Consider the following 288,358-nt stretch of genomic DNA (forward strand, 5'->3'; position numbering starts at 1 on the left):
GTGGACCTGGCCCAGCTTCCGTCCTGGCGACTGCAGCTGTGCCTCACAGGGAGCCCGAGAGCCGGTGCTGATGGGACCATGTGGTTCACTTCTCTGCAACCTGTGTGCTCTAACCCTCCATCCATCTCATGCTGCATCCTCTCTACCACTCACACCCCACCAGCTTGCTAATTAAAGAGTAGAAAAAGCAGCAAGTCAGAAGTCCCTGCGTCTGTCTCCCGAGCCCACAGCTGGGTCTGTGGCCTGGGGTCTTCTGGCCGAGCTCCCCGGGGGCTCTGTGGGAGTGGGTGCCCTGCTCGGCTGCAGTGAGTGCCTGGCCTTGGAGGAGGAGCCCATGGGCCAGGGTCCCCGGTGCCCGCCCGAGGCTGTCCAGGTTCCGACTTCACGGCTCAGCCTCTGCCAGGCCTGACAGCCCCACACTGAGCACACGCGTGTGACACAGCCGCACAGAGCTCTGACCAGGCAGGAGTCCCTCTCCCAGCCGGAATCCAGTGGCCATGATGGGGCAGGAAGGGGACCTGAGAGGCTCGGAGGTCACACACGCAACGGAGGGTCACTGATGGAAACACACACACACCCACTGACTCGGCTTTGAATGGGGTTAGGCTCTGTGCACTGACCTTGGGCTGGGGCCTGATTCACGGCTCCGCCTTTACCCCCGAAGGCCGGGCTGGGCAGGCACCCGGGATGGGACAGGATAGGATCAGGTGGGTACAACCAGTTTAACATTAAACTTCTCATATATTTTAGGATATAAGATTAAGTGATGTTAATTATTCTCATCAGCCCCATTAATCTCTAAAAAGATTCATTACCCTTAAAGAAACTCTGCACACATTGCACAATAATCCCCCCAGCCTCCTTCCCAGATGTTAATCTGCTTTCCATCAGCCTCAGCTGGCGTCGTCAGAAAGGATTGCGTTTGTCCTTCTTTACCTGGCCCCTGTCACCCAGCATAATGTTTTCAAGCATGTACCAGAACCTTATTCCTTATCATTGCTGAGTACTATTCCATCGTACATACAATTGTTTATCCACTCATCTGTTCAGACAATGGGACTGTTTCCACCTTTTGGACATTGTGAATGCAACTGCAGTGGGCAACAGTGTACTTGTTTCTGTTTGAGTCCTTTTTCTTATTTTTTCTGGCATTTCTGAGGCACACAGCAATTCTGTGTTGAAGGCTTTGAGGAACTACCAGGTTGTTTTGCACAGCCGCGGCTCATCCTGTCTCCAGCACAGTGTGTGGCAGTTCTAACTTCTGCACGTCTTCACGAGCATGTGCCATCCTTGGCTTTGTTCTGTTTCACCGTCTCTGTCTCAGTAAGCATGAAGTGCTGTGCCTTTGTGGCTGGGCCTTCATTTCCCTATGGACTGATGATGTTGAGGTAGAAATATCTATTGAAAGCCACTGCCTACTTTTTATTGAGGTTTTTTTGTTTTTCTGTTGTTGAGTCATAGGAGTTCTTTATATATTCTGGATACGTTTGTCAGGTATTTGACTTGTAAATATTTTCTCCCATTCTGGAGGTTGTCTTTTCATATTCTTGATAGTGTCCTATGAAGCATAAAAGTACCTAATTTTAATGAATCCCAATATATCTTTTTCTTTCTTTTGTTGATGCTTTCAAGGTCATGTACAAGAACCATTGTCAAATCAAAGATCATGACATTTTCTTCCTATATTTTCTTCTAAGAGTTCTATAGTTTTAACTCTTCAGCTTATATTTTGACCCATTTAAAGTTAATTTTGTATATACTCTAGAACAACTGTAGCATCTGATAGGTGGTCTTTGCGGGGCCGGGATCCTCAGCGGCCTCCTGTCTCCCCCAGGCATCTCCAGGTTGCTCACCTCCACTCTGGTGAAGAACGGGGAAGTCAGGCAAGTCTGGCTCAGAGCTGAAGGCCCCAGCAGAGAGTGAAGAACTCAGGTTCCCTGCAGAAAGAAGTCAGAAGTCAAAGTGACACAAGGCAGGATAAGGTCTTGAGTAAAGGAACAGCTGCCAAGCAAGGGGACACGCTGCAAGGCAGGGGGAATTCCATGGAATTTCCCGAGGGCTAGGGGACCTGAACTCATGCTTACAGGGGACAGCTGGTTTCTAAAAATAACTATTCCATTGATTGGTGTGCTCTAAGCCAATCAGGGTCTTAGCCTTTGTTTCTGGATTGAGGGAAGTTTGGGACTAAGGGGCACACAGTGAGTATTGTAATGATTTCTGAGCAACAGCTTCCTCAAGTACACAGTGTACAATAAGCTGGTGGTAAACACACAACCATCAGCCACCCGGGTCACATCCTGCATCGCCTGTGCCCACAGCTTCCTGTAACCATCCCTGCATACAGGTCCAACTTTGTTCCTTTGCATATGAATACTAAGTTTCCCGGGCCCTGTCTGAAAGGTGTGGGCCTCTGTGTGACAATGCATGGCGTGTTTCTAAGCAGCCTGTTGTGTTTCATTGAGCTCCATGTCTACCAGTATGCTGGTGCTGTGCTCTTTAGGTTATAGTAGAAGTCAGTATTGATACATTTTAATCAGCTGCCAGAGACGAGCTTGAAACCACACTGAACAGGCTATAAAATATTCTAGAATTGGCTTATGAATTGGCTACTGATTAAACTGTGAGTCTGTCCCAGGCCTATGTGACTTGCTAGATGAGCCTTCGGCTGGTGTGCAGAAGCAGGGCTCCCTATGCCGTCAGCCATAGCTGAGGCCTCAATGGTCAGTGACACTGTGATGCCCCTGATAGCAAGAAAACACGGCCGCTGAGGACTTATGATTCTTCTGCAGCTCTTCTCCCAGAGCAAATGTTGGCTAAGGAGAGCAAACGGGTGCCTTGTTAATCCGGACCATCTTTCACAGGAATGCAGGATTCCTCCTTACAAGCTTAGCTCACATCAGCGCCTCCGCCCTGCAGTTCCCTTCATTTGCCTCTGCCCCTGTGATGCTGTGTGATCAGTAAATAGTTGCAAGTCTGGAGCACTGCGGTCTCAGCCTTGCAAGAGCTCTGGTGGCCCCACCCCTGTCATGCAGTCAGACCTTGGACTTGTCTTATTCTTATGCTGGCTGTTCCCTCAGTCAGCTGGCCGGGGACCACACAGCCCCTGGTAAGGTTTGACAATTGTCAGTCAGGGGTTGCAAAGGGACAGATTTAATATAGGACACAAAATTTATAGGATTATTTTATAATACTCACCCAAAAAGTCAAATGCAGAGGAGCACAGAGATGTCTGCAGATCCAAAGAGTCCAGCAGGGCAGTGCCCGTGAGTCCCATTGTAAGGTGGGGCATCCGCAGTGGAAGACTGAGGGTTTGCACCTCTGCACCTCGAGCCCAGGGCTGGGCTGAAGGCCAGGGAGTGTGAGAGCCAGGAGGTGACACCCGGGGAAGGGGCAGCCTGGAGCTCCTCCAGAGAGAGCAGCCGAAGCCCAGCATTCTCTGGCCCTCGAGGCGGGAGGTGGCCGAGGGGAGATGCTGGCAGCCCCTTAGTGAACCGGGGTGAGGCTGGGACTCTGGAGCAGGCCCTTCCCAGGGAAGTCAGCTGGGATCCTCTTCTTCCTGCTCTGACCGCAGGCCTGGGGAGGACCTTTGGCTTCTCTGTGCTGACTCCATTGGGCTGGCCGTCCTGCTCGGCTGACCAGTAGTTGATCCACTTCGAGGGTCGTTAACTACACAGCACCAGATGGGTCAGGAGGAGTAGCGTAATCTAAGTTCAGATCTTTAAATAAAGCCGGACGACTTTCAAATAACAGGCAACGTGGCTATTCACCAGGACTACGATGAGTCTGTAGATCAGTTTAGGAATTATTATGATTGTGCTAACAATATTCAGTCCATGAAGCACAGCTCTCTTCCCATTTATTTATGTCTCCTTTAACTTCTTTAAACAATGCTTTATAGTTTTTGGTATGTAAGTCTTCTATTCATTAGTTAAATTTATTTGTAGGTGGTTTGTGCTATTATAAATGTGTGCTCTTTAATTTCATTTTAAATACACTATTTCAGAGTACAGAAATAAAATTGATTTTCACATACTGATCCTGTACCTTAATCCTGCTGTTCTCATGTATTAGATCTAATGTGTGTGTGTGTGTGTGTGTGTGTGCGTGTGTGTGTGTTCTCTAGGGTTTTCTATTTACAAGACTATGTCATTTGCTAATAAAGACACAGTAGTTTTTCTTCCTTTCCAGCCCGGATGACTTTTAGATCTCTTTCTTGCCTAACTGCCTGGACTGCTACCTCCAGAAACATGTGGAGTAGGTGTGGCCAGCAGGGCCCTCCTCCCTGCTCTTCTGGACACCGAATGGGGCCTCCCTTGAGAGTTTTCGCGGTGTCTCGCCTGGCCCAGGGAGCCCCCTTCATTCTTTGGGCGACTCCACGGGCCGAGGCTCCTGGAAGCATAGGCCTGGCTCCCTCTGGCCCGCGCTCCACCTGCCTTTTCCTTCAGTGGATTCGCCCGGAGCCTTTGTCATGGTGACCCACATGGCCAAGCTCGCCTGCAGGCCGGGCCCTGGGGGTCACCCTGTGCGCTGTGGCCTGGGGTCTGCAGAACTCCCTTGGGTCTGGGGACCCTGCCGGTGCCGGCCGACACCCCCGGGAGTAGCAGGCAAGGTGCAGGTGGAGTTGCTTGCGATGAGTGCCAGGCGCGCAGCATATCACTGAGATTCAGCTGAGCTCCGCGAGCTCCTGCAACATTCCCGGCCGGGCAGCGGCCGTGCGCCTGTGCAGGAGCGGGTCTCGAGAGCGCCTCACCCCTGCTCTCTGAAGTCCTGCCTCCCGTCACGTCATCGCCAACTGGAATGCCACAGACCATCTACTTCCGAGTAAGGTAAACCCTGCGTTTCTCAGCATGACCCCCGCAGCCTCTGCACTCGGCCCCCCCGCAGAGCCTGTCCGAGACCTCACAGGGTCCCTGTGGCTCCTGGAGGGGACTCGGCGCTGCTCCCTCGCAAACCTGCTCCTCCTGGTTTGCAGAGCCACACACTCGTGGGCCTTCGCACGTCAGCAGGGAAAGAAGGCCCCACGGTCTCCTCTGCTGACCTCGGCTTTACCACCCTTTCTCACCTATGAAATGGGCTACAGTGTGAAGAAACGAATCACATTCTCTTATTCTAATTTCATGCAGATATTCACAGGCGCCGTCCTCGGCTGCAGTTGGCACAAGGCCCGACGGAGCGAGGGACGCTTCTCATTCCCCAAGCAGTGGCGGGGTGTGACTCGGTCGGGGGGGGCACCGGGAGGAAGAGCTGCGCCCTCTGGGGAGCCCCCTCTTCCCGGGAGCCGCGTGCTGGTCCGGCAACACGGCCAGGCGAGGCTGCCGTCACGCGGGGCCAGGAGCGTGAAATCCTAGCGCAGGTCACGCAGACAGAGCTGCTGCAGCGTCCTTCCGGCTCAGAGCCCGCGCTTGCTTGGGGACAAACTTCTCACAGTGAAGGGCGGAGGGTCAGCGAAGCGCCTGCTACCACCACAGGACTGTTCACTTTCCAGCTAAAAACCCATAAAGGCAGCTCGAAAGGGAGGACAGAGGAGATAAAGGAAACCCTTCCTGAAATTTCTGCTTAGCCGTCTAAAACTCGCCCTGCAGGCTCTGGTCACGAATGTTGGTGGGACAATAGGTGGGAACAAAGCTGGTCCATTCCCCACAAGTGCACTCCACGCCAACCTAAGCCCTCCGCCACCCTGCGACAGCGGCTGCCTTGTCTGGGAGAACAGCTCGTCCTGCTGAGGTGAAAGACAAGGATCTGCCAAGTGCGCAGAGAGGGACTCGCGCTGCGGCGGGAGCCAGGCGAGCCGGGGAAAGGGTCTGCAGCGGCCGGCCCGGTGGGCGTGAGGCCGGCAGCTCTGGAAGGCTCGTGGCTCCTTGTTAGTCAGCCAGCCCCATGCCCATCACCCACTGAGCCTGTGCACCCCAAAGCCCTGCTGCTCGCTGCAGACTGTGTCCACACCCTCCCTCCGCGCTGCGGCCAGTTCGATTCCTCCATGTTGGCAGAGAATGCTTTTCCGCAGGTGTTGGTGGATTGGTGGATTCGTGGGAGGAGGCCTCTCTCCTGGAGATGCTGCAAGGTGGTGCACACATCTCGGTGCTGCCCCTCCCCAAAGCCTGGGACTTGGCCGCTCTTTTCCCATCTATAAAATGGGCGAATTCGCTATTGCCCTGAAGATTTTAAACAGAGTCCAAATTTCTACCCAGATGCCTCACGTGTGCCATGTGCTCCGGCTGCTCCGTCCATGCCTTTGTTCCCATCACAGCTGCATGCCACACGAGATCCGAGGTCCCAGGGGTACCGAGTTGTGCAAAAGACTTGCAGGAGACCACTGGCAGCCTAAGGCGATGAAATCCATCAGGCAGCTGGGACCCCATCCTTCATTGGCTTTAGTCACGACCCTTCACCTCCAGGGGGTGGTGGTGCTGAAGGAAGCTGGGAAAATTGTGTATTTCCAGGAGGACATGAAATAATAGATGATTCACCCCACGCACTTTTCAGCTTGCGAAGAATTTCTGGGTGTATGGTTTCACTGGCTTCTCCCCAAGGTATCAGGAGTCAGATGTTCTTATCACCATTTTACAAATGAGTTGATTGGCATTGAGGTAAAGGTGGTAAGACACAACATTTTTAGAACAAAACACTTGGGTGGGTGACCAAGTTTTCTATGAATGGAAAGAGGCAGTCGCTTTCCAGCAGTTAGCAGGAGGAAGGCTTGGACTCGGGTGGCTACTCTGGGGACAGGTGCTCCAGACACGTCTGTTCTTGACGGCGAAGGACAGACTTGGTGACTTGCTACCCTGAACATCAAGTGTGGTTTCAGGAGAACTTGCACTCCCGTTCCTATTGCTCTGGAGATTTCTAATGAACACACGTCACATTTGATGGTGAGTTTGTACATATTATCATAGCTGGCATACAAAAAAGACTTCTGGAATAATAAGGAATTTGGAATGGCATAAAGGTCTGTATTTTATTGACAATTTCACTTTAGTTCATTTTTAATGATTCCAATCCATGAATTGAAGAGCTATGTTTTTTCAGCACATCATCAGTCATTTTCTTTCAACTCTAAAACATTTTGAGCCTCTGGTGTATTATTTTTAAATCTAGGTTTTACAGTACTGGAAGGCCTTTTATTCTTTTGTCTATGCATTGTTTGGTTATGACTGATATTTATGTGGTTTGTTTCCAATGAAAACAAGAGGTGAATGATAATAATACTTATTCATCACAACCACTTTCATAGGTGTGGAACACCTTCAAAAAGAAAATACTGAAGAATCAAGACACACGAGTTCAAGACAAAAACTTAAAAGTAATTTATGAAAGCCTGAATATGGGGAAATAATACAAATTAATATGAATATTTCAGTTATAGTTTTTATACTAGTAATTGAGTTATTTGGAAAATTATTCATGATATATTCTTTAATGTGAAAATGATACATACAGAATGCAGAGGGCTATACACAAAGAAAAGTTTAAAATGAACTTAAAAGAGCGCTTTCTTCTTCCCTAGGAATAAAGATGAAATTGTCCTCTAGTTCACCTTGGAGAAAATGCATCTTGATTTTTCAGTCTGGCTTTTGCTAAACGATGGGAACGCCCACTTGCTACACTGTTGTCTCTGGTAACCAGTAACCCTGCCCAGAACACTGGCTGAAGATAAACATAATGGAGGCGGCACGGAGACAGGATATTTCCTGGTGGAATTCCAGGCTTGCCCTGTGTGCAACGCAAATCCTGTGCTCAGCTGGCAAGGTTGCGAAGGTCTTTCTTCCATGCCAGGTTGGTCTGATAATCCATGCCATGTTTTGACATACTTTGTGTATTACAACTCATACACTTTTGCTTCTATGGCAACTGATAGCTTTGTAAACTGGCTTTTGAGGCCCTAGGGAAAGAAATACATTGGCAGAGTGCTTAGGGTTTCATTTTTCTGTAAAACAGAAAAAGCAAGATACTCTGGGGCTGGCTCTGATGATCGGACAAGAGATTATGTAATTACCCTCGACGTGCAGCTTCTACGGAGCCAAGAAATGGCTTTAACTCTTCAGAAGGCCCATGTTGACTTCAAACAACTTCAAATGTAAAAATTTATCTTCTTCTTTTAATAGAACAAGGGTATTTTTAGTATAACACATCCATGTGCAGCATATATGTTGTCTCAGCCCCAGTGTGAAAAGGAAGAATTGCGATTTTGAGTACCCCAAGGATTTTAGTTTGCAGCCTTCTGATTTAGTGATACAAAAATAATTAGATTGTTTTAAAAAATCTTGACTTTCCTAAATCTATCTCTCCAAGAGAAAATTAAATTAAATATCTGGATGTTTTGGTTAAAGCTTTCAGTTTTCTTAACTGGTTAAGGATTTCCATTAAAATAGGTCAAAGGTTGCTGATCTGTGATCTGCGATCCCACTTTAGCCACTGATATTTTCTAAGTATTTTGAGGTAGGAGTGACATTTATTTTTAAATGATTGGAAAAGAGTTAAATATTAATATTTCCTAACACATTAAAAACTACCTGATCTCAAGTGTTAATGGCCACAGGCAAAGTTGGATGAGAGGATGGCCAGCTCCATTCACTGCCCACGGTGAATGACCCAGGGGCGGCTGCTTCACAGCTGCAGACCGGAGCATCTGGACAGATGGCAGATAGCTCAGAGTGGACACATCCGGCCCGTCCACCACAGAGAATCTGTGACCTTTGAGATGGAGTTCGTGTTCGGATCAGAGTTGGGCTTTTGGAAGGTGAGTGGAGCTGAGGGAACAAACAGTGGACGAGGAGGTGAGGCCTCGCTGAGGACGTGGGTCAGGGAAGGGTCTCCCTCTCTGTCTCTGTCTCTGGAAGGTCGTGCCTCTCTCTGGAAGGGTGAAGGGTGTCCCTGAACGCCGTCTTTTTCGTTCTCTGCTTTCTGGCTGCCATGAGGTGAGCAGCTGTGGTCTACACACCCTTTCACCATGACGTTCCTCCCCACCTCAGCCCCGAAGCCGTGGAGCCAGCTGACAATGGACTGAACCCTCCCCAGCAGTGAACCAAAACTCTTCTTTCTTCCTTATGGTGTTTTCTGAGGTGTTTGGTCACAGCCCTAAAAAGTTAACACAAGAAGATGGTTACCTCTGTAAATCTCAGATGACTGTTAAGATGCACACACTCATACTCATTCACAATGCATTCTGGGTGTACACCCTGCTAAAAGATGTTCATTCCAAATACTGTGATTTTTGAGAACTATCATTTTGTATTTTGAATAGTCTTTACCTTTACAAGTTTTTAAATTATTAGGAAAACGGCGCTGGGGATTTAGCTCAGTGGTTCTGCCTCCTGCACCAAAAGTGCAAGGTCCTGAGTTCGATCCCCAGTACCAAAAACAAAACAAAACAAAACAAAAAACCCCCAAATTATTAGGAAAACCATTTCCTATCTTTGCCATTAATTTCAAGGCAGTTTTTTTAGAAATGGAGAGCAGCAGACTGTACATATAAACCTACGATGGGTGGGGTGTAGACCTGGTTCTCACCTGGCGGACGGACGAACGGAGACAGCACTGTGCCCTTTGGCCGGCAGTGGGCTGGGACGCAGATGTAGCCACCACTGTGGTTGGGACTATTATGTAGAGTGGTTTGCTGGATCATTTTTGAAAAATGATGGAATCCACCATTAATTTAATTCTAATGATGCATATATCTTGCTTGGAAATCTATTTACCTGTTGTTTGACAGTCTAGGGCCTCATTGGCCTATCTCGGTGGGATGGAGGTGTGTCTGGCACTTCACACTCCACCCGCTGTGCCAGAGAGTGCTCAGCGGGGAGCACCGGGAGCCAGCAGAGCTCTGGGCGGATGAGGAGGAAGAGGCCTGGATGTGGCCAGCTCATTCTCGGCCTCTCCAGCTCCAGCCTCCTTGTGCTGCTGTTGCCAACTCCATGCCTTTGAACTCTGCCAGATTCACCTGCCACAGCTCCCTCCTGACTGCTGCAGACTGGCCTGGCATGGGCAGGGGTCCGCCCTGGGCTGGGAAGCCAACGGAGGGTGTCCTGGCAGCTGCTGCACCCAGGGCAGAGGCCGTGCCCACTGAGCCCTGGCAGCAGAGATGGGCAAGCTCCAGCAGGGCCTTGCGGGTCTTCGTGGTCCTTGGCAGTTCCCACTGTACGTGGGTGTCTCTGTGGCGTCCCCTTTGTTCACAGTGGGAATCCCACAGTGTGCAGCGAGGCCCAGTTCCCCGAAGGAGCACAGGGATGCGTGAAGGTCCTGAGGACCCACTCCCATGCAGTGTCCACCCCAGGGAGCATGTGTCAGTGCCGTGGACCTTCACCGCTGCTCGCTCTGCTAATGCTTTCCCTGCCTCATCCCAACCCGTGGATGAGTCTTCCTGCTTTTCCCATTCCAGAGGAAAGGAAAACTGAAGCGGAAGGAATGGAGCTTGCAGTCCTACGGCCTCGTTCTGAGGGAGGAGGCCGGAAGTCAGTAGCAGCAACTGGACTCCACGCCCAGCTGTCAGTCACTGCTGATCTTTGCTGACAGGCTTTGCAGAGCTCCAATGAAAAGCTCCATCTTCAGATCTCAGTTTTGCCGAAACTCACAACCCCACAGAGAATTCAGGAGCACTTATGGAGCACCTGGCACACAGTGTGTCCTAGATGAGCGTGACATCAGTGCTCTCCGCCTAAATGATGCAAGCATGTACTTTGCTACTCTGTGTTTGTGAGAGAGAACTGTGCTCCTATTTGAGGCTGCGAGTTCCTTTCTCTCTCTCTCGCTCTCCGTCTTTCTGCAGCTCTGTTTCATTGTATTTAAAACATAGTTTAGAGAAGATTTGAAGAAACACATAGGCACTTAGAACAAAGGTATGAAATGACAAGGAATAATTGTGTAGTTTCCGAAATATTTAAAATAGAACTTGTGTTTTTAAAGTATAATCCCACAGCATGAGAATCATGACACCTGAAATTCAGAAGGAACCCTTTCTAGTTCACAGAGGAGCAGAGAGGGCCGTTGTGTGCTGCAGGGAGGGCACAGGTGAGCCGCAGGGACCCCTAGACCCAGCCATGCTGGGGCGGGCTGGCAGGAGGACCCTGAGGCCTCTGGCATGGGTGGCCTCGGCTTCAGCGTGGGGAGGAGCTGCCCCATGGGGCCTCTGTGGTGCAGGAACTCAGCAGAAGCCTCCAGGTTCTGAAGTAAGTCCCCGCTGGAGCAGTCTCTGCTTTAAAGTTCTCACTTTTGTCAGTCCACGTCTGCAGTACACAGGATCACATTCCTTGTGGGAAGTGGCTCGTGCACGTAATACTCATCGTTCTTTCTAGTCCCCTCTGCCTCCCTCTGCTCTCCTCCACCTCTGGTCTCCTTCCCATGACACCCCAGAAATAAGCAGTGGGGACTCAGGGCACCCGCCTGGAGGGAAGGCTTGGTGAGCCCTGGGCACCGTTCTCCCCGACTCTGGACAGCAGGGCTGGCCTCGGCTGACCTGTGTGCTCCTGTTTCTCCCTGGGACGTCCTGGCCATGGAGGCCACTGCCCGGGGGACAGGCCTGAGAGGGTGAGCCCTGCTGTGGGCCGTCCTGGGGCTCCCAGTGGCTCCTGGGCCTCAGGGTCCACCCCACCAGAGATCCGACGGCCAGGCTGCCCCACATTGGGGTGCCAGTGTCCTGCTTTCTCATTGGCAGGTGCAGGATCTGGGGTACTGAGGAGGCCGGGTGGGGTGTGGCTGTCAGGGTACTTCACCCGTCCCAGGAAACAGAGGCCTCTGTCACCGTGTCCCTGGGTGGCGCCAGGTGGGCAGTACCCCGTGAGGAGCAGAGTGCCCACTCCCACTGCTGCCTGAGCACCTAGGCAGGAAGAACGCACCAGGGTGAATTCGAGGAGATGCCCGTCCAGGGGAGCTGCTTAGGAGCCGGGGAGGGCGGGTAAGAAATGGTGGCTCTCGAGGGCAGCCAGTCTGGGCACGCGGAGGGCCAGGGACGCCCAGTGCTGATGGCTGGCACCGCCTGTGCTCTCTCCTCTGCCGCCCGCGTCCTGGAGCCCTGCAGCTGGCCTCGCCCGCACACGTGGAAGGAGGCCCCGTGCCTCACTCTGCTCAGGCTTCCGGACGGAGGCCCTGGTTCTGCGGGCTGTGACTCGGCTCTGTCCACTGGGCCCTCACTCGGCCGACGCTCTGGTGGCTCCTGGGTCCCCTGGGTGGGGGTGTGCTGTCTGTCCTCCTCCCGGGGAAGGCTTCCCCTCCCCTCCCAGAACTGCTCCTGGGGACCAGGCCCTCAGTGCATGGCGCTGGCTCGGCCATCCTAACGCGGCAGCCGAGAGACCCTGCCCCACCACTCGAGCCCTGAGCCTGGGCCTCCCCCCGCTGTCTGCTCTCTGGGCCTGCAGCTGTTGAAGGCTTTGGCACAGTGGGCCAGGCCTGGAAGGCCCTCAGAACACCAGGCCTCAGCACTGGTGCAGTACATGCCCTACTCCTCGGCACATAGCACTGCATGGTCTTGCTGAGCCCTGAGCATTTGGGGTAAGGATGAGATCGTATTCAAAGCAAGTAATTTGCTAGTAAGTGTAACTATGGACTTTGTTTTATTTAGTGTTTCTAGAACTTATTTGAATGTAGATGATTTTTCTTCTCACAAAATCCCTGTGTAATTTGGAAGATGATGCAAAATAAAAAGGGAAGTACACAACACCTTATCACCTGTGCGTGTACAAGGAAAGAAACTGTACATCTGTCTGCACCCAGGAGTGAGCCCGGGAGTGCACGAGACATGTGCCAAGACTCGTGCACCCGCTAGGTGGGCAGAGAGTCAGCAGTGCTCTGACGCGTGCCCAGGAAGGGTGGGTGGACAGTGCCCTGACCAGCGGGCAACACATCCCAGCCCTCGGGAGGCCGAGCCCACAGCCAGCCGTCCTGGTGAGGGTGCAGCAGGACCGCAGCTCCAGTCTGTGTTCCCGCCCTGGCCAGCCAGGAAACCCAGGGCTTCTGTTTTGGTTTTGGCTTTCATGTCAGTGCGTGTTCGTGTGCACAGCAACTGTGTTCCACAGAAGCTGGCACCTGGACGTCCACATCTTAATCCTCCTCGAATCCCTTGGTCTTCTTCCCTCCTGCAAAAGACTGATCTCCCTGTTCTGTGCTATCCACCCCTCACTTTGCTTTGTAATTTCTTCCTACTTCGGGGTTCTCATGCTTTTGTCTGATGTGTTTCACTTAGCATTATGGCCTTGGCTGGGGATGTAGCTCAGTGGTTTCACCACCTGCTTCGCAAGTGCAAGGACCCAAGTTTGATCTCCAGTACCAAAAAAAAAAAGCATTATGGCCTCAAGGTGTGTCCGTTTTCCCAAGGAGTCAAGTTTATGGCCAAGTAGTACTCCACTGTGTGTAAATACATTTTCTCTATCCGTCTATCTGTTGGTGGACAGATAGGCTGCTTCCAAGATTTAGCTACTATGAACTGTGCTGTAAACATGGATGTGTGTGTGTCACTGTAATATGATGAGTAGCTCCTTGGGGAAGACACTTAGAAGGGAAATAGCTGGGTTGAATGGAATTTCCACGTTTAGTTTTTTGAGGAATCTCCCTACTGATTTCCACAGGGAAACACAGGAGCCTCTGAACGCAAAGGCCTGGGCTTCCTCTCACCTGAGCCTGGAGTGGCAGTGCGCAGTGACCCGTGCGCTCCACTTTCTCCACACTTTTCTTGGCGGGCTGCAGGGACACCAAGCTGGAGGCTGTGGATGTGGCCAGGCCCTGCTTGGGGTGTGCGATGGGGACCGGCAGCCAGGCCCTCCTCCCTCCGCCTCGCGCGGTGGGCCAGAGCTGCTACTCTCCAGAATGACCTCTTAAGCAGAGTCTCTCAGAACAAACCATCCCATTGGTGGACACATGGAGAGATGCCGAGGGATCTCGTTCCCATTTTATATTGGAGATTTTGAAAAATCAGTCAAGTAAAAAACTCAGGAAAGTTACTTCTGACCACAGTGGAAGAAAAATAGAACTCATATTTATCTTAATTTTGTTTTATGGCACTACAAATTTTAAAGTGAATAATCAAATAATTTAAAAATAACACAGCAAAATAGAAGAGTATTTTTCAGTGGTATCCAGTGGCCTGGCACCCAAAGACAGGCACCCCTCCCTGTCCTGCATGTGTGTGTGTGTGTGTGTGTGTGTGTGTGTGTGTGTGAATGTCTAAACGTGTGTGTCTAATGTGTCTAAACATGTACATGTGTGTCTAGATGCGCGTGTGTGTGCGTGTGTGTCTAACATGTGTCTAAATGCGTGGTCACTGTGAAACCTCCTTGCACCCACACTCCCACTCCGCAGTTAAAGATCTCTGCTGGGAGCAGCATCTTCAGGTCCCGTCCTCATGTGTAAAATAAGGTTATAGAAATATAAAAAAATGCAAACCCCCACAAACACATGGAAACTGAGTAACACCCTCCTGAACAACCAATGGGTCACAGAGGAAATTAAAGAAGAAATTAGGCAATTTCTACAAGTAAATGATAATGTCAGTACAACATACAGGAATCTGTGGGACACAACAAAAGCAGTTCTATGAGGAAAATTCATAGCAGTGAATGCCGACATTAGGACAACAGAGAGAACTCAGTGAAATAACCTAATTCAGAACCTCAAGCTCCTAGAAAAAGAAGAGCATAACAAACACAAAGCTTGTACAAGAGAGGAAATTATAAAGATCAGAGCAGAAATCAATGCTATGGAGACTAAGAGAATGATACAAAAATTAATGAATCAAAGAGCTGGTTTTTTGAAAGAATAAATAAAATCAATAAACCTTTAGCCAACCTTATCAAAAAAAGGAAAGGCTCAAATCCATGCAAATAAGAACGAAAAAGGTGAAGTCACAACAGATCCAGCAGAAATCCAGAGGATCATCAATACCTACTTTGAGAACTGGTATGCTAATAAAATGGAAAACACAGAAGAAATGGACAGATTCCTAGATATATATAATTGCCAAAGTTAAATGAAGAAGATACAGAAATTCTAAACACCCCAATTACAATGAGTGAAATTGAAAATGTAATAAAAAATTTACCAACTAAGAAAAGCCCAGGTCCTGATGGCTTCAATGCTGAATTCTGCAAGACATTTAAAGAAGAACTAATGCCATTACTCTTTAAACTCATCAAGGAAATTGAAAGGAAAGCAAGGCTTCCAAATTCATTCCTGGAAGCAAGTGTTACTTTGATTCCAAAACCAGGGAAAGACTCAACCCAAAAAGAGAACTACAGACCAATCTCCCTAATGAACATAGATGCAAAAATCCTAAACAAGATACTGGCAAACAGAATACAGAGGGTCATCACGAAGATCATACACCCTGACCAAGTTGGATTTATCCCAGGGATGCAAGGATGGCTCAACATTCATAAATCAATAAATGTAATACACTATATTAACAGAGTCAAGGACAAAAACCACATGATCATCTCAATAGACGCAGAAAAGGCATTTGACGAAATCCAACACCCATTCACAATAAAAACCCTACAGAAAATTGGAATAGAAGGTCTTTATCTCAACCTGATTAAGGCTGTCTATGAAAAACCAACAGCCAACATCATACTAAATGGTCAAAAACTGAAAATTTTCACTCTAAAATCAGAAACAAGATAAGGATGCCTACTATCACCACTCCTGTTCAATATAATTCTGGAAACATTAGCCACAGCAATTAGAAAAGAGAAAGACATAAAAGGAATAAAGATAGGAGAGGAAGAAGTTAAACTGTCATTATTTGCCGATGATATGATACTTTACATAGAAGACCCAAGAAACTCTGCCAGAAGACTTCTAGACTTAATTGACAGATTCAGTAGAGCAGCTGGGTACAAGGTCAACACTTAAAAAACAATAGCCTTCTTATACACAAATAACAGACTCACTGAGAGAGAAATTAGGGAAACAATTCCTTTCACAATAGCATCCAAAAAAAGAAAAAAAAAAAAAGGAAATATCTAGGAATCAATCTAACAAAGGAAGCAAAGGACCTCTACACTGAAAACTACAGCACTCTGAAAAAAGAGATCGAGGAGGATATAAGAAAATTGAAAGACATCCCTTGTTCCTGGGTAGGAAGAACCAATATAAGGAAAATGGCCACACTTCCAAAACTACTATATAGATTTAATGCAATGCCAATTGAAATTCCAACAATATACTTCACAGAACTAGAGAAAACAATCCAAAAATTCTTTTGGAACCAGAAGAGACCTAGAATAGCAAAAGCAATACTAGGCAACAGAGACGTGACTGGGGTATCACAATCCCCTACTTGAAACTATACTACAAAGCTACTGTGATAAAAACAGCATGGCACTGGCAAAGAAACAGACCTGAGGACCAGTGGAACAGATTAGAAGATTCAGAAACAACTTCAGACATACGCAGCCACCTCATCTTTGACAAAGGAGCCAACCACACTCATTGGAGGAAAGGTAGCCTATTTAATAAATGGTGTTGGAAAAACTGGATTTCAACCTGCCTAAGATTAAAACTAGACACATACCTATCACCGTGCACTAAACTAAGATTGAAGTGGATTAAAGATCTAAATATTAAGGCAGAAACACTAAGCTTGCTGGAAGATAGGTAGAACTCTTGATGACATTGGCATAGGAAAAGACTTTATGAACAAATCTTCAGTAGCATGGGAGCTAGCACAAAGAATCAACAACTGGGATATCATCATATTAAAAAGCTTCTGCACTGCAAGAGAAACCACCAACAGAGCTAAGAGACAACCTACAATGTGGGAAAAAAATTTTAGCAGCTGTAACTCAGACAAGGGGCTTCTATCTAGAGTATATAAAGAACTGAAAAAAATCAGATCCCCCCAAATATAAAGACCCAATTCAAAAATAAGCATCTGAAATGGACAGACATTTCTCAGAAAAAGAAGTAAAAGCAGCAAATAAATATATGAAAAAATGTTGAAAATCTCTGGTCATTTGAGAGATGCAGATGAAAACAACACTGAGATTCCACCTCACACCACAAAGAATGGCTGCTATCAAGAAATCATCCAATCACAAACGCTGGCAGGGTTGTGGGGAGAAAGGAACCCTTCTCCACTGCGGGTGGGAGTGTAGACTGGTGCAGCCACTGTGGAAATCAGCATGGAGATACCTCAAAGAACTAGGGCTGGAAGTCCCATTTGACCCAGCTATCCCTCTGCTGGGGATCTTCCCCAAAGAATTAAAAGAATCATACCACAGTGATGTATGCTCACCCATGTTTATAGCGCCACAGTTTGTAATAGCTAAAGCTTGGAAACAGCCCAAGTGCCCATCAACTGGAAACTGGATAAAGAAGATGTGGTTTTTTAATAAAATGGAGTACTACTCAGCCATAAAGAAGGAAAAACTAGAGACATTTATAGCTAAATGGATGCATATTGAGGTGGTACTCTTAAGTGAAATAAATAGGACACATGTAAATACTGATAGTTTCTCTAGTGTAAGAAACTGAGAGTGTAAATAAGGATTAAAATGATTAAAATGAATAACTGGTAATTTGAAATAGGAAAAGGTCCAAATGTGGAGGTGTGGCGGGAGGGGAAGGGGAAAGGAAAGAAGAGAAAGGAAAAATTATGAGAAAAAAAAAAAAAGGAAACAAAATCTATGTAAATAGGGAAGGGTGGAAGGGGTGAAGGCCGCACAGGGAATGGGGAAAAAATAAGAACCAAGATCCATCATGTACAGGTACAAGCACCCAATGATAAACGTAAATGAATTGCATATCTAAAATGTACCAATGAAAGAATTTAAGGAAAAAAATAAGGTTATGGAGATAAAATAAATGTAGAGTAGGTGTGAGGTACACGGAAGAGCGCCAGCTTCCCGTAGCACAGGATGAGACGCTGTTTCATTTCCCCAGACGGCGCTCATGGCGAGCCTGTGCCTGCCCACGATGGCCTGTTTTAGGTGGCGTAAGGACACCAGAGTGGCCGGTGTTTCCCAACTGTCACACAGCCAAAGACTGCCGAGGTTTATTCCAGGACCTATTTCCTTAACTACCGTAATGTAAAAGTGTGCCATTTTGTGCATTACTAGTTCACTAATAAAGGTACTTAGGCAGTTTCTGAGTCTTCACTGTTGTAAATAATACCTTGAGTACAATGTGAATTAAATATCTTCTTATTAGAGAGCCTTGTGTGTTTCTATCATTGTTTCTTAGCATACGTTACCAGACGTGGTCTTAATTAGAAACGATTTTTAAGTGGTTGGCATGCTCCTGAGCTGCTGTCTACAGTTGCTTCAGGAAGACACCCAGGAGAGAGGCTGTGCTCAGCAAAAGCACCTGGGTGCTCAGCTTTAGAAGCGAGCGGTGCCGGTTGGTCTCAGTCTGACAGGGCCCTTGCTTCCCTGCAGCGTGGCCCTGAGCGTCTGGCGCTGGGCGCCTCCCTCTGCCGCAGCCTCCGCCCCTCGGCCTCCCTGGGGAAGTCGGTGCCCAGCTGCCGCCCCTTTCCCAAGCTCCCCTCGGTCCTCTCCTCGGTGCCGTCCTCCCGGGCTCCGCACCCCCCGCGGTGCCTTCGGAGGCCTAGCTCACCCTCCGTCGGTCTCCGGACAGCTCCTCCTGGTTTTCCTCGGGACGTGGCCGCGCAGGGCCTGGCACAGTGCCTGCCGAGATCCCTAGGTCTGACACGAGGCTTCTGCTTTCTCCGTTGGCCTGGGCCCCGCTCTTCAAGGCCGCAGCCCACAGTCCATCCTCCTGTGCGCCCCCGTGGGGCCCCGACCCAGCTCCTCACCTGGTCTCCCTCGCTCTGAGCGCGTTCTCGGGGAATTCACGGCGGGCGGACACCGCTTCCGAGAGGCAGGACGCGCCCTCCTCCCCATGGTCGTCCTCCAAGAGCTCACGCAGGCTCCTCGGCCGCGCCCCCGCCAGGAGGCCTCCTCCGGGCTCTGCGCCTGACCCGACCCGCGCCTCTCAGCCCCAGTGCCCTGGGAGCCACCTGGGAGGTCCCCGGTCGCTTGGCTGGGGTCAGCCCGGGCTTCGGTGCTCTCCCTCCCCGGAGAAGGGATTCCAGGGCGCGGCCGAGGACTGAGACCTTCGGATTCTGTCTTTCCGCCCTCCACAGATGCCCTGGCTGAGTCCTGCTCTTCAGATCCTCACTTCATCACGAAACCCTCGGCTGGAATTCGCGGTGGCCTTGGGAGCAGAGGGGCTTGGAACGACCTCGGCCCCCTCGGGGTGCAGGTCCGCCGGCACCCTCGCCTGCCGCCACGTGGACACCGCCCCTCGTGAACCCGCGGGAGCCGCTGTGCCCCAAACGTCCAGCCCGGCGCCTGTTCCCAGGCTGCTGCCCCCAACCGCACGGCCCTCGGGCCCAGCGCGGGGCTCTCTCCCTGCCGGGCCGGCCGGAGGGCCCTCCTCGCACCCCGCTTTGGAGCAGACCCTCGGTCGGGCCGGCGGTCACCTCAGAGCGGCCGATGTCGGCTCCCGCTCTGCGGGTGCGGAGGGCCCTGAAGTGGGGGAGCAGTCATCGGGAGATAACTGACCTCTTCCAGGTTCACCGTGGGGTCGCGCTGCATTGCTATGATCCATCTTTACAGGCTATGTGGGAAACATCCCTTCCTTGGGCTGGAGTTTAAGGGAGACGGCCTCACCCTCTGAGAGCCGAGTGTGCCCTGGGCTGTGGAACACATATGCTCCTTCCCCCTTTCTGCAGGTTGGGAGTTTGGGGTGTGTAATAAGTTCAGGATGTTGGTCTCTCTGGCTTCTTTACAGCTAAATAAATCAAATTAATGAAAAACCATTATTTGCTGTGCTTCTAATAAGGCTTACAGCCTTTAAACTGGGATAGGAAGAAAAGCCCAATTTATTTCTGCTTTTCTTAGGGCAAAATGTGATCCTTAATCTTAATTAGCGTGTGGGAGTGTGTTTCTTTATTCTACAGTTTCAGCACCACCCCAAATGCCTGACTCGGTTGGTGGTGGCCCTTGTCCCTGACCTGCCTGATAAGCCTCGGTGAGCTGCTGTCCTGCCAGGGCCCAAGTTCATGAAAATAATTGTAAGGACAACAACCACGGCCATCGTAACGGACACGCGAGCGCCCCCCGGACCAGGCAGTGGGCTGGGCGCCCGGGACGTGGCCCACTCAGAGTCGCCACTGGGGCTCAGAGGCACAAGGCTGCTGCTCAGGGCTCGGGTGGTCTGGAAGCCATGCCTGGCCCTGGGGCCTCACACGTGAGACTGACACGCAGACAAGCACGCAGCACCCCTCACCTGTGGGTGTGCACGGCTGCGCACCAGGAGTGGCTCGGGAAGGGTCCCTGTCCCACACACCACAACTAGAGTCCCCGGCAGGAAGGGCCTGTGCGTGTCGCAAGCAGGCCCCTGGCCAAACACATTGCTTACAGGACTCGTCACGGAAGGGGAAGCCATGTCAGGAGGTGACAGTACCCGCTGCAGTCGCAAACTCCACCTCCATCTCCAATTCTGAGAACGCGTCCATCCTGCTCCTAAGGAACACAGAGGAAGGCCGCGATTCGCGCCCAAGGGCTGCTTCCTGGAAATTCACCTGAAAGCAGGATGTGCAGGTTCAAGCAAATCTGCAGGGATGGTTTAGGTTCAGAGCTTGTGACCTAATAACGAGCTGTCTTTCAGACTTTCCAGCGGGCACTTTTACATTCACTAGCCAAGCAGTTCATACGGCCTTAACATTTAGTATTTTGATGCCACACATACAATTGTCTTCTAAGTCCATGTCAACTTCTGTTTTAGGGTGTTCAAGAAAAATCATTACTGACCAACTTTGTTAAGAAAAATCAAGTTTCTTGGTATCGGTGATTCTACAAACTCAGCTCTCTCTCTTCAGCATCGGTGTTTCCTTGCTTCGGCATAGCCATCTCCTCCCTCTGTGAACACCAGGAGAGCCAGACATGCTTGGGATTCTCTGTGACTGGGGATTCTTAGCATGGCTCTATTTAAATTAAAAGTAGACTCATTCTCTCCAAGGAAATCGTTTTCTAGCACTCCATATGCAAGGAGATGAAACTGCCTTTCATTTATCAAAAAATGTTCCCCAAAGACAGCTTGGTTTCCATAACTTGTGCAATAATTATTCTGCCGTTTAACTTTCACACTATCACAGAAACTGAGCCACGTTTTGCAGTGATTGCTAATTATTTGATAAAGATGTTAGTGAGGGGTCACTTTGTCTGGCTTCCCTGCTCGCTCCCCGCTTCCTCTCTGTCTTCTGTTTTGTCTGGTTTCTAAATTCGGATTGAGTGTGCACAGCATTTATTTATGAACATCTGTGAGCTCCGTGTGTTCCTGAAATCACTGCCTCCCACCCTAAGGTTGCCACTGGAAAGGCGATGTTAACTCAGTCCATACCACAACGACGAGAGCCACACGAGGCCGGCGTGTCCTTCACCGGCTTTACTGAGCCGCTCCACATCGCGGTTCCTCTGAACTGCTCATCTCTCGGGGTTACAGACGTGGGAGGGCACCAGCCTCCCACTCCGAAATGAGACACACACCAGGTGGGCCCTGCCCACCCAGAGGCTCCGGACTCTTCTGCTGATGTGGGAGTTGGTCTTTTCAAATGGCACCGGCAAACACAGGCTTACAGGCAGCTTGCGCTGGGCACACAGTCAGATGCTGGGCTCTCAGGCCTGCTGTCCTGCAGAGCACGGCCCTTGTATTTGAAGACTAGGAGATCCAGCTTCTGCTGAGACATGGTGTCTCTAGAGCAAGATGAAGTCACCTTCTTCCAAACGTGAAGGCATCATCATTGCTCTAGGACAGTGATTCACAGCATAAAGTAATGCAAATAAAGGGGAAATTTTAATCTTAGCTCTTTTAAATTACTTCTCTGATCAGATGTTATAAACTCTAACATCAACAGTTCATTTCTGAGGGGTTATTTTGTGCCAAGTTCTGGAATTATAATGACAAACACCCATCTTTGCTCCTTGAATTCTGTCTATACATTCAGCTTAGTCTTGGGAAAATATTTTGTTTATTGGTTAAAAACAAATGAACAAAAAACCCAGAATCAATTTGCTGAAGAGAAGCAAATTAACACATCCCAAGCAGAAACAAGCCTGGGCTGATTTTCCTCTCCTACTTAAACTCCCTAGCAAGTCTGCAAGGTACGTAGCACTGTCTCCTGTCACAGATGGCAGAGCCGGGGCTCAGAGCAGTGGAGACCCCACTTGAGGTCCACAGTCAGTGAGTAGTAACTGCAGAGCAATGCCTTGGACCCAAGTCTGGCAGTTCTCCAGTTCAGAGCATCTCCAGTGCACAGCGCATTTGTTCGTGGCATCCATTCACCCTTTCCCACCTCACTCCATTATCGTGTGGAACACGAACCTGAGACTGCCAGGATAGAATCCTTGCCCGCATGGTTTTCATTGGTCATGAAAAGTTTGTCAGTTTTTCTATTTGGCTCTGCTCGCAGGGTTAAAGGCTTTAAGTGAATAAACTTAACAAAAAATTTTAAAGCTAAAAATACTCACCAATAGGAATTTTTAAAATTTAAGTTTAAAAAGGAGGCCAATGTTTGACTGTCACATATTTATTATTTTGGTCATTCGCTATTGAAGGCAGAATGAGATCTCTGCTTAAAGGGGTCCTGGCCAGAGTGATGTCCACTCATTGCTACCGTTTCCCCCGGGAGTCCCAGAGAGGCTCTGCCCTTCTAGGCCAACTAATGTGAAACTTAAAGCTTTCTGTTTTCCATATCCTTCCTGAATTCTCTCTCTACTTGCCAAGTATCCTCTGGCTTTCTTTTGAATGTTCCCCCAACAACAAAACTCTCTCTACTTTTTCTGAAAGAGCTTCTCCCTTCCCTCCTCGCCCCTCTGTTTCTGCAGTGCTCGGGATGCAACCCAGGGCCGCGTGTATGCCAGGCGAGTGCTTTACTGCTGAGCCCTGTCCCCAGCCTGTATCCCATTTTTGAATATTTCTACTAATCAAGTAATTTTTCTATAAAATTCAATAATGGAAATGCAGTTTCTAGGTATAGAACATATTTACTTTCCATTCCATATGACGGCCACTCAAATGAAACCATGCAAAACATCCTTATGTTCTATATATCAGCCTTCCAAATTTGATAACTATTTTAAAATAGTTATCTTGATCTCAATTACTTCGTGTGAATATCTCCAATTTCTTCACCTGCTACTGAGACAACAGACCTTTGAGTTTCTTACCTGAAACAAAGATGGTATCTAGAACTTAGCCCCTAATCTTAATATAACTTAAAATTTTAATTGGATGAGTAACTAATAAACCAATTCTAAGCATCCCTCCTCTTATTCTAATGTAGTTAGTATGTTTCTCTATATAAACTGTAAGTTCATGTAAGTTTACTTTGGAAGTCACTTTCTCGGGGTACTGGGGTTTCACACTGAGCTACATCCCCCTTGAAACAGGATCTCCTGTCACTAAACTGCCCCGATTGAGCTAGAAATTGTGACCCTCCTGTCTCAGCCTCCCAGAGTGCTGATATTTCAGGCGGGCAACACTATGCCGTCTATAGAAGCCAACTCTTCATTTTTGTTGAAACTGAGTTTATTCCCAGTTCAAACCCATGATTTTTTACCTATGTTGTGTTTCTGTTCATATGCTACTTTCAGTGTTGTTCTTTGGATGTTCTGCCTGCTTAATTTTCCTTCCTTTTTATATTCTGTGTTTTCTTTCCACTTGCTTTTAAATGGTAGTTATTTTTAGTGTTCTGAGTTTTGTTGTTATAGGGTTAGTTGTAATTATGAAATTATTTTCTTCTTGTTTTGGGACCTCTATATTTGTGTTGTGTTATATTCTGAGTATTTTTTTCAAATCTATATACAGTGCTTCTTTCATTCAGATTTACTTTTGAGCTGAGTTTCAATTTGTCATTTCTAGGGATTTGTTACAGTTAACAAAAGTTTACATGTATTTTTACAATTAACTCCAATAATTTCATTCCTGAGAATGCATGTAAGAGCATAAAGAATTGTACATCAATTATATATTAATATTTATTTCAGAATTATATGTAAACTTGAATTTCAATTTTCACATGGAGAAAGAGAAAAACATATTCAAGGGGTGTTAAGTGAAGACAAATTGCTAAACCATACCTAAAGCTTGGTCTATTTACATAGCCTTTAGGGAACATATATGAAAGATATGTATGTATACAAACATATATGTGTGCATTCTATTACTAACAAAAGTGTCTAAAAGGTAGGCAAGAAACACTGCAAAGTGATCATATTTGAGGAGTGTGTAGGAGTCTAGGAAGGGCCAAAAGAAGAAAGCCTCACAATTTTTGCCTTATGGGCTTCTTTTCTGTGGATTTTTTCTGCAATCATTTTACAAGTGTGTGTCTATCCTTAAGGCACAGTTTAAGGCCCCTTCTGAGACTCACTCCCCACTTCCTGTGCTGAGTGTGCATAGAGCTGGGGGACTGACCAGCGGTTTCGTTCCGGTTCTGGGAGACGGTCCTCAGGCCAGAGCCTGCTCTGCTTCTGCCTTGGGAAACTGGCTGGACAGGGCTTCCGCAACGTGGGCAGTCCCTGGCTGGCGGGAGAACACATTCCACTCAGAAGCCTCCTTCTGGAAGCTCTGATCAGAAGAAAACGGCCTAGCCCTACGAGTCGGCCCTCTCACTCCCTCCCTTCATGCAAACAAACCTCAGTTGCTGCACTTTTGCGGCTGTGGCTTCTTTTCCAAAGCTGGGCTCTGCCGCAGGCCCAGAAAAACCAGCCAGAAGCGCTGGGCCTCCCAAGTCTTTCTAGTCCACTCCTGGAGCAAAGTGGGGTTGCCGCTGCAGCTTAGTATATTGTTTTTCTCTCGCTCCCTAGGCACTGCTCAAGATGTCATGGGGAACTGCACGCCCTATGTTCTCGTAGCTCCTCACTGTGAGGACAGTGTCTGCTCCTCCTCCGCGTCCCCTGCAATGGATCTCGGCTACCTTGGCTACCACTCCTGAGGCCTGGCTACCTTGGAAAGGCTGGGGTGAGAGCATCACACCTCAGAGCCCCTGGGTGACGGTCACAGGAGCGACTCAGGCCACCTGTCCCACTCTTTAGAAGTGTGGCTGTGTTTGCTTTGTTAGTGCACGTGTGTGTGTGTGTGTGTGTGGTGTATGGATAAATACACAGTCTGCCAAAAAATGTACAAGTCAGGAAAAGAAAAACTTGTATAAATATTCTAATACCACATTTGTTGAGGTATCACGAGATCAATACAAGTTGCCTTTGGACCCACAACTGCACAAGGTGCTCAGGGAGGTGGCCATGAGCTGCAGACACTAGCAGCACGGGGGATGGCTGAAGTGCGGATGCATCTGCTCGGTGGAGTCTGCATTCAGTGATACCTCAGAGCACGACCTCAGTCCTCGTCACGACTCTGGTCAAACAGTGAACTGGACAAGAACTGAATCAAAGTCTCCCACAAGGTCCACAGTGAGCCTAACCAAGGGATTTGATTGGGCTCTCACCTAACTCGGTCTGTGACCAGAGCCGTGGAAAGAATTGAGTTCCTGAAAAGAGGATGATGACTCTTTAGTATCACTTCATAACTGCGAGGGAGGCACAAATTGGTCAGAAAACATAGAAATATAAGCTAAAGGGGCCTAAACAAAATGAAACCGGCACACTTAGGCACTACTTTTCTCTAGTTTGAGGTCCTGGTAAGAATGAATTAGGCTTCAGAAGCAAAAAGGAAATCCCATGACTTGAGAAGTAAATCTGAGACAATGTTTAAAGACAAAATTGGGCCCCATTGTGACTGAACCAAACCACTTATATTTTACACATTAAAATTAACCAATGTTTGCTACAAGAGGTTAATTATTTTCAGTTAAACTAAATTATAAAGTAATTAAAATTGTTAATCTGGCTGCCTATCAGGTTCAATGTATATAAATAATACCAGCATTTCTTGCTTGTAAATTTATAAGTCTATAAAATAATACAATTATGTCCAGAATTTGTGAAATACTGCTTAGGTACTTTATATGAATCCAAGTCCCCCCAGCCATCAAGTAAAGAATGAGCCCCTGAAATGGGGTCGCAGCTTCCACTGTGGCAGGGACGGCGTCTCGGGCGGAGTATGGCATTCAGTCCTGGTCAGCCCATGCCAGGAAAGCAGTCATTTTCAATTCCAACCTCTGGTGTCCTATGTGGATTCTCCCCAAAGCAACTCCGTGCATAACAGCCATGCAGGAGGAATCCTGAGGGTCACAGGTCAACAGTTAACTGTGGAAGTCTGGTTCTAATTAGTAGCTCATTGTGAAGAGTACTAAACACGAACAGGCACTGGAGATTAAATGAGACAAGAAAAGGCCATTTTATCCAATAGAAACCCTTTAAATATTGTCCCAATAATTGCTGCATACCTAGCAATTTTCTCCTGGTGTTTATTACAGGATATTGCCAAAGTTTGCCTATCTGGTGCAGGGCCAGGGGTTTGCAATTTCCCTCGGATCTGCCAGCATTCTTGTCAGATTTTCCTGTGAGTCACCAGTTTCTCCAGACATCACACAGTAGAGTCCATTACAGGGGGGTTAATTGATATTTTTCCCCTTTGCTGAAGTGTCATTCCATTGGAGGAGCTGGCGGTTGTGGGGGGGATGTCCTTCGGAAAGGCGAGGGTTCAGAGGGCAAGGCCAACAAACTGCCATCCTCTTTTGGACGAAAAAGCGATTCTCTTTCTAAAATAAGAAATGTCAGTTTTAAATGCTGAGGATGTCAGCCCATGGAAAAATAACCCCTTGTGTTTCCTAGGGCTCTGCGGAGGAGTGCCCAGTGGGGCCAATCTGAGAGTTGGTCTCCTTCCTAGATGTTTAATCACATTATTCTTTCGTTAGTTAACGTTTTTAGCTCTATGGCTTGCGTCTGAAAGTCAAGCTCTTCTGTGGTGAATTTATGAAAGCTTAGTGTTCATCGTCCTCGTGTTAAACAGCTTCCGCATCCTCCCTCAGAGCCCCTCCCAGTGCCCCCTGCTTCTGCTGAGGCGGCTTGGGACCAGAAGCTGGTCCTGGGAGGGTCCTGATCGGAGCCCTGCGGTCCCTGGTGGGCCATCTCAGGAGCTTCCACCACGAAGCCGCCGAGCCCAGTATGCACCGTGCACAGGGAGCCGGACTGTAAAATAAAGCTACACACATTTTTTTTCTTTTGCTCCCCCTAAAAGTAGCCTTAAGAGGTAGAAATCTTTCTCATGAGGAGCCCAAGAAGACGGGCGCGACAGCTCTCACAGGATGACACCGCTGCACGAGGGAGAAGCCATCGTAGGTCCAGCTATGCCCTCCTGGCACTCAGATGGGGTCCTTTCAAGAGACCCCATGTCTCTGTGCTCCGGAGCACCCAAAGCCCAGGACTGGAGCCTGACCCTTACGCCCCCCAGACCCGCCAGATGCGGCCGCTGCCCACCCAGCCAGCCACCTCCCTCCCAGCTGCCCCAGTGCTCCGTGAGGCCTGGACCTTCCTGGCACACTCGCAGCCCCCTCAGCTAGGGTCTTCCCTCCACCTCTTTCCCGCTTTGCTCTTCACAAAGTCCCAGCACCACGACAGTCCTCTTTTCAGGGTCACGTGACCACTCTGTTCCCAAGAGCCTCTTTGTCCCTGCTTCTTTGTTTCCAAGGCCCCTGTGCTGTTTTATTGGTAGCATCTTCAGTTTGGGGAAGCTATGTAACCAACCTCTTCATGAACTAAGTCTCTGGCCCAAAACTGTAGACTCACTGGTGTAGAAACTAGGTCAGTCTCGTTCCCAGCTTAGGCCAGCCTGTTTGGCCCAGCATTTTCGCCTTTTATCCTTTAGTGCGGAAACAAATAAGCAGATGAGTCAATGTTGCTGGGTGCCTTCCAGCTCCAGCCCTCCCACTGCAGCCCGGAGCCTCCGGTGCCCCCAGGCTTCACTGTCCAGGCCTCAGCAAGAAAGAGCAGCTCAGGCTCGTGCCTTCCTCCCCAGGTCTAGGACTGTGCCTGTCCCTGGCCTAGAGGCCACAGTGCCTTGGGCCACACAGGGTAAATGCCCGCCACATGTCCCAGACCGTTTTCCGTCTTCCATTTTCCCTCCATCCTCAGGGTCTCTGATGCCCACTCTACACTGGACTTCCCTGTTCTGCTTTGTGGATGACGCACACATTTCCTAAGGACTCCAGCACAAGGCGGCTGATTGCTCCTCCCTCAGGACACAGCCCCGAGGTCCCCAGGAGGCTGCCACACAGAGGCAGGGCTCCCAGGCCGCTGCTGTGCTCTGCACTCAGCCCATGCTGTCCTCTGCTGACTCAGTTTCTGGCCCGAGCTTGTGTGTGCAGTCCTATCTGCTGTTCAGAGACACCTATGACTTTGGAATGTGTCATCAAGTGTGCCTTTTATGTCGGAGGTGCTCTCCCTAAAATGTTAGAATAGCTTTTCTTTACCCGTCTTTGTTTGAGGTTTCTGTCTTCTCCTTGAGAATCAGGGTCTAATTCCTATTCCCTGTTTTATGGGAGACTGCAAAGACCCTTGAAGCAAATAAGAACTTGGAAAATTGCCCAGCATCCTGCCGGTGGGTGAGGTGGAAACGAGAAACAAGCCTGACTTGTAAATCCAGCACAAGGCCATCCGCTTTCCTCAGCATCCACCGTGTGCGCCTGTCATGGACAAGACACTAGGAGTGCTCATGAGTCCTCTAGTGACACGTCACTCACTGCTGTTCCCAAGGGACCGGCGCAACACTGAGCAGCGGACACAGCAGCGGCCCGGCGGATTGCTCATGTGTTGTATAAAAGGCTCTCTTGTTTTCCTGTGTGGAGCCACGACGTCATCTTCCACTCGGTGCGTGCTCTGTAAATATGGACAGGTTGAAATTTGGAGTTTTGCGGATTGTAACTTAGGGTTATTGGTTTCTTGCAATTGCCTCTGAACTACTGATGTAGCTAAAATGGAGCTCTACCCATATATATTGCCTCTAGTCTAAGTCGCAAGCAAACCCTTAAAGCAGAAATTATCCTTTTTTTATGGCTCCAAGTCCATTATTTAAGGCCAATAAATAGTGGTTAATAATGGAGTGGTCTTAAATTACAGGCATGTTTTCAGATACTAACCTCATAATATAATTAAGTGGAGGTCAAGCGATATCATTTATTTTGGTGGTAGGCATTAAATATCCAAGAGAAGCTCATGCCATGGCCCACTTATGGTTTGAGGCGGGACTCCTGCTTCCTTAGGGTAGGAAATGGCTCTGAGAACAGTGCAGCAACCTCGTTAGGTCCAGAGCCACCTTCTGAGCAGAAGGGTGCATGCAACGTTCTACACAAGACTGCAGGCTCTTGGGAGAGATTTGTTAGGAAACACAGTGAAGTCTAGCTCCCCTGAAGGAAACTGATGTCCCTGTGAACTCTCATGGGTGGAGGGAACAATTCCATTTCATGTCATGAGAACATTAAATCCAGGCAGAGGAATTAGAGGATGGGTTGGTGTCAAGTTGGGGCTGGCCTTGTGCAGCATGCTGAGGTAGTGGACCCACTGGAGCCGACAGGAGGCACTGGGAGGTTTGAAGAAGAGGAGGGAGGGAGGGGAGAGGAGTCTCACAAGTCCTTCCTTTCAAAGCAGTGGAGGACCAAGCTGAGGAGGGCAAGGCTGGAGCTCTGAGAACAGAGAGGGGGACGCTGCAGGTGTGGAGGGTGGGTGATGAAGGCTGATGGGCGAGGGAGGGTTGTGCCTCACAGAACAATTCCAAGGGCAAAGCCAGGAGGACGTGGTGATCTGCAGGGAAGACAGGGAAGATGGCTCAGGGTGGAGTGAGGGGAGAGGGGCCGCCCTCAGGTCCTGCTCGGGGAGCTGAGGCACCAAGAGGGGCTGCAGCAGGAGGGTGTGCTTCCCTCTGCTGGGCCCCGTAGGTTCACTCACGTTGATGGCTTCTCGTGCTCCCCAGGAAAGCACTTCTGACTGTGCTGTGTTTGGAGCCGAGCGCTCCCGGATGCTATGCAATCTTTCCAAGTACATCTAAGTGATCCTGGAGACTTACTGAGGTGCCAGGTGGGGTATAAACACGACCGGCCTGGGTCTGAATGAAATCCATTCATTCGTTTATTCTAGCACTGTTTACTCACTGAACATCTCCTTCCTTCGGTCAGGAAGTGCCCTGGGCCCCAGAGTGCCATGGGGGCAGCACGGTCCTGGCCTCTGTCCCAGGTGGCTTGTGCCCAGAAAGGTTCCCTGAACTGATGCTGAGGACCGGAAGAGGAGCCTCGGACAGCTAAAGGGAGATCTATTTTGGTCAGAGATCAAGCACAAGTCCTGCCCCAGGGCCGCATTGTGCACCGACACTAGGGAAGGTGGTGCACATAGGCACGACAGATGGAGGCACGGCGACAGCATGGGACTGAGCAAAGGCACAGACTGGATGTCCACTGGGGTGGGAGTGGTGAGAGTTTTTTCAACAATGACTGTGTTGTGCCATATCCAACAAGGCTGACTTTTGCCGTAAATCAACAAACGAAGATTAGTGAACTGCGTCCCTCTCTCCGGGAGCCTGTGTTCTATTGAGAAAAAAATGCAGACACAAACCATGACTGCTATACCTGTGCATGGTGCACCTAGAAGTGTGAGCTCCATGGACTCGGGCCTGAGGATGAGGCTGGGTGGTTTCGGGAAAAGAGCAAAGGAAGAAACATTGCAGCAAACTCTTAAAGGATTCCATGGAGACCCCTAACAGCCCTCAATGTAGATGGAGAAGGAAGCCACCCAGACGGTGGACCCCCAGTGCACGGAGTGAGATGCCGAGCATGGGCTAGCCTGGCAGGGTGCATCTCCGCCCCAGCACTGAGCCTCTAGTGTCTCAGCACTTGGATCGGCAGATCCTGTGGGCAGGGAATACGGCAGGAAGAGAGCCTCACTGTGTCGATTCAAGTGGTGCAGATGCAACGTGAAATTGCAGCTCTGCAGAGCAGCAGAGCAGACCAATATCACAAAATGCCATCATTCTCTGTTAATATGACAAAGGCTTTTGTTACTGAAGTGTTCATTCTTTTCCCTAGTTTCTGGGTATATAAGGTTCTGTGGAACTTCTTCTAGATTTCAGTGAATGTTCAGTACAGTACAACTACAGGCTGATGTTCATACTTCATGACCTTTACAGGCAACATCAGCATAAGAATGGCATTTCCATTAGTTTTTCAGGAGTTTGCATAAAGCAAGTACATGTCCTAGGAAATGAACCAGGAAGTTTCTGCTCAGAAAGAAGAATGAACTTGTGCTCCGGTTGTGAATTCACATGACTGTGAAGCTGAGATTTTACCACTGATCTGGAATGCTGTTTCTTTGGACGGCTGAACTGATTTATCAACCCTCACTTGGAAAGTTAGGAAGCATCACATAAAGCATCAGAGAGTTCCTGCAGCAGCACGGTTGTAGATCCCAGGAATTCTGCACGAGTGCAGAGTAAGGACCCCTGGCCCAGGGATCAAAAGGCCAGTGTGCTTACTGTACAGCCAGGGTGACAGCCTTAGTGGGTCACATTTCCATTGCTTTTGCTAATATGAACATGCTGTATCTGGGCACTGGGAAGCTAAAGAAGCCAGTATACACCACTGTGGAGTGTTTAATAACAAACTCTCTAGACAATGATTTCTGTCCAGTAGATATATATCATATGCTATATGTGGAATTGAAAATGTTTAGTCTCTACACTGAAAGAAATTTAAGACACAGATAAAATGGCTTTCAGTAAGGAAACCAACATTTTGATATATAATCAATACAAACTTACTGAGGCAGTATCCTTCCTTCTTACAAACACTGAGTTTTCTGAGTCTGGAGTACATGTCACCTTACAGTGCCTTCAGGTTGGATGTGCCGTCTTTCCAGGGTACAGCAGCTAAGAAGCACAGCATAACTTGCTCTAGGTCAGCTCCCAGCACCACCGCTTAGTGTTGCACTGCAGAGTCAGTCCTCAGCCCTGTCTGTCCTCATTTTCCACATGTAGGTATATGTCCCAAGGTACCACGATGGTAGGGATAGTGACATACCTACCATGGTGTCTAAGAATGAAATGGCATCTAGTAAGAAGTGAATCAGTGTGAACTCCTGCTGGCACCACTACTAATAGCATCAGGCTTCCACCAGGGCTGCTATGGTTCTGGGGTCCCTGTCGCTGCTCCTCACTGCTGCCACCCCTCCCCTGGCCAAGCTCTGTGACTCACTGCCAGGGCCGAGGGTCATGGGATTTGCAGGAGATGTGTGGGGCCATCCCATGAGGGGCCTATGTGTGCAGCCAGCACTACTCAAGCTGCAGGAAGAGGCGGCTGGCAGGGTGTCTTGTGCACTTCCTTCTCGCAGGGACATGAGACTCCATGCCAGGACTAAAGGAGAGGCTCACTTCGGTCCATGATTTCGGTGCCAGGTCCGAGGCAGGACAGCTGGCAGAGGGGCCTGGCTGTGGGAAAGGTGCTCACTTCCTGGTGGCCTAGAGGCAGCGAGAGGGAGGAGCCTCTCCCGGCCACGCCCCAGGGACGCCTCTCTTCGACCAGACCCCAGCACCACTTCCAGCTGTGCATTCATCAGTGGACTTAGCCCGTGGTTAGGATGGCAGCGCCAGGGTCTCCTCCACTCCCCAGAGGCCTCGGTGCGAGAACCCAGGTGTGGCCCAAACGCAGGGCTTGTGCAACGTCCAGGCCAGGCCTCAGTGCCCAGAGCAGAGCACTGGCAGAAACCAGACCATCCCATCTGAATCCCAGGGCGGAGGCCCTTGGGGCCGCTGGACACTCGAGTGTCACCGGCCTCAGCCCAGACTGACAGCCGGTGGACGGAGGGCGGGGAGTCAGCTTCAGGTTTCCTGGCCCCAAGCCTAGGCCTGGCTTGTCTAGAGCTGGCTCAGAAACCGCGTGAAGCCCGTCCTCCCATCCATATGGAACGGGAACCAATGGAGCCAGGGAGGGGCTAACAATGCAGAAAACTGTATATGGCAAAATGATTTTTGAGATATTAATGAATAATTTTTCTCCTTGCATTTTCTTCCTTCAAGAGGTAGCTAAAGATTTTGCTCTTCTACCTTGAGGGATGTTTTCTGAAAAAGAGAAATTAATTTCAATTTCTTTGCTAGATCTTATGTCCAAAAACCTAGGGCATCTGAGAGTCTGCTAGTCCCCTGGGGGGAGGGCCTGGGCTCTGCCCCGAGACAGAGCTGCATCTTGGGGCCCCGCAGGAGCTGCTGCGGACCCTGGGCGGGGCCCCACGTGCTGCCCGGTGCTCCTTTCGAAGTGGGAGTTGATTCTGCAGTCTCGGTTCCGTGTGGGGCCCGGGAGGAGGCCTCCCTCCCAGACTGGTGGCTATGCGGCCCTGCCCTAGAGCTGCCCTGGGACTTGTACCCTTCTAGGGATCAGCCAGAGCCGGAGGGAAGTGCTGTGGGGAGGGGCTTCTGCAGACTGAGAAGGAGGAGGAGGAATTCCTGGAGATGGAGAGGGGCAGGGTCCCGAGTGCTCCACATGCCAAAGGCACCTCCAGCCGCAGGTCACCTCCCGGAGACGGAGACGGAGACAGGTGAGATGGCTCACAGGGCCGGGTTCTGCACGTGCGGGCAGGACACGGTGCAGCTAGAGGCTGAGGTGAACTGAGCTTCGCCTGGGGGGACAGTGGGGTCTCCGGGTCACGGTGCGCAAGGTGACCACGACTTCGTTCTCCACGTGACCCCCATGCTGTGTGGGGCGGGGTCCCTGGAGCGAAGATGAATTCCCTGTTGGTTTGATCGGTGTGTTGGAAAAGTTAGGCTGATTTACACCACAAACTGTGACATTGCTTCTAGGAACTTGTAAGATGATATTGATGCCCATGATAGATGTTTATATGACCTCATTTTTGTGCTGACGATGGCACAGGAAAGTGGGGTGGGGGACAGGAACAGCATACAAGTGTTTAATAAGGGAGGACGCAGTTCCAGAGAAGTTAACAAGCTGCAGGACGGAGACCAGTGCAGAGGGGCTGAGGGGAGAACGCGCGACTGCTCGTGCGCCGTTTGCGAGCATTGGTCCTTTGCCTGGTGAGCACAGCGTTACTGTGCTTTGGTTTGCATTCAGGGCAGGCAGAATTCCACGGTGGCCCCAGGACTCTGCCCCACCCCATCTGCCCCGTGCTTGCCCCGGGTCAGCCTCCAGAGGGAAGTGGGGGCTTTCCCTTGTCTTAGAGCTACAGACGCGGGCACAGACACGTGTGATAGGCCGCGTCCGTCCAGGCACAGTCCCCTGGCTAAGCCAGGCCCTCACCGACCCCAGCAGGAAGCCGGACTGCAGTGCTACAGCCCAGTAGCTTCAGCCCGCCAACAGTGGGCTCGCAAGAGGACCCTGGCCTCCAGGTGTGAACGCTACCCGGCGACCCGTGCTTCCCCCACGAAAGGCGCGGAGCAGGGAGCTCAGCACGTTTGTAGAAAATTATATGATGGTTTCAAATAAATATTTTGATGCAAATACAGCTTTTATGTTGGAAAACAACAAAACATCCTGAAATATTTTAAGCGAAACAGACGTTTACTGTATGAGCGGTAACGTTGAAACCAGGGCTGTGTGGGTCTGCAGAGTCGGAGAACAAGGCTGGACCGGTGACGGCGAAGGGGCGACGGGCCTGGGAGGCTCTCTGGGAGGGGCCCGCATCCGCCACTCGGGGTGTTGGGGTGGGGCACCCCACAAGCACCAGTGCTCTGAATCTCCAAACAGAGAGGCTGCAGTGGGCAGGCGCTGACTCGCCGGCAACTCCAGACTCCCTCGAGGAGGATCGTTTTTCTCTTTTCCTCTAGCGCAGGGCAGGGCGGCACAGACGCTGTTCTCTCAGCTTTAACGTTTTTGAGGCCAGCCTGGTTCGCGCAACAAAACTTCACACCGGGAGGCATCGCGGGGCTGGGGTGAAACTCGGATTGCACCGGGATCGGACCGGAGCGGGCGTTGGGAGGCCCCTCCCTCGGAGGGGCCGCTGTGCGGTGGTGCTCATCGCCCGCCCACCAGGCCCACCGCGCGTGGGACGCACGGCCCGGACTCTTCCCCACGGCCTTTTCCAGAGCGGAGCCTGCCAGGGAGATTCAAGGCAGGTGGACGCAGGGCACGTGCCATGTGACACTGGGCCGTGGCCAGTGGGAGTGGGGACTCGTCCTGCTGGGGTCTGGAAGTCACCTCTTCGCAGGGAAGGAGGCCTGAGGAGGCAGTTCCCTGAGACAGTAACTCATTCAGCACTTCCAGCTTGCTGTGTTAGGAACTGAGTGTGCTCTCCTGGCAGAGAGGAGCAGAGGAAGAGGAAGAGGAAGAGGAGGGCCAGGTCGGAGCAGGCGCTCTCCCCGCTAGGCAGCCGCTCCAGTGCAGAAATAAACGCCAATGCCCAGGGCGCTGGGGCGTCTGCTCCTCGACTCCTCCGAACCTTGACGAATTGCCCCAGATCAGCCAGCACAACGTCGGGATTGCCTTCTCCATGCCAGCCCCGCCAAGTGGCTCATTCCTACCCTTACCACAGCCCCCCAAAGCAGTAGTAGTCCAAGAAAGACTACCGTAGAAACTGCTTTTTCTAACAATGGACATTCCTGGGTTTTCCCTTCCCACTCCACTGCCCCCAAAATGTTGCTGTTTTCCTGGCCTGGCGCATCCCCTCCCGGGGTGCGGGGAGGGCCAGCTCACAGTGTCTCTGCCCTGTGAATATCGGACTCCTTGCATTGATCGCTTACTCACTGGTTTAGATAGAGGTATCTCAAACATCAAATGGTTTTGTTTTGCTGCAATTCAGCACTTGTTTATGGTTGTTTTTCTGCATATTAAAAAAAATCTTTAATTTTGAGGAAATGTAATCCACATGATTCTCATTAGCACAGAAATGGTCTGATGTTCTCTTTACATGAGCTCTTTGATGTTTGGGGGAAATCTGTCTTCATAATCTTTCTTTTTAAAAGCAGGAAGGCATTGTTCTTGAAATACAAACTCTCAGAAAAAAATGACTTGGTGGACCATTTTGAGTTCCTGCTGGTTTTAATTCATGTGTTGTGTCTATCCATCCTGCCAACCAACCAACCAACCAACTAACCAAGCAGACAACAAACATTTGTCACCTCAATATTGTGCCAGAACCTGAAAACGCAGAGAAAGAATACACACAGAACATGAACGACAAGTTTACAGTCTGAAGCAGAAAGGGACAACACAAACCACTTGACACAGAAAGTCCCAGGTACAACAGTAGTCCCAGGGACACAAAGCCCAGTTAAACGTCATCCCTGTCACCAAGGGCTCATCTTCAGGGAGAGAGCGAGGGTACCAAGCACTGACTAGGACCCAAGTCACACAGAGCAGCTTCTGTGCTGTCAGTGCAGCAGAGTCCGTGCGGGAGCAGGTTGAGCCTGGGCAGAGCCTCTCCACTGCACGTCAGTGGGCTTTGCAGCCAGGGCCCTGCGACCCTGTCCCGAGTGGGTCGGGCACCAGCTGTCTAGCAGCAGTGCTCACTGCCCCTGGCTGTGCCTCTGGTAGCTGTCACACTGTCTCACATGTGCTTACCGTGAGGATGTCAGGGAGGGTGGTGACCCGTGACCCGCGGCCTCTGACGGTTGTCTGTAACTGCGGGGTGCCCGGAACCCGTGCAGACAACACTGAAGTCGGGGAATGGTGGGGACTCTGACCGCACCATTGACAGGCTGCTCCCCGCCGCTCAACTCCCCTCGGATCTCTGCCCCCCAGACAGAACGGCACTGAAATTAGGCCACTGGCAACCCCTGACCGGCCTCTGCCTGGAGCGGGGGGTCACTCACCTCTCACTTACAGTCAAGAGCCAGAAAGGAGTGCGCTTAGTGTGGAAGGCATGCAGGGAGCAGGGACGGGCCCGGGCTGGGCCTCTCGGCCAGGGAGAGCCACTGTGAATGCCGGGCCTGGAGCACTGCTGAGGCCCCGGGCTGACGCGGGGCAGGAAGAAAGCGGCTCCTGGCTCCCGAGAAGGCGCCGGCTCCCAGCGAAGATGCCCCGAGTGCTGCTGAAAGCGCAGGGGGTTCACAAGAGGACATGGGGTTCACCTGGAAGCCGGCACCGGCTGGAGAGGGTCGAGTTGGGTCCGATGAAGTTCTGTGTGTAAAATGCTACCCAAGAACACTGCACGACACAGAGACACCTCTCGCGGGGAAGTCAGCGGGTCGCGCAGCTCAGCAAACCTTATTGCTGTTTTATTTTACGAGAATGCCGAAGCTTCCTGATCCTCTAGCAAACACCGCCCCATCAGTCCTGGGTCACAAAGGCTGAGGCGAGATTCTCCACCCACACCAGGGCGAGAACTCCATGCAGGCTCCGATAGTGGCCAGCACTTGTTAGCAACACAATGTCTGCAATGCAAGCGTGTAGGCTGCTGCTTGGCCATGTGATTCCCCACTTCATGAAGCACATACAGTGTCTTATGTGCGCTCAGAAACCAAAATAATCGCTGAGGCTCATTTTACTGCACTGTTCCCTTTATTGAGGCCGCCTGGAGCCAAGGCTACCATGTCTCCAGGGTCCACCTGGAGCTGAGAGTAGAGGAGTTAAGGTGGTCCCCAGGGGAGGCAGCCGTCTGGGGTGTTCGAGCACACAGACCCAGGTGTGCGCTGAGCCACACAGCAGATGCTGGACGCCACCTACGCGTGGCAGAGTGAAGCTTTTGCGGTTGAGGGTGCTACTTACTTCCTGATTTCCACACACACGAACTCACTATGGAAGAAAGCAGATGAGTGTGCTCACAGTTATGATTTCCAACTTCAGGACAGCAGCTCAGCACAGGGACAGCTCTGGGTGCTTGGTTCCCGCATGAGCTTACCTGGCTGCTCCAAACTCCCTTTGAACACTGTGATGCGAACTGCCCGTGTGCTCATGCAGCCCCTGCCTTTCCACTTCATTCCACCGGGTTCCTCTTCCTAGTCAGAGCAGCCTCCTTGTGCTCTCTGCTCCTGGTCTCATTTCCCAGGGACTGTGCCTCCAAGGGTCTGCTTCTCCTCTCGGCCTCGTCTGTTCCAGGGCTCCTTTTCCTCAGCCTGAAGACACATTCAAACGCCTCTCACTCTCAGAGCCATCAGGACCCTTGGTCTCCATTCCTTCCCTCGCTCCCTCCGGCCTCCCTCCTGTCTCCTCCGTCCTCTCGAAAGTATAGCTTTAACCAAAGCTTCTCAAACTTCAGAGCTTGCAGGCCACTCGAGGAACCTGTCAAAACCACCTCAGCGATCCAGGGAGGGGCCCAAGGTCTGCTGTCTTGGAGATCACTCTAAGAACCCAAGTGCTGAGCTGCTTTTGCCCCCTCTCCTTTATTCCTGACTCTGTCTTCTGGATTCTCAGCCTCAAGCCCTCAGAACCTTCCATGGCTCCCGAATGACAGCTCCAAGGGACGCTGGCAGCCACATGGGCCCCAGCCAGGGTGGAGTTAGAGGCCCCCGGTTCTTGATGCAACGGACTCAGCCCTCCTGGGCCCATTGGTTTGCACTCTTCTCCCAGCCGTTTTCAGTCTCCTTTCCAATCCTCTTTGCTTGCTTGTTCCCTAGAACTCTCGCGCTCCATCGTTTTCACTACGGCCTGTTTCCTTGCCTTCGCTTCCGAGCAATCACAGATGTAACGATTTGTCCCAGCTGGACGGCGGCCCGGGCCAGGTCCAGGTCCAGGTCCAGGTCCCGGTGGCCTCCGGGGCCCTCGAGCCCCGGGCTCCCACTCCGGCACAGGCCAGCTGTCCGCCGTCCGAGGCGGGTGCAGACTGGCGCCGTCGCCTCAGCTGAGTCCTCCCCCAGCTCCCAGCCCCGCCAGCGTCCGCCAGCGCCCGCCTGGGGCCGCCTGCCTCGCCACAGCTCGCGCGGAGCCCACGCGGACCGGGGACCGGGGGCCGAGGGCCGGAGCACACGGACCCCGTGGGGCTCCAGTTCCGGTCACCTTCTTCTCACGCCAGACGGGAGGTTTTCCTTTGATTGAGGGCCTAGTTTACCCGGTCTTTTTTCCAGTGATTCCATATTTTCATAGATCTCAAATTTAAATTTTGTGAAATACATATTTTAAATGAGGTGAAATTGCACAAATGTTATTTTGAATTTTATTTAAATCAAATAATATTGTGATATGAAAAAATCCGCATAGAATCACATTAATTTTATTGAAATAAAAATGTAAAGACAATATTCTAATACCTAATTATTTTATCCTGAAATAATTAAATGCAAAGGATATACATGTTAAATTGCTACACACATGTAGATACTATACAACACATGTAATGAAGTCATCACACATTTCATACTGCTTTATTATAAATAATTGGAAACTAGTTCATTTTTCAAACCCAGATAACAATGCTGAAAATGCAATGTTTTCTTTTTTTTTTTTTTTTCTATTATCTCATTTATACTTTTGTACTATGGGTTGGGAAGTAGTATTCCTTATCCAAAGACTGATAAGAAAAAGAAAGAAAGAATGAAAGAAGAAAACAAAGAAAGAGATTTTATTGTTTGTGTTTAAAATTGTTATTGCACAATATAAAAATGAACTGTAGTACTCATGCTAACAATTTAAATTTTTCTTTTCTTTGTATAATTTAAATAGCAAAATAGGAAACTTAAAAATGAAAAGTTAAAAGAAAAGGGCTTTATATTTTAGTATCTTTAATGAGATATTTTTTCTGCTTTTTGAATAAAAGATTCTGTACTTTCATTTAAATGAAAGAAAGTTTAAGATAGTGAAAGAAAAAAATGAAGGAAGAAAGGAAGGAAAGAAGGAGAAAGGAAGAAACAAGGAAAGAAAATCGGTGACACAAAAGAACAGAATACTCATTTTCTTTCACTTAAATGAAAGCAAAGAAGGGTTAAAAATCTTTGGGAGACTTTTGATGGTGCCATCAAGAAGCCACTAGAAACAGAGAACTGTAACACTGGAAATATCGCATCTAAGGCAAAAGAGATTGTGGACACATACAAACATAGAAAGACTTGACAGTAAACTATAGAACTTTTTTTCTTAAAAATGCAAAGAGCTTGATTCTCCCAAATGGGGGGAGCCACTGAAGAATAATGGATGAAGTTATGAAGCCTCAAGTTTGGGTGTTATTACCTTGAAGAAACGTTTTCCTTTTCTAAGGAAGGAGACCTGACATATGCCTCTACTTTCTCATTGTATAATGACTCATGCTCTGATTTTTAAAACGTTCACTACTGTAACCTTGAACACTTACATGCAGAGAGCCCTTCTTCATAAAATGCCATAGAAACTTAGAATTGCCGCAGAAAGCTGGTGCCCTAATTCACTTACAGTAGATTGTCCCATGGGATACTCCCTTAGGAGAGTTACAGCAGCTGGCAGTCAGAATTTTATTAGGCAACTGATCATGATTTTTGTGATTAACTTTTACATATAATGTTGAGAGTTGTACCAATTTTCCCCATTGATATTAATGTAAAAAATAGAATCTAAAGAAACAGGAGAGGAACATGAAGAGTAATGTATTTAACCAAGCAATACAGGAAACTTCTTGGAACACTTGTGTGTGTGCCTCCATCAAGGACTACAGACTGAGCGGGGGTACCAACATACTATGTGCAGTGGTATTCTATTTGTGCAAGCTCCAGGATGTAGCTTTTGTAGGAACCGGAACAGAGTGAAGCTGATAAGCGTGTTTTATGCAGTTAACTGCAAAAAATAAATTCACACAGACTAACAGGGTGAAGAACTGATGATGTAAGAACACATTTAAGGTAGTGAAGCCACACATCTGAATCCACATGCAAGAGATACTGTGAAATCATCCGCTCAGTTCACTTGGTTTTGCTTCAACTTAAAATACTCCAAATACTGCTTGCCTGTATAATAGCAAAGGAAATACTAAATGTATGTATACTACTTTAAGAGCTTGACGGTATATTTCACATTCTTTAAACTTTATTCAGGCTATAAATATATCTGCATATCAGTAAGTTTTTAAAGTAAATGGAAATTGTAGCGCAGGAGAGTAATTTTAATTTTCCACATGTGCTGTCCGTACACAATCCTGCCCATCTCCTCCTGAAAACTGCTTTTTGAGAAGGTCGCAGAGCAATGGCGCGTGCTCTGCGCCCACCACTGCTCTCCACACTGCAGTTTATTGTGGCTCACAGTGGAATTTACATTTGAAGATGGGTTAACTGAAATCAACTCAGCAGAACGACACTGAGACTTGGCTTCTGAAATCCACCAACATTTAACAATGCAGAAGACGATGGTACTCTTTTTGAACCTTTTTTATCAAAAGTGTACAATAGTAGAAACTTATCTGTTAGTAGGTTTGCACAGCGATAACACTGTTTCGCTGATGCAGTACATCCTGTTTCCAGTCTTCGCGTCTACCCTTTCTTTCTCTGATTTTCCATGAAATAAGCCGCGCTCCTCACCTGCGCTTGCAGTTCTGCGGTACAATCCAGGAGGAGTGTGAGCACAGCCCGCAGTCCCTCCCCTTCTTAAGCTGTGACAGGGAGTGGCACAGAGTGGCCAGAAGAGCCATCTGAGCTCAGGGGCCCCAAGGCACAGCCAAGGACCTTCGGGACGTCCACTTGTGACCGGCAGGAGTCAGTGTTGCTGGTGTGACGCTTTCATCCCTCTAGCACCCGGCGGCTCCCCAGGCTCTGCTGCTTTGATTCCTGCACACTATGCCTTCAGAAGTCCAGAGGCCGAATCATCATGGTGGTGGAGCGTAGGGAGTAGCTAGGCCCCTTGAAGTAGTGCCACTTGATTCCGTTCAGCTTCCCGTGGTTCTGCCCTGCAGCGTAGAACATCCCATTCAGATTGGAGGGGCCGCAGGCGTCAAACCACCAGCCTGAAAAATAGTCAGAAGTGAGAGAGAAACGTTTACAAGTGCACTGCACATCCGGGAACACTGGCATGAGCTTCAAGGAACCTGTGCACCCTTCCTGTGATTACTGCAAAAAGGAGACATCCAGTGACATTTTCCCACTAGCCAGAGTGTTCCAAGGGACACTGGTGTGGCGTGAATAGAGCCAGGAAAGAGAGACGAGCTCATGAAAACCAGCTCTCAGTGTGGCTCTCCTGGGACCTGCTTCCCACGGCGACGGTGGGAAGCCTCTGGCTTAAGATACAATCCAGGTAGGGCTGGGTTAAATGCAGGAGAAGGAAACTGCGGATTCCCATGAGCGCCCTTCCACCCCCCTCCCGCCACGGAGCGCAGAACAACTGTCAGCGAAGAGGTTCAGAGGCGCAGACAGCTGACGTCTAAGGAGAAGACAGTCTCCATTTACTCTGTGAATTTTTCAAGAACTGGCCCCACACTGCTTCTAAAATTAATTAGAGAACGTGTAATGACTGTGACACTTAAGTTGAATCTTAATTAATCTGCCTGTCTACAGCTTACGGCAACATTGGAAGCGCCTGCCGTGTCAGCCATAGAGCACACAGACAGCAATATTTTGTCTTTGAGCTTTCAGGCTCCTTCTAAACTTAGTGGGAAAAAAAGCTGAAAAGGAGCATGGAAATCCTGTGCTTGCATAACTCCATAAGGATAACTGGATTACTCAGTTTTCTTTTTTTAACAAATTAAGGTTTTAGATTTTTAGATAAAGCACAGTACTTTTCTCCCTCTCCTGAAGTAACACCACTGAAATCTTTAGGGAGAGGTTTATGCCAGAGACATTCTGGAATATTTGTATTTGGATACAGTTGACCTCTCTTTGATTACAGAGCTGTACCGTGGGGACTAATAGTTAAAGAGAGAGCTGCGTGGCTGATGTTGGACTGTAACATGAGCATAATCTTGCAGACTTGAGAAAGGGTGAAATGAAGAAACGCGAATGTTCCTTTTTCAACCTTGGAGGAGGAATGCAGCTGTGTTGTGTTTACAGTCACTCTAGGGGCACAACAAGCAGCATTCGCCCCAGTTCACATTTACATGGGGCAGCAGGAGGGTACTCACCGTACTGAACACTACAGGAAACATGAATGCTAATGCAGCCCAAACAGGAGGGACAAGGGGTCTCGCTAGGCAAGGAAGGAGAAACTGTAAAATTCTGTCTTTCCTTTCTTGAGAGTAATTCCTTGAGTTTCAGTCAGTACTCCAAGCAAAAATGTGCTATTTATGTTATAAAAGGCACTGACATTAGGGAACTCACTTTCCCAGAAGACTCCCGGAGGGCCTAGCACGAAACTCTACAGCGAAATTGAACACAACTGATTCTGGGTCTATCTTCTCTGTCCTCAGGGCACTGCCTGGGCACACAGAGGCATCTGTCACAGTCATGCGGCTCCGACTCTGTCCACCAGACTCACAAAGAGGCCGGCCTGAGCCTGAGTCTTGGAGCTGCACAAGGGTGCTCAGGGTGAAAATGAAAAAGCAGAAACAGTCCTGCAAGGAAGGGAGCAGGTGCAGGACACGCACAGTGAGGTAGGGATGGCTTGGGAGGGCAGAGGGGAAGAGCGGAGCCAGCGGGCAGACCAGGAGCACCGACCTGGGAAGGAACGGGGGAGATGGCTGTGGTGAGGATGGCCTTTTAGAGCCCCGAAAGAAGGCCAGAGGCTGGGTCTCTGTCAGCAAGACAGACAGTTGCTGGGGGCTGAGCGTGTGCGAACACTGCACGGCCCACGCTTTCGCTTGCTGCCCCACATTCACTGGAAAGACACGGAGCTGTAGGAGCCCGTCTTGCAGACTGAGTTCTGACCTAGCTGAGTTTGCTTGGCAGAGCGCTGGCTCATGGATGGGGTCTCTGAGTAGACTGTTCTCGCGAAGTTGTTCAGCTTATTAAAAGCTACATTGACAGAGACCCAACTTACAGCATTTGCACCTATTCTGCTTATGTACTCATCCAGAGGTTGCTACCCAGTGCTCAGGGTGGTGGATGTGGTCCCTGCCCTCACAGAAATGACTTCTGATGTGAGAAGAGATGAGAAATGTGTGCAAGTAAACAAAATAACTACAAACCATGACCAAAGAATGCTAGGAAGAAGATATGGAGCCCTGAAGGAGAATAATGTAAGTTTTTGCATTCATAGGAGAGGTCGATGTTCAAGGTGACCTGAAGGAGACAGGGAGGCAGCCAGGGGAGGTGGCAGCAGGAGCTCTGCTGAGCAGGGAGGGAGGAAGATGGCTGCACAGGTGGAGGCGGGAGGATCTCACTGATGTTGGTGAGTGTGGACAGGGCAACTTCACAGGAAGGCCAAGAAATAGTCTGCATGGGAAGTTGCACAAGGTTTGTGGGAAAATGCATGGCCTAGCTATCTCATGGGTCTATCATCAGCTGCACAAGGATAACATTCTCCAGTAATGGGAGCCAATATCTAACCAGGGAAACCAGGTCTGCTGGGCCAAATGTTGAATCAGTCATCACTGGAGCCCTCATTCTATATGGCTTGCCAAAGCCAGCCTGAGCACATGGGCCTGCAACAAAGGGGCGAAAACCAAGCTTGAAATCACTGCAGCACCCATTACTCAATGGACAGACTTGGGGACAGAGTTGAGTAAGACAAAATTGCTAATGTCAAGTCACACACACTTTTGTATAGGAGACAAATTATTAAAAAGCACATGATAAACATTAAACAAAGAGCTAAAGAAAAGAAGATGGCAATAAACAGCAGAAGCCCCCAACTTCCTGAGAGCTGTAGGATTCTTTGTCACCTAAGTGGGGTCCTGAGGATGGGTACAAGTCCAAACAAGAAGTTTCTAACTCAGTACAGTCCCTCAAAGGGCAGGAGAGAGGGTCTGCCGACAGCCTCGCTTCGCTGAGGTACCATGGGGAAAGGTACAGAAGAATAAGCAGGAGGGAGAACACAGAAGTTTTCGTGATACTTGTAGAAATGTTCTTGTGAGAGATGAGGGTCCTGGAGAGAATTGGGCTAGAGGTTAAAAGACCTCATCTGTGACACTGACTTCATTGACCAGGGGATCCTAGACAATAATACCAGGTGTATTTGATAGTCAGCATGTACCCAAGACTGTGTGAAACTATCTATATTCATCCATCCATCCACCCACACGTCTGTACACCCACCAATCCTCCCATCCATCCATCCATCCATCCGTCTATCATCCATCCGTCCATATACCCACTGATCCACCCATCTATTCATCCATCCATCCACCCATCTATTAGCCATCCATCCATCCATCCATCCACCTATCCACCCATTCATCCATCCACTCACTGACCCACTCACCCACCCATCCATCCACCTACGTATCTCTCTTTCATTTTAGCCCCCAAATGGCCACATATAATATGGTACCATAATAAGGACACCACTGCTCAGAGTTGAAGGCACTTTCCCAAGGTTACATTCACCACACGCGGGTTATAGGGTTTGACCATCCATTTCCAGACTTTAAAACAGCAGTTTTAAGGATAAAATAAGATATACACTGAGTTCTTTCACCTGTAAAATTGTATCTACATTCTTGGTGTAATTTAGGACATGGGGTCAAGAATTTTAGGGCAGAAAGAAAGAGGACTAGCTCTTTTGTCCCACTGTAATGATTTAATAATGAAGACAAGTACACAGGGCTACCGTAGTTTCTTAATTGCTCAGTCAGGTCTATCGGAGAAATATGAAAGTAATTGTAATGCAAATGAGATTAGCTTATAAAGATTACATTGTAAAAACACTGTATTTAAGAACCTAATATGATTTTTTTAGCGTACTATTTTGATGATATGAGGAATCAAAATGTTCAGTTATTTCTTTAAGACCAGGGGGCTATGCACACTGTGATCAGAGAGGAATTGATGCTGATAAAAAGGAATTAAGATGCTGGACAATGAAATAAAAGGGTAATATTTCTCACACCAGTCTCAGTTCCATTATATCATATTCTAAACTTCAGGGTAGCCCAGGCAGTGATTTCTGTGCAGGTGAGTATTCTGTTTTTACCAAGATTTGCATGAAAACAAACTAAACAAAGGAATTTCTTTGCATCAAGTATTTCAAGTAGTTTTTCTCCTTTCTGTGAAAACAATGAGGCATCAACTGGGCTTTTCAGCCTGAGTTCTGGGGCGGTGTGCTGCGGCCTCTTCCTGCAGGCAGGCATGGTTGGGTGGACCCGGCTGCTGTGCCCCAGGGCCTCGGTGGGCCTGGCGTGGAGCGCTTGTCCTGGTGTGGCTGAATCACACACACTCGGTTCCGGGACACCTGCTTGGGCCCCTCTGTGTGCCCAGGAACAGTGAGGATGGGCCCGGCCCCTGAACTGGGGAACACTCACTGGCGGCACAGGGCAGGCGGCTGAGAAGCATCTGCCTGCGCTTTGGCGAGCGCTGAGCTGGACTTCACCAGGCATTTTTCCTTATAACCTACAACCTCGGGGATGTTTGAATAAGAAATCCGAGATGTGTGTTTCTAATTCATTTATACTCTACTCATTAAAATTTACTTTTGTCATAACTATCCCAGGCTTCCCAGGCCTTTAAATTATTTGAGTCTTTTATCTCTGAAGCAGAAAATTCACATTTTATCACTAATAAGTTAAACTCTGCCCAGAAAATAGGAATCTGATTCTGAAGCCTGTGCTCAGGAAGTTCAAATTTATTTGAGTCAGGAAACCCAACTCTCATGAAGTCCTCTGATCCTAAACAAAATATCTCTCCACACTTCTTTTCTAAGATAGAAAGCACAGCAAAAGGAAAAGAAATGTCTTTTGGTGGATTTCTTCTATGCATTTTCAGTGACGCACTCAAAGCAGAAATACGCAATGGCGTGCATGGAAACTGACTTCACCCTTTTATGTCTGCCGAGGGGCTGGGCTGTGTGGGTCAGCGGCATCGACGGCTGAGACCATGATGCCAGTCACTCAGCGGGCTCACGTGTACAGAGGGGCCTGGGGGCAGCTTTGGGGTCTTTTGAAATTTTGTTTTCATTAGTTCTGCTTGCAGTGCACAACGGGCAGTTGGTGCAAGGGCATCACACAGCTTCACTCTTGTTATGTCTCATTCCCCTCTCTGTCTCCCTCACACCATTTCTGGGTCCCCTTCCCATGTGGAAAACTCATAAATCTTGAAAGTGGCCTAGGTGTTGACGAATGGATAAGGAAAATGTAACTGTACACAGTGGAACACTATTTTCCCATAAAGAAGGATAAACTTGAGGCATTTGTAGGAAAACTGATGCACCTTGAGACCATGATGTTAAGTGAAAAAAGTCAGACATACGAGCTTAAATATATTTGCATGGTTTCTCTTCTATGAGAAGCCTAAAGTATAAGTAAATTTCAGAGCAGCTGCAGACACAGGGCCAGATTCGCCGTCTAGAGTTCCGCATTCCTCCTGCCATCTGGAGCTACACACATTTCACGCTGAGTCTCGGGACTTCTCTCCCTTTTCTTTCTTCTATTCCAAAGATGAACAGTTGTTTTTCCTGGCCAGTGATGCTGAATCCATCTAAAACGCCTGGATTTCTCTTACTGTCTCTCCTCTGCCTTGGACTTTGGGTCCCTTCTAACTGCATCTGAGGAGGGAGATGCCAGGGAAGGGGCTTCAGGCAGTGAGCGGGCAGGGTCTCCAGGATGCCCCATCATGGGGGCCACAAGCCATGCCCAGGCCACGTACCTGAGTACAAATCCTTCTTCTGACATAAAGTCTGTGCACAAACTGCTCTGGGTTTCAGTTCATGAAAAAGAAATTTCTGCGTTCCTCTTTGCCCCAGTTAAAAACTTTCAGAAACTTCATGTAAGTTATGAAGGCACAATAATGCCGAAGTGTCTGTTAGACTAAAATGTTCAATAAATATTTGCTATATTGCTATTAGAGAGCAAAACCGAATGAACGGTTTGGTAGTCTCTCACTCACTGCCAGTTATGACCCTCGGGTGTGGCTCCTGCTGTGAGCATATCACTTCAGCTCCTTCCAAATGTATGGAAAACATTCTCAGATATTCTCTGCTATTCTTCCAATAAATGAATTGTGCTTTCAGAAAATAATATAATCCTAAGCTTTGTACTTATAAACTCGAATTTATTTGAAATTCAGGAGCCTAACATTCAAATTTTTACCAGTCAGCAACTGCATCTTGTGAGCTTAGACGAGCTTGCTATTCACCCTTTAACTCCAAGTTTGTCGTGCAGTACAAGTCTGTGCTTCCGTGTTCTAAACCGAGTTCCGGCACGACAGCACTTGGCACGAATTTACTTCTGCTTCCCATCTGTGACTATGTGTCCTCGCAGAGTCTCTGATCCGATGTTCACATCACCGACCAGCGTTTACTGAGCACATACTGCAGGCCACACCTCTGCCTGCAGTGACTCCTGGTCAGGGTTAGCCAAAGACTGCAGGGCAAGGAGCCACGTCTCCATGGAACATGCGTGCCTGTTAGGGGCTATGTGCAGAAGCTGAGATGAAATGCCAGCAATGCAATTTAGGTTTTCTACAATCAACTTCAAGAATCCACATGGACCTTCGCTCTTCACGCTTTTACTTAAAGCCCCAGGCATGCCAGTTATCCGGTGCTTTATGTGTCCGTCCTGAGTTATGAAAAATGCCGAGCTGGCTGAGTTTTCCCAAAGACCGCCTCACTTCACATGGTCACCAGTGAAGAAGCAGCCGGTGGCTTTCCTCTCCTGTCCTTGCCGGATCACAGAGTAGGCGGAGCCAGCAGCCTCAGCTCTGCACCAGCCTGGAACCCCAGGAGGGAGGCTCACTGCGTGCTGGGCCGTCCCCTGGCTGGGCTGCCCTGAGGGACGTCCCCAGTTGGCTCCCAAGCCCCATCAGCCGGCAGGGCTCATGTGCGGGGAACAGACGAGTTTCTACGGAGATGCGTTCTTTCTACGGAAGGCTGGATCACACTTTCCATCATTTTTATATTTTATTCTAAACATGGAAATGGCATTGAAAAGAACTAAAGAAGGAGAGGGTTGTGGAACAATGCTGTGATTGTTGCTGTTAGCGACCTCTTATACTGTATAACAAATTTTCAGACAATTATTTCTGTAACTACTTAATAAACGGATAATATAACTGTAACCATTGTAGCTTCAAAATGTAGCTTAAACATAATTTTTCTTTTTTTTTGTTTTGTTACCGGAGATCAAACTCGGGATCTTGCGCTTGCGAGGCAGGCGGGAACCACTGAGCCAAATCCCTGGCCCTTAAATAGACTTTTAAAATACTTATTTTCCAGAATCTTAATGTACTGCCAAAGACCATGTTTTAGTAGGACATAAGTTCATTTTGAATGAAACAATGCAATGGTGTTTTAATTTTCCTAATTTTTCATACCCATTTTATGTACAGTAAATTTATGTAAACAGAAGCAGAGCGGACACTGGGTGAATCACATTTTCACTTCCCTACTGTCAACCCGCAGGCCAGGCTGTGGGCTTTCCCCAAGCTGGGTGTCCTCTGGAGGGGATGGATACGCTCCCCCTCACCTCCTCCCCCCTCACCTCCTCCCCGCTCCTCCAGCGCACCCCGCAGCCCGCAGCCCGCATTGACCGCTTCAGGCAGGGAAACCGAAGGGAAGACTGAGGACTTCCCGAACCCACGGCCGCTCACGGAGAGCAGGGCTGCTAGTCACACCTCCCTGCGGCGGCCCAGTGAGGGGCACTTGGACCTGCCGAGCTGCGCGCATGCTCGCCTCAGGCACAGGAGCACTGCGAAGGGCCGCAGAGGTGGGCTGGAGCACTTCCACGCCCTGGAGCGGGAAACCAACCGGAGCGTGTGCTTCCGTTGAGGCGGACACGAGGCTGTCCTCACCCGCAGAGCCTCCCTTCGGAGCCAGCACTTCGCCATAGAACTGTCCCCTGAGCGCCGCACAGTGACTCCGCTTGTTTCCTACTGCAGCCTCCAGGAGCGGCGAAATGTTAGACCCACAGAACCGGAAAACAACCCGGGAAACTGGACTAACTGGGCCCAGGAGCACAGAGTGTGCGAGGAAGCTCTGCGTGGGCAGCCGTCTTCCCTCCTGCAGGGTCTCGCCTGGGAAGGGAGGGTCCCCTCGGCCTGCACCCACTGAGGACCCCTCAGGCAGTGTCTTCCCCAGCAGCAGCAGGCGAGGACCCGCTCCGGATCAGAGTCCTGTCACTTGCGCCCTTCTTTCTGAGCACCATCTCTCAGGGTCAGAAGCGCTGCTCTGTCCCTCCGTTTCTCCGTGGAGGAGACCTCCTTTGCAGGCTCTCATGAAAATGCTTCACTGGGGAAAGAAGGAGCTGAGGGCCAAATGCTCCACCTTGGGACTGCTTGAAACACCTTCTGCTTTCCGTTAAGCCTGTCTGTCTCCTGCTTCTCAGTCTTCAACAGATAAGGGTAACAACGCCGCATCGACCAACCAAATCCCTCCGCGCATTGGAAGAAAAACTATCCAGGACGGGGAGTGCCCGATAAATCTAACTTTACCCTCCATTCTGTTTATAAGAAAGAAAGCAGTAGAAGTAAATGAGATAAAATGAAACTAATTGATGATGACAAACACTATTAAAGTCTCCCTGCTTCAAAGAGACCACGCTGATAAGCTAGAATTGGTGTTTGAAGAAGGGGGACCGCTGTCAGACAGTGAGAGACCGGGGAAAACACGGGGCTCATGGCAGTGGTGTGGGTGCTGAGCAGGACATGAGCCCAGCCCAGCCCCAGGCCTGGACGGCACCAACCACCACCCTGGGCTGCCAGTCCGCAGCTATGGAGTTCCACACTGCAGCCTTCACAGTGAGTGAATGGCTTCGAAAGGCCTGGATTCTTTCAAAGTGACATCTGATAGGGTAATGGCGTTTATTACAAAAACACATTTACTTTAGACTACTCCAGCCCAAGCAGGAGTGGAAATTTTCTCTCTCCAACAAATGTGTTTATCAGGGACTAAGGAATGTGTCCAGGAACGACCATGGACGAGAGAGCAGGACAGAGTTCAACCACATGAGGCAGAAATAAAGTCCTAAACCTTAGCCGCGAAGTCTGCTCCTAACGGAGTGGTGCCGCCTCTGCCTGGGTCCACATTTCCATTCTTCAGACAGGAATGGGGACCCCGGGGGGCCCTGCTAAGCACACACCCAGAGATGCACTGGGGTCTCTCAATTGCCGCATCTGTACAGTAAGAACTAGCTCCAAAGTAGAATGGATAGGGTGAAACGCATTTCAGTATCAAAATCGGCAGGAAACTGGAATATTTAAGTCTTTTTCTCTTCATATAAAGCTACTGACAGTTTCATTTATGGGGTCACGGAGGTAATGAAAAGAAATACGTTTCTCAAGAACCTGTGGGGCCGTACTTTTAAGGAGTCCTGGATTGGCAATAACTGTTTCTTTCCTTCAGGGGAGGCGAGATTACAAGATTACGTGTCGAGGAGGATCTTAAACACTCGCCGAGGCCGAGTCAGCAGAAGCGGGTGACAGAGGCAGGCCACCCGCACGCAGTCCTTCACGGGGCTGGGCTCACGTGGGACACACAGGCAGTGGGCAGCCAGAGGAGGTCAGGGCGGGGAGCAGGGGCGGGAAGGGACTCCAAGCCCAGGGCTTATGGAGGCTGAAGCAGGATGATTGCAACTTCGAGTCCTGCTTTGGCAACTTACAGAGAATTTTGCCCCACATAAAAAATTAAAATTAAATAAAAGGGCTGAGGATGTAGCTCAGCGGTAGAGCACTCTTGGTTTTGATCCCTAGTAATGCAAAAAATAAAGGAGGGAGGAAGTGAGGGGTGCAGGAGGGAGGGAGGAGCTTCCTTTGGCCTGAACTGGGGGGCTGAGGCCGAGCCACGCCCCCCATCGGTCCTCCTCCCCCGTCGCAAGCGCACCCACCGCCCGCTCCTGCGGAGGAGCGCGCTGCCGGAGGGCGGGAGGAGTGGAGCGCAGGGCCCCACACTGACCTCGCCCGCGGGGACCGAGGGCGGACTCCGGGCTCCCGCCTGGCCTGGCCCCTCCCAGGGAGCTCGGATCCCGCAAGCCAGGCCAAAGCCGGACTCACCTCCAGTCAGCATAAGCGCACACTTGCACATGCAGTTGTCGTTGTCCGCGTCCTTTGTGCTGAAGTCGGCGCCATGCAGGATCAGGCTGCTCTGCTTCCCCGCGGTCCCCGAGTGGCCCTTCAAATACAGCCTGCAGGGGACACGAGAGAGAGGAGGGGTCCGGATCAGCCACGCACGGGGGCAGTCAGGAGGCCCTCCTGCCAGAGGGCCTGCTTTTGCATCATTTTCTCTGCGTTTTGAACTTGTCCTTTTACCAAATTCCTCTCTCAACCGAAAGTCAAAAGAAAAGATAAAAGAAAGAAGAAAGAAGGAAATAGAGACAAAGAAGGGAGGGAGGGAGAGGAAGAGATGGAGAGGGACTACAGGTCACAGTCACGTATCAGTAAGACTCGCTACGCGTGTCTTTCACCGTGCACATAGGACTCACACAGATCTCTGATAACGCAGCAGCCTCAAAAGGCACGTGGGTTCGTGGGATCCCACAGGCCCTGGTTTCCAGAGGAAAGCGCCTTGCATGGTGTCTGTGCAGTCCGCTGCTGCACCATGACGCCTGCAGAGCAGTTGGGCTGCAAGGACCCCACCTGAGAAGCGGCCACAGCGCTCGGCCACCAGCTCCCAGAGGCTCGCTTCATCCCTGGGTTCTGGGGTGGAGATCCCGCCTCTCTGTATGTATAGGGCTGGTCTGCAGTGCATGAGCAGGCACGGTGCACCCCTTGTAGGCCCTGCCTAGGTGGGCGGGTCACTCTGGGACCAAATATTCTGCAGAAAATTTGGGGCCTGGGGAAATTATACAATTAAGTTCCAGACAGGTTTAGTTGGTTTCGATGACTGAGAGAACTTCAGCTAGTGGCAGTACAAATGGCTTTGAACTCTGACCTTCTACTGCTGGACTATCCTTCATGAGCTCTATTTTAAACTCTGAGAAGTGGGGAGGGACAAGAGCAGGGCTTGCTTGCTTTGTTTTTGCTGAAAGCCGGTTCACACTGAGGCTGGGACTGGCCTCATGGGATGGGGCTTCCCTGGGGGGAATGTTAGGGACCAGGTCACAACCGGAGTCCTGGGAAAGGTCCCCGTGTGGAGTCCTGCCACCCAGAGCAGCCCGAGGTTTTAACTTGACCCCTTCCACCGAGGCTTCAGACCCGCAGCTGAGGCCTTAGAGACATGGCGAGACCCCATGGGCTCCACTTCCAGCCAAGCAGGGTCATCGAGGGGCTGGCCTCGGTCTCCTTGGAGAAATTCACACACAGAGCCGGGCAGGCGAGAAGAGAGTCTGCTGCTGAGACCACTGGGGAAACCTCTGCCAGCCCAGTGCACTGAGCTCGCAGCAGCTCTGGGCGAGGTGCAGATTTCAAGTCTGACTCGGTTTCCTATGCTCACTCCTTCTCCTCCACCGTGGGGAAGGCAGCACGGTCCCCTGCAGAGGCTCTGGGCTCTTGGTGGACTCAGTGGATACCGAACGGTCGCTGCAGGGTGCTGGATGCAGTTCAGATTCTTAAAGATGGGCTTGGAAGCTACAGCCTCAGCCTTGTAACACGGAGTTGTTTCTTTGCATAACCAAGGCAAAAAGAATGCATGACATTTGAAAAATGAGGAAAAGCAAAACCCACAGAATTGAGATGCTGGATCATGTGGTGACTCTGTTTTCAGTTTTTTGAGGATTCCCCATACTATTTCCAAAATGGCTGCGCTGATTTACTGCCCCACCAGCAGTGTTCAAGGTTTTCCTGGAAATGGTTTGGCGAAAAGGTACCTGTACTCTCATGCTCACTTCAGCATCATTCACAACAACCAAGATATGCAGGGAGCCTGAGCATCCACGAGTTTCAATCGGACGGAGAGAATGTGGTGCACATTCATAGTGGAATCTATGAAGCCTTTAAAAAGAAGACATGCTGTCATCTGTTACAGCATGGATAGAACTGGAAGACAGGCTTAGAGAAAGAAGTCAGGCATAAGACTGCATAATCTCACTCACGAGCAGACTCTAAGGAAATTACTCTCAGAAATGGGGTAAAGGGACGGCTACAAGGGGCTGTAGAAAGGAGAGAGATGCAGAAGAAAGATGCTCCTCGAAGAACACGTTGGAGGAACAAGTTTTCATGATTTGCACACTAAGGGTCACCAGCATCTTAGTGATCTCCCACTTCACAGTGACCACAGCTAGTCATTCTGAGTTGCATATTTCAAAATAGCTGAAAGAACAGATTTCTTACACCCGAACCACAAGACACTTGGTGAGTAATGGATGGAGTGATTACCCTGAGTCCTTCTGTGATGTACACAGAGATCACAATATCACTTTGTACCCGAAATACACACAATTATTTACTGATTCAATGAAGAAATCAGGAAGCAATGAAGAAGCATCAAATGGGAAAAGAATTCAAGCCCAAATCTCATCACTGAATATCTCCATGCTCAACATTGTGTATATTGTAGTTTTTTCCTTGTTCTCCCCCAAACATAAACGCTACTGATTTTCCAGTGCACATGCAGTGAAAAGCAGACAATGCACTCGGAGACACCCGCAATCTGAGATGACAGCTATTCACTTGTTCTTATTAGTGCTGGAAGATGAAATTCCTCCTTCTTTGGAAAATACTCCTGTTAAGTATGTAGAGGCCAAATAATGAGATTTGCTACCCTGAAGATTACTGGGACGGCAGGCGGCGCAGTAAGGGAAGAGGGCAGGCACATTTAGGGCCTGCGAGACTCAGGGTCCTGTTACTCGTTACTAACACAGCAGAAGCACCCAGCTAGGCAGCAGTCCCTGTGTGCTCACATCTGCAAGGTCCATTTAGCCCTCCCTCCCGGACAGTCTAGGAAGCCCTGTGCCCAGAGATAACCAGGGATTTGGGGAGCCGGCCCCTTCCCAGCTTCAGGAACCAAAGCCGACCACCCTGAGACCGCCGAGCATTACTCAGGAAGACCCTGCATTGTCTCTATGCTACACTGCAGTGGGAAGCAAGTTTTCTTGGTGGCACGGCCATTTCTCCTGTGACAGCACTGCCATTTACACACAGCTGTATTGTCCCCACAGATTGTAAACTCCTAACAAGAATTATTCATGCCTTAACCATCTTTGTAAACTCCACATACTGTATACATAGCAAGCATTCAATAAACATTTATTGAGTCAATTATGAACTAAGAGTTGAAATTGTTTAGAGTTAAAGTTTTACTCATCTCTGGAGACGGCGCGTATGCGGCAACATTTTAACTCTAGCCAGGCAGTTATCTTTTAGAATTCCAGTTCCCTGGGTGTTATTTTCTCCTGATTTGAAATTTGTCCAATGTTAATGACTAAGGGTCTGTTCAGATCACACTGGGTCACTGCTCTGATGGGTGTGGAATTAACTTGTGGCTGTCTACAGACGAAGGCTTCAGAAATAACTCACGAAATGCCCACTAAAGTAGTACCGGAGCCCATGTGAGAAAGGAAACCATCTCGTCTGGCAAAGCTACACAGGTGCCTTTCTACTAGATAACTTTCTCTGGAACCCAGGCATTTATTTTTCAAATCTGCTTCAACAGCTTTAGGCTTTTTTTAGAGTAGAAACAGACAAGAGCACACAACCTTCTTTCCGATGCGCGTGAGAAGCCCCAGGACTGTCCTCCCTGTGAAGGGCTCTGCTAGCTCTGGGCCATAACCTATGATGCTTTCTCACAGGCAGAGATGTGTCCTCTTGCTGGCTGGCCCCCAAGTAAGGAAAAGCATCGAGTCATTTGCAAGAGCCTACGAATTGTGTGAGAAATGACCAGAAAACCCACAAATGGGATGTGGTATACTCAGGAGAAGGGAGCCAGGCAGATGGCTGTGTGACAGCGATCCACATCCACAAACAGGAGCATGAGAGCAGATGCAGAGGTTCTGAGGACATTTCAGAGGAGGAGAGGCTGTGAGCAAGAAGGCGGACTGTGGGTCCCGCGTGGTTTGATGGACTTAGAACTGAGGGTACAAACAGGGCGTCCAGACCCCTTAACACATGAACCGTGGGCAGGGGCAGGTGGCTCAGTGTGAAACAAGTATGCGTAGAAAAGCAACCGATGAGAAAGCCATTAACCAAAATTTTTGCTTCTTTCCTTCCTCACCCTACACCCACAAAGTAAACCGACCTTTAGTGTCTGAAGTAAGGCTGTGTCACGCACAACCGTGCCTTGAAAGCCCGCAGCGGACAGCAGAGTGTGCAGCTCTGGTCCTTCCCATCTATACACAGCCTCCAGGAGGAGTCAGGCCCTAAGATTATTGTGGAGACTAAATACGGAAATACAGTCAAAGCCCTTAGAAGGATCGCTGCATGGAGAGCAAGTACTTAAATGTTAACATAAAGGAAATCAAAGAACTCAACCTTCCCGAACCAATAATCATAATACATGAGGGAGCTCAGTAGACAAAGCCGTGAGGGCTGATCCCAGGTAAACAAGTGTAAACACACACGACCTCATGGGACACAGATGTGTGCGGGATGGGGAAGACCTGAGCAGACACCGCTAAGGAAGACGTCATTTGGGCCCAGGCCCCGGGCCGAGAATCCAGCAAGGGAGGGAGCAGTTTGCTCTGAACCACAAGGCCTCGAATCGCTTGAATCTTCTTACTTTGGACAGAGCAAGCAGAATTTTGAAGAAGAAGGAGCCAAACAGTTGCTTTGCTGACTGCTGGGGTCACTGCCAGCGTCACCTGGGCCCCAGATGGCCTGGGTAGCAATCCTCTAATGCAGACGTTTACCTGAGCACCTCAAAACTCCAATCTTTCAGAACACAGGCTTTTCCTGGTGCATAGCCAGGTGCTGTATGGGCTGAATCCAGCCACGTTTAGTGCATTTGTTTGTTCCCCTTCTTTATTCAAATTAGGGCAACAGGTCACCCCACCGACCTGTCTGATTCTCATGTTTACTGACAACTTTGTCACTCCAAGCTTCCTTACTTGGTGGCATTTCTCAGGCAGAATGGGGTCGCGGAAGAACCACCAGGGTTTGTGTATGTCATCTGACCACTGTGTTAAGAAAAGGGTATTGTGCTATTATTATTTCGCTCTCTTTCCAGGCCTCCGCTGCCCTGAACTAGGCACACTGTTTACCTGTGAGTGTGCAGCAGACAGCACGTGAGAGTGACCACAGTGCTCAGGCCAGTCACAGTGCGGGAGTCTGCGCTATGTTTAAGAAGGCATCACTGCCAGAATTATGGGCAGGATCAGCTTCAGAGAATCCAGCTTCTTTTGTTTCCTGATACTGATACCACTGCTTTATATATTAATTTCATTGCATGTGTACCAATTGTACGCTCAGTTTTCACTGCGTTTTGGGGACACACATTCTCACTGCCTCTCCCTCCACTCACAGATTCTGGCCAAGGAGTTCACCATACATTCAGGTGTCGAGCTCTTCACACTAGGAGCACTGTTACAAGTGACTTCTGTTTCCAAACTCCAGCAGAATATGGTTCTTAGTGTTTCTCAGTGGCAGACAAGAAGCTCGTAAGAGTTCAAAACGCAGGTGAATTTGGCCAGGCATGGTGGCACATGTCCAGCTACTAGGGAGGCTGAGGCAGGAAGACTGCAAATTCAGGGCCAGTCTGGATGATTTAGTGAAACCCTGTCTCAAAATTTAAAAAGGGCTGGGGACATAGTTCAGTGGTAGAGCACTTGCCTAACACATGTGAAGCTGTGGGTTCAGCTTCCAGTACTAGGAAAACATCTCATAGAAATTCTTCCTCCAAAGAAAACAGCAGCCCCAAATACCATTACCTCCAGCTGCATCTGTGTCCTGTGACAGACAGCTGTCTATTTTGGACATTTAGATATATATTTTGCTCATGAGATCTGCACTAAGGAAACTGTATTTCCCAAAGTTCAGAGATACACATTGTGGAAATTACCTGTTTTTAGTTAACAGAAACGAAAAGTTCTTCCCGTATCCTCCCCTTTTCTAAGACTGCATCAAAGAACGGAGTGCTAAAGTGAAATGTGCAGCAACGAGACCCCTGGAGTCACAAGCTTCGGTTCCCCCCGGTGGGCCAGCCGACGGCGTCTCGGGATCCTCGGGTTGTCTCTTCCACCAAAAATTCAGTCTGGTTGTACAGTTTGTGATAGCAACTGTGTTTTTAGGGTGAACAAGTTCCAGGGAGGCAGGCTCGTTCTCATTTTTATTCTGTTTAAGAGCACGAGTCCCAGGGAGGACAGAGACAGGCCTGAGGCCTGGAGGCCGGGTGTGGCTCCCGAGGGCTCTGCAGAGATAGCTGCCCCTGCTGCTGTGGTGGGCACCAGGGCATCTGGGCTGGGCCTCTGTGACCGCAGCTTGGCGTGCCTGTCACTGGTGCACTCTCAAGACGCTTGCTGTCCTCCCAGGCTTCTGCTGCCCCTGGCTGGCGTCTGAAGCGCCTGCTCCTCAGCCTCTCCCTGTGCCCTCTCCTGTGCCCAGGAGCCCACACATGTCCCTTGGGCACTCAGCCATGGTGCACTCCCTGCATCCGTCACCCTCCACCCTGCAGAGCTGCCCATCTACACCCCAGACCAAGGGCTTCACAGCGGGCGGGAGAGATGACTGGGTGCAGGCTCCGCTTTCCAAAGAACAAGAACATCTTTCAAGAGAGCAACATTAGAAAAGTCATGTAGAGAAAAGCCTAACTGCATCAGTTAAAAGGGAATTGAGCAAGATACTTTGTGTTTATTTTATTAGTATCAGCATCATGCAGTGGATAAAGTCTCGCATCTCCCTCGCAAGGCAAGATGGAAGAAGCAGAAAAGCCTGGAGTTGAATAGACAGGAGAAGGATGCAAGCTATGATCTGGGAAAGGAAAGGACATGGTACTTAGGAGTTACACGGACACTGTCCAGTGCCCTGTCCTGAGCCAGTCTCTGAGCACAGAAGTGCGACCTGCTGACCTCTGCCTTGCTGGCGTCTCGATCACCCTGCGACACCGGCCGTGGGTCTGCAGGATGCATATGAATCTCCGCGGCGTCTTCCACCAGAGGAGGAAGGAGCACTTCCTCTCCAGAGCAGCCAGCATGCGGTCCCTGCCTTCCCACCAGTCACAGCACCCACGGGAGCTGAGGAGGACACGCACGGAACACAGCTGTGGCCCCAGACATGCTCCTGCCATCTGAAAAGAGGACTGCAGCCGAGCAGGTCTGGCGCAGAGCGGGCTGTGCTGTGTGCTGTTCTCACTACACTTTGCGATCACAGTCACCGGAACACAAGGAACGATCAAGGGAAGGAAGCTGCCCTGGCCATCCCTGGTCGCCGGTCCTGGTCACCTCCTGACTCTGGCCGTCAGCCTCCTTTGCTCTTAGCATCCATGTTGGTCCCTGCTCTCACCATGGGTGTGGAAGCAGTGCCAGCCACTTGCGCCTGAGAGGTGAGTCCCCTCCCGAGCACTCAGCACTCTGCCCCTTCCTCCCAACTCTGGCCTTCTCCCTGCGCATGCCAGCCTGCCCCCAGCCCAGTCAGCCCAGGCTGCTCCCTTGTGGACCCAGCTCCTATCTGTGCCACCTGGGCCTCCAGGACTGACCACGGTCTTCGTGGGGCTGCGGTTGCTGGCCAGGCGTCCACTGCCCACCCCTGCCAGGTCCTATCAGATGGGGGTGCACCCACGTGGGTCCTGGGACAGTGGACCGTGGTGGGGACAGCCCTCGGAGGACCGGGGCAGCCATCACAGGATAGCTCAGGGCTCTTTCCTGAGGTGGAGCTGGCTGGTGCTAGCGCTTCCCCTACCTGTGAGTTCACAGAATGCAGTTTTCTGAGCCTTGAATTACTCCTTCTAAGCGGGAATCCTCAGGGATCCTGAGGCCTGATAGCCCTGGGACCTTTATTGTTGTTGGCTTGGAAAAGTTCAAGACTCTAGGGCGAGACACTAATGTGCACTAAAATCAAGGGCTTTTCCTGACACTGAGACGCTCTGGAGAACGCACACAGCAACTCTGAAGCCCCAGGGAGCATTTCTCCTCATCAATATTCATCTCGGCCAAGAAGTATAAAATAGTTTGTTCATTAACATGTTCATCACTGGGCCACAACTCATGTGCCTCCCTGCCAGGTGGCTTGAACCACCGGTGATACAAAAAGATCTAGTCACTTTTATCAATCTGTTTAGTAATAAAATTAATGTTTTAAAAACAGCAGGAATATGTTAAAACAATCCCTTCCAGATTTTAGGAAATAAACACAAACATGCTCACACAGAGTAAAAATAATACACCTACTAAATTGGACAATTGTATTACAAATTTATTTGTAAATTCAAATAAAACTACTGAATACTTTGAGTTTGAAAACCTGTGCTAAAAATTTAAGAGCCTAGAAACTGCCAGAAGACTCCCCATATACGTTTTTCTACCATTTTCATCCCAGAACTGCGACAAAAATAACTTTCCTCTTAGTATTGCAACATAATCTGCTACTGGTTCCAGCCAGGGCCACGGAGCCCAGAGGGTCAGAGAAATGAGAAAGATTTCACTAAGAAAAGTGAGACAAATTTTCCAAACCTACAAAACTGCAGAGCTGAAATTTACATGGGATGCTCGAGAGAATTCTTTTCAATCCACATGATTTCGTTTTGTCCTTGAAATAAATTTAGGGCATGAGAGCACTTTAATGATTAAAGAAAAAAAAATGCGTTGTGGAGTTGGAAAGAACTTCAGATTTACCTCCTTATTTTACTCCTGAGGATCTGAGAGCTGGGAGAGAAGCAGCTTGTCCAAGGTCATTCAGGAAAGTGACTGCAGACCCAAGTCCAGAGTTCATGTCTCCGGATTCCTAACACGGGGTTTACACATTCCATCAAACTACTTCCCAGCAGGGATCTTGGGCCAAAACAATCTAGTGCAAAAACATTATTTAATGGCCAAGTTATTTTCAAGACTTTTTTTTTTTTTTTAGTTTTTGCCCAAATATTCCATTTACCTTCTCCTGTGGAATCTTTTCCTCAAAAAAGCTTTTGACAGCTATCAGCCACTCAGCTTTTCATTTTCTTGAGACAGGGTCTCGTTATGTAGCCCAGGCTGACCTTAAACTCACTATGTAGCCCAGGCTGGCCTCGAACTCACAGCAGTCCTCCTGAGTGCTGGGATGACAGGCATGTGGCACCAGGACCAGTTTCAACTAGTCAGTTTCAACCTTTCAAATTCACCTCTACCCAAGAAATTATAGGAAAACATAAAATATGAATATTTACAAATTTGTATTATAAATACTATAGCCAGAATATAATTATGATAGGCATCATAAATTGTTACATGTTTTTACTCAAACTAATTCAAATTTTCTATAGGTTAAAAAAGTGACTCATTCTCTTGTCTGTGATACAGGATTTACCAATAAAACTAACCTTAATTAACTTTAGGGAAAAACTGACCCCAAGATCTCAGAAAAACAACATTTAGACAAGCTCTTAGTGAAATATGCTCATCAAAACTCTACCTTTCGTACATTAAAACTGGAATTTTTGTGTAATTTTCTTTTTTTCTTCTTGAAAATAGCACAACTAAATTTATTTCCAGTTGACATATCCTACTTTTTAATATACAATAATGTAATGCAACAGTTGTAAACTATGCTTTACCAGTGTTTGAGACATTAGCAAGAGGAAGATCAAAAAAAGACACATTCCCACAACCTCTTCAGAATTGATCAGCTTTATGTGTCTTTATACATTACAATCATTTTAAGAGTTTTCTTTGAGAGAGTACCTATCCATTGGAAAAACAAAACTGATACAGTGTCTTCAAAACCATCAATTTTATTAATATTAATGATTAAGTAGTCATTTGATTAATATTGACTAATATTAGTTATTGATTGATTAGGGGTCCACAGCAATCTTTCCTAAGTAGAAGGTGACTAAGAAGTTATGATCACAAGTACAATGAGTGGACTTGGTTTCCATACTGAATCCAAGTGAATAAGTGAACAGCAATCAGGCAGCCAAGGAGATTTTTTGAAGATAATGAAAGAGAGATAACAATGCAGAGCATAGCATTAGAATTTTAACAGGTTAATAATAAATGTGTTGGTGTAATAAACATTGAATTTAAAAAATCTAAATATCTTTCACATTTGTGTGGCATTTAAGCTTAGTGAATACAGGTATGCTTCTATATCTTTCTGGTGCAAGGACAATGTTTCTGTTTAGACAAGAAAGCTGGGTATAAAAGTCCTTTGTGATTTACTGTAGGCACAGCTGCATTGTGCTGCTACCCACCTGGTTAACCTGGGAACTTTCCTCAGAGTTCCCTTCCTGGCACAGCTCTGAGTTACAGGCGGCCCAGAGAGGACTCCGGCTGAGACACAGGTGGCTCAGGCCTGGGGACGTCATCCTCAGGGTGATATTCAGGGGCAAAGACACGTCACATCCAGCTGGGTTCCTGACATGGGCCACCGCCCAGCATAGCCATAGGTAACAGCCACACCCAGGTGACGAGTTCTGTGGAGCTCCCCTCTGTGGTCCTGCTCCTTCGACTGGATGTGTTTGTTTCTCAGGCTTCTCTGTGAGCCCTGGCCTCTCCACCAAGCTAGGTTTTATGCGTTCGCTTCAGCCTCATGTCCACAATAACTCATGATGGCTGCTTTCCTGAATGAACATGACTGGTAGAACCATTTTTGTTTACAGATGATAAAGCCAGATTTCTTCACAGATCTGCAACTCTGATTCTTATTCCAGGGCTTTTTCCAATTGATCATAGCATCTCTGCAAACCCACAATTAACCTGTTATTTTTCAGTACCGCTTATGGTGATGACTATTGTTTATCAACTCTGTTTTAGGACCAAAAAGCTTTCATGAGAAATAAAATGCCACTATGCTTCTTAAATTGATAGAAACTCTCAAGAATTTATTGGAGACATACAAATTTGTTTATCAAAGAATTCAAAGACTATGAAAATAGAAAAGAAATACATATATAAAAGTAATTCAACTTTAGAAAATAATTTTGAGGTGCAAGGAACTTTATAAATACTTTAATTCATCAAGACAGAAAATTGAGAACTGGAGAGTGAGATAGTGTTTCCACAGACATGCAAAGTCCTAAAGAGAAAAGTGGGGTGAGAAGAACCAGATGCTATATATTGGAATAAGCTCACTAATTTCCAAAGTTAACTGTTGGGTTTCCCTTTACCGACGAATGGCCATATGTGTGGTAGACAGTGATGAGACCAAAGTTCAAATGCTAACACCTACTCACGCTAGTGCCTCTGCCCCTGACCAAAGTATTCATTATACCTGCTTTCTGTTGGGAAAATAAGATATCTGGTACACAGTGTGTATTCCCCCAATATTAGCTATCAATTCTCACTTAATAATTTGCCTGACAAGCGTGTCTCTTGAGTTTTGATGAAAATTATCCCCATACCTTAGAAATCTGCTCAGGCATGTGTGTGGGCTTCCACGAACAGTTACTTAATACACGCTTGTCAGTGACACAGTGGAATGTGGACACTGGATCACTGTTCGTGGCATTATGGATCGGTGGGAGCACAGAATCCACCCTCGCCTAGAATGAAGGTGACATGTTTCTCTGGGAAATCAGAGTTGGGGACTTTGGGTGGCTCAGGGGGAACAGGAGGGAACAGGACCGAGCAGAGGGAAATGCAGAGCTCACACCCAGCCTCGGTGGGGCGGAACTCAGCTCATCCCAAGTGCACATCCAGACCTCACGGCTTCTCACCACTGCTTTGACTGGGGCAGGGGATGTCACAGTGCTGTGCTGACCAGTGCCTGCAGAGGGGTGCACCCTTGGGAGGCCTAACTCACCTCGGCCACAAAGCAGCACCCAGGGGGGCCAGTTGGGGAGAGCTCAGTCCTGAGGGGCCCTGGGGTGGCTCATCACACTCCCTAGCATTCCTGGGATGAGGGAGAAGCTTCGAGATGTAGAACACAGCCGTGTGCAGGGTAGGGATACGGCACAAGGGAAGGCCTGAGGGTTTGGAAGACTTCAGGAGGTTGCTGGGATGGAGCCATAAAGAGCAGGGTAGGCGGGGAGTGGGGCACAGGCAGCAGTGTTAGGAAGAGGGACAGGCCCGGCCCTGGAGAGTCGGCGGGCAGGTGCTGACTCGCAGTCTCTGAACCGTGTCCATGGGTCTTAAGGAGGGGAGAGGCCAGGCGGGACTGTGGAAAAGCCATCCTGGTAGCGGAGTAGAAGCAGCGTCTGAGACTGACCAGGCGAGAGGCGGGAAGGCCACAGCCTTCAGGGCAATCGAGGACAAGGACCTGGACAGCAGTGCCTCCCCGGGGAGGTGTTTAAGAGGTCGACACTGACCGTGTGCTGTGTCACATGACCGTCTATTGCGACACCCTTACATTATTATTTTCCCTCATTCGTACCCCTTGGATTCTGTAGATTTTTTTTCCTATCTGAGAAAACCATGTGAAGTCTCCTTAGCAGATAGAAGTTAAATGTGTGTATTACACACACACACACACACACACATTTTTAAGCTCATCTGTTAACTCACAACACCTACTTTTAACCAGTGTTTTAGGGCATAAGAATGGTTATCTTCTCTTGTCTTTAAAATTAATTCTGTATATTATGACTACAGCTAAAAGGATTTTCAAAACATAATTTCTAAGACTGAATTTTTTAAACAATAAAACCCTTTAAAAAAACCCTCTGAATTTAATTCAAAAGAGGAAATATATGAAAAATGTAAAACACTGAAACAAAAAACCCAGTACAAACTCCTTGGTATTGAATTTAAGTTAGAATTTAGTTGAATTGAGGAAATAAATGGATCAGAATCATTTTAAAATATGTGTGATAATAATTACCACAAAGACAATAGGAGTATTAATTGATTGACGTGTAAAAATAATTTCCTTACACACAGACTTTACGAGGCCGGAAGACTTACTTTCTGACCATCGACCAGATCCTGACTGTAGATCTTAGAGCATGGGTGAGCACCGGAATCGCAGGCCTGGTCGAAGGAGAGGTGTTCCTCGGCCCCGAGGCCTTCGGCAGGGCCAGCTGTCTTCCCAACCTGCCGGATTCGGTCCCCCAGCACTACCTGGACATCGCTCAAATGCGTGCACAACACCCGAAACAGCCCACGCGGCTACTCACAAGGAACTGAGAGACATTTTGGAAAGGGGCCAAAGCAAATCCGTCAGGAGCCTAGAGGAAGACGAAGCCAGTTACTTGCGGGTCCTATTGTCAAGCCGTCTGACAAGGGCCAAGTTTCCTCTTGTCTCAGGTTTCAGGTCAAAACATTTACATAAGGGCACCCTGATGTTCGACGGTGGCTTTTCTTGTTATAAAACCCTCAAAATATTGACCTCCTTGGAAACACATCTTCATACACTTCATTGCTTTTCATGAATGTCTCTTCTTTGGTTTCTTCAGTTGCCACTAAGTCCACCCTCGCTGCCCCTCCAGAGACTATCAGGTCTTTAGATCTATTTCACATCTTCTGTTGTGGTGACATCATCATTATTTGTTGAGAAAATGATTATGTCTCCAAGGATCCAATCCCACACATAATCTATTAAAACAAAATGAGCTGTCCCATGAAAAAGATGCAGATTTAAAATAATAAAGGATGCTATATCTCGAAAAGACAAGAAATAGACGCAGTTGAAGTATGAGGAAATAGCCACACAGGCTGTCCAAGAGCACGAGGCTTTGGTTTTTATCACTGCAATCTGTGGAGGCTGTGTCACCCACAGAATCACGTTTCTATGAGAGACACAGTCACAGTTTTGAGAGCTAATCAAGGACTTGCTAAGTGCCAAGTACTGCATGAAGGGTTAGTGCTGTAAGAACAACTACAATACCCCATTCTCCAAAATGCCAAGCAGGTTTGCATGAACCCCACAGCAGCAAAGCTGGACCTCAGGTCCAGAGCACTGGGGACCTCGCCCCTGAGTCAGTTCCAGGTACACAGGAGTGACACACTAAGCGTTCATGGAATCGAATATCACATCACAGTTTTCCTGAGTCATTTAAATCTTTTTTCTAATGTACAAGTCACTCATCTAGAAAAATAATCAGAAACATTTAAAATTAAGTGTTAGTTTATTTTTATATTTCAGTGATATGTTGTGTATACTGATACTGTTATTTGGATTTATTTTTGCTCTTTATTTAAAGAAGAAACCCACTTAATTATGTCTCTTTCCCCTTTTATGCCAATCATTCAAACATTTCATGACACTCAGTTTTGCTCTTGACATCTTCAAGGTAATGTGAGCAAACAGTAAAGGAGACAGAACTGGGACACCTCTTGGTAGATCGCTGGTCCCGAGCCGGAGCCTGCTGGCTTCTGCTCTGTGGGACCCAGCGCCCGCCCAGCAGCGCCACACTTCCTCTAGGAGTTGGACCCGCTTCAGAGGTCACAGGGTACAGAGATGGAATGAACGCCTTGCAGATGCCTTCCCAGGCCTTCTGCCTGCCTCTGCCCCCGGCCAGACACCCTGACCTTCATCTCAAAGGATGACTGCCACCCTTCTTTGTCCCATCGCCCCAGCACCCCTAGGTGCTGCTTCAAGGGAGCTGGCACCGCCCTGAAGCAGAGCTCTGAAGCTGCGTTTGCTTTCTCTCGCCTGCTGGGTGCCAGGCAAGGTCCCGCCCCAGCGCCTACCTGTAGTTCTGCTTCTCGTTCCCTATGTGGAATCTGTCATACTGCGAGTAGGCGCGGTTGCCTTCCCAGTCCAGCAGCTCGATGCGCAGCGTGCACTGCCTCTGGCTGGTGATGGCGAAGATGAACTCGTTCCCCAGCCAGTGCTCACCGGATGGGTTCCCGAAGCCCTGGGGGAGGAGGAGAGGTTACTGGGCAAGGCCTGCAGTGCAGCCTGGAACAGGTTCTGAATAGTAACATCAATGCCTCTCAGCGTACGGACGAGTCTTCCAGAGTTTGCAACCTTTTTGCAATGACTGACTTATTCCATGCTCTCCTGCTGTATTTCTCTCCATTGAGGCAATGTCTGAATGTGATCATAGTAGACTTCTGTTAGTCAGATTCACATGGATGAGATGTTTTTCAATTAAATCAAACTGGTTGATAGGTTCAAAAAGAAAACACTCTTCAAATCAAAGATTGTTTTGGAAAAAATTTCTAAAATATTAATTAATATCTTTAACTTAAAACTTTCCCAATGAATAGTATCAAGGTGGTATCAGACAAACTATGGAATAATTTTTGTTGTTATTACTTCTCAGGAATCCAGTTGATATCCTGTAACTTTATAGATCAGCAGACTTGACTTTCGTTGCCTTAGCATCTTCAATGTTTTTCTGGTTAATAAGCCCAGGCCCTTGAACCCATGATTACTATAATCCCCTGCACAGCTTCGGGGCATGGGCTCGACTTTAAGCAGGGGTGAATCCTAAGAGCTGCCAGTGAAGTGAGCTGACTGTCTCGGCCTCAGGGCTCCACTGTTCACTTTGGAGAAATCCTGGACATGGTTGCTAAGTATCCAAGGTCATTTCTCTGATAGAAGGAAAAATGTGGTCCCCAAACATGGGCCAGCTCTTAATGTTGGAAATAATAGCGATAGGGAAATAAAGAACCCTAAACATTCTACATTTTGGATATTCACAATTGCTTCAGAAAGAACTCCTTGGTTGTATTCAAGGGTCAGTTTAACTGTTGTCTACGTGTTTCCCTTCTTGACCCAGAAGTCAGGCTGTGCTGTGTTTGTGGAACTTCACACACTGAGGAGGAGCTGGCATACACCTGGCACTCAAAGCAAAGAGGAGAGAGAAGGAAGGGAGGAGGGGGGGGAAGAGGAAGGAGAGAAGGAAGAAAGGAAAGAAGGAGACAAAATATTACAGCACTTTGCACCAACATTTGAGAAGTGACCTCAAAGCACACTTCTGTGCAGACAAAGAGGTGGAGTCTGGTTGCCCAACTGAATCATAATCCCTGGGGTTCTGGTTAAAACAGCCCTGGGCTCTGTGCTGAATCGAGTGTCTACGGAAGAGCCACATGGTCTGCATCTGGGCTCATCCACAATCCGCCTCCTGCACAGGAGACGCGCACTGATGTTCACAAAGAAACAAAGCCTGGCTAACTGGCCTGTTTGTCATGGAGGCTTAATCTATATTGGGAAGAGTAGGGAGCCACTAAGAGCCACAGCAGTCCTTACTGTCTCAAAACAGATGACAGAATTCGGAAAACCTTGCTTCCTTTCAAACTACATGTATATCAATTGTATGGAATTTCAGTGGCAGTAGAAGTTTTCTTAAGCACTTTCTCCTTTAACTGACCTGAGACATGGATCCTTTCCCGTGCCCCTTCATATAATCCATGGGCACAGTGTGCACTGAGCCTGCACCACATTCACTGTGCCCTTGGCTCTGCCAGTGGAGCTGCTCACAGGAGGCCAGTGGCATCTGTCACCAAGCCTGCTCCCTCACCTGCCCTTCTAGCGACAGCACCGATGACATGCTGGGCAAGTAAGTTTAACATTCCTGGGGGAGGGGTGCTCGTTTTGCTTTCTACTAAGCCTAACTTAAATATCTAGGTTTGCTCAGTAAAAGCAAATCAATAAAATAGAGTTGCAGTCACTCTAAAAGAGTGGGGAAAACAGTAGAATTTCAGAGGGCTTTTAACTCATGCATTGTCCAGCACCGTGAGCACTGTTCTCTCTTCAGTGTGAAGGTAGAGGTTGGGTCCACTGGCAAAGTGTTACTGAAGGACCGTTGACCCAGAATCGCAGGCTACGGCTGTACATGAAAAATGGGTAAATGAATATGCAATTTTATACTTAAGGTCAAACGCAATGCATTAACAAATGAGTGTACACTTCTACAGTCACACCCCTCCCCCCTTTTATTAGGCTACCAGTACTGGAGACTGAACCCAGAGCCACACATGTATATCAGAATTCTCAGGAATTCTGTTAGCTGCCTCTTCTTCCATGAGACTGGGCTACATAGCATGAGCTGGGTCCTTCCCATTCTGTAGGAGAAAGGGACAAACTATTCCAGGCTCTTCTCTTTACTGAAAATTAATAAAGACTAATTGAAATAATTATTCAAAAGGCTTCTAGACATTAGAGACCAATGTATTGTTATGGCAAGTTTAATTCATGCAAAACATGTTGATTGTAATCTAAAAAGTTCATTATTAAGGAAAAAATTAGACCAAGCTGATTGCAAAGGGAGCTAAACAACAGTAAAATGAAAGCAGAGAGTATCTTCTTTTTATTTTTTCATAGCTGCAGATCAAATTGAGAGTCTGGTGCATGCTAGGCAAAACTCTATCGCTGGATACACCCCAGCCCTTAGCTCTGCTTCTTAATGCGGCAATACCTGTCTCTTCAACTCCCTTTGGCCCAGTTTCTTTTATTCCCCTTCTCTCCACATCTCACAAGTTTTAGGATCTACAAAAGAGGAAATTTCAAGGTCTCACACTTCACAGTTCTCAACAAGAAGCATGTATCAGAAATAGCTGCAGAGCCTTTTAAAGAGGAGAACACTTAGTTTTCCCTTGGAGATGTGGATTGAGTACTGGTGTGGCTGAAGTGGACTTAGAGATCCATGCACTTAGGTGTGCAAGGTGGCGAGCCGTATAAACATGGTGTGGGCTGGATAACTGTCCCCAGTGCAAGCTAGAAGAACATGCCGATCACATAAAATGACCCAAGCAAGGCAGCCACAGGACCCTGGCTTCATGCGGGGCCACACATCAGGCATGAAGATGGTCAACACTCATCTCAGAACACTGCTCATGCAGCACAGCACACACAGCTACCTCGGGGCTCTATTCCACCCTAAATGTCCTGTAACACCCATAAAACAAAGAGAAAATCGGTTACAAAACTCTGCACTGGTGATTTAAAAAGCAGAAATGAATGAGCAACAGGAATAACAAAATTTCTTCCTTTTCATGAATGACACTGTGCTGCCATATACTTTCCTGAAAACTGCTGTTTATTTATGGCAATCAAATCACATGAAAGACTCCATCTTTCAGATGCATTGCTCATCAATTTTGCTTCTCTTGTCATAGTTTAGTAAAAGTGAAAAAAAAACCAACCAAAACAACCCCACTGAAACTTAACTGAGAAAAATGGTGACTTAAAATTGGCCTTTAAAAGCACATTGTATTTAAAAAAACGCATTCAAGATAAAGACTGAAATTTATTCAGTTTTGCCAAAACCGGCAGAAATGTTCAATTTTGGGTTGTGGTTTTTCCAAAGTTAATAAAATAATTGTCTCTAGTACTTTATTTGTTTTGTCTGATAATGTTCACAGGAAGTGTTGACTTTTTATAGCAGAAACAAAATTGAAACCAGACACAGTCTCTGGCTTCTACAAGTATCATCTTTTTTCACAGAAATTATTAAAGAAAACGGATGATACTGAGCTATGACTTTTCAAGGGTGCTTTAATATACAATTAGAGCCAGAATCAGAAGGGTCTCCTCTAATTGCACATGAGAGCCTGGAAGAAATATTTCATTCCAAGTTTTTAATTTCTTATATATTTTTCTCCTTTTAATGTTAAAATGCAGTTTAAAATTGAGCTCTTGACTTCTTTGCACAAACCAAGAGCTCCCAGAAGACATGGTGCTTCAGCTGAAATGTCCGTATTAATAGCAAGCTGTTTGGGGGGGATGACTGTTTCCAAAACAAAGCAAGTGTGTCTCGGGCATTAACCATGGCCTGTTACAGAGTGAGGGTGAGGTCACTTAGGGTACTACTGAGAACTGCCGGCTTCCTCGGGCTTCATATGTAAAAGCTCTGCTGAGAGCATTATTGCTGCAGGTATCTTACGACTGGAAGGAGTTAATACAGGGGTAAGTGCCCCATGCAGAAGCCCCCTCCAGAGTTCCCTCCAGGCAGACATCTTTACAAACTAGATTTTGCTGGATCTTCTGGTAAGGAAGGGTAAGAGAAAATAAAACACAGGGAGGAGACTTGTACAGGCTTAAAGTTGACATTGAGAACCACGAAAATCGAAAGGCTTCGGTGGTGCAAGAGGTTCAAAAGTAATACTGATGATCTGTAACACATATTTGTAATTCATGTGTTAATAACTCAAACAGAGTTCTGGAAACAGGAGGCGAGAGGCAGCCCACAGATACCAACCAGCATGCAGGACAGTGGGAGGAAAGGGAACAAAGGAGGGGTGAAACACGTTGCTACCCTCAGAACCCGGAAGGGTGCAGCCTGCTGGTCCACCCAGAAGCAGACTAGTGGGGACTGAGAAGGAAGAGGCGTGTGGTGGTAAGTAAGGTCTGTTCTTCCCAGAGGACGGCACTGTAAGATGCAGTGAACAGCCCGAAAACGGAAGTGGGAGGCACTGAGGAGAATTGGTATCAGCAGTCTATATCCCTTCTTGATGGAATCATTTCTGTCTTTAAGGAAAAGAAGAGCTATGGAGGAAACAGCTCAATTTTTACCATGTGTTTCGGTGAAAGCTAACCAAGTTGTAGCAGATGATGAACCTTTTTTAATTTAAAAAAACATTGTCATCATTTTTCACCAGACTGCTTCAGAAACTTGGAGCTAATCTCATTTTCTGATCCTGAAGAACTGACTCTGGGGGGGATAAGCTTTTCAAGTCCGAATAAAGTGTGATAGTCTTTCTTTTGTAAAACAAAAGAGAGGGTAATGCCATAAACACTATGATTAAAGAATACCAATCTTGTTCCAATAATGAAAAAAGAATTTCTTATAAGTGGATACACTTGGTAAAGACTTAAAAAGACACAAATCAATTCTACACTTAGCAAGTCAGTATCTCTTACTTAACCTGCCTGGCCTTCCAGGGCAGCAGATGTTTATAGCTAGTAACTTACCATTCAGCAAAATCACAGTGATGATAAGTTCATATGCACTTTTCTGTTACCCTTAATGTTAATAATCATGCATTTCAGAATTGTCTGAATCTATATCTATGGTCTGATTATCAGATGACTTCTCTACATCCCATTTTCATGGTGAAAATAATAATGAATTAAAGTGTTTTGAAAAATAACACTTTTGGCAGAATTAAGTAAAAATTTTACACTGTGATGTTTTAATCCAGGATAATATTAATAACTACTGTTTTTTGAAAAAATCCAGTGTGCCAACGTGCTTTCCTTGTATTACTTCTAATCCCTACAATATCCCTGAACGTAGGTGGGTATTACTATTGTCCTTGTTTGATGAATGAAAGAAAGCCCATGTGTAGGTTAAGTGATTTACTAAAAGTCAATCCACTTGAAAATGGCAGAGGAAAGACTCAACCTATTAATAAAGGTGTAATTCAAGGTCCTCTTCTAAAACGTAGGCAATTTCCTCCCATGTGTTTACAGGATCACACAGGCAGAAGGGGGGTCTTAGAATCCGACCTAATATTCCAATTTTCCATAACCACCCTGAAAGACAAGACCACATTATGCTGGGTTCTTTGCATTGCAGAGGGAGAGGGCTTGCCACTTAACAGGAAGTTCATTTCTTATTAGAAAGAATTAAACATCAGTGGGCCGGGATTTAGCTCAGTGGCACCGTGCCTGCCTTGTAAGAGCAAGGTCCTGAGTTTGATCCCCAGTACCAAAAAAAAAAAAAAAAGAATTAAACATCAGAGAGTTTTGCTCCTGCCTAGCCAAGCTGTACCTCTTGGCGACGTCCCTGTGCCATCACGGAGCTTCTCCTAAAGCAGGGTTACGATGCAGATGGTCTTCAGTGGGACCGGCTGTCTCTGTGAGGTGCCAGGGCCACAGATGGTGCCAGTACCTGGCCCACATTGTGAGCTGCAGACTCTGGGCTGAGTTCTTCTGCACAGTTCATTAAAATAGCTCTCAGACAGGTGTATACTCACACCTTTTTTCTCCATGTTAAACAGCCCCAACTGTTCACAGTCTCCAGAGTTCTACACTCTACTGTAACCTCTAGAATAGTTCACTTTTTGAAACCTCCAAAATGGAAAGCATAATTTTAATGTTATCAGATCGTGGCAGATACCGAAGAGTTTGCATTATTATGACCTAAAAACCATGGTGAATGTAGACTAAGTACATCAGTCTTTGATTTTTCCTGGCCAATGACACAAAATGAGTTTATAGCCACATAAATCTCCCCATTTTTCAAAATACTGAGTTCTTCAGACCCTTTGTCACCTTTACCCTGTATTCTTATATAGTTAATTTTTTATATATTTGAGCTAAGATTTTACAATTTTCTCTGTGTAATTAATTACATCTTGTTGGCTTCAGCCTACTCTTCTGTCTTGAGTAACATTAAGACTCCAAGACTCCAACTTTGCATAACTCCAAACTATTAACCTGCATTCAAAGTGCTCGATCTAGTACCTCACAAACATGTTGCAGACAGAGCGACACTGGAGACCTCCCTGGATTTATTAAAACTCTTTGTTGGCTCTGTGTGAACTGCGATGTCACCAGCCGCTGTATATACCTGTCTACAAGGAGATCAAGGAAGAACTTGGGCTTGCACTTCTTCACCATTTATTCTCTTTCTACTGTCAGAGAGAGGGATTTGTCAAAAAATCATGATAGGAATTATCCAGTAGTGCTGGATGTAAAGTAATAATAATCAGTCCATCTGATATTATTAGTCTGCCCATCGCTGCACCTGGACACCCCACCAGCAAGTCCAGTGGGTAATAATATTATAGGCACTGATGTGGGATTCTGACTGGATTACAGATGAATTCAATCATGCGCTATTTCATTTTGATACTACATCTGATCTTAGCCAAAAGGCGGAGAAGCGAGGGTGCTATTTCATTTTGGAAAAGCTGATCTCCCTAACTTCTTTTCCTCCTGAAGTAGGGCTAGTTTTAGTCAACAAGTTCAGTGTGAAAACTAGGTAAGAACTCCAGTGCAGGAGCAACACACGGCGAATGCTGGAAGACAGCCATGAGGTGTCTGTGTCACTCCAGAGACCTCGGGGACCCTGTCTTGCCATGGTCACCCTTGAGCAGTCCTTCCTCCCTGACCTACATTGGACTCTGACCAACTTTGACCAGCAGCAGAAGCATCATGGTGCCTTTCTGCATCTAGTAGGACTGGGAGCTTCTCCCCTATGCTTGGGGATGCCAACCACAGCCAGAGCAGGCTGATAATGGAGCCACCCACCTGGAGAAGCCTACCCAGCATGTGAGAAGGTCCTGTGGTGGGATCTGCTTTCGACTTGCCCCCATGTGAGAGAGGCCACAGTTCCTGCCCATCCTGTGGGTGACCTGCAGACCGCACAGCTCCCTGCTTGCTCATGAGGCCTGTCAGGGGCTGTGTCCCACTCCCCGCTCCCTCCCTCCACCAGGGCACAAATCCAGACAACACACAATGGTTCATCAAATACTCAGTGATACGTTTTTCTTCCTGATGCACACATGGAAATCATTTACCGAAAATGATTTATGAGTGTTTTATGTCTAATGAAAATAATGTCCTTAATGTAAGCACCATTTTATTCTTCAAATAACTCAAATGCATCTAAAAATGCAAAACTTATCATCCAAAGTGAAGATAGCCTTGAGATAAAACATGAAAAACCACTGTAAATTCTTCCATCTTACCATTTTATATTCCTTCCAGCCTCTTTGGAAATCTAGACTCCCATCTTCCCGATGTTGAATTACAGTCCAGCCTCCCCCATTCACATCCATATTGCAAAATACCTGACAAAAGGAAAATAGAGGCAAGTGAAAACTACACTTATTTTAAAGAAACACGTGCCTGATACGTTTCCAAACAGAAATAGTATGGGTAGGCCCATGAGAAGAAAAAAAAATGTAAGCACACTGGAAAATATTAGCAGATTGTTATTGGTTTTTCTTCCCATAATTCATATCTGAGTTGCCTCTGAATAAAGTCCATCAATAATGCATTAATTACTTTTAAAATTTTAGATCAGTCAAGTGAAAATTAATAGTCTCAATCTCAAACTACAAAGCAATGAAAAAGTACCGTCATCTGAAATGGAAACAGTTTAAATTTTAAAATAACTACTACAGTTTCCAAAATTACACAGCATTTTATGACCAAAACATAAGAGTCAACATTTATAAATCTTCTATTAAAATGGTAATACCATAAGAATAATGGTTTGGGAAAAACAATTTTAAAAATTACACAGATTTTACTATTTCTTATTTTATTGCATAACTCCTATATACTTACATGGTATGATATTTATTCTTGATTGCTCAGTGTTACATCAGAGGGAAAATTTGGTCTTTCGCACATGAAGAGCACATTGTTTGTTTAGCTTTTAGTCATCAACGATAAGAGGCAAACATGATGCACTGTATTCCTTCTGATTGTGACAAGCATTTCTTTCCCACGTGGAAAAGCTATAGATATCTTTCGAAGACTTAACACTTGTTTCAATTATTCTAGATACAATGGTATTTATCTAAAACTTGGCGCATTCCCCGCAGGGTCTGCCCGACAAGGCACGGGCCACTCCAGGGCCGGGGTGGGGGCCCCACTCCCAGCTGAAGAAGGAAGCGTGCTGAAGGGGGCCGAGGGTGTGGCGAGGGCGCAGCGCAGTCAGCAGGCAGGGACAGTGCAGCTCTCGGCTCTGACCGAAGGGGACCTCAGCATCCCCTGAGGCCTTGCACAGGAAGCACAATGGCCACGGCGGAGAGCCACGGTGACAGCCATTCGGAGCAGAAGTCCCTAAGCCAGAGGAGCTGAGACCCAGTGCCTGTGGCACGGGGACAGGATTCCTGCTCTCCGAGGCTTTCCCTCCTCTCCAACAGCAGCCACCCACCCTCCAGACTCAGAAACTGACTCAGCTCCAAGACTATAATGCTAAGTTCTCCCTTTCCCATTCCTCCTTCTATAATCCTTTCATAATCTCATCTGCTCTTTGTCCTCAACATGACCCCGAGCAAGGCTTTCATCCTACTTAATTCTAATTTATTCCCTCAGTTATTCTTTTCATCAACAAGCATTCTTGGGCATTGCGTCTGTTTCACAACGGAGGACATTATGATGAATGAAATATGGATCATGTCCTCAAAGCACCTCAAGATTTCAATAATAACTGTTTCATAGGGTGAAGGAGACACTGGAGTTCATCCTTTTCAACTCTAGTGGCCTGAAGGACAACAAAGACCAAGATTTAAGTGGAAGGTTTAAGAAAGAGAGCTCATTGAGCTTACTGAGTGATCAGAGCTGACCTACTGGAGGTAGGCAGATCAACGTGGGTAAGAGAGTAAGGGATAAGAAAAGAACCCTCGGTGTCCATGGAATGCATATCCATTCCCTAACTGCATCTCACAGCTTTTTAAAGATGTGGGTATTCTTTCCATTTTAAAGATGAAAAAACTGAGGTTTAGAGTGTTTGGGTAATTTGCAGATGGTTATACTTAATGATTCACACTGGATCCAGGATTTAGACTGGGTTTAAGATTTGAAAGCTATGTTTACGTAACTCAGGATTTGGGGGAGAAATCTGCTTGGAAGATGCAGCTGGCCATAGTGCAGATGGTGCCTTAGCTGAAGAGTAAAGGAAGAGGTGTCTGGAGCTATGTGAGAAGGTTGGGGAGCAGAGCCCGCACGGACTCCGTGACAACTGAAGGAAATCAGACAGGGCGGTTCCGGGGTCACAGCTGCTCTCCCCAGTGCCTGGGACAATGCTTAGCTTCTCGTGGGCCCTAAATTAACTGGCTTAATAAATACAGATGCAATATGATAAAATAAGAAAATGTGACAGTATACTGCAGTGCAAAAAAGCTGGGGGTGAGTGCTGAGCTGAGGCAGTGATGAAGTGGATCAAGGGCTCGAGAGAAGCTGAGGAAAATGAAGATGATGAAAATCTGCATGTACATCTGAAATGAAGGGGCACTGGGACCTGGCCAGAGAGAGAGTGCAGGACTCCTGTGGGAGTCAAATCACAGGGTGGTGCAGATAGGCACGGCGGGCGGGCCGTGACTCCAGAGAAGAGGCCAGGTCGAATTTCCCAGAGAAATTCAAATCAAGTAAAGGGAAGTGAGATGTCAAGGAAGCACCTTCCTAGGGGACACTGGCACCACTAATCCCTCAGTTCAGTTTTACCTTGCCTTAACTGGTTAATCTAAAGCCCCTTCTCTCCCTTCCTTCCTGTCTTCCTTCTTAGAGATTTTTATTTCCTAATGGAAAGTTTGCCAAACTGTTTGCAAATTATGAAGTCCACTTATATATTCAGCATAAGAATCACTACATTTATAAATATAGACCGTGTGGAGCAAACTATGCTGTATGGCTATTAATGACTGTTCCTCGCTATTGAAATTCTGTGCACTTTGTTTGAAAATCAAAAATTTTCAAGAAAGACAGCTTGCCGTCTACCAGGCACTGAGTGACTCACAAAAGTGAAGAAGTCTGGGCTTGCACTCAGATGAAGACCAGAGAAAGCAGAGCTCCATGGAGGCAGCAATTGCCAGGCAGAGACGGGTGCAGGGCTTTGAACTCCACAAAGACTCGGCAGCAGGGAGGTGACGGCTGCCATCTGTGGACAGCGGCACAAGAGAACTGGAGGACTCAGTGAGGGGTGGGGCTTGGAGACTGCCTTGTTCTGATCCAAGTCCTACCTCGCTCGCTCCCTAGCTCGCTCCGCCTGGCCAGTCTTAGGTGGGGATCAGAGGAGTCGCTGCACATAGAGGTTTGAGCACAGTGCTGGGCTTGCAGTGGGCTTTGTCAATGCCTATCTCTTAGATACGTCTCCCAGAGAAGAAGATACATACTTATATTATGCATTATCTACTGTGTGTATACGACAGTGTATTGTACTAATTTAATATTATTTAATATGAACCAATATTTAATGCATTGTACTTAATATCTTATATTTTGATTATTGTCTATAAATTGCAATGGTGTACGTTATTTATAATTTATTACAATAATATGCAATATACAAAATCAAAACAGCCAGGAATTCAATGGACTTTCCTTATGATTATGATGAGAATTCTTGTTAATAACATTGGCATCCCTCATCTTTGATCACTCTACCTTTTACTAGGTATCTATTTAAGAAGTTAGATTCTCTTCTGCAAAAGCAACTGCTATTTAACAGACAGGCCAAAAGACATCTCTCTGTGAAGGAAGCTCCTGGACCTAGAAGTCTGGCTTAGCAGGGTCTGCAGCTCTGCTGTCCCCTGAGGACGAGGGGACCTGGTGCTTGTGTCCTTCATGTGACTTGGGCTAAGTCCCTCCAAGAAAGGACAGGATTGGCTCTGGACCCAGGTGAGGTCAAAGCTCTCAAGCACTGACCACCTTTTAACATAATACAGAGGTTTAAACACAAACAAAAGGGGAAATTTGATTCACATAGTTTTTATGCTTCTATGCTCCATACAAGTTGGAATGACTAGCCTTGTGGATGTTAATTATTTTTCCATAACCTCAAAGGAAAAAGGCTCAACACATTTGCTAAAGCCCTTTTCCAAGAATGAGGGGAATTATGAGTTTAGAAACAAATTTTTAATATTTTACAGTAAGAGTTAGGATTTAATGGTCTGTTTTCTTGGATGAAAGTGAACTAGCTATAGGGGCATTTGGTTTTAGAAACTTAAGAAATAAGAGGGAAAAAATCCTGTTTCCTACTACAACCCATCCACGGGAATTCAGAAAGAAAATAACCACAAGCCACGAATACTATGAAAGCAAAAGGGAAGATGTAAAAGGTCGAATTCTCATTTTCTATCTGCTTGAAAAATTAAGTCATCCTAGAAAATCACTGCTGGCCTCCACATAACAGTCAAAGACTACACTTTTCAACCTTTCACAACCACTTCCTTTTGGGGCATGGAACAATGTCCGCTGAGAACTGTAACTGAGCAACAATCCAGTCGCACGTGTGGTTCTTACACAGCCCAGAAGGGGACTCATTCCCGCTGACAGCATTTGTGCATTGCCCCACACAGCCCGCGTGCACTGAGCTGTCCATGTCGCGTGTCACACACACTCGTGTTTTGAAGGGTTTGTGCTCAGCCTCTCCCCTCGGGAACTTCTGAGAGGGTTACGATGGACAAGGCTTTGCTTGGCTTTCCTAAGGGTACTATGGGTCCTTTTTAAAATCTAGGATGCCTGGTCTACTTGGAAGGGTCAAGGCCTTAAAAATGTCTGTTCTTAGTACTTTTTATGTAAGTTTGAGAGAATGTCCAGGACTCATGTCCGGGTGGGAGCAGAAAGTGGAATTGCGGGCTGGTGACTGGGATGGAGGGGGCTACCCTAAGCACACAAGTCTACTTTTCTCATTAGAGGGTCTTGTGGTGTCATCATGTGTCCACTGATCCCCGGGCACTAACGAACGCATGGCACAACTTTCCTCACCAGAAGTGGAAATCAAGACCATGCCAGGCCCCTGCTGAGCGGACCCAGACCTTCACTTCCTGACCAATATGCAGTGTCTGGACCAGTGCTTATGGGCATGGGACTTCTGTCCAGTGGGGACAAGGGGGACACCGTTCTCCAGGCTGTCCAGAGCCACGAGGGGGACACACAGGCGCTGCACGCAGAAGAGCGTCTAATCACAATGAGCGCTACAGAACAAACATCTCATCTGAAACATGCACAGTGCCTCAGTTTGGATAATAAAGCAGTTACTCCTTATGAGAGTCTCTGTGACACAAGGGGGCAGAAGAAAGCAGAAGGGACCCCAAGCCCGGAGGGGACCCTGCATCTCTCCCCTCAGCTCGGCACCTCTCACCCCACATTCTGCTACAGTTTGGTTTTTCCCAATAAAACTCAGCCTAAGGATCACCTGGACCAGGCCCTGTGGACTTCTTTCCTCCCCAGGAGACTGTCAGTACTGTGGATTTCATGTTTAGATTTTATTTATTCAAGAACAACTCTGAAGCTCCATTTTACACAAGATCCACCATCATGTAGAAGCATGATTTACATCCTTCTCTCTTGATGGAAATAACCCAGTGCCAGCCATGAACTTACGAATTAGGTGAGCCCTGCAGACCTAATTTCTAGGTAAATACGGAAAGGGCTCCTGAGAAGCGGGGACGAGAACACTTCTGCCACCTCGACAGGAATAGGGTCTCTGCACACAGGCTGCGCTGGCTTGGCACCCACGGTGTTTTCTGTGGCGTTGAGCAGCACCTCTCTCCGAGTTTACACCTGTGCCTCCGAGTGCATACAATGAGCAGCACTTCACGTATGTTGACCTCTGTCCCCAAGGGCCACCTGGTGATGGAGTAAAAACTTCTAAAATTTGAAGATTCTCAGCCTGAAAGCCTTTTACGTGACTGTGTTTTTACATTCGTGTATCAGTAGGAGCGACTTCATTTCTGCCGCTGAGTTATAAGCTACGGGACAGCCGACACCGAACAAGGGCTCTTTTGGGTCCTGGACAGCAGCACTGTGAAGCTGGGGGGTGATTTATTTCTGCTCCTTTCCCTCTCGGGAAGGTTGTTCACACATTTATGTGGTGTGGTATAGTGTGTGTGTGTGCACATGTTGTGAATTTAAGTGTAAGTGTGCTTATGATTTCAGGACATTCGAAAGTCTCCTCACCATGCGTTCTCCTTTCCTTCCTCGCTCCAGACCCCCACTGCATCTCTGCAGTGTCTGTGGGGTCTTGTGTTTAGTTTTAAGTCGTGGAGCCCATGAGAAAGGAAATCCTGCTCGGAATCCCAAATGAAAATTTGCCCAAGCCAAACTTCCCTCCTGGGGGCTCAGGTGGCAAAGCACAGAGTTCTGCTTCCCTCCCGTCATGCCCACCCTGTCCCTTGCCCGGCTGCAGGACAACACTGAAGGCCTCTTAAGAAGAACATTTTGTCCTAGGAAAGAGGGAAGATAAGGCGCTGCCTGTGATCACTAGTCCAGTGATCCTGAAATCAGGAGAGGATGACGGCAGAAAGAGATCGGCATTTGAGAGCCTGGACTGGCATCCAGGATCCCCGTCAGGGCAGTTTCGTGATGCCTGGAAAACCAGCTGGCCTAAGAAAGGTGTCAGGCTGACTCACCTACTGTGGGCCACACAGGAGAATGGAGGACACCAGTAGGCCATGCACTGTGCAGCAACCACTCGAGCTCAGTCCCTGCCACCTCTGCTCTGGCTTAGAGAAAGTCACGCAGCACTGTGTGCAGGGCTCAGGGGACATCAGCAGGGACAGGGGATTCAGGGAGGCCCTCGGGGTGAAAGCCATGCTGCCCTGTGAGGGCAGGGTGCCTCGGGCTGGCATCTATTCAACTGTCCGTCTTGGTCTTGAAGAGCAGGGCACTTGCCTCGGGTCCCAGCCCCTCCACGGACTCACCTCACAGCATTCCCATCCCAGCTCGAGTATGTGCACCTCTGGAGCAATCGGGGTTTTATGGGTATGGGGTGTGAGGGCCAGTGTGCACACTGGCCGGGGAGCTGCTGGCTTCATACCCAAGGCCCTGGACAGTGAACCCCAGGTGAGCCACCCACTGATCAGGCAGAGTGGACTGCAGGGAGGGAGCCTGGGGTGGGACAGTGGGAAGCCAACTCCGGCCTGTGCGACTCATGGAGGAGGCATCCCCTCCAACCCACTCTTCCATGTAAAAGGGACACACAAGCCTTCAAGATGGTGAACTGAGAGAGGGTGTGCTCTGCCCACTTTGGGAGGGGCTGCTCACCCTGCCCCCTCGGTACTCAGAGGGTCAGTGCTGTGCCCGGGTCCTCAGACCAGCAGTTGGCACCGAGCTCCCCTACACACTCGGGGGATGTGGCCCCCATGTGCAGTCTGGCAGGACACACACCCAGAGCAATAGGGCACCCAGAGTAGCAGAGAAAGAAAGGCAAGTTGACAGGAATACAGGAGGGAGGTGCAGGGGCCGGAGGAGGCCTGCCAACAGGGGCTTCACCCCAGACTCAGGAGTTGGCATCATCGTGGGGAAAGGACTCAGGAGTAGACACACATACATGTGCTTTAACAAGCTCACAAATCAATCTGACCATCCAGCAATCCAACTAGCATCTGCTTTACATCTCATAAACAAACACTTCTGGTTTTACCTTTTTGGGTTCTGGCATATTATTAATATAAATAGTGTAGATTCCACTTTTATTAAAACCAGCTTGATATACATCTGCACAGTCTCTAAATGGTTTCTCTTCCTCTTTTTTTCCTCCCTTTAGCAAAACTGCAAAAAAAAAAAAAAAAGATTGCAAGATATAAATGAGAATATCAATACCGTTAGCACCTAATGGACTCCCAGCACAGCTAAGCATGTATTTATCAGCTCCACACAAATGTCAACCACACATTTACTGAAGAGTCAAATATACAGGCAAAACTACATTCTAAGGTGACTTATACAATTTAAAAACTGAAGGAAAAACTATAAAGCAGTGTCTAAGTGAATACTTACATTTTACTGAATTTCTTATTTTTTTGTTTTTCTATACATCTTTGGCAATACATCAATCCAAGGAACACATAATCTGGTCATATAATACCTCAAATTTATGTCAGTGTTTTCTGCACATTTCTTTTTTTTTTTTGGTACTGGGGATTGAACTCGGGTCCTTGTGCTTGTGCAGCAGGCGGCAAAAACCACTGAGCTAAATCCCCGGCCTCTGCAAATTTCTAAAACTGTCTTATCTACATTTCATAGGAAAGCTTTACTTATTTATTCATCTTTTGCAGCACTTTGGCTTGAACCCAGGGCCTCGAGCAAATTGTGATGTCCTACCACTGAGCTACATCCCAGCCTTGGCAGTTTTAAAAAATGTCAAAACACTTTTTTGGAGAAGAAAAATTCAAACAGAAATGCGGTATAGCATTTAAACACTGAAAGTAGGTACTACTGTTCTCCGTTGCTTTTAGATTCAAGTGCTCCTTAAATTTTTCCTAAAACAACATCTCTCAATTAATTAGACTTGGAAAGTAGAAGAGTTTATGACCCATTTTAACTACCTAGAAAGGAAATGTACTGCACTATGTTCAGTGCCTTGAAGTTAAATCATCGCAGATGATACACAAATAAAAGCACAAACAGATGAGTAGACTTTGAAATTAAATTATAAAGGGGGAAGAGTCACCTTAAAGCTGGAAGCAAAATGAGGGCAGAAAATTTCATTAGAGATTATCTTTATTTAGAGTCTTATTTCTTCTTGAGTTTTATCCATTATTAAATTCTTATTAATGAAATAAAATATAAAATAACTCATTTAATAGTTCTGAGCTTGAGATATATGTGACATATTTATAAAACATTTGTGATTTAGCATTTTCTTATAAATGTATATATCTTATTTTAGTAATAAGTTCCATTTAACTTTTTTCTAGAAATTAAGATTGAGAATATTTTATAATCTCACATTTGAAATTTCCTGCTACTTAATGAATACCTGCTTTCAATCACTTTGATTCATAATTGCATCTCAAAATATGAAAGGTAAAATAAGATTCAATGCTTTTTAACTGACCCTAGATGCTTGAAGCATCTAAACTACTAGCCTGATAAACTTTAGTTTCATAATATTTCTTAATTTGTAGGCAATAAGCAGTCAAATCTTTGTGGAATTAATATCTTAATGTAAATAATGCAAATTTTAAAAATACTAAATTATGTTTCAAAAAATGAAATATTTACATCAGATATGCTGGCATAAAAACCATAAGGCATTTAGAAAGAAACATCATAGTTTTCTATGTAGCTCATCTGTACACTAATGGCTACATTAATAGTAACATTAATAATTACCTCTAAACACCAACATCACAATGGGACCGACAACCCTGAATAAATAAGCTGGTGACAGGGCTGCAAGTCCGTGCACTAGTGAGGAAGTGGTGTGTAGCAGAACGTGCACTCCCAGGCCTGCTGGAAAGCCATTTGCACTGCTTTGGGTCTATCAGTGGTTTTGGAAATGTATCCTTTTCAAAACCATCAATGCAATTCACTGGTGTTTGCTTATTTTAACTTTGCAGACAATGATTTTCAAAAACAAAACCTTCCTAAACGCTAAATACTTGATCTTTTCTTGTGTTGAAGAGTAACGCATAACCTAACTAGATCACCAAAACAGGGAGGGGAAGAAATAGCAGCCGACATTCATGAGCCCCGAGGATGCAAAGCACAGGGGCATGTGGTCCATAGGAACCTGTGGCTAAACCCTTTTTCTTTTCTGGAAAACGGTCGCTTATCTCCGGAGACTGGTTTCCTTTGCTGAACATGCCACTTCCTGCGCTCTGGATGTGGTTACACAAGGAGAGAGAGCCCTTCTGCCCGAACCCTTTTTCCCCTAGCCCACTTCCGGAAGACCTGGGCCAAGGGGCTGCTGTGTGGGAGGAGGCTGTTCATGCTTTCCCTCAGTGACAGGAGAAAGGGGAGTGTTGGCTCCTATCTTACTCTTGGGAAAACTAATGACCAAATCATGAGCATAGTTCTGCACCTGGGACAGGGACTGAGGCTTCTGCCACCAAAGGGTACCACTAGTGCTATGGTTACATAGGAAACTGCACTGTTGCTATGGTATCATAGGGGACAGAAAACTTTTATTTTATCAAAATTCAAGTTGGTATTTCTGAAAAATTGACATTCTTTCCCAAAGATAGAATCATTCTTTCCAGAAAGATCAGGCTATTTTTAATTACTTGTTAATTAGCAAAGATGGTGAAAATGTAAATATGAGATAGACTAAGGCCTGCAAGTTGAATTCAGGCTACATTTTAGACCATCAAGGCCTTTAAAAACAAATTTACAAGCTCCACCAAGCCCACCTTTGATACTTTTATTATGCACTGTGTCTTAGAGAAGGCTCCCTGTGTAAGGCCCAGAGCCTTTGTTCTGTGTTTCAGCCTGTGGAGAGGGGTAGCTGTAATTATTTCTGAAGTGGGTAGGTAGGTGAAATGCACAGGAAGGAGAGGGAACCACAGGATGAACTCAGGAAAGGATGCCTGTTACTGACACCGTAGAGTTGGTAGCACCACTAATGGCAGCACTAAATTCTTATCCATTCTCAGGAAGAGACTTCAGCAGCATGTGGGAAACACTGGAGGCTGCTGCTTCCACCCTCGAGTTCAGCAAGGGAGCTGACCGGAGCCAGGGAAGCCACCATGGGCTCTTTACACTGACCCTCCCTCTCGGGCTGAGCTTGGGTAACTGGCTAGTTTCATCCATTGGCTAAATGAGATTGTTTAAGTCTGAAAGAAACAAGTGATCCAGCCTCACTGTATATTATAAGCTTTACCTCAAAAGTTCAAACTTAGAGATTATTTAAGATGGAACGACACACGATGCACATGCCAACATGTCGGTGGTGCTTTCTGCATGGCAATTTCCATTGTTATACACTGGAGAGTTCTGAAGTTCAGTGTCATGCTTGGGCATCGTGAAACTATACACAGTCAACAGTTTAAAACACAGAAACACAATAACAAAAATAGATTTCCTGAGCGTTTTAGGAGCTCTTGCGGCTCACTGAGATGGAAAATAGAGCCTGGAGGATGTGTGGTAAAGGGCAGTGGACAGAGGAGGCACTGGACAGAGACCCGGAGGGCAAACCTCCATCTCTCGGAGTGGGGACATTTTGCAGAGCTGGGCTGACTGAAAGCATGACTGAAGCACAGACCTTCACACCCGACGCTTTCTCTTGGCCACAGACATCCTCGCCTTTCCTGGACTGTGCTTAATCCGCATGAGTATGGCTGCCCCTCATTGAGGCTCCCTTCCAGCCCATCCATTCTCTTCTTTCCTGACCTCGATCTCTGGGCCCATAGCCCACAGTGACCCCTCACCTGGGCAGGGGAATCTGCCTGCAGGGAGGCTTCCTCTCACCCCTCCTCTTGCTGCAAACCCTGAGTCGCTTGCACCCCACCTCCCGGAGCGGAGCTCGGCTCATACCCTCCACTCCTGTCACGATCAGCCCCTCAGGGCCTGCAGAGCGCGGAGCCACTGGGCCCTTGCCTGCTCCTTTCCTCAGCAGTTCAGAGCTGTCTCGGCCTCTCTTTCCCTCGCCTGTCACGGGAGCCTCTCTTGGGCCCTTTCTCCTCCTCCATCCTCCCTGGCTTCTCTCTCCTCCTCCTCCCTCGCCCCCCGTGCACGTGCTCACACTCTGGTTTCCTATCACAGGGTTTTGAGGACCTCAGCGGCCACAAGGCTGGGCCCGAAACCCTGCCTGTGGGCCTCCCAGTCCGCGCTCCCCTCGTGAGGCAGGTCCTATTGCATCCCCGCCTCTGTTCATCACATGCTATCGAGTCTTCCTTCCAAGCTGATCCCACTTCCTCTCCTGGTCATCATCAGCTAAGGATGATGAAAGTGTAAATATGAGGCAGGCTAAGGCTTTTTCACTGTTCTCTCTGCTTCCTGTCCCTAACTACTTAATTAATTAGACAAATGCTGATGGTACAACTGTTATTGGTAAGAATGGAGAAGCAGGCTTAAGGAAACCAAACCTACTCCTAAAATATGGTCACAGAGTAATCAGAGAAAGATGTGCAGAACTGATCAGGATACAAAATGAATGTTGAAATTTAAGAAATGCTTAGAGTTAAGGACACATTGCCATGAATCCCCCTCAAAATTCTCCTCCTTGCTTCAGACATGAGCATCCCACTGTCCTTCTACTTTCTGACAGTTTTGATTTAAGCAGAAAGACAATTTATTGGGTTACACCATGGAGCAACATGGGTAGAACGCTGCGTCAAGGGTGGTCGGGTTTCTCACAGTGTGAGCTGGAATCTGCTCCATCCTGCCCTGAACCACTCTCCTCAGCTCTCCTCTGGGTGCAGGACCAGGGACAGCATGAGGCCCGCTGGGTTTAGTGTCCGTGCTAGCAGGGAGTCTGGGAGGTGTGCACCGGGGCACTGGAACTGCGTGTCAGAGGATGCCTCCAGCTGCCCAGGGATGCAGCGGGTGGTGTGGGGAGCCCAGGCGAGAGATACTCAGGAAGCGCATCGGAGCCCACCCCAAGGACCTAGGGTGTTATGCAAATGCACCTGCAAAGTCCTGGGCAGCTATCACTAGGCATGATTCTCCAGCAGCCCTAACTGTACAGCCAGATCTTTGGCACTTAAGGGAAAGAACAGGTGGAGGCGGGTGCTTGTCTATCTCTTGGCAGCTGAGTCGGTGGGCAAGCAACCTGAGAGGAAGCCTGCAGCTGCTGGGTGTGTCCTGCTCTTCCCTTCGTCTCCCAACTGCTTCCACACAGATGGTGGACCCAGCACCACCGACTCCAGGGCAGGCCTGGAGGCTGAGGCCAAGGGTCACTTCAATTTACGTGAACCCTCACGCAAAAGCTTCCTGGAATGTGAAGCTGGCCACACCGAGTCACCACCGCCTGGAGAGCGGACAACAGTCAGCCTGCACCAGAGCCACGCGGGTCCCCACTGTCATTCCTGTGCTCTGCCCAGGAAGTCTCTGGGAGAAATCAGCTATGCAAACATTTGGAAACCTTGCATGTGGCTCACGATTTGTATCCTTCCAGTGTTTCACAGACATCAGCGTGCATGTGGGTCAGTTATTGGCTCAGGGGTAGTCCTTTCGGAATTCCGGAGCCATCGTCATTAGGGAGAACACAGCACGTCTGATGAGGTCCAACTGGACTAGAGTCATTACGCAGGTATCCTTCAGTTGAAAACAATTGCGAGTTAGCACAGGAAGCTGGAAATATTTTGTATCATTGACTTTAACTCACTTGTACAAATATGCTTAGAAAAACACTTATTTGTATACACTTAGAGCTAAATGTACAGTTGTAACATTTCATAGGTTTTACAGACTTTTTCTTCCTAAAATATAAGAGATTCTAGAAAGGCTTCACTGTAGGAAGTGACATGCAGGTGTTGAACAATGTGAGTTGGACTAGTTTTCCATTTTCTCTCCGAGTAAGCGGGGCATTACTACACCTTCTCCCACTTCGTCCCTGGACTAGGGAATGTCTATTGAATCCGACCTGAGTGCTGATGAGGTCAGGAACGATCCAGCGGGAACTCGCATCAAACTATCTGTGCTTCTGCACTTCAGCTAGGAAACCATACAGGGTCTACTCAAGGCAGTGCTGGACATGCGGGGAGCAGCCTCTTGTGTGGCCTTGCACCCCAGAAATGTCCAGGCCCCTGGGACCAAGGCCAGAGAGCTCATCTTGTTTCTGAAGTCAAGACCCTAATTCCAAGTGAGAATTAACCACTGAATTTCAAATCGTCCCGAAAAGATGTGGTCTAGAAATAGTTCGTGGGAGAGGTCAAGGACTGTATTATTTTTCACTTTGTTATCATTAGTTCAGCTCTCCACTATTCGCCCAAGTTTTGTACAGAAATTATGACTTTGCGAAAGGCAGATAGCATGCTCCAAGGAAAAGGAGAAATATACCATTTCCAAAAATAAACAGCCACTTTCCCCTAAGCCACGAGGTTTTATGAACGGAAGTGCTAGATAGTGTGGCTCATTTTAAGGAAATTGTAAATGTCTGACATGGAATTTTCTGTCAAGATAAAGCATTTCCCTCATTAAACGGGAACAAGTACTCACTGCAGTGTTCAGTGGATGACTTCCTGTGTTTCTCTTTCTTTCTACCTAATGTTAAATTGTCCATTACAAGTAGTTAACGAAAAGTCAAGTATTTTACTCAGTCAATGAAAATGACATTTCCCATTTTTTATCAGTGTTTATCTGAGTGACCCTTGAAAGTTTTGATTTCTTCCCCTTGCTTGGTATGTTTTTAGAGTCATTCTTAGCTCAGGAACTTGCAGGTCAAACTATCTCATCTGTCCTTGACGGGGTGGTTTACTGCGAGGACTCAGTGGACACCCCGGGGAAGTGAATTCCTCTCAGATTCAGGACAGCTCCAGGACAGCTGAGAGCGAACCTTCATTTGCCTTTCCAGGGGCTGGAAGAGGGAAGAATGATCCTGGGCCGCCTCTGAGACAGACCTTGAAATGGAACTCATCAGCCTCCTGCCTCTCCGATGACGATGACGTGCAGGGAAAGCTCTCGAGGGCCCCTGCCCCTGCAGTCGGGCTCGAACCCCTGGGTGTTTGCTTTACTCCGATCACCTGCCTCCCCACCCAAGACCCTGTCTCCTGAGGCCAAGCTTCCTGACGCGGACACACCGTGGTTTCCGTTTCCGTCCACTCACTCACTCTGGCCTTCACCCTGTGCAGCCGAGCCGCGCAGTTTACCACAACTGTGTCCCAGGAGGCCACAGCTCACCCCAAACTTCACTTTTCACTCTTTTTAAAAAAATGTGGCCTCATTCTTACTCGCCACTGAAAACACCACCTTTCCCAGGGGATGCGAGTCCTGCTCACTGCTCTTCCCCCTTGAGCTGTTTTCCTCTCTGTCCTCCTTTTATCTGCCTCGTCAGGAACTCCAAATGTCCCACCTGGATCTGAGCTGGCTTTCTATCCTTTTCTGGGCGGGGTCGTAGTCTTGGTCAGGAGTCCCCTGAACTGAACCCCAACTCCTGCCACGAGCCTGCACTGTGGGGAGGCAGAGGGAGGACAGCAGCCTTTGCGCCGTCTTCAGATGCTAAGGCCGCTGAGTTCTGTGAAAACACTGGCACCAGACGGGGCTGGGATCTCAGCCTGAGCCCTTCCGAACAGGGTGTGTGGCGGAAACTGCTTGCCTCCCAGACTGTCTGGTCTTCCGCACGAAGGCAGGAACAGCATTGTGGGTGGGGATGTGGTCAGGTTAAGTGGCTCAGGGCAGGTGCTGGCCCTGAAGACTGCTTGTGCTGAAACCTTGCATCCATGCACTCCTCCTACACTGACCAGAGTGGCTTTTCTAAAATGCAGATGCTGCCACTGCCTCTGTGTGCCGACAGTGACTCCCTCTTGCTTTACGAAAAAACCCACCACCTCCTTGATTGCATCAGTTTCCTTTTCCAGTCCCACCTTCCCGGGCAGCCTTGACTCTGAGATCTAGGTGTGGACACATGTGGACCGCCCCCCACCATCTTGGGACTCCTGGGAAATGCACGTTACTTCGCCCTCACAGAGTCCTCCACTTTGTTTCTTTCGAAGCCTTAGCCGTCACGTCCCCACTGCAGCCAGCCTGCATACATTTCAGTTCCAGATTCACTTTTCCCAGCTGTGTAACCATGAGCAAACTCTCAGGCTCTCCAGGCAGTTATGAAACGGTGCTGGACTTCAGTGCTCTGTCCACCTGCTGTTCTGGACTGAGTGAACGCAGGAAAAGTTTAGCAGTGCTGGGGTCATGACAGCACGCCCTCAAGTGCCCAGGAGGGCTGCAGATGCTCCGTCTTGCCCTCTTCCTCTCTTTGCCATAACGTTCAGATACCCCGTATGCTTCATGGGCGCCGATTCCCTGCCTCACGGCAACAGTGAGTTCTGGAACCGAACCGAATTGGTCACTGAGCGGTTTCTCTTCTTGTCAAACTCTAGATGCCTTGAAGCCAAATACACCTGGTTATTACGTTTTCTTTTTCTTTCCAGTGATCTATAAGATCTATAGGATCCCAGTGAATGTATGTTTAATAAAAACAGATACACATCCGTATCCCTTAGAAGGGAAGCTGAAACAGAACGGTTTTGGCGGAACTCGTCGTGAATGAACGGGTGAGTTTGTGAATCACATTCCAGTGCAGCAGGAGTACGCACCCAGCCGACCTCGACAGTGAGAGAATCAGTCTGGGTCATTTCATGACTGAGCCTAAATACTGTTCTCTTTTTCATTTTTCCCTTCCTTCCTCTCTCTCTCTCTCTCTCTCTCTCTCTCCCTCCCACTTACTATGGTGCCTGTGTGTGCTCAGCGGGTGCAGTGGCGTCCCCCCCACCCCAGTGTACACAGCTGGCCGGGGATGCACAGCGCAGCCCTCACCTGTCATCCCTCACACCACCCCACAGCTTCCTCCCACCGCCAGTGTACAGTGCACAGTTCCAGCGTACCTGAACTGCCAAAATCACGAGGAAACTGCCTGAGCTTAGCCACAGTGCTAACACTGAGGACACAGCCTTTAGTGAGCAACATTTCTAAGAATCAAGGCGACCAAGTGTTTGCAGCCAAAGTGAGATGAAAATGAACGTGTTACCCAGAAGTCATACAAAGTGAGTGACAGTCACAGTAACATAACCAGTTGCCTGGGACGCCACTGCCGCCTAAATGGAACTAGCAGAGGAGAGTTTGGTGACTCATCTCAGCAAATCGTTTCTTAGCTGCACTTGGCTTAGCCCTGCCGCATTTCAGCTGGCTTAGAAAGAGTGCTGTGAGCTCCACTGAAGCACTTCCTGTTTGAAAAAAGAGAGGAACAGTTCTGGACTAAAGGAAGGTCTGCGGAAAGGTGCATTCCCAGCATTTCCCAGAGAAACCTTTCCTCGCAGAGCTGTAACGTGTTCTGAGCTCTTTGGAGGCATAAAAAAGACAGGAGCACTGTGCTTTGAGCATTTCCTAGACTTAAGCACAGATGCCCTGTGTTTTACACGCATCACTTAACTTTCATAAGATTTGTTCTTACTGAGCAAGTTATTTATCTATTCCAGGTCCCTTACTTTTTCTTGTGTTTTTACTGACAAATATCAAAAGCACATATTTACCGGAAAAAGTGCCATTGGGATACCCATGTCCATCGGGCAGTGCTGACTTCCTTGTTTCCTGGTGGTGAGCGCTCTTCAAATTCACTCTTTTACAATGCAGAACCACAAGGAAGTCGTGCACATTTACGGTGCGTCGCCACAAGTGTGTCAGGTAAATATTACGACCCTGTTTTAGAGGCTAGAAGATGAGGCTAAAAGGAGCTGCCTGGATGACTGTGGACAGCCAGGCATCTCCGGTGCTATACTCATTTCTGGAAGGGCAGTGTGGGTCCTACGGAGCCCCTGAGGAGTGGGTGTCTCACTGGCTTCTCCCCCAGGGAGAGGACAGCTGAAGTTGGGGCCAGTGTCCCCTGTACTGTGCCCTGTGCCTTTACACCAAGCACCTGGCTTCTGCCTTCACCCTGGGGCCGTGGACAGCGTCATCCTGACTTCAGAAGCTATGCAGCCATTCATGAAGTTAAATTTGCTGCCAATGACAGAGGACTGGCCAGGGACCGTCCGTGTGGTGCAGAGTTCTATTCCGGCTCCCTCCACAGTGCCCGGGGCGACTGAAACAGAAAGCCTCTGGGGTCAGGTAGCAATGGGGGGCAGGGAATGATGCAGCTTGGGGTGTTTGTGGAAGCTCTTTCAGATGACCACTGTTTGAATTTTTAAAGTACATTTTTAGACAATTTGATGCATTTATTACGGTGTGTTGATTTTGGAATATTTCCATACAAATGAATTTAAAAGTAAGCATTTACATACAATCCTTTGATAAAAAATAAATGTATATGCTAAAGTTTTGGTTATAAAGAAAGGTTTTATCTGTTTTAGAATGAAATAAAAGTTCACTTTAGTAACTGACATTTAATCCAGTATTTTGAGATTAGCCATTTTTAATTTTAAACTCACAATAACTGAAGATGATGGCTCTAGTGAAAGTAAAGGTATGCAGAGAATTAATCTCTTGATAGAAATCTTACTGAGAACCACTTTCCAGTTTTGTGTCTGAGGCCTAAGATAGCTAAATATTTAGTTTGAGCACTTAACAGAAATTAAAGAAAAAAAAAGATGAACAAGAAGCGAAAAAAATCTCTGTCTATGAGTGCCCAGAAGCTACTGGAAAATCAGGCAAAACCCTTACATTCAGGCCACAGATCTTGTAGTTAGTACAGAATTTATCTCAGCATTGAATCATTAAAAGGAAAACAGATATCTATATGGCTGGAGTATCAGACAACTTGAGTCTGTGTTATTAATTGCTGTTACTATTTCAGGGTACGCCAGTCACAGAATAAGCACAGTTACTTTTCTCACACCCCCTGGGTGAGAGGGTAACATCTATAGGTCGCCCTGGTGACCATTCAGCCTCTGAAGAGGCACTGGCTCTGTCCCTGGCACGCACGCTGCAAACCTAGGCAGGAATTTTAAAGTCACACCCCCTGTGCTAACAGCGTGTGGACACGTTTACTGGACAAACGGTCCGAGAAGATGAATTACAGTAAGCAGGCAGACACAGGAGCTCTGTGCGACTCACCACCCCATGAGCCGTGAGTCTTAGGGTGATGAGAAAATGTGTTTCCAATCTTGCCCCAAATGGATTCGTCTCAATAGGAGGACAGACATGTCTCATACTCATACTTAATTTCCAAATCCTCATGAGCTCCATTAAAATTCTCTGGCAAAGCCCTGCTGAGCTTTCCTTCCAGTGGACTCTGGTGGGCCCTTGGCAGCCTCCGCCGATGAGCAGGATTTTCCCTTCCCAGTCACATGGCTGAGAACACCCAAATGGAGCCTGGGACTCACTGTTTAGAATGTCCCTCTGCAGGGCGTGCATAAATAAGCCTGTTTACTGTTGAACGGAGACATGACCCAAGGTAATGGGCTACAGCAGAGAAAAGTGAAATGTCTTCAAAGCAAGACCCTCAGTGCGGAGTGAGTCTCACACTCCTATCTACACAGGAAAGCCAGGCCGTGTGCATCCCCATGCAGCTCCAGTGCAGGCTAAACCCAAGGGGGCTCCACAGGTGTGCAGCTCGGGGACAGTGAGGTTCAGGGGGGAGGGTGAGCAGCTCTGTCGCCCTCAGCCCTTTGCAGCTCTGTCTTCACCCAGAGAGAGGCTGGACTGAAGAGCGCCCAGGCTGAGGCCGTGCTACAAACAGGTGGTGCATGAGGTACCCCCTTCATGCTCCTGGGGTGGTGGGTCGGTAGGCAGAGGGGTGTCCTCTGGGGAGATGGAACTGGTAGATAGGTCCAACACCCACAAGGCTCCACGCTCCAGTGATAGCAAAAATTTGCAATTTCCACCATCATCAAAACATCGCCAAATAAATATGCCCGATACCTTGGGCAGGACTTCTCTGGACAGGACTTCTCTGGACAGGACTAAGGACAAGGGATCATAGTAAATATTTCTAGATCATCTATAATCATTGGAGTCTGTCATCTTTTCTTTGCAAGTAACACTGAACCAATTAACATTAGCTGCAAAATGAGAAATTGTCCCTATTCCTCTGAACTAGTCTTCAGCACTGGCTAATTTCTGTCTTATAGTTAAGTGTCTAACACTGTAATATCAAATATTTATTCAAGACCGTGAAATAGATTTTATCTAAGATTATAAAGACCAAGAATAAAAAAAATAGGAATCTCAGAAAGATATTGTGGATTCACAAATTCACGAATACACTGTCTGAAAAGTTAGAAGCATACATTTGTCACCAAACCTCATGAGTGCGTCTAAGAATAAAATTCATCTGCTGCTTTTACACAGCAATCAGTGCAAGGAAGAAGGCTGTAGCACTTTAACCCCAACACGTCAGCTTCCTCTGGTTTCAAAACACCTGGAGATCAGCAGTGTGCTCCTGGGTGTGTCTGGGTGTATGGTGGAGACGTGGCCTAGGGAGTTATGTGTGGCCCCTGGCCGGTCCCTCTCTGGCACTGTTCCCCTGCTCAGCTTTCCTGTCCCTGAGACACAACAGCAGACACCCATAACGTAAAGAGGACAGGTTTACTTTGGCTCAGTTACCAGGGATTCCGTCCATGGTCATCAGCTCCAAGGCAGAAACGTCATGGCGGAAGGGCCTGGCAGAGCGAAGCTGCTTAGTTCATGGTGGCCAGGAAGCAGAGCGGGTACCAGTGCCAGGGAGGAAATGACCAGGCAAGGGACAGATGTAGAACCCAAGGCCACAGCTCCCTGACCCTGCAGACACACCCGGGAGTGTGCTTCACTCATCTATGAGGTGTTCCTTAATCCAGTGAAGCTGACATAGCAGGAGTGACGGTCACATCTCCTCTGCCAACTTCACACCCAAACACATCCCCTTAAACATACTTAATCTCTAAATAAGACGGCAGCACGTTCATGACTGTGCCTAAAACAGCACCCTTGTATTAAATAGAACATTTACACAATCAAAATGAGGAAGAGTTCTTACCACCGTCTTTAGTGCACAGGTCGACAAGGTTGTGCACCGTGTCCATGAGCTCCAGCTGCTGTTTCTGGAGCATGCTGTTGTTGCTGGTTGCTCTGATCAGCTGCTTCTCCAGCTCCTGGATTATGTGTGACTGGCGGGTAACCAAGCTTTGCAGGTTCTCTCTCTCCTCCTTTAAAGTATCCAACTCTTCCTTGTGCTTTCCCTCCATTTCTAAGATTTTATGCTCTAACAAACTACAAGGAAGTGAAAAGGAGACTTAATTTTTAAAATGCTATAGAAAATAAATGGTAATTCAACTAGTTTCTGAATTTTGGATTAGAAATGTAAATCAGGCATTTCACCATGAATGTATTTATTTGAGAGAGTCAAGAATTGTATAGTTTTAAAGTAGGAGTTACCTATGCATACGTAACATGTCAGATGAAGAATTATTAAGCCAAATGTCAGAATAATGTTTGCTTCCTAAATATAATTTATTTCTGGGGTGTATCTTACATCCAGTGTAGCTCATTTAGACCCAGAAAATTGCATTCTGAAAAAGTGGTAGTATAACTTTTACTAAGGAAATGGGTCCAACAAGAAACAGAACGAGTGATAAAAATATGAAAAAAACATAGAACCCAGTTTTAATTTTACTTCGCTTCATTCATTTGGGATTCTCCAAACAGTCACATTGATTAAACTCCCAAGAATTCTGTAGGCTCAGGGAAGAACACAGGGTGAGCAACTGCAGAACCACAGAGTAACCTGTCAGAAGTCACAAGCTCCCAGTGCTGCTGAGGCATGGCTGGCCCTGCTCACTGCTCAGCCTGAATTTCTGGGTGAGGCTTAGTGCACCCCAATTCCCAGATCACGGTGCCAATGGCTCAGGAAACAGACGACCTTTTTGGCTGAGGTCGTGGTCTCACAAAGCATGGGGTGCTGGGCCTCACTGAGTGATGAGGTCGACTGGACCCCCCCAGAGCGCTTTAGACCTCTCTCCCCGGCGCCGGCCCGTGACAGCGCTGCAGGAGCTTTTTATTCTGGAAATAAAAAGCACTTGCGTTTATAGAGAGTCTAGTATATGAGTATTCCTCTGGGAAAGGCTTACTCATTCTACTCAGTTCTGTTTCCAGGAGGTTCATCCAGCCCTTCGTTTACAAGGTGTTATTCCAATGAAATTAGAAGAATGAGCACTTAATTTACCTTGGAGAAAAACAGCGCAGAATCATTCCTGCACGTCTGCAAAACAAAACACTAGGGAGTGCTTTAAGTGTGATGCCTAAGTTACACAGTGGTGTGCGTTGGAACAGGCACGCTTCCCGGCTCCACGCGAGCTGTCCCGCAGAGCACCCGGCCTGGAACCAGCCTGTCCTCGAGAGGGAAGGAGAGCTGCCTGCGAGGGCGCGGCTGGGCTGCCACAGGGCCCTGCACATCGACCCCCTGGGCAGCGAGTGTCACGGGGGGGGGGGGGCGTTCACACCTCACGGCTGGGCGGAGGCTCCACCCTTCGGCAGGGAGAAGGGCCAGGGCTCTCCTGGACAGCAGTGGGGGCGCCCGGCCGGCTCAGGGGGGCGCACACCAGCCTGGTGGACCTTTCGAACATGTGATGGTACTTAGGCCTCTCACACCTTATTTGGAAATGGAAGACTAGCGAGGAAAGCAGAATGAGGTGAAAGAAGACATCACAAAGGGCTTCTTATGATTCACTCTCTTTTGGTATTTTAGAGGAGGGGCAGGGAGGAACCAGAAGCACAAACAACATCTCTGTCGTCTCCGGTCTAAAGCTGCCCTCTCGGGCCTGGTAGAATGATTAGTGTGATTGCTGTGAAGGAAACGGGAGGTTTTCTCTTTTCCAGTGGATTTCTGGTGTTCCATTCTGAGAACCACAACCGATGTCTCAGCTCATTCTCAGTTTACGTTTTAATCACTTTTGTTCCTATTCCTGGAACAATGATCAGAGGCGACCTTGCCATTATTTAGCCAGTGATTTTAAGAAATTTCTTTTCAAATTTGAGGACTTAAGCTTCACTCCCAGCTAACCTTGCATAGGCTGCTAAAACGATCGCCACATACAGGCCACAATCTGCAGCTCTGCTCATATAATACTGTATAAATACTCCAAATTACGTTTTCTGTCCCTAAAGGAGACAAGACTGGGCTTTCAATTTTCCCAATCAGTAAGTAACATTCAAATTTGGAAAATTCATGTTTTAGTTGTAACCTGCTTTTGTTAGTTACTAAGTGCCAATAATTATGTAAAATATTAAATGACATTATTCCTAGTCCAAGAAATTTTCAAGAGAAAAATCTCAGTTTTAAAAAATGAACTCCAAAAACATCACTTTTGGACAAAATATATCTTCCATATTTTTGTAATGATTTTTCCACTTTCTACTTTTGATGCACATGCTTCATAGGGGGCTGTAGATTGAGAGGCAGCTCTGGTGTGTCAGAAAAAGAGGAGGGTTGCTTATTTGGTTTTGTTTGGTTTTGTTTGGTTTTGTTCTTCAGTATATTTGGAAAGAAGCAAGAATGGGAAGTATCCCAGTTACTTCTTCATCAGCAAAACACAATGCCCAACAACCACAATTTAAAGGAAGAGAGGCTTATTTTGGCTCATGGTTTCAGAAGTCTCAGTCCATGGCTGGCAGGTCCAATGCAGACACAGCATGGTGGAAGGGCCTGGGGGAGGAGCACTACTCGAATCACGGTGGCCAGGAAGCAGGGGAGAAGGGAGGAGCCAGGGAGGGGGATGACCCTTTCAGATGAGATTGGGCGCATTCAGGGTGGTATGGCCGCAGGAGATGACCTTTTCAGATCACACCCCAGTGACCTCCTCTTTCTGCCAGGCCTCAGCTAACAGCACAGTTAGCTGTACTGATCCATAGGAGCATTAACCCATGATGAGAGCACTGTCCCCATGATCCAGTCACGTTCCAAAAGCCCCAGCTGCTAATACACGGGGCCCTGGGGACATTCGAGGTCTAAACTAAAACAGAAAGTTAATCACACACATCCTGGTGCCTATATAGTATTCTGTGGAAGAAAGCACTGTGTTTCCTGAGTAAAAGGAATATATATTTGTATGTCAGAAACAACATTAATTTTCACAATTTACTAAGCAGCCTTTAATGTGTCATGACTATAGATGTCAGAAGACATCAGTGCAGCCTGTAACCTTAGGAGAGATGTTCATGTACGGTGAAGAAGGGCTGTCAGAGAAGAAGGAAGCACTCTGAGACACAGTCCATGAGAAACTGGAAACTGTCATGGGGGTTTGCACAGATGATGGCTAACCACGCTCTGTCAAACGACTGGAGTAAGAAGCTCCTAGCAGACCAGTGGGGCACGGTTCTGGGCATGTCTGTGGATGACTGACATGGCAGCAAACCGAGAGGGGAAGACTTGACCCGGATGTGGGTGGCACCAACCAATAAACATGTAGCTTGCTTGGGTGGAATACGAAAGGGAGATAGGAGGGAGGTGTGCCATTGTGAAGAGCCCCAGTCTTCCTGAGTGGGTGTATCCTCTGCTGCTGTAACCCTTGGACCTGGTCTCTAGGTCTCCACCCCAGTTTCTTCCACCCCAGACTCCCACCATTGACTCTCCGGGGAGGTTCCAGGCTCTGATCTTGGACTGATGCTGCATCCTTGGTCCCTCTACTTCCAGGGCTTCTGGCTTCTGTAGGAGCTGCTGGGCTCTCCTGCCTGTAATCCCACAGACACGCACTGTGGGCTCTCCTCCCTCTGGTCCTGAGTCTGACTAATATGTCTCTGCCTCAGTCACATACATATTTTCCATCGATTCTACTCCTCTGGAGAACGTCAGCTAAGGCACACGGTTTCGCAGACGGCAGGCCTCGCCAGGCCACCATGCCCCGTGTCATTTCTTCTCTCGGTTCTCCTGCACAGCCCTCCACTGCAGCCCTCCTCTACTAACTCCACAAGTCTTTTATATTACTGATCATTCCCGAGACTCCTCTGGGAAGGGCCATCCTTCTGGACTCTCTGCTTCCTCTCTCAGCGCCCGACCCTCAGATTTATCTTCCCTTCATCCTTGGCTTCCAAGGCCTCTCTTTGATCTTCCTACCCCTTGGCTATGATCCTCACTGGAAGTCAGCCCTCCTTCCTCGTTTCTTCCAAAATGGTTGGAGTCCAAAGCCCACTTGCCAAAAACATCCACAGACTGTGGCAAGTCATTATCACATCCTTTTATAGTTCAGCAGCACGTCAAAAATCTTCATCTCCATTGATGCATGAAGCAATATAGACTGAGTATAAAGCCCCCATGTGTAGGTAAAAATCTAAACATCATATTCAAAACCATGCAGATATTAAGTGTCAGTACCAGAGTTAAATAAAACTCCAGTACACCACAGCTGAGAGTGGATTTGATATATTTTTATTAGGCTAAATCAGAATTCCAATATCAATTTTGGGGAAAGTTGAGATTAAATAAACAGTTCTTAATGAAAATCCATCCTTTGAAGTAGTGTTCCATGGAACATTTATGAATCTGTGCACTAAATCTATACAGATTGAGCTAGAAATCCAAAAACAGAGTTTCTCACAGGATTTTCAGTACTTCCTGTTTCCCATCTTTCTGGAATCTCTTTGAGAAGAGACATGCATAGAAATTTGGCACTTAACTTCCGCTTTGAGGCAGAGGTGCACTTTAATGAAAAATAAAGTAAACAAAATAATCTAGGGCTTGAACTTCAGTGTGAGGTTCTGAATGAGTGTACACACATTCTATCTAGTTCCAGGTTGATTTGCCCCTCATTTTACACTGTCTGCTTCCACAACATATCTTATTGGAAGTATTTCAAATCATGAATACATCCTGAAACTTTCACAGAGAAATCCATCCTTTCAAGTTATTTCCCACAATAAGTCTTAATATAGCAGCCAATAAATTCATAGTGGGGGCACGCCTGATTCTATGGGTGTAAATACAGCTTCTCAGAAAAGGAGGGAGACATTGAGCATATAAAGCCCTCATTTTTATCTGTCTGGACTTATTTAAAGGCAATTTGAGTTTTTTTGTTATTTTTAATATGCAGAGTGTCAACATGTGTGGCAAATATGGGTTAGGAAGACTGGCTTCTTTCTCTCTATTTAAACAGAAGTATATTTAGTCCTGGGTTAAATTTATACATCATGTTTCTAATTTGAATACTAAATTTTCTTCCCCAATAGGAAGTCACATTTTGTTTGGTAATTCAAATTTGAAGTTGAAGAATAGTTGCTGTAAGTAAACATTAGCAAGTAAATGTTTAAAAGACTGAGGTAAATAAGAATAAAGTAAATATGCCAAGGAAGCCAGAAATCAAGAGGAAAAGGACTGATTAGTTTCATGACATCAAAAGTAATAGAAACATGAGACACACACGCGCCACCGAAGCTGGAAGTGGAATAAGTGGAATAATGGAGAGAGCAGGTTTAGGGTTTCTGGTAAGGAGCAAATTCATCTGGCGGACTCTGAGAAGAGGTCTTGGAAGGAGTAAAGCGAACACAGAATTTTCAAGAGTCAACAGGAACTTGGCAAGGCGAGCGTCAGACATGTCATTTGCTTCACGTGGCACCAACCACGGCCAAGACCAACCACGCCCCCTGCCTCGTGGCTCCGAGTCCTGCAACCGCCAGCCTTGTGTTTGGGTCAGGAATCCACGCGGCGAGAGCAGAGTCACACGTAACGTGTGGTCGAGGGACGGGCGCCGGCCGCGGCTGGGGCAGAGGCCACGCCTTCCACAGAGCAGTCGGGATGCGGTCACAGAGGTCACGGAGGACCCATAGGCCTGTCCTGCTGGACAGCAGTGCTTGCCTCGGCCAGAGACAGAGTCCTGCAGGCTGGGGCCTCGAGCACAGTAGTGGCCTGACATTTCAGGAAGACGACGCTGGCAGAGTCTGAGCCATTTGCTGCTGGCCCAGGGCTCCCAGTCAGTCTGTTACTGTTCTGGACGCGGCTCTGACTCATGCAGAGCAAAGCTCCTGGAAGACACCTTCGGGTGTTGTGTCACTGCTAGCTGGAGTGCAGGCCAGAGGCTCTGCTCACATTCCTATCTACAAGGTGAAGCAATTCCTGCCCACCTGTCTTACACAGATGCGAGGACTGATAAAATTAGGGTTGAGGAATCTAATACACACATGTATTATCTAAACTCTAATTTTCTACACCAGTAAAAGGGTAATATGGTTATTTTGTTATTATTTTAATGGAAGGCATTTTGACAGATACCTTTCCTGAGACACAGCTAATATAACTTAACCCAGCCAAAGGCTAGAAATTAAAAAGGTTTAACTTAGTATCTTGTAAGGAACTTAAGTGGAGGAAAGCTTTAATTAAAATGGCTATGATCTAACTTTTCATTTCTTTAGGCATGTTAATTATTAAAACATTAATGCTTGATTAGGCCAGGGTGGCCATTTGTGAGTAAGACATTATTCGGCATCTTGAATTGCACTCAAGATTAATTAACTTAGAAACTTTCCGTAACTCCGACTGGAAGACGCGTAAGGCTTGGCGATAGTTTCCTGAATGCCCAGTGCAGCAGCAGGAGTTTCCGTGTCCTCTCTGCCATTGGAAGGACAGTCAGGCCCTGTACAGTGGGGACAGAGACAACCAGCGCCCCCTTCATCGAGTTTGTGTCCATTTGTGTTGAGAGAATAACTTGGCAGGCACATCAGTTAGAGTGCAAGCTGCATCACGTTGGAAAAGATTTTTATAATAATTAACACAGCAAATCGCCCTGGAGTTGAACTCTGATTTGGCTCTGGTCTCGCTTTTCATCGAGGGCAGGTTGCTGGGCACCGAGAGCTTCGGCTCTTTGACCCCCCCGTAAGGTGGGCAGGATGGTGCCCACGGGCCAGCAGAGGGCGCGCAGCGGGGGGGGGGGGGCAGCTCCTCCCACTGCGCTCGGGAGGGCGGGGGAGGGTCTCCACTCGGCGTGGTCAGCCCGATACTCTGAGGCGCACTCCGAGGTGTGGTTTACCTGTGGCTTCCTTCTGACCCATGCACCTGGGGGACAGAGCCGGCAGGTGACCTGTCCTCACACTCGGGCCCAGGCTCACGCAGGGTCCTGTGGAGGAGCCTCATGCTGAGCTCTGGCCAGCCTCTCCTCCACTGTCTTTGAGAAGCACCGGGACCCATGTGCTGGGAAGTCAGAATAGAGCAAGGTAAATGCTGACTTCACTGGCACTCTGGCTCCTGGTCATCATCTCAGTTACGCAGGTTGAGGTAAGATCTCTTACTTCTACGTGCTTTTCCCTTGAGGTAAGAACCAAAGCCGTATTCTAGGATTAGAGTAGCATCCAACAACAACAACAAAATCCCTAAAGACAGCAAACTGGAAGGTTCCTAGAGTCACATCCACTGGATTACTGAGAAAACAGTCGAACAAATGTTGCTGATTCTATTCCTGCTTTGTGCTTTTAGCTGTTTGGGGATAAAGAAGTGAATCTTATGAGGCCAAAACCTGTTTTCATTTGTCAGGATGTGCATCAGCAGGGCCTCTCCGTGCTGTGTAGCAGAATCCTATCCATCAAATATTCCTCTTCCACTGGAGGGGCGGACAGTCCTGAGGCCCCATCCTGCTCAAGCTGGGTAGTGACCCTCCCGGACACTGCCCTGATCCCCCAGGCAGGGAGCAGAGCTGGTCTAGGTAATCCACTCCTCAAAGTGCAGGAGCTGATCCAACCAGACCGGTGGAGGAAAGGAGAGAGCCCTCTGTGTAGAAGCAGCTGTGAGTTACAGCCAGAGGCCCGAGGTGCATAGGGAGAATAGCTAGGGACATCAACAAACTCTCTCCGCCACTAAAACAGCTTCCGGTGTGATCTGGACCCTCTCCCCTCACATGGAAGGAACACTTTCTTTGCTGCTCAGGAAAATTCTTGGCAGACCCTTTCACCGCAGGTGGGAAAACAGTAACAATAAACAGAGGAGGGAAAATATGCTGGGTCGCATTGGGTATTTCGGGTTTGTGCAAAGGAAAACACTTCTCCAAAAGGTTCAGAACGTGGCTGGCTAAAGGAAGGGGTTCCCCAGCCCTCGCCGGACCCTTTGGTGGATGGACCTGCAATCTGGGAGCCACCACTGTCCCTGGGAGGGACTGGGCTGGAAGAGCCAGGCTGGGGCAGGAAGAGAGGGCACCGTGTGTTCTTGTCAGCAGGAGCACAGGCGTCAATTTCAAATCACAACCTAAATCCCAGACTTCTTTTGGAGTACCCTTGTTATTAGAAAGGGGAGTTGTTATAGTCCTGGAAAATTATCCTCAGTAATAAATGATATGGTCTGTGTATGCAAGAAACACTGTTTTCTCTAGAAACTGATTTAACCAGGGAGTTTCTTCAGTGGGGGAGGGGGTATGTGGGGTACTGGGCAAGGAAAACCCCTGAACCTTGGCCAGTGGGCAGGGACAGCTGGCCCGGACTCAATTTTGTTCATGGAACAGAGAAAACAACTTTTAATCAGTTTCCCTTAAAAATACAACATTTTCAAGTGATAATCCCATTACAGAAATGGATACCAGGTTCTGTTGGTAAGACTAAAAAGTCATCATGTTGGAAAGACAAAAAAATCCAGAAATTAAATTGGAAGGGATATATTTTAAAGGAAGAAAAAAATGAACATGAAACTAGCAAAGGGGACAGAGAGAACCTGAGGAGTTGACACTTAGGGAGAGGTGGGTCCAGGCTTCCTGCCTGGGTCTCCAGTCCTGACCTCAGGGGAGCACGCAGCAGCTGTGGACGCAGGCCAGGGACTGCAGCTCCCGCTGGCTCCCATTTAAGCTCCTGCGTGGTCACAGGCTCGGCAAGAGAGGGACAGAGGCCACCCCGGGTGCGGTCTCAGAAGGAAATGCTTCGAACACACCGGGTCCGCTGTCACGGGTATTTAGAAGTCTAAAGAAAGAAGGCTGCAGAAAGTGTGGAGCTCAACATTCCTTTGGAAAACATATTTATATTTTAATATTTGGCAAAATAGTCAACATTCTGTGGTGAGACCTTCCTTTGTTTATTTTCTTCTCTTTCTATAAAAATGTGTATTATTTCTATAATCCTAAAAACAAATAATGACTCAAAAAAACAAGATACAATTTTCCTGTTGTATTCATTCAAAATTTCTGGAAAGTTTCTGCAATAGAGGTTGAAATGTACCACTGCACATGGGGTTCCCTTTGGGGACCCCAGTCAAGGATGACTGAAGTGAGCTGCACACGCACACGCCCGGGGCCACGAAGCCAGGGAGGAGTGAGTGGGCTCCTCCACAGGATTTCCAACAACAGAATTCCAGCATGCTCCCGGTCAGGTCTCATAGTGTATAAACTGAATCTGTTTATAGTCTCACATTGTACCCCATGACACTTTGCGGCTAAATAAATGGAAAACTGAGAAATACAAATCAGGGCACATGAGGGACCTTCTCATATTCTAAACCAACAGCCAGGTTTATTTTCCTCCTACAGAAGTTTAATTACAATGGCTGCCACTGAGGTTCACTGTCAGCGTGAAGCTGGGAGCCAGTTCGGGGGTACACAGAGGAGAGGCCATGTGGCTGCGGGGAAGGGGAAGGCCTAACAGGGAAGGGACCCAGGGTTCACGCCCCAGTGTGACACCATCAGGCTGCATGACAGGGGCAGGGCCCAGGCTTTGTGGCCCGAGTCCCTTTTGCTTCTCTGGACAGGAGGTGAGAACCATCAGTTCCTCCAGTGCCGCCCCAGTTTGGCGCAGGGCAGAAACCGTCCCAGCCTACACTGTGGGACTTCACTAATGTCAGCCAACAGGGTCTTCAACACTGCAAAATACGCAGAAGCTGAACTGGACTCAAACCATGCAAATACTCGGAAGAAAGAAACAAAAATGTTAAATCCCATTAAATGCAAGAATCTGGTACGTAAACGTCAGTGCTCCGACTGAGTTTTCTGACTTCGAATACGAGGCTCTGGTGCCCACAGGACTTCTGATGCCCACTTCACTGCCTGAGATGACACAGGGTTCGTAACACAGGTGTGGTGATGTCTACAGAGCTAACTGAACAGTGTATTATGGCAGAGTCAATGGCTTGAAGTGAAAAACAAAACAGAGCCTCTTGATTAGACTTCAAGGCAAACAACTTTCTGGAAAAAATATAAATTTGTGATCTCTTTAGTGCAAGATCTCTCTCTGAATTCAGCCACTTTCTTATTTTGTAAAAGCTTAAGAAGAGTAAGCTGAGGAATAATTCAGAGGCTCTATTTGCTCTGATTATAAATTTTGATTCTGCTAAATATGTCAACATTTTGTGTCACCAAATTTAGCCAAAGAATCCTATGGGACTTCACCGGATATGTTAGGATTCAAACAACTGATCATTAGAAAAATTAATGCTTTAATGCAAGCAAATATCTCAAGAATGTAAGCAACAGTATTTATTGATTGTTGATGTACTTACTCTATTTGCCTCAAGACTTCCTTTCTGTTCATTTAAAAAATTAATTTGCCTCCACATTTCTTTTTTTCCCCAGGTACTGGGAATTAAACCCTGAGCTTCCACACTGAGCCGCCTCCCCACATCTTTCCGTACTGTATTTTCAGACGGGATCTCACTAGTCACTGCAGTGCCCAGTCTGGGCTCTGACTCGTGACTCTCCTGCCCCAGCCACCCAGAGTGCTGGAATTACAGGTGTGTGCCACTGTGCCCAGCCATGCTCCTCATCTGTAAACTACCTCAACCCTAATTTCCTAAAGAGTCGGCGGAGATGTAAATAAATATGCACATGAAAGGTATTGAATAGAAAAGTCCTCACCTGTTTTTTTCGTGAATTTTTAGAATTTCATTTGTCTGTTGAAGAAGTTGCTTCTCTAGTTTATATGTTGACAATGAATTCTCCAGCAGTTGTATTTCAAGTCGAGAAGTCTGATTCAGTACCTTAACAGAAAAGAGAAAACATGTCCAACTTCAGTCGCAAATCAAAAAGCAGAAAACAACTGATTTTTATTTAGCTTTTGTTCTTAAATAATATTTTTTCAAGAGTAATTAGTTATATTGTGTATTTTCTGCCAGCCATGGCGTCGTCTGTTCCTTGAACACGCTATTGGTTTGACATGGAAGTTGCGGTTGGGAACCCTGGATTGCTGAATCTATTTTCAGGCTCTAAGCTTCGTGTCCTGAAACCTGAGGTGGTTTGCTATGCCAGCTGCTTCCTGTATTTTTGTTTCCAATGTTTCCAAGCATTGAGAGGGTTTTCCTTCAAGGTCTGAGACGCTATGGGCAGTTAGAGCAGCGGCAGGCATATGAGACGCGCCCCGACTAGACCGGTCACCTTGGAAACACCAATCAGAAATGCAGAGATGGCTCCTGACACAGTTCAGGCTGATTCCCGACCGCACATTCACTGATCGTCCATCATGTGGACCGTGGCACCCTTTCTGGATGTCCTGGCACTCTCTAGGCACGCTACCTATGAGGGGGAATCGTCACCCTCACTGTGGAAATGAGGAAACTGAGGCTCAGAGAGAGGTCCGCACTCACAGAAGAAGCGGGGAGACAGCTCAGGTTGCCCCTGCAGTGCCACACGGGGCCGGGGAAGGGCGAGGCCGAACAGCGGGACTTCACCTTAGGAGATGAAGCTTGCAGGAGCTGAGGTCACAGCGAGGACGGCGGTCTTCTTCCTTCCCACGCTGCAACCCTGAACGCTCTGAAGCCCTCACAGCCCCCTCGCTGGCCAGCCTCAGTAGCACAGGAGCCTGCGCCCCAGCGGGGCCCCGGCACCTCCTCTGGGCTCACCCTGCGCCCCAGAGAGGGCTTCACAAGGTTCGCTGGCCTGTTCCTGTCTGGGTCCTCGCCTTCTCACAGGAGGCGCCCAGGGCCAGGAAGAGGGAGGAGTTCTAAAGCTCCCCACGGGCTGGAGACTTTAACCGCCCGCCTCTCTCTGGTCTGGGAGGCACCTGGGAGCCTTTGTGACCCGTGTCCCTAACTGCTCCTCTGGCGCTTCCCCTCCCGGGGCAGCTCCAGAGCCGGGGAGGCTGGAGGCGCACAGCAGGCCCCTCTAGCCCACGTCCAGGCACTGGAGGCGTGGCTGGGGACAGCAGGGGATGCTCGGGCGGCAGGGTTAAAGGACAGGATAAATCCTTGCACAAATGCACAATGTGACACAAATTACCAGGTGATCGTCTGAGTTTCTTAAAAATGTCAGTCTCCAAGGAGAACCACGAAAGTTTACAAATTAAAAGAAACTATTAAAAATTGAAGGACAAAACACCTGTAAAATTTCTGGTGGAACCATAAAGAAAATATGACTGTAAGTCAGACAGTCCTTGAAATTTACTGTTAACTCTGTCATGATGTAAAAATACATAATTAATACCAGACACTTACTATGTCTGGCACTTTACACCTATGTATAAGGTAGGTGGTGTTTATAATATAACCTCATCAGATGTGAATAAATGCTAACAGAACAACACAACTGCTTGACCCAGCAGCTCTGGTCGTGGCGTTTGGAGGAGATGGCGCCCGTCTTACAGACAGACACTGGGTGCAGTGACCCGTTCAACACCACTCATGCAGAGGAGGAGACAGGCAGCCATGGCCAGAGGACAAGGTCTCTCTCTCTCTCCAAGCCAGCAGCGTCCTCCCTTGCTCAGCCGCAATCCCACCAACACGGGCACGTCCTCTTGGTGCAGCTGCTGGCGTCTGGGGTCTCCTCCCAAGTGCTCCCTGATGAGCCTGAGTCAGGAGGGGGCCCACTCTGCTCATTTTGGAGGACAGAGGGAACATACCGCGTGGTGTCTGTCAGTCAAAATGAGAACGGCTTCTCCTCGAAGATCCATTCTGACCCATCAGCTCTGTCAGTTCCTCTTCACTATCAATTTGGCTGGATTAGGAGGCTCCAGGCAGATGACTGGGTCATGGCAGAGAAGCTATGCTTCTCAGTGAATTCTGGCACTGATGTTTCCAGCTAGTTGTGCTGCCCAGAGGCAGGGCTGTTGGCAGAGCTGGGTTGCAGGAGTGCCATGTCTGTGGAGGTACATCTCTCGCTGGCAACATTCTCCTGGGCTCTGCTTCCTGGGCACCATGAAGTGAGCAGCTTTGCTCCTCTGTGCCCATCCTCCATGATGATTCTACCTTGCAACCAGCTGACCATTGACTGAAATCTCTGAAACTGTGAGCCAAGTAAACCTCTCCTTCTTAAGCTGTGAATGACAGGTGTTTTGTACCAGCAATGGGAAAGCTGAACAGTACAAGCTCTTTGTGCCTATATATTATCATCGACACACAATCCTTGGCATATTTGCACTTAGGATCATTTCATTAAAATCTACAGATTTTAAGGTTTATGATTAATTACTTAATAAGAACTTACGTAGCCTACTACATATCAGGTCCTGTTCTAAATCTTAATGATAGAACAGTGGACCAGAACAAGACAACACAAATCCTTACTCACTAGGAGGATATAACCATGTGCAAGGTTGCTCAGATTTTCCTGTAAAGACAGTAAATATCTCAGGCTGGCTGGGCCATCTGGTCTCTGGTATAACCACTGTGTTCTGTTGTTTGACTAAGAAAGCAGAGACAACATATCCATCAATGAATGAGTGTGACACTGTTCAATAAAACTTTATTTACAAAAAGAAATGGCCAGTCAAATTGGACCTACAGTTTGCTGAGCCTTCTTTTGTGGCTTGTCGAGCCCTTTTCCTAGACTTTCTGGGAACACGACTGCCGTGATATTTTCCTTGGATGACCCTCTCACTAGTTTATTTCCCCACTACATCAGTTGCACTAAGGTGAAGTGTTTACTCAACTCCTCCCTGCTCGAGTTAGAGCAGCAGTGGCTGGACTTTGAGAGCTGCTCGGTGCCAGCAGATGTGGGGAGAAACATGCTGCTCCTCATTGGAAAAGCTGCTTACATTTCTAATCATGCTATGGTGGTCCAAACAACAGGGCTGGTGGTTTGTGACTTCTGAGAAGCGGATGATAAACGGGCCAGGCACACGAGGCATTTGTCAGGGGAGATGTGTGTGAGGGGTCAGTGGAAGAAGCTCAAGGAGGAAAGGAAGGGAGTTCGGTGGACTGCAGCCCAGGCCTCGGGCGGCCCTGAAGACCTGCAGCACGGTCGGCGGGGAGCCAGCCCTAGCCCAGGTCGCATCAGCAGAGCCCGGGAGCCCTGGAAGCTGAAACCGAGTAGCCTTGCAGGTGGCTCACTGCCTGGAGCGCCTCGGGGACCGTGGCCTCTGCTCCAGCATTGTGATGGATTTCCGAGCCCAGTTTGGCCACCGGTCAGTTACAGCGCACCACAGGGGGCTGGAGAGGTGATGTTCGTGGCTGTGAGGGACGCTCCAGAGGTGATTAGGCTCCTAGACAGGAAGGGGGGAGGTAGAGACACATGGCCCGACTCAAACTCAGGGGATCAAGGGCTGTTGCGGCATCTGTTACTGCAAACACGTTACATGAAGGAAGGACTCAGAGTAGCGGTTAGGCTTGGGCTAAATCCCACACTGAACCCTTGGTCACTGCAGAAGTTTTTGGAGGCTGGAGGGCACTTCCTGCAGTTAGTGCACCTGGCAGTGTGAGGGTCTTGGGCAGCGCTGCCCCGGGCACCCGGGCACCCGGGCTGGGTGGCGCTGCAGGCAGGGTCCCTGCCATCCTGGACTTCCTAGTATTATGCAGCTGGTATCTGTGAACTTGCTTAGAAGAGAGCTGGGCGCCGAGTCTCGAAGTGGATTTTAGTGCGGTCTGTCTGAGTGATAGTCACTCCCCAACTGAGTTCACCCGGGAAAGGGGAGGAACAGAATCCCCCAGGAGGGACACGCCTGACCCCTGATACTAATCTCTTCACGGTGCAGCTTGGAAAGGGGACGCTGAGGAGCAGAGACTCAAGCCCAAGCCACAGCAGAGAGGAGGGTGCGCATCTCCTGGCCAGGTGCGTATTCAGCGGGGCCTCAGACACAGTATCGCAGCAAACCTGCCTCTGCCTGCTTTGGTTAGGCTGCATGTGTAGAAGGGCAGAAGAGAACTAGAGAGAGGAGGTTCTGACCTTTGAGACATCGTCCTTTGAAAGCCAGGCTCTGAAAAGCCCTGCAAAGCTACCACCAAGAGTTCTCGAAATAACCGAGGTCCCAGAGTCAGTTTCAGGCACTGTGCTCACCAAGGAACCATGAACGAAACAGCAAAGTCACTCAGACTCTAACCCTTACCCCGACAGCTCGGAGGAGCGTGGACCTGCAAGCTCACTGTCCAGGAGCAGAGTGCACGGGCGGTGAGGAACGGCTCGGATCTGTGAGTGTGGCCCTGCCCGGGACAGGAGTGTCTTCGTGGTTGGGCCACACAGAATGTGTCATGCATGTGCCAGGCAGGTGGACGTAACATGACAGAGTTTGAAGCAGCACAGCTACAAATGGCACAGACAACTGCAGACATGACAAAGACAGAAAGGACACTCAACTTGAACTTCTTTGTTTTGTTTTGTGTGTGTGTGTGTGTGGTACCAGGGATGGAACTCCGGTCCTTGCGCTTGCGAGGCAGGCAGTGGAACCACTGAGCTAGGTCCCCGGCCCTAACTTGCACTTCTTAAGTGGGACATAGTTTGAACCACTGGCTTTCTTCTCCGTTTGCCTCTTGTGCTGGTTCTGATGGGTTCATGACTTTATTTCCCAGGTTTGGGTTATTTTTAAATTGTCCTTGCAGTACCCAACAGATTTTCACTGGCCTTCAATAATGCAATGTAGCTATTCTACATAGGGAGGGTAATTTGCTTTCTTTTATTTTCTGTACTGTTTTCCATAAGTTACATACCTCCTGGCTACAGTGATGCTGAATGAGCTGTTGTTGTTTAAAACCTCGGGTTGCATGCACCTTTAGGGTTTGGAAGATAAAATGCTACCACTGGGAACACTTCCTCACAATTCTAATTCCTAGGTGGGAAGATGATAAAAACAACCCAAGGTAATGGTGTTGGGAATGGAAGAAGTAAACAAAACTCTGTCATGTATGTCACTAAAGTTATAAGGCACATTTACAGAAGTTCAAACCCTAGTGTAGTGTAGTATAGGCCAGCACACTATTTCGTTTTCTGAACATATGAGAATGTTTTGTAGCAGATGGTAAGCATTCTGCTCCAACACAAATAAGAGCAAAATACAGTCACATTCCTTATTCCACAAGAAACCACCACACTTGCTCAGTGTGATGAGACATGATTAAACAAGTCTCATAATTTCGGTTACAATATGTAGTCTCTCCCTTCTCAGCCTTCCTACATTTGTCTGATGATAATGTGCACCGGAAATATTTTCTGAAGCCTATGTGATTTATTTCTCAAATGCAATCAACAATCAAGTTCGTTTTCAACTCTGTAATGATTGGTCTTTCTTTCTTCTTCTTTTTTTTGTTTGGTACCAGGGATCGAACTCAGGACCTTGCGCTTTCAAGTCAGGTGTGGTGCCACTGAGTTAAATCCCCAGCCCGTGATTGGTATTTCTAATCAAAGCGGATAGGAAAAAAAGAAATGAACAGTGTAGTTTTGAGTCTTTAATTCTATTTATTACTTGTAACAGTGTAGAAATCATTCAAACTTCCTGACCTACCTACTCTAAGTGAGTTTTATGCATATCCTTTGTACGTGGGAAAGTGTAAGTTTCTATCAGATGCCCCAGCTATAAATGTTACCATTGTTATTTCTCTATATATACTGATGTGTGATCTGTGATGCCACTAATACAAATGAAATGAAATAAAATAGATATAAATTGCACCTTGCTTCTGCATTTAAGTATTTTAGCTTGTCGCAGAAGTTAACCACATTGACACAACATCAGCCCAAGTTGCAGAGCATTAGCTGGAATAATCATTTCTGTGGCCAAAGGGCATGAAGAGGCCACCTTCCAGGCATCAAAAGTGCTGTCAACTGAAGGGTGGGTTTGTACACTGACAGTTAAAGGGAATCCTGAGTGTTCACTGACATGAATCCAAGAAGTATCTCGCTGTGCCTGGAAAGGGGTAGGCAAGCTAACACACATTTCCCATCAGTCCATGGGGGCGGCTCTTAGCTCACAGCCTCTGCAGGGGCAGAAGCTAGAGCAGTGCAGAGACACGGGAACACAGCTCCGAAAGGCGTATCCGGGCACGGATGCGGCCCTGAGGGCTATTTTATTTGACACAAGGCCACATCACAGGTGGTAGCTGTGTTTGTTTGAATTTAGACGCAGATCAGGTCCTTGAGCAGGCCTGTTTGTGCCAAGTGCACCAACCCTCACTAAGCCCAAAGCAGCAAGCGGGGCATGTCGGGAGCTCCACAGAAATTCCTGTGCTTCCCATTCTCCACACTGACCCGTACTCTGTGCCTACGAAGGAGGCTACAGGAGGAAACAGAAAGCCAGCTCAGGGTGCAGGCTGGCCCGGCCCTACCTGAGTCTCCACATCTGTCAGCTTCCGGGTCTGCTCTGCGGTCTGCGTCAGGAGGCTGGTCCCGATCTCCAGCATGGTGGCTGTGTGGTTCTGAACTGCATTCTGTTGTATCTGGGCCATCTCCGACTTCATATTTTCCACAATGTAATTCTCAAGCTGCAAGAGATAAAGCACAAGCCCGCTAAGTTATAAGCAAAGCCTCGGGTCGGGTCATGTAATATTTACAATGACAAAACTACACAGGCACAAGCCAGCCATCTGGTGGGGGCCCCTGTGTCTCAGGGAGATTCGGAGCTGGGAGCAGAGCACACAGCAATCTGGCTGCTAGAAAGCCGCTCTACTGACACATGCAGACAGCAATCCTAGCCAGCGTGGACATGCACTGGATGGCCCATTCTGACACTGACATCAGCTCTCTAACCTGCGATTCCCTGGGTCAGACTCATTGCTCCTTTAATTCTACAGCTGAGGAAGGAGAATGGGAAAGGGTCAGTGATGAACTCAGGGTCACCGTTAGAATGCAGCCATTAGCAAAGAAGCCTGGTCTAAGTCTTAGTTCTCTGGTCTTTTCATGATGCCGTGCTGACCACCAATCTCAGCAAAGTCTCGCCTCCTGCTTGCATTTCCATCACGATCAACCAAAGACCAGGCTGCACGAGAGATGCATGTGACAGGAACGAGGGTAGGTGCCAGAGGAAGCCTTCAGCAAATTTAGGGCAAATTAAAATGCAGGCAGCGATGACACGTGTTGTGGAGCCCGAGTACCAGCTGCACCTGATCCCTGAGCTCCTTTGCAAGTTCAGAACAGGTCCTGAGAGTTCAGCCTACAAGCAGCATTTGCACTTCCTGCCTTGGGTGCAATTTGTTCCTTTGTGGTGCACTGTAGTGAACACCACGGTTGCAAAGCAAATGGTAACTGAGGGCCAGCAGGATGCACTGGGCCTGGAGGGGCCGCTGGGCACGGGGCAGAGGGGCAGGGCCTGAGCACTGCTTGGAGCAGAAGCAGCCTGAGCCCTGCTCACACCCTCAATTCCCTGCCCCTTGCAGCGACTGCGTTTTGTTGCCAATGACACACACAGGAATGGCGTCCCAGAGAAGCCAGGTCCAGGCCACACACCGCAGGCACAGCCAGCCTCAGACCCGTGAGTCTGCACCTCTCACACAGCACTTTCACCACTCAACGGTGCTGCCAAGTGGAGCTCAGCAAGCCCGTTCCAAATCATTAACAGCTCCGTGAGTCTCGCAGACGTGGTGAGCCCTAAGGCACCACCATGTCATCACCCACAGCAACATTATCATCATGCAGTAAATACCGTCTCGATGTCAATTCCCCTCCGTGAGACTCTGGCAGCTCACTTTCTAACATCATCCCTTGCTTATTTCTAGTAATCATACAAGAGTCTGACCCAAACTAATAAAAAGGAAAGCTTAAAATAAAACTCCTGTTATGAATAAATTCTGAACTCATTCTCGGTCATCCTCTATTCTCAAATCAGAAGTGCACAGGAAGGGAGAGAAATTCAACCTGTTAAAGTTTATCAGAGAAATGCAAAATGGATCGGCATAAATGTCTGAGAATTACTGCAATAAAATAAAAGGTCACTGGCCCAAGGTCTGGCTGTATTCCAATCGCACCAACAATTGAACAACAAGGGAAGAGCAGAGGGTAAGAGAGTGGTCTGAGCAGTAATCATCTGGCATTTTGGACTCCACATCACATGTTTTCCTTTCCCTAGTCACTTCCCCAGCTCCCTTCGGGAAGCTGTCTTCCCTCCTTTCAGAATAAATGCTTTGGTAGTGTGGACCCTCCCAGATTCAAGAGGGGGTTCATGTGTGAGCCTGGAAAACCAGAAGGATTTGCTTGTGCTTAGCAGCATGAGTTGGTCATGAGGGTACACACATTGGCAGCAAGGCCATTAAAACTCAGTTCCAGAATTGTGGCAAATGCGAACAACTTCTTCCTCTGTGCTTAATAAACTGGTAACATAGTTGGCTGATGCCACTGGTTCCCAATTTTGCCAACCAAAAACCAGAGCCAGCCTAAGAATGAAGTCGGTTCAGAGGAAATGAGAGACAGCAAGATGAATAGGTGGATTGAGTGAGCAGAAGGCTGTGTGCTCAGCACCTGGCTCCAGCCATGCATTCAGTCGGATCCACCTTGGGCAGCTGCAAGTTGCATGATCTAATAATCTCCCCCAACAGCTAGGGCATTTCTTTTACTTTCAGTCACACTGATGCATGTTTTTAACAAAACGCCAAGAATTCTGACTGCTACATTTGATAAATGTTGAACTAAGGAAGCCCGAGTCAGCCAAACACCAGCCGACATTCCTTGCTCGTCCTGGGAATTCGAGCTCCTTGTGAGAGTGTGTGTTTCCCCTGTGAAGATGTCTCCTGCCATGCACAGCTGGCACTGTCCACTGCCTGGTACCCAGCAGTCACTGAGTCAAGTGTTTCCCCTTCATAAAGGAAAAACCTAGACACCAGCACAAGTCACCGCAGCTTTATAGATGAGACACATGAGGCTTTGGAACTGCCAAACAAGCTGCCGGAGAGCTCCACCCCGACTTCAGCAGGCACCTTCTCAACCACCCACCCTTTCAGGCTTGCTCCTCCCAGTTCCTCTACCTTTCATCCTGTGGCTCCCAAGCTTTCACTGTTCCTCAGAACTACAAGGAAGAGCCTGGAAATGAGAGGAAGGACAGCATACAGAGGTTTTCCAGGTGAATACTGGACACTGTGTACTTTTCAAAGCTTCCAATGGGATCCAAGCAAGGACCCGGAGCTTCCCGAAGTGTGGTCCAGGGCACACCACCACATGTGAGCTGGGAACAGTCATGGGCAGGGTGACGTGTGTCACTCGGAGCAGGCTTAGCTCACCTGCCGGCGGTACAAGAACAAGATCCCAAGGCACAGTGATGCTCCGATTTACAATCCGGCACAACTTTATTGCCCTGTTCACACATTAAAAATTTCCTTGAGTGACAGTGACTTGGGCTTGACTCAGAACTGTCGATTTCCTTGTTGATCAAGATATTTCAAAAAATGGAACCAAATCTTTGTAAATATGGAGGGATGGAGGGGTTGAAAAGAGGGCAGGGGAATGAGGAAAAATAAGAACCAAGAGAGACGATGTCAAGGTGCAAATTTCCAATGATGAATGTCATTATATTGTACACCTAAAACGTACCAATGATTAGAATGAATAATCGATAATGTGAAATAGGAAGAAAAGGTCCAAAGGGGTAGGGGAAAGGAAAGAAGGGAAAGAAAAAAAAAAAGAAATTTCAAAGAATGATTTGATTTCGGGCCGGGGATTTAGCTCAGTGGTTTTGCAGCCTGCTGCACAAGTGCAAGGACCCAAGTTTGATCCCCAGTACCATAAAAACAAAAAAATAAAAACAAAAACAAAAAGAATGATTTGATTTCCTGTGCAGATGCACCACCCAGGACCAGGACAGGGTCTGCTTGATAATCACACATAGACCTCTTCTGTGGAGTCAGTTCCCAGCGCCTGAGCCACTCTGGGTATAGGAAGGACACAGGCCCCCGGCTGCATGGACGCACAACTGACTTCATGGGAGCCAGCTCTGGAGTATGCTCTGCTTACTCCTCTGAGAACAGCAGCGCTGTCCGAGTGCTCTGCTCCTCCACAGCTGCCCAGTTAACCAGGGGGAGATGGGAGCCTGTGGCCAGCGGGTGGGGAGCAGGAGATCACTGAAAACACGAGGGATCTTTCCTACTGGTACAAATTAGCTTTGTTCTACTCATTCTTTTTTCTTACAAGCCATTGTAAAATACAACAAAGCAGAGGACAGGAATGCACTAATCCTCTCCTGAGGCTAGGTGTGTATGAAGTTTGTTGAATCTTATTATTTTCCTCATTTTACTAAAAGGAAAACAGAGGCTCAGGGAAATTAGGCAAGTTGTCTAAGATCATTCAAGAGTTGGTGGCCAAGCTGGTTCATTGCTTCTTCATGTTGGCCCCGAGATCACAGACAAATTCTGAGAGCATACAACACTCACATGGGGAATATGTAAATCAAACACTATGGAAACAGTGCGTGAAAAGTGTTCAAAAATGGATAGGTTTTCAAATCTGTAATTTAAAACTTTGAATCCTGATTCATGGCTGTGATGTCCTGGCCAATGTTGTAGGCGGCTGGAAAGCAAAGTCCAGTCCACCCCATGGCACATGGTATTACCAAATAGACAAAGAGAACCTGTCCTTAAGGAGCAAGCGATCACTGTCCAGCATTCACTGCCATCCCTCATAGTCTCTGCCTCTGTCTTCCCTGTGATTCGGGAGCATGAGCCCTGCCCCTCCCCATCAGGACAGAGCACGGGGACCCTGACTGCACCCTGTGCCCATGGCCTGGGCCCGAGCAGCCCTGGGTGAGCTCCAACATCCCTCGTGCTTTTGTTTTCCTGCAAGACAGCACTCCAACAGCTCTCTTACAGCAGAGCAAATCTTAAAGCACAAAGAATATAATTTCTCCATGTAATTCTTAAGAAAATAGCATTTTAAACCCTATAAAAATTGACAAAGGCATCCTTGGCTTTAAATATGTTGTAGATTAAGGGGACCCTCGCTGGATATTGATGCATATGGTATTACTCAGTTATGGCAGAATAACCATGAAGTAAAATAAAATGTTAAATATGGGAAAGCAATAAAAAGGTAAAATAATGCAAAAAATGCCTTCAACATTGATGGTTTTATCTAATATCGTTTCATAAATCAGTGGCAATACTGAAAATGCAACTATATCCAGGTTTATGACCTTATAAACAGAGCCGGCTGAGGCCAAGCACGCTCTCTGCAGGCATTTCTATTATTAGAGCTCTTTTATCAAAGTGGAAAGTTTAATTGTCCTCACAGATGATGGATCTAGGTAGTTAATATCTGCAGCAGTTTCTGTGCTGACCTCCAGGACAGGGACCTATTTTTCATTTTGGTATCTGAAGCAGTGGTGCAGGAAAGCTGAGAGAGACAGTAAATATTAGAGCTCCAGGACTCCCATTTTATGGCCACAACCTCTTCGGCTCAGAGCAGTTGTAGGATGCAAGGTGAGGCCACTAACCGATGTCAGCTGCCAGGACGTGGCCAGTTGTGTGGGAAACAGACGGCATCAGCCCTTCCCACCCGGCTCTCCAGTCCTACTACTTGCTGTACCTGCCTGTGGGCTCCTGATTTGGGGCCTTTCACAGCGGCAGCTCACCTGCCATCACCAGCAGTCTGCATGGTCCCTTTTCCTCTCTAGCTGTGCTCTCCAGCATCCATGCCCACCAGCTGCCCCTCTATCAAAGGGCCTCACAAACCCATGGATTTTATTCTTCAGCGCATTACCTCACAAGTGACAAAAAACAGAACTAAATCCGCGATTACCCAAGTAACTGCAGGCTGGTCTGAGTGTGTATGTGACAGAGGTGCAAGGTGGCCCCGGCCTGGTGTCAGAAACTCGGAATGTAGAGCTGACACAGACGCGTGGACGTCACTTTCGCAGGGCAGTGGCTCTGTGTAGTCCTCATCTCTGCTTGGCAGGGAGACACGCCCGGCTACTGATGCCACATAGGTCAGCTGACATCGTTTATCACCCCCAAAGGAGCAGCAGCAGCCCACTGAAGCAGAGGAAGAAGCCACCACGGGCACCCCAGAGAGCGCCAGCGAGCAATTCTCCTGCAGTCCTCCTCCTCCATCCTGACTCTGTGGGACCACGCTGGGGTGAGGTCTGCTGACAGTGGACGCCCCAGGCCCGGGCCAGGACCAGAGAGCCATTCTGCCTTTGTACAAACCAACGGGAGCCCTCCGGGCCGGACGGCTTTCACTGGTCTGCACCTCTCCCACACCCACCTTCTCACACCGGGAGTAGGGCACACTCACAAAACCATAGAACGTTTGTGTCTGCTTAAGGCAGCTGCCTCCTGCCCGGAGCCAGGCCATCTGGACTCTCAGACACGTGTGATCACTGACTTACTTCAAGTCACCTGAGTGGGTGGCTCTGAGACTGTGATTCTTGGAAAAGACTAGACCAGGAGTTCCTGGTCCCTACTGACTCTACTGTCTCCAGGAGTCCAGCACGCCTGGCTCAAAACTTCCTCTGTGCAGTGAGTCTGCAAGGTTTTAATGTAAAAGTGGAATACGAAATGCGTGTGTCTGCCTATAAAACATGTTGCACCTATGGTTCCTAGTGGTAGCAAGGGCTCAGTGACATCCCGAGACACCAGAGAAGCCGGGATTGAGTCTCGAGAGCAGGCACGCCTGCTTCAAGATGAAGAGCGAGAATCTCAGCGTCACTGAGTCCCCAGCACCGTCCCGGACAAAACAGACTCCACATCTCTCCTCAGCACACCCAGCCCTCTTCCTGTGTGTTTCTCTCTTCCTCCTGCCGTCCACCCCAGCCCGGGCTGGCCTGCTGAGGGCTCTTCGTCTTCTGCATGTTTCCAGAACTGGGCTGCAACGCTTCTGTCTCCAGACGGCGGCCCCGCGGCCCCGCCCCTCGCTCCCAGCCCTCTGCTCCCAGCCCCTGCTGAGGTCAGATTGGCCATTTCTCTTCTGGATCTGCCATGGCCCCGCGGCCGCTCTCCCGACTCCAGGCCCGCTCCGCTCCCTCCCATCCATCACCCTTGGCGCCCCCCAGAAGGCCCATCCCAGGCAGGAGCTCGCTCTGCCACCCCGCCTCGCCCGTGCCTCGCTGGGTCCTTCCTCCCCACCCCCACCATGGGTAATCGCCGCAACTGAGCGAAGTTCAGGAAACACATGCAAAATGAATGCGGTTAACCACGTTAAAGCAGAAGGCTGAGTAAAAGCGCCCTGCTCACAAGCCAGAGCGCGGGAACGGGTGGGGGAAGGCCCGGCGGTCCTGCCTGCTGCCGGAGCAGAGGGCTTAGGGAAGGGAGGTCTTTCGGTGGAGGACCAGGGCCTCCTTCCCGAGGCACAGGAGAGAAGGCACTTATGCCTCCCGCCTTCAACGCGGGTCGGGAAGCCTGGCTGAGGGCACGGGGGAGGAAGCCTGAAGCCTGTGGCTGCACAGGAGGGGCCAGCGAGTGGGCCACAGTGTCTGTCCTGCCCGCTTCCCAGAGACCACGGACGGACCAGGCAGCAGCAGGGACAAGGGCGGCACAGATTTGAACACGAGACGCAGGCAGAAGGTGCAGGAGGGGACGTCTGTGAACTTTACTGTGCCCCTAAGGCCCACCCACTTACGTACGCGCTGCTAGGCACACACACACACACACACACACACACACTGCACAATCATGCACACATGCTCCATGCTCCCGAGCTATGTGCACCCGACTCCACATTCATGTTCTGTGGCTCTGTTCACCTCACCTCTGTTGATTGTGCTAAACATCCACTTAAAATAACCAACGTGCCCCCTTTTTGGAAGGGGCTGAATTTGATGTGAAATTTAATTACTACAGATAACGCCTGTTAAACTATTATAAGCAGCTCCGGTATTCTGCCTAACAACCTAGACATCTTACTTTATAATCAGAATTTACATTTATATGACAGAAAAATGAAAGAACTACAAAGCAACTTGATACACATTCTTTTACTGAACATTTCTTAAACTGAACAAGATATTGTTTCAAACAGAGAATTGCAAACAAGTTTCGTTTAATGCTCTCTAGTCTCACTTACCTTGGTGGTGCAACTTAACCCCCTGCATGTTACACAAAGCACACTGGGGCTCACTCAGAGGCAGCAGAGCTCTGACATCTGAGCTGCAGACCACCCAGACAGGAGGCTGTGGGCGATGGGGCAACAGAGTCCCAGGGAGGCCCCCTCTAAAAAAGATCTCTGCTCACGACTTTGTTTTCCCGTGACAGAGGACAGCGATACAAATGAACCCTAAAGGAAACCTGTGCTGGGCACGGCAGGGCATGCCAGAACACTCAGGACACACAGACATGCGGGCTGGACGCTCCAGAGGGTGCTATGTTGGGGTTTATGCAAGTATCCGCAGTAGGAGAAAGCTGTCGCATTTCCTAGAAATTGTAAGGTATCAGCACTGCAAACCAAACGTTGCTCAACATGCTGACTTTCAGACTTGTTTTCTCAAATTACTTCTCTCCTTGGAAGGAAACTGTGCCATCATTCTATTTCAGAATAGCTCTTAAGTTTAAAGGTTCGCAAGTGCGCGTGTGTGCACGTGTATATACCTGTGTGTGCATGTGTGTGCCTGTGCTGTCCTACGGTGGGGAATCCACGGTACAGTCAGTACAGGCAGAAGCTACGGATGTCGCCCTGAGATAAACGTCCCGATGCAGGTATGCGGTCCAACCAATCTTCCCTGAATAACATTTTAGAAATTTTTCATTGACTTTACTGTGGAAGAATTACTAGGATGGACAGAAATAGTCATTCAAAGGACAGGAAAGGGATAAAGATTGCTGACACCTTATACATAAATGAAATAAAATCCTTACTCTCCCTCGGTTTCCCCAAAACAGCAGAAGCGGACATCGTCTCTCCCAAGGTGGCCTGGCTCCCTGGAGATGCTTCTTGTGGCTCGGACTGCTGGGCAGAGCTCGGGATACACCCTGAGGAACTGTTCCCTCCAGGAAGCAGCTGCACACTGCAGGCTGAGGCCGAGCACCACAGCTGCAAACGCCAGCTCCACGTGGCTCCCTTCATTCTCTTTGCAAGAGTCAGTCCTGGACCCCTCACCTATCTTGGGAGCCCTAGAGCACCTCACAGAGCCCCTCCTGCCTTCTTCCCAGCCCTCTCCAAGCTGTGTGTGGTTGGACCTCAGTTTTCACTAACTGGAAGATGATTGTTTTGATCCACTGACAAGTGTGGGCTTTCAGCGGTGTTTTTAAAATCATGTGATGTTGCTACACACATTTAACAGAGGTCACACTTTGACAGATTTGCTCTTCTACTAAGAAACAGTACACTGGAAAGACAATGAGAGTGCGCCCCTACACACTGTGTTGTGGTGTGATGAGGTGTTCCCCAAAGCCTCCTGCAGCTGTAGATGGGGCTTTGCAGAGCTGGCTGAATTTGGACAATGTGATTGATTCTCAGCTCATTGCCAGGCTCAAGGGCACTAGGATTAAGAGTGTGAGTGCTGCCTGCCCTAAGCAGCCTGGATAAAATTAAAAAGGCAGAAAGACACTGTTAATTTCCCTTGCTTGCTTCTTTTCGCTATCTTCTGCCGCCACAAACTGTTGCCCCTCTGCCACGTGCTACTCTGCCTTGCAGTCAGCCGATTATGGACTGAAACCTCTACAGACTGTGAGCTAAACCCTTTACCCTTTAACTTGGATGTCAGGTATTTTGTCTCAGCAACAAGAGAAAAGTAACCAAGACACAGTGGAACTGAGCTTTAATCAGAAGTTGATGTGTGCTTTTACTACATAGGCATGTGCCCTAAATAATACACCAGACCAATATATTCTAAAGAGTTACTAAAAAACTACCTAATTTCATGGCCTCTTCAACTCTGCTACTTTCTAATAATATTATGTTTTGAGCCCTAAAAGTATTTGCAGTGTTGCTTTAGTATGAAGTACAGACTGAGTTAGGTTTAGCAACCCTAACTGCTGATTCTATACCTTCCTGTACCGTCTGCTGGACTCCTGTGTCCCCGTTCTAGTGCAGATGCACAAGGAGCAAATTATTTCTCAGTCTCACACAAAGCCCTGGGGTTTCTTCTCTAGGAGTGGAAGGAAAACCATGATGAATCTTCCCCCACTTAAAGACTGCATCTCAAGAATTGGAAAGAGTAATTTTTATTTTTGGCAAATAGCTCTTTCCCAGAGAGAGCAATTAGGGGTTGAGAAAGGAAGGAAAATAAGTTACCAGAACTAAAAATTGATTCTATAGTTCTTCTCCAACATAAATGACTACATTAAAGGTTTAAAATAGCCACGACCGCAATCATAAGACAGCCCTCCCAATTCCTTAGCCTTCCATTGAGACAGCTTCGTAGTCCGATTTTAAGGTACAAAGTATGGCTTTTGTGGCTTCAAGGAAAAAGACCCTTCTGCTCAACATAATAAGCACATACATTATGCTATATTTAGAATGTTTTCCATGGTGGCATGGATTCAGACACGCGTGTGTGCATCAGGAAGACAAGAGAGGCTGAGGTGCTAGCAGTGTCATCTCAGGGGCAGATGTGCACATGAATTTTATTTTCTTCTCGAAATGCTTTGATATTTCCCATGATCTTTAAGAAAACAAGAATTTGATCTTATAGTCAGAAAAAAAAGGAATAAGAGAAAGCAAGAAACCTGCTAGAAAGCAGCCATTCTTCAGAGCCATCCCAGGAAAACCGCCTCCTGCTGGGACTCCCCACTGGTCGGGGGGCTTTCCTGGCCTCTGCTAGGTGCCCCAGCCTCCACCACCCCATCCCACCAGTGCACCAGGAGAGAAGGGAACCTGCAAATGAAAGAGCAGTGACAGCCCCAAGTCTCTGCAGGGAGGACGGTGTGGAAGGCGGTGACCGGGAGCCCGCCTGGCGCTTCCTGTGCCCCCTTGGCCCTGGGGGCTCCTGGGAGCCCTGGCCCAGGCAAGTGTCCCACCGCAGACACACAAGACAAGACGCAGAAGCCCTGAGGCGGCGGGCGCTGTGGGGAGGGACAAGGGCCCAGTGCGGGGTCAACATTCAAGGGTCCCTTTCCATCTGGAGGCCCAGCGCCCTGGTTAGAGCAGCGATGGCTAGCAGGCCCTGTCCCACCCCAAGCTGCCCCTGAAGAGTCCCTTCGGCCTGCACCTTGTTAGTGAGATTACTTTGAGACAGGCCCTTGCTGCATTGCCAGGATCCTAAAGGCATTTGAGTTGTCATCAATTCTTGGCCAGAAATAAAGACATCTAGTAGTTGATTATCAGCTTCCAGCAGTAAAAAAAGCTTCATGATACTTGTTCTCCCTTTGAAAATACAGTGACAAATGAAAAATCCCCTTCACGACTGGCTATCAGGGAAAGCTGAAGGAATGACTGGTTCAGCACACAGAGGGGCCCGTGGGGCCGCCGAAGTCCAGCCTAAATACGCAGCAATCCTCATTTCAAGTGACAGGCTGACTTCTTCTTTCCTCACCACGGTGGTGAGGTGCTATTTATAGCCACATTAATTATCCTTGCTGAAAAGTGCGAGTGTTTTCTTTCATTTATTCACCAGAGCAGAGGCAGTGAGTTTGTCTGTCGTGTGGGTGAACATGGTGCTTCCCTGTCTGTTAAAACACCACCTTCCCAGGGCCAGGGATTTAGCTCAGCGGTTCCAGTGCCTGCCTTGCAAGCACGAGGTCCTGAGTTCAATCCCTGGTACAAAAACAAACAAACAAACAAACAAACAAACACACAAACCACCACCCTCCCTTCGCGTCACACACATGGCAAATAAATACTTATTCTAACGCCCATGTGTGCACACACTGGAAATGAGGCCTGCTCTTAAAGAACAGACACCGATGGTGTGCATTTAGAAAGTCTGCCAACAAGATTCAATCAATCAGGGCCGGGGACTTAGCTCGGTGGTTCCACCGCCCGCCCCGCAAGCACAAAGACCAGAGTTCGATCCCTGGTAAGAAAGAAAAAAAAAAAAAAGATTCAATCAATCATCTTCCACCAATCCTTTATTCCTTAGGAAATAACATTTTCTAATTCACTACATTAAAACTTATGGAATCATATCCACATTGAAGTTGCTGAACTGAAAGAAATTTTATTGAAAAATCTTGATCATTATTAAAAGCAAAATTAGGTTTAAAGCTAAATATATTTACACAAATTTTGCAGTTCACAAATGCAATTCTCTTCACAATTCTGGTCACAAACTGAAGTGGAAAAGAATGGAGTCAAATTTCCCCATAAGACTAACAATGAACCTGACCGCTGAATCTGATTCGGTTCTCATCCAACTCGGTTTGCGGCCAGAACTGTGGAAAGAATCAAATTTGTGAACCAAGGCAACACTTATGTATTTATAGAGTCTTGAACTAGGACATATGTGTATGGGTCTATATAGACCTACATAGATCATATGCATGTATTCTACATAGGTATATACTCCATATGTGCCTCCATACATATATATTTATGTGGGTATACATTTGTATATGTGCATATAATATATTCTATATATTGTAGTTTTATGAGATGAAGCAATAGATTATAATTATTTGCCCTAAAGATGCTAATATGGGAATGTGGAAGGTAGATTAGACATCAGCAGACACACAGGTGCAGGTTTGTGTACCTGTGGGTGTATGCACTACACATGCACATATTTTCCTGCAGGAGGTAAATGCAGCTTATGAACTACTGAGTGACTTTCACACATTGCCCATGTCAGCCTCACGCCAGGGGACACCGTGTGAAGATGCCAGAGATGCAGTTCCCACCTTGCCCCTGATGGGGGAGGAAGAAGAGGTGGTCACAGACTGATGGAATGGGGTATTTAGAGGAGAAATCTCCTGTACAGAACCTTGGAACATGTACCCAAATGGAGGAAGCCCGTGACACCCTTCTTCCATAGGCCAGAGGAGGGTTGGTGGTTCTTGGTGAGCACATCCCATCCAGGGCTTCTGCCTTCACCACCACTGCCTAAATTCCTGAGATTACATCATTATAGCTGTTTAGGAACCCAAGATCCCAAACATGCTGGGTCCCTAGTCTTCTGCTGAGCTCTTCTATACCCTGACTTCTCCATGCCAGGGTTCGAGGCCCAGTCCAAATGAGCTGTGCTCTATAAACAGTCTGAGAGGTTTTTCACATGTTCCCAACCCTCTCATGTGTCAGGAGAGCCAAGGGAGACAGGGGACTTCCCCAAGGACACCACAGGTGAGTGTGGCCCAGGAGACCCAGCTTGCCAGTGAGAGGCCTGATAGCCAGTGCCAGTAGCAGCCAGTGAAACTGAAGATGTGACTTAGAACCTACCTATCAAGACAGGCCAGGCCCTGATGGACTCACTGCTGAATTCTACAAGAAACCTAGAGAAAATTTAATGCCACCTCTCCTCAAACTCTTCAATGAAATTGAAAAGGAACCAATACTCCTAAACTCATTCCTGGAAGCAAGCATCACCAAAACCAAAGAAGGACCCAACCAAAAAGATCAATAGGCCAATCTCCCTACTGAACATAGACACAAAGATCTTCAATCAGATACTGGCAAACAGAATGCAGCAAATCATCAAGAAGGTTATACACCATGACCAAGTGGGATCCATCCCAGGGATGCAGGGATAGCTCAACATACACAAATAAATAAATGTGATGCCTTACATCAACAGAGCCAAGGACAAAATCCACATGATCATCTCAATAGATGCAGAAAAGGCATTTGACAAACTTCGAAACCCATTCGTGATAAAAGGTCTACCAAAAATGGGAATAGATGGTCTCTATCTCAATTTGTCCTTGGGATTTTGATAGTGAGTAGATAGATGCTTGGATTGCTGGTCCTGCAGTGAATGAGCTGGGAGCCTGCAGTAGCGACATTCCCAGACATCTTCCATATAAACTCTGTGAGCACGGATTCTGGGGACAGGGGTGGGAGGGAGATACCGGAAGAAAAGAGCCTTCGCTTTAACATTTTAACATCGCACTTAACACGGCATCCAGTTTCAAAGTAGACAAATTGAAGTGTAAAATGATCCGTGGTATAAAAGTACTCATCGCTTCTCAGGATCCCAGGGACCCAGGGAGTGGCAACATTGCAAGTGTTCAAGGTTTTATTTTTTTCCCTAATAACTGGTTAAATAGACTGGTAATCAATGCTGAAGTACTTCAAAACACTGATGATAATTACCAACACAGAGTTAGGAATGTAAATGTGATGCTGAGACAATAAGAAGATGGCTTATTTGTGTGGTTCACTGCAGAAGTGCGGGAGACTTCAGCTGCTCGCTCCAGATGCGATGCCTCTCAGCACAGAAGGGCGCTGAGAAACTCTTAGACCACAAGCCTTAGCATCCCTGTATTTAATCAGACAACTAAGAAAGCTCGCGTGCTTGGCTGTCACACACACCCTCCGAATGTGGAGTCCGCTGAGACTTCCGACTTCCTGCAAAGGAGCACATTTGCACCAGCAGGCCTGGGCACACTGCAGTGCGACACATGGAGGTGTAGCTGTGAGCTGAGGGATTTCTGAACAGGAAGGCAGGCTCCAACAAGGGGCATCAAGAGGCTGCCGTTTCCAGAGCTCAGAGCACAGGGGCAGTCGGCTCTCTCCGGAGAGCTCCGTGTGGCCGACCACTCCCAGCCCTGCCCGCAGCAGCGCCAGGGTCCCCCACACCCGTCCACCACGGCATCCCCTCTCCCCAGGGCAAAGCCAAGGGCTCCCACTTCCTGCTCTCGGCTGTTTTCGTTCTCTCGAAGAATGCTATTTATTCAATAAATTCTGACCTTTTGGATCTTGAGGAGTAGTATAAGCAGAAGTAAATATTTCATAATTGAAAATATATGTATATTTTATCTGTGTGATATGGACCCAAACTGAAATTACTAGGAAAAAAGAATCTAGTGAGTTGTGATATGGTGTTTGGACCGCATTTGCGTGTTTATACACTGAAACAGCGTTCTGGGCTTTAGAATCAGGGACTCCGGGGCATGTGCGGCTGGACATCTGAGTGCTTTGAGATGTTTGGCAGAGCCTCCACCAGCCCAGGGACACCTTCCGGTGGCCACAACCAAACTGTGTCCAGAGACTGCACTGGGACAAAACCCTGCACACCTGAAAACCACCAACATAAATCAATGCTGCAATTTTTAGTTTATAAAAGATATAAGAAAATAAGGAAATGTGAGATCATTAGGAGCAACCGCGCTCCTGTGTCCCCCCAGATTACATCATATCATAAAACCAAATGTGTCTAATTCTTATCCTGCATTCTAACAGAAGGCACAGATGAAAACTGCTAATTTTAATTTTAACTGTTACTTAACTTACCAGACCGCTGAAATGTGGCCATATTTACAAGACGGAATAAGCATGCCACACAGTGCTAGGTCTAGGCTGTGGTGGCTGCTATTTCTCCAAAGGTTTTCTCCTCAAAGGCCCAGGCAGACAGCCCAGTGGAAACTCCGAGACACAGCAAGCTTGAGGTCCAGCTGGATCTCACGGGAGGAGGTGCCTGGTGGTTGGCAGCTCACCAACAGCCCTGGGATGCACTGTCCTCTGGGTTTGTGTACTATGAGTGCCACGGGCACCAAGCCGAAGACAAACTCTGTTAGGTATCTGCACGACCCCTGGGGAAGGCTCAGTTTCCCTACCTCTGTTTCCTCATCTTTATCATGGAGACAACACCAAGTTATTATGAAGTGCTTTGCAAACTCTCAGGTACAATTAAAATACAATTTACCTTACTGTTGTGCTAAAACATCCAAGCCATTTATATAAATGGGAAATACATGCTGTTGTTTATCTCAGATAGAAAAAGTGATAATCCCAACGCTGTCAAAACTAAATTTACAAGAAGTTTATGTTGTTGCTTTGATAAGGTGCTAACAATGGCCTCCTTGACAACGTGTAAGTCTCTTCCCTTCCTAACTTTCTTTTCGGTATCTCAATTCCCTACTCTCCTAAGTGGGAATTAACTTCAGCACCATTTTTAGTTAAGTTCCAGATAGATTTATCTTCATGAATTGAAGAATGTATTTGGAGATAACTGAAGAAAATGGATGATTTCTGAAGAAACAACTGTCATTTTGCCATTGAATTTGTCAGTTGCAACATACAGTTAAGACACAGAAAGTGTATTTTACAACATGCTGGAACAAAAGTCTCTAAACCAACCACTCTGGGAAGTGGATGTTGTACGCAGTCCTGGTGTCTGAGAATGGTCTTATCTGCCTGGCTGGAAGATGAAATGCAAGATGGAAGGAGCAAACTGATGTGGTCCACGGGAGCTCATTCCTAGAAACATTTCCTCTCCAAAAGATTGCAGTTTACCACTGGAGCCTGGAAACAGCAAGTGTGGTAGTTCTGCCTGATGGCAGCTTGGGTTTTACGAGACCCTTGAACATATGCTTTTGTGCCTCAGTGACTAATGATGAACCGGAAGGCTTCCATATGTTTCCAGATGCCTGACTTTCCCCTTGGGAACAACACAGGCTTTCAGGAAAAGTCTGACTTTTTGTGCCTTATAATGAAGTAGAAGAACTCAATCAGGGGTAAAGAATGAAATAGATGAAGGTGATGGCTTTTTTAATGGCCTCTCATTATTCTCAGATGGAATTGCCAAGTTAAAGAGAAATGATGGGGAGACATGGCCAGCACTAGCACCCAACTCTGGAAATGCTTTTGCCCCAGGGTTCCCCTACCAATGAGTTTCTGAACTTAGCACCACTTCAGCTGGCTGAGCTAGTGCTGGCCTTGATTCCCATTGGAGAGAACGGAGGGTTAGGATGAATGCTTCCTCTTTATACACACTGCCGTGCAGAACTCTTTCCATCTGCTCATAAAAGAAGCTTCGCAACCTTTTTGTGAATGGACTTAGACCAGGTTACTTCCATCCTAAAATCATGATGAAATAGAGCCTTGGTAAGAAACCAGGAGAGCAGGGGAGCAGACTGCAGTATGACGCTGAGACCAGGTTATCAGGCGTATTTATCAGGAAATTATTACAACAGTGGAAAGCATCGTATCAACATTGAACTGTGCTTTCCACAGTGGTGCTCTCATGAGGAAATACACCCTTAAGAAGGACAAAGAATGCAAGCCAGCAAGTGCATTGCACTGCGTGTTCTGGCCGGAGATCAGCTCCACATGCGGTAGATCTGCACAGCTCCAAGTGGCCACGAACCCCAAAACTGATGTTGGGTGCAGGACTGGTGGGGAAGCAATGTCTCTCTTCTAAGAACACTGTCAGACAAAGAGACTGCAGTGCTACCGACCAAAGAACTGACACAAATTTCCCAGCCAGATCCTAAAAGGGGCCAAAGAAACTGTTCTTCACTGTTGGAAATTCTGCTGGAAGTCTAGGGTATCAGGTGGTATTTAGCCAAAGGAAAAAGAAGAGCTTAAAGGTTGGACATGGTGGTGCATGCCTGTGATCCCAACAATTGGGAGGCTAAGGCAGGAGGATTGCCATGGGTTTGAGGTCACCTTGGGCTACATGGTGAGTTGAAGGCCAGTCTGAACTACATAGCAAGACCCTGTCCAAGAAGATGAAGAAGAAAAAGGAGAAAGAGAAGAAGAAGGAAAAAGGAGAAGGAGAAAGAGGAGGAGGGAAAAGCAGAGGAGGAGGACGAGGAGGAAGAGCAGCAGTGGAGGAGGGAAAGGGCTTGAATCCTTCCTTGTCCAGCCATAACTGTCCCGAGGAGACAGCCAAGGGACACATCCCATCAAAGGACAATGACAAAAACAAAGCTACATTCTACATTAGTATCACTTGCATTTTTGTGCCAAATTTCAATACAGAGCTCACAAATGAGGTGGCTCTGAAGGGCAGCCACCCTCCATTAAGCTCCAACACAAACGTCCATATTCTGCACCCCATCAGGCACGGGGGCAGATGTGATGCCCTCCCAGAGCCCACAGCCAGGGCCCTGGCCAGGGTCCACCCTGGTGCATGCTCGGTGGGGAGGGGCCTGGTTCTCGGGGAATCTGAGTCTGATCCTATGAATAGGAAGAAACCCAAGGATAAAGGCTTTCAAGTCTGACTTTGGGGTCTACTAAATACCAAAATACAAAATATGTGATTTCCGGGCTATCAGCATGTGATCTGTGATTCCGTGTATCTGTGAAATGGAGTATTTCTAAGGCCTTTGCACTTGACAACACTTCTAATTTTGAAGCAAATATTCTCTAAAATTCCACAGTAGCCACTACAATTTCCTTTCCTTTCCTTTCCTTTCCTTTCCTTTCCTTTCCTTTCGTTTGTTCCCTCCTCTAGCTCTTTCCCTCCTCCTTACTCGACCTGCAGCACTGTGTCTCAAGCACAGCCCATCGCTGATTGCCCAAATGTTTTTAGAAGGTAATGAAGTGTAAGAATGAGGCTTCAGTGATACAACATACCCAGTGTCCGGCTTGACATAAATAAAGAGCATTTGTTTCACTTCACTTCAATGCATACTTTCACAGGGAATGTTCTATTTCTTCTGGCACATGCAAAAAATTCTAAGTGTACATCAAAATCCTTTCAATGTTGAAATATAGCTTTTCTTTGTTCTTCATTCTAAAATAACTACATAATAAACATGCTGGAAATCTTCTGGTGCCTAGGTCAGAGCTGAGTGGGCTGATGCTCCTCCGAGTGCCTGTGGCCCTGGCAGAAGCGCAGCTGGAACCTCGGGCTCCGGGTCCCCGGCCAGGCTGGGTGAGCCCCTGCATTCCTGGCCAGCCTGGGCCCGGCCATCTCCAAGCTCGGCCCTGGACGGCCGCGCCACCACTGCAGGATAAACTTGCAAGGGGCAACACAGGGAAGCACTCTGGTCTCCGGAGAAGCAGAAGGGAGGTGGCACTGAGAGAGCAAATGGAGGCACGGAGCTGGGCTTTCCGTGTACCGCGCTGCATCTCCGAGCACAGTCAGAGCAGCAGCCGAAGCTTACAGGCCGGGAGGCAGGGGTGTGGGGAACCTTGGGCTCAGGACCTGCTCGGTCTGGCTCCCCACACGCACCGCGCTCGGACGTCCTCACAGTCAAACAAGAGGGTAAGGCAGAGCAGGCCCTCGCCGGCATTCTGGCTAGGACACTGCATCGTTCGGAGTGGATGCGCCAAAGCAGCCCGATGCTGTGTTTCCGGAAGTCACGTACGTTGGCATCACTGACCCCTGACACTGCTGCTGAGTCCGGAGCGCCACCTCGCAGGGCCAGAGAGAGGCCGAGTTACGCTCTGTCCTCTCCCGGCCAGGCCATCTGGAGGCTGTGGTGGGAAACGGGGCTCTTCCAGAGGTGGACCTGAGGCGCACTGCAGAACCAGAGCTGAACCCTTTTACTTTTGAGTTTAAAAATGGTAGAAGAAGCACTCTTTGATGCTGCTTCTGCTTTCAGTTGCTGTTGTTATTTGGGGACCACAGGATTTAACCAGCGACTTATCAGAAAGTGTGGAAGGGAGGCACGGTGAGGGAAACCCGCTATAGACTTGACCGAGCTCCAGAGAGCGGCTCTGCATAGCACAAAGGCAAAATGCTGGTGCAGAAAGAGGTGTATATGTGTATGTGTGGAGACATATGCATGTGTAGAGCTATTATTACTGTACATACTATAGATCTGCTCTCTGCATACACACATACACTATATTATATATGCACATACCAAGTCATGCAAGATTCCCTGCAGGCCTTCAATCTACTCATATTGTACTACATTTTCAAAACTTTTACAGGTCCTTTCATTTTTTGTATTTTATTATAAAGACAGCATTAAAAGGCTGAGGGCACAGGATGCTTATGGATGAGTGTGGGGAGACCCGCCACTAACCCAGTTTGGAAGGGCCTGTGCCTGTCAGTGGCACAGTGCAGACTGGTGCCTACTCGGTTTCCTCCTCTCAGGGGGCAGACCTCTGTCACCTGACCCAGGACGGGCCCCTCTCACCCCTCTGCTGGGTGCCACGGACTGAGGACTGTCCAGGGCACCAGGTGTAAGCATCTTGTTCTCTATCTGTGAGGTGGAGAAGGCCTCCTCCACACAGCTGCCCGGTAAACACATAAATGACAGTTTTCAAAGTGCTGGAGACCCGCGGCATGCCATGCAGTGAGCATAGCAGCTCTCTTGTCAGTCAGTAAATGATATTTGTACAAAGCCTGAGGTGGGAGGCTGTGGCTTTAGTATATGAGAGGACTGAACCACAGGGATACAAACAGCTCCTGCAAGGTCAGAGCAATGCCACCGGGCACCTTGGTGCCTCTGGACCTCACCCGCCCGGCTGCACCTCGCCACACACGGGAGTTCAGGCTGTCCGCCTCCTTCAGCATCTACTGCATAACCAGTATCCACAGTTGCATGTCCTCCCCCTAATTTACTTATTTGCAAACATATTTTCAACCTAAAACTATTTTTTACTTCAGAGCAGGTGCACTGAGATACGACAAGGTAGAAGCTGACACTTATTAAGGAAAAGTGAGTTTTACTCAACTGTTCAAGCTACTAAAACATGCAAATTAAGATGTTATTTTAAGAAAAGGAACATTTTGTATTGAAAAATGTGCCTTTCTAAGAAACCACTAACCAGATGTTGGGGTCTTGAGATATCCCAAAGGGATACTGGTAAAAATGATGGAAGAAATTACACACAAAAATCTAGGGCACTGGGTACATGTGTTGTAACTATGAATACTGTCAGCAAAACATGTGCAAATGTGCTTTATCATCAGATACCAGAGCCCTGGGATACCTTGGTTTCAAAAATGTGGTTTAAGAGAGAAGGAAAATATAAAAAGATTTTTAAAAATTACTAGGAAAATGCTATTGCAATACTTAAGTAGAACAGAGAAGAGAGGCCAGTACTTAAAGTTTATTATATACATGTGCCAGGGACTTAAAAATCTGCAGGTGATAATGAGTTGTTGGGTTTCTTAATTCCACATACAAAGGCAACACTTGAAGACTACACAATACGTACATCAGCCAGCAATTTGTCATCTGATGCTTACCAGGTGTTAATTAAGTGCACAATACGTGAGTCTGTATGTATGTATACGCATGTGTGTGTATCTAGGGGGAAAGATACACACGTACACATTTACACACACATTAGAAGCTAGAAGTCATTTTAACTGCTTCGATTGTTTTTTCAATGTGATGTCTGCCCTTTTATTTTATTTCTTATGGCAGCAGATTGGTTTGTATGGGTGACACAGACAGAGCTAGTGAGTTTACCCTGTGTGATCTGCGACTCCCTTTATTAAGTAGATCATTTTTTCACCAACTTGTTGGGCTGCAGGCCCATCCTTTCCCATTTTATCAAGAAGAAAGCCTCTTCTAAGCCGCATCCCACTCGGCCTGGCTGCACGCCTCTCCTGGAGGGCCACAGGGTACCGAGGCTGCTCCGTGCCGGGCAGTGACAGCTCTGGGCTGAGACCCAGGTGTGCACACTCATGCGTGGGTGTGACTGCACACTCACGCTGCACGTGTGTCTGGGAACTCTGCATGTGTGGGTGTTTGATGCTTTGCACTAGGGAAGGAAAGCCAGGTCCCCTCTGCTGGGCCGCATGCTGGCCACTTCCACATGGGCTCTGCTGACCGCTGGCAGGCCTGGACTTTCTGTGAGTGGAGCCTGGAGGGAAGTGGCTCTGCCCTGCTCCTGGGCTCCTGTGCTTCAGCACCGTCCCTGGCAGGTGGCTCTTTGGTCCGTGTCAGCAGGCAGATGGCCACTGGCTCCCCTTGGCTGTACTGGAAGCTTTGTCACGTGGAAGTGGTAAATTTCAATGAACTCTCCCATCATGCCCCTTCACTCAATCTGGGGGTTGAAGAGTTCCAAGTCAAACAGAACTTTCAGGCAAAATGCCAGAAGGGGAAAACGGTTGGATTCAGATCAGCAGGGCCTAAAGCAGCAGCGTGTGGCCAGGAACTTGCCAGAGACTCCCTGCTGGACCTGGCAGGCCGCTGGCTGCCTCCTCACCTGTCACCGCCGGTTTCTCGGGAGCTCCCCAAGACTGAGCTGTGCTTCCTGGCGCCTGCCCTGGACCTTGAACACCTTGGAGAGTGAGGATGGGGCCCACCCCAGGATGCCTGCATCTCCCGAGCAGCTCCTGACGCCCTTGCGGTGCTACTTGCCTCTGGGATTCAGATGTCTTGAGAGCGCATCAAGGCTCTTTCAGCGGACCGGCCAGCGAGCTGAGTCACAGTTCCCAAGGCCAAAAGCAACAGGGACATTTTCCCAGGACAGACTGGGATGTTCTGGCAACTGGGTACTGAGCCAGGGCATGAAGGAAAGGGAGAGGGAAACAAAGCTTTCCAAAACGCAAATCAGGGCCTGTGCCTTCGAGGTGTGACTTTCTAGTTAGCTAAAGTTGAGTCTAGCATCTACCTCTCTATCATCTATCCATATAGCTATTATCTATCGATTGATCGACAAATCTATCACTTATCCGTCATCCACTATCTACCTACCATCTGTGTATCTGTCACCTAGCACTCTATTATCTATCAGCTCTCTGCCGTCTCTCATCTCCATGTATCAAACGTCATATATCCATGTACATATGCTAACATGGGGAAGGTGGAGCTTTAGGAATCTTGATGAGACTTGTAGGCTTTATGTCAGAAATTTTTACTATGAATTATTGACTCCATTATTTATTTATCTTCTGAATTGGCCCAAACAGCTGGTCACTTATTTCAAACAGAACAAGGAACTTGATTTTTAAATGATACGAAACAGAAAAATATATCAGTAGGTCAAAATCTAAAGAAATAGAGAAAGGAACTTTGACATGGAATTTATAAAATATTCACTTCTCTGTTATGTTTTCATTTCTTTCTTTCAACAAAATAGATAAGAACCTGGACAGTGCAGATGAGCCACACGATGTAGGATGCACCGAAGTGCGCGTGAAGTCCGCGTGTCCACGTGGCCTGCTGCGCTGTCCTCCCTGCCGTGTGTGTGCGCTGGCCTCGGGGTCACCACAGGCCTGTGCATGCTGTGCTGCCATGTCGGCTCTCTGGAAACTCTGTGCCCTACCTCCCGCATCTGCTGATTTCTGTGGTGAGAACCCTCCCGCCGTGACGAATCTGAGACCACCCACCGGTGTCCCTAACTCGGAGCCGGGCAGAGATAGGCACCGTGGCTTCCTGGGGCCTGTCCCCACAGCCGGCGGTGGGAGGCTTCGGGCGCCTCCATCCCAAGCCCTTGGTCCTTGGAGCGGGGTGTGGCTCAGACTGGGTGGTCAGTGTAAGCCAGTCAAGAACAGCCACGCTCGGAAAGGGTCTTTACACCATCCCTACTGCAGCTTCTTGTGCTAAGCATCACTGGGCTCTGCTGGGGCAGGTTCTGGTCACACGGATAGGACACCTACCATGGACAAGACAGGGTGATGCATTTTAAGAAGACATGGTTGATTCCAGCCTGAACAGTAACAAAAGAAAAACAGGGTTATTTCCTCAAAACAGAGACAATTACAGAGACTAGGACAGTGCGGCAGATGCCGGGACCCACAGGGAGCTGTCACTACCCTCAGAGCCACCTGCCTGGGTCTTCTGCCTATGTCACCCGTAAGCTTCAGGTCCAGGTAGACAACACACCAGAGCCAAGGCTCCGGAGAATGTCTGCAGCCACTCTGCACAGCACCATCTTGGGATGTCACTCTCAGATCAGCATGGGCAGCTCAGGGCCGAGACCCGGGAGGTGGCCTGTGCAGCCTCGCCTGGGTCAGCCGTCCTCACGACATGCTCTGCTCCTCGGGACAGGGTGATTTTGGTATGAGACTGAGAAGCTATTTGCCTTCTCCATTGTATTAAGATTTGCTTTGCTGGTACAGAACAAGGAAGGGTGACACTGCCGGGCCTTAGAGGATGCCAGGGCGGGGCCGCCACATGCTTAGACACCACGGCATCTCCACAGAAGACTCGCACAGTGGTGACTTTTGCATACGTGTTGTCATTCTGTGTGTGAAGAAATGGAAATGTGTGCAGAGTGCTTGCTCAGTGTACACACGCTTGTCCCGGGCAGCAGTCCTGAAGCCGAGGACCTCTCCGTAGAACGCCAACTATATATGAATGAACAGCTGAGCGGCAAACTCTGCTGCTCAGACTTGGAGAGAGTTTCTTAGAAAAGCATGAAATCTATCATTTAAGGGAAGAAGCTGACAGTTAAGATGAATGATAAAGCTCAAGCTCCTCCTGGGAGGCAAGGCCACAGAAATGCTTGTATTTGCCTCTGTGATCCTGACACTGCTGTGACACTAAGGACCTTCGATGCCCTGCATGTGGACATCAGCGAGGTTGACTCTTAGCCCCGTATGATGGAGTATGGCATAACCAGAAGATCTCTTTAACTTTCCAAACCAGCACCTCCAAAAGCCCGGTGCCCAATACCACAAGATCACACACTGACAAAAGATCTATCCAAAGTGCGAGGTAGATGAATAGATTCTAATAGAACAAGGTACAGACATGCCAACAAGGATTCAGTTCAGATGTTGAGTGTCCTGAAGGCCGTGTGTTATAGAGATTTAGTCCCCGCAATGGAGGGTGCAGAGGAAGCTCCGATAGATGAGGCCTAACGGGCGGCTCTGAGGGCACCTGGACCACGGGCCTGCAGGCTCACCTGACTTCTCCGCCCCTCCGCCTGCTGCCCGCTCCCTCTCCCACTGCCTCTTCCCTTCTGGGAGGAGGTGAGCAGTTTGTTCACCATCTGCTCCCCATCATAGTCCCCACGGCAACTTAAAAGCAATGGATCCACCTGGTCCAGGGCTTTGTTCTGCTTATCGATATTTATTACAATAGAAATAAAAATGGAAACATTTTAAAATTGTTAATGTAACAGAAAGGGGAACTTCAAGGCGGTTAAGCTGTGGCTCTTGGGGACACAGGCAGGGGCCTTTAGTGTGACCCAGGGGTCGCCTGGTTTAGGGAAGGATCCTAGCCAGGGCGGGAGGAGACAGGGCTGAGCAGACACCAAGGGAGGCACTGGATGGCACTGGGTTGGGAGGGAGCGGCCCAGAGCCAGCTCCATGGGGAGCCGGACAGAGCTGGACTGCGGGCATGGAGACCTGGGGTCAGGAGCAAACATCCAGGGGAAGCCCTGGAAGTGCGTGTGTGTGTGTGTGTGTGTGTGTGTCTGTGCGTACGTGTGTTAGAAACCAGCGGAGCCTAACCATGAGGAACAGCGAGTCTGGAGTCCACTTGCCTGGAGCCGACTCTCAAACTCTTCAGATGCATGGTGTTAATAACAAGTATAGCTTGGAGTCTGAGGAGGATCAGTACTTGTAAATCATCCACAGTAGTTCTCCCCATAGTAAGCTCTCAAAGGCGAGCTGTTATTATACACTAGCAGTCCTGGGAGTCAGGACTTCTCAGTCAGTAACTAGTTAGTATGTATGTACATACTTTACCTGCTGAACTACACAGCAGTCCTTTTGAAATTAATACACAGTAGCAGCAGCAGTCTAAGGCAGCATGATATTTCTGTACTATTTTAAACAAGGACTTAACAAGTCATTTAGAAGACATTTATAAGACACTAACTCTGTGCCAGGCACTATGTGAAAGCTGGGTTACCAAAAGGAGTAAGATTCCGCAGAGAACTAACAGTTTAGAGCAAGTGTTAATGTTCATGATCCGTACATGTGCACAAGGGAACAGAGGTGAGGCAGCCTGGAGAGCCTGTCTTCTGAAGTCGGCCTTAAAGAGGTGGTAAAGCCGGAAGGAAGATACTTTGGGGCAAAGGCACTGAAGGTCAGCAGTGGCCGTGTAACGGCCTGAGGACACTCTCTCAGGGCGGTTGCTCTGTCTGCGGATCCGGCTGTGCAGAAAGGACACAGGAGCTGCCAGATCTCCACGTGGAGCCTCCCCTCTGAGCTCTTGTGCAGCATTAATGACATGAGACACTGCACCCATGGGCTGGCAAGCAAAGCCCAGGGCAGCACAATTTCTAAGGAGCTTACTTTTAGGGTGAAAGGACATTTCACACTTGGTGATCATTGGGGAATTCTAATAGTTGGTTTTTTGCAATCTTCAGGAAGGTTAAATTTGGGGGAAATCTTTTAATATAGAAAAATGGTAGAGGTTGGAAAGGTTCAGGTACTGGCTGGGTACCACTCCTGGACTTGTTCCAGGCAATGCTTTAATCTACAACTTAAAGAATAAATTGAGAGGGCCGGAGGAACTAATGAAGCTCTCCTTCACCTTTTCTCATATCATGAAAAATACATTTCTTTCATATAAATTAATAAAATGCCTGTACCTTATCTTCTTTCTTTTCCATCCTTTAAATAATATTTTGAGACTATTATACATTTCTTATTTTGGGTCTACTATTAAGTAGTGTGAATAACTTAGAAAATTACTAATGATGTATATCCTATTTCTCAAGAGCTTTCTTCAACTTGTACAAATGGGAGACTTTCTAAGAAGAAATTAATGTGTACCTTGACAATCTAGTTTTTAGTAACATCAATAGCACAAACACCACGACTGTGAAGAACACATGGTACCTAAACAACTTTGACAAAAGTTTCTGAAAAATATTAATGAGAATGTCTCGCTCAGTGACAATGTGGCTGAGCTGAAAGGAGTCAAGCGCTGTGAAAGAGGCATCTGCTGTGTTCCAGCCCACTGTCTCTCGGACCAACCAGCTGCTGGGTGGTGGCGTTCAGTGGGCCAGGTGGGTGGATGCAAACAGAACAGTCTCCAGGATGGGCCTGCTGCATGCAGGGCTTGCAGCGCACACCTGGAATTTGTACAGAGAGGGGTGAGGGCACACTGGCCTTCTGCCTCCTGGCAGGCACTGGCCTGCCCCTGAACACATTTGCTGAGATGGGAAGGATTTCCTGACTTGTGTTCTTTCTGCTTCCATGAACTCTTTCTGTGCTGTACAGAGCAAGTTAATGCCCGCAGGGACACCTTCGGTTCCTTGGATGTGAGACAGTGAAGCACCACTATGTAGCGCACTGTCGGTTACTACAGCCTGGTTGGGAGGAGGCCGCCTGGCCTGTGTATTTAACTGTGGGTTTGTGTCCAAATGACTGCACGTCCTCTTGGCAACCCACCCTTCCACCCAGTGAGGAGCGTCTCTGGGTTCAGGTGGGCGGAGGAACGTGGCACTCCAATTCCACTTGAACATCGTCACCCAGTCACAGGCCTGATATTAGTGAGCGTTTCTAGAAGAGAACATGCAGCATGAAGATGCAGAGCTGCATGGAAAGCTGGGTACTAACCCGAACTTTGCCACTACCGAGCCCTGTGCCTGCTTCCTGGGTGAAATGGGGAAATCTGTCCGCCGCCTTGTCATGCTCCTGTTCTGGTCCTGGCAAGGGCTATGTGCTGTCTGAGTAGCAACATCCACCCCCGCCTCTCTGGGTTTGATCCATGTCCACCATGCAGGCTGTGTTGGAATCCAGTTACCCAAGGTTAGGCTGGCCTTGGAGCTGACCACCAGGGCAATTCTGCAGGAGTCTGCAAGAAATAAGTGCGCTGTGTAAGGCAAATCACTTCATAGAACAGTTGTGGCAGGGCCCTGACGAGATAGTGAACTGAAGAGGATGCATAGCCTCTGTCGGTCCCACTGCAAGGTCTCCACTGGGGACGCCTCCCATATCCAGACTTGACTCCATTTTCCTGAACATCTTTTATCTGTTTTAGCTTGCAACGAGGCCAAAGGGAGCAGAACATCTAATAAGAACAATTGCATCCCAGAGTAGACATCTGTGCAAGGGAACAATTTGCAGCTCTTCAGAAACACTCAAAATTGTATACAGACATACACGTCGACATATGTGTGTGTTGGACAGAGCAAATTTGAACAACAGAGCTGTAGAAAATGGTTGTGGCTACTTCCTCTGTCTAAGAATAATTTGACCAAGGCAATGTGGCTAGGGCACTATGATATCCCTCTCCACCTCCCTACATGCCAGAAATACTGAACATAAGGGTTTTTAATAAACAAAATTATGCCGCAGAAGCACTTTAAGAGTATAAAATCAACATCTCATGGTTTCTACTTCCTTTCTGGGATGTGTGGTACATCACAAATTTCAAAGGCTTTCCTTCCAAACTCAATAACCGCATTCCCTTTAAGGTTAACAGGACCAACCCACCATAAGGCAAACTTCCCTCGGTAATTTTTAACACATTGTTTACGCTCCAATCATTCCAACAGTTCTTTACTTTTCATTTTTTCCATTCCAACCCACTTTTTCAGTACTCATGTGGCCATAGGAAAGAGGCCTGCAGGTGTGCACCTGAGATTCATGACGGCGTCCACGGCTCCAGTGATCAAGAAGGCAGAACCCACTGTGAGCAGCAGGCTCGGCTCAGACCACTCAGTTTGATTTGGTTTCATTCAAAATATTGTACCCAAAGCTTGGAAACCAGCTGACACTGTTGTCACTGCCTCGATGTGGTAACCAGAATCATGCATGGATTCAGTCATCAGCGAGTCTCTACCGAGAAGAAGATCCAGAATAAATAACCACAGGGCCACCCCAGGGACGGCGTAGAATGATCATAGCATAAAAGGAACTTCACTGTCCACTCCCTGGACAAACATGCAAACAGTAATTCCTGTGTGGCTGGCATTATTGCAAATATTTTACAAAGGGTAACTCACATAATTCTCGGACAGAGCCCATTCTGCGGCCAGAGGAGCCCGGGTTGAAGAGAGGCTGGATAACATGCACAAGATCACAGGCCCAGGAAGGGAGGCAGGTTCTGGACCCGCAGGTCCAACTCCAGAGCCTGCGCCATGACACCTCTGCTGTGAATTCCCTTCAGAATTAAAACCGACGGCCAAACAAGGCTTTTCACTCCGAGCTCCCATGTCTAATATTGGCTATTACCAATTTTTTTTATGTTTGCGTTTTCAAAGCAGCCTATCAGTTGCAGGTATACTGCAGTGACATTTTCCATTAAAGAATTAAGTACTAATCAGGAGTTAGTAGCTCACAGCGCAGTCTGCCAAGGCCTTCACTCCGCCTGTGGCTGTGGCCCTGGTGCCGAGCACCCTCACCCTGCAGCCCAGCATCACATGGTCTAGGGGCCCAGCCTGGGCCTGCAGCCTCCACAGGTCAGGTGACAATCGACCCCAAACCACCCGGAGCCTTGGCTCAGCCCTTTCCTGTTCCTGTTTACTTTTGTGAATTTCAAAATGCGTATTATGTTCATTACAATAGCACAATAATCCCAGTACATCTCTGTAACATAGTAACTTCCTCCACTCAGACACACTTGAGTTCGGGCATTCTGTGTGAATAGCTACACAGCTTTCTCTATGTTCACCCCCAGAAACAGATGCATGTTAATATGTTGTAAACATACTCATAGTCTTCTACAAGGGTTAGGTTATGCCGACACATTACTGTGTAATGTGCTTTTCCGAAAGAACATAATCAATATCGTCTAAGGCAAATGCTAAATATAATTCGTTCTTGTCAATAGCTACGTGGTGTATCACAGTTTATGTAACTATTTACCCTCGAAAGAACATTGGTTTGTGTCTTATTTCTTAAGCGATGATGTAACTAATATCCTTGAAAATAGTCTTTTATATAATCATGTGAGTATTAGGGCTTGGATTTCAATAGGATATTTTCCCAGAATCGTGTATAAGATTTCAATCTTGCCAAATTTCTTCTCAAAATTCCAAAGTCATTTGCACTCATCCCAGTGTGTTAAAATGTATCTTTCCCTACATACTCAAAAACAGGAGGTATCTGTCCTCTTTAAAATCTTGCTAATCTGCTGAAAGAAAAAAAGTATATTTTATTGCCATTTTAATATCTATTTTGACCAATAATGAGTATGAGCTCCTCTTTTTCAGCCATGAAGGTTATAAATTTACTGAGCTAATGCTGTTCTTAGCATTTGGTGATTATTCCCATCAATTTTCAGGTGATTCTTGCATATGAAAGATATGAATCCTTAATCAATAATGTATATTTTTTACTTGGTTTATACCGTCTTTGGCACAGGACTATATCTGCTTTTGACATGTGTGGTATTTGGGTTTCTCACTTTTTTTTTTTTTTTTTTTTGGTACCAGGGATTGAACCAGGACCTTGTGCTTACGATTTAGGCATGGCGCCATGGAGCTGAGGCCCCGGCCCTCCCACTTTTTCTTGAAGGATACCTCCTCTCCTGTTCTTCCAGATCACTTTCTAATAATTTAAAATTTAAGGTTTCAGTCTGTCTGGAGTTAATGTCACATGTGAGGTGTGGCAATTTCAGTGCTCTCAGGAGACCCAGTTTCCCCAGCTGTCTGCTCCATAAAGTCTTTGTATCATGAACCGAAATGCTCCCTTCTGCAGTGGCTCTGCATCTGGTCTCTCCTCACCGCTTCGACCTCTGTGTCTGTTCGCATGCCAGGCTGTATGGAAGATGGTTGTGCTGGGGAAGCTGCAGTCCTCATGTCCACGTGATCCTCTGGGCTGGGAGAGAGTGAAGGTTTGACCCAGTGTGCACAGTGCAGGGGAGAAATGTTAACGCTCAAATCAGAAACTGTAAATGACACTTTTCCAGTTGTGTTACTTTTTATTAGTCTTTTCCAGTAGTACCTTATGTCTTCGTAAGTTTTTAGTCTTTCATATTATTTAGAATTATTTTTTTAATCTGAGTGTGAATATTCTGTGAAAGAACCACATGGCCTGGGTTTGGAAGGGGCTGACCACGAGGGCTCAGGGAAGCTTCCCAGCCCCTGGAAATGTGCTAGGTCTCGACCTGGCACTTGCTAAAAGACTAGGTCCATCCACTGGATCTCATTAAGCAGTATGTCACAAAGCATGGATTTTACCACATACGGTACTCACTGTATCTCAGTAAATTTGGCTTTTGAAAATCTTCACAGTATGAATGTGAAATATGGTCTGCTTTAGTTACTTTTCCTGTTGCTGAGATAAAATACCCAAAAAAGGAGGAGAGGTTTGTACAGTCCATAGTCTGCTGGCTCCAAGGCAGGGAAGCATGGCGGGGGCACATGGCAGAGAAGAAACAGTCCGTGGCAGGGTAGGCAGGAGACAGCAGAGCAGTAGCAGTGAGTTGCCTTCTTTCTGTCTCTTTGTGTCCCATCCAGGCTCCAAGCCTAGTGATTGGTGCCCACACCCGGGTGGGGATTCCATTATTCACATCCTTCAACCTAACATTACACCCTTAATGCATATCCACACACCCCAAATCCAGCCAAAGTTCCTCCCTATGACCACATGAGGCATTGGGGGCCATCCAGGTATAAGCCATAACAGGGTCTTTTAAATGAAGGGGTGGTAACCTGACCTACCTCCTGCAATAAGCAGAAATGAAACAATAACAGAACCTGAGTGAAAATGTGAGCCTCCTGCCTTGCATGCATTTTACTCCTCTTTGGAAGGAGCCTCCACTGGGCCTGCTCAACCACACAGTGACCCATGGAGACTGTTCATCCTGGAGAAAGCCCTGCTCTCCCACACAGGAGACTGTGTGTGTCTGCTGGGCACAGTCACACAGTGCCCAGCAAGCTAAGGTGAGCTGGGATGAGCCCATCCCTTCCTAAGGCTGCAGTAGGGCTGTACTTGCCCCACTTCCAGGGTGGAAGCTGAGGGTAGAGAAGGTTCAGAGAGGCAGGGCCAGGAAGCCAGGCTTCTCACCCCTTCTCTCTCCACTCTTGGTAGGAAAAGGGTTTCTCCGGTTGACTGAGTGGAATATACACAGGAGAGCCCAGGCTGTCTCTCAGGAACCAGAGGCCCGAGGCCGGGAGATAAGTGAACTTCTGCAGAGCCAGCTGCGAGGATGTTCAGAGCCTCCCCAATGGTTGCTCCACACTGCACACTGTCAGGGTTTTCCGAGGGGACTCCGCTTCCAGAGGCAGAGCGAGGAGGGCAAGGAAGAGCCTGGGCTTAAGGGATAGCGCGCTGAAAAGCGCCCATTTTTCCTCACTTGTAAAAATGCAGGCTCTCTGGAGGTAAGATGATAGAGGAATCCTGAACCGACAGATTAGCACTAATGCCTTTTAGCCACTTATCTTAAAGTGAAAAATAAATTTGATTTTCTATCCCTCCAAGCTAGTCTTCAAAATGGTTTTGCTAGGCTTTCTCTTTTGTGTTTATAATTTGCATTACATTAATTTCACATTCATTACGTACACGGTGTAACAACATATTAAAGCAATGGAACCCTAAGGACTCACTGAAAAAAGTGTCTCTTCCTAAGGTGTCCTTATGGATCTTTCCTCTGAAAAGCCCAAGCCTCATTAAACTTTACATGGTTGTCTAGCTATTTCTTCCAAGTAGGAACTCTCTTACTACAGATTGGAAGATATCGGGACATTTTAATGCCAATAGATACTAAAGAAATAAGTGTCACCAGGTAATGAGCATTCCCTCTGAAAGCTGGAACTGTGCAAAGTGCAATGACTGCCTTCTGAAGAATTTCTGGAAATGCCCACGCTGTGCCTCGATACCTCTTTCTGTCAGTCTCCTATTGTCATGTCTACGGAGCCCTCTGCAGACTCCTACCTGGAGACAAGGGGCTTCATGCTGGAGGACAGGACTGGGCATGGTGACCTCTAAGATTTCTGCCATTTCTACGCTTTTTGATTCCAGCGTCTATATTTTTTTATTAAGAATTTCAGTGAAAGATACTAGGACAGGTAAAATTCACTAGTTTCATCTTGAACTGCTTAATAATTTCTCACCGTATCTTTCGTTAATGAAAGATGACAATAACCATCTTTACAAATACACACCAACTTATGAAAGCCCCAACAAAAATGGCAAATGCAAACACCTGTCTTGTAATATTTCACTTTGGCCTGAATGACAAATAAGGATAACAATACTACAACAACAGTATGTCATCAATTCTACATTTTAGGAAATAAGTTTGAAAATATGGGTATTATTTACCCATGTGTTTCTCTTAACATGGCAGATAGATTTAACTTTGGCCCTGCAAACCACTAAAAGACATGTAGAATCAGTAGTTCTCAGTAAAAGGAAAATGGTTGAAGTCGCCAAGACAAAAAGCCAGAACTAGAAACTGGGGATGAAAGATCTGACCTCGAGGCTATCTGAGGCGTTTCTCCTCATGCGAAAGTGGGCACTCTTGTTCCCAGCATGAGGACAGAAACTTGCTCGGAAGTGTTTGGTTGTGGGGACACAGGACGCTTCAGAGTGGTAAGGGAACAGAGAGAAGCTCGCGCCGTAGCTCCTGGTCTGTTAGGTCCCAGGCAGCAGGTGGTGAATGTGTGAGGGTGCCCTGAGGATAGTATCGAGCAGTCTGCTGGCTGATCTGGCTCCTGCCTCCCCAGTGACACTATGAGCCATCAGTGTGGACAAACGTCACGCTGAGAAGCCTGGGACAGCTATTTGTCTGTCTTTAGCCAGGCCCTTTATCCCACTCATCAGAGCTGTCCTTCACTGCCCTGCATTTTGTCCCTCGTAGGTGACTGCCTCAAACACCACAGTCACTGAACCCAGGACTCAGCCACAGAGTAATAACAAAAAGCCATTGTAACAAGCAAACAGTATTACCCTTACAAATGAGAGAGACAATGCAGATTATAAGGAAATAAAATTGGAACAGCTGGAAACATCCCTTTTGAGGTAAGCTTTTTCAGCCTCTGACCTAACTTTTACTGATTACTAAATATTTTAGGAGCTCAAGGAAAGGCAGGCAAAAGCAGCTGAGTGAGGTGGCAGTGTCCCCGACCCTCCGTGCTGAGCAGGGCGCTGCAGCCTAGAGGGAGCCAGGGCTATGCTGAAGGTCAGAGGTCAGTGTGTAGGCCCACCCTTCCCTCACCTTCCCCAGTACTGATGTGAGTGACCTCCAGAGGGTATGTGGTGAATCTGCTCCTCACTGAGCATGAGAACTGACGAGAAAGCCTGCATTTGTCAGGTCCCCACCTCCTCACCAGCTGGAGATCAGAGAGCTCCCCAGGAGCAGCAGGCAGAGCCACCAGGAAGCTCCAGGCTCTGGTGCCAGGCCGCCAGATGCTTCTGCCCCAGGGCAACATGGCTTTTCTCCCTAGGCTGGATGAAGGTTTTTCTTTCCTTTAAAAATGCCCATTTTCCTCTCTAAGTCTCAAGTCTCAGAAAATTTGCAAAAACGCCAGGGACCTCAAGGAACTAAAAAGAATCACTTCCTTCCCAGCTCCCAGACCATAGGAGCTGCATACACAGGGAGGAGGTGCCGTCTTCTCCCTACTCCAGGGGCCTGCCTGGACAGTCACACAGGGACGTTCCCCATTCATTCCACTTCTCCACCTGTCAGGCCTTCATTTCCTGCTTTGGGGTCTTCACTTTCCAGAGGAAACTCAGCTAGCACAATGGTATTTTCTCATTGAAAACACATGACTCCCCCTAAATGCCCTAAAAAATGATTTTCCAAGCATGAAAAGGTGCTAGTGTCCTACAATTCAAGGCCGAAGTTAAAAGCACAGGAAGTCCAATCATTGTCAGGTTGTCGGGTTTGGGAATCTCCGCTGAGTCTCCAGGCAGGCAAATCTCCCGAACTGGCTGCTCCAGTCAAGGACAGTGCTCTCAGGGACGGGAGGGACCCTCGTGACAGGAGCTGTCCAGGACATGGGTGGGTTTCTCCACTCCCCAAAGAAACACCTTTGAGTCCCCGAAGGGAGGGACACGCTCAGCTCCCTGTTAGGCCAAAACGCTGAGCCCTCCCTTGGCACGTGTCTGTCACAAGTGCTAAGGACCCCAGGATGGGGAACACAAACCCCCTCTACATGCCGGCTGCTGTGACAACTGTAACAGGTGAGCCCTGCATCTTCCAACAAACAGCCTGCATTCGAAGGAGAAACGGACAATTCTCACCTCACCCAGGTAAGTAACTGCCCGGCTCCTCAGCTGTGGGCAACGTCACACGGCGCACGGCAATCGTTCTTGGTTGGGCTGATGGCCGTGAAGTGCTGCATACCACTCCACTGTGTTTGAAATTTCCCATCAAATAAAGTTGAAAATATAAAGTTAATTTTTTTAAAAAAATGCTTTTTTGAGCTCTATTATTTCAAGGAATCGTGAGGGTTTTACTCAAAGATGTGCTTGACTGCCAAGGCAAATCATCTATAAGCTCTAAAATTCTTCAAAAATCTTGCATTTTCTGCCAAGTGTAAAAATGTCCCGTGGGTCAAAGAGTCAACGTTTCTGTGTTTTCTGCAACACTCGCAGCATGAGAAGCCTCCCGTGGGTCAAGAATCCATCTGCCGGCCTCCAAGCAGACTTAAACCTGCTCTGGACAGAGGGCACCCTGACTTGAAGTTTTTTAATCTCCAGAGAAAGCTAACTATGCATTCTCATGTTATCATAAAAAACAGCACTTCTTATTCTGCTGTACAAGGCTACTTCTCAAGGGGTGGCTGAGACCACCAGGAGGAGGAGTTGCCGCTGTGCTGCTCGGCCGAGGCCAGGCTGGCACGGGGACGTTTTTAGTACTCCACAGTCCTGCTGTCCTGGGAAGATCATGAGAAAGATTCTTTCAGAGCTGCTTCAGTAGCGGCAGTCACCAAACTAGGAAGTAACAAGATCAGATAAAACGCCGCAGAAATTAAAATATATATTTAAAACAAGCAAACAAGTTTTTAAAAACCCATTGATGTTCAAAATATCTATGCCCATTTTAGTGTGGATCAAATTAATTTAAATGTGCTGAAAATATGTAAAGTATCCATGCTGCGTGCAGTGTGCGTAAGGAGGAGCCGATGCCTGCTCGGGAGGAGAGAGGGGTCTGAGTCGCCTTCCTTCCTTCCTTCCTTTGAGACAAAGTACCTGACACCCACAACCTGAGGGAAGAGAGGTCTATTTGGGGTCACAGCTTTTAGAGGACTCGGTCCATGGTGGGCCGGCTCTAAGGCCTGGAGAGCTTGGTGGGAGGGCCGGGCGGAGAGGAGCTGCTTATGGCCTGGCAGCCAGGAAGCACGAGCAGGGAGAGCCCGGAGGGAGAGGCCTCTCAGGCCACCCCCGGGCCCCACTTCCCAGCAGCAAGTCAGCTCTGGACTTATTAGCGATGAAGCCACTGACAGTCCAGGGCCCCATGATCCAAGCACCTTCCAGGAGCCCCACTCTGAGCTCTTCAGGAGTCTGGGGGCAACTTCACGGCAAAGTCTTCCTTCCACCTCCCGGCGCTCCCCAGGTTTCCCCCTGGCCTTTGCCTTCCCCATCAGTCAGAGTCTTTCGCAGAGTTAGCCAGGAGAAGGCCAGGGCTGTGACAGGCCTAGGGGAGCTCACACAGGGAGATAGCTGAGGGTTCTGAAATTTTCCCTGGAAACAGGACTTGGTTCCAAGATGTTGTACCTGGTTAAGCAGACAAGTCACCAAAACAAATGGCTGTCATTTTCAGAATACTGTTTGCTACGTCGGATGTCAATCAGCATGCAGTGATAGGCGCTTGTCTCCCCACGCTGTCCCGAAATAACACGTGCAGCCCTTTAGATGCAGGTGACTACAGACTCATGCAGAAGAAATGACACAGGCCCTTCACGGTGTGGTCCTCTGCGGGCCAGTCAATGCCAGCACCAGGCTCCCGCCTTCCCCACCTCCGGGACCCCAGGATCGTTCCAAACCCTCTCCTCTCCCTTCCTCTCCTCTCCTCTCCCAGGAACCAGGTCTGATAGCCACGTGGCAGATCCACATGACTCGAGAGAGGCTTCAACCCCAGCAGACACCTCTGCGCCTGGAGATCCCAGCAGGTGACAGCTCATGGAGCTGTGGGCCACACACAGTGGGAGGATGGTGCTCACAGGATGGGGTGCTCAGGCTGCGCCTGTCGTAAGCTCAGGAGAAGTCAGATCAGGAAAGAGGGAAGTCAGCTTCTCCCAACTTGTTCAAATCTGTTCTGTAAGCAAAGCCCCCAACCCAGCAATGGCAGGACACATACCCCAGGCACACACGGGGCCCTGGCTTTGTCTCTCGCTTCCACTAGGTCTGGCCATGGGGCGGGGAGGGCAGGGCCTAGCATACAGCAGCTCAGTGGGCGCGCGGTGCCGAGCTCACAAACGCATGAAGCAACGCTCTTCACAGCAATAAACACCAGACATCCTGGTGCATTGGCAAACGCTGACTGTCCACTGGAAGTGCAGGCCAACACAAGTCAGAACCTTCTAAGCAGAGGACAGAGTTCGTGTGCCCTTGTACCCAACATTTCTTTTCAAAATAACCTGAAATTGTACAGATTTACACTGTGGCCTAAAAGGCAATGGTGATGTTCGAAACCACATGATCGCACCATCTCCTCATCCACCCCAAACAGATTCTTTTAATATAAGATGCTGGCTGCAGCCTTCAGTCCTGCTGTAGCGTGTAACTCTGCCAAGTGTGATTCCGTCTCCCATGATCTGCCTAGCCTGCTGACCAGGAGTCTTTTGAGTCGATTGACTTTGCAGTTTGGTGACCAAGGCTGGATCAATATAATCTTTATCCTAGGCTCTGTGGCTCTCAGACAATTTTTCTACTCTTTGCCAGTTCATTGCAGGTAACCCATTAACATTAACTGATCATCTTTGTTGTTCAATCAAGTGTGAAATATGTGCCTCCTTTCCTTGTCATTCATTATATTTTCAGAAGTTTAATATTCAACTTTTCTCTCCCCCTTTATGTTATTTTCCAAATGAAAATACTCTCTCAGTTTGACTAAAATGCAAGAGTTAATCAAAGAGCCCCTGTGACAAACACCTCGGCTGTTGGTTCAGGGTGGAGCAGGCACCCTCTTTGGTGGCCCCCAATGCTGTTGTGCAGATGAGAGATGCGATGATGCACTGACCACCTGGAGTGAGCTGCTTCTGAGTCCTCAAAAGGGCAAGGCAGAGCTGTGGGCAGTGTGCAGGCTGAATGGCGGTCACTCACCAGGGCCCAAGAGCTGGGCTTCACATGAACCCAGTGGGTTCTGCAGTCCTTTCCTACCGGTCACTCAGCCCACACTGAACAACAGGGCCCTGGGCTGCAGAACCCACTGGTACGTGCACTGCAACACACTTGTTCATATGGGTAAACAATGGCTCATCTTTTCTTATTGCTCATTGCTCATTCTGTGGATTCTACTTCTCTAAAAAGTTTGTGTGAAAAGATGAAATTTTAAAAAACAAAGAATCCATGATTACTGCTGGAAACTTCAGTATCTAGGAAATTCACCACTTTGCCTTAAGAGTTAGGTTGGACAAAACAACATCAAACAGTGGTGACCTACTTTTGTTTCTTCTCCATCCTCTCCAGCTTCGGGATTTTAGAAGAATAATGGAAAACTTCCGTCAGACACACTTGACGGATGGGATTGAGGAGAAAGCCACCCACTGGGGAGGGAGGGGACTGCACAAGCCTGAAGCCCCTCCCTCGGGTGCCCACTGGTTCCACGCTGACTTCAGGGAGCACTCTGGCGCTGGAGGAGTGTTGTGGGGTCCAGACATCCCCCAAAGCCTCATGTAGCCATAGGGGGGCTTTTCAGAGGAGGCTGGAGCCACAGTGCATGGTGCTGGGATTGAGGGTGGGTGGTCACTAACTCAGCCCCCTGACTGGTTTGGCACCGCCCTAATCCCAGTAGCCTAGGTAGAGCATAAAAGGGGCAGAAAGAAGCTGCCAAGGCCCCTTGCCTGCTTGCTTTTGCTGTCTTCTGCCTGCAGTGCACTGTTTCTACTCAGTGATGCCCTCTGCCGTGCCACCCTGCCTGGGAGCCAGCTATGGACTGAAACCTCTACAGACTGTGAGTGAAATAAACCCTTCCTCCTTTAACTTTGGATGCCGAATATTTCATCTCAGCAATGAGAGAAAGCAGCTGAGACAGTGAGAAACCTCGCTGTGGGGTGCCTTGGGCCAAGGCTACGGGTGCTCCCAGGGGAGCGTCCTCCACGCTGATGTCAGGCTGCGTGACCTATAACAGATAGGCCAGTTCGGGTGGGGCTCCCAACACAAGAACAGACAACATAGCACCAGAGTGCATCCCAACTGTCAGGCATGAGAAGAGCCCGGGCCAGACAGGGCCTCAGACTCACCATCATCCATTCTTTGGCTCATTCGGTAAAAATTAAGCAATCGCTACAGGTCATTTACTGGGAGGTGGCTGGCCCAGGGCTCAGATGCTGCTAATAGTTTTACAAATACAGAAACCTTACAGAAACCCAAGCAGCAGTGCTGTTGTGTCTTGGCTTCACACCTGAGCCAGCTAAAGCAGACACAAGTTACGTCACACACCTAGAGTCAGCCAAGTCATGAGCAATGCAATCAGGAACCGGTAAGTAGCACACATCTCCTTAGTCCACGACCTTAATCGCCAAAGGAAACCTCTGCCACAGCTAAAACACCACAAGCGGGATGCGCTGGTGTATTCCTGTAATCCCAGTACCCTGAGAGGCTGAGCCAAGAGAGTCACAGTTTGAATCCAGCCTGGGAAACCAAGCAAGACCTTGTCTCAGTGGGCGGTGGATGTAAGTCAGTGGGAAGGTCCTGGGTTCAATCCCAGGAGAGAGAGAGAGAGAGAGAGAGAGAGAGAGAGAGAGAGAGAGAGAGAGAAGAGGAGAGGAGACAGCATAAAGAATAGAAAATAAATTCTGCCGAAAACCCCTTGGCAGTAATTTTAAATTTGTATTGAAAGTTACCCTAACTTTGTGCCAGGAATTGTACTACTAAGAATTTATTTTAAAAAAACATTTGGACAAACTTACAAAATTATAAATTAACAATAAATATTTCAGTTTTTCTTGGAAGGGTGAAAAACTGGAAATAATCTTACTCCTGTTGGTTGCTTTTGGACACAGGTAACAGAATAATTCGATTCGGTTGAGTTAACTATAGTAGTTTAAGAGCCATGAGAATTCCTTGAAAGGATGTTGGCACATTGGTCCAACAATCTGGAATGTCATCTGGGATCCAGAATTTTTCAGTCTCCAAACCCCGTTACCCTCGAAGAGTTTTGTTCCTAGGCTCCTTCCTCATGATCACAGAAAAGCTACTAGGGCTCCAGACATCGAATCCTACAAAATGACATCCAAGGATGCAAGGGTGGGGAATTTCTCCAAGCATGTTTATTTATTTATTTTTAATTTTTACTAAGGATAGAACACTATCAAAAAATTTCATTATTTGATCTGATGGGCCAGGTCTGGGCTTCATGCCCACACCTTCGCTACAAAGAAGATAGGAACATTCAGTCCCATGTGGGAGACAGAAGGAGAGAATGATAGGCCGGCAACCAGCTGGACCATCGGAAAAATCACTGTCTGAAAAGCGTGCGTCCACACTGCAGTGTGCTGGCTCCCATGAGAAATGATGACCATTTGGGAAAAGCCAAGTGATAGGAACCGGGAAGCCCAAAATGCTGACACTGCTTATTTCTTCACCATGGTTACGGAGATGGTGGGAACCGGGAGGCCCACTTTGGGGGATGGAAGGGAATCAAGACGAGAGAGGGGCGTGTACAGATTCCCAGATGAGTGTGACTGGTCCACATCCCACATGTATTGATAGTAAAAACACGAGAAACAAATGGGTAATTTATTCCTTTGCATTCTGCATATTATCCAATATTTTGTAAATTAGCTTAAACTGCAGTTATAACAACAAAAAAGACTTGTTTTGAAAAACAAATTAATTCAGAGAAAAATGATTTTCTATCAAAACGTTAATGTACTCTGCCCAGAAGCAGAGAGGAGCAGTCAGGTGAACAAGACATTTTTATCAAAATGTGTGCAGCTTTATTGTCATGAAGCAGTGAAAGGAAGACAAAAGAGAAATCCAGCACAATGGTCACCGGAGGATTTTTAACTCTGGAGAGCAGAGACGATTTGATAAGCGATGATTTCCCACCGAGAGGCTACTGAAAGGCCACAGCCCACCCAGTGCCTGAGGCGGCCCTGGACTGCTCCCCCGGGCAGGGCTTCCCTTCTCCCTGAGATCAGCCTCTACACACACACAGGGTTTAGGGGAAAGGAAAATATCCCTACTTTATGGAAAGTAATTTGCAGTGTAAAAACAGGATGCGCTCTGCCAATATCTTGGTGTTTGGTTAAAACAAATGGCTAAGACTTTTCTGGGTCATTGATCATCTCAAGTCATGTTCATTACATGCCGCACGTAAGTCCTTCTCCTGGCATCAGCTAAAATTCCTGTTTCATTCCTCCAGGGAAACCCAGCTCGTTTCTCTCCAAAGAGAAATCACTAAATGAGGGTCTGTCTCTCCGGGGGATTTCGACCTACTCCAACTGCGTGCCCCCTGGAAGGCCACGCAGTGTGGTCCTGCCGCGCTCTGCTGCCCCGACTCCAGGGCTGCGCACACCTCTGCCTCCCGGATGCCGTCTGGCCGTGGACTTCCGCAGCCCCGACGGCCCTGCCGTTCTCCTTTTCCGTTTCCATTGTCCCCAGTTTCGCTTTGATGAGAAACTGCAGTGAAGGTTACTGTCTGTCCAGGTCGCTCCACTGTGTGGATGCGTGCGTGGAGCCAGTCCCGGAAGTGAAATGCTGCTCTGCCTGCAGACACTGCATGTATTGGTTTGCATCCCTTCCTAAATGGTATGGTGTGAATAAATGTATCATGTTTTTGTATTAGTCTTCAAATTATAGCTACCACATGGCTATATCATCAAGAGAAGAATTTTACCTATTCTTGTAAGTAAACTTTGATCATCCTTCTGTTTTCTTCATATAAATTACTCCAGGTTAAATTAGCAGTTCAAAGAGAAGCATTTTAAATCTTGGGATTTCTACTTAGATTTTAACTGTGTGTATCCCCATGTCCATTTCAATGATTTTTAGTCTCATCCCTGATATTCAGGAGTACCAAGATTTCTAAATCCTTGAAACAATAGTTTTAATTGTTTATAATAATTAAAACATCGCACAGTCTGACATTCCCATAGCTGTAACTGATGTTGAGCGTTTACACTGTGTTCAAGTCTGACCGTGCACATTTGATTCTGTATCAAATCCCTTCCTCACACTCCCATGAATTTTTATATTCAGTTGTAATATTCACACTAATTAATAAAAGCCCTGTACATTAATATTTGCCTCTGGTTTCCTTTCTTTTTAAACATTTATCTCTTTCATAAACATAGCATGTAGAAGATAGAGATTTAACTTCAGTAGAAGTAAGTGTTGGTACAAAATGAAGGCGGATACTAGAGTAATCACCTAGTTCAGAAAGCTCACCATATGCAAGGGCAACATGACTTGATGGTGACACAGTTCAGTTACTAGAAAGAATCATCCGTGGCCAAAATTCTGAGAAATTCCCATTAGAGGATCGCAGCAGCAGCAGCTCGCTGGGCCGGGCAGCCTCCTGCCGACTGCAAGTCCCGCCCGGGCCGGGTTCTCACGCACACGGTCACAGACACCCAAGCGCTGCTGTCCCTTGGCCATGCAACAGCTTGTCAGTGCTTCCTGTGGCTCTCACACAGTGCAGATGAGGGACCGTGATAGGAGCTGCTGCACAGGGTCTGCACAGTAATCGAATCGCGTAACTTAGGGAAAGCATGTAGCATAATGCTTGGAACAAAATGATTTCCCGTAAATCATCACACTAGTGACTGTTTTAGAATCATCTTTATATGTCTCAAAGCTGTGCTCTCTACCTTAAATCCTTCAGTGAGCTCAAAGCCCTTGGCCTTGTGCGGTCCTTAGGAGGCCCCTGCAGTGTCCTGCCCCCCGCAGCCTGCAGAGCTGTGTCTGGCCTTTGAAGCTCGAGACTCAGACTGTGGCCCCTCCTCCCCGGTTCCCTTCCTACCCTGGACGATCAGGAGGCCCAGGCACGGGCAGAGGCCTTCTCGCCCACAACGACGCTACCACAGCTCTGACCCAGGCAGCCACGGGCCCAGCGGGTGGGTTTTATCCAAAGGGCAGCGACTTCCCATGTTTAATTCATGACACAGGCGTCTGAGAACATGTGACAGTGAGCCTCGATCGAGGTCAGTTCTGTGCACGGAGGCCTTCCCCGGAAGTGGACAGGCCTCGCACCAAGCACACCTGGGGAAGCAGCCAGCCCTGCACGTGCACACCGAGCTCGGCTCACTCACTGCTCTGCGACTGTCACTTTGGTCCAGCCTGGAGGGCGTCACATATCCCTGAAAGCCTGTTTACAGAGCAAGGGGTGGAAATGCCCACCTGCCCGGCCCCCTCCGAGCTCCCCAGCTCTTCCCTGGGGCGGGGAGCCCCGGTCAGCACTGAAGCAGAAGAAAGCACAACGCAAAAGGCCCCTCAAAAGCACCCAGGACGGTGCAGACCCCAGGAGTGGGGCGCTGACGCTGGCGGTCCCCTGTGCCCACCCTCTGGCTCCTGCCTTGGCCGGGACGCTGCCCTCTGGGAGAGGGGTGGGCGCGCAGGGTCAGCGGGGAGGGGCCGTCTGTCAATTCCTCGTCTTGCTCGCTGTTCCCAGGAGGGCTGGCTGAGAGGGAGCGCCCGGCATGGGATTATCTGCTACTTCCAAAGGCCTTTGTGCCCGCTGTCCTGAGAACTCGGGGGGGCCTGTCCAGAGGGGACGGGCACAGGAGGAAGGGAAGCCTCTGAGTCACCCTGAAGCCCTCGGCTCAGCTCTGAAAGCCAGGGCGATGAGCAGAAACGCAGCTCCCTTCAGAGACAGCAGGGTGGCCATGGGTGAGACACTAGAGCAAACCCAGGCCGGCTGCTCCCAGCGCTTACTCGGTGGTCCTGTGGTGACAGCGCAACACGTGCCTTCGGAGGCCTTTCCATTTAACTCGCTAGCTTAGAAGTGTTTGCCGTTTGATCCATACGTTTCCACTTTGTGCACACTGAATATTTTTTTAAAATCATTTCCAGAGCTACTTGGGGTGCAAGGAGGTTCTTTCTGGTAACTTAGAAACAGAAATAGCGGCTTGTTAGAAATTTTCCAAGTTTGGAGAGATTGGCCGTGAGGCTTCTGTCCCTTCCTTTGCCTGGATGTCTCTTGGTGAGGGGATGGGTCCCTCCCTCCGGCTACAAGGTCTTCCTGCTTAAAACAGAAACACAAGTATGAGGGAGGGCTGGAGGGGCTCTGCTGTCTTCGGGAACTGCGGTGCTCCAAGTCCACCCGTGAAGCCCCACAGAAAGCACAGCTTTCAAGGAAAGATGTGTGAATACTGAGAATGGGTGGCAGCTACAAGGCCTCTGACATTTGGAGTTTTAAAGTAGACACCAGGAAGCAGTGCAAATTTATTTCAGGCTTCCCCCGATGCTGAACTTTAGTCTGCTAGAGCTGGCCTGTGTGTGTGCCTCGAGAATAGAGGATGAGCTGGAGGGGTCTGGCCAGTGACGTGCGAAAATTACAACGCAACATAATCTGTAGGAACCAGCCACGAGAGAGAAGCCTTTTAAACAGTGTGTGCTCAGAGGCAGCGTGTCAGGAGAGTGAAGGAGACGTGAGTGTCACAGGTGTGTCACAGACGTCAGAATAGGAGCCTTACGCCATCATCCTCTGCCTCGTTCATTCATCTGGCCATCAGCCTTCGCTCTGTGATCCACGGGGCAACTCGGACTTGAGAAGACAGAGGGTGACTGTGTCCATCATTACTTGCACAGCCTCTCTCTGCTTGTTCCTAATGCAGCCGATAAATGGGAGAGCCAGTGGCTTCAGGAGTGACGAGAATGCCGTACTCTGGTCTGAGCTGAGCACAGGGAAGCTTCTTTCATCCGCTCCAGGCTCCCTCCTCTCCTGCACCCGCAGCTCCGAAGCTGGCTCTGCCGCCTCCGAGTGCTGCTCATCTCCAGCGGGTCTGCTCTCGGGGCTCACTGCCACGCTCCGTGTCCTGGCATCCTTAGCCAGGGGACTTGGCCTGTCGGTCTGGATGCCCCCAGGTCCCCAGCCCAGGCTCCAAGCTTGCCAGCTTCCTCCTGGTCTGCTGCTGCCCTCCTGGTGTCTCCGTCCAGCCGCTCCAGCTCCACAGCAGCCTGAGTGGTCCTCTTCCCTTCCCTGGAATGTTTTCCTTCCACGGAGCGCTCCCACTCTGGCTCTTGCTTCAGCTTCCTGAACACCCAGTGGGGCATCGAGAGAGAGCTGGCACTCTTCCAGCTGATGGCTGCACATTGCGGCCAGCAGCGTTTTTCAAATCAGAGATGGTTTCTCGTGAAGACCTTTCTAAAGACCATGGCCCAAAGCAGTCCTTTTAGAATCCCCCACTATGACTGTTACCTTTATTTTTCCTGTCCGGATTAAATGGACTGTGGGCCTCATGAAAATTATGAACTTATTGGTTGTAATTATTTTGGAGTCTTCTGCACTTGGCGTCGACCACGGATCTATTGCCTGTAGGTCCTGCGTGTGTGGGGAATGACTCACCCGTGTGTCCACTGTCCCCCACCTGAGATGACCTGGGCAGTGCAGCCTGGTGCGCCGGGAGCTTCCCACAGCCTGGGTCATGCTCCACATGTCACTCCGCGGACAGCCACGCACACTCTCAGGCCAGCGCTGGACAGGGTCAGGATGGGGCAGGAGCAGGCGCAAGCTAACAAATCACGGCTCCTGACACTGAACAGCTCTGAAGCACCGAGCTGTTACCAAAGCTGCAGGGCCCACCATGCCCAGATGATCTCCAACATGCTGACCCTGAGCTTCCCTGACACAGTGACACCCAGGACAATCTGACCTTCAGGAACTGGGAGGACGGCCCCTTTCCGTCTGGAGGCTCTGGAATCCCCCTTCCCAAGATCTGCTTCCTTCCCCAGAGGCAATGCCCAGGAGGCCCCTTTCTCTGCATAGGATTAGCAAACCTCTGGCTCACACACCCACTCTCCCTGTTTTGCAGAGGGGCCCTGGAACTAAACAAGGGTGGTGCTCGGCGTCCTGCAGTGCAGAGGCCAGCTGGAGCTGGCTTTCCCAAAGCCATGCGGTGGGAGGGGCCCTGTTACATTGGAGCTCAACTGCAGGATGCTCAGCACCATCCTTGGCCTCTGTTCAATGAGGGCCAGGAGCGCCCCAAAACTGTGACACTGAGGACCATCTCCAGCACGGCCCTGTGCTGCCCGCAGGCAAAAGAGCCCATAGCGAGCTCCACTGCTCTCTGGGCACACAGGGGACCTCTCCTCAGCGCCTCGGGAAGTGACTGGACCCGTGATTGGGCCTAATCTAATCACTGCCCAGAAGACTGGAGATACGTGTACTAGGAGCCATACTGGAGGGAGGGTGGAGCCATGAACCGAGTCAGGGCCCTTGTAGAAAGAAGGGTTCCAGTTTGGCAGCCAGCAACCCTCAGAACAGAGGAGGGCCTTCTGACGCACACCTGGGGAAGCTGTGCTCAGGCAGGGCGCCCAGAGCAGGCAGTGAGAGCGGCTGGCCCTGCTCTCTACTGTCACGAAGCATGGCCACAGGTCGGCCATGGCTGGGGACAGCTGTGAGCGAGATGGACATCCCCTCCTCACGGTGCTGCCGGGCGGTGGTCATCACCTCGGCCTGCCTCAGGATCAGTCTCCCAGTCGACTTTCTATTCCTTAACAAATAAATACCTTAACAATCAACTATAGAGTCAGGTTTAATCTGGCTCCCAATTTAACCAAAACTTCAGTAGCCACATAAATAACATTTAGTGAAGCGTTAAATACAGACATTCCTCCTTTTGCGACCTGCCTGTTTGACAACTGTTCTGACTCACAACACAGGAATGGGGGCCGCATGTGGCCTTGTGGTGGCCTCTTCTGCAGTGTGGCACTGCCAGTGCAGCTGACTACGGAACAGAACAGTGCTGTCATCCCGTGTTCTCTCAGACAGCACAGTGCTGCACGTAGGAGCTATGGAAATAAAAGCAGAGTCACCCAGTTGGAGTCGCCTTTGACCACCCCTTTGTTCTGAACACTGTGAGTGATGTGCACAGTAGACACAGTTCCTCGTTTAGTGCCCAACTCATTTAGTTTTAGGAACAGAACTCCTTCCTGAAAGAAGGAGTATCTATAATAATTTGTAATTCTACCTTGAAACATCCATGAATGTCAGTATGAATATAGAAATGTCACGTTTTGATGAAACCTTTAACAGCATCAATCGCTCTCACAGGACCCTCAAGTTGCCATAAAAGGAGACTCTCCAGGAGAGGCAAAATTTTGCAGTGTGGGACGAAAGGAGATGAGTGGGCCCCCAAGCCAGGCAATCCACGCACCCAGCTTCTGGGGTGCACTTTGACTCAGGGTTAAAAAGTAGGCTACAGCGAAAGGAACGTGTTGGTGGCCCCCACGTCCATACAGTTACTGCGTTTCTCTTTCACGTTGTCTCACTCAACCAAAGTTTTGATCAAACATTTTGATAAGTCAAACAGAGACAGGCTGAGGTTATTAGCTTTGGCACAGGCTCAGTCGGGCATTCGTGCTGCAGATTAAGGCAGATAAATACTGGCCCACTAGTAGGTGGGGCTAACAGCCTGCTAGCATTGCTGAGGGAGCTTTCTGCCAAGATAGTGAGCCAGTCATCACTAAAATAGGTTTTGCTCAAAAATCGTGAAACAGGCTTCACCTCTCATGACTACAGAAAAACATCCATTATCTAATAACAAAATACGTGACCATAGCATGTTATGGGGGGCAGGTCATTCAGGATGAGTCAGTTGGAATGCATAGTCATCCAGTCATCAATTACTAAATGAACTTCCCCCTAGATGGGAGTGGTGGATGACCATCAGCTGTATTTGCGGAAGCAGTGTAAAGAATCTTGGTTGTAGGGTAATCAAATGTAAGCCATTCTATCTAAAATCTGTTATGTAACAGAACCACGTGCTCGGTGATGGTAGTTCTAGTAAGTTAGTAACAACTCATGCATGCTTATGTTGGTGTCAGGGTCTATGGGAGAGTTACAAATTTCAACATGTGATAAAATCAACATTTCAAAACACTCCAAGTCAGTTTCAGAAATACTCTTGGTCAGAACTTCCTTAAATTCTTCTGATTATTGGGAAGAAGTTATTACTAACTCTTAGTTCTCTGCTCTATACCTCTTGAACATAAACTCAAGGGAATTGAAGCAAACCAATAATACCTCTTTAAATATTTTAATTGGTCTTATTAAAATTTTGTGATGAATCACAGATGTTAAGTAACCATCTATGTTAATAAATGTACCATACAAATGAATTTTCTGCAGAATTTCTTCTTTGGAAAAATCAATGTTGCTTGGTTTTCTTGGATTCCATCGAAAGTAATTTTCCCAGGGGACCATTGGTCGCTGAATAATTTTCTTTGTTAATCTCTGTAGGAGCATGTATTCTAGATTGCCTTCTGTTTACAGATTTTCATCCTATGAATAACGAACAATATGTGATGAATCCAAAGAACTGATTCTCATTGACTCAAAAGCAATGTGCCTCCAGAAATGCAGAGAGCATACACCGTATTGGGGGAGAGGCAGAAGGGGAAATATTCAACTAGCACAGCAGATGGATCTGCCTGACAGGAAGTGTTGATTACACAGGAGGTTAATAAATCTCTGAACTACAGAAGCCTAACACAGTTTTGTGAACATTACAGAAAATCTCTGCGTCTGGGAAGCTGTCAGCTCTAGCGGACATGTCTCCTCCCAGGGAAAAGGTGGAAGCCATGTTTTGTAAACAAAAACATGAACGCCCAAGCCTGCCCCAGGGGACACCTCACCAGGAAGATTCACCTGAGACCTGCTGTGCCCGCAGGCCGTCTCTCTCCTCCCCTCCCCTCCGGATCTCCGCCCTGTTTGCTCCAGCACTGTCCCAGGTTCCGGAAACAGGATGGACCCAACCCAGAAGGCCTGTGGCCCTTCGCTCCCCCGGCTCTGGGACTCGGATGTCACCTTTGATCTGCTGAGTGTCCTGCTGCTCAAGCACTGCATGACTGAAGGAATTGGGGACACAACCCACGCATGGGCACAGAGGGTGCCATTGACCTCCACAGGCCGCTGTGCTTAATGAGCCCCAAGAATTCGGACTGCTCCTGGTCAGCTGCCTGCTCAACCCCCAGATAACCATCTGGCTCCCTGCCCCAGTAAGAGCTGAGTCTCACACTTAAACGCCAAGAAGGAGACTGAGGAAGAAGAGAACAAATCTGCTGTCCCCACGGGGAACTTCTCCGAGGATGCTACATTCTGCTCCTGCTGGCATCCACACACAGCCTTACCTGCCTGAACAAGAGACTACAGAATGTCAGTTTTTTCTTGCAAGCTACCCATAACTCCCACCAACAAAGGTTGCACTTGAGAGACAGCAGGAGTTGGACAGGAAACCAGCAGCCTCCCAAGGCCCCTGAGTGAGCGTCAGCCCTGAGGCCCGGCTCAGCGCTCTCTGCCTGCAGTGCCCCTGCACACTGACTGCCAAAGGAAGGCTCCCACTGCAGGCAGGCTTGGCTCAGCATGGATCCGCTGCTCTGCAAAGGAGAGGCACCTGTGGGTACCGAGGGCAGGCTGGGGCAGGGGAGAGCGGACGTCGCCCCCGAAGAGCTGCCACACTTTGGATTCTGTTACAGCAGACCCTCAAGTTACGACCGGCCTGACATATGAACAACTTGAATTATGCCTGGAATTTCAGTTTTAATTTACAACCGAAGTCTTGAGTTATGGGCTGCTTGTGCTTCTAGACCGTCTCAGACACAGATTTAACCCTTAAAGAGTCCTGGAAGGAGCAGGACAGCATCCGCTCCTGTGTGGGGTTCACTGAGAGATCCCAGCCCAGGGTCTCTCTAAGGACACTGAGCTCTGCCTGTGTGCAAGAGAGAGACGCCGAAGGTGGTGTAGAGGAGCCAGGGCCTTCACTGATCTACTTGAGTTACAACCGGCCCTTGAGAGCGAATTGAGTTCATAAGTCAAGGGCCCATTGTACCTGGTTACAACTTTCGTGTAATACATTGTTTCAAACACACTGAACAGACGGCCAAAGTGCTCAAGCCTAAAACTCGCGCCTGTGGCAGCCTTCATTCCTAGCAGCTGCTCGGCTAACCGGCTGGCAAACCCGGGTTTCGCTGCCCTGGTTAAGGAATGCAGGCTGCATCACGCAAAACCAGTCTGCTTCAAAGATGCATGTCTTGCATACAGAGCGCACGCGAGCCACTGCAGGCTCCCCCAGGGTGGAGCAGTCTCCCTCGGTCTTGTTCTGTGATTCGACTTCAGTCTGGAAAGGTCCATGCCCAGCTTTAACCAGAAGGTTGGATCTCCCAGTGCAGGCCGTGGCGTCTGTCTCTGACAGGGGCAGGCGATCCAGGGAGTCTCTGCTCAGCCCTTCCTGGGCAATCGCGGGGAAGAAGCCCTTCTGTCCTCGTGTTCTACTGCTGCACGATCCTGCTCCTCTTCACACCTCAGGGCCTGCCAAGTGTCCCCTCCATTCAGTCCTGGGGAGCCATGGCGGCCCCTGAGAGTGTGATCCTGACAAAGCTGTTGGAAAATTATTTACCACCCTGTCCTCACCACGCTGGGAGACAGGTGCACAGCCTGCAAAGAGCTAACCATGTAGAAGGAGAAGGACCAGCCTGGACAGGACAGGAACCCTGACCCAAGCCTCATGACTGTTGTCCCTGCTGAAATCAAGGCTGGGTGGGGCACAGTGGCCAGAGGAAGGAGCTGAGCAGAGCTGGCAGCAGGCAGAGGACAGCTGGGCCCAGCCGCAGGGACTCAGCTGTGTCTTCTCAGCCCTGAGGTCGTGGAGAAAGGGCAGCAGGACCTGGCTCGGGGGCTTAAGCCTTTTTGAATTCACATGGGTGCAAAGGCCACACCCTGGCAGCGAGGCCGTTAGAATTCTGACTGTGACCTGTTCTCCTGCCAGCGACACATGGAAGGACACCCTCCCCAGGGTGAGCAGCTGGTCCTCTTGGGGTGCTTGGGCCAGCACTTCTTGGAGAAGCACACTAGCGTAAGAGCAGGTTCGTGTCAGATGGCTTTGCCCGAGCGCAGACCAACAGGTAACCTGTGGGGGTGAGCAGCTAAGCTGTGGTGTCCAGGAGGGAAGGACCTGCATGCGAACTCACGGTACTTCAGTGCACAGGGGCCCATCAAGACAGCTCCGTTAGGACCTGCGGCCTCTCTCCTTGCACTCAAGTCCTTGGTCTTCAGAAGGGTGCTCTGGCTTTGGCTTCCTATTCAAGTCTTCAAGCAAAACTCTCTCCAGCTCAATCTTTCCAACTCTGTTCTTTTCACTTCTAGCAAGAGGATTTCTACACTGCCTAAACTTAAAGTTTATCTTTTCCTCAAGCAGACCCTAGGGCTAAAGGGCCTGCTGGAAGCAAGCCTGCCTCCCATCTCCTTAAAGACAGAATCCATCAGTGAGTCAGAGCTGGCCAGGAAATACCTGAAGGGCACATCATTCCTCTCTTCAGCCTGAAGTAAGAAGCTGAGAGGCAGCAGAAGAGTTTTGTGAATGTGAATTTGACCTGTTTCTACCCTGAGCTCTTTCTACAGTGTGAGCTGAGGGGCCTGGGGAAGGATTCTCCTCACAGTCTTAAAAAATGCTAAATGATGAAGCAAGGAAAATAGAATCGCTCTGTCTCTTAAAACTGGCATTTCGGCGTTCGCTCTCTGGTAACACAGGACTTTAGATCATTCATTAGAAATTAAAATTCATTCGCTGCTCCAAGAGACCCAACCAGTGTGGCACATGGCTCCTCGGGGTGATGTAAAGATCTGGTCTTTGCTTGTGACACTAGCAGGGAGATTCGGCTCCTCAGTTAAAGTCAGAGAACACCAGAGGGAATATGCAGCAAAGACAATTGAATCAGATGAAATGGAAAAGCATCATTTACTTTATCTTCTCCAGATAACCCTGCTTCCAGAATTGTCTCACTTGCCCTGACAATTTTATTTAGTTGAGACTAATATAAACTTTGTAAAGCCAAAAGCATTGCAGCTGCTTTTCTTCCTACATCAACAAAATCTAATGGTGCTTTAGAAGGAAGTGGGCACACGACTGTGTGTGTCCTGTTGCTCGGGGCGACACGGTGACACAGTCATTACTCGACAGGGACTGAGGTGGTGCCACCCGCCAATGTGGCAGCCCCTGAGCTCCCTGGGCTCCTCCCCCTCTCAAGCTCATCTCCTTTTCTGCAGAAAGTCAGGAGGGTGGAGCGTGATACTTGCAGATACAAGCCAAGAGTACGGGGACCCAGCAAGGAAGATGGAAAATTTAAAACCAAATGACTTTTGAAGGTGTAAGAAACAGCTCATGTGGAAATGACAGAAGGAAAAGTCGTGCAACATTAGCTCATGAAAACCAGGAACTCTGGACCCAAGGGGGAAGCCAGCAGTCCACGTGCCTGAGCCGGTCAGGTGAGGCAGCAAAGAGCACCTCAGGCTCTGTCCTGGGCCGGGAGGCCACGCCCCCGTCCACCTTCCCAGGCAAGAGAGATGTTTCTGTCCAGAAAAGCTGTAAAACTGCCCAAGGAGAGCAATTCTTTCAAAAGAAAGAAAAAAGGACCCTGTCTCTGGGATTGATGCTTTCAGTTCTCTGTACAAAAGGCAAACCTGTGTCATTCACTCCCCTTCTGAGGTTGAAAGTTATATAGGTAACCAACTGCCAAGAACTAATCCAGAGATTTATCGGTAACCTATTTTCTAAATGAGTCGCGGCTGCCTTTCAGCTTCCTGTAGCGCGCCCATGTGGATGAGAAGGACACAGACGGGTTCCGAGGCTGAAGGACGGTGAGGCGCAGGGCACGCTGAACCCCATGTCTCAATAGGGTTCGTAATGTGTGGGCTCAGCATGAGAAGAGAAAGCAGGATAAGAAGCTCTCTGACCCTTCCCTGCCTCCTCCCAGGCAGGCCGTACAGGAGCGCCCTGACCGCCTTCCTCCGACAGAGTCGTCAGCCTTCAGTCCGGAGGAGCGCGGCCTCTGTCCAGAGGAAGAAGCATCTGGTCCTGGTGACGTGAACTGCCCAGAGTGGCCCTCGGGCCGGTGGTCACCAGCAGGCTACAGCTTCTGTGCTCAGTCACAGCACTCCGTGCCTGGGCCCTGCCTCACCCAAGCAGAGAAACACACGTTCGGCTGTGTTCCTGGGTCTTCGCTTCTGAAGGCTGTGTCACAGAAAACTTACAGAATGAGTCTGCGTGCCCTCTCTGTCAGCCTGTCTTTGCAGTCAGAGGAAGAGCCTGTCCCCTGCATAGTCCGAGAGCAGGGCCAGCAGCACAAACTTCTCCCCTGCCTCTCACGGCCTTCCTGGGAGGTGCAAAGATCCATTTCACAGCTTTCCTGAGCTTAATCTCCTAGTTGCCAGTGGAGGTTGAGCACCCTGAGGCAGAAATGCTAGCGACCAGAAGTGTTTGGATTTCATACTTTTGGATTTTGGAATATTCATTTTTATATAATGAGATATCTTAGGAAAGGGTCTAAGACTGACACGAATCTCACTTCATGTTTCATATGCAACTTACACACACAGCCTGATGGTGTAATTTTATATGATGGCGCTTACAAACCCATGTTTTCCTCACCCTGTCACCCAGGCCAGGTGCAAAATTCCCATTGGCAGCGTCGTGTCTGTGCTCAGAAAGTCTCAGGCCTCAGACTTCGGGATTAAGGGCGCCCAGCCTGTCCTATTACTGCACTCCGATTCTAGGCCAACCCCCTCGATAAGTGCTCTGCATTCACGATTTCATCTAATACTGCAGTAACCTCCCGGGCTAACATACACCCATTTGACAGAGCAAGAGGAACTTGCAGTTTAGGGAGGATTAAAGAAGGAGCCAGGATTTTAAAGTTGAGTTGGACTCCCATTCCAAAGGCTACTCATCACGAAGCTCCCACAGCGTAAGCAGCTAGGCTGTTTTTGTGCATTGTGACTGCATGTGGTTCATAGAAGTTTAATTGCTGTCATTAATATTCATCTGATTTGCAGGTTTAAAAGGAAAGGCTGGCCAGGGCCCCCCGCCGACTTGAAACTGTGCCTTTGGTGGGCAGCAAGGAAAAGAAAACGTGCAACGTTAAGGAGCCGCATCCTGCACAGGGCACAGCCCCTGGTTCTTAGGGAAAACAGAAGAACGAAATGCTGCGCTGTGTCATGAAAGCAGAGGGCATGATGTCCCCTTGCACGCACCTGAGGTAAGTGCTGCAGATTTGCCGCGGCCGTCAGTGCCCCTCTGAGCAGTCCGCTTTCTACTCAGGGACTGGGCAGCGAGTTGCTCCAGTTGTCTGCAAGCCTCACTGATGCCCAGGCCTGCACTCGGAGCTCCTCTGCTGCCGGACCAGTGCTTTGTTTCCAGCTGTCACTTAGCTCACTGGTCAGATGCGGTCTGTGGAGACTGACTCACAGGACACTTGGCTCCGAAGTGGGAACATGCAGTAGTTCAGAAAATCAAAAGCAAGCTTTGTGTCATCCTCATACTTTTTAGCCCTCCAAGTCCTCATGGCACCCATCACTAAAAGAAATCACCTCATGTGGAAATTGTGCCTGCTCATGACTACTAACATTACATTACATGGATAATATTCATACATGAAATAGGAATATGCAAAAATGATTCTGAAATGTTTATTTCTTTAAATTCTACCATAATAATTCTTCTATTTGGAACTTTTCTAAAGATAGTCATTGGGCTGGGGATTTAGCTCAGTGATTCTGGTGCCTGCCTCGAAAGTGCAAGGTGCTGAGTTTGATCCCTGGTGAAAGAAAGGAAAGGAAAGGAAAGGAAAGGAAAGAAGGAAGGAAGGAAGAAAGAAAGAAAGAAAGAAAGTCAGTCATAAATTCTGACAATTCAATGTTAATAGTTCTTAAAACAACAGCAAGACAATACTGTTTTTTATTTCAACAGAATACAGTTTTACAGGTTACTGGATGGCTTTTTAAAAATCTATTGTGCGTCAGGAATGAGAAAGAGAGGGCATAGCCACTGTCTGCTGCCAGCCTTTCTCATCAAGAGTGCAGACTGCCTTCCTTCGGTCATCACCTGACAATGGGGTGGGATTAGTCACAGTCTGCATGGAAATCTGCCCACAAAGGAGAGTTCAGGAAGCACTTCCCCCTGAGCCTTGTAAAAATGCCCAACGGCCTTTTGTAAAGATACAGAAATGACTGGAGATACCAGCCCAACAGCAAAACTGGGAGACAGAAGAGTGGGCAAGGTCTCACTTTTCGGTACCGAGCACGTGCAGCCTAGCATCTGAGGGGCTGAGGACCTCGGGCTCTCTGGCAGTGCAGCTCCCAGCGTGAAAAGGAAGGAAACCTCCGGCCATCAGGAGCACAAAAGAGGCATCTGCTGGTGAGGCTGGGTCTGCCGGCACCAGGCCTGGTACAAAAGCAAAGCTGCTCTTGGAACTGTCCGCCTAATAAGATCTCCCAGGGAACGGTGTCTGCGCCGTACGGCTTCCCGGAAACACAGCCCCGGATTATTTTAGGTACGAAGGAGGCCAGGTTCAACGGAGCAAGTAAGAAGCGCTAAGTTGTCGCTTTATCATAGTGTGAGTGAACATCTGCACTGAAAACGGAGAACAGGCCCTTGCTGAGTGTGGCCCAGGGTGCACTCCTGCGGGCAGCGTGTCGCTTCCCCGGGTGTGGAGTTCGCTGCCAGCTCCCTGCAGTTTATGGCGGACGCCACTGTAGAATCTTAATGAGCTTCATGTTAGACACCACCAGATCTGCCCTGCCAGCCATCCTGCAGGGACCTAGCCTGGGCAGACCTCCAGGGTCACTAAACTTCTGCTCAGGGAAAATCATTCTTTCAAATTTTCAGGGCCCATTGTGAGAAACAGGATAAATTGAACTAAGTGTGGCCTGAGGATGCCTCCTCCCTTGAGCCTTTTCATATGCAAACCGATGAAGCCTGTTTATCCTGAGACAGACATGTGACACTCAGGCTGCTCAGCATGAGCCTGGGCCAGTCACAGGGGACAAGTGATCAAGACAAGGCACAAGTCAGCACTGCGCCTGTCACCTCTGGTTCTCCCGAGGAGCTGTCTGGCCATGCCGTGGGCAGGATTTCTTACAACCTGCTCTGTTGGGTTCTGAGAGGTCAACCTGTGAGCTGTTCTGCTTAATCAAACTTGGCTAAACTCAAGTCTAAGGTTCTTCCTTTTTGCACATATAAACAATTACTCTGGTCTACTGAATACTCCGCGTTCCCTTCTGAAGCCTTGTCCTGCTTCGTGGACCCCAAGAGCGGCAAGGGGTGATGCCCAAGGTGCCCCAGGGCTCCACGCAGACTCATCACACCCCCAAAGCAGCGCTGCTTCCTGATGGCAGAGTTCAGCATCTGCCCAGGATGCACACCTGTGACTCCAGCCTGAACCCCTCTGACTGTGAGCCCCTGGCTCGCAGCACACCCCAGCTGGGTCACCCCATTACGTCCCAGAACAACTTTAGCTTCTTCAGAACAACGCAGTCAGGGTGTTCCCGGGACTGAACCCTATTGCCACTACACTGAGAGCTCGCGTCTGGCGGCTGGTTTTCTTGTCTGGGTCTCAATCGTGCTTCTCAGCTCCAGTATCTTCTGACAGCTTCTTATACCTGCATGTGTGAAGTCACCTTTACTCTCAGACACTCGGAGACCTCTGCCTCTCGGCCTGGGACACTTCACTCACTTTATATCTACAGTTTCCTTAGCATTTAAACTCTACCTGATCACTACTTTAGCTGCCCAAACCAGTATTTAGATATCACTTGGAAAATTAAACCCGCAGAGTTTAACTCAAAGATACTCACAAAAGAAAGCTGCATGTGCACAGGCAGGCCTACATGCAGCCAGCAAAGACGCTATGTGAATATTTTTGCAGGGCAGTGTGCAGTGACCTGGTGACTCCAGCCTGTGCATACGGATGAGTTGAGCAAAGTGTTTCTTGTGAGCTTCCCTGTTTCACAAGAGGCATTGAAGTGATTTTTACCAGGGGCTCCACAAAGATTAATGTGGGATGTGCCAGAGCCTGCAAGCAGCCCTGCGAGGGAGCCGTGCTGTGTGCACACCCTTAGCAACTCCGTGCTCAGTGACATCCAACCGGAAACCTGCGAGCAGCCTGCAGCCGCTCCTTCCAACCCCAGCAGGAGAAGGAGCAGTGCGTGGGCAGAGCCAGCATTGCGCAGCACCAGCAGGGTGCGCAGGCACACACCTCCACACTAGACAGCTGCCCGGGGCACCCAGCTCCAGCCCGTGGGCTGCTCTCTGGCGCCTGCGCGTCCTTCGCTCGCTGTCCCTCAGAAAGGTCCCCATGAGGACTGACTCCCTGCCAGCTCTGTCCACACTATCCCTCCTGAGTCTGCTTCTCAGAAACCTCGAGGGGCAGTTACCGCTCCGTAAATGTTATTGTCAACATATTTGTAATCACCTCCCACTCTGCCATGCTCCTAACTGATTTGAATGGTTCAGCCAAAGCAGCAAAAAAAGCATGGCTGTCAATAATCTTGGTTATCTTTTCAAAATGTTAAGTTTAAATCAAGTATTTTTCAGGGGCAAGCAGACAGTCATGAGTTCAAATCCCTTTACGAGTCAGAAAAAAATGGTTAATTTGGAATCAAGTACTAGAAGAATGTCAGAAATTCACCAAATTTAGGTTCAGGACCTTAAACACACCTGATCTTCTAGCTGAGAAGTAACTGCATTCGGGAGTCTCAGTATAAATGCAGGTAATAACACCACAGTTCCAAAAAGGGCAGCTGAGAGGACACCTCCATGAGAACTGATCAGCAGGCAATTCCAACAGAAGGACGGTGTGTGACTGCCACACTGTCCGCTCTGGCGGCCACACGAACCTGGTGCCATCTGTCCCCAGAGAGGACGGCAGTTCACACAGCAGCTGGGAGGCGAGAGCGGCCACTGGCGGCCACACAGGAGGCAGCGTTCCCCGGACATTCTTGGCTACACAGGGATGTCCTGATGGATACTGAGGGATTAATTACGTTATTTGGGATAATTTCCCAGAGCCCTGTGAGGGGATGTCCCAAATTAAGCCATCATGCCTCAAATATGGGTCATATATTCAAGTAAAATCTCTGGGACGCATTAGAAGGACCATTTCAAAACCTTCCTTTCCATGCTCTGAAAAGTCCCAGTAAAGGAAGAATGCTGCCTGGCTTCAGATTCCCTGGGAGGAATTCAGGCTCTGTGTCAGCCACATGGGGACTGAAAGCCACCGCAGATGGACTCTGCCGAGCTTCCTCCTGCCTGTGCGCTCGCCTGCTCGTTTGCTCAGACAACTCTGGGCAAGACAGGAGGGTGGCTCGAAGGAGGAGGAGGGCAGGAAGAGAAGGCTGCTGCTCTGAGACCCCAGACTGACAGAAGGTCCGACCCCATGCACAGCGGAGGCTCCTGCCTGGAGCTTCCCAGTGCTGTCCCTGCTGCTGGGCAGGACCCCACCTGCCCTGCACGCTGCACCCTCACCCTTCCGTCGGGCTGTCGGGGCTACAGTAAGCGCTGTCTTGGGTGCAGCCTGTGGAGGCTTCTCCGGGGACCACTCCTGGGAGCACCCCAAGCCTCATATCGGAAGTGCTGGGACAGGGAGCCACTCCTGAATAACAGGGTCCAACCAAAAGGATGGGAAGTGGCTTCCAGACTCAAATCCCGAGACCAAGAACTGCTCCATGGCGGGTCGGGAGCACCCAGGCACCACTCAGCACCCGGAGCCCAGGTCCTGCAAGTGTCAGCACAGTGCTCCCTGCGGCAGGCTGGGCAACAGCTCCGGGGTGTGCAGACCCAGGGCTGCTGCTCTCTGGGAAAGAAGACCTCAGTGCAATCGCACTGCCAGGTGCAAAGGCCATCGTTTTGGGAGACAGAGGAAATCAGAGGCGACAGGACCCCGGAAGCTCACATCTCTCTAGGAGTGCTCCAGGCCTGCTGCCACCTGGCCTCCCTCCCGGCATCTGAGCTTCGGGGAGGAGGAGCCTCAGAGCCAGCTGGGGATTGTCACAGGCAGTGTGTTGTTCCCACTTCCTCAGGTGCCCCACCAAACCCACCATACAGCATTGTCCTGGTCCTTAAATGAACACAGCACTGGAGTCAGGAGAGGGACAGAGAGGCGCAGCAATGACAAATGGCAGCAGCCTCCTCTGCAGCACCTCAGTCACTGAGAACCCGAATCCACACAGGGATGACAAACGCTGCTGTTTCAGCGCAGCACCGGTGCCCCAAGAGTTCCCCAAGGAACAGCAGAAGTGGGGCGGAGACGCAGGGAGCACTTTTTTAGATACAAGAAGATGACTCTCTGTGCATTTTAGCAATATATATGTAAAATCATCAAATACATTCCACTTCTCACTGAAGTCACACAAGAATTCCAATGTGGAAAAGAGCTCAGTCCGGACTCGCCTTTCCTGATCCGGATGGAAAGCACGCCTTTGTCGGGGACGGGTGAGCGTGCCAGCCCAGGCAGCTGCTCTCATGCTGGGATGGCCAGGGTCAAAGGGGCCGGAGGCTCCAGCCCCAGAACTCGAGGGCTCCATGGCAAGTATCCCAGGGGAAGGGGGGCTGGGGCCAGCTTTCCTGGGGCACTGGGGTCCTGCACCAGGAAAGGGGGCGCCCACTTCTGCTGCTGTATCCCCTCTGTCCACCTGCTCTGGGTGCTCCTTCTCCCTCGCTCCCAGGCCCTGAGCTCCAGATGCTCTGTCTCGGGACAGGTGTGACCTGCCGGGCTGTCCTCAGGTGTCCAGTGTGCTCTACTTACTTTGGCCCTCCTCCATTACATTTCTGTTGACTTTTCCTCGGCCCAGGTAAGAGCTTTCAAAACAATCAGTCACTAAGGGAAGACCAAAGCTCCTGTAAGTCTGGAGCTCCATGGACATTCGCCTCTTCTGAGTCGCCTTCCAGCTGGCCCAGGTGTGGCCCTGTTAGGAGTAAATTCCTGGGGGTAGGGTCAGCACCGGAGCTGGGGAGAAATGGGTTATTGTTCCCAGAGTGGTCTGTGGGAAACACAAAGGTCCCCCTGGAATCTGGCAGGAGGTTCTGAGCCTGGGCAGGCATCACAGGACTTGGGGATTTCCGGCTAGGAGGGCAAAGATGCCACACCATGAACAGAAGAAGCTGGGATCTGGAGGTCAGCTTGGTCTGGCTGACCTTTCAGGGAGCAGGCAGGACTATGGTTTCCATTCGTCCTCTCCTGTGGCCTTTCTCCACTTATTACCTACCAGGAAGCACCCCGACCTGTAGTTTAGGGAGCAAGAAAGTTTTCTTGCAAACTACAAATAATGAAGACATTATTTGCAAGAGCATCCTCCCTGGGAGACACCACCCTGTACGTCACCTCTGACCTACTTCCCTGGGTCCCAGGGCACAGAACCCCAGGGGGACGTCTCGTGGGGGTCTGCAAATCGGGACACCGTGGTAAAGCAGGACGGGGTCTGCCCAAGGGAGACAGGACCGGTGCCCACGAGAGCTGTAAAGCAGCCATAGGCTGTGCCGGTGCTGTCCTGTCTGAAGAGGCCACGACCGCAACCCAGTCCAGTGGCAGGGGCCATGCTGAGGTGTCCGGAATGCGTCTGAGGCTCCATCTGCAGCCCTCGCTGGTCCCTGCTCCCTGGCTCCTTCCCTCAGGTGACCGGGCTTCCTTGGTCTTTTTGCTGAGGTGTTATGGGCAGCTGCTTCACTCTGTACTATTTCTGGGTGCTGAGGTTGGACAAGAACAGCCACAGATGCCTGTCGGGTGACTTTCCAAGCAAGGCCGCTCATTTTGGCGGTGATGGCCAACAGCGATGGCCCAGGTGCTGACCAAGCTCCACAGGAGCCCACTTGTCCTCTCCACTGCTGAGTTCACTCTAACGTGGTCGGCAACATTCCCCACTCGCCAAAGATGTCCTGCTCCAAGGAGCTGAAGGGTGGCTACTGCAGCTCGGGCATGCGACAAATCCAGTTCACTCCAGAATGTGCCAGAAATCATTTCCAGCATAAGACAGTTTCTCTGCTTTAGACCCTATGTATCCTGCCATGCTGACAGGATCTGCTGCCATTAAAGCCAAAAGAAAGAAAACCAGCGGCAAGGATGGACAACCAGGCTAGCTAAGGCGAGCAGGCTACAGCAGGCGGTCCTGTCAGAGTCGGCGGTGGGAGGGCCCTGGGCAGGACCTCGGGGCTGTGCCAGGAGACAGGCACCTCCGTGAGCTGCCCCTGGTGACCACTGAAACTGGGTTCCCGGTAAGGCTCTCTCCCATGGGCATCTCCGCCCAGTTAACAAATTTAGACAAAAAAGTATCTAAAAATGTCAGCCCAATTATCAGCCCCTTTGAAGGGCTGGTTTCCAAAGGCTTCTCCAGAAGAATAGTGTCACTGGTCAATAGTGCTGCTCCCCTAGGAGCCCTTTCTTCATGACGTCTGTCAGCCCAGCAGGAAGAGCCTGTGCAGAGTGCTTCTCTCTTAGGGTTCATTATTTGTCCTTTTCCCAGAGCCAGTGGCAGCCTGATGAAAGTATGAAAGCCCATTGCTGAATTCCACGAGGGCAGATCAGCTCTGCTGGATTCCCAGCAACAAGCCGGGTTTTGATTTCTTCTGTCTTGGTGCGGGAGAAATTCCTGGCCTGTGGGCCAAAGGGAGGCCTCCATCCTCGCACAAAGAGAAAGAGACTTCTGTAGCCTAATATTAGTTTTTGAAATGCAACTTTCACAAATCTTTTGCTTCAGACCACTGATAAAATGGCAATTTGTTATTATTAACATAAAAGTAAAAGCAATAAAGAGATAACCTGGACATACACACTCCCCACACAGCTGAGAACATCCACGTGCCTCGTGAGTCATTTTCCATTTGAAGTGGCAGGCCAGACACCAGCATATTTCCTCGCAGACACTGAAGATTTCTAGAATGCACTGAAAATACTTGTGGTGCGTTTCTTTTTGGTTCTGTTTTTAAAATTAAATTTCTAACTTCATTATATAAAAAATTCTTGGAAGCATTTTAATTTCTAAGGTAATATTTGATGTACTGGGAATTTCACAAAATGATCATGGAAATAATTCTAAAGTATCTCAGCTTTGTAGGGCCTTAGGGTTCCACTCAGGTTCTCAGCATGGGCAGGTGTTGGAGGTCAGTCACATCCCACAGCTGGACTGAGCTGTAAAACCTGTCACATTTTGTTGGCATTTTGTCATTATTTTTACGATTCAAAAAATACAGAATTGATCCCGAAGAGGCAGAAGGGAGCTGCCGAGCTTTTACTTGGTGACAGCTGATTCTTGGGCGATACACACTAAGCACAGTGAATGGCAAATGGCAACTAAGTACTAAGTACCGGCAGAGACAGCAGACTGCAGGGGAGAGGAGAGGTGGGCTCCTCCGGCCCACCAGCCCACCCTAAGAGCTTCTGGGAACAGCACCTAATGCAGGCAGGGCTGAGGAGACCCTCAGGGAAGGGGTAAGCACAGGGCTGCCTCGTCACCTGCCGTGGAAGGAAAAGAAAGTCACACCCATAACGACACCGGGCAATGTCTCTATCATCTGGAAAACTGCATGAAAATAAATTATCTTCCAAGTCTTGTCAGCGATTATAGCATACAGTCTCCAAAGATGAAACAGCATAGCAGCTTTCATCACAAGCCAGCTTCCTAGGACCCAGCGTACAAACATCTTGTCCTGCTCAGGGTCTTGTTGATCCCTAACAGAAGGTTTAAAAGCTTCAACAGATACTTTTGAAAAAGGAACACAAGCAAAAACACAAAACAGGCTGATTCGGGCTGGAGAGCTCGAGAGCCACCCCATGCCCAAGCCTCTGTGGGCTCCACACTGCTCAGGGAGGGGCCAGATTGACTTGGGGGAGCTCCTAGCACCTCCCTGCTGCTCTGGAAGGACATGGCTTGGCCCTGTCCTCGCCTATACTCAATCTGAGTTTAAAAGGCTGTATTGCCTGAGTACAGATAGAGAAAGAGGCAATTCTGATGGAGGGAATGGAGGTCATGGGAGGAGGGATCATGAAGCTTTGGAGCCATTGTCTGAATGAGACCTTAAGGTGGGGAAGGGATGACATTCCACAGGGAGGTGCAGCCTCAGACAGGACAGAGGTGCGGGTCTCAGCACGTCCGGGGACAGGAGGAGACAGCACCTTTAACAGGACTCTGGAAGGGAAGCGCCACCGGACCAAGGCAGGCTGGGGCCCCTGGACTCCATGGCGTGGGCAGGCTGACATCGCAGGAGGCAGCAAGCAGAGGATCTGAAACACCAGCGCTTGGGGTTGGCAAGTGGGAGTCAGGACAGACAAGAGAGGTGGGGTGAGGGCTGCCACACATGGGCCAGTGGGACGGGAAGGGCTGGACTTGGATGACCAGGGACTGCACCCAAAGACAGTCATAGTCAGCTAAGAAAACTGTTAAAGAAACACTTTTTAAAAACTCAATACAAACCAAACTATGTTACAGGATGTAGGCTGGCCTAGGCTGCCTTTGACTGATGATTTGTGATTACAGATTAAAGGAAAAGACTAAACTGTGAAGACTTCTATTGGGTCTGGACTGGTCATGCTAGCTTGTGAATGGTGGTCCAGCAAGTTTAAAAAATAAATTATTTGAAAACCTGTGTTCCTTAAATGTGGCAAATATTTCCCCTTGAATCACATTTGAATTCGTACTTGTTTACCAAGACCATTTAGAAATGGTTAATGACTGCTTTAACCACACAGTAATTCATTCAAGAATCACTTCTACTTAATGAAGTTTTAATCAAAGAGGTCCACTTGCTTTACTTTTTGTGACCACATGTCTAAAATGCGGACTAGCAGGGGTGGATATCCAAGGATTATTATACTGGTTGGAGCTGGGTGGGCACAGGAAAATGACAGTGGAACTGGCCTGGAGAACCGTGGGAGGATGGGCATGTTCTGAAGTAGCCTGTAGTGCAGGCTTTACAACTCTGTAAGCTTACTAAAGGCCTTTTGCTTCTTCTACAATGAAATGGGTGAATTGTACGGTGTGTAAATCACACCCAGTGAAGCTGTTCAAACCATTACTGCTGTACATGCATTAGGATTTTAAGTCTGCTAAACAGGATGCCACAGCTTGCAGGTATCTATCCATCTGGCAGGGGCTTATGGAGAAGTTCCACAGCCAGGTTCATTCTAGGCCAGTGCTTCTCACAAGCACAAGGTGCTAGAGAATTACTCAGTGTGCCTGGGCGAGGCCATCACCCCCGTTCACACGCTCTCAGGCTGCCCGGGGCTGGGCCGGCTGAGAAACCACAGAAACAGCAAGGGCTGAGGCACCGGGCTGACAGCAAGGGAAACTGGTACTGTTCTTGTTCCCATTGAGGAACCTCCCAGGAAGGGGTGCTAACAAGCAAATACACAAATAAACCTCAAGATATTCCCCACCCACATTAAATAACCTTCACAAAGCAGCCCCAGCTGCCCTTGCAAACCTTTCTGTCACTCCCACCCTGTGCCAGGCTTAGTGATGGGTCCCAGGGCCTTCACCGCACAAGCCGTTTCTGAAGTCTCGGGACTTATGACCTAGTGCCAGACTCGCTTTCCCAGAACACCCCAGAGGAGGTGATGTCATTCTCCTGATTTTACAGACAGAGGCTGGTTGCAGAGGGAGAACCCTCCTGATGGCACACAGCTGGGCTGGAGCCCACAGCCGACTCCCCGCAGCAGAGTCCAATCCGCTCTCCAGCCTCAGCTCGGGAGGGAGGGACGGTCACACTGAAGACCCCAGCACAGAGCCCCGCGTCCTGGCCGAGGGGCCTGGGCAGACGCCACCATGTGCCCCGAGTGCAGGGCCATTGCTAAGCGCCCCGTGCGCCTGGAGTGGGGTCATTCCGGTCTGCGGCTCTCTCCCTGCTCCTGATTTCTCAGCCTTCTGAGGTCTTTTTCCCTCCCCTCTCCCGGGTTTTGAAGTCCATCTTCATGTATCACCCGCAGATAGACGGCTCCCTAACGATGCTGCTGAACAAAACAGAATCCAACACCTACCCATGCCAACAGCCCCCAGACTCGCTCCTCTTAAAGCTGCCGGTCCCCCACAGGACGCGTTAGCTGACCGTCCTGCTGGGGACGGGAGCGGGCAAGTGTCCCCAGAGGACAGGTGCACAGACACACGGGGAATGTGTGAGAACCCCCACGTTGCATGAATGAGAACAGAACGCTAGCAGATTTAAACCAGAAATGACATTTATTGCACGGAAACGTGGCAATCACTTCATGTTATTTTTAGCATCTCTGATTTTAAAAGTCATTCTCCAAAGTGGTCGCGTTTCTCCCCACCCTGGCAGTCTGGTTGTGCCGGGACAGGAGCTGAGGGCCAGGGAGAAAGCGACACTTCCAGGCCTGTCTGTGCCCACAGCTTGTGTGTCTGTCTGGCATTGCATGCTGCTCTTGTGTGTGGCTTCAATGAATACACCTCTTGTTTCTCATTTTCAGCAGCCTTTTTAGAAGCTAGCCACTTCTGCGTGGAGCGGGGAGGCCTCTCACTCACTCCCAAAGAGCACTTGATGTGACGCTGCTGAACAACCCTGTCTTCCCCAGGAGCAGCTCTCTGGAAGGACCGTGAATTCTCCAAGCCAGTTCCGGGGCCAGCCTTTTGGAGGGACTCATTGCAGGCTCCCTGGATGTGAGCCTGGGAGACAGACTGCAGCTTTTGCAAAGCAGGAGGAGAGAAGACAAGGGAAAAGTAGGCTCAAGCATGTAAATGGGGCCAGTGTTTGAGCAGCTCTGGTTCCAGGGTAATTATATCAAATACACAGATCTGGTCTCAATGGCATGTTCAGAAGGGGCAGAGCGCTGAATGTGTAAGGAATTACGAACTTGGCACAGTAGCTCTGTTTATTTTAAGCTCTCTGGCTGCTTCGTTGAGGATGTTTACTTAACCAGACTCTATTAAGCATGCTAAAAACATTACTGCAGATTGTGAGCACATTTCAACGACAAGTTACAGAAATGATACATCAAAAGGAGTCAGGTGACAGCGGACAGGCGGGCAGGCACGGAGAGGGCCAGCAGGTGTTTTCCTTCCGATCCTGAGCTGAGTTTCCAGTGGAACTGAGGGTCTCTAGGGGCAGAGGCCGGAGCTGGACCCTGGCGGCGGGCAGGGATGGAGGCAGCAGGAGAGTCCCAGGCTGCAGCTGGGCGCAGGGGCGGCCCCGAGTCCACGCCCACACTGGTGACCAGAAGGGTGCCCCAGGGACGGGGACCCTCAGCTCCGCAGCCGGGCCCACACCAGGGACAAGGACCGCCCAGGCGAGAAGCACGGCCCTCCTCAGGCAGCCCAGCGGGCGGAGATATGGGGGCACCCTGGCCCGCCTCCGCCTGCTCCTCCTCCTGCTCTTCCTGTTCCTCCTCCTCCTCCTCCTGCTGCTGCTCCTCCTCCTCCTCCTCCTCCTCCTCCTCCTCCTCCTGCTCCTCCTGCTCCTCCTCCTGCTCCTCCTCCTCCTCCTGCTCCTCCTCCTCCTCTTCTTCCTCCTCCTCTTCCTCCTCCTCCATCTTTCTCACCCTCTTCTTTGTTGTCTCCATCTCTGTTCACCATGAGGGAGCAGGATTCTCTTTTATTTTTAAACATTTCAGTGGTGTTTCCTGATAAACCTTGTACAACTATATTGAAATACATATTAAAATGTTTTGAATACTTCTTTTTTCAATTTCAAGTGTCAGGTTCCCACTAAACCAGTCCCTGATAGACAGACAGGAATTTTATTCAAAAAGAAGAAACAAGGATGTTTGCCATACCTTATAATTATTTATTCAAGTCATCCTAGAAGGCAGTGAATTGGCCGGCAGGAAAAGAAAGGAGAGAAATCTCACACGTTTGTCTTCACTGTGTGTAAATCTAGACCTGGCAGATTTTAGGCTGTGCCTGTCTCAGAAATTACCTGGTATGTTCTTTTGAAGCTCACTGAGAAAAGCCACCTCAGGCATAAACCCACTTTCATGGCATGTGGTGTTAGGGGAAAATATATTACTCTTCTTTAGTTGAAAGATGAACATCCTCAAATATTTCTACCTTGGTTAATAGGACTAATAGATTAACAGGGATTAATAGATAAAATAATTAACATAAGAGAATGGTTATATGCTACACTTTAAAAAGAACCAGTCAATTAATTAACAAAGAAAATGTACATTTTTAAATGAACAGACTTTTTGAGATAGCCTATAATATCGCCCTTATTTTATAAAGTTATTCCTATACGTGGAGTCTCATACTGTGGCACACGTGATGCTGTTTCTGATAGCGCTTAAGATGTAAATAATAAACTTTTTATGTTGTAGATGCAGCTTCATATATTTATAATTTAAAAAGAAAGTCGGGAGGTTTGTTAATCATTTGGACCATTTGGAAAATGACTAGGTTGTGTCAACCCCAGCCTTAATCGATATGCACCGTTTGTTTAGGGCCCCTTAACTGTAGATTGTGGAACGATGGAACTAAAGCCAGGGATTCAGAAGAGTTGGGCTGAGGTCTCCTGACCTATCCATCCTCATGTGTAAAGCAGGGATCATAACTTCCTCGGAAAAACTCTTCAGGAAGGGGCAAAGGAGATAACTCTTGCCAGGACCTGAACTCAGGGCCTAGACTACTCAATAAGCTTCAGTTTCCTTTCCTTGACGCGGTGGGAGAGCCTTCCCAAGGGGGAGCCGAGTCTGGCCTGCATGGACAGTTGGGTGAAGCTGCTAGCGTGCTTCACACAGGGAGCTGCAGGGCGCTGGTGAAATCTGTCCAAATAAGGAGAAGAGGGGAAACGTCCGCTTAGGTGCTAACCCAACTCCTCACCTAGGTAAGGTACAAAACCGGTAAATAAATATGTATGCTTGAGATTTCCACCTAAGAATGAATGCCACTCTGAAGGCGCGTGTGGGATGCTACACCGGACCGGGGCCGGGAGTTCGTCCTGCCGCCCACAGGGCACTCGGGGGAGAATATCCCAGGGCTCTTCATGGTGTCAGTGACAAGGGAGAACCGGGCCGACTCACCAGAGAGCCTGCCCGAACCCGGACCAGGCTGAGACTCAGAAGAAGAAAGAGGACAAGGGATCGGGCCTGGCCGGACTCGTCCCATCCTGCAAGGGGCGCGGCCCTGCTTGGGGGCCCAGGACACAGCGGGCCCCGGAGAGCTCCTGAGCCCCTGCTTCAGGGCATGGCAGGACAGCTGAGTGAAGATGTCCCACAAACAGAAAGAAACCTGGGCTGGGGAAGAGAAAAGGTCAGCGCAGGAGGAGACTGGGACACCGTCTGGGCTGGGGTGCTGGGAAGGGATCCCCAACCCACGCACCCGCCCCGCCCGGCAACGCTGCGCAAACACAGACATTTAACAGCACGGGTACTTGCTTCGCGCTTCCTGTAAAAGTCTGTCCGAACTCTCTCCGGGACTAAGCACCAGAGTTTTTGAGAACTAGGAGACTCTTGAGAGATCTGGTCCAGTTCCTCCGGTTCACGGGCAGGCAGAAGCCAAAAGGGCAACCTGACAGCTCGGGTTATAGAGCAAAGGAGATTTCGTTTTCCACCCATGCAATGAGCACAGATAGGCAGATATTCATGAGGCGACGGCAGGATTTACTGTCCTGTGTTGGCATCATTTCTGTTTACAGATGGTCAATTATTCTGTGACTGTAATTTAGAATCATTTAAGTTAAAATATGCATACTTGAAATGATTGACCCCCAAAACAAATAAAATACCATAAGTAGAACACAAAATTCTTCTTACAAATGTCTTTTTAAAAATGCCAAGCTGATGTGTCTAAACATATTCACATTAGAAACACATCTTCACTTTAGGAGGAATAAGTCAGAACAACCTATAGGGAATAGAGGATTATTTTCCAAACTTAATTTTAAAACATACAAGATTCTTGCCTTTTAAGGTTATCCCCAGCCAATTAATATGCTTAACTTGAAATGTACAATGTAAACTAGAGAAGAGTTATACTTTTCAAGTGACCTTTTATATCTTGGGTAAAACCAAAGGAAAAAGAAATAAAACTAATAGAAATCCAGTATGGCAATGATATATGTTGTTGGCTTTCAGGTGTTTATTTAGAAAACCATTCAATTACTCTCTTGATAATTACCCCAACTGCACAGTTCATTCAACTGACAGTAGCCAGAATAGAGAGGGGATAGATTCATCACACTATGAGTTTTACATTTGATTTTTCTTTGGTAATAGATTATCAGACGATTACACAGCCCATTACTGGCTAAGTCCAAAGACAGAAAACTGATTACCTCCCGTCCTTAGACGGTTCTCTTGGAAGGTTCATTCATATAATAACACTTCCCTGAAATTCCCTCACCCCTACCATTTCCTATTTTACCCCTGGGATCACGCAAACCAGCCATAAGAGCTCCTCTGGCCTGGGAGTCCTTCGGTCCTGGGAGAGGGTGGCCAGGCTCACCTGTACCCTTGCTTCCAGCCCCTTTCCGTCGGTTCATTTCACATGTGGATGTTCTTCAGTGTGGTGTAGCACTCCGCAGCAGAGACTCAGCTCAGGAGGTGGAAAAACCTGTATTTGTGTCTCTGCTTCATCACTAAGAGGCTGTTTGATTTTATACAATTTATTTAACCTCCCTGAGCCTGAGTCTTCTGATCTGTCAGGCTGGAAATAAACAATAAGCTCAGAGAGCTGCTGGTGTGACTAAATGAAGTCATACATGGTCTCGTTCTTGGTCAGCTCTCGGTCAACCCACAGCCCTAAGGAGGCAGATCTCCGCAGGCAAAGAGCTGAGCCCTACCTCCTCTGAGGTTGGTATCGCGCGTTAGGTAGCACCAGGGAGAGCTAAGTGCACGTAAGTATTCTTCCCTTCAGCTCGCACAACCCCTCCTAGAAAGAGAGCATGTGTGGACTTCACAACATACATTCCCACTGAGCATCTATGAATGAGAGAAAATGCAAAAATCTACAACATTTGGTAAAGAGTTTAGACCAATAAATACAAACTAGGTCATGTTACACTTTGAAATGCTGCTATCATCTAACCTAGTTTTAAAGTGTACTTTGCTCCCTACGTTAATCTAGTTTCATTTTAGAAGTTTTGCAAATGTCATGTCTACCACTGCATGTCTCTTAACTAGACAACACATTCATCCAGAAAGAAGGGTAGGAATAAGCAGACCCGGCCTGTTAAGACATCGTCATGTAACGGGAGCTGCTTGCTTTCCTGGAAGGGTTTCCTCCCATGACTCAACAGAAGCTCTGGCTCATTGGTACTTCTCAGGTGATGCCCCACTCAGTATCTTCTACCTTCCCTTGCTCCTCTGTCTTCCAAAGATAGCAGCTTCAGCCTATTGCTTTGGACAAGGACAATGACTGCGATTCAGCACACACCCACGAGTCGTAGAGTGCACAAGCCCTGCTACAACTGTTCCACAGCACAGCCCGGAAAGCATCTGCCCTTATGAAGGAGACAGGGATGCTCCACATTGAGTGAGTAAGGAAATGACCTCCCTGCCGTGCATTCACTTTTCTGGTAACATGGCCACAACACCTTCGTGTCAGAGCCCAGAATTAAATATTCTTCCCCTAACGTAGAAAGCCCGGCTGAGTCTTTCAAAAGCTGCAAGAGGCCTTCTCTGTTAAGCACATTCCAATCACCTGCCAATGCTCCCATCTTCTACTCAGTACCCTTACTACATCAAAGCATCTCTAGAACTCAAGGGCCCTGCTTTCTTAGCTGCCTCCCTCTTGTAAGTCATCCCAAAGGTCTGGAACTGTACTGAGCTCAACACATTTTCGCCTCTCCAGTGACTCTCTTTGGCTGGCTGGTTGGTTGATTTTGCAATGCTGAAGATGGAACCCAGGGCCTTGGACACATTAAGCAAGTGTTCTACCACTGAGCTACCTCCCCAGTCTTCTTAGGTTTAATATTAAGGTAAATAAGGTAGTGGAAAGATTGGGACTGGATATTAGTATGCCTCTGTTTCAGTCCAGGGCTTGGGCTCAGTTACTAAGGAATGTCTTCTGGAAAATCAGTTAACTTCCAGGAGCACCAGAACAAAGAGACTGAGCTATATTTAACATTTCCTTGGATCTAAAATTCTGACTCTCATGACACAAGTATTCAGGACGGATGCGCTACTGTGCAGGGGTAATGAGAGTTTTAGAGTATATCATTCTAACCGGAAAGATAAAATGGAACAGGTCATTGGCACCAGTGAACACGAAGATGCCATGCAGTGCAGATGAGCTCATGGACCTCTGCTGAAAGTTTTCTCTCAGAGTTTAAGTAGAGCCAGACTGTGGTGATGATTTACAATGCTTGATAGTGATGGCATTAAGGGTGTCCAAGAAGAGTCCATGTCCTTCCAAAAGTGTCCAGATTTCTCTAAGAATATCTTCTGTGTGGGAAGAGCCTGGCTCGGCACCCACGGTTATATGTGGATGGGCTGTCTGAATCACTGGCACCAGTGCCTAATACCAAACAAAACCCCTAAACCTCAAACGATTAAGTGTTGAGCAAGATATTTAGCAACATTGGAAGTTCTGAAAGTACATTTTATTTTGGCTCAGATACCTAGGGGAAAGGACAGGTTTTCAGGATTAAATTAACCTTAACCATCATTCTGTCTCCCACAGTTAATGAGGAAAACACAAGCCACCCACTCTTGCAGGGCACATCCACATGTCGAGGTGCTGGAGCCACCTTCTGTGTGGGTCAGCTGGCTAGAGGTTTGCTGAACAGCACTACTGAGCACACAAGTGAGCTCGGGTCTTTGGCCTAAGGCCTCAGCCTGCTCCCCTGAAAGGAAGGAGCTGTGGGGATGCACAGGGGGCTCGCTCTCGGGAGGCGAAGTCCCATGAGGCTGACATCAGCAATGTCTAGAAGACGCGTGGAGTCGGAAGACTGCTCACACGTGGTTCCCTGATTGCTCCCGAGCTTTAACAGGGGCTCTAGAGCCAGCCTCAGGCACCAGTCTTATTCCTACAATTATGAGAGTGAAAAGTCCCTGGCCTGATGCAGCACAGAGGGTACAGGTGGCTACTGATTTATCACTGGAGATAAACCGAGGCTCTCGACTCCTTTCCTAAAGGCCAGAACACTCGAGAACAAATACCAAACCAAAACCGCACCGAGTGAACCTCAAAGGGGAGATTTCCATCCAGTTACCGTAGCTTGAGCCACCATCCTCCTCCTCCGCAGGGCAGTTCCTGTCTAGACACAGGAAGTCACCAGCACCGTAGCCCTCTGCCAGAGCAGGGCTGGCAGGACATAGCGACCCGCACCCCCACCTGTGCTTTCTGGACAGCAGTGGCTCTCTCTGCCCAGGCGGCCTGGGGTGAGCGACAGCCCATCTGGGCTCCTAGCCTCCCATCACGCCAGGAGCTCAGGAAGCACTTCCCCATCCTCCTCATTAGAAAGGCTGTGCTGGAGCATCCAGTCCCATAGAGCCTGGTCCCCTCCACTGATCAGTGGCTATGTGAAGATCGAAGGGTGCTCTGGATGCCACGGGGTGGGGAAAAGGCAAAAGTGAAGAGGAAATGCACGGTCTAAGCCTTACTTTCACCCCTTAGAAATACCCTTGGGTCCTTGGAATTTCTTCAGAAATTTTAATTCTTAGCTTAAAAATTATATATGGTCAGTTACAATTTTGGTTGACTTTGGCAAAGAACTTAGGTTTCTTAACTATCAGCTGTAGACCTCCTATAGTTGATGCTTCTCCAAATTCTTTGTGTTTTCCTTATGGGCAACCTGTCCATACCTCCATGTCTGAAGACAAGTATCAACCCGATGCCAATAAACATTCAATTAACTTTCACTGTGCATCTAATCAAACCCCTGCTGGTCCCTGCAGAGAGAAATCAAATATATTTTCTGCTTTCAAAGACTCAGACTCTATCGGAAAAGCAGATCTAAGATGATGGACACATGTTCACTCACATGGCAGGGAGCAGCTTCCAGCAGCCCTGGCCCACAGCAGTCACTGAGAGGCCACCAAGCAAGCTCTTCCTGCTTGCTGCCCCACGGATGGGGAATTCTCCATAAACTAGCAGAAAGCCCAGGCCACCTCACTCCAGCCTGCTTCGTGCACAGCCTTTGCCGCTCATGCTGAGAGTCACTCTCCATCTGCTCCGACTGCTCGGATGGAAACGTCTCCCCTCCTCTCTGATGGCTGAATCCCCAGCAAATCCTCCGACCCCAGCTTCTACCCTGCGCAGTCGGACGCTTCATTCTCCCCAGGCCTAGGAGTGCATTCCTAGGACGGAATCAGAGCGGCGCTTCTGACCCTGAAGTCAGACCACTGCGTGAAACCTTGCAAGGCCCCATTTCACTGAGCAGCAGTGATCAACAAGACACAAGGCAGATCAGACGGCTCCCGCTCCCGGCGCTCCTGTGGAACAAAATTAGCCACGCAGCCTTTTACCACGGGAATTTCCACCAGTCTTTGCACAAGTAAACAGAGCACACCTCCCTCCACGCGCGCTTTGGGCTTGAGCAGATGCCTTTCTAGGCCAGTGGAGTGGCTGTCAGGCCCTGCCCTGGGCTCTGGCACAGGCCACCTGCCCTCCCCCTTCTGGGATCTGGAGGGCTCAGTCCTCTCTCCTCTCAGGTTAAATGTCTACGTCTCAGTGAGAAGCCCAGCAGCTACTGCCTGACCGGGAGATCAGAAACTACATACTGTGACACTCAAAAGAAAGCACAGAGAGACGGATACCACTTCAGTGCTTTCCCTGTAAAAAATCATGATGCAACTTAAAAAGAAACAAAGTAAACAGAAATCCAACATCACCGGCCTGAACACTTCGAAACGTCCAGACTGAGAGACACAAAGAAAGATTCCAAAGTAAAGAAGCCCGGTAAAACTTGACATCAAATCACAGTATAGGATTGGATGCTGGAGCAGGAGGAAAGGAAAGATCTATGATACCGCTCTGAGGCTGAGGGGCATGGACTGAGCAGATGCGTTCACTCCTTCCTCACTCGCCTCTTCCCTGCCTGTTGCTGTTTCCTTCCTCAGGGTCCTCTTGCTGAACACACGCTCACCTACACACAGCCAGCGAGTGGGGCTCAGAGGACGCTGAGCAGACAGGTGCTCCCTGCCCGGCCCCTGCCATGTCTGCAGTGGAGGCAGTGATGGTCCACAGCGGAAAGGAGGGTGCTTCCTCTTCTGGGCCTGGGGAACAGCAGGGACGCGTTCTGTGGCGGGGCCCCTGGTGGCTCAGAGACACCTCTCCCTGCTCCTCTGTCGCTCAGTTCCTAAAACCCATGCTGCCCCTGGCGCCCGGAAGGCAAGCAGAGGACTGAGGCTAACGCCCCCTCATCAGGGTGCTCCATCTGTTGTTCACATGAGTGATTACACTAGTGACCTAGCGGGACACGACTCATGTCCATCCAGAGCACTGGTAGGGTTTTTGGGGATTTTTTGTTTTTGCTACTTTTTCCTATTAGTAAGTGGAAGAAAACAAAACTCCCAATGTGCTTAAAGAAAAACTTATTGGACGCTGGAGCTCACGGATGATGGAACAGGGCAGGGCCGCACTCGAGTTTGCAGATTGGTACCTACCCAAAATTTACCCATATCAGGATGTACTTTTCCTGCAATGTAAATGAGAGCTATTTCTCTACCTCCATATCAAACCATGCAGGCAGACATACCTCAACGTACCAGAATGTTTTCCACTCTCGTGTAACCTCCTTGCATCTGGTAAAAAGCAGGTGCAGTTAGGCCATGTCATAATACCAACTGATTTCTCAGTTTGTGCAAAGTACTCTTCTTAGTTCCTCGTATGATTTAACTGGTGCAGCCTGGTGACGTTACAGATATCTCACTGCGTACGTGTCCGAGGATGGGTAAAGAACAAGGTATATTAAGTGGAGCATCGTGTAATGTTTCACTGGGTAACAACTGCCTCAGTTGTTACAGTGTGAACACACTTACACAGTTCAGAAGCATCTAAGCATCTGATGTGAAAATCCAGGTTGTAAGAGTGAATGCAATGATCAGTAATTGCTAGAATCCCTAAAATAGGGAAATACATTACTCAGTGTTTTGATTAAAGGCACAAAGATTAAAGAGCATTGTGTAAAAGCGCTCCGCCTGAATCAAGAAGATTTGGGACTGACACGGACTTGGGCTCCTAGTGGAATCATAAGGGTTATGAGATGTCGTCAGAAAAGGTTTGACTTTTTATAAAAAGCAATTCCAGGGATAAAGTAACTGCATGACTTCTTATTAGCGCCACGTCCCACGGTTCCCACATCAGCGACCACTCCGGGCATCTGCTAACGCTCACACGGTGCTACAGCTCACGTTTGCAGGGCTCATTTCTGCATGTGGCACGTGGTGAAGGTGGAGGTTCCTGCTCATGCAGAGCCCATGGTTTCCCCACTAGCGGCCTCCTGGGGCAGGGGCCTTGGCAGATCCCTGTGGTCCTGCTGCACGGGGCAGTGGGAGGGATATCCCCCTCCCAGGCTTTGGGTCCAAGCAACACACAACACTGCCAAGGGCATTCAAAAAGAAACCGAAACCAACCAAAACAAACAAATAAAGTCTAATATTATTTTAAGAAAAAATCCTGAAAACTTTCTTGACCCCAATGAAATATTTCCAAGGGCGTTGCCAAGAATATGAAATGGGAATGGGTGTGTGTGGACCCCCGTGTCAGAGCAGGAAGACAGAAGGACCCTAGAACCGGGGCAGGCTCGGGACAAATCGTGTTCGCCGAGCGCTCACTCTGCCCGCGACGCGGCCCAGACCCCCTGCTCAGCTCTCCCCGGTCAGTCCCCACTGTCACCCACACTGCTCCCTGCCACTCCAGGCACGGGGACGTGTGCCCTGCTCCGCACACTCAGGGATCCGTTGGTGCACGTTCCGGTGCTTCTCTTCAAGCCTCGCTCAGTAACGGTGCCTTGACACACGCACAAGCACACACTTCTTCTGCGGGCCGAGAAAGTGGCCCCGTACGTATGTCTCTTAGAGTAAAAAAACACTTCTAGGTTTGCGTGAACTCTTTCCGACCACGCCTCCTACAGGAGGATTATCTGTGGCAGACAGTACGGGAGCACTGACTTCGAAACAACAGAAATCGCTCTCCCCAAAGGCCCACATGAACGCGTGCCACAGGCAGACACAGAAAGACATGCACACTTTGCTCTTACCTTATGACACTGGGCTTTGTTCATAACTCAAGGCGAGCATCACCCACGGAAGACACGGACGGGCACACGGCTGCCGAGCCTGCAGACGCCTTCTCAGGGCAGGAAGGGTCTGCACGCACAGGCAACTCTGTTCCTATGTTTTAAGGGGCGGTCAGTCCCACACAAAGCTTGCATGCGTCTACGTTAATCTGGCACCAGTTGCCTAAAAAGAGTGAGTTCTCTGAGTGTGGAACGAGGACCGCGGTCTATGGGCAGCCCTGATGTGGCTTTCCAAGGGCACACTACGTGGAAATCCCACTGTGCAGACGATTTGGACGCCGCTCTGTGCCTGTCAGTGCCTGCTTGAGAGACGCGGATGACGCTTCCCTGACCCGAGGGTCTTTGAGAACCAAGTTCCCACACCTGCTGTGCCTGCTGCTTTACGGACACAAGAAAACTCAGGGTCTGACTTGGACTCAGCACTAGCAATGCTGCAGGACTATTACAGTGTATTTCATCACCCGATTGTCATCATCTTCCCATCTTTACTTTCGTTTATCTAGGCTCAAGTACATGGTATTCTTTATGTGTGGATGCATGTGTATATTTACATATAAACATGTATATGAGCATGTGTGTGTTTTAGCTACGTCCTATTCCTTGTAGAATGAATATAAAAGGACAGGGCATTAGCATTTAGAAAGATAAAATCAACAGACATTCTGAAATAATGTCTACCACAATGTATCAGATTTCGTACAATATACATCCTTCTAGTTCCCTTACACAGAGACGTGTACCAAATTTTCTCCTCTCAAAAAATGAAATTAAAGGCAATGGAAGCAATAAAACTTGGCCCTGCCCTTTCCAGTGCTGATCCTGGGGGAATGGGGCCCACACTACTTAGAGTACCTCCTCTCCAAAGCAGAGAGAACTTGTCTCCTCTGAATCGGATGTGTTTGTCAGGACTGAGTCAGATTAAATAAATCTGACATACAGTACAGTCTTAAAAATGCCTCCCCCATACTGAATCTTTCTCATAGAAATCGTCACTCCGCAATTCTCATTAAGTATGCACATTCTGAAAATGTTTAATAAATAAATTCTGATAAAGAATAAATATGAGTCTCACACGAACTTCTTAAATGATACTAATTGTTGAAAAGATGTAAAATGTTAAAACTGAGTTTTAACATGGTGTTTAAAAAGATGTTGTTAATTTTTAAAATCATGTTGCCTGATGCTTGCGAAAGTTTGTTTCTATGTCTTGAGGGGTGGTCACTCTCACACAAAGCTTGTATGAGTCCACACTAATTTGGCACCAGTTGTCTGAAGAGGTCTCTGAGCCTCTACATAGTACCTTGGATTCAGAAAGTCAACTTATTTAAGAGTTTTGGCTAAAATTAATTAAAGATAAGTCTAAAGAAAGTAATTTACATTGGGGCTGGGGATTTTTAGCTCAGTGGTTCCGGTGCCTGCCTCGCAAGCGCAAGGTCCCAAGTTCGATCCCCGGTACCCAAAAAAAGAACGTAATTTACAAATATGTTCACTTCAATACTATTTATCACACCAAACATTGGTTAGAAATCAAGATATTCAATAGTAGGCAACTGGGGAGAGTCCATTTGAGCAACAGAATTCCAAACAGCTATTGAACAAGGTTGCAGGGTACGCTTCTTGGTGTGAGGAAGCTCACATGGCATGCTGTCGAGATACCGGAGCACCGCATGTGCAGTACCCTGGTTTCACACTTCTCTGAAGGGAATTTGTTAGAAGGCTGTGAAGAACGTCTACAGTGCTCACTGCAACCTGGCAGGTGAGCTACATTTCTTCTGCACTCCTGGTGCTTTCTGATTTTCCGCTGCTAAACACATGCTGCTCATGTAGTGAGAATCATTAACGGATAGGCAAAGAACAGCTGCCTAAAGTCCAGCCCCTCTGGTTCTTGTCTGGCTTTGCTTTATCCCCAGACAAGTGGATTTGAAAAAAGCCAAGCATACCCTACAGTGTGTCCTACAATCCTGTGTCCTTTTCCTTAGCAGGTATATTTGGGCGGCCTCAGAAACCCAGAGACAGCAGCTGAGTGGGAGTCTGTACGGAGGGGATGGGACTCAAAGCTATGGGCAGCTCTTTAGGTTCTCTCTCTTTTCAACTGCTCGGGCCGTGCGCTATTGGACAGGACCGTCTGATCTGTTTATTTGATATAATGGGAACCAATTCCCCAAAGAGCCACTTGAAACAAGTTTGAAGCCAGCGTTCATGCACTTTTCATTGTCTGGTGACATTACAGGCAACTCGATACAGACTTTGAAGTGCTGATGTTTAAGGCAGCATGCTAAGCTGATGTCTCCGTGTTTCCCTACATGGATGGAGGGCGCCAGTACGCAGCAGCACACTTCCTGCTTGACAGTAGCGACACTTCTCTGCCGGCCAGTCCAGACAGCTGTCAAGGGGCTGACTGGTAGCTCCACACGGGACTGAGCTTAGGATGGGAACTTGAGGCTTTGTTGACAAATTTCACCTGCCCAATTTCATTTCTGTCTCCTGCATTGGACCCTGTGCTTTAGGGACACACATGCATCTACTTCTATGCTAAAGTGACCTGTCAGCCACACCTGCGTGTTCTCACTGAGCCGCAGAGAGCACACAGCAGGAGACCAGCCCAAGAAGGGCGACCCTCTCTCTGCACTTCCCCCAAAGCCCCTGAGCCTGTGCGTGGAGTGGCCTGGGAAGGGTTCCACCCTCCTCTGCTGACCTTAGGCTCCTACTTGGCTCCTACTCCAGCCACCTTCTCAAAATACTCCCTCGGGAGCCTTTGGTGAGACCTAAAAATAGCTCCCAGATGTCTCCCTACCTTCCTCCAAGGGCTCTCTCCCATCACTGAGATTTTAGGATTAGGAAAGATAAAGGGAAGGATTTAAGGGCAGAATCTTTCCTTTTCTTTTTTTAAATTGGTTCAAAATAAGTTCACTGCATACAAATCCTCTCTTTTTCTCCAAGTTAATAGCTCAGAAATGTAGATGACTGTTTTCCGTAACTTCACTTACTGATAATATCTGGAAAATTGAAGGAAACTCTCTAGTTTAAAGTCAGATGTCAAGATTTGTCCAGTTTTAGACGGGAGCTATGTCACATATTCAGCTCTCAGCGACATGAGCGCCTACCAAGTCGTTTGCTAAATGTCTCCCTTGAATTCTCTGCCTCATTTCCAGCAAATGCTCCTGCTTCCCTCCATCCTGTGATTAATAACAATCCCTCGGCCTTCTGGCAACGTAGTGGGTAAGAAGTTTAACCCCAGCCTTGCAGCCCAGCCTGAAGTCAAGTAATATGAGAACCTTTGCCCCCTGGGCTGTGATGAATCAATTTAGGTTCTGGATTGGTCCCTATATTCAAAAGGAGAGTTTATTGATAAGAATTGGAGATTTATGGTAATTCCTCCTCTCCCCGCGTGACTGCTTGTGGACAACCTTTGAGACTGGTTATAATTACTAAGTATTCCAGATGGAGAGCAATCTTACAGCAGGAATATTCCTGGCCATAGAGGCAGAGGGGCCAACTCTGCTCAGCGCCCTGCTTTGCATCTTCAACAGTGAACTGGTCAGAGAACCAACCCCCTCTTCTTGAGCTTCTTCCAGGACAAGAAGTCAGAAAGTAGATCCCCCTTGGTTTTCCACCCACCATGGGATGCACCCCCAGACCCAGTCCACACACAACCCTGAGGAAGAGCCACATCACGGTCCCGGTAACGGGGTCCACTGCGCCTTCCTCTGAAAGAACAAGAAGTTTTTAAAAATCTTATTGCAGGTTCAAAATGTTCTTCGTGTGGTTATAATTAAATCAGCAGAACAAGATTTGCTCGACATGAAAACAGAAAGCTGGGTAGCAGTTGAAGTCACAAATAGTTTTCCGTGAACTTGGATGTCTTGTGATGTTTGCATAATCTTTTCTGGAGCAACAACATTCCACATGCATATTTCTCTTTAAAAAGAAACTCCACGCTCAGTGGTATTCTGGGCTCAAGGCCTAAGAAAAAGCATCTCAACTCAAAAGTCCTGTCCTAAAAATTGAGATGTAGAGGTCACAAGCTTTTAGACTTCCCTTTTAAATTATTTGTGGATGGTTTAAAGTCACATTGATATAAAGTACAAATTTACTTAAATCTCTGAATCTGAACTTTTAGTTATTTAACCGAATTTCTTCTCCACAATCTTCTCAAATGTTTAAGGTCTCTGCAGACAAGATAAATCTCTATGCATAATACTGAGCTAAGGAGAAAGTGAAATGCTCTATAAAATCTGCTGGCATAATTTTTCTCAAGGCCTGGAAATAAAAATGTTAAATGTGGCCTAACACATTGGTGGCATTTTTCCAAACTACACGTCCCAAGTCTCAAAGTGTATACAATGAAACATTTATTTAAAAAAAATAGAAATATAAAACCTAGAGACCCAAACATAAAAAATAAAATGCAAACCTCTGAGTTATACTTATTTTTAAACATCTTACTTTACCAGGAGCCTGGCAAGACAGCATTTAATGAAACAATATTTTTAGGATGGAGACTACCTTTATTTCTTCTTTGAGCCCATGAGAGATATTCATATAGAGCTGATTCATATGCTTTTTTAATTTTGCAAATTAAAATACGTGATTAGTATCATACCTATCTGTATGTTGAATAATAAAAATTTACAAAATAACATTTATCACACATATTCTGTGACAGTCTACACATTCCTTCGATTATTGTACATCAATATATACTTGTCACTGTACAAAGGTGTATACACCAATCTAAACCTCCTGTGTAAGATGTTCCTAGTAATCTTATATAGAAATGACAAAAATAAATATGTCCACATGATTATGTCTTCTCCTTACTTGAAAATAATGATAGTCACCTTAATTTTGACCTGCGGTAGAGAGTGATAGCCAATGAAGTTTTGCTAAGGAATGAGAGAGTCATCCAACCTGCCGCTTTGAAAGGGAATTAAACTTCAGCAGAGTAAATTATAATCTGGTTATCGGTTAACTCAGGTTTTCACATGGACTTCTTCGTGGTTGCTGATGTGAAGATTGATCCTAATCACTCCAAATTAGGGTCAATAAGAAAACATCTAAAATGATAAAGTTTTGCCAATCCCAACCTGTCTGACCTGCAAAGTAAGGTACAAACTACAGCTGCTGTCTCTGCCACTAACCCTGAAGCTGACAGCTGAGCTTTACAGATCTCGGTGTTGGGCAACTGAAACTATTGATATGGGGAGGATGCTCCGACCAGAACTGAGTAATTTCTCCCACTGCGTGAAGCTTGAGCTATTGAGTGTGCCTCTCAAGAAGGCTGATTTGGAAAACCACACACAATCCCCAACAGAGAAAATGTGTCTAAGAAAGAATTTTCTTTGAACTTTGAAGTCATAGATGGAAGAGAATTTGTAAGTCTATTTCAGGTCTTTTGATAAAAGCTGCTTTTTCAAGAAAAGTATGTTCATAATGAGTGGGAATCGGAAAATAAAAGAGAAGAACATCTGATTTCTGTCCTATCCAATAATTCGTTTTGAGTTTCTGAAACCAAAGGCCAGTTAGTATGACAACAGCTCTAGTCTGTGTGTAGCTGTGATCCCAGTACACGCTGATAAACAAGATCTGGTGGACTGCTGTTGTGGATTACAATGGTCTGCAACGTGGCCTCAGGAGCTTCTGGGTATGATCAGATTGAAGCATGCAAAATGCATGCAGGAATCAATACTGCATTTATTTCCTTTTGAAATTCCAGTAACTATTTCTCTTTTGCAACATATTACACAAAAACTGCTACTGGAAAGTCCAACTTGTGAATCTGGCTTGCAACATTAATAAAGTTAAGCTCATCAAAATATTTTAGGGTTGTCCTTGCCAGAAATAAGTCTGAATTCTTTGACCTAATTATAAGCTAAAATGCTGCTAATCAAAGAGTAGAAGTATCATAAAGTTCACAGTATTTTATAAATGTTTCAGTTGGTCAAGGCACAGTGATGACATCTAGCAGATAGTTGAATCCTATGAGTGGGAATGCTGCACCCTACCTAAGGGACATTAAGAGACAATCCCAAATGCTTTTAAAATGTTGTTTGATGCAGCTATATATCCCTTATTATAATTAAAAATAAGGTGATGGATTCTTTTTATGAAATATCAGTTTCTCTGGCCACCCACCCAGTAAATATTGAACATACTGCATATGGACCCAGGACACCTAATGCTACTTCAGACCATCTTTATGCTAAGTACCATCCCAATTGCTTTACATATATTATTTCATTTAACCTTCCCAATAACCCTATAAAATAGATTTTATTATCCTCCCTATATACACAGCATATATTATAAAAGGCTCCCAAAAGGCTAAGTAACTAGCAGAAAAATCACATGGTTACACAGTGTGAGTCTGAATCCAACCCAGTGGTACAGACTGGATCAAAAATGTTCCCCTAAAGGCTCATGTGCTCAGAGGTGGGGTTTTTGGAGGATGATTGACCATGTAGGCACTAACCTCATTAGTAGATGAACCCATTGATGAATTCATAGCTGAATAGGATGTGACCTGGAAGAGTGTGTGCTTGATCCCTACCCTTTCCTCCTTCTCTAGATCCTTCCTTTTCTCTCTGCTTCTTGGATGCCATAAAGTGAGCAGCCTTTTTCTACCAGGCCCTTCTACCATGCAATTCTTGCCTTGGAGCCAGCTGACCATGGACTGAACTCTCTGAAACCATGAGCCAAAATAAACCTTTTCTCCTTGCATTGTATGTCAGGTACTTTGTCCCAGCAAGGAAAGGATAGTCACACTCCAAAGCCACTGTTTGTAGCTCTATCAAAGACAACTGGAGCTCTGCTTAGCAAGTCCCTACTGCTTTGAATGTTCAGTCCACTTCAGGGCTGTGAACATGTGCCCTCTATATCCTGACTCACCCTCCCAAAGGAATTCTGGGTTTCAACTTACATTTTTTAAAAGCACTACTGTCCAAGTGCTCAGCAATTGTATGGAGATACAGTATAAAACATTTTAACCAAGGGAACAATTTTCAGCCAATAAAATGAGAAGTGAATTTGAATTCCAGCCACAGGGTGTGGAGCAGGGGAAGAGCGGGAGAGGCACTGTGCCCCACCATGAGTGTGTGTGGCGAATGTGACCCTGCCATTTCGGATGGGCCCACGCAGGTTTCAAACGACTCAAGCTATCTTTTATGTCTAAGATCTTTCAAAATATATTTGGCCAACTTTCCAGAATGTCATCTTAGTAGAAGAAGACAGGATCAGCTGCAAAGACATGAAATAAACAGTACGGGGAACTGAATGGAAATGTAAACCTGCTCCATAACTTTTTTTTTTGCCATTTGGTGTAGAAATAAATGAAAAGAGAACAAAGGACTGTTTGGTGACTAAGTGGTAAAAACTTCTGTCATAAATGTCATGGTCTCCGGGTGATTTTCAGCAGAACTGGCCTACCCCATCAAAACTAGGGGCTCACTAGCACGACTGCAGTCCCTGGTTTAGAGGCTCACGTCTCCCGTTATGCTTCCCTGCCAGGACGGGGTCACCTCTGTGCCTTTCACGGTACAAATCCGGTAAAACGTTCCAGGGGACCTGAAGCAAAGCCGCTCAGCGCTCCCAGGGCGGGGCATCGGGAGGGAGCAGCTGCCGGTCTGCCCGGGGGTGTGTTCCGGTGTGTTCCGGGCCTGCGGTTCCGCTCGGCGTGGGCGGGGTCAGAAGAGGGGGCTCAGAGTGGGAGAGATGAAGCAGGAGCTGTGTGGACTTGGGGTGCATGTGGAAGGACAGCCGGCCGCCCCCTGCACTCGTGGACAAAATGGAGCCCTCTCTTGTGAAAGGCAGAGGGCGGCCTCATCTGTGCCTGACCCGCACTTCCTGCGGATGGAGGAATGAGCAAGTCCGGGACCGGGCACAAGTCGGTCACCATTTCTCCCTCTGGTCAGTTTGAATCCTTGCAAGAAAATGAAAGAACTGTTTCTGCAACACACTCTCTCTCTCTCTCTCTCTCTCTCTCTCTCTCTCTCTCTCTCTCTCTCTCTCACACACACACACACACACACACACACACACACACACACACACACAGCTTTACAGAGAACATGATGTGCTGGTTAGTTAGCTGCCTGATGAAGGCACATGGGGATAGGAAGGGAAACCAGCATTCAATCCAATTCCAGCCAGTTTTATGATCAAACCAGGCAAACGCACTTATCTCTCATTTAGATGCATTTTCAGTTCAATCCTAACAGACATAACTCTTCACAGGCATTGCCTGGATGGAATCCAATGCAGAAAATTTGTGTGACCGCTCTTAAGTGACACGGAGCTATTTATTTTTGGTTTCTGTGGGACTTGGGGTAATCAAAGATCATGGTGACCCCTTGCTAAGTCCACCCACATCTCTGGCTGCCAGAGTCCCCAAGGGGCACTTGGACCTCAGAGGCAGGCCCAGTGCAGCCTCAGCTACATGGACCCCAAGGGAACCGAGAGAGCAGCTCCCAGGAAGGGGTGTCCTGTGTAGAAGTACATGCACAAAGCACTGCCTTTGTTTTAAAATGAGTGATCCTGCTTCTCACTACCTTTTCATGTTTCTAATGCTGAGCGGGGCTAGGTCATTTCAGGCTCTCAATGGGGACGTTGAGCTTCACTGTGGGAAAGTGTGAAAAACTCACGATCCCTGGGCATGGTGCACACCTATGATCCCAGCACTGGGCAGGCTGAGGCAGGAGGATCACCCCAAGTTCACGCCCAGCCTGAGTTACACAGTGAGACCCTGTCTCAGAAAAAAAAACTCCAGTTTGGAGGCATCCAGCCTATTTGGAGCTCTCGGCAGCAGAGGCAGCACAGGCGTGTCTGCTTCACAGTGTGCTCCTACACGAAGCAGCCCCGGGCCCTCACAGCCAAGCCTGGCCTCTCCACCCACCTGAAACTCACAGGCACCGCATTTTACCTCCCCAAGTCAGGGCACACCTTGAAATCCAAGGCATGCGTCGTAAGTATCTGTCAGTACTTTTATTTATTTATTTTTGGTCTACATGACGAGGCTGTTTTCAATCGCGGAGTGTCAATAAAATACACTTAAAAATCATCGCCCAAGTACACGTGATGACAGACTTCTGGTGGACAAGCCCCTCCTCTAAAGCCCAGTCCCCTTCAACTCAAACGTGACACCTGACGTGGCCACAGCGCACCCACGGAGTGAGCAAACACTCTCTGATTTCAACTTCCGAGGTGAACGTTCTGGTTTTGCAAGTGAATGCATGGTATAAATCTGCTGGCGTTGGGACACCGGGCTCCTTCCACCCACGAAGTGCACAGAATCTGTTTTCAAAACAAGCCAGGGAAGGGACTGTTCATTATCATTTCCTATTGAAGAACAGAGCACGAAGTACTCGTTCAGTAAACAAACCACTAGTTAAGAATGCTTATGTGGCCAAGGTCTTTTTCCTCACTGACAGAATAAAGACCACACAAGTGCTTTGCCCTGGATGCTAACCTTTCGGGGCAGACTCCCCTGACTGTCCAGTTCCGTTTCCTTGGGGGCTGAGTAAACCATCAACTGAATCATTAATTGAAGCGGAAGTTCCCGCTTTTTGGTGGATAGGACGGGCAGAAGGCACTGGCGGGGGCACGTGAAGAAAGAAAGAAGGCAGAGACAGCAGACCTAGCTCCTCCCTGCTCCGCGCCCCGACTGCCGGCTGCCCGCCGGGAGAATCTCCAGGCCTCCATCTGCCTGTCGGCGAAGCGCAGAGGGTGAGACGCCTAGGGCAGACCAAGGCCGCGCCCGCCCAACTGCACACTGGCCTGGGAGGCGACTCAGCTCTGGGGCCGCGGCGTTTCCGGGCTCTGGATCAGAGCTCGCACACGGGAGAGAGCCGAGAGTCCCCTCCGGAGTCACGGTCTGGCCACTTCCGTCTTGGACCACCGAGAAGACTTCATTAGCCAGGAGAGACGCAGCCCCCGCCCCTCCACCGTCTGCTCCCTGCGCCCCAAGGCCCCCAGTCCCAGCTGAGGACACGAGCACAGGGCCGCTCCTGGCCAGGCAGGGGGCTGGGTCATGGGGGCTGCGACGAGGGGCTATTCCCAGGGTCCCCGCTCGGAGCAGCCGGTCACAGGGCCACTCACGGCAGGTGCGAACGAGACCCGGACAACAGCCGGGGGAGGGGGGGAGCCCCCCAGCCCAGAGGACGGCAGCAGGGAGCCCCGGCCGCAGCGTGCCCTCCCACGGCTCAGGATGCGCCCGGGTGCAGACGCCACGCCAGGAGCCCCGCGGAGGGCCAGGGCGGCCAGCGCGGCCGAGCCAGTGTTCCCGGGGCCGACGCCGGGCCGTCTGCACCAGCTGGCGTGCAAGTGCGGGCTGCACGTGCCAGGAGAGCTCGCTGGAGCGCGTCTGAGCGGAGGAGGACCCGCAGCGTGACGCGGGTTCCCGTACACTGATGCAGACGCAGGCCCTCGCCAAACAAGCTGGGTCGTTCCTTTCCCCTTTGCTCATTTCTTTTCCTTTCTTCCGCGCACTGAGCGCTGTAAATGCTCATCCTCAGCATGGGTCCAGGCCTCTACACTTGCATCGTCTTGGGTGTCTCTTCTCTGGCCTGCGGACTCGCGATGATTCAGGCGCCCCCACTTATGTCCAGTTCCTCAGGGAGCTGCTCCCCCATAAAGGTTATTTCTGCTCACTTCTGTCTCCAGGATTTTGACAAATGCTTGCAGCCACACATGGAACTAGTCTGGAAATAGTGAAAAATTCATACAACCTTGGAGAGCAATTTTTATTAATGGAGGCCTTCTAACCATTCACACAAGAACTTGGGAGATTTCATTGTATGCAAAGGATGTCTTTGCACAAAAGGTTAAGGCAAAACCATTCTCACATTGCTGGAGAAAATACCATTAATTATGTTGACTCGGAAAACTAAGAAGAACAATAAACATGGTCCACGAATCAGACTTAAATTGGCCAGAATCTAGAATGTTTTTTCATCTCTAATGTATGCAATTTTATCACTGTGATCTACTTTTTTTTTTAAAGCTAAGCCACATTTCTGACCGTTTAAATATAATTCACAAGCTCCTTGCTATCAGGCAAGAGGGTTTGACATCCAGAACACAGACAGCCATGCCACGCCACCCCACGCCTGAACACCCCCTGTGAGGCCAACAGGACTGCCCAAGATGCCACTGGGCTGCCTGAACTGCGCTCCACAGCTACAAGTGGGCCTGTGCCACCATGTGTCTGTGTGCAGCCTGCAAAGCGCCAATTCCTGCAGTTAGAGGAGAGAGGTGTGCAAACCGTATCTGTACTCAGCAAGCAGAATGCCTTGGAGGGCTGATAGGACATAACTAAGGATGTCTGAGGACATTTTGTCTTATGGTAACCATTTCAGTAAAATGGTGATATTGCTCTGATTTCTTGTTCTGGTACAACTTGTGTCTTTTAAAGTATAGACAAAATTAATATGCTTTTGGAAAGAAAAACGATATACTGAGCTCTCTTACTCAATTTACAAGCCTGAAGCCTCCAGGGCCTAGAAGAAAGACATTTATAGAGGCTGTGATGTTACGGTGAGAATGTCCTGTTAACAAATTTACTGAGTTTTTCATTTGCATCATTGCAGGATAATAAAATACATCTCCCTTAACACACCCCAGTGACCTGTCAGATTCAATTATAAATATACACACCACAAAGGTTCTTGCTTGTTGAAAGCACAGAACTACGCTATCACCCGTAAGTGTTATGAAGTATTCCAGGTTTTCATGGCAGGTAGAAACGCCTTCTTTCTTTTAAGATTTCAAAGGATTCGTCAGATCTGAGAACTCAGAACCCACTCTTCTTGAGCTTTTCCTTTTCAGCTCGCTCATGTAAGGAGTGAAGCCTCCTAGGACAGCTGCTCTGAGATACTTTCTCATCAGAGAATTGTTACGAGGAAGCACCAGATCCCTGCACTGTCTGAAGTTGATTGCACAGTATAACCATGCTCATTTGTCTGTGGCATTCTGGACAGGAAACCCTTTCACTGGAACCTGTGGGTTTATCCATTTTGTTAAAAATGCAGATTTCCTCTCCTACGCATCCTGCTACTGTTTCTAAAGGCCCCTTCACATTTTCTTGTGCTGAGAACAATTATTTTGAAAAGTGATGGGCAATTCTAACATGGTCAAGGCCCCAAGATCACATCTTCTCCATTTCATTCTTGGTTATTTTTATTTTTTATTTATTTTTTATTTTTATTTGTCCAGATAGAATTATTTCTTAAATTCAGCTTACCTTACTTTGATTACAAAAGTGGCAATGCTCATATTGGATAATCCATATTGCAATAGGCATAAAAGGAAACATGAAAAACTTCTTCATGGCCGGCACTGAAAGTCAGTCACTATGTCACTTCCTGTCCTTAACAGCACTGTGGTGCACTCCCTGCGGACAGCACTCTGAGTAGACTCACAAACTCACTCACCAACCCAACGGCATATAGCCGGGTCTTAGCCCACACCACTTGTGAAGAATGAGCACCACGAAGAGCATGAAGAATCCAATAAAGTAACGTGCTAACCGTGCCTGTCCTGGTGTGGCACTCACTGAATGCTCAGAGACCAGCTATTATTTTCTCACTGTCATTTATCGAGGTCCATTGCCTCCCTGTGCACCAGCATCCTGTGGGCATTTTCTTTTCTGACAGCTGCTTTCTTGGGGTTGCTGAAGTCGTGACCTTTCATGAGAGTGCCCTGGAATGTCGTGGTTCTTCACGCAAAGCTTGTAAATAATGTTGCTTATCTTTATTCCGCTTCCCTTCTAAGGACTGGAGCATAGTCCTATGTGCAGGCCTTGGGGGCAGTGACAGGTGACTAACACCTAGGCTTCCGATGAACGCACTCGTTCAAGGTGCTTTTCCTTCTGCTGAACTACGTTCTTGGGGAATCATTCTAGAAGTTAGAGTCCGGAGTCAAAAGACACAAAAATACTCATTATTTTGTATTTACTGTTATGCTGTTTTCCAGTAAGTTTCAGTGGATGTGCAAACAAGCACCTCGGGCATTTAAAGAATGCTCCCGTACCTGTTTCATTTGAGCCCAAAGGCCCAAAGGCCCCAACCCCAGTTCAGAAGGGCAAAGCTCAGGTGGTTTTACTGCAGGATTCCAGACAAGACTGCTGGAATGGAAGTGATGCTGCTGACTGCCCTGCATTTGAGAGCTCACCAGTAAGCAGGGCTCAGGAACAGCCCTCAGAGGGGCTGGGTTTCACTCACAGCATCTGTGGCAGGCTGAGAAGCACGAGTTACAGGACAGCTTCATGCACAGGTCCTCCAGAAGTCTGAATTCTCTAAGATTTTTACAATTTTTAAATGATCAGAAAAGTCAGAAACAAGGTAAGCAGTATGATCCATTCGCCCTCTGTGCAGTGCATCACTTTGGCAATCTGGAATTCTGACCTGCTGCAAGGTCTGGTAGTCTCCTAGGTGTTCCACAAATGCTATGTGGAAGGTGGAAAATTCCTTACTGACAATTTCATTTCAAGGAGCATGAAGATATATGCAGTCTTCAAGTCACCTCTACTGAACGTTACTAGGGTTACGTGACACTGGAAACCTAGCCTAAGAGCAGAGAAAGGCCAGCCCTTGTCGGCCTAAGAGCCACACTGTGGCATCCGTCCACACGTTGCTCCCAGGGTACGGGCAGGAGGGCGGGGCTCGTGTCCATGCGCTGGGTCCTCGGAGCAGGAGCAGAGTGGCAGGCACCAGGCCTACGTGATGGGGATGCTCCCAGCCGCTCCAAGGGGCCCGGGCCTGACATGCTCCCCGGGCTCAGACCCCACGCATCCACATTTCTGAGTGGTACAAAGGAATGGGTCGTATCTGCTCCATGATGTCCAGGGCTTCACTCCGCATCTGTGACGCGCCAGCCAGCACACCTGCACGCAGCCCTTCTGTGTGACCATGGTGCCTAGACCCAGGGGACTTCCACCACGAGCTCGGCTGCTGGTCAGGGCTGCTGTGCACCAGATGAAACTGCATGGCTGTGACCAGCAGACTCTGGCCAGGGTTCCCAGAGAGGCCAGGCCATACGAAGCACAGCAGGTGCTACGACAGCCGTTTTCGAAGTTTCGAACCCGCTGACGCTCTAGCTCTGTGCTCCACCTGTTTCCTTGCACTTTTTCTACCCTATTAAATTGCAGACCTGACTGTTCTTCGTGTAATTACAGCGCTCAAACATGGTAGCATTTTTTTAGTTCTAGATTTTACACACTATGATGTTTCGTGCTCTGCCTTCCTCAAAGCCTTCCTCACCCACACGGGTGCGTGACGGGCCGAGCACCTCTGACCCTGGATTCTCCAGTGCTCAGGAGTCGGAGTGGGCCAGAGAAACACCAGCCTCGCATTCAGAGGCAGGTTTCACCTTGCACAGCGGAGAGACAGCTTCTCAAAGTCCCTGGTCAGTTCTTTGAGACACAGAAAGCCCTAAATATACTTGCACAGGTTAAGTGCATGTTTTAGTTGTCCCTATTCCCTTTTCAGCCACGATTTTGAAAAGCAGATCCAGTGGAAGTCATTTCAAAGCAGCAGGATAGGCGGTAGAGAGAGTGTTTATTCAGGGTGATAATTTATGCTCAGGACAACTCATTTCCACGGTAACCTTCGGCCCTGCAAATGGCAGAGTGATTTGTGAAATGAAAGTTTGGAGAGTTTTATCCCGTATTGAACAATGCTAACAAAATAAGTTGCCCTTGCTCTGGACAGGAAGACTTCTTAGCTCTTCTGTATACCCAGTTAGGAGCTGTCTCTCTTGGAGGCTACATGTGGGATTTCCACTTCAACTGTCAGCTTTAATCATTTATTTGAACCTAGGTCTCTTAGATTCATTAGTTTATCTTGGCTGTCAGTTGGAGATACCGACAGTTTCACTTCAGAAGTCTCTTATTTTCTGTTCTTTTCTGCAAACATGAACCTGAGAACAAGGATTACTTTTACACACTGAAGAAGTTAAAAAAATCAACACATAAAGCATACGGTCATTTTAAAGGCAATAAATAGTAATGCTTCACCCCTAAAACCAAACAGCTCCCCAATTCCTTCATGTTGAAATATTAAAGAAACTTGACCACTGGGTATATTTTATCCCTATTTGGCCTTCTGTTGAAAGAAATATAACCAGTACTGCAATGTGGTGTTTCTAAGTAAAAATGTAGATAAAATAGCTTAAAATATTATCTCATTTATAGGCTCCTGTCAACTCTAACTTGAGGTAATTTGTCTAAGGAACTGATGTGTTTGAAAAAATAGCAATGAGTTCTTTGCCACTGACATATTTTTGAAGTTAAAAAGAAAAAACTCTTCCAGGGACAGGCAGGGTGCTAGGAAGCGATTCTCCTGAGGACAGTGGGGTCCCACTGCCCTCTTCACCCACACGGATGGGGATGCATTTTGACCGCTAAAGAAGGTCATTTTTCTGGAAACATTCTCCAGGACCTTACAGGAAAGCATCCTTGCTCCTGAACGTCTTGTCCACCCCTCATCCCCACCCTGCCATGCAGAACTTACTTTAATTCATGACCGGAAAGGCCAGAGGCCAGAAGGGCGAGAGCTTCAGATCTCACCACTGAGAGTGTCTGGATTCCCGCCCCACACCAGGCTCAAGGGAAACAAGCAGCTTTAAACACCACTCGCCTTTCGGGGCCTCGGTTCCTGACACTCAGGATGCTAACACTGACTGTCTGACACACATGTGCGGATCTGCCAGGAAGATGGTGCTGCTCCCCAAGACACCGTTACTGGCCTCTTGCTTGTTACCAAACACCTCTCCTGGAATATTCATTCTCAACTTCCCTGGAGACGGACAGCCAGCACCCGCTCCCCTCTGCAGAGAAAGCGATGACTTCACACAAGAGAGATGAATCACCACACTGTGTGTCCCATCAAGTACCAGCAGCACACCCCACAAGGGCGGTCCCCTGAGCCTCCAAGGACACACAGGTGCCACGTTATCGTTATTGTCTCTGGAGAAGCAGGGGACGTAGCCAACACTGGAGGAAAGACTGGAAAGATGCAGGGATGAGGACAGGAGCCTTCAAACTGAGAAGGTGGACGCCTTGACCCATGGTTTCCTGCCAGGGAAAAAGGTCCCTGTGGCTTGCATGAGCTCCTGAGACCTCTTCGGCGCCTACACCGCTGCCGAGGGCCATGCACGCCAGCACACACTCACTCACTCACATGTCCCTGCACACACTCCACCCCGGCAGAGACCGCTGCCAGGCAGGCGGTCACACACGGAGCTGCCGGGCTCAGCCCAGTGTGCCACCTCATGAGAGACTGGTGAAATGAGCTCTGTTTTGTCCCAGCCTGTGCTGTCCCCTCCTCTTGGGGACCCCAGCAAGAGTGGGCAGAGGGACTTCCAGCACCTGCAGCTGTCCACAGGGTGGAACGCCCAGCAGCTAGAGCGGCAGCAGCCCCAGCCCGGCCTGGCTTCCAGGATCAGAGAGCTGAAGCAGCCCCACCACCGCCAGCAAGTAGCAGGGCTTGGCCTGGACTGCAGTGCCAGCAGTGCTTCAAGCGATAGGGACCGTGACAAGTGAAGCAGGAAGTGGGGTAGGGCAATGCCTGAGGAACAAGCCTTTGCTTCTCATCTCTGCATCAGGAGGGCACACAGATGACGCTGGAAGTTCCAGAGCACTGAGAGGGAGGCCACCGAGTGGACACCAACACTGGGCAGGGGCAGCCTCGCCCGGTCCTCGAGGTGTGGACGCTTTTGGATAGGGAGCCCCAGGGGAGGTCTGCACCCCTAGACGACGCTTCCATGAGCCAGGCTGGAAGCTGGAGGTCTGTCATCAGACCCGCCGGACGGAGACAGGGACACAACACCAACTCAGCCTCGAGCTCCGGGCCCGCTGGGTGAGCAGCTGTCAGAGCCGGGCCGAGGGGCGGCTCGTTTAGCAAGAACCCGAGGCCATGCCGAGACAGACAGGGCAGCTCGAGCGCTGACCAGACGAGACAGTGCACGCTGCTGTGTCTAACCCAGGGTCAGAGAAGAGCGGAAGTCACCAGGCCAGACTGCTGCCCATGCAACACAGTCCCCGTGGCCTCCTCTCTGTGTGGCTTGGCTTCCTCATTGCTGGGGCCAACTGTAATTCCATCCACCTCCTACTGGCTGCTGAAGGTCGTCAATACGTTAGGGCAGGCAAACTTCTTCCACGGGTCTGATGGTTGGTGAAGTGCTCACAGCTGACCCACACCTGTCCTGGAACTTCCCCTAGTGATAACTAACATTGACTTGACAATTTCTGTGCCACAGAACTTGCACAAAGTAACCCTTGTGAGTTATTCTTTGTCTTTCTGAAAATTGATTTTTACTGCAGTTAGGAACCACGCCATGGTGCAGGTACAGTCACTGCCCCAGTTTGACCCATGATGGCGCTGAGGATTTGCCCCAGGTCACACGGCCCAGAAGGAGTCCTGCAGGTCCAAACCAGGCTGCCTGGCTCTGGGCACAACGCAGTGCCCTGCTGGGACAGCCTTCGCAGCTGCTGCAGGAGACAGGTGCACGGCAACACATTTCACGTCGGCCAGGTTGGTGGCTTTGGATTCTCCACAGCGGGCTGTGGTGGCTCCGCCCCTGTGGGCCTTCCTGAGTGTGGTGCATGTCTGCCTGGCTGCCTGGCTCACCGGCTGCTGACACAGAAAGAGGAAGAGGAGAGATAGGAGGCTCCTCTGAGCCTGGTCTGCCCCGCACAGAGATTGCCTGCCTCTTCTCTCTGCCCTCCTGGGTTGGGTGTTGGAGGTGCCGAAGTGCAGAAGGGGCCAACGGGTGTGCAGGGAGCCGTCAGCTGTCAGGAACAGACATCAGGAAGCCAGTACAGCTAGGTGAGGCCTGGTGCTGCAGCCTCAGCTCCATCCTTTGATCCTACTGAGCTGACATGGGGGACGCCTCCCGCTCCTCTCTGTACCCTGCCATGAGCCGCAGCGGATGTGCAGCCTGGCCAAGAAGGTGGTTCATGGGTGACATGCAACATGCGTTAGCAAAGTCACTCTTCACAGCAGGGCCAGCACCCAAAGAACACTAAAGTACCAGCACGCCGGGGAAGAAAGGGCCATTCTGAGCCTCTGTTCCAGCTGAGGACCCCAGACCAGAAGGAAAACCAGAGGTTAGCTATGTAAATCTAACAAATCACTAGGAAATTTTGAAAATATCAAAATGCCTTCTTAGAATCCAGATTTCCTTTTGCTATCTTAATATGAGCTCTGTCTGAAGTGAATACAATAGCTTAAACCTCAATCATCAAACACAGTAAGTTCCTAAAGCAAAAGCAGAAAAATATTAATTTAAGAATTAGATATACAAGTTGCCACTGACTAACCAGGAGTTGTCTCTCATCTTAATAAATTTGGGGCATGTTCAATAGGGGTGGATTCCAAGAATTCTAAGAGGCTAGGACAACCAGCTAGGACAACAACCCTGTACATGGCGGATTTGCCAACACTCAAACTGCCAAATGCTATGTTTCTTCCTGCCCACAGTGCAGTGGTTTAGGAAATTTCCCTATGCAGCATTTGCTTATTTAGAAGCTTCGCTGCAGCTACACTGCTTGAAGCCCAGGGCCCCTTGAGTGGGCCACACCCCACCTCTCCTCTAGCCCCCAACTCGCTTCTAGGAGACGTAACGATTTCTGCCTAATAATGTTTCAACAGCAAGTTCTATTGCCAAGAATTACTTAAAACTCATCAGTTCTTTCATTTGAAAATACCGAACTACTATTACTCCCATTTTTAAGGACTTAAATGGCGTGTTTATTCAATGAATCTTCATTTAATAACTATTAAAATGAGTGTCACCGGATCGCTCCATTCTCGTTAGTTAAAAACTGGGTGGGACAGGAAAATGATGAATAGGACGGTGAACTTAGTGATAAGGACCCAAGTCCCACACCTCGGATCCGTGCAGCTAAACCCAGGTGGTTGGAGGCCACACCAACGGTGTCACTGTGCGCGCACAGCGGAGACAAGGGCCGCTGCAGGATGTCTCAGAGTTCTGCAACCATCTTCAAGGGCTTTAAGGAGAAATGCGGGCTGGGGATTTAGCTCAGTGGCGCCATGCCTGCTTTGCAAGTGCAAGATCCTGAGTTCAATCCACAGTACCGCAAAAAAAGAAAAAAAAAAGAAATGCAATTGGGATTTCAAAGGATTTACTAGTTCTTGAGAAGTGGAGACTCTCCAATAATTTTTGGGTCCAGTAATTTAACTCGGTCAACTTTCAGGAACAAAAGCCAGACTCTCTCTAAAGTGTCCCCTTCCCAATGTGTGGGGCTGCACGTACCCCTCAACTGCAGAATCCACCGCCTCCCAGCCTCACCTCAGATATTCCTGGAAACTGAGGACGGACCTACTGGGCCTCAGCCAGGCTGGGCTCCTGTGTCCCTGTTAGGAACGACTCCACACGGCCTCGTGTTCTCCACAGCTCCCCTGTGGCTGTCTTCAGACACAGCTTGGCATCTGAGCCTGTGGCACATCGTTCCTCAGATGTGGTGTGGCCTGCACAGCTATGCAGCAGGTCATAAGCAAGTAACCTCCATCTTGCTGCACATGTTCGAATACTTATTCACCAAAGGAGAGACCTGCAAAGGCCTGCGGGCAGCGTCGGAAGCAGCGTCAGCCCCCCGCAGGCCGCATCTGTCTTTGCTACTGGAGGGAGAAACAAAGACATCTGGGGTAACCACTAGGGCCAAAGGAGCCTGGGATGAGAACTTCCCAGCCCTGCTGTCTGTACACAAGAAAGGGAGAAGCGAATCGGGACGCAGACCCTACAGGTAAATAGCCTCCACCTACAGAGAGGCCGATCCACAGAGGGCTGCATTCTCTGCAAGCCTCTTTAACAGCAGAGGCCTTGTCATCTGTACACAGTGTAAACGAATTTACACAGTAAGAGGCTGCCCTGCCTCGCTCCAACCATGGGGCCAAAACCAAAGTGGCTTTGGAATCTCCCAACTTTGCTGCACAAGATAATCCTGTACTGGAACAAAAGTCGAGGGTGACTCAGAATGTAATTAACAGACAGCAAATGACACCAACAGCTTGCAGTATTAAAAAAAGGGAAGGAAGAAGAAGAGCGGCCGGGAGCAGGCTGCCAAGTGCCCACACAGAGGTGAGACCAGATGGAAACAAGGCTTCCCAAGCCAGCACAGACCCGAGGCCTGAGGACTCCGCAGCAGCCTGCTGTGGCCCTGTCCTCACCCCCTTCAAACCCGAGGCCTCCTTCCTGGAGGTTGAACCCAACACAGATGACAGCAGGAGAAGAGAGGCTAAACAGCAAGCTGCCGGGGCCCAGCTGCAGGCCACCTCTGAGACAGCAGGGTGCTTCCAGGCTGGGTCACCCTGGCCCCTGGGACCAGTGCTTCGGCGGGGCTCTCACTCAGGAGCTTTCCCTTCCTGACACATGCTGCTTTTGGAACTCTTCCCTGTGGGACGACGCAGTGCAGGGAAAGAAAAGCCACGCCCCTCTTGCCTGTACCCCAGACCCAGCCAAGGAGTGGCCCTGCCAGGGCCCCGGGGGAGGGCAGGGCTTTTCCCAACAACCAGCCTCAGTTTCCCAGAAATGGCCTCCAAATCGATGCAGACTCCTTGGGACATACACCAGGGCTCAGCAAGCCTCTGTAGGCCATTCGGTGTCTGTCACAACTCAGCTCTGCAGGTGCAGGAGAAAACAGCCCTGGTGTGAATGGACATGGCTCTGCCCTAGTAAAACATTATTGTTGGGGACAAGGCCATGTAACTCAGATCTCAGCCTCCAGGCAGTGCTCTCCTGCCTCAGCAACAGGGAACGGGAAAGTATGGGGAAGCTCACATGCCCTCTGGCTTCGGGCAGAGTGCCTCACCTGGCACTCCTGAGGCAAGACAGCGTCTCTGAGGGCAGCTGTCCATACACAGGCACTCAGGTGTAAAGAAACTCTGATTCCTCACCAACTCAACCATCCTCCCCCTGCGGAGAAGTTGCTGTGGTTGCTCCTCTGTGGATCTTGTGCTATCCCTCCCTCTGCACCTCTCACTGGTTAATAAAAGTGGACCAACTCGGAGTTTGATCGGAGTCTGTCTGCCAGAGGCAGGTCTCCTCTCCATTCCCCCATACCTTGAAAATTGTCTGTCTCTTTCTTTTTATTCCTCATTGTTCCCCCCAAAAGGTAGCTGAGGGTCTGGTCAGCCCTCAGCATTTAATTATAAACAGAGGCCCACAGACAAAATCTGACCCACAAAGTACAATCTGCTGACTCTTGATATAAAGGATGGAAACTTGGAATATTAACAAAATTTTCCCCTATTGCATAGCTAGAGTAACATATGAAATAGAGGTGAAACTCAATTTCACATATATTTAACCTTAGTTCAGATCTGCTGGTGGAATTCATTCATTTCTCTCTATTCAATTAAGAAAAGGTGCAGTCCTATTTGGCACCCCAGGGGCCTGGTTCCAGGGGCCCTGCAGACCAGGAACACCGGGATGCCCGGGTGCTGGGGTTCTACACAAGTAGCCGGTGTGTGGCCCTAACACTTCCAATCAGGTTCAGATCATCATTCCAGCATAATGTAAATAGTGTCCTGCCGTATTGTTCAGGGAATAATGACAAAGGAGTCAGTATGTGTTTCATCAGAGAGCAATTTTTAAAAATACTTTTTGGCCTGAGACTGGCTGGATCTGTGGATTTGGAGCCCAACTCAGGGTCTTCCTGCATCCTCTGCCTGCTGTGTACCAAGTGTTGTTCTAAAAGTCAATCTGCCACCACAGAGAACAAATAAAAGAGTAAGTCAAAGTTAGAGAGCAATGCAGGACAGTCTGCCTTGCAGCACACAGTCCAGCAGAAATGCAGTCCTGGCTGGCGGGTGGAGTGATGTCCTCAGGAGGGGACAGCAGCAAGGTGACCTCACACACAGCTCCCCTGAAGAACCAAACAGCCGGATACAACAGAGCCTCGCACAGAGCCAGCGGCGGCAGATGGGCTCCGAGAGCTTCCCGGGAGGCTCCTAGGGAGGACAAGGGAAGACCCTGCAGGGCAGGGCGGGAAAGAACCTGCCTGTGGAGAAAGGGTGGGAAGGGCAACACCATGGGAGCACAGGAGCCTTCCCGGGTCAGTGCGGAGGCCGAGGGGCGAGGCTGGCACGGAGCTGCGTGGCTGGCACAGAGCTGCGTGGTCAGGGCTTGACGGTCCTCCTGGTACGGGAAACTGCCGGAGAACTCGAAGGCCTTGTTCACTTTAGATTGCGCTGAACCGCAGGGGATGAAGGCCCCTAGGACAAGGACAAGGGAGGGTAGAGGAGGCTGCGTCACCCACAGGAAAGGGCCCTTGCCTGGGCCTTGAACCCGGCCACCAGCGGAGCTGGTCAGGGAGGAACTTACGGTGCACTGGGAGCCGCCGAAAGCTTTATCCCTTCTTGGCTCTTTTGATTCTAAGATGGAACAAGCAAGCAATAAACCCTAACGATGGACTGAGAAGCTCACTCAGAACTGAAGGGAAGGTCAGGAGTCTCATCTTCATATGGCAGAGACATGTGCACAACTCGATTTCAAAGAAATGGCTCCTACTGACCTTTCCTGGAAACTGCCTTCAGTGCTGACCTCTGCACAATCATATACTCACACTGTCTTCAAGTTTAGAGACAAATGATTAAAAATACGTATTGATCGTCACACTTTAGGAAGCCCTCCACAGGGGAAAATAAAAACACAAGAGCATCCTCTCTGTCTAATTACTGCACAGTCACCAGCCAGCAAAACAAACTTTCCAAGATTTCCCAAATGCTGGAACATTATATATTTTAAATGTGCACCTTCGTAAACTTTCAAAGTATGGGACAAAGGAAACCACAGGATGTGGACGTTGTTCCATAGATTGCTCTCTCATAGGAAGGTAAGAAAGGACCCTCAAGGGGGCAAAGACACAAAGGCTGTTGATTTATTGTTACTATGTTGCTAGTGATTCTGACAAATACCTCGGAAGAGAGTCAGACCCAGACACACACCCAACTGCCTCACCCAATAAATCTGACACTGGACATACTAACTATACTTCTCTTCCCGTCTGACAAGCAGGAGAATGCTCTCACTCTACCTCACACTAATCTACAAGCCACACAGATCGCTGATCTTGAAATAAATCCATGTCAAGATCATTGTCTTAACGGCTCCATTTCTCTTGGTGACCAGTAAATCATTTGCCCCTTTGGATAATTTGTTTCTCAGTCTGTTCAGATGCAAGACAAAAAGTTGAATGAAATTTGAGAGCATCTCATAAAGTGATTTCTAGTGACAGTCAGTGTCTTCAGAAAAATATTTTAAAATACTTATTTTACCAGTATTCAAGCTTAAATATCGCATGAGTTCTCTTATATGAGAAACTCCAAATAAAAATAAATTAAAGAGCACAGTATAAGATAATAGGAAACAAGGAGATAGATCTTTTGCAAAGGGAAGAGGACTGAGGGAGAGAGGGAGGCCGGGAGTGAGGGGTGGGAAAGGAATGAAAATAGAATTAAATGTGTCTTGTACATGTGCCAACTCCCCACAGTGAATGTGGTCATTATGTGCCTCAAACACGTACTAATAAAAATAAAAATTAAAACAGAGCTAGATTAGCATAGATTACCATCGAGCTTCACGTAGCACTGACATGCACATTTATTCCGCATCAGAAACTCCTGAGAGTGATGACATGAGCTGCATGATAATCACAGTGCTTTGATTTGATTAATTATTTAACTGAATAAATGGGTGAATTTTCACTCATGCAATGATCGCTCAGTTTCGGAGACGCTTGCTTCTTACCCCAAGGCAGCAACGTGGAGTGGAATCAAAACAGGTGATTCAGGTTGCAGTATCAAGTACAACAGTTGGTTACAGTCAAAAAGTGCCCATGTGAAAGATCAAAATAAATATATGACATAAAATGTAGACGTTGGAGTGAATAAAATTTCTAATTAAGGGAAACTTGAGCAGTCTTTAGCAGGTCTTTGCTGAATGCATTTATTTGGTCACTTGATCTTCTGACCAATCATATTAACAAGGACAGACAAAAGATATGCAAATTCGCAGGGACAATAGCAAGCCAAATTGCTCTGAGTCACACCCAGGAGGGAGAGATTTCCGCAGATGTGCAACTGACCTCACTCTTCCAAACCTCCCCATAACCAAAGAACATTTCAGAAGTATGCTTGGCTATGATTCGAAAGCTATGCCATAATCACTGACCAAGAACAATGCAAACAAGGATCAACTTCACTTCACGAAGTAAATTAACATATGAAATGTGTGCATGATTTAAACCCAGCAGAATTATGTCTTTACCCTGTCACCGCTGAATAAGTGCATAGCAACAGAAAATACGCATTACTATGTGTGAATCACCATTTTGCATGTTTTAAGCAAATGAAATACTACATTTTGGGGACAATTTGTGACTAGCTTTCCCTCCTATTCCCTAAAAAAAAGCCAAACGAATTTACCATGATTGAATTCTCCTTTAAAACTACATGATTGGTACATTGAGAATAACAAGCTATTCCACCAAATTCACTTGTTCACTATGAAAATAAACTAACCAAAGACAAAAATGGGCCTCTTATAACCTGCTGCTCTGAGGAATGCCTATTAGGCTACAATTCTCAAAAGTCTGCAAGATTCTGTTTGCATTCCCTTCTCTGCCTACCTATTATTTCACCTGTAGTGGGCAACAGAAAGACTAACTGCACTTCCAAGTTGGGAACCCTACAACTACCCAGTTGTAGTTAATCCCTCACATAAAATAACAACGGCGATCTTAGTTCAGTCCCTAGTGGACAAAAGTAGAATGGCTGTTACTTGGCGTGATTCAGCAGGCTTGGATGGAAGTCACTGTGACCAGGCAGGAATGAAAGAGCCTCAGTCCTTTCCCTGTCCGCATCCTCTCACAGCTCTGCTCTCCCAACAGACTGCTTTGGAGGAGCTGGACTGTCATTCCCCCATGTGCACGGAGTGAATCTGTGCAAAGGCAGGGCTCTCCTGCTGACACAATCAACGCAATTCCTTACCTGACACAACCACACAAGAGCAGAGGACGCAGGATGGGCTCTTGTAACGGGCATAATTTCAACAAAAGCTTTTCGGGGATTTATAGAGAAACAACAACGGAAGAAGCTGCTGCATTTGATTCCTATGCTTCGGGTCAAGCCCATATGCAACCTGAGAGGGTCAAGTCCTTATTCTTACCCGGAGCCCACCCTGTCTCGGTAGCCAGCGCCTGGGAACAGAGGAGCGACAGAGGCTCAGGCGGCGCCCACCTGCCCTGCTCAGCCTGGTCTGCAGGTGCACATCTGCGTGAACTCACACGAACAGCCGCGTCCCCAGGAGCTCACACGAGAACGCCCCTTCTTGGTCTGGAACATTCTGTATGTCACAGAAACAAGTCTGCTGCTAGAATGAAGTTTCCTCACTTGCGAGCACAATTTCTGCAACCGGATCTCACACGGGTGGTTTATATTTTTACTCTCCCTTCATGTTAATTTCACTTAAAATTGAAACAAATTAAACATTTTGTGATGATTTCCAGTGCTAGCCGCACAAAGTTTCCTGGACAAAATCGACCTGTTCCTGCAATACTGTAGGGTCTGTTACTACGTCCCTGTGAAGAGGACTCCCCCGCCCACTTGCTCCTCTGACAGACTCCAGCTTTCTCTGCTGAAGTTGGGTTGACAGGCAGAGAAACCAAGACTAACTGTAGCGTCCCAAGTCATGCCAGCTTGGGCGCACACCCCACCCGGGGGAGCCTGCACACACCCCACACCCACCCGGGGGCTTGCAGGAAGCTTGGGCTGCGTGTGCCCCGCACCTGGGGCGGAAGGTGGGCAGGCAGCGGCAGCCGCACCCGGCCGGCGGACTCGGACTCACCTTCTGCAGCCACTGCGTGTAGTTCTCCATCGCGTGCTCCAGGTGCTGCAGCCGGCGCGCGGGGGGCTCGGGCTCGGCGTGGGGCGCGTCCCGCTGCAGCGCGTTGTTGCTGAGCGCGTCGCCCGCGCAGCCCGCTTCCAGCTCGGGCAGCACGAAGGTGTAGACGCAGGGCCCGTGCTGCACGCGGCTGAGCCTGCGGGCGCCGGGCGTCGGGGCGAGCGCGAGCGCCAGGGCCAGCAGCGCCAGGCCGGGGGGCGCCCCCATGGCCCCAGCGGCTACTGCGCGCGGGCCATGCGCCGCCGGCCGCGGGCACTGACAGCGCAAGGGCCGGCCGGCCGGCCTGCCGCGCTCAGAGGCTTTTATTAAGGTTGCACAGGCACGCCTGGTCGGAGGCCGACTTGACAGGAATGCGAGCGTGTGCCCGCGCGGCGGCTGGCCCGGCCCGGCAGATCGTCTTACACCCGGGCTGGTGCTCGTGACCTCGGTCCTGCAGGCCCCGCCCTCCGCAGCCTCGGGGAACCAATAACCAGGGCGGTCCACCTTAACACACTCAGTGCACGGGGCGGTCCACCTTAACGCGCTGAGAACCCGGGCGGTCCACCTTAAGGGGCTACCGACCCCCTAACCCGCTGCCCCCCTAAAGTTCCTGTGTCCCGGAGCAGGAAGAAGGGTGGCTGGACTCCCGCGAGACTGTTTGCTGGGAAATGAGAAAGCCGCGAAAGCATTGCACTTCGTTAAAAACCATTCCTTCGGACTCTGGGGAAGTAGACGGACGGACGCTCTCTCCGGACAGAGGACGCTTTCTGTCCGTGTGTTCGCGGAGCCTTAGGGCCCAGGGAGGCCGGAGAACCAGAGCCCCTACCCTGACTGGCCTCCGGCCACCGGCCGAGCCCAGGGGCTGCACCTGGCCCCCTGCCCACACAGTCCTGGCGGAGCCCCTGTCCCTGCAGCGAGGGGCGGGCGGCCGGTCACTGCCCAGGCTCCTGCAGGAGCTGTCCACACCCGCGGGCCCTCAGGAGGAGGACAGGCTCTGCGGGCTTCCCGTGGGCACCGGGCCGGGACATACGGAGCGTGCTCATCTCGGCCCCGCCTGAGTGCGGGTGGGAGTGGGGTTTCATTGCCTCCACCCAGCCGGGTGCAGAAGCTCAGGGGCAGCAGTGAGGCCTGGGCCTGCAGGGAGAAGCCTGAGGTGAGGCGGGACAGCTCCAGGAAGGGAGGCCGCCAGCCCTTCCCAGTGAGCAGCTGCTTCCCGCATGCACAGAGGCGCAGTGGGGACAGCCCTGCAGCCTGTCCTAAGAGCGAGACTCTTGCCTGTGCAGCACAGTGACTGCAAGCGTCCTGTCTGTAGGCTGCTCGCACCGTCTGTTCTCTTCGTTCCAGCAGCCCAGGATGCGGAGAGGTGCCTTCCCTGCTATCTATAGGGAAACTGAGGCACAGAACCTACTGCTCCTAACTCCCAGTGCAAACCTGTCACTGCTTGGCCCTGAGAACTTTTCCCTTCCAAAGGAAAGAAAAGGAGATATGGGAATTTCCTGAGGGCAACATAAATACCCAAGAAAGGAAAGCCTGAAATACAAGATAAAAATCAAGGTGGACTCTGGGCATGGTGGCACAGGCCTGTAATCCCAGAGGAAGGCTGAGGCAGGAGGGTCCCAAGTTCAAGGCCCGCCTGGACAACTTTGCCACTCAGGGACACCCTGTCTCAAATTTTTCCTAAAAAGGACTGGGAATGTAGCTCCATGCGAAGGCCCTGGGTTCATTCCCCACACCCTTCACCCCACTCAGACAGAGAGCAAAAGAGAAACTGACTTATTTCTTTGCCAGAAAAGCAGAAACCATGACACTGGAAGTACTAGTGTCAACCTGGAAAAAAGTCTGAAGGCTGATTTTGAGCAATCGGGAAACACGGAGATACTTGGCGGCCATGCTGAGGAGCAGAGGAAGGGCAGGAGGCCGGGGCTGGGGAGGGGCCAGCCTGCGTCACAGGAGGCTGTGTTGCTACTCGGGATGCTGTGCAGCAGCCCAGGGTGTGGGCAGGATGGGAGGACCATCGCAGGCTGCTTGTTCTTCACTCCTCTGAAAGGCTCTAAGTGATTCCACCCTCCTGAGTTCCAGAGACTGCATCCTCTGGACGGCCGGGCTCTGGGCTGGGGAATGAGGCTATGAGGTTCTGGACTCCCATGCTCACACAGCCCTGTAAATGCCTCGGAGCGGCTCTCCCTGCAGCTTTCCAGGCCCTCCCCCAGCCTCTCCGAGCCGAGCCCACTCTCGGGTTTCTTTCTGTTTCTGTCTGCGGTCGCCCCCTCCGCTGTGAGCTCTTGCATGATCTCCCTCTTTAGGCATGGATTCCCCAGCGCTTTGTCTGACAGGGCAGGAGAATGGATGAGGGAAAGGGCCGATGATTGCAGGCCGCCAACGCTGGTTTCGTTGGTGCTGTTGCCTGGGGTCTGCAGAGGAGAGGCTGGGGGTGAAGAAAACTTATCCTGAAGAAGCCAGGTACGCGAACATAGTACAACAATGACACATAATGTTTTTTAATCCTTCACAAATTTTTTCATTTACTGTTTTCAGAACCCTTATGGATATGTATTGTTTTTGCCATTTTGCAGAGGAAAAACCCAGGGCATGGGGGGATGAAATGTGTAAGCCCCGTGGCCTTTGCTGTGGCAGAGCAGGAATCTGACCCCTGATGGATCCACGGTCTCATCCCACTGAGGATAGAGCTTGAAGGAGCTCTTGCGCTCAGGAGAGCAAACAGCTCTTAGAATGCAGAGACAGGGACTGCAGGGCACCTAGAGCCCTGTAACGAAGCTTGGCCTCCAGTTCATGCTACGCTCTTCCAGAAGAGAGCTGAAATGAAGCCGCAATGCCCGGTGTAGCTGTCCCACCCGCTCCCCGCCAGACAGTGTGCTCACGCTCAGCTCAGTCCTCTCCCAGTGGTCAGTCCCATACCGCACAGCCTGTCCAGACATCAGCGACACCCCTGCTCTCCAGCACGATGGACCAGGATACAGCAAAGCAGGGTTTACTTCCCAAACCCCACCGGCACTGAGATGCAGGTAGGCACCACCCCATGCCTGCAAAGGCTTGAAAGCCCCCTCCCTCCTCCCCCTCCCCCTGCTCCTCCTCCCGCTGCTGCTCCGGGTCCTGAACCCAGGGGGGCTTGGGACACCGAGGTCTCCATGTTCCTGACAAGGATCAGGACTGTCATCAGGGACCTGGCCCGGGCAACTCTGTCTGCAGGGAGGTTCTTGGCTGAGTTTCCTGGAAGCATGGCTGGCCCTCCTCGCCAGCTGCATAGGCAGAGAGGCAACCACACAGATGGGGATGCACAGGAGCTGAGGCAGAAGAGGACGATGGAGTCTCGCTTGGTGGCTCCTGCAGGACATGGGGAGGCGTCCCTGAGGGAGGACAGCCTGGCCTGCGTGGGAGGACTAGGCCAGAAGCTGCAGGCCTCATAGCAGGCAGGTGAGGGTGGGAGGCAGGCAGGAGGTGAGGACAGCAGAGACCGACCTGTGAACGCAGCCCCACTGCCTGTCTGGTCACTGCTCAGGGTCCTGCTTGCCAGGTTAGCTTTGAGCCATAGCAGAGTGACTCAGGAGCAGAGTTCATTTGTTCTACTTACGAAAGGGAGAAGAAGCAGGAGATTTGGGAATACCTGGAATTTGGGAATACTCTGGCAGGACCAGGGAGGTGTGGAGGGCTGGATGGTGCAGGCCAGAGGCGGAGGAGACCCGAGCTGAGGCCGAGAGGCACCGGGCGACGGTGGAGTGCATGGCACTTCCCGCGAGACTAAAGCTGCTCATCTTTCCCTAGCAAAACACATGCTTTTTGGCAAGTGATCTCTTTCGCGTGGATGAGAGGGCCGTGGTCCCTGCTCGGACCGGGAACAGACACCGCCAGAGCCCACGGCTGGCGTGGGCGGGAAGGTCACTGGGCCCATGCAGTTGTACACAGGCTGCTCTCCGAGTGGGCCTGTGTCTGTCCCTCAGCCCCAGAGCCCTGCTGGCGTGTGGAGGCCGTGGCTTGGGCCTGCGATCGAATCGCTTCCCATTGTTCTCAGCGCCCAGAACCCAAAACCTAGCCGCTGCCCCACCCCCTAGAGGTGCCAGGGCTGGCCCTGCCTGCCCAGGTCTGCTTTCTGGCGAATCCCAGGAAGTACGCAGGCTGGAGGGAATCCGGCATCCCAGCACAGTGGGCTCGGGCAGGGCTGAGCAGCCTTCCCGGAGCATGTCAGAAGGGCCCTGCTGATTCTGCACTGGACACAGCTCCTGCAAGCACAGTCAGAGGAGGAGGCAGCGGACGAGTGCCAGCGTGGAGAGAGACCGCCCCAGGCCAGCCACACTGGGGACGATGAACACACAGGACAGACTCCGAGCTTGGCCACCCACCGGCGCTTTCTCCCCTCCCCACAGAGATCTGGCTTCCTAGATGAGAGAAAAATGCGAAGGCTCTGCCTTAACTTTCCCAACTTCAGAAGAGCTTGTATTTTAGATATCGCTAAAAACTCAATAGCTGCTTCAGGGAACAGCTGGATCTATCATGTGGTGGGTTCCGGGTCTTGGTGTTAGAGTCAGAGGCTTGTGGCATCCTCGACTCTGGGGACAGAAGGACCATGCGTGCAGTCCACTTAAAACGGCCCCTGAAGTAAGATCCCGAGCGTTTCCAGCTCGCCACAGTTTGTCTCTCTCCCGCTTCCCACCAGGTCAGTGGGCCCAGGCTGCTTTGTCTTCACTTCCTTGGTCAGCTCTCTTCTTGGCTGCCATGTGTGGGACGGTGTGAGACAAGGCAGTTACTCCGAGCTCAGTCTCCGCTTCTGTAGAATGCAGGTAGTAGGAGGGTTCCAGCTCTCCGGGTGCCGGGAAGATGAGGGAGCTAGTGGACATGAAGCCCTGAGCGGGGCTGGTGTGGCTCCAGGCCTCTGCTCGGTCTCTGCATGTGTGTTGCTTCTTGTGCTCCAATGTGGTCTTGCTTTTCACCTTGTCTAACTGAATTTTATGACCTCCCCTTTCTAACCCTATTCCTTGTCATATCATCCTCTTAAATGTGTAAGACCATTTTTGAGCCTCTTTTTAAAAATCACACATTGAAGAAGCACAGTTTACAATGGGAAGTTGGCCATGTCTACTAGGAGCTGCATCTCAGAGAGACTTTAATGTTCTTCGCTCGGCCTCGGTGCCCCTGCACCTGGAACAGTGAGTGCCTGGCACACAGTAGGCACTGAATAAATATTTGGTGAGTGAATGAAATGATTTGGGAACACTCTGCAGAAGCCAGAGAAACATCTAGTGGACAGAGACTCATAAGCCGGTCCCACTGGTAGTGAGAATCTCATGTCCTGGGAGCCATGGGAGAAACGCGATGTCATTTAGCTTCATCTCCGTGACTGTGACCCCGCTCATTTCCAGGCAGTTTAGCCAGATGACTTTATATTCAAGAACTTCTTCTATGGCTGGATGTGTGGCATATTATCGTTCCATGCTGTTTCCTGGGAGATAATGTGTTTGCTCGGATGCAATGAAAATGAGCTAAAACATTTGTATTAATCTTATAAGAAACATGCAGTTTGGGATGACTTGTGAATATGTAAAGGAAAACTTATTTTATCTATTTTTTCCAAATCCAATTTTATTCCTTTACAGGCTCTAATCAGATTAAGAATTCGGCAATTAAATTAAGACATAAATTCCAGTGGTACGTAAAGCATTTAAAAATCTGATTGCTCTCATTAGTTTCTTAGTTCCTACCTTAGCTGACAGGGACCGGTCTTGATGGTAGCCTTAAACAGAATTCATTACGTGTGAAAGGTTGACACTTGCTGTTGAGTCCATGACTTAGCTGTTCCCTCTTGATCTTCCTTCTATTGTTGGTGTAAATCTTTAAAGGAACAACCTCGGCAATTAATAGAATACTACCAATGACAACCACGAAAGACTGAAAACTTAGCAAAGATTGTCATTGCCATGCTGGGCTCCGTGGTCCGAAGTCCCCTCTACCTGTGGCATACACGGCTGGGTGGTTTTTAGCTGCAGAGGGCTGAGCCACATCCTTTGAAGATGCTTCATCTGCATCCGGGCTCCTTCCACACCCACCGAACCACCTGTGCCACCATGTCCCTAGTTTGCTTGGCCCCAGATTGGAGTCTTGTACTTAACTCGGTTTACCCTAAACAGTGGCATCTGGAAAACTAAGCACTGGTGTTGTCCTAATAGGTGTTAAAATAAATGCAGGTGTTCAACCCACATTGTCCGGCCCAACGCAGCACCATCTCGTGTCCCGTGGAAAGCGGCCCCCACTTTGGGAAACACCTCTTGGTACTGTGGAAAACAGAGCTGCGCTCTCAGCACACCAGCGGCCCTCCCGAAAGAATGGTGTTGCTGATCATTTACATCACGCCCCAGAGGAGGATGGCTTCCTTCCCACCTGAGGTCGGATATGCAGGCAACACTTTGCAGCAAGGTTCGGCTCGTTGATTGACCGGAGAAGTCCATTGCTCCTCTCTTACTTCTGGCAATGGGAAGAGCGTGAATTTGTTTAGTGGCTGAAGAGCAAACCCTTTCTAGTCTTGCATTTGGAAGATGGACGGGGAGTAGTAAACCCATTTCTTCTCAAGAGCTGCATTCCCTGTGGAGAACTTACATTCCTTCCTCAAGCCCTGCAAAACACCATAAAGCCACATTAGCTCAAAAGAGGGGAAGGAGGGTTAATATTTACAGGAGCAGTTAGGCATCAATTACCCTCAGTTTAATGACAGCAAGCATGTGTTGAGTACTCGTGTTATATACAGGACCACGCTAATCACTGTACTCGCATTATCTCATCTGTTACAACCATCAAAACAACCCAACATGCAGGAATTTTATTACCATCATTTTACAGAGGAAAGGCCAGATCAGAGAAGTTTCAGGCAGTTCTCAGCCCAGGGTCTTTGGACTCCAAACCTGAAGCTTTTGGTCATTGTGTGTTTGCAGACTCTCAGCCTTTGCAAATCATCTGTTCCTTCAGACCCTGAACCTGACGCTCTTCTTGATTTTACAATACATTCCCTCAGTTATTAACCTAATACAAATACAGGACTTGATAGCCAATTAGGCAAGAGGAAGGCCCCAAGAGTTGAAAATGAAAGCTACCCCCAAAAGTGAAGAATTATAGTACATTACCTACCGTTTACTACAGGTAGAGCAACTTACATACGTTTTTCACACCTAACTTAAGACAAGCATTTCTTACCCATTTCACAGATGAAGGAACTGAAGCTTTAGAAATAAGAGATTCTTTAGAAATAAGAGATTCTGAGCTTCTACAGAACAAGTAGCATTCTCACCAGGCCATCTGACTCAAAGGCCCCATTGTCTCAAAAGATTGCCAAGGAAAATCCTCTCAAATACATAAAAACTCAACTTCCAGGTGTCACATGGGCATTGAAAACCAGCTGTGTCTTCATCTGACCCGGTGACCTCTGTCCGCCATGTCCCAGGTCAGCCACACCGGCCTCAGCTCATCTCAGGCGGCCCCGGGCGGGAGGGGGGATCTGACTCACGCTCTGGACAGGACCTCTGCAGAGACGCTTCACCCCGACCTAGAGCCCCATAAAGCCGCACGGGCGTGGCCCTCGAGACTCCAGCTCCGTTGGTCTGGGGTTTGGCCCAAACACTGGTGTTTGTACAAGCATGTCAGGTTCTGGTGCATGGCTGTCATTGACAGTCAGGGACTTTAATGGAAAGTACAACCAAGAGAAAATGTTGTGAAAATACTTTAAATCGTTCATTACAAAGAAATAAAAAGTAAATGTACTTGGATATGCCTGATATATTTCTGGAGAGTTTTTAATTGTAGGATTATAAAACAGTGACCTTAGTGCCTCTAAAGTGTTGTATATTTAATTTCTGGAGCGTTTAAGGACACAAAGATTACTGCATTTTAAATAAACTGGACCCAGGAGACTGAGCACCTCCCTAGTTTATATTGTTTAGTTGTTGTAGAACTCATCTGTTTCTAAGATTTACATTTTAAAGCCTCTAAAGAATTAAATATTTGTGTTTGACCGCTCATGAACACGATGTTGACTGTGATAATCAACAATTGCTGTCACCATGACATTTTGTCTCCCTAATTAAGAAGTGCTTTTGTTTCCCCCAGAATATGCAATCGATGCCTGTATTTTTACTCTAAATGTTCCAGTATACGATTTTATACCTGGAATGAAAGAAGTGGTTGGGAAAACAGCATTAACAAATTACTTCTCCCAAATGAACTACGGGAAGTTTGGGATTACTGGTTATGCTCTCTTTAATTATATAATCTGTATGGATTTCATATTTTCCACAAGGAAGCCATGAGGTTTGGGAGCAAGTTTTTGCTTGAATCATAGCAGCACAGTTCACAACAGTCAAAAGGAGGAAATGGCCCAAACACTCAGCGACAGATAGATGGATAAGCACCATGTGGCAGATCCATGCAAGGGAATGTTGGTCAGCCACAAATCAGTCTGCAACATAGGTGAACCTAGAGAACATGATGTCTAGTAGAAGAAGCCTCACACAAAGGTTCAGGAGTGATCCCATTTATGTGAAATACCCAGACAGTGCACATCTCGAAGGCCGAAGGCAGAGGGGTGCCAGCTGGGAGCTCTGGGTGGGGGACTGGGAGTGATACTTAGTGCACCCGATGGTCTGCTTTTGATGCCATGAAAATGTTTGAGAAGATAGAAACAATGATTATACACTGATATGAGTGTGCCAACTTGCAGTGAGCCTTATTCTTTAAAATGGTTCATGTAGATTTCATTTCCGTAAACAATAATTTAAAAAATAATTGCTACCACATTCAAAGAACACCTTCCCAGTTTCAACTCCAGCGCATTCCAGGTTAGGGACCTACTGCAGCGCTCTACACACTGGTATCTAGCAAATTCCATTTATTAATTATACTAAGATCCACCGGGAAAAAAAAGGAGTTTTACAAATTCTACAGTGAATCTGTGGGGATATTTGTCAAAATACATTTTACCCTTTGCTTTGAAAAGTCTCCCTCAGGAACAAGGTTGGCTCCATATTCACTCACGCTTCGTTCAACACGCGCGCGGCTGCCCACTCTGGAGATGGAGCACCTAGCAGTGAACCCCCGCCCCACACACAGCTGTATTCCAACAAGGAAAGGTAGAGGAATAAACTAAATTGTAACATAGGTCACCCTACTGTGGTTGAGATCTACAGTGCCCCTCAAAAGTGTCTTGTGTTCAAGGTGGGATTTGGACGGTGACTGGATCAAGCAGGCTCTCACTTCTCCAGTGGATTCATCATCGATGGGACCATAACTGGACAGAATCTCTGGGAGGTGATGAATGGCAGGTGAGGCCTGGCCAAAGGAGGTGGGCCATGGAGTTGTCCTTGGGGGTGGATCTGGTTGCTGGCCCCTCTTTGTTGACTCTGACCCTCTTCTCCGCTTCCCTACTCCATGAGGTGAGCAGCTGGGCTCTGCCACTATGCCCTTCCGCCACTATGGCCTTCCCCACCACGGGCCATGGTGATGGAGCCAGCTGACCATTGACTGAGACCTCTGAAACCACAGTCAAAGTCAACCTTCCTCCTTCAACTTGTTTATGTCAGGCACTTTGTCACAGCCACTGAAAGCTAACCAACACACGTTGTAAACTCTGGCAATAAATGACATTTTTAAAATGAAGCAGGAAAACAATATAAGGAATGTTGAGGTGGTAATGGGTTTAAAAAGGATTTCCAGGAATGCCCTCACAGGAAAGGTGATATCTGAGCAGGTATTTAAGGAGATGATGGCCAGGCAGATGACACTTCTCTTTCCCTGCCCCTACCCTTGAAAAAAATCCCTGGAGCAGTGATGGTGAACTGTTTAGAGATGAGCACCCAAACTGCAACCCCAAACCCAATTTACTCCAAAGTGCCAACAATACAATTAAACCTGAATACTGAGATTTTAGTTTAGAAAAAACAACTCACACATGAACGTCTTTTGTCTTAAAAGAAAAATAACATGCGTGCCATAGGTTTGCCACCACTGCCCTTGAACCTGTGAATGGATGACCTTACCTGGCACAGGGGCTGTGCACATGATTAAGGTTACCCATCTTAAAATGAAGAGGTTGTCTGGGGGGCACTCCTGTATGCGCACGAGCCATGGAAGCCAGCACACCTTTCCCAGCCAGGTCAGATGGAAGTTTACTCACTCTGAGGCATGGCAAACATTCCACAAGCCCTCAGAACTGGAAAGTGAGGACACAGATGGGTCCCCAGCCCTGCAGGAGAAGACAGCCCTCCCTCCCAATGCCTCCAGGAGACCTGCTATTGCCTTCTGACTGCTCACCTCTAAGGCGGTGGCTTGGTGTTCATGGCGATTTGTTCCAGCAGCGACAGGGGACAGAAAAGCAGAGCAATGGGAGGCCGGGGACCCTGATGAGCTCAGGTGGATGTGGGGGGAGAGACACTGGGCCCACCTGGCTGTCACTCGGAGATGGGTCCCACCGCTGATCCTGACACAGGAAGGACACCGTCCACTTCAGTCTCAGGGGGTAGCTGCACCTGCTTCACAGGGAAGAGGACAGAAGCCCAGAGTGAGCTGTGGCTGTGGCCAGGGGCCTGCCATGGACTCTCGACGTCACGGTGCGGGTGTTCTGTCCTTGCAGCGTGGAGAAGAGAGACGTTGGCCTCATCATCAGGCGCGTGCTGGCTTTCTCACCTGAGATGAACACCAGGCTGGGGGGGGGGGGGGGGGCGGAGGGGGCAGAGGCCGGAAGCTCGGCTCCTGGCCGGTGAGTCCTCCGAGACGGAGGGCAGAGGTGGTCCTGGAGGCCACTGAGCAGGGGGCAAGCTCCCAGGCACAGGGCGGCCAGCGGAGAGAGACACCAGCAAGTGGCCAGAGGGCCAGTGCTAAGGGCCAGGGAAATGGGAAACCGAAGGAGTCCGAGGGGCCTGAGCGGAGGCTGGATCGGGAGGGGCCGGTACTCGGGAGCGGGGAGTGTGTGTCCCGGGGTCCCAGGGCTGGAGGGCAGCGGTGCTTCTGAAGCTGACAGCGCAGGGGGCCGAGAGGCGAGGCCGTGGCCTCAGCAGAGACTGCCGGACACCAGAGGCGGAGGACGGAGTCACAGGAGGAGAAGGCAGCGCGGGAACAGGGAGGAGGGGTGAGTCCGGCCCGGCGGGAGCGCCCGAACCCGCGCACGGTGACCCCTGGAGGGTGCTGGCTCTGCCCTTGTTTTCCTGCCTGCCTGGCCAGCAGAGCTCCTTCTGCGGAACCTTTGAACTCGCTAACGCTGTTCCAAGCTCTCCTGCACAAATAAGCAAGCTTTACCCTGGGAAGTGCGGCTGGCTGCCAGAACGCCGGTGAAACTGTAGACACGTATGCCCGCAGAAGCCTTTCGCTTGGTTGATAAAACGTTGGAAACGTTGGTTATTTTTCTTTTTTGAGGTGAAGGCTTTGCAGTCGCCCGCTCGAGTGGGCCGTGTGCAGCAGCAGGAGGCTTGTGCTCCATAGGTTTGTGTGCTCTAGGGTTCGGGTTCGTCTCCCCTTCAGGGATGGTGGGGTCCCCTGACCCCCGGACCACTTTGAGGAGAATGCCTCCCATGTGGCAGGAAGTCACTTGGCAACATCTTTATAAATGAAGGAAAATGCTGTTGTCTCAGATTTTCTAGCAATAATATCTGGAGAATTATTTTTCTTCCAGGCTTATAAATAGATTTCCTTAATATTACTTCCTTTATGTGGAAGATAAAGGCATCTCCTTCCCAATTCTTCTATGCAAATGTGACATAAAAAGGTCCTGATTAATAAGACAAATGTTATTTCAGCTGGAAAAGGATGGTAAAGAAATACAATTAGACTTGCTGTATCGGAAAATCTGGTTTCAAAAAATTCCCCAGTACTGAGACAAATCAGTGCATAAGCACTGAAATCAGGGCAAAAAATATTTAAAAATAAATAGCATCGGCCCTCATGGAGATGCATGTCTGTAATCCTGCTACAGGAACCTGAGACAAGAAGAAGCAGGTTCCAGGCCAGCCTGCTTGACAACAAACCAAAAGGTAAAAATAAAGATGCATAAATATTGTTAGTACCATGGGGTTGTCCTGGAGAAAGATGAAGTTGGCTCTACCTTACCCTTGATACCAAGATAAACTCCAAAGCAATTGAAGGTACATCACACGAAAATAAATTACTAGAAGAAAATATGAATTAATTCCTTTATATCTTTACATTAAGGAAGACCTTTCCAACTTAGCATTTAAAATATGTTTTAAATTTCTTGGCAACCCAAAATGTAAAAAGTCCAAATATCAAATAAAAAAGAACTTTATGAGCAAAAATCAAAAGATAAATGACCAAAAAATTCCAATTTATAGTATGGAAGAAAAATCCAAAGTAAAACTATACTAAACAATCAGTCTAAACAATCATATTGGCAAAAATTCAATTTAACAATAGAAATTTGTTGGCGAATCTACTGGGAAACCAACAGTTCTACATATGTAACAGATTAAAGTAAAACGAACTCTTATGTGGAGACGTGGAAATTTGATTTAATTGTAAGTGTTTTTATCCTTTGGCCCGGGTTTTGCTTTGTAGAATCATCGGACAGAAGCAGCTGCAGTGTGCTCACGGCTGCCCACGGCCCTCGTCTGCATGGGAAGGGCCTCAGCTCCCTTCGCAGGCGAAGTGGGAGCGCGTGCTGAGGGACGCACACGCAGGCAGGGCCGCGCAGCCGTGGACAGCGGGAGGAGGCTCCCCCGCACTGATGAGCTCTCTGCGTTTAGAGCACAGCGTCATGCACTTCCACGCGGGACTGCCGGGACGCTGCCCGTGTCTGGTGTGCGCACACTGACGCGAGAGAGGCGGCTTTCTGCACATCTCCTGTCCTTCACTTCGCAGGCGGATGCTGTCACGCGGTCATTGTGATGGAAAACTTGTAGGACTACAGGGAGGGGACAGGCGTGGGTATTCTCAAAAGTCTTATCGAGTGATGGTGCTCTGGCTGAAACACTGATTTTATTTGGTTTTGGGGACTATTAAAAGCTTAAAACTAAAAAAGTTTTAAAAAACCCAAAGCAAACTGCAAAACATATAAAACTATGAAGCAGGGTGCACAGCCTGATGTCTTTTGCTCATGGAAGAAGGGTGGCCAGAGTGGATGGGGCAGAGGTAGGTCTTCTTAACGCTGTGACAATTTTGAATTTTGAATCGTGTGACTATGAGATCCATTCAAGTAAAAGTTGAACACCACAGAGACAGAAGGAAGTCAAATCCTGCTTCACTCACCCACGGTGGGACCCTCACTTCATCGTCCTGTCCTGGATTTCTTAGTCTGTACATAAAGCTGGGAGAACAAATCCTGTTCATCACATGTGTTTTCAGCAAATGATACAGTACATGTGGAAATGCTTTTGAACCATGAAACATCGTCGGGGAAAGAAAACACATTGTTATTTTTCTTAAAGCAGCTTGCAAGCACAGGTACATACAAAGTAGTTGACAATCTAACCCCGGACTACTTGCAGACAGAACCCGCCGGGGTTCATTCATCCACACAGCTCACTCGTTCATCTTCATTTATTAGTTTATCCTTCTCAACTCCATTTACCCGCAAAACACTTCTCCAGGCCAGAGCGTGGGGACGGAGCTGTTGGACTTCCCTGACCCTGTTCCCATCCTCCTCCCAGCCTCTGCCACCCAGATCCACACAGCTGCCCAGGGAGCAGCACGCCCTCACTTCTGCCCACAACCCGGCACCTCTGCTGTCCCCTGGTCCCCCAAACCTGCCTCTGGGCTCCCACCTGTGTGGGAAGCAGCATGGTGGGAAGCCCCGGAGGGAGAGCTCCGGGAGGGGAGGGGTGGGGCTCTCCTCTGGCCGGAGGGCTGGCAGCCTGGCTTCCTCCTCACCACGGAAACCTCTGCTGGAGATTCCTCTGCCTTCCCCGCCTTCGAGTGCTCACCTGGCTTCCGCACCCGGGTTGTCTGACACTGGACGGGAGTTGGAGGGCGTCCATGGCAAACCAAATACAACAGGGCTATAAATAACCCTGGCCAGAAGAGCCAGAGGGCTTGCCTGGCAAGAGGAAGCAACAGCCAAACTGGGACAGGCGATGTCGTGGACCTGTGACCAGGGCACGTCTCTGTCCTTGGGTGTGCGGTGGGCGGTCTGTGGAGGCTGCTCTGCTGGCCTCACGGAGGACACGGTGGCCCCGGGCTGGGAAGCGTTAGCCCAGACACACTGGCCTTGTGGGCACTGGCTCAATGTTCAGACACCAGCCTTCTACTCGGAGTTCTCACCGGGGGGATTTGGTGCCTATTCCAAGACTCCAAGAACTTCTGGACTGCCCTGTGGTCATGGGGACCTGGGTTCAAAACCTGCCCTTCCAACAAGCTGTGGTTGCTTGCGGGAAGACTCCAGATGGCTCCAGACTTGGTTGCTCCCTTTGTGATTGGAAGTAACCATGTCTCCCTCAAGGTTGCTGTGAAGCTGAAAGTAAGCACAGCAAAAGGCCCAGTATTTCTGGAGACCCAAGGAGTGCAGTTTCCATTTGTTTTTATAAATTAAGACTGCATGAATAAGTAGGACAGAAAGGCAAATAGTACAGAGCAAATAAGATTGTTGATTTTATTTCTTTTCAAACTAGAATGTTTGAAAACCCTTTCCAAGAATACTATAAATTCTCCCAACGCCAAGCTCAGTGAACTTCTCCTAATGCCATTAGAAAGTTCACTGGGTTTGAGAAAACTGGCTGGTGCACCGTGATTGTTGCGAAAGCTCGCCAAAGCCATTTTTGTTCTTACTCATTTTTGACCCCCGAGATTTGTGCTTTTCCTTGCCCCTCTTCCTTCTTCTCCTGCTCCTTTTTTCTTCTTCCTGGCAGAGTCTCGAAAACTTCCCAGGCAAATATCCAGTTTCTCTTTTTTACAGCAACATGTGCCCTCCTGCAACAGGAATAGAGAGACTGGGGCAAGTCGCTGGCCACACAGGCCCCCCAGCCCTCCCCAGCCTTCACTCCGCCCCATTCCTTCCTTGCCTGATTTGTCCAACTGTTAGGGAAGGTGAAGGGTCACTGGGTGCAGCCATAGTAATTGCTCTAAGAACCCCTAGTGATGCAGGGTCACCAGGGAAAGCCAAGAAAGAAAAAAATTGATGCATGAGGGAGAAACTGCTGCCAAAAATGGTTACTGAATCCCCTTGGATTTATGTGGAGCATCTTGCTTTGCATACAAATATGAAACCCAACAAATCTCTAAGCCAGCCTGTGGAGGGCAAATTACACTTCAGTGGAAACTGAACTGCATCTGCCATGCTGAAATGGCTGAATAAAAAGTGAAAAACAGTGTCAACAAACAAATATCTGTTAAGCCTCTTACCCAAGTCCAGTCCTGTGCCCTGGCACTGAAAAGATTTTGCAGAGCAGAACAGCAGGGTCCTTCTCTGCAGTATGGTGGAGGAGGCAACAGCACAGCCTCTCGGCTGCACTGTCAGCCCACCACACATAGAAGCTGCTCGCTCAGTTTGTCTCTATGGCTCTCTCAACGAAGTCCATCTGTCCTCTCAAGCTCCACCCACCCGACCATCTGTCCACGCATCTACCTCTACCTCTGCCATCTCCGTCTCTCTCTCTCTGCGTCCATCAGCCAACATCAAGACAACTTATTTTCTTTGTCATATTTTCCCTTTTGAACGAAGCACCATGAGAAAGAGAACCTGATTTTATTCACTGCTATATCCCTGGTCCTACAATCACATCTGACACAGAGTTGACACTCAATAAATGGTTGTTTCCCAATGAAACAATGATACAAAACAGTAATATGTTAAGATACATCAGGAAAATCTTCAGAGAGTGCAGATATCATCAGCTAGGCCATAAGAGACAGAATTTGGACAGAGAGGAGGAAGAAAGCATTGCAGACGGGGGCAGGGATGGAGCTACGCTGCCCAGGAAGTGTGGGGCATAGTCCAACTCTGAAAGGAGTGGAGGGAAACTGGCCTCTGGCTGCTTGGATTTAGGTAGAAAAAAGTAAGATTCAAACACAGCCTCCGTGTTCTTCTCTTATCTTCTTTGTAATCCTGCAATGCCAGGCCTTCTCCCCTCGAGTGTATCCTCACCGCTCATTAGCATAGTTGCCCCAGTGTCCAGAGAACCGAGGAGCCCCTGCTGCAGATGCTCGCCATGTCCTCCATTCCCACTTTGGTCTCTAGTCGCTTTGCTTTGTCCTTCCTACTTTACAGTGCACTTGTAATGATGTTCACCTCCCGCCACATCCTCCGCTAAAACCAACTCATGGTTAGCTGGTCAAACACAGACAAGACAAACCCTGGAGGTGGAAACTGTGTCTCCTGCTTATTCTTTGTTGAAGACCTGAGCTCCTAGGAATAGGTCTTGGCCTGGGTGATCATTGCTGAAGAAATCCATGAGTTTATTAATTATTAAAGAGCCAGAATTAGAATCCAAGAAACACAGTCATTTCTTATTCAAGCAAAGCATCTCACAAATAAAGTACTGGTATTATTTCCCTCCTGAAATATGACTGCCACTATGAGTTACCCTTGTGCAATGTGTCTGCTGTGGGTGCTCATCGCTATTACGGGCGGTAGGTCTGGGTTCAGCTCGGCCTTGTAAAAGTCTGGGACAACGCTGACTCACACTGGTAACAGTGGTCTATTGATAGAAACAGGAGCTCAGTTAACCCTGAGCCTGGAGCACTTAAGCACAGCACCGGGCACACACACACCTTCCCGCTGTTTCCAGCTCCGCTTGCTACTAATTTTCTATGAATAAACACTCCTTTGGCAGTGTACATTATTGCCCTAGTAAAAATACAACGGCTTTCATGGCCCTTCATTTCTCTTGTTTGGATTTCTCTTTCTGCCGACTCTAAGCCCAAAGGTCTTCTTCACCATAAATTCTTCTCACATCAGACAGTTTTCCTGGTAGCTCTAGGTCAGTTTTCCTACAATAATTTGCCAGGGACCAACCAGGGAAAAGCCAATTCTGTAAATGGCTCATCCTCTGACAGCAATTCCCTGAAAGAGAAAGCTTTTTTGCAAATTGCTTTTTGTAAAATCATCTGTGTTTTTCCCTAGTCATGGGGCGCTGTCCACTCAGAGGACCTGAGCTCCCGGGGGCACTCGGTGCCCACCTGTGTGCTGCATCAGATTCCACGTTTACGTTCCGTGGATGCCTCACAGCAAGGCCACAAACCCTCCTCAGTTCTGTGTCAAATGTCCCTCCAGGGCTTCAGAGACGGAAACACTCAGCTTCCCGTGAGACACCTGTGTCCTTAGAGATCCATGCATCTTCCGAATGACTTTAACCTCTAGTGAAGCAGGACAGCAAAGTCCATCAGCCTCATGTTCCCTACGGTTCCTGGGTGCTGCTCATGGATTCCTTGCTGCAGCACTGCCATTTGTTGAGGAAGCTCAGCTGTCCCCTCTCCAGGACACCGGGACTCTTACCAGAGACCATACTCAGGGAGCGTCCATGCAGCACCCCACCCTGCGACAGGAGCGATTGACTCTTCCACAGTGAATGTATCCAGAGCCTCTGTTGTCTTAGCTGTGCTTGAAATGCAAATTCCCAGGTGTCCTGTGTGCAAGCACATTGGGAGGGTGCTGCATGACCCCCCAGCTGCTTGCCAACCACCAGGGCACTGACTGTGAAGGCCAGGCAGTGTTACAGTGCCGCAGGTGCTGTGTCTCCCCCATGCACACTGAACTCTGCCCTCAGTGCAGGGGCTGGGGGTCTGAACAGAACAGCGTCGCTTCTCTGAGACAGAGTGGCCAGCGGGCTGTCCTTCACCGTGCATGCAGTCCACAGCCAGCACAGGCCCCACCAGGCCCAGCCAGGCTGCCCGACCTCAGGCCTAGCCTCTTCCGTCTGGCGCTCTGACAGGCCTGCCCCAGGCGACTGGGTGAGCTGTCTCAGCCAGCAGCCCCGCTGCCTTAGCCGTGATCTGTCCTTGCCGCAGTGGCCCAGTTGGTGGCCAGGGGACCGTTGGAAAATGCTGGCTCACGGTGATCGGATGGCCCTGGGGACAGCAGGTAAGTGAAGGCTGAGCAGGCGCGGCCCAGGGAGCATTTCGTGTGCTCTGCACCCTGGGGCTTTCTGGGAATTCTGTGCCACCCACACATGCTCTTGCCAGGCTCCTCGGCAACTTGCTCTGCTGCAAAGCACAACCGCCCCACTTCCACCCTCTGCCCAAGGCCTGTTCACCTCCCAGACTGGAGCCCGTTTCATCTCCTCTAAGGAGCTGAGAAGCCGGCCTGTCTCCTCTGGCTCTGGCTTTCTCCTTCCTCGTCACAGTAGCTCTTGTCACCTTTTAACTAAAACTGACCTGTCTGTCGCTTGCCCGATATCTTGGGGACCATATCATTAGTAAACAGTGAGCAGTCAGGAAGTAGCTCTGGAACTGGAATAAACCCCCAGGCTGGGGAAAACAGATGGAAAAATAGTGAAGTCAGTAAAAGTGTATAATATGCCACTACCCTTCAGTATTTCAAAATACACTTGGAAAACTGGTTGGTGAAGACTTTGTGGTATTTAATCACTGTCGTTGCATTTGTTTATGCTGTTACTGAGTTTTCACCCACTTTCCCTTTCCCCTTTACATTGTGCATTTCAATCATCCATGTAGTCAACATTTACTCTTTTCTAAGGATGAGGAAGAAAAGTGAAACTGCCAAAAATATTCACTACAGGGCCAGGGATCTAGCTCAGTGGTTCCGGTGCCTGCCCTGGAAGCGCAAGGTCCTGAGTTCAATCCCCGGTACCAAAAAAAAAAAAAAAAAAATCACTACAGGAACTTCTCACTGGGGAAATCAGCAGCACCGCTGTGGGCCTGGCATCTAAGCACAAACTGAAATCACTGTCCGACCCAGAATACACGGCTCTGCCCAAATTCCTGGAACCTACAGGAGATCATCAAATTTGCTGGGACCTTACCCAGCCCATTTGGGCCCAGAAGCGGGACTGAGCCAAGCTGCACATTTAGCTGCATATAAATGATGACAGCTTTTCTCTGGGTGAAATTACCTCATTCCACGTGTTTCCCCCAACGTGGAATCCTAACTCTGTACTTTGTAGTAAACAAGCCTTTGTCACATACACATCCACATGTTCAGCAAATGCACACTGGGGCCCATTGTGACCCAGTTCCGTGCTGTCACCAGGGCCGCAGTGGGGTAATAAAACTAGTGATGCCCAAATAATCGCTGCCTACCTTGGGCACAGGCACAGGAAGCACCATGCTAGTCCTGCATGAGAATCACCTCCCTCCACCTTTACCATCAGCCTGTGGGCTGTGTCCTTCCAGGTGACGTCAGGACACCAGGGCTCAGGTGGCTGCCAGCACTGAAGGGCAGAGCTCGCCAATGGCCCAGCCAAGCAGACGCAAAGCCGCTCCCCAGACAGGGCTGTGTCCTCACTCCAGGAGCATAAACCGCACTGCAGCACCTGCTTCAGGGGCTGTGAGGGAGCAGAGACTTAAGAAATCACATTAAAGGGTGTATTTTTAATCAGACAACTTGGGACCATATGGTGCCAGAGTCTTGACTATTAACTGATTGTGGTTAATGGTAAACTGCAGCCGGTGTGGTCGCCCTTTGTGACCTTGAGCTGGGAGAGTCTGCCAGTGCAGAGCTGGCTACGTCCAGTCCTTTCCAGATCCCACCTCCAGACCGTGTCCTGCATGCACCTTTAATCCAGGCTATTTTCAAGGAAGGAACCAGACTAGCCAAGAGCCTGTTTATCCTTGGACCAGGCCACCGGGTCACCTGCAGAAGAGTGGCAGGCGGGCCCATGTGCTGTCCCCAGTCCTGTCCTGTGACTTGAGGAACCCACAGTCTGGCGCTGGAAGGACAGTGCGGGAGGAGCAGTCCTTTGTCCGGCCGTGTAACACACCACTTTCTACATGAGTAAATTACTCTAAAATTTGTGTGATTTTTTTTGTGTGTGATTTTTTTTGGTACCGGGGATCGAACTCGGGTCCTTGTACTTGCGCAGCAGGCAGCGAAACCACTGAGCTAAATCCCCGGCCCCTTTTTGTGATGTTTTTTAACGGAACCAACATGGCAGGTGTTGCTTTGTAAGACTTTGATCAGCACAATGCATTTATAGGAATTTTATCAGTGTCACAAATTATGCTAGATCCTGAATGTGCAAAAAATGCAGTTCTTGGACATTCGTCATGTAAATGTCCTGCCCTACTTTGACCCCAGCCCCGGCCCCAGCTGACTTAGCCATAGCGTCTCCCCATAGGCCAAGAAAATGAGATCGCTTGAACAGCATATTTCCTGGCTAATTTATTAAGACGGTTTCTGGGTTATACAATATTCCTGAACCAAAGGTCACTCGCTGGCAAGAGAAAGCAATCTCCCTTTCAATAAACAAGGAAAAAAATGTCAAACTGAATTCCGAGCTATTTGACCATGCTGACCTGGTTTTAGACCTTATTCTCATTTCCATGAGGTCAAGGTGAACTCCAAATCCCAGGTTGGGTTTAAGGTTTGTTTAAAGTACTGCTGGGGGAAAGAGTCGCTCTCCCAGCCGTCCTGGACGGTGATGTCAGTCAGGCGATCCCAGGTGCGGAGGGGAAGAGAGACCCGAGGGGTGTGGCACAGACAGCTGAAGCTGCTCTGGCCACCGCAAGCCCCACGTCAGCCGCGGGTCCCTACTCCTGCAGGAAACGACATTTTCCCAGGGATTTTGGAGCTGGGTCAGCCACTGGCCTGAAGTTATGTGTAAACCCAGGGTCCCCATGTTCTTCATGGAGCCACTAACAGCAACCCAAAGAAAAGACTCCAGTAGGCCAGGAAAACGTGTTGCACCCGTGAGGCCGTGCTGGATTACTGCCACTCCAGTAAAATAAAGTATGCGTTCACAGGGCCAGCACCTACTTAGGCGCCTGGCAATTCCAAGCTCTTCACTTTGAGAAAGGCCAGAATCGGGCCTGTCACTTCCTGTGTGGCCTCGATACATGCGGAAGCCTCAGTTTCCCCAGCAGCACCTCCCAGGAGCATAATGTGGTTTCAGTGGGATCAAATGCTTAGAAGTTCTCCGTAAGTTGCTTCACACACAGAAAACTAAGTACTGAGCACCATGTTTGATTCACCCAAACAATTTGTGAAAGTCTACAGCCACCAGAGACTGAGCTACAGGAAACACCAGTGACCGCAGAGCAGTGACAATGTGATGAAAACACTGATCTTCAGTTTGTTTTTAAACTTTTGTGTTCTGGGCTATTTTTCCACACACCTTGCTCATTTTGGTGGCTGCTGTGCTTCCCCCAAAAGGAGTGTCCTGTGTGCACTTTCTTGTCAATGGCTTCTAGGATACAGTGATTATTTTGTGCTTGGCTAATCTTTCTCTGCCCCAGGCCAGTTCTGGAAGTGTATGAGGCACACCCTGAACCAGCCACAAAGTGAAGGCTCCTGGTGACACTGACTCTCTTACGCCCTGCACCTGCTGAGAGCCTCTCTGGATCCGAAGAGGCTGCCAGGCTCAGAGCTCTGCCAATGCGACCTTTAGAATGAGCTGGACCTGCAGCGAGTCGTCTTTGCACCAGCAGACACTATGTTTCCAGAATGCTGCTGGCCTGCCCTCGAGGAGGAACTTTCCCTCCATGACAGCACAGGCGCGTGTGTCAGGGGCTGCTCTGGGTGTGCTTGGGTGTGTGGGGCATGCATGCACCCGGGCACTGTGAGTGTTTGGAAACACACCTGAGACAGTCCGTCTGCAGGAGACAAGAGCTAGTGGATCAGAATGCACAAAATACGCTCACAAATTCACAACCCACATGAGTGACTTAGGAAGAAGACCTAGGACGGTCACGGGTCTTCTGAAGCTGATGTTTTTAACTCTCACTGTGCAGCCCAACTTGCTGTTTTACACAACTGAAAGCTCTGAACGGTTTAGGGTCTTCACTAATATGAGTTCTGATTCCCAGTTGTCTGGGATCTGGGCGGCTTCCGGAAGCCCCTGCGCCCATGGAGCCCTGTCCCTCTCAGAGACATGTGCTCGCAAACCTCCTGTCCTCGCTGTGGAGCCAGTGCGGGGTCCTCCAGCCTCTGCGCTCAGTCACACGACTCCTCTGGGATGCCTCGTGGGTCTGTGCTGGTTGTCCGCCCTCAACTCTTTCTTTGCTTTCAGGGAGGGGTGGCTAGGCTTGAGAACTTTGGGGAATCTGCAGTAAAGGCTGCATCAGTCCCACTGGGTACCCTAGAGCAGCTCCCACAAAGCAGAACCCAAAATGTTTTCTTAACAGTTTAAAAATCTGGCAAAACCAGCAAATTGGCATTACATGTTTACACTTTGCTGGATAACTGCTAGAGTCCCCAAATACCAAGATTTCTACTGCCAGAAAACCTAAAATACAATGGCCCTCTCACAGACACCCTACGCTAATGTGTGGGCTCCCTCTGCTGGGCCTCGGGCCTGTGGCTGTGGAGAGGCAACCGCCCAGGGCGACAGATCCTGGGGATGAAGTGGGGGCAACTCAGACCCACAGTGAGACCCCGTGTCACAGAGAGGGCCTGCAATTGCTGGAGTTATATTCCTGTCAGTGCAAGAAAATGGGGATTTTTATTTTAAGTGGGAGATAGCAAGTTTTTGTTTGTCTCCGTTTCTGTTCCCAAAGGAGGCCCAGCGCTCTTTGGAGAGGGGCACATGTGGTAGGGAGCCTGTTGCTAGGGTAACCATGTCCTCTGTCTGAAGATGTCTAGGCCGGTTGGTTCCTTTGGAGCAGTTGATCAGATGGAAGGAAACAGGGGAAATGCAAATTACGATCATGTCACTTCAGAAACAGCACAGTGTGGTCACCCTGTGGCTCCAAAGAGGTCCCACTTCCGTAGTGGGTTCCTCTCCTCACTGCTACTACTCTGGTCCCCCCAGATGACCAAGTGCTGGTCGGTGCTCAGCATCTCATCCTCTACCTTGCAGGCTCGCTTCGTTTGTTGAACTTGGAAGGAGATGTGAGGACAAACTGTTCCTTAATAAAATTACAAATTTTCTCTTCCTAGAGCCATAAAAGATTAATTCAAAACTCTATAAAAATGGGCCCTGTTGATGGGGCATTCTTAATAAAGTTTTCCCATTTCTAAAATTGCTTTATGATCTTGAGTTTAGATGCTGTGTGCAAAAGTGGCGGGAGGGAGGCTGTACTTAGCATGAGGGATGCTAAGCTCCACTGTGAGTGCGGCAAGGCATTGCTCGGCTTCGTTTGCTTACACAGAGAACATAAGCAGAACTGTGGCGGAGGCGGGTATCTGATTCACCTCCCAGTTTGCTGTAGTTTTTCACAGCGAGATACACAAACTCAAGTATGTAAGAGAGAACTTGTCAGCTCATGAAAGTACAACTTAGACTGTTAGGTTCACTGACCTCGTACTCCACTATTTTTTATTGTAAAGTGTCTAAGCCTGTACTAAACAGAACTTGACAGGTATTGACGGTGGTCCCCGTACTGAACATGGTCGCAAACGCATCACTTATGTAAACTGAGCCTCTGACTCGAGATCTCCAGAAAGACAGCCAAAGCTCTTCTTCCTGGTGAAAGGCCCCACTAGTTAGCAGCTTTGGGGCTGCTAACTCCTTATTTTGCTTCAAAAGGCCCAGCACCTCCCTCCTCCACGTCCTCGCCTTGGGATTTTTCTCCCCGGGTGGCACTGGGTCAGCAAGGTGCAGAGATCTGGTCATCCATCCGGAGGAGGGCGTGGCCACCGCTTCTGTCTGCGCGGGGTTCTGGGTTCCCAGCTCCCCTGAGACCGAAGTTCGTGTCTGTGGGGAGGACATGATGGGCAATGGTGAGTGACACAAGGCCACCGGCCAGGGGACACATGTCTGGGTCCAGGGCCAAACTGCCCATGTGTCCGTGTTCCCGGCACATGCTTCTGCCTGTGCTGCCGTCCGTGGCCTGAACCCCACTTCCATTGCACTCCAACCGGGGCTCCAACCTCCCACTCAGCTGTGAAGGGAGCTCTGTGGCTGGTGAAGTTTGAGAAATGCTAGTGGTCCATGTAGCAATCTTCTTGGAAAATCTGACATGTATTTATGAGTTTAGGGCTGTCTCACTTTGCTTAGCCCAAAAATTTCAAAATTTTTGGACTCCTACCAACCTTTTTTGCATTATACTTATTAATATAACATAGCGTAAAGAAAAATCTTCCCACAGTTACACAAGCTCTCAGATCTAATTAGCAAAAATCCACATTTCATCTTGTACTCATTTCACTGTACCTCCTCCTGAAGAACTGAGAATAGAGGGCCATAATAATGTATTATAGATACAAGATAAGCTGGGAAGCTGAGTCAGGACGATCACAAGGCTGAGCTCAGACTGAGCAATTCAGGAAGACCTTTTCTCAGAGCAAAAAAATAAAAAAGGGCTGAGGATGCAGCTCAGTGCCAAGGCCTTGAGTTCAATCTTTCTTACTAAGAAAATAAAAAGTGGTACATAACAAAGTGGCAACTCCAAGAGCCCTGTTGGAGAAGCTGTAATTTAAAATAAAGTGTTCAGCGAGCTTGTGTCTAAACCTTAGTTAGAAATTAGATCTCATTTTCCGTCCATTCTGCTTGAATTCTGTTGTTCTTCATCGGGTGCTTCTGATGTCCCCCACTGTTCTAGGGCGCGGGAGGGGCCCTGAGTCTAGGACCGAGCTCCACCCGCACCCAACCTCATTCTCTTCTCCCTCTTCCTCCGCCCGTTACAGGCTTCTACCACAATATATAATCATCTGATCGATTATATTTGCCTTCTATCCTCTGTCATTCCAATTGAAATGTAAATTCCTCCAGCAAATGTCTCTGTCCTGTCCAGTACTTTATCACAGGCATCCAGAACACAGCCAGCGCTCGGCCCATGCTCACCCCGTTGCCCTTCAGCTTTAGTCTTTTAGGCGGGGGAACGGCAGGGCAGGTTGCCTGGGCAGTCTTGGCTGGACCTGGGCATGGGCCCTAGGCTGGCAGATGAGCCAGGAGCCCGCTGTCTGCTGTCGTGCAGGCGCTGGGAGCCACACTGTGGGGCTTAAGTCCCCGCCTTCTCTCATGCACACCAGCGAGGAGGGCTCTTTGGGGCCAGGATCCAAGCCTCTGTCCGTGCGCCCCTTCCTGTGCTCAGCACACTGTCTATGACAGTGCAGAGCGTGCACATGAGCTATCCACAGACTGAACCACCCTTGCCATCTCGGGGATCGCTGCACCGCTGTGACTGACAACTGCTCAGGACAAGGCTGAGAGTGAGGCGCTGGTGGAGCTGACATTCCCGTCTGAGCTCAGGATGAGGTCTGGCCTCCAGGTCCCGGAGCCCTGTTACCCGAGACAGTAGGTAGCAGCCTCCCAAGACGCCTGAGCATGGGAAGCAGAACAGGTCCAAAGGGCCTGGAGCGCTAAGTGGAAGGTGCAGGCTGAATTTGAAGACACAGTACAAACAGCAGGATATAAAGTGTCTCACTCTCGATTCTGGGACAAGCTCCTGTTCCGGTGACATTACAGACATGTTCAGTGTATTGAGATGAATACCACCCGTTTCCTTTACCTTTGGAAAGGTTGTTACCAGGAGCTTCAGAACCACAGGGCACAAGGAAAGAAGGGAATGGAATTAACATGAGAAAATGGAAAAACGGGAACAAAGTCTTTGTAAATAGGGAGGGGTGGAGGGGTTGAAGGGAGGGCAGGGGAAGGGGGAAAATAAGAACCAAGATGGATCATGTAAAGGTGCATATTTCCAATTATGAATACCATTATATTGTATACCTAAAATGTACCGATTAAAAAAGAAAAGAACCACAGGGCGCAGGCTTTCTGTTACTGCTGGACAGGGCTGTCCCAGTGCCATCCTGTGGGGGCTCAGAGATGGGACACAGGAGGAGCAGCCTCGAGTGTGGAGATCAGGCACGGACTCCTCCAGGAGGAGCAGCACGTGGGCTGTGAAAGGAAGGACAGGCAGCAAGGAGAGGGGAATAACTGAGGCAACAGCGTCGGGAGTGAGCTGGGTCAAGTGCTAAGCCAAGCAGGGCCCTGAGGCCGGGGAGGAAGCCGCAAGAGTTGCTGAGCAGGAGACTGCTTACAGGACAACTTGTCCCAAGGTGGACGGTGGGACTGGCTTGAAATGGAGCAAGGAGCTGGCTCAAGGTATGTCGGTGTTTACAGAAACAAAAGATGTGTCTGTGAGTCCGGGGAAGACACTTGCAGGGGGAGATGAAGGAAACTGAAGGGCAGCCAGAGGCTTGAAGCGGTGTTGTCCTGTCACCGGTTCTGGAGAGGTTCGCCCATGAAAGGACTCAGGAGGCCTCCCGAGGGTGCAGGAAAGGGCTGCAGGGCTTGTGTTTCCCATCATCCTGAGGGTGCCCAAGTGGAGGCTGATGGGGAGAGCCTGGGCCAGGCTGGCAGGGCGTGGAGACCAGGAGCTCCCATGCCCAATGGCAGGCGGCAGGCCTTGGGGACAGGGAAATGAGGGAGGACTGGGCCACACCCCCCTCAGGTTAGAGCTAGGTTAGGCTGAGGGAGAGGGGCAGGGTTAGTGTGAAGGAGTTGTGGCTGAGGCAGGATTAGGTTTGGGTTGGGTTAGGGATGGGGGCTAGGCTTATGGTCAGGGTTTGGGGTTCCGGTGAGGGTTAGGTTGGGGTTAGGGTTAAGGGGTTAGGGTTGCAGTCACTGTTGGGGACATCTGCTGACATGCTAAGTCTGCTTCTCCCAAGAATCAGCTTCCTGAGAATGCTGAGGTCAGGAATGCCAAAGGACATGGGACCAAAGGACAGGCCCCTTCTGCTTGGGTATATTACTGTGAATAAAGCTGTAGAAGCCCCAGAACAGAGGAGGTGAGCCTCTTGGGCCACTGCACCACTACCCCAGAGCACCAAGGAGCAGAGCACCCTCCTCTTGGCTGTGCTGAGCCATTACCTGGATCCACACCACAGAGTTGCAGGGTCATAAAGGACATTGTTCTGAGCTTGAGAAGATAGAGCAGAAGTGAACAACAGAGAGGGCCTCTCTGAGGCTCCATGATGAAAATTAAAGCCCACCAGAAAAGTGAAGAAAATCTCTGCAATAAAGACACACCAGACCACCTTAGTTGGGGGAGCAGTAGTGTGGACCAGAGCGGCATGGCTGCAAGCAGATCCCAGCCAGGGCTCTGCCCTGACCTGAGAGGCCAGGGCACACTGGCCCAAGCCAAGGGCCTGCCTGGAAAAGAGATGCACAGGCACACAAGGAACAGCCAGCGGTTCACCCCAATACCATCAGTGAGTGCATGAGACCCTAGCCAGAAGCTTGCTCACACAACAGGAACTGGGGTGCACAGGCCCCAGCCAAAGGCCCTCCCAGACAATAGCTACATAGGGGCCCTAGCCAGAGGCACACCTAGACACCATCCCAGGTGTACACAGGCCCCAGCCACAAGCCCACCCAGATAACAGGTCAGTTCAGGGATCCAGAAGCCCACCACTCTGAACCTAGGAATTAGTGCACTGATGAGCAGCAGAGAAAAGGCAGCTCTGTGGCTTGCTGAGAATTGAAGGCCACTGGGTGAGCAAAAAGTTGCCTCCACAAAGGCACAGCAGGCTGCATCTGGTACAATGAGAAGACATGTAAAAAAGCCTCAAAACCAGACTTCTAGATCACCTAAGGCAACCCCAAAGGACAATGATCTGATACTCAACCACCTGGACTCCCTGAACTGGCAACAAAAGAGGATCTGGAAAAAATGAAATCAGAAATAGTTTCTCAGATAACAGCAGAGATTGTGCCCATAGTACAAGACTTGATTGATAAATCTAGAGAAGACACAGATCAAAAAATAGAGGAGCTGAGGAACATGATGGAATCCCAACACAGAAAAACAATGGAATCCATAAAACAGATGCAAACAGATTTCCAGGAGATTAAAAACTCCATTGAAAGTTTATGCAGCAGAATGAGCCAATGTGAGGACAGAATTTCAGATATAGAAGATAAGATTGCAATTAGTGACCAGGAAAAGAAAAATTTCTTTAAAATAGTGAAGGACCACAAGAAATCAATCCAGTAGCTGCTAGATGATGCAAAGAAGAATAACATTAGACTGATTGGAATCAATGAAGAAACAGGAAAGAGACCAGATGACATAAAAAACTGTTCACAGAAGTGATGGCAGAAAACTTCCCAAGCAGGGGAAAAGAACTTGACATACAGATAAGTGAGGCATATAGGACTCCAACTAGCCATGATAAAAAAAAAAAAAAATCTATACATAGGCATATAATAGCTAAGATTCCAGAAACCCAATAGAAGAACAAAATTGTACAAGCAGTTAGAGAAAAGAAACAAATCACAAAGGAAAGCCCATCAGAATCATAGCAGACTTCTCAACACAAACCATCAAGGCAAGAAGAGCTTGGAGTGATGTATTCCAAGCCCTAAAGGAAAACAGCCTCCAACCCAGATTGGTGTACCCTGCAAAACTATCTTTCAAATTGGATGGAGAAATAAGATACTTTCATGACAAAGAGCACCTTAGAAACTTCATGTATAGCAAACCAGCACTCCAAAAATTTTTACACAATATCCTAGGAAAAGACAATGAGGATTACAAATCCAGGAAGCCCAGAAGAATGAATCCACTGGGCACGACAAGAAATTAAATGCCAAGGGGGAGAATCCAACAAAAAGAAAAAGTCATGACAATGATAAGTCAATATGTATCAGTTATAACCATCAGTGTTAATGGTCTCAATTCACCAATCAAAAGAAATAGACTGACAAAATGGGTCAAGAAGCAAGATCCAACAATATGCTGCATATAAGAAAACCACTTAATTCAAAAAGAAACTCATAGATTGAAAGTTAAAGGGTAGAAAAAAATACTCCATGTGACAGGAACCCAAAAACAACCAGGAGTAGCTATCTATACTCTTTGGAGATCAAGTGAATTTCAAACCAAAATCTGAAACACTTCTGGTCCCAAGAATTTCAGATAAGGGGTGGTCAACCTGTATGTACAAATCTATTGTAAACATGTGTTTTCATTTCTCTTAAGTAAAAACTTCAGAGTAGAACTGTTGGCTCTAAACAGTAATACAAGAAATTTCTATATTATTTTCCAAAATGGTTTTATCATTTTACATTCACATTAGCAGTATTAGAAAGTTCTAACTGGTTCACACCTAAGCTGACATTTGTTCTTTTAAAACTTTTAACTTCATCTCCCTAATGAGTGTATAATATGATCTTGTTATTGTACTGATTAGGATTTTTCTGATTCTAGTGTTTCACACCTTTCCTTGTGCTGTACTGGCTATTTATCATCTTCTTGTGTCTACTTTTTAATTGGGTTGTCTATTAATGAGCTGTAAGAGTTCTTTATATATTCTGGTCATAGGTTATAGGTATTATAAATATGTTCTGTTTAAGGACTACTTTTCACTTTCTTAATGATGTCTTTTAAAGTTCTAAATTTTGATGGAATCTCATTTATCAATTTTTTTCTTTTATACATCATATTTTTTGTATCCTAGGAATTTCTTGCCTACTCTGAATTCATGAACATTTTCCTTTATAATTTCCTCTTAAAGTTTTATAGTTTTAGTCTTTCATATTTAGGTTCATAGATCCTTTTAAGTTATTTTTATGCAAGGAAATAAACAGTTGAGGTTAATTTTTTACATATGGATTCCAGGTGTTCTACTGCCGTTTGCTGAAAACACTATCTTTTCCTCTGCTCTTAAGTTGAGTTTATGTTCTGTAAAATGTTAATGTTAAATAATCTTTCAAAACTCAGTGGACCATATATATGTGGTCCTATTTCTAGATTCTCTGTTTTATTCCAATGATCTATATGTCTTTCCTTACACCAACACTGCCTTGATTACTGTTGCTTTAGAGGAAGTCTTAAAATTAGGTAATAAATGTCTTCCAACACTGTTATTTTTTTTTTCTTTTTTCCTTTCTAGGTCCTCTGTACTCCTACATAACTTAAATTTCAATATCCAATTCTTCATTTATAGCAAGTATACATAGACCTGAATTTTTATATATACCTTGTGTTTTCTAATCCTGCTAAATTCAAATACAAGTTCTAGGGCTCCTAGAGATTTCTTAGTATTTTCTCTGTAGATGATCATTTCATCTACATATAAAGACTTTACTTCTACCTTGCCAATCCTATGCTATTTGTTTCTTTTTATTGCTAGACTATTTTGGTTTGGGCCTATGTTTCAAAGTTTAATGGACAGATAAAGAGTAAGCATATCTGTCCTTGTTCCCCACCTTAGGGAGAAAACATTGTATCTTCTCCATCCATATAAGGCATTCTCACTGGAAGTATGGAGTATATGTCTTTAATGTGTTGAGAAGTTTCTGTTCTACTTCTAGTCTCCTGATAGCTTTTACCATGAACAGCTGTGGAATTTATTCTGATACTTTTTCTCCAACTAGTGACAGGATCACATGGCTTTTTCCTTTCCTCTGTTGAAATGATGACTTTTGGGGGTGGATCTTCCAATGCTGAACCAACACTGCCATCCCTATAACAAAACCACTTTCGACATACTGTCAGATCTGACTTCCAATAGTTTGTTTTGTTAAACAAATTTCTATCTATGTTCATACATTTTTCTTCTATTAGCTTTATCCAGTTTTAGGATTAGCACAATGTTGAGTTCCTAAAATGAGGGGAGAAGTGTTCCTTCTTTTTTCTGCTTTAAATGTTTGATATAATTTATCAGTTAAAATGTATACGAGCCTGTTGTTGTCATATAGGTAGGTTTTCAAGCTAGGAATATACTTTCTTTAATAGGTGCTATTCAAATTTTATATTTCTTCCAGAATCAGTTTCATTAATTTGTCTTCCAAGGTACTTCTTAGAAGTTGTCCAATTTATTTCAAAAAAGATTTTTGTAATATGCTTTCTATATCCTTTTAAATTCTGTAAAATCTGTGATAATGTTCTCTAAATCTTGATATTATAATTTAAAAATGTATAATTGATATTGTGTAATAGGAAGAAAAGGTCTATAGGAGCAGGGGAAGTGGGAGAGGGGTAGGGGAAAGGAAAGAAGGAAAATAAAAAATATGAGAAAAGGAAAAACTGGAAACAAAGTCTTTGCAAATAGGGAAGGGTGGAGGGGGTGAAGGGAGGGCAAGGGAAGGGGAAACAAATAAGAACCAAGAGACTCATGTAAAGGTACAAGATCCCAATGATGAATGTGACTGTACTTTATAGCTAAAGTTACCAAGAAACTTAATGGGGAAAAAGAGCTGTAGAACACTGCTAGGAAGCGAGTACATATTTCACTCCAAATTCCTATGGGGAAGCCGTGACCCTCAGTCAGGGTTACCTGGAGGCAGATCTGAGAAAGTAAGGGAGCCAGTGGAGGCTACGGGCCTGGGCCTGGCCCAGCAGGGTCAGCACGCCGAGCAAAAGAAGCCCGCTCCTTGCCTCCCCCCGCCACTGCCCTCCTCTGTCCATCTCTGCCCCTCCCATGTAGGTGCGCTCTGGACAAGCAGGAGCCCACAGTGAGACAGCAGCCAGAACCAGGTAGCGCCTCGTTGGCACCATGACCGTGGACTTCCAGCCTCCTAAGCGGTGGGAAAACAAACATTTGCTGTTCGAGTGGCACAGGCTGAGCCACCGGGCGGTGGCAGCCAGAGCAGACCAGTAAGGGATGAGGGGCGGGACCCACGTGGTCCCGTGCTGCCCAGAGTCCCCTCTCTGGTGCCTGCAGCAGCCAGCACCAAGTCACAGTGTGGAGCAGGCACAGTCAGACGCTGGCCTCCTGGCTGGACTTAGGTGGATACCAGCTCAGAGGCTGGCCTCTGGTCCAGAAGGGCCGTCAGCGAGCAGGGCACAGCAGCCTGTGCCACAGCCCGGGACGCTGACTGAGAGAAAGGGAGCCAGGAGATGTCTGGAGACAGTGCGGCTGTGCCAATTAACCTCTGGTCAGCTCGTCACCTCTGTTCCGAGCAGAGCCTCCTGCTCATGCGCTTCTCCAGCACCCACGTCACCCTCTGCCACCCCCTCTCCAGGTGGCTGTCGAGTCCCGTGATGGCTTCAGGTGCCTGTTCACATCTCCTGGCATCTCCAGCGCAGACTCCTACCTCTAGGACCTCTAGGACCTCTACCCCCATGTGGGTCCAGCACTGTCCTCATGAAATCTCAGGTGCCTCACGTTTGGCAGTGAGCACCTGGCTCGCAGATGCTGTCTCCCTGGGCCACGAGCTGCGGCACAGGGACCTGTGTGGGGAAGAGCTCACCACATGGGTACGTTAGAGGCCAGACGGAGGAGCGCCACCCTACGGTCACTGCTGCCGTTTCTGTGCTGGCCCACAGGGCTCTGCATCATCATCATCCAGCTATGGTATGGCAGCTTTGGGGACTTGCCCAACCCCACGTACCAGAGCTTGGATTGCAGAGATTGTGGCCCTTCAAGGGGAAGGCACAGGGGCCAATCAAAGTGTATCCCACAAAAACCATTTTACTGCTTAAAGTAGAGATTTTATGCCATATTTAAAAAATTTACTTTTTTATAAAACTTGTTCCAGTGATTTGGACTTCACAAAGTCTCTCTCTCTCTCTCCTTCCCTCCCTCTCTCTCCCTCTTCACTGAACCTGGCCCCTGCATGCCAGGCAAGCCCTGTGCATCGAGTTCTGTCCGGCCCCAAGTCTTCCATCTCTCTTCTTCCCTGTCTTGTGACCTTTCAGACTCTTGCACGAGGTAGGCCAGAGTTTGGTGCAGGGCTGGGCCTGAGGCTGGCTGCAGAGTTAGTTTCTGCTTTCATGGGCACGGGCGTGTGTGCCAGGGCCAGCAGAGCAGTTGGCCTTCAGTGGGCTCCCGGGTCAGAGGGACGGGAGCCAGTGAGCCCTGGGAACATGCATGGCTGTGTCACAGTTTCCAAGAGTGGACTTTATAGAGGGACCAAAAGGGCGCCGACCTGAAAATTAGGGTTTTTGCTCTGAAGGTGATGAGTATTGAAGGACCATGACAAGGAGTGAGGGAAGGGGCGGGAAGAAAACAGAAACAATTCTGTGGCAGTCCTGGGGTAGGAGGGAATTGAAGAGAGCCACTCGAGCATTCCAGAATTTATGTGCTTTAATAACACTGAGGGAGCTGCCAGCTGGGAGCAGCAGAAAAGGAAAAGTCAGTTTTCTGACAATGTGTGCAGTGGCTTCCTAGGCTGAGCAGTGGGAAGATTTGCGGCGGATGGACGTGCGCTGTGCAGTCGGAGAGCTGGGAGGGACAGCTGAGTGTAGGCGGTACAGCCCAGGTGGGCGGCACGGGCCCAGCCAGCTTCAGTCAGAGACGGCTGCAGAGCCGAGAGCAGGAGCCACCTTGGAAGTCGAAACAGCGCACTCACGGGAGAGAGGGCCTCGCTCGGAGGTCAGGGCACGGGGAACACGGGGAGGGACACCTGGAGCTCTGCGCTCTGCTCCCTGCGCCTGAGGAGGCCACCAGAGCACACAGAAGGCAGCAAAGGCCCAATAAGGGTGTGGGTGGTGGCTTTGAGCTTGAGCCCCACATTTGAGGAATAAATCTCCGCGAGCCCACGTGGTTGTGTCTGGTTACTGGAAAAGACTTCTGGAGGCTGCAGGGCAGACCCTGGAGGCTGCTGTCTCACCCAGCCCAGGGCAGGCAGATTGGACACACCGAGTCAGGAGACCACAGATGCTGTGCACCCATCCCTGCCACAGGCAGACGGCATTTACTGGGCAGCTTTTACCAAGACAACAGTCCTGGCTAATTAAGCTCAAATCGCTTTACTTACAAAGCGAACCCTCTTTGCGATTGTAGTGAAATCCTTGGAACGTGACACTTCCACTCCATCACACAAAGTACAAGACAGGTCTTCCCGGGACATCTTCAGGAAGCGTAAAAAGCAACTGACACGCCCAGCTCCTGAGAGAGGACACGTCCCTGTCCTGCCCCAGCCCCGTCCAAACCCTACCCTCCTCTGGGCCCCCACCCCACCGCCACACCGAGGGGTCCGGCAAAGCACCTCTGCTGCCACGTGGGCCACGGAGGTTTCCATGACCAAGAATGGGAATTACTCCTCTTATTTTCACTACTCACCACAAAGCAGCATGTCTAAGAAGAGCAAAAGGACTTGTCCCTAGGCCTGCACTCCTAGGAGACCACACTCAGCCACCTCAGGAACCCAACTCCAAGGGCACCGGGGGCCTCAGGGGCCAAGCCTGGCCCTCGCTGAGTTAAAACAGGGATTCCTCAGCCATGGAGAGGATAACCAGATATTCTGACTCAGGATAATAATTAAAATGCCGGATTCCAAAAATTTCTGTGAGACCACAAAGTGTCTGATGATGTTAGCGATCAGGCAGATCTGGCGTTGTAAGAACATTCTCCAAACGCTCAGCCCAGCGACAGGGTCTGAATGAAGTCCCGTTGGCATCCCGCGGGTCTAGCCAGGCACCCCAAGACGACGCTGAAGGGCGAGGGAGGGAGCTTCAGCTCCCCCCTTTTAAAATCTGTGCATTATTGGCTTTAGATGCCCTCCATGCTTAGGGAGAGCCCTTTCAGCTTTCAACAGAAATGCGCAAAATGTTTCTTGAAAGCATTAATTAATTAGTAAATTTACATCTACTCAGATGCATCCTGGGTGTCAAACACTGTAATTTTGACCCTTAGGAACTCAGTAAATGTTGCAAATTGGGTTAATGAATAAATGTCATTGATGCCCTTAATTAATTTAAAGAGGAACTTAATCTAGGTCATTCAAACTTAATATTAATGATTACCATACCATTTGAAATATAATAACTTCAGGGTATTTTTCTTTGCTACCCCCTTTAACAATGCAATATGCATAAAAGCCATTTGGGTCAAGATAAAATATATTAAATACATCATTCTCAAAGAGAGAACAAATATTTCAATGAGAGTGAAAGTTTAAAACTGTGAGTGTTCAGAATGCCCAGCCTGGTGGTGCAGCCCATCATCCCAGCATTTGGGAGGCTGAGGCAGGAATATCACCACAAGTTTGAAGCCAGTCTCGGACACATAGTGAGTTCAAGACCAATCTGGAATACAAAGCCAGGCACTTTGTATCTCAAGGGAAAAAATGTCACAGCACATTTGTTCTGAGGGGCTAGTCTTTGTCGGGGAAGTCGTGTTCATAAAAAATCTCTATTTTTAAAGTTCTGATGATTTCTTTTTTCAAAGATTGCATTTAATCTTACTAAAACATTTAAAGTCACTCTCCAAAAGGGCTCGCCTTAGACAACTGAATTATTCTAAGGAAGGTTTAGGAAAAACTCTCAATGCAATTCCATTAGGAGATATTTACATATAGGATTTGTAAATAATTAAGGGAATCATAAATTGCATCTCAAAAATCAACCGAACTGTTTTGTTCCAATCTCTAAGCCACCCTGAATTTTTCTCCTTTCACAAGGAGTCATTCGTATGGCAGGAGGGCAGTGCCTGCACAGTCAGCATGTTTTCTGGGAGGCACTGAGGCTGCACTTGTCTGTGTCCCAAGGACGCTGTGAGTGACTTCCTGCAGGGAGGCTCACTGCCCCGGGCGGCGGGATTCCCTCTGCCGAGCTGGGCTGACGAGCGCATCGGCATCTCGCACCTTGGTAACATCTGCAACGTGACAGCAGCTGCTGCAAGCTGACGTACATGAAAGCTGTGTTCGGTGACAGCAAGCTTCACAAGGCCACCTCGTACTGCACAGTCTAACAGTGTGTGTGTTTATGGGGAACGATGCCAAGGCACCGAGGAAAGGAGAACTCGGCCTCAGTGCTCAAGAATAAAGTCTTTCAGGGAACATTGAAAGGCTGTACCGTCCAAAGGACAGCAAACATTGGCATTCCAAATTAACCACGTTCAAGAACACATTTAAAACAGACTATGATGTTTTGGTGTGACTCAAGGAGATCAAATTTAAATGCAAGCTGGATGCAGTGGAGCGTGCCTGTCATCCTAGAATTCTGGGAGGCTGGGGCAGGAGGATCACACATTCAAGTCCAGCCTGGGTGACCTAGCAACTTAGAGAGGCCCTGTCTCAAAGTAAAAAAAATAATAAAAGAGCTGGAGATATGGCTCAGTAGAAGGTCCTAGGTTCAATTCCCAGTACCACAAAACACAAAAGCAAAGCAAAGCACAAACCTTAAAACTCAGTTTAATTCTAAATACAAGCGATCTTAGACCTGGGCAGCATCACACTTAGCTGTTTCATCTATGGTGTTCACGTGAAAACACTTGCCGTTCTGTTATTTCTGGACAAGTCTTTTATCAAAACAAGCTGGGGCATTAGATAAAGTGAACGAAGCCCATGTAGAAAACTGGGATGCAGGGGAGCCCCGGGGCTTTTATCGAAGCCTGAATGTGACCATCAGAGGAAATGCTGGTCTCCTCCTGAAAAGGGGTGTCATGCTTCAGAGGCCGGGGCTTCCGATCTGGGAGGCGATGCCACAGCTCTGTGCCTGACAACACAAGGCCAGATCCTGCGCACTGATGGCTGCAGGCTGCTCCTGGATCTACTCCTAGCTTCCTCTGGGGCTTGACTAGAACTGCGTATGGCTGCCACTTGTCACATGTGCAGGGGTTCAGTCAGGCGCAGGGAGGACCCTGTGGGCCGGTCTGTGGTCCAAGAGGTCCGCTCCTCCTACACCTGCGCCCCCAGGGCCCCCAGGAGCACAGAGCCTGCTGGGGCCTGGCTGCGGGCAGCCTCAGGCCTTCACGCCGCTGGTCCTGTCACCCAGCTAGAGCCGGTCTAGTCCTGAGAGGAGGAACTGGGGCCCTGTCTGATGGAGGAATAGAAAAGAGTTCTGGTACTCTTTAATCTTCCGCAGCAGTCCCACTGGGGAGCTTACCAGAAGGAGCGATAGCTTGGTAACTGACATTTTATTGATGCATTGCTAATACTTCTGGAAAAAATACGGCTGTTTCCAGTTACAGCCTTTTAGAGATTATTTGGGTTTAGATTACTGCAGCTAGTTTTCATGATATGGATCTTTTATGCCCTCAGATCTTTCGTTTTTGTTGTTTTGGTTCTGTTTGCTTATTTTTTATTTTACTTAATCTTGGCTTTGCTTATTTTTCGGAGCTTTCTTGTTCTCCAAGGGAATTCCTTCGGCCAAATGCACAGGGGCATGAGAGGACGTGGAAAGGGTGATAGTCCTTCTCCACGGCAGCTGACCGTGCAGGATATGACTGCGCAGGCTTTGAGCTCTGGGGACGGAGTAGGCACATTCCGGTCCGCCTCCTCCCACCACCATGGCTTAGGAAACACCAGTAGAAACACCCCTAAGGGGGCTGCTCTGGCGCCAGGGTCGTCCACACAAGTGGGTTGCAGCCTCCTTGCCTACTGCTCCCTGGTTCTCTTCTCCGGAGGTGCCACAGGTGCCACAGCGTCACCAGCAGTGGTGAGGGCGCCCCCTCCCCCTCCAGGGCTCACTGCGGGAGCCACTCATGTGGATGCAGTTGACATGGGCCTCACGGTACCACGTTTTTGGAGAATACGCAGGTGAAATTTCTTTCTGATTGAGTATGAAAGACAGCTGTGTTTCTTGCAAGCCACTTATGTGTCTTTGAGATGTTTGTCATGAACTGACGATGGTTTCCTCTTTGACCTGTCCACTGAAGTCACCTTTGTTGTTTGACATTCACAACCAAAACAACGCAAACCTGAGTGGCAACCTCACGCTCTCGCTTTGTAACTTCATTTTCCCCCTTTAAAAAAGGACCTGACTGCCGGGATCAGCTCGTGGCTCCTTCTGGAGTCTCCGTCTGTAGCCTGCCTGGTGTCACCCCAGCCCCCAGAGCATCGGGGAGAGTGACCCACAATCCCACAGGTGTCTGCCCGGCCCCAGGCTGTCAGCTGCCCCCGTACCCCAGCCCTCCAGCTTCTCCCTGGTGGGCAGCAGCGGCAGCTTCGGGAACAGCCTGGGTGCCAGAAGGAGCCTCACCACAGCCATCCAGGTGACCACAGCCTGCTGAACACCCAGCAGGGGCAACATGGACCCCAAAGGCCAGGCCTTTAGCACTCAGGAGAAGGAGCCGATCAAGGCCCCCAAACCAAGCTCTCCCCTTGCATTGAGCGGGTGCAGCCCCTGGAGCCCCAGAACACGCCCTGGAGCCCAAGTGGAACCTCCTGCAGCAGCGGAAGACGTCCTGGAGCAGCGAGCACAGCATGCCCAAGGGCTGCAACAGCTACTGCGGGCAGCCTCACACCCAGGCCAGAGAAGCTGCAGCTGGAGGTGGAGCTTGGCAGCATGAGGGCTGGGGCAGAACCTCGGGAATGGACAAGGGTGCAGCCAGCAAGTGCACAGAGGTGGAGGACGAGTGGGTCTTGGTCAGGAGCGCTGCAGGAGGAGCTTGCGTGAATGAGGTGGGGCGCGACACACCCTGGAGGGCCGGCTGATGGGATCAGCGTCACAGGAGCTGTGTGGAGAGGATCTGTGAGCTGCAGTTTCAGATCTCAGACACAGCCTGATGCTGTCCACTGACAGCAGCTGCTCCCTGGACCTGGGCGGCATCACCATTGAGGTTGAGGCCCAGAAGGAGGAGGTCACCAACTGTTCCTGGGGCAAGACTGAGCACACAGATCAAACATGTGGGAGCTCATGAGTGTTGAGCAGATGCTGGACATCAAGGTCGCCGCCCACCTTAGGCTGCTGGAGGGACAGGGGCAACTGGAGGCGGCTACGCGGGACGTGAGCACCCACACAAAGGCCACAGAGCTCTGCAGGTGAGCTGAGCCCACCCTTGGGCCGCCCAGCCCTGGCTTCAGCTGCACCAAGGGCACCGTGGCTGTGGGGAAGATGGAATCCCAGAGAGCGGTGGAGTCCTCTGAGGTCCTGCCCCAGCACAAGGTGCAGCAGCCTCCCGCCTCCACACTCCCGCGCTGCCTGGGGGCCCGGAGCCTGTGGGGAGACAACCCTGAAGGGGAGCACTGCAGACAAGAGCCCCAGGCAGGCCTGGCCCACCCCTCGGCCCACCCCAGAGCCTCCTGCCGGGGCTGCTCCTTCCTGCCCACGCCCTCCACCGAAAACCAGTTCAGTTGTCTTTTCCAAACAAAGCTGAGCTGATTTGGAAAAAAAAAAAAAGAAAGAAAGAAAGAAAAGAAAAAGAGAGAAACTCATTCCTTTTTCATATGCTCTGTGTTTTTAAAGTCACCCATACTTTTTAAGAAGATAAGCAGTAAATGATTGCGTGAAACTGAATATTGGAAATGCTGTTGCAGCCGTGGTTTTCAGCTGTGGAGAACGGGAAAGGGCATTAGTGGGTGACCCCGGCCAGGACAAATCAGACTCGGGCTGCATGAGGCACCGCCCAGCCTTCCCTGTGTCTGCAGCTCAGAATTTCGCAGGATTCAGAAGTTTTTGGCTCACTGGCCCCACAGTGGGCACGAAGGGCCAGTGCTCCCAGGAGAGAAACTGTAGCCGAAGGACAGGGCTGCATCCGACAGAGGCGGAACCCAGGTGTGTACTGTCCTCTCGCTGCATTCCCGAGCCAGGCACAGGCAGCATCCCATTCATAAAGCACAAGCGTGGGCTCCAAGTGCCTGACCCGTCCCTGGTGCTGAGATGGAGAAAATCTGGGGTTGGGCCACAGTCTGTGGGGCTAAGCTCTCAGTCTAACGCATAATGTATGCAAGAGTTTAGGACAATGGAAACACTGTGGGGAATGAGTCAGCACTCCGGGGCACCGGGAGCCCTTTGCAGCCTGCTCACAGTGCTGCACAGACACCCATGGTCCAGCACGAGGCCTGGCTCAGAGGCTGCGGGCTCCACACCGAGCCGCTGGCCTTCTTCCACCCAGGGCCCTGTGTGGCTGCCCTCGCTCCTCCCTCACCCTGCGCTCATGGAGGGCAGCAGCATGCAGGATGGCACCAAGCACTGAGAGGGCTGCTACAGAGGTGTCTCAGGGACACGGTCGCTGTCGGGTCCCCAGTGGGCTCAGCACTGTGCCTGCTCATGGGGCCCATGGGTGAGGTGCACACAGTGGTGACTTCTGCAGTGCAGGCCAGTTGGTGATTCTGTGTTGACCGAGTTATAAAAAGCCCAGGGCCCACTGTGCCCTGTGACACGTTTTATGCAAATCGTACGCTATTAATTCCGACTTAAGATTAGTTCCATTAAAAAATAAAATGCCCTGGCACAGATTTCTCTTGTTAAAAGCACAAAACCATATCGTTGACTGTTTTCTGTTTTCCCTTAGCTACAAGAGGAGTAAGCTGCGTGAAGTCACTCATGCTTTCTGAGAATGTTCCTGAAGTCCTTCAAGTGACACCATGGAGCCAGGCAGCTCCCTGAACTCAGATCCCAGAGCTGTTGCTTAGCAGCCACTGGGGGCATGAAATCTACTAATTCTCTGCGTCTCAGTTTCCTCCAGGTGCAATGGAGTTAGTGAGTACACTGAGTTAAGATTATGGCTCCAGTTAAAATTGTCAGCCTGTAAGGTAGGGGAGGACAGCTGGGTGCACACCTGGGGCCATCACCTATTATGTTTCTGCTTTCTTCAGGACAATTCCTGCATTTTCTAGCTGCCCATAACTTGTACATTTTATAGGGCCTTATCTAGGTTACTAATGAACTGCGTATTTTCAGCAGATATCTTAGAAATAGCACAGCCTTTTGGGGAAAAGGCCCTGGAAGTTTGGAAGATGCAGATCACCAGCTGACTGGGGCACACCTGAAGGACGCACTTCCCCTCCCGCTCCCTGCTTCCTGCCCGCCTGGGCTGAGCAGGGCTCCTCCACCAGGCCCTTCCACCACGTCTGCCTGCCTTGGAGCCGGCTGACCTTGGAACAAAGCCACCAAGAACTTGACCCAGATGTATTTCTCCTCCTTTGATTTGCAGGTGGTGTGTATTGTGTTTCAAGGACGAGAAAACGACCAAGGCATGTGAGACATGGAGTCCAGAGAACCAAGGGGTCTTGCTACCAAACTGAGAGTCCAGCCTACAAATGGCAATGGAGGAACGTTACCCCTCTGAGAGAGACTGCTGCTTTCAGAGTTAGGGCAGAGGGAAGTACGCGGGATTCCACTCCACATTCACCCCGAAGTTCCTGAAGACGACTCGCTCTCTGGGGTGCAGGACCCAGTGCTAGAACCCAACTTCTGCTTGCTACTCTGTACAGCCAGAGGGGTGGCAGAGCCCTCATGGGCACCCTGGCCCAGGCCTATGAACAGGGGCACCCAGCACAGTAGGCGTGGCCTGCTATTCTGTAGTTCCAGTGTAGACAAACCACGTCAGAGTTCTTTTTCCCCAAGAATTTGCTAGTTTCTGTTTGGAAGCATTATTATGTGAACTTAAGATACAGCAGTGTGTGTGTGTGTGGTTTTAATTTTACCTTTGTTATTATATTCACACTACTGAGCATCAGAGTAAATGTATATTTTGGGGGTGTGAAGGAAGAATTCAGCACCTCAAACTGTACATTGCCTTGATATTTGAGGCCAGAATTGAATGGCAAACATTGTTTTTAATTTTTTAACAAGCCGTTACTGTTTAATTATCTAGATTCACAGAATCCTGCCCAGTGTTGGAAATGAGACCGTGATCTTGCCATGCGTGTGCCAACCAAGCCAGTGTGCTCTCCATGGGACACCCTCACGTGTGCCGTCCCTAACCAGCCGAGGAGAGGGTCGGCGCCTGCTTCTGGGCGAGCGTGAGGAGCCCTGTGCTTGGGGACACCTGCGGAGCAGGTCCTGAGAGCGAGCAGCGGGGGGTGATGCTCAGCTGTGCTCACTAGGCTCACCTTGGGGCTCAGGAGCTCGGACAGGGACTCCCGGCCCCAGCCTGCTGCTCCCTGCCACCTGACCTGTGAACTCAGTGATTCACAGCATCGTGAATCTGTGCCCTGTCGCATATTAGTTTCATTTCTCTCCATTTTTCTCATAGTTTCACAGATTATAGGGCTGAAGAGAGCTGATTTCTGCCGTTTAGCTTGATTCCATGCACATTCCCAGCTGCAAAGCCCTTTTGAGAACCATTCTGAAGCCGTGCACTTACAGCTCCATGAATCTGGTGTGTGCACAATGCACTCGCTGCTCTTTGTTCTTTGCCAGGAAAGAAGAGTCGTTGAGAGTGCTTTGTGATTTGTTTTTGGATGAGCTTCCTTCTCCTGCACCCTTCTTACGTCATTATCAGCACACCACAAGCCTGAAGTCCCAGCCCTTTGGGTGGGAGGCTTTGGGAGGCAGGACCATCAAAAAGTTCAAGCAACTCGGTGACTTAGAGAGGCCTAGTTTCAAAATTAGAAAGAGAAAATGTGCTAGGGCCGTTGGTCAGCATGAAGACCCTTGGTCCGATGCCCAGTACCCCACCCAAACAAAGGACAGAAAAGGCAGCAGTAAAACACAGACTCCCCCCTCCCAGCACTTTTTTGGGTTTATTTTTCTTCTTAAAGATCTTGAAGATCGCTTCAATGCATGAGACTTAGCCAACGGGAGGGGCAGAACCGAGATAGGTAACTCTTGGCTGGATTTCAGGATGTGCCCGTGCTTTACAATGTTGAATACTGTGATTTCCACAACAGCTGCTAAGATTTGTGTTATGATCCTCATTTTTTAGATTGGGAAATGAAGCCCCAGGAATACTAGGTAATTTATCTAATTCATAGCTAGCGGGTGACAGAGCAGATGTGCTCTGAACCCACGTCTTCTGACTCCATGGCTGGCCCACGGCCCTTTCTACCCCTGCAGCACAAACAGGTCCTCAGAGAGGCTCGAGGCTGACCAGGGCTCTGCTGGTCCAGCACCAGCCGCCGGGGAGACATGCAACCATGGCACTCTCCTGAGCTCGCCCCGCATAACTCTCACCCTGTCCTTGGGCACATCCAGGCGGGCTGGCTGAGGGGGGATTTCTGCGGGAAAACTGCCCCAGGAAAGACCAAGCACACAGGGAATGAAGTGCTTAATGCCCTGGATTCAAAACGGACAACAGCAGAAAGAACCAGGAAGACCTAGGGTCTCACTGAACCTCTCAGCTCTGCGCCAGCTCACTCAGTGTGTGGAGTGGATAAGCTCAGTTTAAGTTCACCCACCCACCCAGAGAGCACATGAGGTCAGCACTATGATTATGTGCATTTGCAAGATCATCTGGTGAAGCCTGGGTTTTAAGTGCCTTGTACTGTCACAGAGCTCAGCCCCATGCGCCATGGCATCGTATTTCTGTTCCTGTCCTCATGCTTGTCCTGGAGCACCTGAAGCCTTCTCTGTGTCCTGGGCTCCTTCGCACAGCCCACTCCTGTGAGTCCATCATCTCGTTCTGCTGTGCAGACATCAACCTCCTCACCAACTCCATTTACTCGAATTCCACCTCCAGCTGCTCAACCTGCTCCTGATCGGCTCAGTGATACAGCATTTCCTCCACAGTGCAGTCTGATGGAAGAGCCCCTCACATCCCTCCATCCATGAACATCTCCCATGCACATAAAACACTAAAGAGCATTTCGATTACTTAATGTACTGTACACATTTTTACTCACATACATTCTCACCCAAATAGCCATACAAAATGAGTGATGTCTTTATGTTAATTTAATAAGTCTCTTTGATATTTGCAGACTTTGTGCTCCTGTTATTTGTGAGTTACAAGCTTGTTGAGGTCAGAATTGCATTTGATAAGACAGTTTGGAGCAGAGCATCACAGCCGGCTGCTGGTGTGCGGATGATGGATGCCCATGCCAAGTGCAAACCCCAGCACATTTATCTGATGGGCAGGGCCCCAGAGATACAGATCTGTTCATTAAGCAAACACGATCTGGCACTGTTATGTTTAGAGCCCTGTCCTAAGTGCTCTTGGTTCTCGATGAAGCATTAATCAGCCACCGCCCAGCTTATTCGCTCTGGCTCTTTAGGAGTTGGACGTGATTTTGGTTGTGTCGGGTGACCCTTGACCCTGAAGTTTCCCCTTTCATAATGAGGGATGCTCCGTCTGTCTGTGATTCAGCATGGTTATGTTACTCCCTGAACTGGGGAGCCATATCTCTTAACTTTCCAAGTTAGATATGGTTTAATCTTCAGAGCTACATAACTTAATGAAAATTTCTTTTCAAATGATGCATGAATGACAAGAACTATCTTGGATGTACTCTGGGTTCCTCTTGGTGGTTTCTGGATTTAAGTGTAAATGAATCATAAACATGAGGATTATATTTCTTCTAAAATAAATAGGCCTGAAATCACAGATGATATTTTCTTGGCAAAATGAACTTCATATTTTATTAAACCCAAGACATTTGAAAATCAGAGGATATGCTGAGAACAGGACAAGCACACAAGGCCTCTACCTATGGAAAAGCAAATGAAGACAATTTGCTGGGTACTTAGGCAAGGCAGCGCCGCTCCCTCTGTTCTCTGACTTGTCTGTTTCTAAGGCCCAGACCACGAAGGCCCTGCACGTGTGGACTCCCGGCTGCAGCCGCAGGATCCCTGCGTCCCAGCCTGGCCCCTGCCCCTCAGGCCGGCCGAGCCGGCCCTGGCCCCTCCACACGCTCCCAGTGTATCCTGAAGCAGGCTTTTCATCATCTGCCACGTTTCAGGTTTCTGAAGTGGATTCTGCTCAGGACACTCCACCCACATCCTTGCAGAAAGAAGTGAGGACCTGCTTCCTCCTAGGTCTGGCCAGCCGACCGAACGCTCTCTGCCTGCTGCCCACGACACTGTCTTCCGTCGCCCGCTGGCCCCGTGTCCTGATCCAGTTACCTGGGGCACCGGTTCTGGTCCCTTGGCCACGCTGAGCGCTGAGCTCGAGAGCTCAGATTTCCTGCCTTCCTTCCACTTCACTGCAGGGCCTGCTCGCTCCACGCCTGGGCGGGGCGGAAGTCCTGCTCCTCTTTGCAGAGCTGATGGCATCTATGGAGCGCGGCCCGCTCTCTCCTCTGGCAGCTCAGCTCCCAACACCCAGGGGACACTCAGAAGGAGGGGACACTCAGAAGGAGAGGACAGTGCCCCTGCCGGACAGGGGCTGAGTGGGAGCGAAGTTTCCGAGGCGCCTGCGGCCTGAGGCTTGGGCAGTCTGCCTCGACACGCCTTGTTCCGCGTGGTCGCGCGCTGTCTGTCACCAAAACGCTCTTATAACGTCTTCGTGAGACTTGGATTCAATATAACTCACAGTCGACTCTGCCAAGGATATTTCTCCATAGATTTTAAACATACGATTCTTTCAGGGGAAATTGAATCCTAATGTTGATGATTCATCTACACTTCAATCATCAAAATACCACTGTTAAGAATCCCACGTGGCCGTTTAATTTTGAGATTGCCTAATTGGATAATTATTTGTATATAAGGCAAAATTATTTGCCCTTAATTATTTAGATAATTGCCTTAATTGGAGTCTTGTGTGCAGACAAGCCGAGATCAAACTAAAGCACACTCGATTGCAGAGTACTTCAGTCTCTACATTTGGGAAAAAAGTTTTTGTCTAAGAAAGTTGATGCAAGAAATGAGAATTTGAAAGGTAATCCATTAACTAGAGACCAATTTAGTGATTAATGCATAGTCTATGCAATCATTTTTAAGACCCAAAGTACTTAGACCACTTTAACACTCCTTACTACTCTTTGTCACTTAAATAAATCACCAATCTCAAGAAGAAAAGGAGTTCAGTAAGCAAACAGAAAATCGGGCGGGGAGTGTGAAAGTGGCTGAGACCTGAAACATGGAAAATTGGGGCGGTGGGGATTCTGTTTTCTGCTCTTTCCTCTTTCCACGCCATTCGAGTCTGTCTCCTGCTTTTCGCTTCTCCCTGCCCTAACCTCACGGCCGATTCCCTCTCTTCTTCCGGAGTCCGCCTCCTGGAGGCTGCATCCACGCCAGCTCCCACCGAGCGAGCCCAGAGAGCGAGCGAGCGATGAGTGATCGAGGGGGAAACCCGGCGCGTGCGCCACCTGGCTCTGCAGCTGCTCAGCGTGTGCTGGGGAGGGGAGAACAGCACGCCGCTCCCCGCAGGGGCGGAGAGGGAGAGGCCCGGAGCGGGTCTGCCCCTCCACGAAGCCCCGCTGGCTGCTGACAGCGCTTCAGCTGTGACCCTCCGGGCCCGTCCTCGCCTGAGCCGGAAGACTTTCCGAGCAGGGACGCCGTGGAACTTGCCCTGGTTCCAGTTGGAGCTAATGGCTCTCAACTCCGCTTCCTGTGCAGCCTCAAGCGTTCAACAGCTCAGGCTGAGCAGGACAGACCCCAACCCTGCGTTTTAGCCGAGAAGCCGGGAGGCTCTGGTCCGGGAATGACCTCTGCCCATGAACCAGCGCTGGCTTCCCACCAGCTACGTTCAGCGTCGTAAATTGTGTTTTCACCCACAGTATTTCCACTTTTTAGAGGATAAATTACTATTCACTTCTAAAAAATTCTTATTTTACTAAAGTAATATAAAACAAATACACTAGAACCTGGGTGGTGGTTAGAAGCGTACAGAGCCTATTTTAACTACGATTTCTTAAAATTTTGATCTAATCTTCATTGTGTAATTTTTAACTAGAATCTGAATAAAAAGGTACAATGACAATATCCGTCTATCTTCAACATTTCCTGGGTTTCATTAACCAACCAACAGTGGAATTAATGAATGAAATGAACGGGCATTAGTATTTTCAGGGGCCGATAACCATACCTGAGGATATTGAAGGTTGGGATAGTGTGATCTTTGATTTATATATTCATAAAGAGAGAAAATATTGAATACTCAATGAATAACATAATATGAAAATTTTTAAGCTGTCTTGAAGAATTTTAAGAAAAATTGATGAGAAAAGGCACACTAGATTATAAACAACATGAGACACTGTATTCTTGGTCCATGTTGTAAATTGGAAATAATCTCAAAGTGACAGAAAAATAAAAACCCATTGTGTCTAGACACATAAAAACATACCACAAAACAAAATTAGTTAGGGATAAAATTATAATCCAGTATGTAGGTCTTAATTCTATGCATGTAAACATACATAAGGTAGTAAAACAGCATTTACTATAGTCTAATAACTTTGCATCTATTTATTGGAAAAACAAAAAATGTTAAAAATAAATGGAAAATATTCAAATAATTAAATCAAGAAAAAAATAACAGTAATCTCAAAGAAATAAGAAGAAACTAAATAATGGAAACAAAGGAGGACATAAAATGACTACGGAGAAGCCACAGTGGCATAGGACAGTGGATTAAAACTCCAGAGAGTCCTGCAGATGTAACCCCTGGCCTGACTGCTGCACGGGTGGGTGAGGACCCCCATCCTGCCACCCCTGTGCCTCCCTCCGTGGCTCGCCGTGCGCTGGGCGTGTCCCTGATGGTAACGGCGTCCTCCTTTCATCGCGGCAAACTGAGAGGGTTTATCGCCCCACGGGGTTTTGAACTTCCGCGCGCGCCCGAGTGCACATGAGGCCCACGCGTGCTAACAGGCGAATGTAAGCCGCTTCCCTGCCGTCTGAGCTGTGCCTGCGGGTCCTTCCTGGCTCCGGTTTTCTCCCGTGCAGGCCGGCTTCCCGGGCCTTCTTCAAGCCTTGGTTACAGCCCAGAACAGGGAGGCACCTCCCGCCCCGCAGAGGATTCCAGCGCAGTGCTCGCCTGTGAACAACTGTGGGCTCACCTCCTATCCTGGCCGCTTCAAATACTTGTAAACATTCGGTCCGGGTTTTTAATAAAAAGTTTTATTCTCCTGAAGCAGTCTATCGGCCCGCACCTGGATTCAGGTGGCTAACACACCTCGACCTTCTTTCTGGTTCTCGCATAGCTTCCCAATTGAAAGGCGGCCTTGGAAGACAGTCACAACTAGTCCAACCGTGAGCGCAACTTTGGGCAGTTTCATTTAAAATTTTTTGATATTTAAATTTCAAAAGAAATAGTATTTTTAAAAACATCGTTATGCATACTCTTTAGAAAACAAACCCCCGAGAGCCAGACCTTGGGAGCAGGCCTGAGTGCTCACCCAGGTGTCTTACTGACGACGTCTGCTGGGAGGACCCCATCCACACTGCTGTGGCCGATCGGATCGCCAGGGAACCAGAACAAACGCCAGTGCCGAAACCCCCGGACCAGCACAACCTAATAAAAAACCACAGTAATTTGTAAAGCAACAAATGCTAAATTTACAAGAAAAAAATAAAGCAACATGGACCAAGGTTTAATTCTTTATTTAGTTAGTAAATGAAAGTAGCTTTTGAATTAACAGGACAATTTTTTGAAGTCTATGATCTCTAATCGCTGATTACTGTTCATTTAGGTTTCTTTAGTAGTTCTGTGCTCATTCATGACTTCGATATTCAGAGTTTTTGCCTTTAGGTTCCTGTTGCCAAGTGCTGTGGATTAGAGAACCTGTGTTTTGGGCTGCACTTTTAAGAATAACGTTTGCTTTAATATTCCCAGAAAGCTCTCAGATAAAATCTGAACGAGTTATTTATGGGTAGGTTTCCCGTTTCATTCTATAGCTGCATAAATACATGCTATTATTCCATTTCTTGTCCTTACCTAGTAATTACTTTGTTTTAGAAGAAAGGGGAAATTCAAGACTGAATGATTATTTTACAAGTAACTCTCATTATTAATGAAAGAGAAATTAAATGTGCAAACAGCACAAAGAACTAGCAGTGACCTGATTTTCTCTATCTATTGTGTTAAATATGATGTCTTTTTTTTTTTTAATGTATTGGAAGAGCAGTAGAGATTTTCTTTCTACTGATTTCCAAAACTTTTCCAAACAACAGAATGAAAATTTAAAGCCAACATTATCATAAAATCTGTGTTATACCCTCAGGCATAAGAAAATGAAAACTATGTCTATTTCATAATATATTATTAATTTCTTTTCCCTCTCAAAGTTTGACTTACTTTTATAATTAATGTTTAACAGACATTTTGTGGCTTTGAAATGTTTCTATGTTTTTTTATATTTCCACTTTGATGCACATTTATAAAGAGGAGTAAATTATAATACAAAATGAGAATTAAAATAATGAAGCCAATTTTGAATAAAATATAAATTTATTTTTCTATAATATAAATGTTAGCAGATATAAGATGAAATTAAATTTTAGTCCCTCTGTAAATTACATGAAAACTTTAAATATAGTTTTTGAAACAAAATTATGTCATTAATTGAGAAGACAAAAATATTCATCAGTAAAGAAAACAGAGCACTTCAAATAAATTAATAAATCATATTTTTGAAGATTAAGGCTCAAAGTAACAAAGTAAATAGAACCTTATGTGCCAATTGTCTTTTCCTATTCACACACGACATTATTAATTTTAAATGTCTTGACAAGATAATTAATAATTCCTGGTGACATCATTCTTAACACAGGAGTTGAAAAGGTCTATTTTACAGTGATTAAAAGTATAGCTTCTAAAACTGCTCATTTTCAGGACGTTTATAATGAAGGAAACATCTCCGGCTGTGAGAATCTAGTGTGTGCCACATTGTGCCTTATGGAAGTACTCTTGGTAAGACGCATATTTTCCAGATAGCAATGGGAAAATGAGCCTTTTATTCAAAGGTAGATAGCTACATAATATTTCATATTCAGGAAGCCTGAAGCACGCGTGCTTTTAAAGACTTGGGGAGATAAAGATGCATGTAACAAGCACCCAAACCAACACCCTGCTCAATCTGTCCCTTTGCACGGTGGCTGCCCACACAGGAATAGTCACAATCAGGGGCCTACGAACAACGCTTTTGCATTTCCAAGGAGTTACAATATAAAATGGAAGCAAAGCTCAGGACAGCAGTGCTCAGTGCTTCCAGAGAGAGAGAGAGAGAGAAAGGAAGAAAGAAAGAGGAAGGAGGGAAGGAAAGAAGGAAGACGGGCAGGAAGAAAAAAGAGTCATGAGTAAACTCAACAAGAAATGTTCAGGGACTACATAATTATTTTTAATAAACATGTTAATTTCTCTAAATTAGTCTCCAAACTTAGTTTCATATCAATATAACTATTAGCTGTAGCTTATAAAAATGTATATTAAAATAATTTGAATCATATATAAGAATAGATGAGGAATTCTGAAAAAAGGAATAAGGGATAAATTCTGTCAGATAATACTTATTATAAATAATTCACATTTAAAAATCTGGGTACTGGATAGAAGTTCATCAGTAAAACAGATCAGAATCCATATAATATACCATATGTATATGCAGTGCTGTATAAGGTAAAGATGCCACTTCAAGGAGAGAAAAGATGGATTTAATAGTCTTTGTAAAAAATTGATTTAACTGAGTGTGTGTATTGACATTTTAAAATAGCACATGTATGTAATTATTAGCGAAATTATATAAAATGCATAATGTAGTTACACACACATATAGAAAAGAAAATATATAATGTTAATATATATAAAAACCTAAGCAGACTATATGTGCATAGATACATGCATGTCTGTGTGCATTTAAATATATGTGTATATACACATAAATATACCTACACATAGGTGTATATGCATCATGCATGTGTAGCTGTCATTTGTGTATATAGAAGTACTCATGTGTTTACGTGAAAGGAATGATAAATAAAACTCCTTAAATATTTTGGCTGTGTTCATTTTGTGGGTTTTGGAGAGGTTTTTTTGTCCTATTTTTTGCTTCGAGAAATTAGTGCACTAAAATAACATAATCTTGAGTTCAGAAATTTGAAAAATCTTCAGGAAAAATAACATTTGATACTTTTTCATTTTTTATTGAAATTACAGCAACCTAACAGTAGTGATATTTTTACTGAACTATGTATTAATAAAAAGTATATAAATTTTGTTTATGTAGCATTATTATATAATAGGATGATTTAAATATTAAAATTAACTCAATGAATTTGATATTTTTAAAAAATAATTTAAATTTTAAAGTAAGTTTAAAATATTCTTTCTGCTATGACTAAGTATTCTGTAATCAGAAAGTAAATAAAATTTAAAATATTTTGGTAATGATTTAAATAATACATATAAAAAAGAATTTAGATGGGATAATATAAAAACAAGTCTTACTAAGTGAAAGTGGCTATAGACTCTCCATCCAAAAATAAAACATTAATAAAATTAGATTAAAAAATGAGAAAGTAAATTGACAACTCTGAAATTAAAAATATGAATAAAGAAAGAACTTACCCTAATTTCATGGAATTCAATTTTCAAATAGAATTTACATCATTGTCTCCAAGTTTCTTCACTTTTGGGAAAATGAAGCTGTTTTAAGAGAAAGGGCTTATTTTCAGGACAGAGAGTGCTCTTTACAACTTGTTAATAATGTAAATATCTACCAGTCACGACTACAGGTGCTTGGTTTTCTTCCCGATGCAAAAGGGTTGTAAGTAAAGTGCCTTCAAGCCTACAGCAAACTGAGGTAGTTTTAAATTCTAAAAACTCCTGAACCATGGCCAAAATACTGCATCCACTGCAACACCAAAATGGTAAAATTCTGTCTCACCCTATTCGGCAGAGAATCACATGGGAAATTCCAAAATTACCATAAGGTGCGACGCATTTCTCTGGGAATTCTGAGGTTGCCTCTGCATGCTTCCAAATCCTGTCCGTGTCTTTCAGTGGTGGGACACTGCGAATGTGTCCTGAGGGGGTTTGCAGCTGTGCAAATGTCATGGAGCGCACTTGACAGATGCAGCCTCTTGGAATATGCTGCCCAGGACTGCATTATGTGACAGTGTCTGACGGGGACAGCACAGTGCGTTCGGGGTTTGGGAAATGCCAGATCCAGCGAACGAGGTGGGTGAGACATGATCTCACTGCCGCCAGCCTGCCTGTGTGTCAGATGGCACTCGAAGCAGCATTTAGTAAGTTTCTTTTCACAGCTTGTAAAGACACGAAAGAAGGCTTCCAGAAATGCTTCAGAAAGTGGCAACCGAGGGCCAGGGATTTAGCTCAGTGGTTCCCACACCTGCCTCGAAAGCACAAGGTCCTGAGTCCGATCGCTGGTACCAAAAAAAAAAAAAAAGTGGTAACTGTGATGGGATGAGAGTGTCTGGAGTGAGCGGAGGATCTGAAGAGAGTTAATGGCAACATGTCTTTCAGTACAATAAATCTGTCAGTCATATCTCATGTACTTCTGATTTTCAAGTTCCAATCTCGGGTTGGTTCAGTTTGCTTTCTCTAACCCTTTTTCCATTTTTCATCCTAAGACAGGCTGGGCTTGAGCTGGCTACCCGCCTGTCTCAGTCTCCCAGAGTGCAGAGATTATCAAGTTCAGTCCTGAAATGCCACGCAACAAGCATTTCCTTACATGAAGACACTTATTGAAGTGTTCTTAAATTTCTGGGCTTTTTCTGTCTGATTAGTTTTGCTGCAAGGGACAGAAACCTACATTAAACTAGCTTAGGTCAAACCCAAATCTGACAAATCATGCAAGCAAATACAGCAATAGGCAAGGGAAGAACCTGGAAACGGAACTGAGGTATCCTCTGGGTTTCCTCTGACCCCTGTGGTGTCTCTCTCCACTTCAAATTCTGCCTCTCAAACCAACCTTTTGACAAAATGCACAAGGACACTGAACTTCCAGGCTCCATTCAGGGAGAGCTGCCTGGAGGAGAAGATCGCTGTCCTTCTGCTCCTCCTCGAGGACACTGTGAGAGGCGTCAAATCCGGCCCAGAGCTCAGGGGAGAGGAAGAGCTGAGCGCTGTGGCAAAGCCCGTGAGCCCTGCAGAATCACGGGACAAGGCCAGGTGGAGCTGCTCAGGTCAGCAAGAGTGGCCTCCGGAGAAGGCCTGCGGGCACGGGGCTGAAACAGCACCCCAGGTTCCCGTGCTGGGTCCTTCTGAGTGTGCAGTGGAGGTTTCAAGGAGGGTTTGCCTGTTTTCACTCCCATAGAGCAGCACGAAATATGATTTAGCCAGAAGAGCGGGAACTGCAGGAAATGGCACCGTGTGCAGGAAGTTGGCTGTGGAAGGGCTGCTCTGCACAGAGGTGGACTGGGCCAGCTCGTAAAGGGCCTCCTTCAAGATACTAGCGATCACTGAATTGGGTCAGAGACCAGCGCTTATGGAGCACAAGTCCCCATACGTCTGAGGGGCAGGGGCAGGCTTGATGACAGAACCAGATCTGAACACAGCGGAGGGCTCATCACTGTCCATGGCGAGCCAGTTGGGAACTAGACATGATGCAGTGGAGGAATTTCATTTCTATAAAACCAAACGGACAAAAAGGAATGCAAGCTTCAAACAGGAGAGCTCTTCTCCCCTCCTTCAGCCCATAGCACCCCCTCCTCTCTCCTCAAAGGAGGTGGTTTGATTGACTTTACAGTGAAAAATGAGACAAGCTGCAGCGAAAGACGCAGAATTGTCCAAGTTAGAGAGCAGATTGTTCTCGGCCCTGTAGTTCTATACCACTTACACCTTACACATTGGGAAAGAACCTTTCAATGTCCTTTTTGAATACTTATGTCTTAAGAAATAGTTCCAGGGTAATAAGGAGTCAGTTACTAAATGCTTTTGAATTGTGTCTATATTGGTTTCATAGGCTTTTGAAAATCCATGTCTAGTATGTACTGTCTGCATAAATATAAAACTGAGCTCTGCACATATCTGTGGGGTTGCAGGCTCAGCCCTCGAGCCTGTCCTGTGCCAGCTCCACTCACTCAGCAGCCAACGGATCACAGTCCGATAACTGAGCTCAGGCTGCCCACTCACTCTCAAGTCCCTCTATGCTTTTGCAAGTGACCCTGGGGGTCCGTGGGAAAGCCCAGCGTGGAGAACACCCCACAGGAAAGCACGCACTCTGAAGGTCCTCCAGCTCTGCTGGGAGGAGGAAACCCTCATGCCAGGGACACAAAGCAGAGAGACCCCGACGGACAGGTCCCTTGTGCTCTGATTGTGCTCTGGCTTGCAGTGACTCTCACCTCCCGAGGCTCCACCACGTTGCTATCTGCTCACCTCCTCCTGCTCCCACCACTGACGCCCCTCGCTCTGGAGGCCCTGGGGCAGCTGGGTTGCCCAGCGCTCATGGTTCCAGAACCGAGGCTCCTCGAAGACAGGGTCCCGCTCAAATCTCTTCGGGAAAAGACATCAAGTCCAGGATCTTTGGCAGAGCTTAGAGGAAAAATCTGGGAGTAGAAGGTCAAGGAGATAGCTGCGTATGGTAAATAATAGAAATTGAAGATGAATATGAATTAAATATTAGCAGGAAACATGAGAGACACAGCCGAGGAATGGTGATAAATGGAATCAATTGAAAAAGCAAAGTGTAGGTGGTGTACTAAGAAGTACCAATGAATCAATGAGAAAGCAGATGCCAGCGAGACCCAACACATACTGATAAAGCTGGGAAGCGGGATAGCATTGACCGTGGGACAGCATTATCTGCCCCGAAGTGTCCTGCTGTGCTCACCGTTAGATCTGTGTGTGGCTCCCACCTCACTCATTGTCCATTTCTGCCCAAGCATTTGCTGCGCCTCTGCTGGGGACCTCTAACAAGGCACAACCATAACAGGCAGCGACAGAAAAGAAAGACGCCGTCAACGTATCCTGCGATATTCTACGATTTGTTATACACATGAAATGATTAATACTCTAAGAGTATTTTTGCAAATGCCAAGAGAAAACAAGTAAGAGACACTCTGGAGCTCAGGGATGTGGTACGCCTGAGGCAGAGGAAGGCATCCAGGGTGGTTAGCAATGGGCAGGATTTGAGTCTGGGCGGAAGGAGGGGCTCAAGCCCCCAGGAGGGTCTTCTGAAGGGAGGTAGACGCTCTGCTCTCCACCCTCCTGTCTTCCGCACACGTCACAGAGCCCTGCGAGCCCCTCCCATGGGCACACCTGCTCCACACCCGGCCACACTGCATTACCAGCCCCGGTGGTAGCCGTCCACGCCACCCACATTGGTCCAAGGAACAAACAAATCCAGAGCCCAGAGTTTTCTGTGCTGAAATGGCATAGAACATACTTTTACTCTGTAACCTACATTTTAAGGAGAGAAAATTCCTTCTTGGAGAAATCGCAGATTTCCATCAATCAAAATGGAGAGCAGTGGAGAGAAATGGAAGAAACAAGGATCCTATGGTTTTAGGAGCCAGTGTGGTGTGAGCTTCCCGGGCAGTGGGTCTGCCACGGAGGCCCACCGCCTCGCACGCGACCCCTCTGGAGGAACATAAACGTCACTGTGATTTTCCTGTTGTCGCAGAAGGTGTCCAAGGACCCCCGTGGGATGAACCATGCCAGGGCCCCACGGTTCTGTCTGTAGATGCCCTGGCACTCAGGGTCAGTCCTCCCTGCATAGCCCAGGCGCGCCTATTCAGAAATGCCGGCCCATCTTTCTCTAGTGCTGCCAGGTCCCGCAGCAATCTGGACAGAGGCTGTTCCCACTCTGCTGCGGTGAGGCCTTCAAGGGGTCACCTCTGCAGGTCTCAGACCCCAGGAAGGGGCGCTCAGGGCTGCTGTGTGGCGGAAATGGGCCAGCTGCTGAAAGATGGCGAGTGCTTAGGTGATCAGATTTGCTCCACCGCATTAATCCAGTTCCTTGTCAAATCTAAGCTAAAGCCAGGTTCTCCCGGGGTGAATTTCAGGTCTGAATCAGGTCGAGCTGCCACGGGGACCAGCAGTTACTCGAGTAGCTAAGCAGTTAAGCCAAGCAGCTTTGCCGAGTTAACACACTATGCAGGTTTCTCGGGTTTATTGGACTTTAACTCTGAAAACAGGGTGCAGACCTAAGATAAGCTACACAAGCTCAGAGGGGTGACCTGCAGCTTTATACCAAAAGGAAAACTGAAGCTGTGAGAACACATTTTCATCTCAAGGCAGTAACTTGAATGCACGCCCAAGTTTCAGGGATACTGGAGATCCAAGATCCTAGCTGGCCACACGGCCTCTGCTGTAGCAGAGAGAAGAGATGTCAGTCTTCTACATTGTGATGTCAAGGGTTTCTTCGCCTTATAGTTTGATCTAGGCCAAATGACCAAAGCCATTGTTTTCAACAATCATTCTTAAATGATGATTTTACAAAGCCGTTCAAGGAGTTAAGATCCTGGGAGGACACAGTTTGCACAGCATGTCGCAGAGGGCCTCCACTGAACAGTTTTATCAATTAGATGGGTTTCCTGGGGATCTTTGTGGGTGCAGTGGACATTTTTCAGTATCTGTTTTAAACACAAAAGCTAGAATGCCAGCTGTCTATAGAAAGTGACCCAGTCTTCCTGGGTCAGCAGGCCGGACTGGATGAACAGCCCTGAGGAGATGTCCGCCTCCCAGGCTGTGGCCGTGGACCTAAGGCATGTTTAAAATGGTTCACTCATCACCGATGCCACCTGCTTCCTGTGCAAGGCAAAAGACTGGCTGTGCCCTCGACGGCCAGCTCCAACACCTGCATTTCAGCTGCTATCAGGAAATCAGGCCCAACACTGCCTGACCCCTGTAGGAACCAAACTGTCCCGTGAGATAAAACATATGGAGAGCTCTCACAATTCAGCCTTCCTCTCCAGTTTGGATAAGAAGTCCTCGAGCTGCATGCACAGACACCGGACTCCCCCTGCCTGCAGAGGGCCTTGTGGAGCCAGAATACCCACCCCAAAGACAGTCGAGCCCTGGCTTGCTGTGTCTGCTCAGATGTTCCCGCCTCCTGGGACACAGCAGCACCACCGGGAACACAAGGCAGGTCCCAGGGGCTCTGGGGACAGAGTAGAGGTGAGGGCTTCGGGCCAGACCCCAAAGCCCCGAAGACTGCCGAAGCTGGGATCCCAGGGACCGACTGTCCTCAGAGCTCTTCCGCCCGACCGCAGCTCTGCGTGCCAACTCCGTACTTCTGGCCCGGGTGGTTGGATGCTTTGCCTATGCGCTGCTTCAAGCCACTAAGGTTGCAGTGATGTTTTACCACACAGTGTTGTGGTGGCAACAAGAAACTGATTCCCCACTGCCACAGGAAGAGCTGTGAGGTTTTCTACAGTTTAAATAGCTCCTGGCTGAGCTCACATTGCTGGGTGTGTTGCTCCCCACACGATGTCTTCTTTCCAGAGCTGCTGCAGAGAGCTTTCGTGGGTGTCAGTCAGGAAACTCCCGAGCTGCTAATGTCTGTGGGTGAGGATTGTTGTCATTCACTCTCCTGAGGAAACTGTAGCCCAGTCATTATCAGGAGCATTACCTCTGTCCTGAATCACTTATCCTTCTGTCTTCCCTCTCCCCCTCATCCCTGCCACTGGGGAGTGGACCTGGGGAGGCCCTTGCACTGAGCTGCACCCCTGGTTTCTCCCTGTTCCTTTTATACCACTGATGTTGACACAGAATCTAACTACTCAGGTTGGCTCAAACTTATGGTCTTCCTGCCTCAGCCTCCTGGAGAGCTGGCATGACAGGCATGTGCCACTGTGCCTGGCAGCTTCTGTTCTCTCTTGGACTTTCTTCTCATTTACATATGTCTTCTCAACTGACATATAATTTTACAAATCACTTCAGATTTATTTTCTTAAAGATGAGCGAGTATAAGTAAGTCATTAAAATCTTATTAATCTTTTATTAAGAAAATCTTTGTGGTTATTTCAAGTCCTTCCCATTGAAAATGAAGATATAGTGTGCAGAGAAAAGAAATTTGGAAGAGAGCAATTCTTTTTGGGGAGAGAATCCAGATTTTCATTTATTTTCAACTTAGACTAAGAAATAACATTTCTACTTCGGCAGGATTCGGGACGCGCTGCCCTAAGAGCTGGGGCTTGGTATTTGAGAAGGCAGCAGAACTAGGAAAGGCTGAGCCCCTGGCATCCCCTGCCTTCCCTGTACTGTGGCCAACAGAGCCTTGTTTTGGAGGGTCCCCTCCCTGCTGGGAGCAGGAATGAAGTTGCAGAGCCGGAGGGGGTCAGGAGGGGCCTGCAGTCCAGCCCTGAGGCCATCTTCCGGGCTTCGCCACCCATCCTCCAACCTTGCTTCTGCACCACAGCCCTGCAAACGCCGGCCTTTCCCTGTTCGGTCCCCACGCTGAAGGCCTGGGGTCAAATGAAACACGTTTCAGTAATTCCTGTACTTCTTGCTTGCTAATGTAATCTTTTGTTCTTACAATTTATAACCATTTTTAAAACATCACCAACATGAAATCTATGGCCTGCATTCTGGAAGCAGTCGTTGCTTACATGGCTTTTCAAATAATGCAATTAACAATTTTCTTGTCGACGTTGGCACTTGGATAATTTTTCTTTTTATGCAGTGATGACAGGCTGACACTGGGCATGTCCAAACAGGACTGGCTAAGATTGATAACCCTGCTTGTCCTTTGAATTTGGTGCTGCGGAGGTCTAGAGCTACACCTAGAGCTTCCCAGCTTGAAGGGCCTTGGGGAGGACCCAGTACTCCACGCAGCCCACCTCGGGCTGCCTGTCACCGTCCCTGTCACCGAGGAGACCTCTAGCTTTCCCTCCTCCAGTGGGCTTCCTACAACACACCCCAACATGAGGGAGTCGGCCCTCCTCCATGTGCTGTTTAATCCTACCTGTTGACGTCTGAGTACCAAAAAAGGAATTCGCCCAGGGCATGAGAAAGAGTAGATATGAAGCTCCAAAGTGCCTGACTGTCAAGCAGACAGGTTTAGCTGAGCAAGGTGAAGTGTGAAGATCGTGCCAGACTTGAGATACGCATTTAGAAACAGGAAAGAAGTGGCCAGCTAGAGGGAGCAAAGTCTCTGGGAGTGAGCGGACGGTGGCAGGTGACAAAGTGGAGTGTGAAGAGGCGAGCAGAGGGGGAGAGTCTGCAGAGTGGCAGCAGCACTCAGCAGGAAGCTGCTCAAAGGGAGCTTGGCCTCCACCCGCCCCCTGCACAGGCTGACCGACTTTCACATCTTGTGCTGAGTGAGAATCCTCTTGGTCCTGTGGAAAGGAGAGAAGGTCAAGGCCAGACACACTCAGAGCTCTGAGTGGTTGAAGGAGCCAGCAAAATAGCGGTTAGGATTACGACACTGCGGAGCTGGAGCTGGACAGCACAGAGCTCACTGCAGACAGCGGGTACCTGTGGCTTCCTGCAGGAGGGACTGGCGCAAAACACTGTAAATACACATGCTCACCGTGGCAGGGGTCACACGCATCTCGCTCTCCCGTGGTCTACCCTGTGCAGTTACCTTCCATTTCTTCATTTAATGTCAGTGTCATCAATGGGCTGTAAGCCCAGGAGAAATCACATGTGTGTTGCTCCCTTTTCAGTGCCCAGCAGTGAGCATTCAATATAGATTTATACAAAAACGAATGGATAAATAGTGAAGAAATGCTTAGATTTCTGTAGATCTACACATGACTGACTAGTAAAATTATGATCACCCCAAAACTACAGTAAGTTTGTACATCAACAAATATGAGTACCTTTGAAACAGTCAAATGAGCATTTCTGTGTTCAGCTAAATATTTAGGATCCTCTAGACCTTGTAAAGAAATAGACTTAGGGATGCTTTCCATCCTTTTGGGCCCCAGGTGAATGAGAGCAACTCTCAGTAGAACTAGAGCTTTTTTTTTTTGGTTGTATTTTCCTTTTAAAATTTCTGGAATGTATAGGAACTACTGGAAATACTAAACATTTAAAAGATGGAGAAATTAGATTAATTTCACAATTAAACACTAGGGTCAGTCTTTTCTACATTTGGTCGTCAAGTCCCTGAAGCTGTGTAAGACGATGTTAAAATCTACATATCATCTTTACCTGCTTGTATTTAGTTTTGAAAGCTACATAGCACTGTGGTAATACAGTGACTCAATTTAGACAGTGTTGTCATTTGAGCAGTGACACAGACAGATAATGGATGGATAGTTGGATGGATAGATGATGGATGGATGGATGGATGGATGGATAGATACTTTGTTTCCTGGAGCTGAAGCAGTCTCAGTATGTCTGATCTCTAGCTTCTCTTCCTGGAAAAGAGACTAAACAAAACCTTTTTCAAAGTGGTTCTTAGGAAGCAGCATGTTGCTGGTTCAGTGGCACCGTCCTGGGAGAGGCAAATGCTTGGGTGTTCAGATCTCTGAATCTTTCCCTGATTGCTAGCAATCCATGAGGTTTCTGTTGCAAAAGGGAGATTTGTGGACTACCTTCCAACTTCAGAGCGGGGGATGACATAAGAGTGGTGTCAACCAAGGCGATCATACCCCTGTGGAGCAGTTGTGGAGGACAGAGAAGGGGGGCTTCTCTCTCTGAGTTTCCCTTCGGCCATCAGTTTGGTGCCCGGGTTCTCCCTGCCATTTCTGCTCACACTTGAACTCGCTGCATGGATCTTTTCTTCAGAAATCTACCATTGACTACAATCACCACATCTGGAAAGAGCTTTTGACAAATGCTGAGATCGCTCTGCATGATCACCTTGTGTGGTGGGGACACAGGGACTGGAGCCTGCAGAACCCTTTCCTCCCAGGGTAGCTGCCCTGGAGGCGACACCAAGTCAGGAGGCTTAGCCGCCACAAGGCAGCCGTCCACTTCCTTAGACAGATGTGGCTGCTTTGTGATCTCCTTTCCCCTGTGAGGCCACACCCATCACCAGAAGAGTTTTAAATCCTGGAGAAGCAGCAACACAGAAGGAAAGTATCTGGGCCATCCTGGGAGGGTGCTGGGGCGGGAGAGGCTGTACCTACAAGGTTGGACGTGCTCACAGGAGCTCTAGACCCAGGGCACAGTGGTACTGCCTGCCTCCCCAGCCTCTGCTGCTCTTGGCCTGACATTGGAGGAGAGTTTGCTCATCAGAGATCCCAGACAGCTTCCTCTGAGGACCAATGCCCAGGTCCAAGCAAGTTGTTCAACTCCAACTGGGACCAGTTGTCTCAAGAGATAAGGTTTTAGGGCAAGGGCAGCCTGTGCCATTCTTCTGAATATTACTCAGACTTCCTCTGAATGAGTGTGTGCTTGAACTTCTTAGCATCAGGATACAAGGAAGAAGTATGCAAATGTTTTTCTTTGAAATAAGCTATATTTTTAGAGCAGTTTTAGGCTGACAGCATCCCTGGGAGCAAGGTACAGAGAGGGCCCTCAGTCTTTCTGCACCCCGCAGTCTCAGTGTCCACTCTCTTGGCCAGGGAGGGGCATCCCTAACACTCCGAAGCTGCCCCAGCACAGAGGGGCCCAAAGCCTCTTGTCTACGCTGCATTCACTCTGCGTGCTGTCCATCTGGGGGTTTGCACCTAAATAATCTCTCATATTTAGAAAACACTAAAGAAAAGCCCTTTGTCAATATATTTAATAGTTCAGTAACTATTAATGGAATATCAGTTATTTCAGTAAAATGTAGGAGACTGGGATACAAGAAAAGAACATTAAAAGACACATATAGGACTCCAAAGGTTTTCCTCTAACAAAACAGCGACCCTGGAATAGAGAATTCTTAGCCAGGAGCACTCTTGAGTCTTTTATCTGCAAAAGCAGCTGTTGTGATGGTCAGCACGAAGGAGAGGAGAAGTAAGATAATTTCAACATACATTCTGTGGAAAGAGCCGACAATTTCATCAGATACATGACGTACCAAAATGTTCGTACCTAAAAGACAAAAAGGTGATTGACAATTTTTGAGTTGTTGGAACTCAGAGGAGGGATTCATCCTCATGTTGCTTAATAAGCGCTGAGTAAAGGCTGAACAGAGAGAAATTAGCACAACTGCAGGGTCCGAGCAATGGACCCTGCAGGGGGCTCCACAGACATCCACTGCTACAGGAGCACCCTGCCGCGGAGCTGCAGGGATGAAGGTAAACCAAACAGATGCGAAGTCTCTGCCTGCAGCTTGATATTAAGGAAGGGGTGGAAACAGCTATGGAGGTGGAGGGTGGCAGGGGACCTTGGTTAGGCTCTGGGTCAGAGGACATTTGAAGGACAAGACAGAAGGTCTGCTACTGTTTATGGCTAGGTCCTCCATTAAAGGTTTAGTTTTTTTTGAGCAACATAACATCCTAATTGATTCTGAACTTCAGGATGATAAATTAGGTAGCTAATTTATAAGATAAAGCTAAGGAGAGAGAAGACAGCACAGCAGTTCTGTGGGGAGATAAATGGACAGCGGACTCATCCATCTCTAGACATGAAGGGAAGCTCTGGGATGAAATGTCATCTTCCACAGAGCGGAGCCAGTGCCTGGCCCACCGCCATCCCACGGGCCTCCCAGGAAAGGCACGGCTGGGACAAGAGCGCACCCTCTCCTCCGGCAGCTTCTTCTCTCTGAAGACATCGACTCCTGGGTCTTCACCCCTCGGCGAGCATTTCCTTTGCTGAAGCACAGGCTGCAGAGGCAGAAAGGAACTGGCTCGGGTCCTCAGAGGGGACCGGCCTCGTGGGCATCTGGACTCTGAGAGGAGCCCGAGCGCTGGGACAGGGACCTCCTCCCTAGCTCTTCTGCAGCCTTCCTGGCTCCTCATCTGGGTAGCGACTGAGGGAAGAAACGAACAGCAGGGCTGGATGAAAGGGGGAGTGACAGGCGCAGGCCTCAGGACGCCGGCCAGTGCACCTTGGTCTCCAACAGGAGCTTGGGTTTCTTTTCCAGGTCTTCAGGTACCCACTTTTATTCCCAGCTTTTCTTGATTTTTCCACTATTCTCAAAGCACCAGTGTTCGAAGTGAGTCTGCGATCGGCTTGTAAGGAGGGGCAGTGACTATGACACGGGGCCGGCCCGGATCTGAGGAGTGGGGAATTCAAACCCTAGCCAGAAGGTGGATTAGGAAAGCGGGTGCAGAGTGGAAACTCCTCTGTCTTAGGGTGGAGCACAGGGGATTACCAGGGTCACGGCAACCTTTCGGGGTGCACATGGACATGGGAAAACACGCACAACCAAGCACACACACTGTATCCGGGCAACATGAGAAAGGAGGATTGAGCAGGCACCCGAATGCTTCTTCTGTGATCCCGTGCCAACGCATCACTCCCCCTTCCATCCTGGACAGCTTCAGTCTTCTGAGAATAAAGAAAAACAAACCGAGGGCTCTGAAGCTCTGTGAGCCACAGTACCACCCGAATGTCTCCGTTCTCGTTCGGTTCCTAGTTCAGAGGTTTTCCCTAAACTAAGCATCGGTGTTCTCATCTGCGAGGGAGACACCTAAGAGCACTTCGCTTGCCCTGGGTGTGGAGTAGGCTGGGGCCCCGCAGAGCGACGCTTGAACGCTTGCCGTTGGGCAGTGCTCAGCAGCGGCAGCGGCCAGTGCTTATTCATTTTCACTGACTTTCCGAGGAAGCTGCCTCGCTCAGGGGAGCTGCACGCTACGAGGCCAGGCCCTTGGACAGAGGTTGTGTGCCCACCTCGAGCCCACAGGCCCTGCATGGCTGCTCTCCTCAACCCAGGCGTCCAGGGCCAGGCGCTATCACCAGGAAGAGGAGATACCCACGCTCCCAAGCCCAGAATAGCCCCGGAGTGTGGGCCCCGATTCCCGCCCTGTGAAGGGACATAAGTGCCCTTTGTGAGTGTCACTCCGCAAGTGTTAGCTGACAAACAGCATGCGAGGCTTGACAGACCCTTCAGAAGCGCGGCGCGGCCGGAATCAGACCTTGGCTTCTCCTTACACGGCTCCCGCTGGCAGGCAGCTCAGGGAGGCCTCCAAGCTGCTCCGCACAGGAGGACCCGCCTCAGACGCAGATAAGCCGTGCTGATAAATAAGCTGTCCCCATCCCAGGGGACGTCTGCTTAATAGAATTGTCCTCACCCGCTGAAACTGCGGACGCAGCGTGGAGGATCCCAGAGCTGCAGCTAAACAGGAAATGATCCTGGAAACGGCCTTTAGAGTCTTCACCTGGCTCTTCTGGGGGGAATGGCTGCACCGTGGACTCTGCTTTCAGGTCGAAGCCCCTTTTCCTCGACCTCGCTTACTCTGGGCTCCTGAATTTCCAACTGGTCATGCTTTACCCATTATACCAAAATAAAATCAAAGCTCCTTAGAACTTAAACCTCTAGGTGAGAAGCCTGAGTGTCTGTGTGAACTGTGAGCAGAGGGACATGGCCGCTGTGCGCCTTCCCGTGCCAGATGCGGACCGCAGACGCGTTGGCTGTTTCCCGCACCAGGGTGCCGAGGCCCTCCGAAGCTCAGTAGGAAGCCGGCCAGGAGCAGACGTGCCCGGAAAGCAGCAGCGCCACGGCCGAGAGCCATAGCATCTGCTTTTCCCTGCTTTCCTCAGAACCGGCTTCGAAAGGCCTTTGCTCCTTGCCCGCACACCAGTCGCCTTCAGGAGGCAAAAGCCCTGGGGCCAGGAAGGCAGCAAACCTTGTGAGAGCACCGAGTGTGCAGGCAGCACAAGCAGAGGCTCGGGACCATGCAGTGCCCAGGGCAGTGAGCATGAGAGCCGGTGGGGGGCAGAAGCTGCCACAGGGCCGAGTCCAGGTGGGACTGAGGAGCCCAGGGGACGCAGGCTGGGCCCTGTGTGTGCACACTGGCTCAGCATGGTTGGGCCGGGTGGAGGTGAGAGGTGACCCAAGAGCAAACCCCACCTCGAGAGGACAAAACCAGACCTCCAGCAGCAACTGACGTCAGACAATTGCAAGCACGTGAACATTTCTGGGTGCAGGCTGCACAACGTGCGCAGTTCTCCTTTCTTAGGCATTTACTAAAACTCCGACTTAAAATTTCAGAGTTGAAGCTGAGGCATTTGGCCAGCTCAATATGGGGTTTGGGGAGGCTGAGGGCTGCAGGTTTCATTCCAGCCGTGGTCGAAGCCGTATCCGCCTCCCATTGCTGCTGAGACAGATGACTGCACGCTTGGAGGCTTAGAGCAAGCCCATTGTTTTATGGATTTCAAGTTCAGAACCCCAAAATGAGTCCCTCCGGGAGGCCTGGGAGGCCCTGGGTCCTTACCTTTCCCAGCGTCTGGAGGCCACGGGATTTTCAGCCAGGACCCTTGCAGTTGTCCCCAGTCCACCTCACATCTCCACCTCTTGCTGAGACCCTTCCTCAACCCCTCCTGCAGTTCGAGGACCCCAATTACGTCCACCCACCCAGACAACCCAGGAGATCTCTGCGCCTCAGAATCCCTCCTTTAATCTCCCAGTGGTGATCTCCCTCTGCTGCCACATCTGCAGGATCCTGGGGTTAGAGTGGAATGCCTTCGCACGGGGATGGGGAAGTTATTCTGCTATCAGAGCGGCCTTTTAGGCTTTTAGCACAGAGCAGAAAGGTCTGAGGTAGGGTAAAATTAACTACAGATTAAGGACTTTAATATTAAAGTCATGAGTTTCTGTATTCTAGCAACATGGCAGAGCCATGTTATGAAAGTCCCTTCTTAGGTGTCTAACAGTCTTCCATCTGGTGTTTTCTTTCTGCTGTTCTTGGGTCTGGGGCATGCGTGTGTGTGCACACGTGTGTGCACAGAGGACATGGGTGAACGTGGACTCCTATACATGTGAAGGAATTATGTGTGCTTAGTAATGACATTTGACAGCATGGCCTGAGTTCACAGCCGCATGGAGCACTTTCTGGCCAGGAGAAGCCCAGGGGTGGTCCAATCCTGGCCTCATGACAGCTGCCAGAGCTCTTGGGGCCCTGTCCTCAGTGCCTGTCCAGTGACTGTATTGTGAGAATTAAACAACATGATATTGGCAGTGACATTTGATACTCCTGGAAGGCAGCTGATACAAGGAGGAAGGCACCACGGACCTATGTAAGTTGCTAAGTCACCCTACTTCCCAGGACACGGACAGTACAAGCCAGGTGTGCAGTGTACAGAACACCTCGAGTTTCTTGAGTTTAGTCGGACTTGGGAAAAGATTGAAAGTAGCCATGATCACGTTCCTATAATGGTAGTCATTCACCCATGAAAACACAGAGGCTGAATGTTTCCACCTCCTGGGAGGCTCTCCAGGCCTCCACCTCTGCAAGGACCCAGCTGCCCTGGAGCTGTCCGTGCACCCCTGGGTCCGGCTGGCAGGCTGCTGCCTTCCCTTACTGTCACCACACAGGCCGAAGAACCAGAACCGGGAGCCCTCGTGCTCCCAGGGCCCTAGAGGAATTTCTAATCTTTTCTTTTTCCAAACCATCATCACCCAAGGGTGCTGGAGCAGAACGCTTAGGACCCCCTTTTCCTCAAAGTGCTGAGTGGCCCTGGAGCATCAGCGTTGTCATCAGAGGAGGGGCATGGGCCCTGGTAGCAGAGGGAGCCTTGCAACACGCCGGCTTGTGGGTGCTGTCTGGGCCAACCCCAGGCAGGGAGTGGCCTTGGGCAACAGGCACGGGTCAGGGAAAGAGCCTGGGCTCGGAGGCAGAGGCTTGGAGTGATCCCATGGCCGGAAGGTGTGCAGGATCTGCGATTCTCCCCACTGGAGCTGTTGACTGGCTCACAGGTGTGCACCCAGCTCTGTGCAGGGTCCAGGACAGAGTGAGCAGAGGCCATGGGGGCCCCACGGTGCAGGAACTGCAGGCCCCGGAGACACCGTGATGCTGTGGACGCCTCTCTCGTTTTTACTGGAGTCTTCATCTCAAGGCGTGTGGGAGAATCCAATTTTGGAAAATGACTTTAGATATACAATGTGTACAGAGATGAGTAACTGCTCATAAAGATTATTGAGTGTTTCTCTTTTGCTGTTATGTTTTAAAAGCATTTGATGATACTGAGCCATTAAGTACTCATCTGTCACTTCTATTTGTTTAACATTTAATTTTTGACATTGACTCTAATTCATTTCTGTAATCCTGTTTCAGGGCTGGAAAGGCTCAATACTGCACCATTCAGAAGTAATCTATGTTTAAGCCTGTGTGTTTGATTTGTTTCACTTTACATTATGGTCTCAAGATACATCCATTTTCCTACAGATGACTCAAGTTTATCCTTTATGGAAGAGTATGCATTTCCTAATGTATAGATACCACATTTTCTTTATCCATTCATCTGCCAATGGACCTATAGGCCAAGATTTAGCTATTATGAGTTGTGGTGCTACAGACATGGATGTGCATGTATCATTCTAATATGATGACTTTAGCTCTCTTGGGAAGACACCTAGAAGGGAGTAGCTGGGTCCAGTGGAATTTCCAGTTTCAGTTTTTGAGGAATCTCCCTACTGATTTCCATAGTGGTTGTACTAGTTTAAATATTGCATAGTTTCTCTAATATGAGCAACCCAAAGTATAAATAAAGATCAAAACAAAAGATCGATAATAAGAAGTAGGGAGATGAATCTTTCTCAAAGGGGAAGGAGATGAAGAGATGGGGGGAGGAAGGAGGGAAGAAGGGAAAGGGATGGAAAGAGGAATGAAGATGTGTCAGCAACTCTGCAACCTACACCAACTCTGCACAAGGAATGCAGACATCATGCCCTGCAAACAGGGACTAATAAAAACAATTACAAATCTGAAAAAAGAAATAATCTATAAATTAATAAGTGATTCCCGATCATTTAAAACACTTTTTCCTTTAGCCTTTTCTGGTACTGTACTATACTCTTTGAGTCTAGTAGTTTTCTGTACTGTTGCAAATATTTCAATTTTTATATAGATTTTTGCTTGGTAAGATCAGGGCCTTCCTCTCTATTTTCAGGTATTTTGTGAGCACTTTGAGGAGACATTGGCCTGTCAAAGAGATTTTTCAGCAGTGATTTTTATTACATGCAGGCTTCATTTTAAATGCTGATCTAAGAACCAAACTGCCAGTGTGTCTTATGAGTGGTTGTTTCTAGTCTACACAGAAGCTATTGACCAGTGTTTCTGGAGAAACTGACTGGCTTCAGGGCTGGGCAGGGTAGTAACAAAACAAAGGGAACAGGGAAGATGAGATACTTGTTTTGCAGCTATTGCCAAAGATTACACCAGGATAAAAGGAAACGTCGGTGGATGCTAAGTCCAGGTCAGTGCTTTGCTGGAGAGAGGAGTGTTTGCAGGGTCTCTGTGCCTGACTGTGGGCAGTAGTCACACAACGGGGAAGTCATTAAACATCTTCATGCAGGGACTGACGTTAATATCACAAGGAGGGACAGCTGTGCTTGTGCACTGCCAGAGACAAGCGCTGGTGAAGGCTTCCATGCCACTGTGCAGGGCTCTGGTGGAGGGTGCCCACCCTGAAGCTGCTCAGAAAACATCACACCAACTCAAGGGAGGCTCTGTAAAAAGAAAAGCGATAGGATTGCATTCTATATAGATGGGACATTTAAAGTAAGCTAAAGAGATGTGACAGCTAAATGTTAACACATGGACATGGGCCAAATTGTACACTGAAAAACAGGAGGAATACTATCAAGGACATGATTAGGTAAGGTGACAATTAGAGGGATACAAATAGTAGCTCAGATAAACGTGTCTCATCGATATTAGTTTTACTCAAGTTGATAGCTGTACTGCAGTTATAGAAAAGATTCCCCCTCTTGGGAAACACAAGCTAAACTATTTAAGGTTGAAGGCCCATACTGAATAATTCTTAAATGACTCAGAAAAATGAATTATCCACAAGATAGGTAGGTAAATATAGATGAATTTAGAAAACAAATGACAAAGAAAATGGTGTAAAATATTAGCATCATGTAAATCTGAGGTAGTGTATACTATTTTCATTTTTGCAATTTTTCTGTAAGTTAGAAAGTATTCCAAATAAAAGTTTTAAATAATAAGAAACAAATGTAAAATAATATAACTGGGAAAATAAAGTATTTTAAAATCTAGATCATTCTATCAAAGTAAATATCCCAGCATTGTCAGTGACTTCGCCTTTGGTAGTGAAGGGGTTGGTGGCTGTGAATCTATTCTTGATTTGCTGATTGCCCCACTAGGAGACAACCCCTGAGCACAAGAATAACAGTACTATGCTCACCAGGGTCCCTGCATGTGACATAGTGCAGGCACTGGGGAAAGATCTCAGCTCAGAGGAGAAAAGGCATGAGTTTTTATACATTTATCTTATTATTGACACACTTTCAACTATATCTTTATTTCCAGTTTTTCATGAGGGGACAAATGGCAACTTCTATTGAGGCAAAGCACATATACTTAACTTACTATTATACTGTGCAGGTACTACTAGAGAACTATTATTAAAAGAATGTGATATCCACATTCAAAGGGCTTAGAATTTAGTCAAGAGTAAAGCAGGTCATTTTATTTATTATTATCTTTAGGATTAAAAACTTTGGCTTAAAAATTATACAATATTTTTAAAATCAATGAACAGAAATGAAGAAAGTCAAGTAAAATAGGACTTTTATAAATAATTCTGGCTTAGCATCTGTACCCATGTGTGTAGATTTTGGAGGATAGTCATGTAATGAATCAATTATACTGTTAAGAATCTGGAAATCTTCATTTTCAGAATAAATATTGAAATAATGACAGCTTTTTAAAACATTTAATAATACCAAATCTGAAACTTTAGAAAGAGAAATAAACCATTTAAAAATGCCAGCATTACCCAAACTATATTAATAATGACCTCACCTAATTTAACAGTGAATGACTTTGACATGTGGTTATTCTTGATTAGTCATCACTTTTGTCCTTCAAATATTACAAATATATCCATGAAACAAAATATGTTTCTGCAGCGATTTTATTAAAAAATAGAATATATAACTACCTAATAATTCAAATGAAGTTTCCAACAAACAAAGAGTCTAAGAAAAAGTTGTTAAGTATAAAATATCCAAGCTTTCTTTTTTCTTTTTTGGTATAGGGGATCCAACTCAGGCCTTTGTGCTTGTGAGGCAGGTGCGGAACCATTGATCTAAGCTTTTAAATATAGAGAAAAATACTATTAAAATGAACTAAAAATAAATATTTGACCATCACTCCTGTTGTGTCATCTTCATTAGATTAAAAAACACTTCACATATTAGTAAAACATGTTCCAGGGTGTGTCTGTGTGGGTCATGGAGGTGACCTTGGGGTCTATATCTGGTCCCTTGCCCATTACTCTGTAATACTGGTCCCTTATTCTTCTTCCCACCGTGGGTTAAGGCATCATGCATTAAACATCTCTGTCATGCCGTGATATTTCTGACTTGGAGCCCATTGACCATGGACTAAATACTCCAAAGACATGAACTAACTTAAACCACTCTTTCTTTAAGTTGCAAGGATTGTGTATTGTGTCCAGTGATAAGAAAACTAATACAGAAAAATTGAAGTGGGGTCACTGCTATGACTATACCTGACTAAGTGATTTAGAAGCCTTAAGAACTGACTTGTAGAAAGAGTCTTGAAAGGTTTGGAGCTTTTTTTAAAAGAAGACATAGAGTACAGTAAACAGAGCTTGATGGGTGATTCTGGTTGGAGCTCAGAAGACCAGAGTGCTGATAGGAATGTGGACAGTAAAGGCCAGGCTCAGGAGGTTTCAGTTAGGAACAAGGACTCCACTGGCCTAAAAGCCATGTGTGTTATACTCAGATAGAAAATTTCCTATATTTTGGGGCTGGCTCAGTGGTATGGTACCTGCACACTATACATGAGGCCTTAGCTTCCATCCCTAGCATGTTGGAGTGGGAGTGGAGGTGTTGAAATAAGAGTGAAGTGCAATGTTTATGGATTGAAAGACTCAACAGACTCAATGTCTTAGTTACTTTCCCATTATTGGACAGAATACCCACAACTTAAAGGAGGAGAGATCTATTTTGGCTTATGGTTTCAGTCCATGATTGGCTGGTTCTGAGGTATAATTGGACTTAACTCAAATTATTCTCCTAAAAACCCTAAGAAGTTGGAAAGATAAGCCACAGACTGGCAGAAAGTATTTGAAAACCATGTATCTGATAAGATCTGTACCCAAATGTATAAAGAAACCATATAAATCAATAACTAAAAGACAAAAAAATAAAAAATGAGCCAAAATGAAGTAGGTATTTCACCAAGGAGGATTAAATTTCCAACATAGATATGAAGACTGCTTAACATCAGTTACCAGGAAGTTGCGAATGGAAACCACAATGGCATGTGACAATCTGGACAGTACAGTGACCAATTAAAGGTCATAATGATATCCACTGCTGACAAGGATGTCAGGAAATAGAGCACTCCATGCATGCTGGTGGGAATGTAAAATAGCATATAGCTTCTTTAGCTTCCCTGCAAAATAATTTGTCAGGTTCTTAGAATGTTAATAATTGATATACAGTATGAACCACCAAATCCCTTCCTAGGAATCTACCCAAAAAAGGGAAAACATACATCTACAAAAGACTTGTATATGAATTCTTCATAGGAGCTTATTCATCATAGCCCCAAAATGGAAATAGCTGAAATATATATCTACTGGTCAGTGGATAAACAACATTGATGTACTCATAAAAAGAAGTACTATTCAGCAATAAAATGGAATAAAGTACTAACCTATATGACACCATAGGGAAACCTCACAACATTAGCCTAAGTAAAAGCAACTAGGTTCAAAAGCCTCTGTGTGCTCTAATTTCACTCAGATGAAGTATTTGGAAAAGACAAGTTTCTAGAGACAGAAAGCAGATCAGTTGTTGCCCTGGGTTAGGGTGGGAGCCAAAATTGACAATAAACAGGCTTTTGAGAATTTTTAGAGAGTGATGGAAATGTTCTAAAATTGGGTTGTAGCTATGATTGCACAACTCTATAATTCTGCTAAAAGTTATTTAACAGTACACTTACAATGGGTGATGTTTACACACAGGTAAATTATATATAAAAGGTATTATTAATAAGAAGGAAACAGCTGTTATATGATGAGTTAGCACAGTGAGAAAAGGTCCTGAAATGATTTTTTAATGAAATCAGTGTGTCTGGCTGCATGGGCCCATCACCCACAGATCCACCCACAATCATCACGTGCTGTAGCATCGGCCTGGTTCTGTGTATCAGGGCATTTCCTGGGGCAAGACTTTCCCAGCCAAACGCTAAAACAAGAAATACAGTCCTGTCCTCAGCTTCAAAACAGGCTTCTAGAAGCCCAGAAAGGATGATGGCTTTGACAGTGTTCTCCCCAAAGGACTCTACTCTGCACAGCCCCCTCCCTGGGCCCGGCTGAGCTGTGAGGGCCACATAAGGAACCCAGTGACAGTTCCTGCAAAGGTACAGGTGCTGGCACACTGGGCTCTGGAAGCCTCTGGAGGGAGGATCCAGGCTGAGGGCCCAGGAAGTGCCACCAAGAGCTCTGTGGCTCTGAGGAGTGGGGACTGGAACAGTTCTTACTCTGTGCACTAGTAGGGAGGGAGGAAGCAGCTGGAAACAAGACCACTGCCTTCCCAGACCCCTTCCCATTAGGGTAATGTTGGGAACAGGCAGGCGGAGGGTGACTCAATGTTGGTTCTGATCCCTGTGGCGTTGGTGGCTCTATCACTTTGGGCTAGCAGTGAGGCAGACCTCATGGTGGCAGTTCCCCATGACACCCCTGTGGGGTGGCCAGGAGGGTGGGGGCGTGGAGGAGAGAAGCTGCGTCCCACTGCCCCTCCATGGCTCACCAGTGACCTGTTTCCCAGGGCGGTCCCAGGCTCTTGAAGTTTCCACGTCAGCAGCTGGAGTGGGACCAAGTCTCTAACAAGCCTTCAAGAATACAGGAGGCCCACACTACCGCAGTTGTAGTTCTCAACCCAGTTTAAGTTTTTTGCACTATTCTCACCCAGTAGATTCCTTAGACGTTTCCTTAATTACCGCCCCCATAAACTCTTCACATCAAGAATGTGCTATATATTTCTTGAAGTGCTGCATTTACGTCTGTGGTTTTCTTTGTTGGGGGTACAAGGAATTGCACCCAGGGGAGCTCCACTACTGAGCTACATCCCCAGTACCCCCATTTAGTCTTTATTTTGAGACAGTATCTCATTAAGTTGTCCCAGATGGCCTTGAATTTACAATCTTCCTTCCCCAAGCTCCTGCGTAGTGGGTATTAAGGAACTGCTCTGTGGTTCGCAACCAAGTCTGAACTGGGATCACTCATCCCAGCTCAAATTGTTTGTGCCTTCTACTCAACACATAGCATCAGAAAATATCCTCTTTTGGGAATGGTACCAACTCTCACCTTGAAATCACGCAACTGTGGTAAGATAAAGCAACAGAAAATTACTATAACTTCCTACGTGATAGGAAACTATCAAAGGAATATTGATATTTTTCATCTGTTTACCAGCATTTTTTGAAACAGCTGAAGAGAGATTGGATGTGCAAAATTCAGTAGATAAATGTAGTGTGCATGCACTAGAAATTTGTGACCGTTTAATTTGTCCTATTCCTGACATTTTCTACAATTCTAGATGATTGTATTGGCATTTTAAGTAGCAAAATCCTGGCAGCTGGCATAAAAATACAAAGAACTAACTCAAAAATTTAGTGCTTAAAGGATATTAAATGTACAAATGTACCAAGATCAAAAGAGATTGACCTAAATTCTGTTCCATGTGAAGACTGTTGCAAATGAGTAGTATACTGGCCCACAGAGCCAATTCCAAAGCTAAATCTATCATTCATGTATGAGCCGTTGAGCCACACAGTAAAATTTGTAAACACTCCTCAATTGTACAATGTTTACAGCTCACGGTCAAACTCGAGTTATGGACACTAAATATTTTGTCATAGATAGAGTTAAAATGGTCCATGCCCAATTCTTAGGTCAGCAGTTACGAAGGAATCACGCCCCCAGCTTCCTAACCCTCAGAACTGTAGAGGCTGCTTCTCCCTGAGCCGTAATATATTCGTGAGTGGACACCTGGTGCCTGGGGAGCCCTGGCCACATCTGTATTCCCACCCTAACACATCGGCCCATCTCCCACCTCTGGGAAGGGCATTTATAGGCTGCACGTTTTAGAAAATAAGATCAAGAAGCAAACAGCAATAACCTGAAAAATATCTCCACCAAGTCAGGCTAGATGTTGGCAACACAAAGTAAGGAAAGAAACACGGCTCTACTCCAGCATTCTGAAACCTCTGGGCATGGCCTGGCCTGAGTCTGATCCCAGCCATCGTGGATACCTGGGCTTAATCCCATTCCTCAGGTGAAAACCACAAGGAGCAGCTGAGCAAAGAGCTGGTGAAAGACAGACCAGACCATGCAGAAGGCAGCCAGGCCCCTGGGAGGCACAATGGAGCAAGCGGCAATGGGCCCTGGTCCTCTTCCAGGTTGGTGGGAATACACTCATGGGAATCATTTGTTTTGATTGTGATGTTGTTCCTGTTTCTGACAATACACAAGGTGTGATCAAAATATACGGTGAATGTTTAAATTTAAAAAATATGATAGTAAAAGCCACATTGCATTAATCTCCCCCAAATCTGGCCCTCACTGCAAACACACTCACCCCACCATTCTTGCCACTTTCTGAAGCAGTCCTGGAGTCCTCTAAGAAATATGGGCTGCAGCAGCTCAGCTTCAGGAGTGTCTGAATCCTTGTGTCCATGAACTGACATGTCCACCACTTCTACTTCCAAACTCCTTGCTCACCGATGGAGCTGTCATCCTCCGCGACCCCTCAAGTTCAGGAATTCTGATGTGACTGTGGTTTCAGGGTGGAATTTAATGTGCTCAGCTAACTACTTCTTGGATTTTAAAATAATATTTTTCTTTAATATCCTGAGAAACATGTAGATTAGACAGCTGTGATTCAAATCTTTCCAAAAGTATATAGTGAAAGGCACTAAATTTAAGGTGACAGTGTTGAAATGGAGCAGTAGGTCAACTTGAGGACAGCCCTTTGCTTTTCTGTTATGTTCTTCCTGGATGGAGGAAGGTTTTCTAATGTATAGCTGCGTCTATCTACATATGTGCATACGTTTGAAATAAAAAAACCACTTTAAAGCCAATGGCATAACAATCCACTCAGTAAACAGACTTTTAGAAAAATGTACAATTACATACTGGATAAGGAGGGAAATTAGTTTGGTGGGATAACACAGTCTTGACACACTTACTTTAACCTTGCTGAAATGATTATGGACATTAAGTAGAAGAGCTGCCTAGATTTATGTAGCAAGGAAGAGAAGTGAAAGAGTAATGAACAAATTATAAGGATCACAGAAGAATTATTGAAGCTAAAAATGTCTCAAAATATTAAAAAATGTACCACATACAATCACAAAAATCATAACTACAAAGTAAAAAGTGAGCTGAAAAGTGGAAACATCAGTGTGAATAACACGTTTGGTGAGAGTCCGGCCAGGTCGGCGTGCACCAGGCTGCCAGAGTGCAGCGCAGACTCTGCGGGTCACAGGCAGCACCCCGCCTCACAACTGTTTAATTGTGTAAAACAACTCTTGACAGAGAAGGCCTCATTTGTATGCCCCTCCCTGCCCAGTTTGTGGCTAACTAAATATGGACAGCGGACCCAAGACATGGACTTCACTTTCTGCTTAGCTAAATAATGCGGCTGTCAAATTCAAGAGTCCCTTGCAAAAGATGAAAAAGAGCAAAATTTTCCAGAATTGTATTCCAAACAGGTGCAATGACATGAGTTGATTTCTCAATTCTACTTTTGTGTCAGAAAAGT

At 48.4% G+C, this 288,358-nt stretch overlaps 2 protein-coding genes and 3 long non-coding RNA genes across 14 annotated transcripts in view; 2 read left to right on the forward strand and 3 right to left on the reverse strand.

Moving 5' to 3' along the window:
- The first annotated feature begins 7,459 nt into the window (after positions 1–7,459).
- On the forward strand, positions 7,460–19,733 carry LOC110350366 (uncharacterized). 5 transcript variants are annotated; one of them, XM_087190814.1, is made up of 4 exons: positions 7,465–7,773; positions 7,936–8,074; positions 8,537–8,737; positions 19,067–19,733. In XM_087190814.1, the coding sequence occupies exons 3-4, from the start codon at positions 8,585–8,587 to the stop codon at positions 19,484–19,486; spliced, it is 573 nt and encodes a 190-aa protein (XP_087046940.1). In that variant the 5' UTR covers positions 7,465–7,773; positions 7,936–8,074; positions 8,537–8,584; the 3' UTR covers positions 19,487–19,733. The 5 variants fall into 5 exon arrangements, 4 of the variants coding, with proteins under 4 accessions (XP_021118467.1, XP_087046941.1, XP_087046940.1 ...); XM_021262807.2 differs by having other exon boundaries at positions 7,468–7,773; positions 8,611–8,737; XM_021262808.2 differs by having other exon boundaries at positions 7,460–8,074.
- Positions 19,734–38,998: 19,265 nt separating this feature from the next.
- Positions 38,999–213,648, reverse strand: Angpt1 (angiopoietin 1). 4 transcript variants are annotated; one of them, XM_004850310.3, is made up of 9 exons: positions 213,171–213,648; positions 111,920–112,075; positions 105,315–105,436; positions 94,553–94,785; positions 81,650–81,777; positions 74,241–74,342; positions 66,345–66,511; positions 51,772–51,902; positions 38,999–41,708 (listed from the first exon to the last, which is right to left on the reverse strand). In XM_004850310.3, the coding sequence occupies exons 1-9, from the start codon at positions 213,432–213,434 to the stop codon at positions 41,548–41,550; spliced, it is 1,464 nt and encodes a 487-aa protein (XP_004850367.2). In that variant the 5' UTR covers positions 213,435–213,648; the 3' UTR covers positions 38,999–41,547. The 4 variants fall into 4 exon arrangements, with proteins under 4 accessions (XP_004850367.2, XP_087046943.1, XP_087046942.1 ...); XM_087190817.1 differs by lacking the exons at positions 111,920–112,075; positions 213,171–213,648 and adding an exon at positions 106,124–106,324; XM_087190816.1 differs by lacking the exons at positions 111,920–112,075; positions 213,171–213,648 and adding an exon at positions 106,040–106,058.
- Positions 213,649–215,713: 2,065 nt separating this feature from the next.
- Positions 215,714–232,684, reverse strand: LOC147824045 (uncharacterized). 3 transcript variants are annotated; one of them, XR_015442973.1, is made up of 4 exons: positions 232,395–232,684; positions 224,490–228,107; positions 223,639–223,726; positions 215,714–219,825 (listed from the first exon to the last, which is right to left on the reverse strand). It is a non-coding gene; the product is annotated as an uncharacterized LOC147824045 (long non-coding RNA). The 3 variants fall into 3 exon arrangements; XR_015442971.1 differs by having other exon boundaries at positions 223,639–228,107; XR_015442972.1 differs by having other exon boundaries at positions 223,509–228,107.
- Positions 219,820–222,854, forward strand: LOC147824046 (uncharacterized). The gene is made up of 2 exons (XR_015442974.1): positions 219,820–222,328; positions 222,414–222,854. It is a non-coding gene; the product is annotated as an uncharacterized LOC147824046 (long non-coding RNA).
- A 47,847-nt stretch (positions 232,685–280,531) lies between the features above and the next one.
- LOC110350314 (uncharacterized) overlaps positions 280,532–288,358 on the reverse strand; it is a 17,540-nt gene continuing 9,713 nt past the window's right edge. The window contains exon 3 of the long non-coding RNA XR_002396785.2: positions 280,532–281,035. This is a non-coding gene — a long non-coding RNA (uncharacterized LOC110350314). The remainder of the gene's footprint in view (positions 281,036–288,358) is intronic.

Source organism: Heterocephalus glaber, unplaced genomic scaffold (assembly GCF_053883595.1).
Source record: "Heterocephalus glaber isolate CG9 unplaced genomic scaffold, H.glaber_assembly_v1.0 deba00001556, whole genome shotgun sequence".
Taxonomy (NCBI): Eukaryota; Metazoa; Chordata; class Mammalia; order Rodentia; family Bathyergidae; genus Heterocephalus; species Heterocephalus glaber.

Coding starts and splice junctions, on each gene's coding strand:
- LOC110350366 (XM_021262807.2), top strand. Junction 8,075..8,610: donor GACTTCAAACAACTTCAAAT/GTAAAAATTTAT, acceptor GCTGCTTCACAG/CTGCAGACCGGAGCATCTGG. Junction 8,738..19,066: donor CAGAGTTGGGCTTTTGGAAG/GTGAGTGGAGCT, acceptor CGCCCTCCACAG/ATGCCCTGGCTGAGTCCTGC.
- Angpt1 (XM_004850310.3), bottom strand. CDS start 213,434: ATGGGGGCGCCCCCCGGCCTGGCGCTGCTGGCCCTGGCGCTCGCGCTC. Junction 66,512..74,240: donor GCTGGAAGGAATATAAAATG/GTAAGATGGAAG, acceptor CTCCTCCCCCAG/GGCTTCGGGAACCCATCCGG. Junction 51,903..66,344: donor AACGAGAAGCAGAACTACAG/GTAGGCGCTGGG, acceptor TGTCCCCTGCAG/GCTGTATTTGAAGGGCCACT.